The sequence below is a fragment of the Lepus europaeus genome, chromosome X (genome assembly GCF_033115175.1).
Source record: "Lepus europaeus isolate LE1 chromosome X, mLepTim1.pri, whole genome shotgun sequence".
Lineage (NCBI taxonomy): Eukaryota > Metazoa > Chordata > Mammalia > Lagomorpha > Leporidae > Lepus > Lepus europaeus.
In genome coordinates this window covers 59,952,212-60,214,695 of record NC_084850.1, presented here as the reverse complement: position 1 = coordinate 60,214,695, position 262,484 = coordinate 59,952,212, and the positions used below count along the sequence as shown (strand labels likewise).

The 262,484-nt window shown below is 42.5% G+C and overlaps 1 protein-coding gene across 3 annotated transcripts; it reads right to left on the bottom strand.

The window, feature by feature from the left end:
* Nucleotides 1-51,373: 51,373 nt before the first annotated feature.
* DOCK11 (dedicator of cytokinesis 11) lies at nucleotides 51,374-254,377 on the bottom strand. 3 transcript variants are annotated; one of them, XM_062184435.1, is made up of 54 exons: nucleotides 253,990-254,377; nucleotides 195,869-195,985; nucleotides 195,696-195,785; nucleotides 195,155-195,237; nucleotides 192,464-192,533; nucleotides 191,755-191,850; nucleotides 177,747-177,881; nucleotides 175,344-175,521; nucleotides 174,874-174,953; nucleotides 173,543-173,626; nucleotides 167,872-168,012; nucleotides 166,488-166,700; nucleotides 160,403-160,525; nucleotides 158,531-158,613; nucleotides 155,563-155,685; nucleotides 155,305-155,381; nucleotides 150,015-150,199; nucleotides 149,858-149,923; nucleotides 147,890-147,982; nucleotides 145,758-145,881; nucleotides 140,660-140,781; nucleotides 140,085-140,171; nucleotides 138,798-138,887; nucleotides 131,055-131,173; nucleotides 129,096-129,165; nucleotides 128,894-129,019; nucleotides 127,918-127,989; nucleotides 126,859-127,005; nucleotides 121,580-121,663; nucleotides 120,702-120,813; nucleotides 120,175-120,213; nucleotides 118,355-118,533; nucleotides 112,717-112,833; nucleotides 111,429-111,504; nucleotides 110,601-110,710; nucleotides 108,262-108,373; nucleotides 100,998-101,064; nucleotides 98,904-98,951; nucleotides 96,966-97,108; nucleotides 94,273-94,388; nucleotides 91,784-91,921; nucleotides 88,587-88,769; nucleotides 84,965-85,078; nucleotides 81,854-82,069; nucleotides 81,709-81,766; nucleotides 74,662-74,768; nucleotides 67,058-67,180; nucleotides 64,457-64,570; nucleotides 63,839-63,985; nucleotides 58,774-58,984; nucleotides 58,227-58,417; nucleotides 57,700-57,800; nucleotides 55,800-55,938; nucleotides 51,375-52,565 (listed from the first exon to the last, which is right to left on the bottom strand). In XM_062184435.1, exons 1-54 carry the CDS (start codon nucleotides 254,089-254,091, stop codon nucleotides 52,446-52,448), a joined length of 6,261 nt encoding a protein of 2,086 aa, XP_062040419.1. In that variant the 5' UTR covers nucleotides 254,092-254,377; the 3' UTR covers nucleotides 51,375-52,445. The 3 variants fall into 3 exon arrangements, with proteins under 3 accessions (XP_062040421.1, XP_062040419.1, XP_062040420.1); XM_062184437.1 differs by lacking the exon at nucleotides 88,587-88,769 and having other exon boundaries at nucleotides 51,374-52,565; XM_062184436.1 differs by lacking the exon at nucleotides 120,175-120,213.
* Between the last annotated feature and the right edge of the window lie 8,107 nt (nucleotides 254,378-262,484).

The following is a 262,484-nucleotide window of genomic DNA, read 5'->3' as shown; positions in this document are numbered from 1 at the left end:
GGCTTTTGCCCCCCACACACTTCCCTCCCACCCGTAACCCTCCCCTTTCCCGCTCCCTCTCCCCTTCCATTCACATCAAGATTCATTTTCAATTCTCTTTATATACAGAAGATCAGTTTAGTATATATTAAGTAAAGATTTCAACAGTTTGCACCCACATAGCAACACAAAGTGAAAAATACTGTTGGAGTACTAATTATAGCATTAAATCACAATGTACAGCACATTAAGGACAGAGATCCTACATGATATTTTTTAAAAATTGATTAATTTTCTATGCAATTTCCAATTTTTTTTCCTTGACAGGCAGAGTGGATAGTGAGAGAGAGAGAGGGGCAGAGAGAAAGGTCTTCCTTTTTGCCGTTGGTTCACCCTCCAATGGCCGGCGCGGCCGGCGCATCTCGCTGATCCGAAGCCAGGAGCCAGGTGCTTCTCCTGGTCTCCCATGTGGGTGCAGGGCCCAAGGACTTGGGCCATCCTCCACTGCCTTCCCGGGCCATAGCAGAGAGCTGGCCTGGAAGAGGGGCAACCCGGATAGAATCCAGCGCCCCAACCGGGACTGGAACCCGGTGTGCCGGCGCCGCAAGGCGGAGGATTAGCCTGTTAAGCCACGGCGCCGGCCACAATTTCCAATTTAAAACCAAGGTTTTTTTTTTTTTTCATTTTCAATTATCTTTATATACAGAAGATTGATTCAGTATATACTAAGTAAGGATTTCATCAGTTTGCACCCACACAGAAACACAAAGTGTAAAATACTGTTTCAGTACTAGTTATAGCATTACTTCACATTGGACAACACATTAAGGACAGATCCCACATGAGACGAAAGTACACAGTGACTCCTGTTGTTTATTTAACAATTTGACACTCTTGTTTATGGCATCAGTAATCTCCCTAGGCTCTAGTCATGAGATGCCAAGGCTATGGAAGCCTTTAGGGTTTGCCGACTTTGATCTTATTCCAATAGGGTCATAGTCAAAGTGGAAGTTCTCTCCTCCCTTCAGAGAAAGGTACCTCCTTCTTTGATGGCCCCATTCTTTCCACTGGGATCTCACTTGCAGAGATCTTTCATTCAGGTCTTCTTCTTTTTTTTTTTTTCCAGAGTGTCTTGGCTTTCCATGCCTAAAATACTCTCATGGGCTCTTGAGCCAGATCCGAATGCCTTTAAGGGCTGATTCTGAGGCCAGAGTGCTATTTAGGACAGGATGATATAACTACTAACTGCAGTGTATTTTGGTCTGATTAAGCCAGTGTGCAGTATACAACTGAAAGCAATTACAAAAATTATGGCAATCAAAATGCTGGACCCTATGCAAAGGGCAAGGGAGTATTTAATGTATCCAAAATAAAGGCTCCATTCTTGGAAGTAATGTACTGAAGTTCAATAAATATTTATGAAGTCCTCATAGCAGACCTGGGAGGTGGGCTTTTCATAAAGCTGTGTGGATGCCTGCTTCTCACATTGGAGTGCCTGGGTTTAAGTCCCGCCTGCACTCCCACTCCAGACTCCAGCTTCCTGCTGATGCAGACCCAGAGTGGCAGCAGGTGATGGCTCAAATGGTTGGTTCTCTGCAACCTACATGGGAGACCTGAATTGAGTTCCTGGGTCCTGGCTACTGCTTGCCAACCCCGTATGTTGCAGGCATTTCAGGAGTAAACCAGTAGATAGGTGATTTCTCTTGTCTCTCTGTCTCTGAAATAAATAACCACATTTTGTAAAAGCAGACTTGCCAACAAAGAGCTGCAGCTGGTTTGGGAGGCTATCATAGAACAAGGACAAGGAATTTTGAGATACAAACAAGGACTGTTCAAGGGAGGGAGAAAGCAAGGAAAGCTTCCAGGAAAAAGACCTGTCCGTGTTGAATCCTGGGATACTGGTTCGTGAAGTTTAAGGGTTCAGAATAAATCCTTGCCTGTGTGTAACATGAACAAAATAATGTTTATGAAAATAGTTTGTAAGTCATCAAGTCTGAAGAACTGAGAATTATTACTATTATTTATAAATACCCCCAAAATAAGTGGACCACTCTCAACCCAAGGCTTCCTTCCCTCCTCCCTACAGACATATACACTTGTTGACATTTACTATAAACATCATGTAATACGTTTATAATATTTCCAAAATGATTATGTCATCTGCCTTTTAAGGAGTCTAATTAGAATGGCAGCCTCTGGGGACTGGCTGAGTGCCATTATGGGCACTGCTTGGCATAAATTGAGCACATAATGAAATGAACGCTAATGGTAGCAAATGATTAGACAAATAAGAGTCACAACTTGTCGTGAGACTCCAGAAAAGGTCCTGAGCCTTGAGCATTGTCAGAAAAAAGGCAGAGAGCGATGTAGTAAGGGGAGGAACCTGGTTTCCCTTCCCAAACCCACCTCTGGCTGGCTGTTCATGAGTACGGCTATATAGTCACTGCTGTTTCTTCCCAACTCTAAATATCAAGCCACATTGAAAAAGCGTTTTTTGAAGGCGATGGAGAGGGTTAGGAATGCTGTTTGTTCCACAACTAAATCTTTTATTTGTAATCACTCTGTACTTTTATTTAAAGAACATCTTGGATTGAATTAGGCCATGTCCGGGTCTGCAGTAAGAATGAAGACAAATGGAAGGCTGTCCAGGAACTGCAGTAAACAAAAAATTCCCAATTTGGCTTTGCATAATCAAAATGATGAGGCAACATCAAGTTTAGCTTTAACCCTTAGAGCCCTGACTTGGGTATGAGACTACCAGTCGCCTTTGTTTCTTTCTGGCATAGGGCGGCTAAAGTTCTGGACTGACCTGTGTACTTCAGCTGCTATAGTTAACTGTCCTGATATTTTTGAAAAAATATTTATTGATTGATTTGAAAGGCAGAGAAAGAGACGGAGGGTGAGATCTCCCATCTGTTGGTTCACTCTCAAATGGCTGTAAGGGCTGGGTTCTGAGCCATGCTGTAATCAGGAGCCTGAGACTCCATACAGGACTCCCACATGGATGGCAGGAGCCACCTCCATCACCCACGCAGGCCCACTAACAGTGAACTGGATCAGAAGCATAGCAGCCAAGACTTAAACTGGCATTCTGGCATAGGATGCTAGCATTGCAAGCCGTGTCTTAACCCACAGTGGCTTAACCTGCTGTGCCACAATACTGGCCCACAACTGTTTTGATCTTTATGCTTCTCACTAAGGTTTTCTCCTTTTCTGTAAGTGAATGTACAAAAGGTCATAGAACAGAAAATATCAAGGGACAGGCATTTGGTGCAGCGGTTAAGATGCCACTTGGGATCTTTGCATTTCATATCAGAGGTCCTGAATTTGAATCCTGTCTCTGCTTCTAGTTTCAACTTTCTGCTAATGTGCCTGAGAGGCAATGGATGATGGCCCAAGTACTTGGGTTCCTGTCCCTCACTTGAAACACCAGGATTGAGTTCCTGGCTCCCAGCTTAAGCCTGGACTTGTCCTGGTTGTTGGAGGCATTTGGGGAGTGAACCAGAGGATGAAAATGTATCTCCCTATCTCTCTGTTTTCTCTCCTCTCTCCCCCTTTCTGTCTGTCATATTGCCTTTCAATTAAATAAAAATTTTTAAAAATTCATGGAAAATGGAATTAAAAATGTTTATTTAGTTCAAAAAATTTGAAACCCATGTATGGTTTTTTCATAATTCACATTTTCCATGAATTTTTTTAATACCCCTCATATACTGTGGACTTAGCTAAAAATGCTGGTGCCTTAGGCAAAACATCTAACATAAGAGCCTCTATCTAAAAGATCATAAAATTAAACAAAAAGCAAACAGATCCTCAGATCAGTGCAATACAAAGAGAAAAAGAAAGGCATAAACGGGAAATTTCCCTCCTTCTGACTCCCGAATGATGGTTCCCAACCAGGGGTAATTTTGCCTTCTAGAGGACATTTAGTAATGTCTGGAGGTAGTAAAAAATTTTTTTAAAGATCTGTTTATTTATTTGACAGGTAGAGTGACAGAGAGACATATCTTTGATCTGCTGACTCACTCCTCAAATGACTGCAAAGGCTTGGCATATTTTTGATTGTCTTGACTTGGAGGTGGGAAAGACAAGCTCCTGGCATCTGATGAGTAGAGGTCATTGATGTTGCTAAATGTAATACATGGGACAGCCCCCCACAACAAAGATTTATCCTGTGCCAGATGACGATAACACTAAAGTTGAGAAAACCCTTTGTTATCCTTTGTACTTGGCCCCCAGCCTCTGTGCAGAATTAGTGAAAAATCAATGCTAAGAGTACTCACTCTTGACACCTCCCTTTCCTGTATGTAGCACCTCCAGTTCCTCTCTAACCATGCAGTGGCTTACTAAGCTATTAACATCTATTCTTCCCCTCTCTACCTCCACGGTCCTCTTTCAAATCCTTATTACTTTTCCCTTAGACTATAGCAATGGTTTTCAAACTGGCCCTGAAGATCTTTTCTCCACGAGACAGAGCATCCCAATGTGCAAATCCAATCATTTCACTCCCCAGCTTCAGCTTTTTTAGTGTCACCCCTCCCCTTTAGCGCTACAGAGGATAGCTTCCTCATGTTGTTCCCAGTTTTATCTCCAGCCAGACTACCAGGTCACTTGGAGCTCCAGCACCACTAGTTGGCTGACCATCTTCGGGCTGACTGTCCCTTGAGGGCAATTTTGTTTACTCCACATCATATAATAAACACATCATATAATAAGTGTTTATGTTCATTTGCATAAAAGAAAATTGTAACACCACAAGCAAATAATGTCTGTGTAAATGCACTAAAGATGACAAAGCAGAGTATATACTTAAACATATTTATTACTATGAAAATCTATAAAAGAAAACAAATAAAATCAGTTATATCTTGAAAAAAGATAATGTACACACCTTAATGAAAAAAATGTATTGCTAAAAAGTGCTAACAATCATCTGAGCTGATAGATTTATTTGATGCAGTGTTGCCGCAAACCTTCAATTTGTAAAAAAGAAGGCAAAGTACAACATTACAAAATGAATAAATAAATAAATAAATTTGGATCTAGAAGGCCCTAGATGTCCAGTCCAGCTTCTATAAAGAATAAGAAGTTCTGGTAATGTTGCACCTGCATCCCAGTGTCCCAACTGTCAGCAGATGCCACCTAGTCAACAGGGCAAGGCCCCATGGTTCCCTGTTGCTTCTTGGCCTAGCCAGCTCCCCTTACTTACTGCTTGCATGACTCCTGTTTGGCATCTCTGATCTTCTCATACTACAAACGTCTTCTCTTCACCCAGAACATTTTTCCATTTCTCAAGTCACATTTTTTGTAGCTTCTATAACCTTCTAATACAAAACTCTTTGCTTCTTCCTACATGTATGGCTCATAGCCCTTCATAAGTTCCTCTATCACAGAGGTCTGTGTGTGTGTATCAATTTCTGTCACTGGACTCAAGCTCCTAGAGACAAGAGACTCTGGCCTGGGTGACTCCAGGATTTCTAATGAAGCAGAGTGTAGAGGCGACACGCCAATCCAAAGGGACGAGCTACGTGTGCACAGCAAGCATCCTGCTCTTACTGCTTGCTCTTACTTCGTCTCAGTTTAGGTGCGGTGGCTTGGGGGAATAATAATCCTCTGACACCACAGAGAATACAAAGGTCAATGCAACATGGTTACTGGCACATACTATTACAGGAAACCTGGTGAGATGAGTTCAAGTTTGTGTCCTGGTGTCGATGAAGATTTACAAGACAGGATACAATGGAGAGAGTAGAAGAACTGAAGTTTTACTTCAGAGAGGCTGGTGGATAGGGAGAGACCAAGCCTCTGATGTCTTGCATTCTAGGGCTATTTATATGTCTTTAGTGTGTTATCTCAAAGAGCAAATGCAGTGGTTATACATTAGCTACTATGAAGACAGGGGCAGTCTTAATGGAGCCTTTTCTAACTTGTTTCTGCTGAACCTAAGTCCTGTTATCTGTTGGCAAATATTTGTTAAGATGGGCTTCCATCCCATTTTATTTAGTGTGTACATGCTGGGAAGGAGGTGCAGTGTACATGCTGGGAAGGGGCTGCAAGATGGCATCAGTCTGGCCTGCTTCTAGTCTCGGGCTCTCATTACCATGCCCTCAGTGAATCAAGGGTCCTTGCTCTTCAGTGAGTGGTTTTCCTTTCCTTGTGCCTGTTTCTCAGCATTTATTCCAGAGAGTGCTGTTTGCACCAAAAGCCCTTGTGTTTAGCCTGAGGCAGAGTAGGCCTGCTGCTAAGGGCGACTTGCCGGACTCTACCCTTTACAGAGGTTGTTGAATCAAGTCTTTAATTCAACCTGGCACATCTTTGTTTCACAGCCTCCAATGCCAAAGTCCTCACAAAATGCCCTACCCTTTCTGATCCCTTAACTCTCTAATTCCCTCTACTGTTCTCCCCAGCTTCCACCCCCACCCCTCCACTCTTCTTCTAGCCACAGTGCCTTCCTGGCTGCCCCTCACACCGGCCTCAGGGCCTTTCGTTGATCTATTTCCTCTGCCATTTGCTCCCTCTGCCACAAGATTCCCACATGTCTCCTTCCCTTGCCTCATTCAGATCCCCCCCTTTTGTTTAAAAGATTTTATTTATTTTATTTGAAAGTCAGAAATAGAAGGAGAGAGAGAGAGCGAGCGAGCAAGTGAGCGAGCTTCCATGTTCTGGTTCACTCCCCTAATGGCCAGGGCTGGTCCAGGCCAAAACCAGGAACCAGGAGCTTTTTCTGGGTCTCCCACATGGGTGCAAGGGCCCAAGCACTTGGGCCATCTTCTGCTTTTGCAGGTACATTAGCGGGAGCTGGATTGGAAGTTGAACAGCTAGGACTCGAACTGGTGCCCATATGGGATGCTGGCACTGCAGGCCGAGGCTTAACTTTCTACATCACAGCACCAGCCCTTCAGATCTATTGAGGCCTGCCCTGGCCACCCCATAGAAAATTGCAACCCCTAAGACACTTCCTTTCTCTCTCCCTTGGTCATTGTCACTCTACACCAGAATATAAGCTGTGTCCCCAGCACTCAGAACTGTACATGGCATATAGTACATGTTCAATAAATATATTTTAATGAATAAATAAATTATACTTTGCTAGGTGCTGGGAGGGATACCAGCTGAAACAAAAGGCAAAAGTTCTTGCTCTTGGGAACCTCCTAGTCTAAGTTGTGGATGGAAAAGTACATAAAACAATTAAAGATGCAAAAATCAAAGGAATTTGATTTGATCTGGCTGCTCAAAAAATGCTTATCTGTGGTAGAGGCTGAGAGGAAAGCAAGACAGCCTGATGTGGTTGGAATTGCTTCCGAAGGCTTCTTAGAGTTGACAGCAGTTGCACTAGACCTTAGAGGATGAGAACAAGAGATGAGAGAGAAGGGCAGTAGTTTATGTAGAATCTCACAAGCAGCAAGGAGCCTCAGAATGTTATATATTAATGTTAGCCGTCACAAAACACACCAAACGCCGGAATAAAGGAAACAGTTTATTGGGGAACACCCAACAGACCTGAGTGAAGGGGCGGCAAAGGGAAAAGAGGGAAAAAGAGAGAAGGAGACTGCAAGAGAGAGAGACAGAAAGGAGAAAGACGAGAGGAGGAGAGGAGCCAAGAGAGAAGAACCAAGAGAGCAGAGACCAGAGGAGGAGGCTAGAGAGAGAGCAGGACAGGCCCTTTTAAAACTTTGCCCAAGGGCAGGCAGGGAAGTAGGAGCAGCGAATCCCATTAGGACGGGGGGTGGAGCTTGACCACAGAGGTTGGGCCATATGGCCACCTGGCTAAAACTGCACCAGTTTCCTAACACGGAAGACTTATACAACGTGGTGCCATGACCACAGTGGGGTTTGGGAGAACTGGCAATAAGGCTGTAGGAAAGACTGTTTGAGATGTTATCAGCCAGAGAGAGGGCCAGCCACCAGGCAAATTGCAGGCTTCCCCAGTAAGAGTCCAGGGGTTGTGAGACTGATTCTTTCCTGGTCCAAATTACTTGGGGTGTTACTCTATGCAAGAGCATACCCGTGAGACCTCTATTTCTCTTACTTACTCCCCTTAAAAGCATTCAGTATTCCCTCTGCATGTTCCCTGGCCTAGAAAGCCTTCCTGTCTGGAACTGACCATCCTCTACTTCCAGTGTGGGAAAAAGGAGGGAGCTCTGTTAGCATCTAGGGCTCTTCTTTCAGCTTCTAACTGGGGAGCTGTTATCACCGCCACTGCCCCAGCATTTCAGCCAGGATGCCCTGCAACCTTTTCCCTGCATCCTTTCCACCCTGGATCCAAACCCCTCTATAGGCCCTGTCCTCTGTTCCCTGACCTAGGCTAGACCAGCACAAACCTTGTGCACCATAAAGACCACTTTTAACAGGCTAAACCTCTCAGCTCCCCTCAGCCTCAGGCTTCCTCAGTTTAACATTCCAGTCACCCCCAACTTTATGCCTAAAAGGGCCTCCATTGTTTGCTTTGAAAATGTAGGGTAGTTGATATTTACATTTAAAGAGTCCTCTGTTTACTCTTGCCTCAATATGCACAGTACCTCTCAGAGAGGGGGTCTCTTTGCATATCTACTACTCTGCCCCAAGAATCAATGTTGGGATTTGCATATCCCAGTTGGCACCCCTGGGGTCTCTTTGCATATCTGGCTTTCCCCTTTGCAGGCTGGGGGAAATTATGGCCTCCTTTTTGCCTTGGAAAACATCAGGCTTCACTGAGGAACAGCAAAATTGATCCCCACGTAATCCCCGCATTACAGAGTAAGTTGTCTGAATAGTATGAGGAGTCAGATGGGTTAATGGGCAATCAGGGTGGTTCCAGTGGAAATTAAGGGTACAAAATGCTTGCTTCCCCCAAAAGTTATCTTTAGCAGGATCAAAAGTGCCTGCCCCATTTCTTAGGAATTTCCACTTTTACCATGAGAGTAGCAAGGGAGTGGCAATTCCAGCCTCAGGCTCCCAGTTTACTGTAAAACAAACTAGGTATCCCACTCTTCTGATGGCTCTCTTGTTTTATCATGAGCAAGCCAGACAGGGTAAAAAGATTAATATAAATCACGTCTTTTGGTGGGTTTGTGTCCCCACCTTGTACTGATTGATAGTTTCTCTCCCCAAGTTGTGCTTAAACATCACACCAGCACCAGCCCTTCCGGTTTTTCCTCTCTTGGAGCCCCCCTCCAGGCCACTCTTGCTGGAGGTCTCTGACTTAAATAAACCTTGCTTTTAAATATATCTGGCTTTTCTCTTTGCCTTGTCTGCTTGGAAATTCTTCCTCCCTGTGAAACAAAGAACTGAAGTAATAATCTTTTCTCCATTGTTTCACGCACCCATAACAATAAGAGCTTGTGGGTAGGTGTCCTTGGTGCCTTGTTGTGGCTTCCTGGGCTAAGACACAGAGGCCAACATGGCTTCTGAGCCACAGAAGCCAAGGCCACCCATTTTCCTGCACTGCATCCCCAGTTTTCAGGGTGGTAGTTGAATGTTCAATGAGTGTTTGAGGAACATGTATATTTTGTCATTGGGTTCAGTGTGTGAATTGTGTTAGCCAAATCAAATACCTGAGATTTTTTTCCTCTCAGACCACTTGCAGTACTGATAAAGGTTAAAATCTCTTGGTATGATATTACAGTGGTAAATTTGTCAAGTTGTCCTTATAAATTTATTAATTTTTACTTTATATGTGTATTTTCAAGACTATTTCATCAGCTACATGCAAATCTAAAATAGTTACTATTGTCTAGTGATTCCAATCCTTTACCACTATGAAGTAAATGCTACTTATCTAGTATAGCACTGCTTTTTACCTTAAAGTCTATTTTGGCCTAGCAGTTAAGATGCTGAGTTGGGATAACAGTGTCCCATATCAGAATGCCTCGGTTTGAGTCCTGCTGTTAACAGAAACCTGGAGTGGGAAAACTCCCTTCCTTCAACTAGGCTCCAGAGACAGTGGAGGTTCAAAAGCAGTCTATTAATGCCAGCGGGTTCAGTGGGAATCATTTCCTGAGACTGAGTAGCAAACCCGTTTCTTACAATATTTATAGGTTCATCAGCATCATACCTAAACCGTTACAGCACTTGTTGGTTTAAATTGCAGCCACTTACGGGGAACTGGTCTATGTGACTTCAGACCATACTTCCAGTGGTCAGTGGGTCTGGTATGTTTATAAAAGAGATACCTGGGGCAGATTAATTAGGAAAGATTTATGACTAGAGTTACAGAAAGCAGAGTTTAGGACATTTTCCCTCCCTGGACAGGATAACCTTGGGCAGCTGCTTCACCAGATAATTGTGGGAGCCCACTTTCCTTCCTTTGTCTCTGGTTGTGGCCTTATTTTCTCTACACTGGTTTCATTCCTGGCTCCAGCCAGCTTCCTGCTAATGCACACACCAGAGCTGGGAGGCAGCAGGTGATGGCTGCAGTATTGGGTCCTTAGCACCCATGTGGCAGATGTAGATTGGGTTCCTGCAGGCTCCAGGCTCTAGCCACTAGCATTTGAGCATGAACCAGTGCTCTGTTTCTGCCTCTCTGCCTCTCTAAATAAATAAATAAATACATGAATAAATAAATAAAATTTAAAACGTACTTTGGGAGTGATCATTGTGGTACAGTGGGTTAAGCCATGGTTTGGGATACCTGCATCCCATATTGAGTGCCAGTTTGAGTACTGCCTCCACTGCTTCTGATTCAGCTTCTTGCTAGTGTACCTAGGAGGCAGTGCGTGATGACCCAATTACTTGGGTCCCTGCCATCCATGTGGGAGCCATGGTGGAGTTCCTGGCTCCTGGCTTCAGCCTGGCCTAGCCCTGGCTATTGTGGGCATTTGGGGAGTGCACCAACATTTGGAAAATTTCTTTCTCCCCCCCCCCTTACTTCTTCCCTCTCCCTCTTCCCTTACCCCATCATTCTTTCAAATAAATAAATCTTTAAAAAATATATTTGGATTAATCTTCTAATAATTTCATAAACTATCTTTGGTTAGTATGTACCTGGTGCATTTTCCTATATCCTTACTTTCCATTTTGTACCACTATGTTTTAGGTCTCCCCTTGGAAACAGTGTAAAATGAAAATTTGTTTCTTCTATCCAGTAGACCATTCTTGTTTTTTAACTGTAGAATTTAGTTCATTTACTTCTAATATTTTTTCCTACCACCTGAATTTTTTTTGGAAAATGAATTTTTAAAAAATATTTATTTAAATGGAAGGAGAGATCATCCATCCATTAGTTAATTCCTCAAATGCCTGCAGTGGCCGGGACAGGGCCAGGCTGAAGCCAGGAGCCAGGAACTCCATGCAGGTCTCCTACATGGATGGCAGGTGCCCAAGTACTTGGGCCATCTTCCACTGCTCTCCTAGGTGCATTAGCAGGGAGCTAGATTGGAAGCAGAGCAACCAGCACTCAAACTGGTGCTCATGTATGGGATGCTGGCACTGCAAGTGACAGCTTAATCCACTGTACCACAATGCTGACCCCAACAAATTAATTTTAATATACAAAACAGCAAATACATACCACCTGATTTTGTGCTTTTTACTTGTCTCATTTTCCTGTTTCTTTTTATCATCTGCTCTATTGATTTCTTTTAAAAGCTGTGAGGTTTGTTTTTACTTTTTTAAAAAAAATTATAACAGCATCTTTTACCTTTTGTAAAATAGGCATAATAATAGTGCCTACCACAGGGCTTACTTAAGGATCAAATGAGATGAAAAAAAAAAAAAACCTGACATTTTATGTTTTCCCCATGCCTAACACATGGTAGGCACTAAGAAATGGGAACTATTGTTAGAATTTCTAGTATTCTTTCATCGTTATGGTTCCTTTGTCTCTTGTGGTTCTGCTTCTGTTGTTCTCTTTTCTGCTGGCACTGTCCTATCTGTTCTCAATCCTTTTTCTTTCATTTCTCCTTATTGCTCCTCAGTTTCCTGTTTCTTCTTGATGTTTCACCCCCTAGGCCAGCTATGTCCAGAAGCTGCAGTGATAAAACCCATTGGGCAAGAAGAGTCCATTTGGGAGTGGGGAAGGGGGCTTGGTGGCACAGCAGTGGCAAGAATAGAGACTGCAGCATCTTGTCTACTGAGTCCCTTTCAATAAATGTACTACTGCCCAGCACACAGCTGACTGGGTGCCACTGTGGACTGACCATAGTGGAGTCCCATCAGCTGGGATCCTCAGTTTCTGGGAATGGACATAAAAGCCAGCAAGGATACAGTTTAATTGCTTGGTGCTTTCCCCTGGGGAGCACAGCAGGATCCGTACTGTGCACTCTCTAGGAGTCCTAGTGTGAGAGAGTGGGTGTAACTTCACTGGGGATTTGTATATGTATAAGCAAGAGCCAGGAAAGAGGAACCATTTGTGCTCAAAAAGATTGTGGTCAGAGAAACATTTTGTCATCATTGTTGTAACAGAGTTGCAACTAAATTTAGTAAACTGTTCTCTTTTTTCATGATGTTTGGAGAAAGCAACACATTTCATTTCCCAATAAGTGAAAAGTTACCAAACTAATACACACACACACACACATATATAAATTGCTGGAATGATTCCTTACTCTAGTGTTTTTTCTTTGGCCTTTATAGCATTCTTTCGAGATATATTGTGTCAAGGAAGGAGCACTAAGCTTGGTGGAGATTTGGGTGATTTTCTGTTCTCTGGTGGTTTCCGCATTTGAATGGAAATAAACAGAGCTTCTGAACGCCCATATTTCAAATGGATCTCCCTTGAACTTGAGAGTGTAATGTTTTGATGGCAATTAAGCATATGCTTTTATTCTTCATGATAGACTTCAAATAGAAACTGCTGGTATATTTCAAAATTTCTTTATTACAGAAGTATAATTTCAACTTGAAACGAAAATGAAATGCAATAGATTTCTGCCTGTTAGCTTGTGCAGTAACAAAATGCCTCCCTATGATTCACAAGTTCTGTAAAACAAACTTTATACATATAACCTATCATATCTGTGTTCATCAAAGAGAATGCTACTGCCAACATACAACAGGAGCAGTGTGATGGCCTGCAATGCACAGAAGGGATGTGAAGAGTAGAGGATGAGATAAATGTGTCCGTGTGGGCACACAGAGGTGCACACGAGTGAAACACATGCAGGAGGGCATGAAGAAGGAGGGAATTGCAGGAAAGAGCAGGGAAGTCCATGGAGGTGGGGGAGTGAGTGGGGATAGAGAGAATAAAAGGGGGAAGTTAAAGAACAGAGAAAGTCGGGGCGGCTCCGTGGTGTACTAGGTTAATCCTCCGCCTGTGGGCACCGGCATCCCATATGGGCTCCAGTTCTAGTACCAGTTGCTCCTCTTCCAGTCCAGCTCTCTGCTGTGGCCTGGGAAGGCAGTGGAGGATGGCCCAAGAGCTGGCCTGGAAGAGGGGCAACCGGGACAGGATCGGTACCCCGACCGGGACTAGAACCCGGTGTGCCGGCGCCGCAAGGCGGAGGATTAGCCTAGTGAGCCGCGGCACCGGCTATTCTTTCTTTCTTTGTTTTTTTTCCCCCTCTCTCCCCTAGGAGTCTCCAGGATACTCAGATTTTACTTGCTGGGGAACCTAACCTGTGACAAGTGTCTAGCACAGTGCCTGCTGCATTCGTGTTTAAACTATTGAAGCAATGAGTTTCTTCAGTTACAAGTGTATTTAACTTTAAACAAACTAAATTTAATGACCTCTAGACAAGTGGGGGTTATTCATTTTTTTTTCTTTTTCTTTTCTTTTTTTTTTTATTTTTGACAGGCAGAGTGGACAGTGAGAGAGAGAGAGACAGAGAGAAAGGTCTTCCTTTGCCATTGGTTCACCCTCCAATGGCTGCTGCGGCCAGTGCACCACGGTGATCTGAAGGCAGGGGCCAGGTGCTTCTCCCGGTCTCCCATGCGGGTGCAGGGCCCAAGCACTTGGGCCATCCTCCACTGCACTCCCGGGCCATAGCAGAGAGCTGGCCTGGAAGAGGGGCAGCCGGGACAGAATCCGGCACCCCGACTGGGACTAGAACCCGGTGTGCTGGTGCCACAAGGTGGAGGATTAGCCTGTTGAGCCACGGCGCCGGCCCATGGTGCTATTCATTTTGTAAACAAATTCTTTAAGTCTATTAAGGTATTTCACAGATACTAGGCAAAATAGACAATAAATTATAAACATTAGGGTAATAACAGACATAAAATAACAAGTGTCACTGGGGATGTAGGGATAGTAGAATCCACATGCACTGCTGATAGGAATATAAAATGGTATCGCTAGAAAACAGCATGGAAGTTCCTCAAAGATTAGATATAGAATTTCCATATGATCCAACTATTACATGTCCTGGAATATACTTCACTGGATTGAAAGTAAGAACTCAGATTTAAGTACAGATATGTTTACAGTTGCCTTATTCACTGTAGCCAGATGGTGGGAACAACCCAAGAGTTTCACAGGTGGATCAATGGGTAAACAAAATGTGGTATGTCTATACAATGGAATATTTTTTCTTTTTATTTATTTTTTATTTTTGGGTTTTATTTATTTATTCATTTATTTATTTGAAAGATGGAGTTACAGAGAGAGGTAGAGACAGAGAGAGAGGTCTTCCATCTGCTGGTTCACTCCCCATATGGACGCAATGGCTGGAGCTGTGCTGATCCAAAGCCAGGAGCCAGGAGCTTCCTCTGGGTCTCCCATGCGGGTGTAAGGGCCAAAGGACTTGGACCATCTTCTTCTGCTTTCCCAGACCATAGCAGAGACCTGGATTGGAGGAAGAACAGCTGGGACCTGAACCAGAGGCCATATGGGATGCTGGTGCTTCAGGTCAGGGCTTTAACCTGCTGTGCCACAGTGCCAGCCCCTTTATCTATTTTTAATTTATTTATAAAAAAGGAACAGATTTCATGTATTTCATATGTTCAGTTTTAACAATATAGTGATATTTCTCACCTTCCCTCTTCTTCCTTCCTCCTTCCTTCTTTTATTTTATTTTATTTTTTTAAGAATTATTTATTGGAGAGGCAGAGTTATCGACAGAGGGAGAGACAGACAAAGAGGACTTCCATCCACTGGTTCACTCCCCTAAAGTGCACAACAACAGGAGCTGGGCCAGACTGAAGCCAGGAGCCAGGAGCTTCTTCTGGATTTCCCGTAAGGGTGGAGGAGCCCAAGCACTTGGACCATTTCCACTACTTTCCCAGGCACATTAGCAGGGAGCTGGATAGGAAGTGGAGCAGCTGAGACTCAAACTGGTGCCCCTATGGGATGCCAGTGCCACAGGCAGAGGCTTAGCTTCCACAGCACTTGCCCCTTTTAATTTTTGTGATGACATACTTTCAGTTTACTTTATTGTCACAAGCTTAATCCTCCACTAAATAAAGAATTCGACAGAGTAAGTAGAAAAACCAATGTTCCTCAGCAGTATAGACAAGCACTTTAAACGATAATAAAATCTCAGGATATCAGTTTTACTCCTATACGTTACATTTTTGCTACTCTATTAGTTAACACATATTAGGGAAAACATATTTGTCTTTTTGGGACTAGCTTATTTCACTAAGCATAATGGTTTCCAGTTGCATCCATTTTGTTGCAAAAGACAAGATTTCTGTCTTTTTGATGGCTGCCATAGGGTATATATACATACCACATTTTCTTTATCCAGTCATCAGTTGATGGAGATCTGGGTTTATTCTATGTCTCAGCTATTGTGAATTAAGTTAACGTAAACATGAAGATACTTTTTTTTTTGACAGGCAGAGTTAGTGAGAGTGAGAGACAGAGAGAAAGGTCTTTCGTCTGTTGGTTCACCCACCAAATGGCTGCTACAGCCGGTGCGCTGTGGCCAGCGTGCTGTGCCAATCAGAATCCAGGAGCCAGGTGCTTCCTCCTGGTCTCCCATGTGGGTGCAGGGCCCAAACACTTGGGCCATCCTCCACTGCCCTCCCAGGCCACAGCAGAGAGCTGGACTGGAAGAGGAGCAACCAGGACAGAATCCGGCACCCCAACCGGGACTAGAACCAGGGGTGCCGGCACTGCAGGTGGAGGATTAGCCTAGTGAGCCACGGCCCCGGCCAACATGAAGGTACTGAAAGCTCTTTCTCATGTGATTTCATTTACTTTGGGTAAATGCTCAGGTGTGGAATGGCAGGGTCACGTGGTAGACCTATTTTCATATTTCTGAAGAATCTCCATACTGTTTTCCATAATGGTTGGTTGTACTAGTTTACGTTCCCAGCAACAGTGTATTACAGTGCCTTTTCTCCATATTTTGCCAGCATTTGTTTGCTTTCTTTAAGATTTCATTTATTTGAGAGAGAGAGTTACAGAAATAGGGAGAGACAGAAAATCTTCCATCCACTGGTTCACTCCCAATGGCCACAAAGGCCAGAGTTGAGCCGATCCAAAGCCAGGAGCCAGGAGCTTCTTCTGGGTCTTCCACATAGGTGCAGGGGCCCAAGGACTTGGGCCATTTTCCACTGCTTTCCCAAACATAAGCAGAGAGCTGGATCAGAAGAGCGGCAGCTGGGACTTGAACCTGGTGCCCATTTGGGATGCCAACACCACAGGCAGAGGTTTAGCCTTCTACACCACAGCACTAGCCACCAACATATGTTATTTTCTGATTTTTGGATGGTAGCCATTCTAACTGGTATGAGGTAAAACCTCATTGCGGTTTTTATTTGCAGTACCCTGATGGCTAGTGATCTTGAGCATTTTTTCATTTTCATGTGTCTGTTGGCCATTTATATTTCATCCTTTGAAAAATGCCTATCATACCCTTAGCCCATTTCACTTTTTTTTAGAAACTAGTGTTTATTTTCCATCAACCTCATTTCCATTTTTGCTTTAGAGACCATAAAGAGTAGCTTAAGATCACTCACTGGTTGTTCCTCCCCATTTGGTAGCCTAAGCAGTGGGAGCTGCAGACCAGTGGTGGGCTGAACATTTCATTCTTCAGTAGGAAACTTCTGAATAGGCACATAGGGCACCTGCACACCTGCTGACCTGTGTGCAACCTCAGGTAGAGTAGCAGCAATCTCAGGAGCTGGGGCAGCCTATCCACCTTGAAATTCCTCCTTGGTCACAACTTTTTCAGCAACAGCCTGCTCTTCTTTATCAATCTCTTCAGTATCTCTGTAGAAGCAGAGATCAGGCATGACTTCCCATGGGTGTTCATGGGAAATGGTACCACACATGTACAGAACCTCCCTGGCCAGCATCCACCACATCAGACCCACTGAGTGGGCTGCCTTGTTGTTCCATGTGATGGCAATGTCCACATAGTGCAGAGGAGAGTCTGTGTTACAGAGTCATGGTAGGCAGTTCACATAAGATGCCTCTGTGAGAGGCTGATGGCCAGCCCTGGGATCAGTAACCACCAAAAGCTGTGGTTCCTGGAAGGCTTCCTGGATATGGTTAGTGAAGTTTCAAGGTGTGAAGCAGACAGCAACAGGTACAGCTCCAGTGGTAGCACAAAACTTCAGCACAGCTCTCTGGCCAGTGTTCCTGGAGGATATCAGACTGACAAGATTTTCAGTGGCAACCATGGCATGAACCACCAACAGAAGCTTCTTCCAGCCCTCTTCAGATTTATGGTACAGATGCCATCACTTTTCCTTTTGTAGATGAACTGTTCCATTTGGAAATCAAGGTTGGTGCCACCTAGGTGGGTTCCTGCTGCAAGGAATTTGAGAACATCCTCCTTCATTTGCAGAACATCAGGGGCTCCAGACGTTGTGATAGCTTCCCTTTAAATTATGCCAGGAATCAAGAACGACATTGTATGGACCCCTCACCCGAGAGTGAGAAAAGAAGCCCTTAGTCCAATTCTTAATTTGATTCTTTGTTTTGTTGTTGTTGAATTTCTTGTACTCCTTATAGATTCTGGATATTAATCCTTTATCAGACATTTAGTTTGCAAATTTTCTCCTGTTCTGTTGGTTGCCTCCTCACTTTGCTGAGTGTTTCCTTTGCTGTATAGAAGCTTCTTAGCTTGATGCTGTCTCATTTGTTTTTTGTTTTGTTGCCTGTGTTTCTAGGGCTTTATCCAAGAAGTTTTTGCCTAGGCCAATGCCTTGCAGTGTTTCCTCTATGTTTTCCTCTAGCAGTTTGATGGTTTCAGGTATTAGATTTAGATCACTGATGCTTTGTGAGTTCATATTGTATAGGATATAAGGAAGGGGTTTTGTGTCATACTTCTGCATATGGAAATCCAACTTTCACAACACCATTCATTGAAGAGACTGTTCTTTCTCCAGGAAGTGATTTTAGCTCATTTGTCAAAGATTAGTTGGGTGTAGATGCATGGACTACTTTCTGGGGTCTCTAATCTATTCCTTTGGTCCACATTTCTGTTCTTGTGCCAGTACCAGGCTGTTTTAATTATAACTACCCTGTAACAGATCTTGAAATCTGGTATTGTGATGCCTTCAGTTTTATTTTATTGTTTAGGATTATTTTAGCTATTCAGAGTCTCTTGTGTTTCCATATGAATTTTAGAATCGTCTTTCCTAGATGTGAGAAGAACGTCCTTGGTATTTTGATTGGGATTGCACTGTATGTGCAAATTGCTTTTGGTATTATGGACATTTTGATGCTGTTAATTCTTCCAATCCATGAGCATGGAAGATTTTTCCATTTTTTGTGCCTTCTATTTCTTTCCTTAATGTTTTGTAATTATCATTATAGAGCTCTTTCATGTCCTTGATTAAATTTACCCCATGGTATTTAGAGATCTTTGTAGCTATTGTGATTGGGACTGATCTTACAAATTCTTTATCAGCCATGGCATTGTTTGTGTATACAAATGTTTTTTATTTTTGTGCATTAGTTTTATATCCTGCGACATTGGCACATGAGTGCAGGGGCTCAAGAATTTGGGTCATCCTCTGTTGCTTTCCTAGGCATGTTAGCAGGGAGCTGGATTGGAAGTGGAGCAGTTGGGTCTTGAACCAGTGCTCAAATGGGATGCTGGCGTCATAGGCAGAGACTTTACCCTCTATGTCACAAAGGTGGCCCCTCCATTTGTTTTTAGGCATCTGGGTAAATAGCTATTGATAGCTCCAGTGAAGACTTTGTTCTTTGAATTGTGCTTTTATGGCTTAGTGAAATGCCTGCTCCTTCAGCATATATCCAGGGGTGTGTTCTGCTGCAGTCAGAATTTGAGGGTTGGGCAAGAGTCCAGAGTGATACCCAAGTTGGGCGTGGATAGATCTCCTCTATCATCAGCAGCAGGGAGGGTATGATCACACTGGCTGGAGTGTTCACAACCACAGCCTCTCTCAGCCAAGATGAACCAACTACCCAGGATGAGCTCACAGTACCTGTGCACCCCACCAACTCGGGCACACAAACTATACAAGAGATCTAATGCGCTCTGTAGTGTGAGCACAAAGCCCTTAATATGACCATCCTCAGCAATCAGGTAGCTCCAAGCTTCTGGAGTTGTACCCAGTGAATGCCCAAAGACCCAGCCACACCCTACACCCTTCTCAGTTTCTTGGTCTTTCCCTCAGTCACAGGATTCACAGTCATGGTGTAGGACCACTGCAGCCACAGGGTACAGGGCTCCTCTCTTTCTACCCACAGAAAGAGCTGTCCTGCTCCCTGAACCAGCCACCTGCCCAGCAGAGGCTGGACGGGTGAGTGGAAGGGAGCAATGTGCCTTCCCTCCAGGGAACCAAATGGGTGTCCTCCCCCTAACTAACTCCCCAAGCAAACTCAAAGTTAGTGGGGTCCACAGATCTCCCCCTTAGAGAAAAATCCTCCAGTGATGTGCAGGCCAGAGCAGCCTTCACTCACCTTATTCTGGGAAGATGGTACTTATTCCCCTCTGGTCACCCCATGCCTTACTGGGGGGAGAGGAGGAAATCAATGTGCCCTCCCTTCACAGGATTAGGTGGGTGCCCTGACCCCCACCAGTTCTTCAGGCCAGACTCAAAGTCAGTGGGGACCGCAAAGTTCTCCTTCAGTCAAGATCACCAGTGGTATGCAGGCTGCTGCAGACTCCTCTCACCTTGGTCTGAGAAGATGATACCGCTCTGGGCTTTGGGAGTTGCTATTGGCGTGCTGCTAGCTGCAGCATGGTTGTACAGACTTCAGTGCTCCAGAGTCTCTTCTTTCTGTAGACTTTCCACTGAAAATCTCTCTCCAGCTGTACCCTGGGAATGCGATTCCTTGCCTTTTCTTCTGGTATTGTCCCATGGTCAAAATCAGCTTGTCTTTTCCCTTCATACAATGGAATCTTATTCAGCCTTCAAAAATAGGCAGGGTTTGTATTTGGTGCAGTAATTAAGACACTGCTTGGGATGCCCACGTCCCATATCGGAGTTTGTGTTTGAGTCTTTACTCTGCTCTTGAGAGCAGTTTCCTGCTAATGTGCACCTTTGGAGGAAGAAGGTGACAGTTCAGATACCTCAGTCCCCACTACCCAAATGGGAGACCCGATTGAGTTCCTGGCTCTTGACTTTGGCCTGGCCCAGTACTGGCTGTTGTGAGCATTTAGGGAGTGAACAGACAGATGTAAGACCTCTCTGTCTGTCTTTGTGCCTTTCTTTCTTTCTTTCTTTCTTTTTTTTTTTTTTGACAGAGTGGACAGTAGAGGGAGACAGAGAGAAAAGTCTTCCTTTTTGCCATTGGTTCACCCTCCAATGGCCGCCGCGGTAGGTGCACTGCACTGATCCGATGGCAGGAGCCAGGTGCTTATCCTGGTCTCCCATGGGGTGCAGGGCCCAAGCACTTGGGCCATCCTCCACTGCACTCCCGGGCCACAGCAGAGAGCTGGCCTGGAAGAGGGGCAACCGGGACAGGATCGGTGCCCCGACTGGGACTAGAACCCGGTGTGCCGGCGCTACAAGGCGGAGGATTAGCCTGTTAAGCCATGGCGCCGGCTATGTGCCTTTCAAATAAGCAAAAATAGATAAATGTATTTTTATTTTTTGTGTGCCTGATTTTTTAATTTTTAATTCTGTTTATATAAATTTCATGTATAACAATTCAGGAACATAGTGATGCTTCCCACCCAACCCTCTCTCCTGCCCATGCTCTCACTCTTCTTCCTCCTCCCTCTCCTATTCCCACTCTTAATTTTTACAAATATCTATTTTCAGTTTAGTTTATACTCATAAGATGAACCCTACACTAAGTAAAGTGTTCAACAAATAGTATGAAGGAAAAAAACACTGTTCCTCCATAGTAGAGTTAAGGGCTATAAAAAAATCATCAAATCTCATAATGTCAGTTTCACTCATATATTACATTTTAGGTACTCTATTAGTTACCACAGATCAGGGAAAATATATGGTATTTGTCTTTTTGGGACTGTCTTGATAAATATATTTTAAAAAGGAAGGGAATTCTGACAGACTATACAATACAGCTGGACTTTGGAGACATCATTTTAAGTGAAAATAAGCTAGCTACAAAAGGACAAATACTGTATTTTTCTTACTTGAGGTATCTAGAATAACCAGATTTATAGCTGGAGAAAGTAGAATAGTGATTGTAAGAGCCTGGGGATGAGGAGGTAGGGAGTTACTGTTTAATGCATACAGGATTTTCAATGTGGGAAGGTCAAAAAGGGCTGGAGAGGGATGGCAGTGATGGTTATAGAACAGTATAAATGTACTTAATGCCATGAAATTGTATACTTAGAAATTGTCAAAGTGGTAAATTTCATGTTGTGTATATTTTAGCACAATAAAATACAAAAGTATTTATTTCCATATATGCCTGAAATCTTGGAATACAGTAAATTTACCACAAATAACAGCTGATTATATTGGATATACCACCCTGAAAATATCATGGTAAGTGAAAGAAGGCAGTCACTAAAGCCAACATATTGTGTGATTGCATTTGGATGAGATGTCCAGGAGACACAAAGGCTGTAAAGGCTTCTTAGGGCTAGGAGGAGGAAGTGACTTCTAGTGAGCACATTGGCAAAATGGGCATAGGGTTTCTGGAAGTTGGGTGACTTTTCATTTGTTTGCCGGTCATTTGGGTTTTCTCTTCTGTAAAGTACCTCATCATAGCCTTTCCTCATTATTTTTTTTTTAAGATTCATTTTTATTTATTTGAAAAGCAGAGTTACAGATAAAGAAAGGGGGGGGGAGATTTTCCATCTGCTGGTTCACTCCCCAAATGGCTTCAACAGCCAGGGCTGGGCCAGGTTAAACCCAGAAGCCAGGAGTTTCATCTGGATCTCCTATGTGTGTGGTAGGGTCTCCAGCATTTGGGCCATCGTCTGCTGCTTTCTGGGGCATTATTGGCAGGGAACTGGATCAGAAGTGGAACACTGAGAACTCAAACTGTTTTCCATATGGAATGCTGGCATCACAAGCAGAAGCTTATCCTACTATGTCACATCACCGCCTCCCCACCCCCAATTATTTTATACCAGGTTATTTGTCTTTTCTGGTTGTTAATTTGTAGGTTTCTGCATATTTTCTTGCATGAATCTTTTGTTGTTTATGCAATTGGCAGCATGTTTTTCAGTTTATTCGTGGTGTCTTTTGTCATTCAGATGTGCTTTTTTTATTTTAATGTGCTCAGATTGAGAACTTCTTTTGGATTCTTGGTTTTATATCTTGTTTTTAAAATTCTTCTCTATTAGAGTTATACATCCTCAAGTGAGTTTTATATTTCTGCCCAGGACCTACGCCTAGGTAGGCAACCAGTGGACAGGTTTTTTTTCTAATTCACCATTTTACTGAAGGCAAAAGTAACATAATATCCAGAAGTTAATTCATGCACCATGGTGTTCATGGTTCCAAGACCTTGACTTCTCTGTATGTATATTGCACTACTTATTGTTAGATTCAGACGAGAGCAAAAATTTCCAAAATAATAGAGGCACAAAATAAGAGGAAAATTTGTCTCCTCTATAACAGTCTAGAGAAAAGCAGTATAAGATTGTTATAGTGTTTGTTGTCCCCATAGTGCTCTTAGGCATATAGGAATCTATCCATTCCTTCTAGGTGTCCCAATTTGTTAGTATACAACTCTTTCTAGTAATTTCTGATGATTCTTTTTATTTTTGTGGTATCTGTTGTTATGTTTCCTTTTTCTTTTCTGCTTTTGTTGATGTGGGTCTTCTCCCTCCCTTTTTTTTTGGTTAATTGGGCCAATGGTGTGTCAATTTTATTTATTTTCTCAAAATAAAGCTCTTCATTTAATCTTTTATATAGTTCTTATGTTTCCATTTTTTTATTTCTTCCTTGATTCTAATTATTTTATTCCTCCTGCTAATTTGTGTTTTTTTTCTATATCCTTGAGATGCAATGGTAGCTCATTTATTTGGTTGACTTTCCAATTTCTTGATATAGGCACTAATTGCTATAAATTTCCCTCTTAACACTGCTTTTATTGTATCCCATAAATTTTGATATGAGGTATTGCCATATTAATTCATTTTCTGAAAATTTTTAGCTTCTCTTTTGATGTATTATAACCCACTGTTATTTTAGGAGCATGTTGTCCAGTCACCATATGTTTGCATATGTTCTTGAGATTCTTGAGTTGTTGGTTCAAGCTTTACTTCATTGTGGTCAGAAAAGGTGCATGGTATGATTTTGATTATTTTGAACTTGCTGAGACTTCTTTATGGGTAGTATATGGTCTATCTTGGAGAATGTTCCATGCACTGCTGAGAAGAATATGCATTCTGCAACTGTGGGGTGAAAAGTTTTATCTTTGGTCCATAGGCTCTGTTGTTTCTTTGTTGATTTTCTGTCTGGTTGATCTATCCATTAATGAAAGTGGGATGTTGAAGTCCCCCGTTACTATTTCTGCCTTTAGATCTGTTAACAGATCTTTTCAATAGCCAGGTGCCTTGTAATTGGGTGCATATACATTTATTATAGTCATGTAGTCCTGTTGTATTGATCCCTTAGTCATTACATAGTGTCTCTTATAACAGTTTATCTCTTATAACGGTTTTTGTGTTAGTCTATTTTGTCCAATATTAGGATGGCCACACTTGCCCCTTTTTTTCTTTGCCCGTTTTCATGGAATAAAAATTTTTTCTATCCTTTCACTTTCAGTCTTTCACTTTCCCAGGGCTGCTGTCCACATGTGCTCCAGCCCGCTGGATTAAGTCCTGTCCTTCCATCCAGATTCAATGCCAGTTGGGTACGCAGGTTTTTCTCTCTGGGTCATAGGCTCATTACCTGACAGCTGTAGCCCTGCTCACTTCACAGTTTGTGCTGTGTGCTTAAGAGAGTCTCGTAGGTGGCACTTTTCTTCAGTGGGGATGGCTCCCCTAACCAGCCTGTTGCCAGGTTGGCACAGTGGAGCTTGTGTTGTTGCCCTGATGACAAGGTGGGGACAGACCCTACCAGTTGATTCAAACTGCTGTGGTTACCCCTACTGACAGTCCCCACTAGCTGATGTGTGCGCACGAAGAAGCTGGAGCCATTGCTGCTGTTTATGTCTGAAATTGCACCAGCCTTCTCCCAGCTAGTTAGCTGCCAGGCACTTTTGTGGTGGGGGGAAGAAGTAGAGAAGTGTGCCTCTTCCTCCCTACCCTTCCCTGGGTGAACAGTTGCCCAGCTCCACTGAGGGTTCCGGGTTGGACTCAAATATGGTGGAGTCTACTAGACTCTCCCTCCAGCTGTTTCAACAATGGTGTTGCATGGGCCGTTGCAGTCTGACCTCACCCCGCTGTCTGGGGTGGGCTGCTGATTCTTTTGTTGTGTTTGTGGTCCATGTTCCATGCTCGTTGTGTGTCTGTGCCTTCCCCTTAGGTCCAGGCCATTTGCACTGCTTTTGCAAGCTTTCCCACTGTGGTTTTCCAGGCAACTTTTCCCTGAGAGTGTACCTTCTCCACTTTTTTTTTTTTTCTACTAAGTTTGCAGAGCCTAGAACTGACCTCCCTGTCACTATTCTGCCATCTTGCCTTCCAAATCCACTCTAGCTTTTAGTTCCCTCATCTTTAATGCCAGCACTTGGCTGCACTTTTCATTCATTCATTCACTCAACAAATATTCATGGAGCTTACATTGTTGTAGAGGGAGACAGGCTATAAACCAGAACATGCAATACTATGGCGGAGGATATGAACTGGTGTGGGGAAAAGAAAGCAGGCTAAGGGGAAGGGAGTCCTGGGAGGGGGCTGAGTGGTTATGACTTCAGGCAAGTCTTCTATGAGAAGGTGACATTTGAATAGACACTGAAAATGAGGAGGAAAACTATGATGTCATTTTTGGGCAAGAGTATTCCAGGCAGGAGGGAGAGTAAATACAAATGCCCTAAGTAGAAGTGGAAATGATGTGTACAAGGAACACCAAGGAGGTCTGTGGGACTGGAGCAAAGTGGGAAAGAGGGAGAGGGAGAGCAGCTGTTCTCCAGATGTAGCAAAGTGCCAGATTAGCCAGAGCTTCATAGGGTTTCTTTTATTGGAGTGAGAAGAGAAGCCATTGGAGGATTTGAACAAAGATATTACATTGTATGCCTCTTTGTTTTCTTTTATTATTTGTTTTTGCTTTTTTAGTTTTTAAAAATCTTATTTAAGGCTTACAAATTTCATGCATTTCATATATACATATTTAGGAACATTGTGATTCTTCCCACCATACTTTCACTCCCACCCACACTCCCACCCTTCTTCTTCCTCTCTCCCATATTCCTATTCTTAATTTTTACAAAGATCTATTTTCAGTTTACTTTATACACACAAAATTAACCATACAGTAAGTAAAGGGTTCAACAAATAGTACGAGGAGAAAAACACTATTCTTCAACAGTAGAGACAAGAGCTATAAACAATCATTGAATCTCAAAATGTCGATTTCTTTCCTGTACATTATGTTCTAGATACTCTGTTAGTTACCAGAGATCAGAGAAGACATATGCTATTCCTCTTTTTGCGACTCGCTAATTTCACTAAGTATAATGGTCTCCAGTTGCATCCATTTGGTTGCAAAAGACAGGATTTCATTCTGTGGCATATTTGTGCCATAATTTATCCAGTAATCAGTTGATGGACATCTAGCTTGATCCCATATCTTAGCTATTATAAATAGAGCTGCAGTGAACATGGGAATAAAGATAACTTTCATATGCTGATTTCATTTTGTTTAGGTAAATTCCCAGGGGTGGGATTGCTGAGTCATGGTAGATCTATTTTCAGCTTTCTGAGGTATTTCCATGCTGCCTTCCACAAGGCCTGTACCAGTTTACATTCATACTAACAGTGGATTAGGATGCCTATTCCTCACATCCTTGCCAGCATTTATTGTTTGTTGGTTTCTATATGAGAGCCATTCTAACTGGGATGAGGTGAAACCTCACTGTGGCTTTGATTTGCATTTCCCTGACGGCTAGTGATCCTAAGAATTTTTTCATGTGTCTCTTGGCCATTTCAGTTTCCTCTTTTGAAAAATGCCTGTTCAAGTCCTTTGCCCAGTTCTTACTGGATTGTTTGTTTTCGTTGTTGTTGAGTTTGTTGAGCTCTTTATAGATTCTGGATACTAATCCTTTAGCAGTTACATAATTTACATATATTTTCTCCCATTCTGTTGTTGTGTCTTCATATTTTCTCCCATTCTGTCAGTTGTGTCTTCACTTTCCTGAATGTTTCTTCCGCAGTGCAGATGCTTCTCTATTTGATGTAATCACATTTGTCTATTTTGGCTTTGATTGCCTGTGCTTCTGGTGTCTTTGCCTTTGCCAACGTCTTGCAGAGTTTCTCCAATGTTATTCTGTAGGAGTTTGCTGGTATCAGGTTGTAGATTTAGGTCTTTGATCCATTTTGAGTGGATTTTTGTGTACATAGGGGTCTTGTTTCATACTTGTGCACATGGACATCCAGTTTTCCAAGCACCATTTGTGGAAGAGATTGTCCTTGCTCCAGGTATTGATTTTAGCTCATTTGTCAAAGATAAGTTGATTGTAGATATCTGGATTGATTTCTGGATTTTCTGTTCTGTTCCATTCATGTACATATCTGTTTTTGTGCCAGTACAACATTGTATTGATTATAACTGCCTTGTAGTATGTCTTTTTTTAAGATTTATTTTATTTAATTGAAAGAATTACAGAGAGAGGTAGAAATAGACAGAGAGGTCTTCCATCCACTGGTTCACTCCCAAAATGACTGAAGTGGCCAGAGCCGAACTGATTCGAAGCCAGGAGCATCTTCTGGGTCTCCCAGGTGGGTCCAGAGGCCCAAGGACTTGGAGCATCCTCTACTGCTTTCCCAGAGAGCTGGATTGGAAGTGGAGCAGCTAGGACTCGAACCAGCGTCCATATGGGATGTTGGCAATGCAGGCCAAGGGTTTAACCTGCTGTGCCACAGCACTGACCCCATTATGTATTTTTTTTAAAAGATTTATTTTATTTATTGACAGAGTTACAGAGAGAGGTAGACACACACACACACACACACAGAGAGAGAAAGAGATGAGAGAGAGAGGTCTTTCATCTGATGGTTCACTCCCCAAATGGCTGCAACAGCTGCAGTTGAACCTATCCGAAGCCAGGAGCCAGAAGTTAATTCTGGGTCTCCCACGCAGGTGCAGGGACCCAAGGACTTTGGCCATCTTCTATGGCTTTCCCAGGCCATAGCAGAGCACTGGATTGGAGGTGGAACAGCCGGGACTCGGCTCCCATATGGGATGGCAGCGCTGCAGGCCAGGGCTTTAACCCATTGTGCCATAATGCCTCCCCCCACCTCCATTATGTCTTGAAATCTGAAATTGTGATGCCTCCAGCTTTGTTTTTGTTATATAAGATTTCTTTAGCTATTCAGGGTCTCTTGTGTTTCCCTATGAATATTACCATAGTTTGTTCTAGATCTGAGAAGAATGTTGTTGGTGTTTTGATTGGGTTCGCATTGAATCTGTAAATTGCTTTTGAAAGTATGGACATTTTGATGATACTTATTTTCCAATCCACAAATGTGGAAAATTTTTCCATTTTTTTGGTGTTGTCTTGTATTTCTTTCTTTAAGGTTTTGTAATTTTCATCATAGAGATTGTTGACCTCCTTGATTAAATTTATTGTAAAGTATTCAATTTTTTATAGCTATTGTGACTGGGATTGATATTAGAAGTTCTTTCTCAGCTGTGGCAGTGTGTGTATATACAAAGGCCATTGATTTTTGTGTATTAATTTTATACCCTTCCACTTCACCAAATTCTTTTATGAGTTTCAATAGTCTTTTTTTATGCCAAAGAAACCCTTTATTTAAGAAATACAAACTAAATGCATTTCATAAATACAACTCTAAAAATATAGCAATTCTTCCCACTGTACCCAAACTCCCACCCCTTTTCCTCCTAAGATCTATTTTTAGTTAACTTTATACACAGACGATACTAAGTATCTTTATAGTGTACTAAAGATATTTACTATATCTTTACTAAGCAAAGAGTTCAGCAAATTGTATGAAAAAAAAAAAAAAACTGCTCCTCAGCAGTCGAGACAAGGGCTGTTGAAAGTCATTGCATCTCAAAGTTAATTTCACTTCTTTGTTTTTTTAATCATTTTTTATAAACTTAATTAACTTTAAAGAACCCAATAATGATACGTCTTTTGCAGTCACTTAAACATCACTATAACTTATGAGACATAAGAATATCCTCCACTTAATACACTAAAACTAAGAGTAAACTAGCGGATACAATATCTCATTTCCCCATCTGTCTCTCCCTCTCTCCCTGTTACTCCGTCTTCAAATAAATAAAACATATCTTTAAACAAAATAGACAAATAGGGGAGATCCAAGATGGCTGAATGGTAAGAAGCTACACTGACCTCAACCATAGAAAGATACCAGGAAAACAAAAGAAGGATCACATTCCCAGGGGACCAATTGAGGTAAATTTTCAGTGGAGAATGTACAGAATAGAACAGGGACTTTGTGGAACAGCAAGGAGAGACAACAGCTATGCCACTATTAGGCACTCCTGCATCTACACAACTGGCTCCATGCTTTGAAGTGCCGTCTTCCCAGGGTAGGGTGAGAGGAGGCTGCCATGGCCCCTGCCTCCCGCAGCTTTGACTGAGGGAGAATTCCATGGTTCCATTGACTTTGCGTTCAGCCTGGGGAGCTGGCAGGGATCTGGGCAAGTTCTTTGCTCTGTGAAGGAAGGTCATGTGCCTTCCTCCTCTCCTGCCATGAAAGCACCAGACTCAATCTGCTGTAGTGGAGTAACACCTGAATTCTTATTTTCCCAAATAAACCTTTTATTTAAGGAATACAAAATTTTTTTTTGATAGGCAGAGTGGACAGTGAGAGAGAGAGAGAGAAAGGTCTTCCTTTGCCGTTGGTTCACCCTCCAATGGCCGCCGCGGCCGGCGCGCTGCAGCCGGCACAACCGCACTGATCCGAAGGCAGGAGCCAGGTGCTTCTCCTGGTCTCCCATGGGGTGCAGGGCCCAAGCACTCGGGCCATCCTGCACTGCACTCCCGGGCCACAGCAGAGAGCTGGCCTGGAAGAGGGGCAACCGGGACAGAATCCGGGGCCTAGACTGGGACTAGAACCTGGTGTGCTGGCGCCGCAAGGCGGAGGATTAGCCTATTGAGCTGCGGCGTCGGCCCAGTTTCACTTCTATAGATTGCCTTGTATGTGCTCTATTAGTTATCACAGTTCAGGGATAACATATGGCATATGTACCTTTGGGACTGGCTTATTTCACTAAGTATTCTGTTTCCCAGTTTCATTCGTTTTGTTGCGAATGACAGGATTTTGGCTTTTTTTTTTAACCACTGTGTAGTATTCCATGGTGTACATATCCCATGATTTCTTTATCCAGTCTTCAGTTTATATGCATTTGGGTTTATTCCATGTCTAAACTATTGTGAATTGAGCTGCAATAAACATGGGGGTATAGATAAGTCTTCATATGCTGATTGCATTTCCCTTGTAAATGCCCAGGAGTGGGCTGGCTCGATCATAGGGTAAGTCTATATTCAGATTTCTGAGGCATCTCCATATTGTCTTCCATAGTGGCACCATTTGTTGAAGAGACTGTCTTTGCTCCAGGGATTGAGTTTAGCTCTATTGTCAAATGTAAGTTGGACATAGATGCTTGGGTTGGTTTCTGGTGTTTCTATTCTGTTCCATTGATTTACACGTCTCTTTTTGTGCCAGGACCAGGCTGTTTTGATTATAACTATCCTGTAGTATGTCTTGAGGTCAGGTGTTGTGATGGCTTTGGCTTTCTTTTTGCTGTATAAGATTGCTTTATCTATTCAGGGTCTCCTGTGTTTCTGTGTGTATTTCAGCATCATTTTTTCTGTATCTGAGAAGAATGCCCTTGATATTTTGGTTGGTATCACCTTGAATCTGTAGATTGCTTTCAGTAATATGGACATTTTGATTATATTGATTCTTCTAATCTATGAACATGGAAAATTTTTCCATTTTTTGTATCTTCTGTTTCTTTCTTTCATGTTTTATAATTCTCATTGTAGAGATCTTTGACATTCTTGGTTAAATTTATTCCAAGGTATTTTATTTTTTTGGTAGCTTTGTGGATGGGATTGATCTTAGAAGTTTTTTCTCAGCTGTGGCATTGTCTGTGTATACAAAGGCTTTTGATTTTTGTGTGTTAATTTAATATCCTGTCACTTTACCAAAATCTTCTATGAGTTCCAGTAGTCTCTCAGTGGAGTCTTTTGGATCCCCTATATATAGAATCATGTCATCTGCAAAGAGGGATAGTTTTACTTCTTCCTTCCCAATTTTTGTTTCCCTTTGATTTCTTGCTCTTTTTTCCCCCCATAGTGTCTCTGACTAAAACTTCCAGTACTATATTGAATAGCTGGGGATGAGAGTTGGCATCCTTGTCTCTGGTTCCGGATCTCAGTAGTAATGCTTCCAACTTTTCCCCATTCAGTAGGTTTCTGGCCTTGGGTTTGTCATAACTTTCCTTAATTGTGTTGAGGAATGTTCCTTCTACACCCAATTTGCTTAGAATTTTCATCATGAAAGGGTATTGTATTTTATCAAATGCTTTCTCTGCATCTATTGAGATAATTATATGGTTTTTGTTCTTAAGTTTGTTAATGTGATTTATCACACTGATTGATTTGCGAATGTTGAGCCATTTCTGCATACCATGTGTAAATCCCACTTGGTCCGGGTGACTGATCTTTCTGATATGTTGTTGGATTCAATTAGCTAGTATGTTGTTCAGGATTTTTGCATCTATGTTCATCAGGGAAATTGATCTGCAATTCCCTTTCTCTGTTGTATCTTTTTCAGGTTTAGGAATTAAGGTGATGCTTGCTTCATAGAACGAATTTGGGAGGATTCCCTTCCTTTCTGTTGTTTTGAATAGCTTCAGAAGAGTTGGAGTTAGTTCTTTAAATGTCTGATAGAATTCAGCAGTGAAGCCATCGGTCCTGGGATTTTTCATATTGGGAGGGTCTTTATTACTGATTGAATTTATGTCTTGGTTATTGGTTTCCTGTGTCTTCATTGCTTAGTTTCTGTAGGTTCTATGTGTCCAGGAATGTCTCCATTTCTTCTAGGTTTCTTGGTTTGTTGGCATACAGCTCTTTGTAGTAATTTCTGATGATTCTTTTTATTTCTGTTCTGTATCTTGTTACATTTCCTTTTTCATCTCTAGTTTTATTAATTTGGTTCTTCTTCTTCCTTTTTCTGGTTAGTTGGGCCAGTGGCATGTCAATTTTGTTAATTTTAAAAAATCCAGCTCTTTGTTTTGCTGATATTTGTATTTTTTTGTTTATTCTCTCATTTTAATTATTTCTTTTCTCCTGCTAGGTTTGGATTTGGTTTGCTATTGTTTTTCCAAGTCCTTGAGATGCATTGATAGCTCATTTATTTGGTGGCTTTCTAATTTCTTGATGTAGGCTGCAATTGTTATAAACTTTCCTCTTTTCACTGCTTTTATGTGTCCCATAAATTTTGATATATTGTTTTGTCTTCATTTGTTTCCTGAGACTACACTATCTCCACTTTTTAAAAACTATCTTCTCCTAGACTATAGCAGTAAGCTCCCTCCCTGTTCCACCATCTAAATCCCTAGTGGGGTCTTTTGGTTCCCCTATATATAGAATCATGTCAGCTTCAATTAGAGATAGTTTGACTTCCTCCTTTCCAAGTAGTATTCCTTTGATTTCTATTTGTTGAAAAGGGCTCTGCCTAAAACTTCCAGGACTATGTTGAATAGTAATGGTGAGTGTGGGCTTCCTTGTCTGGTTCTGGCTATCAGTGGGAATGCTTCCCCATTCAGTAAGATGCTGGCCTTCATAGATTGCCTTGACTGTGTTGAGGAATGTTCCTTCTATACCCAGTTTCCTTAAGGTTTTCATCATGAAAGGATGCTATATTTTATTAGATGCTTTCCATTGAAATTATCATATGGTTTTGATTCTTTTGTTTGTTAATGTAATGTATTACATTTATTGATTTGCAAATGTTGAACCATCCCTGAATACCAGGGATAAATGCGACGTGTTCCAGGCAAATGATCCTTCTGATGTGTCATTGGATTTGATTAGCTTGTATTGGAGAGGGATTGGGTTGGGGGGAGAGATGGAGAGAGAATCTTCAGCAACTGGTTGATTCACTCCCTAAATGCCTGAAGCTGCCAGAGATAGGCCAGGCAAGAGCTCAGAAAGGAAAAGGTCATTTTCAATCCAGGTTCTCCACATTGGTGAAAGGGCTTCAACCACTTGAGCCACTGGCTGCCTCTCAAGGTGTGCATTAGCAAGAAGCTGGAATTGGGAGCAGAGCCCTAACTCAAACCAAGACACTTCAACATGGGACGCAGGAGTCCTAAATAGCATCCTAACCAATAAACCAGATGGTCACTGCACATGTATATTTTGAAAGTAGAGCCAAAAAATTACTGATGACTTATATGCAAGGTGTGAGAGAAAGAGAGAGGAGGTAGATCTGACTCCTAGGTTTCTGGTCTTAGCAATGATTGAGTGGTTATGTCATTTACTCAGATGGGGAACTGAGAAAAAAACAGGCTTGAAGGGTTGAAATTGGCCAGGTTGAATTTGAGGTATGCAGTGGAAGAGGTCATTATACAATTGGGCATACAATTTTTCAGGTTAGAGAAATATGGGTTGAAAACACAAATTGGGAAGCTATCAGCATATACATGGCCATGGGATTGCAAGGAAAGGTAGCAGGAAAGGTGGTAGATTTACAGTGGGGAGATGAGGACATTCTCTTCTGGCTCCTATTTCTTCCCCCTGTGGAGTCAAGGGGAAGATGGTTTGCTGATGGTGAGATGGAGCAGATGACACAAGGTTTGAGGAGAGGGGAGATGACATGAAGTTGTTGTTTGTAATATTAAGAAAAACATTTCTAGACATTTGTTGGGAAAAAGGTTTTCATGCTACCCATTGAACATTGTTGTTGTCAGAATTCACTTTTACAGTGAGGAGAAAAGGTCATTTAGAAATAAATGACATGCAGCTGTATACTTAAAATTTTCCTGTCCATAATAAACCAAAAGATGCTTTAGTAAGAAACCAACTTAGAAAATAGAAAAAAAGGAATAATAAAAATGTTAAGTGTTTCTTATATTCCAGTAAATAAATACAATAAAATAGGAACTGAATCAGCCTTTCTCCCTTTACCCTCAAAGAGTGGCCTACCTATCATCTCTTGCTAACCCCATGATGTATGATCACTACTCATGTTCCCAGATAAGAATGATGCTGCTGTGCAATAACCACACTGAAAGAGTAAACAGGGGTGGGCATTTGGTACAGCAGTGAAGATGCTGCTTGGGATGTCTCTATTTAAGGTTTATTTATTTATTTCAAAATCAGTTACAGAAAGAGAAGGAGGAGGAGGGGGAGGAAAGGGAGGAGAGAGAAAGTCTTCCATTCTCCAGTTCACTCTCCAGATGGCCACAATAGCCAGGGCTGGGTCAGGCCAAAGCCAGGAGCCAGGAGCTTCATCCTGTTCTCCCATGTGGGTTCAGGGGCCCAAGCTGATGTTGCGGGCTGTGGCTTACCCACTATACCACAATGCTGGCCCCATGGAATTTACCATTTCATATTTTTAGAACATGGTTGACTTTGGATTACTGAACTTATGGAAGGTAAAATTTTGGATGACAGGGGACTACTGTATTGTTCTTGCAGTACCAGATGAAGAAAGAGACAATCTAATCTGTAGCTTATGTTTCATTCTAGGAGGAACTTCAAAAAAAATGGGAAGGCCATGTACTTCCATCTTCCATAGTTGTAGAAGATCTTGTTTAACTGTCCATGGCAGTGTGGACAAAGACCTGAACTAAAACAGTATAAATATAAATGAGGAAATGGCATATATTCTGAGAATTATTTAGGTACTGAGATCTGTAGAACTTGCATGATTAGATGTGGGGAATGAAGGGGAATGAGGATTCTAGAGCAGAAAGTAGTGCCAAACATTTAAAATTACTTGCTTATTTTTTTATTTAATTTAAAAGGGAGAGAGAGAAAGTCTCCTACCTGCTGGTTTACTCATCACATGCCATCAGCAACCTAGGGCACATCATTGTGAAGCCTGGAGCTGAGAATTCAATCTGGACTTGCCATGTGTGTAGCAAGGACCCAGGTATTTGCACTATCACCTGATGCCTCCGAAGAGTGTCCATTATTAGTAGGAAGCTAGAATTGAAAGTGTAGCCAGGACTCAAACCCAGCGACTCTGATAATGGCATGCAGGTGACCAAAGTGGCATCTTAATCACTATACCAAATGCCTATCCCAGGGGTTTACATTTCTATTTGGTGGAAAAATCATCAAAAGGAGAATCATATTTTGTGGCATATTAAAATGATAGCAAATTCAAATTTCAGTCAAATTTTCTTGAAACTTCACACATTTGTTATATATTACTTATGACTGCTTTCATCCTGTCACAGTAGTGTTAAGTAGTTGTGACACAGCCACATGGGCTGCAAAGATACAGATACTGTCAGCTCTCCAAATCTGCAGGTTCCATATCCATGGACTCAACCAATCATGGATTCAAAATATTTGAGGGGTTGGTGCTGTGGCATAATAGGTTCAGCCTCCACCTGTGGCACCTGGCTCCTGGCTTCGGATCAGCGTGGTGTGCAGGCTGCAGCAGCCATTGTGGGGTGAACCAATGGAAAAGGAAGACCTTTCTCTCTGTCTCTCTCTCTCTCACTGTCCACTCTGCCTGTCAAAAAAAAATTTTTTTGAAAAAAATTGCATCTGTACTGAACATGTACAGACTTTTTCCTTGTCATTACTCTAAACAATACAATACAGCAAGTATTCACATAGCATTTACATTATGTCAGTATTATAAGTAATCTAGTGATGGTTAAAGTATATTACAAGATGTGTGTGGATTATAAGAAAATGTTATTGGCCGGCACCGTGGCTTAACAGGCTAATCCTCCGCCTTGCGGTGCCGGCACACCGGCTTCTAGTCCCGGTTGGGGTGCCGGATTTTATCCGGGTTGCCCCTCTTCCAGGCCAGCTCTCTGCTATGGCCCGGGAAGACAGTGGAGGATGGCCCAAGTCCTTGGGCCCTGCACCCCATGGGAGACCAGGAGAAGCACCTGGCTCCTGGCTTCGGATCAGCGAGATGCGCCGGCCGCAGCAGCCATTGGAGGGTGAACCAACGGCAAAAAGGAAGACCTTTCTCTCTGTCTCTCTCTCTCTCACTATCCACTCTGCTGGTAAAAAAAAAATAAATAAATAAAATGTTATTTTTTAAAAAGATTTATTTATTTATTTGAAAGGCAAAGTAACAGAAAGAGAGGGACAGACACACAGAGAGATTCTCTAGTTCACTCTCCAAAGGGCCACAACAACCAGGACTGTACCAGGCTGAAGCCAGGACCTTGAAGCTTCATCTGGGTCTCCCACATGGATGGCAGGGGTCTAAGCACTTGGGCTATCTTCTGCTTTCTCAGGTGCATTAGCAGGGAGATGGATTGGAAGTGGAAAATCTGGGACTCGAACTGGTGCTCTGATATGGGATGCCGGCATCACAAGCGGTAGCTTAACCCATGTGCCACAACGCCAGCCCCTCTACGTTATCTTACATAGGAGTATTTGTATATGGCTCTTTATGGGGAAAATCCAAAGGACTTGGAGATTTTTAGCTGGATAGGAGGTGGTGTCATTATTGAGCAGGAGGACACAGGATGAGGAATAGCAGATTGAAAGGGAAGAAGAGGAAGTCAAGTGGGCCCATGGTGATTATGAAATTCCTGTATGTCTCCCAAGGAGCAAAACCCAGCAAAGAGTTGGAGCCATGTAAGGTTCTGGGGCTTGGGAGAGAGGCCCTGGCTGGAGCCTGAGTAGGTAAATATCGGCACTCTTCCCCATTTCCAGAAGTGAATTTCCAAATTTTCAAGCCTCTTCTCATTAATTTGGTAGAGAATGTAAAACTCCAATTTTATCTTCAATTTCAAGTTTGCTTTAGAAATAAAGGTTTACTGTCTTTCAGAATCATAGAGATGTGGCACAACGGCAATGAACACTAGAGCTTTTAAAAATTTGTTTGAGAAGTTGGAAATATCTTTAGTTTAGTCTGCAGTCTTCCTAGGATATAAGGGCTTATTATTACTGAAATGCCGTAACTTTGCCTTTCCCTATTTAAGTTGAAGCTAAGTGCTGGTGAAAGGGCATATGTGGACTTCAAAAAATTTTGTTGCTCTAGGTTGTGATTAAGCAGAGGGGAGAAAACAACACCAAAAGGGCAGCATTTTGTATTCCTCAATTCACATGGACTTCTGAACAATTGTTTTTGTGATATAAAAAGAGCATAAGTCCCTCTGGATGCCATTTATTTCACTGGCTTGAACCCTTTTGCTCAAATCAAATCGTCTTCAGAAGCTTTGATAACAGACAGAAGTGGAGATTGCAAAGGTCTGGAAGTGGGCCTGAAAAAGGCTAGCTACTATCTAGTAAATGCCTTCCAGTATCTGTGAACTGAATTTTTCCTCCTCCTTCCTTACTTCCTTCTCTTTTTATCCTCCTGGATCTTTTCTGCTTGATATGATGACTAATTGGGTGAATTTTTATATCATATTTTCTGGGTTCAAATTACTTTACTGCCATTTAATGATCATATGATCTCAAACAAGTTATCTAGCTTTACTATGCCTCAGTTTCCCCATTCATAGATTGACTTACAAAGTTGTAGTGAGTATTGAATGATTAACTTAAGCAAAGCACTTAGTCCCAGGTATATATGAGTTATTATTTAATAACACTGTTGTTCCATTCCACACTCTTTTAAAGATTTATTTGTTTGAAAGCCAAAGTTACAGATAGAGAGTGGGGAGAAAAAGAGAGATCTTCCATTCACTGGTTCACTCTCCAAATGGCTGCAACAGCTGGAGCTGGGCTGATCTGAAGCCAGGAACCTGGAGCTTCTTCCAGGTCTTCCACATGGGTGCAGAGTCCCAAGGACTTGGGCCATCTTTTACTGCTTTCCCAGGCCATTAGCAGAGAACTGGATCGGAACAGCTGGGACTCGAACCAGCACCCACATGGGATGCTGGCATCACAGGTGGAGGCTTAACCTACTGTGCAACAGCACTGGCCCCATATCATATATACTTTTTATACACATGGATCTATTCTGTATTCTATTCTGTTAGTCTTCTTCCTATTTCTGTGCTAGTAAATTTTCAGTTTTAATGAACTCTCATTAATTTTAAAGTCTGCCAGTGAAGACTTTTTCCTATTTCTTTTTTTTTATTAGCTATTATATTGTTTTCACTAAATTTCAGAATGATTTTGCCAAGTTTAAAAATTTCTTCTGGGCTGGTGCTGCGGCTCAATAGGCTAATCCTCCGCCTACGGCACCGGCACACCGGGTTCTAGTCCCGGTCGGGGCGCTGGATTCTGTCCCGGTTGCCCCTCTTCCAGGCCAGCTCTCTGCTGTGGCCTGGGAGTGCAGTGGAGGATGGCCCAAGTGCTTGGGCCCTGCACCTGCATGGGAGACCAGGAGAAGCACCTGGCTCCTGGCTTCAGATCAGTGCGGTGCACCAGCCGCAGTGGCCATTGGAGGGTGAACCATTGGTAAAAGGAAGACCTTTCTCTCTGTCTCTCTCTCTCTCACTGTCCCCTCTGCCTGTCGGAAAAAAAAAAAAAATTCTTCTGGAACATTAATTAGGGTAACATTGAGTTAACCCATATTTGGGAGAGAAGTCACATATTTATAATTGTAACAAGGTATGTTTTTCCATTGATCCAGGACTTTGGTTTTATGGACTTCAGTAGATAGTCCTCCAAGCCTACTACTTTTACTTCATGGCTAATACTTCACAGGTCTTAGGGTTTGTTTTATTAAAGAAACTAAACTACTTTGTAGGTTGTAGAAGCAATAAAATTGGAATTCTTTGGTGCAGTTAAAATGGTAGATGCTTGCTAGTAGTGCGAAACATTTATTTCCCCAGAAGGTGGGAAGAATAGCCACAGAGATTGTGAAGTAGATCTTGAGCACCCTCAGGTCCTTGAGTATAGCCAACTTGCAGATGAATTCCCGAGTTAGGAATGAAGGCCAGGCAGACCATTACTGCTTCTGGTATGCAAAGTATTTGAGGGGGCGGACAGTTGCAACTGAGGGTAAAAACAACCATCGGTGGAAAAGAGGGATCTCCTAGTGGACTTACTGGTAGGGTAGCTAGTACAAGGGTCTTTGAGGACAGACCAGCTCGGGGAATAGCTATCAGAGTTCAGTGAGGCAAGTGGTCCTTCCAAGACAGCATTTCTCAACTGCACTAGGGACATCAGTGGCCTGGTAAACTTTTAATGGGGGGAAGGGGTGGGGAATGGTGCTCCCTGTGCACAGTAGGATCTTGAGAAGCATTCCTGCCTTCTGCCAACTAGAAGTTAGTAGTACCCCTCTCTCCCCAGTTGTAACAACGCTGAATATCTCCAGGCATTGCTAAATGTCCCATTTGGGGTGGGTGGTAGATGCTGGACGGAATCACCTTCCTTTAGGAACCACATCTCTTAAAATAAGAAGGGACCATGAAGCAAACAAATAACCGAAGTGAATAGCTGAGGTCAGCCAGTAGGATGACAGTGTTGAGGCTGGAGTCTAAGCAATTCAGAGTCTGGGCCAGTTGGCTTCCTGGAAAGAGGAAGTATAAGACACCCCACCCCCACTCTGCTGCATCCTGGTAGAAGGGTTGTGGTGGTGGCATAACCAACTTCCTAGAGATGTCCCAACATCAGAGCAGGAGGAGGAAGAAGCAGACTAATGTTTTCATGGCTATCTGAAGGAAGAAATCTGGCAGGGAGAGAGAGGGAGGGCAGAGAGGGATCCAACCTCAGTCTTTCAAATTTGGATTGACATGAAATTATAGTCAATTCTACTTCAGGACATTGACCTGGTTGAGGAGACGTGTAAGGTCCTGACTAAATGTGAGGTTCCCCTAAGTTGCAGCAGCTGTAGGAACTTGCTGAAATGCCTTTAAGTGAGATAGGTCATAGCTGAGGGAATTGATTCCACCCAACAGTGGACATTGGGAACCTAGCGTGAGGAGTGCACACAGCAAAGGAATACGGGGATGCTGTTGGAGACAGGAAAGGACTGAGCATGCTGGGGAAAACTGGGCCTGAGGGGAGGGGTTCTGGGAGGTAGGGGCCAGTGCTTTACTAGGAAGCAAGACAGTAGACACGTGTCACCTCTGAACTCTAAGCCCCATCACCTAAATTGAAAATTAAGTATCTTTAAATAAGATTGGCTGGGCAAAATGTCCCCTGAAGTATTTCTAGAGTTATAGAGAAGTGGGTGGGAGTGAAAGGGAGCTCTGAAAACCTTTGAGATCTACTTTAAGGGAGCCATAGAATAGTAACCTTGTGAGCATTGACAGGGAAATCTGAATAAGATGCATAAATTAAACTCAAATGAAGGAGCAGTTGCTACAGTTGGATCTCAAATCCCAAACCACTTCTGTGGAGTTCTGGTAGTGGAAGGTGCCAGTCAGCAGAGAGGCCCTACAGTGAGGAGGCTTAAGGGGCTTTTCATCAATCCTCAGATCCTCAGATGTATATGCAAGCTATAAAGACAAACAGCTGGCTTCTATTCAAGAACACAGACGCTGGGTCAGGGCTGATAGTCAACCAGGATCCACCAGTATGATAGCAATGGTTGTGTGTTTTTTTTTTTTTTTTTTTGACAGGCAGAGTGGACAGTGAGAGAGAGAGAGAGAGAGAGAGAGAGAGAAAGGTCTTCCTTTTGCCGTTGGTTCACCCTCCAATGGCCACTGTGGCCGGCGCACCGCACTGATCCCAAGGCAGGAGCCAGGTGCTTCTCCTGGTCTCCCTTGCGGGTGCAGGGCCCAAGCACTTGGGCCATCCTCCACTGCACTCCTGGGCCACAGAAGAGAGCTGGCCTGGAAGAAGGGCAACCGGGACGGAATTCGGTGCCCCGACCGGGACTAGAAACCCGGTGTGCCAGTGCCGCAGGCAGAGGATTAGCCTGTTGAGCCACGGCGCCGGCTTTTTTTTTTTTTTTTTTTTTTGACAGGCAGAGTGGACAGTGAGAGAGACAGAGAGAAAGGTCTTCCTTTTTGCCGCTGGTTCATCCTCCAATGGCCGCTGCAGCCGGCTCATCGCGGTGATCCAAAGCCAGGAGCCAGGTGCTTCTCCTGGTCTCCCATGCGGGTGCAGGGCCCAAGCACTTGGGCCATCCTCTACTGCACTCCCTGGCCATAGCAGAGAGCTGGCCTGGAAGAGGGGCAACCGGGATAGAATCCGGTGCCCTAACCGGGACTAGAACCTGGTGTGTTGGCGCCACAAGGCGGAGGATTAGCCTGTTAAGCCACGGCGCTGGCTTAGCAATGGTTGTTAATAGCATCTATTGGTGCCCTTATCACACAGGAAAATAACCTCCCCCTATGGGAGCACAGAGTGTCATCATATCTATGGAATATTAAATGGCAAAACTGGCCTGATCTGGACCCATCCATTTCCCTTACCACACTTCCACCTGGAATGGAGGAATGGTTCAAGGGACAACAGAGGGTATGGTAGGTAGCTAGCAAAATTCTCCTATGTTTTGGGGGAAAGATTTTGTAGTTATAGCAGCTAACACATATAAAGGTCACAATTGTGTAGATGTACCAGGCCTCAGTCTCTATGTTCTACATACATTACATAATTGAATCCTCACAATAATGTAAAGAGGTAGGTATGCTTTATATTACCATTTTATAGATGAGTAGATGAAAACATAGAGAAGTAGCATGCCCAAGGTCCCCACAGATTGGTAAATGACAGAGCTGGGATTCTGACCCAGCCAGCCTGGCTTTAGAGTCTGCTCCTTTAACATCTGTACTACATAGACTGTCAAAACTCTTAAAATAAGGGGGTGGTGGGCTGGTGCTGTGGCATAGCGGGTAAAGCCACCGCCTGCAGTGCCAGCATCTCATGTGGGCACCTGTTCAAGTCCCAGCTGCTCCACTTCCCGTCCAGCTCTCTGCTATGGCCTGGAAAGGCAGTGGAGGATGGCTCAAGTCCTTGGGCCCCTGCACCCGTGTGGGAGACCCAGAAGAAGCTCCTGGCTACAGATCAGCCCAGCTGTTGGTGGCCATTTGGGGAGTAAACCAGCAGTGGAAGACCACTCTCTCTCTCTGCCTCTGCCTCTCTGCCTTTCAAATAAATATATAAATCTTAAAAAAAAAATAAGGAGCTAGCATTGTGGCACAGTGAGTTAAGCTGTCACTTGGAATACCAGCATCCCATAACAGAGCACTGGTTTGAGTCCCACCTGCTCTGCTTTCAATCCAGCTCCCTGCTAATGTGATTGTGAAAGCAGCAGAGTATGGCTCAGATTCTTGGGCCACTGTAACTGTGGGAGACCCAGATGTAGTTCCCAGCTTTGGCTTTGGCCTGCACCAGCCCTGGCTGTTGGAGCCATTTGGGGAGTGATCCAATGGATAGGAATTTTCTCCTTTTTTTTCTATCATTCTGCCTTTCAAATAATAAAAATTTTAAAAACTTGAAAACTGAGAATAAGCACTCTGAAGGGTGGTCAAAGCCCCTTTAGGGTGGGACCCATAATCACCCCCTCCCCAGTCTCATCTAGAATCACACAGCATAATGAAATATACCTGGGGGCCATGACAGTGGTGGCAGTTCTAACAGAAAGGAGAAAATCACAAGATGGTTAAATCAATGGGGAGTGTTGAAATTTCCCTTCCCAAATATTCTCTTTGTAGGGCTAAAACTTCAATTTTGAGTTTTATTCCTGTAACAAATGAGGTGATGGTAGGGTGGGGTTACCTTATTTTCAAAAATAAAACATCCTGTGTAAATATCCAAACTTACTTTCCATGCAAGTTTCTCTTACATGTGAGCTGAATTGTATTCAGTCAGTACTCAGGGTTGCAGCAGAAGAAAGTGCAGCCACACTTCCCTCCAGAAGTCTTTCATTTTCACTGTAATTGTTTGGATGGGGTAATTTTTGTCCCCTCAACTCCTTTTCTTTCTTTTCCTCTTTCATTGCATGTGTGTCTAGATTTAGTTTGGAATAGTGAGGAAGGACATATCACTGTTGTCGTGCCATCATAGTACATCTGGAGGCATCTCAAATCCTGACTATGTCATGGAAGATTTCTTTAACAGTTCACTACATGGGAAGTATCAGAGGTGGTCAGCTTTCCTTTTGCTTCTTCGAGTACTAAATGTTCAAATTTTTCAGTCCTAGGCACTGTCATTCATATCTGTTAAAGAAGCATCTTACTGCTTCTCTTCAAGGATACAGAATCTGGAGGACTCAGGTTACTGACAGAAAAAGACTACTCTTGCATTATCTCTTAGATTATACTGTATCTCATCTAAATAACCGTCCACTGAATACGGTCTTGACCATGTGTATACCTGGCTCACAGTGGGTGAGCAATCAACACGTGAGGAATGAATGAATGATCCACAGTTCTGATTTCAGCCATTATCTGCTCATATGATAGCTTTTACATGTTTTTGATGAATGGCACAGGCACTTAGCATGCAGGATGAATCCAGAGCCTTTAAGACTGTCCACTCAGCCAGCGCCGCGGCTCACTTGGCTAATCCTCCACCTGTGGCGCCGGCACCCCAGATTCTAGTCCTGGTTGGGGCACTGGATTCTGTCTCGGTTGCTCCTCTTCCAGTCCAGCTCTTTGCTGTGGCCCAGGAAGGCAGTGGAGAATGGCCCAAGTCCTTGGGCCCTGCACCCGCATGGGAGACCAGGAGGAAGCACCTGGCTCCTGGCTTCAGATTGGCGCAGTGCGCCAGCCGTAGCATCCACTGTGGGGGTGAAGCAACAGAAAGGAAGACTTTTCTCTCTGTCTCTCTCTCTCTCTCTCACTGTCTAACTCTGCTGTTAAAAAAAAAAAAAAAGACTGTCCACTCTAGCAGAACTCATTTAATGGTGATAATTATAAAACACTACGATACTTAAAGAATAAAACTTGTAGGTCATAAATTGACTGAGGTTGGCTGAAACAGTTTTTCTGTCAGAATGAAACAAATTAGGTATCAGTTTTCTAGACAAAAAAGAAAGGGCTAGAGGTGGGCATTTGGTCAAATGGTTAAGCTGCTGATTAGGATGTCTGCAACCCACATTGGAGTACCTGAGTTTGATCCCTGGCTCCAACTTCTTGCAAATGCAGACCCTGGGAGGCAGCAGTAATGGTTCAAAGAGGTCCCTGTCACCCATGTGGTAGAACTGGATTGTGTTTCTAGCTCCTGGCTTCAGCACTGGCATAATCCCAGCCACTGTGGGCATTTGAGGAATAAACCAGAGGTTGGGAGCACTCTCTCGATGCCTATCTATCCCCTGCCCCCTTCCCGGCCTCTCAAATAAAACAATAAATAATTAAAGGAAGAAAAAAGGCTAATTTACTTGACTTGAGTGTAAGACCAAACCAGGATGAGGGAGTCTGAGACAAACACCATGGAGAATTATACTTAATTTTATACACATGTTATTTTTGTTTTGTGTGTCTGTGTAGAAGTGATTGGTTTTGACAGAGTTCATGAAAGAGTTAAAATGAAGAAGTTAAATTTTCTAACGTGCTGTTAAAAACACTATGGTACTTCCCTTAACATGTATATGCCAATTTCTATCTAGCCTTCAGAAGTCTGTTCATGCCATCTCCTCCACAAAACACTCTCCTTTTTTTTTTTTTTTTTTTTTTTTGGTCTATATCTCGAAAGGCTCTGCCTTTTCAAGCACTTGTGATTACCACTGATTTGCTATTATCATACTTCTTTATATCTTTTTTTTTTAAAAAAAGGATTTATTTAATTTGAAAGGCAGAGTGATAGATCTTCCATCCACAGGTTCACTCCCCAAATGCCTGCAACAGCAAAGGCTGGGCCAGGCTGAAACCTGGAGCCAGGAATTCCATCTGATCTCCCATGTGGCTGGCAGGAATGCAGGCCATCATCTGCCACCTCCTGGGTGCATTAGCAAGGTGCTGGATAGGAAGCAGATGTGGGACTTGATCCCAGGCACTCCAATATGGGATGTGGGCAACACAAGTGGCAGCTTAAGCTACTTCACCACAAAGCCTGCCCCTGTATTATCTTTTCATGTCTTTCTTATATCCCTCAGCCACAATCCCTCTGGGGAACAGGATATCCATTCACACTGCCTTGTGCATAAAGGAGGCTCTAGAGGCATCTGTTTATCTCAGCTGACTTGATCTCCCTGAAAACTTTCAAGCACGTACACTGTGTCAGGTTCTGGGGAATCAGGGGTTAAAAGCTCAGCCACAGACTCTACTGTTATGGAGCTTCCTTTTTTAGTAAAAACAAGTATAAATTCTGAACCTTTTAAAAGTCTCTTTAGAAAGTTTCAGGAAGTTGCCACAGGAAACCATAGGAAGCAGTACAGGATAGTTGAAAATTTTGGACTTTATAAGTCAAGACACCTTGGCCTCATCTCTAGTTTGAGGTGTACCTTGAGTACCTTTTTAACCATTTGTGCACCCATTTCCCTATATGTTATATAGGGAGCACGTGAAGAATTGATCCTTAGATGACGTGTAGGGAGAACTGAATCAGAAAGTAGTTGTAAATTGTGTTGGAGGAAATTTACTGAACTTGATTAAAAAAAAAACCTACTAAGATCCTACAGCTAACACAATATTGAAAGTTAAAAAACTGAAAAGGTTTCTCCCAAAGATGAGCAGTAAGACAAGGATGTCTGTTTTCACTAGTGATGTGTAACACTGTACAAGAAATTCAACCCAATACTAGGTAAGAAAATGAAATAAAAAGCATAAAATTGGAAAGGAAGACATAAAACTATATCTGCAGATGACATTATCATATAAATATATGTATATACATATATATACCAAAAGATTTCACAAAAAACCTATCAAAGCTTATAAATGATTTCAGCATGTTTTCAGAATATAAGAACATTTATAAACTAGCAATGAAAAATGAAGTTAAGAAAACATTATCAATTTGTAGCATCAAAACGAATAAAATACCCAGGAATAAATTTAACAAAAGTAATGTAAGACACGTATGCTGAATACTACAAAACATTGTTCAAAAATGTTTTTTCCTAAATAGAAGTAAAAAATTCTGTGTTCACAGACTGGAACACTTAGTATTAATAAGAAGGCAATGCTCTTCAAATGAGTTGCAGAGTCACAGAAAATCCTACCAAAATACCAACTGTCTTCTTTTACAGAAATTGACAACCTTATCCTAAAATTCATATGGAAATAGGAAAGCCCAGGATATCCAAAATTATCTTGGAAAAAAATACTTGGGGGACTCATATTCCTAATTTAAAAACTTACTACAAAGCTACATAAATTAAGAATGTGTTCATTGACATACAAATCAATGGAATTGAACTAAAATTGAACTCATACAATTATGTCTGTATCTCTACCTCATCTGCTGTCTCACTCTCCAAATGCCCACAACAGGGCCAGGGCTAGGCCAGGTCAAAGCTAGGAACTGAAATTTAATCCAAGTCTCCCACATGGTGGTAGGGACCCGACCACTTGAGCAGGGTGCACTTTAGCAGGAAGTTGGAATCAGGGGAGAAGCCAAGACTCTAACTTAGTCACATATACGCGATATGGGCATCCCCGAGTGGCATCTTAACTGCCACATCAATCAGTGGCCCCAGTCATTTTTTGGTAAGGGTGCTGGGTGATTGAACTGGAGAAAGAATAGTCTGAAAATATGGTGCCCAGGGGCTGGCGCTGTGGCACAGTGGATTAAACCACCATCCCATATGGGTACCAGTTTGAGTCCTGGCTGCTCCACCTCCGATCCAGCTTCCTGTGAATACTCCTGTAAAGCATTGGAAGACGACACAAGTGCTTGGGCCCCTGCACCCATGTGTATTGAGTTCCTAGCTCCTAACTGGCCTGGGCCAGGCCCATCCTGGGCATTGTGTTTACTTGGAGAGTGAACAGGGGATGTGAGCTCTTTCTCTGCCTCTTAAGTAAATAAATCTTTTAAATATGGAAATAATCCAAATGTCCATCAACTGATGAATGGATAAAATATGGTACATCTATACAAAGAAATATCACTCATCTATAAACAGTAATGAAGTGGGTGCTGGTGCTGTGGTATAGCAGGTGAAGCTGCCACCTGAAGCGCTAGCATTCCATATGGGCGCCAGTTCAAGTCTTGGCTGCCCCACTTCCAGTCCAGCTCTCTGCTAATGTGCCTGGGAAAGCAGTGGAAGATAGCTCAAGTTCTTGAGCCCCTGTACCCATGTGGGAGACCTGGAAGCAATCTTTAAATAAAAAAAAATGGAAAAAAATAATGAAGTGCCCATACATGCCACAACAGGGATGGACCTTGGAAACAATGCTATGTGAAAGAAGCCAGACACAAAAGGTCATATATTCTATGATTCTGTTTATATGACCTGAATGTAATAGGCCAATCTGTAGAAGCAGAAAGTAGATTAATGGTTTCCAAGGATTGAGGGGTGACTGGTGGAGATTAAGAAGTAACTGCTAATACACATGGGGTCTCTTTTGGGGGTGATTAAAAATATTCTAAGGTGGGCATTGTGGCACAATGGGTTAGGCAGCCGCTTTAGGATGCCTGCATCCCATATTAGAATGTCAGTTCTGGTCCTGGCACCTCTGCTACCAACCCAGCTTCCTGTTAATGCAGACAGCAGATTATGTCTAAAGTGTTTGGGTCTCTGCCACCTATATGGGAAACCAGGATGGAGTTCCAGGTCCTGGCTTCAGCCTGGCCCAAGCCCTAGCCATTGTAGTCACTTTGGGGGGTGGGGTGAATCAGCAGATTAGAAGGCACTCCCCGCCCCCTTTCCCTTTCCCTGTTGCTTTCAAATAAAAGAAAATATATATTTTGTAAAGGTTTTGTTTATTTGAAAGAGATACAAAGAGAGGTAGAGACAGAGAGAGAGTTCTTCCATCCATTGCTTTACTCCCCAGATGGCCGCAACAGCTGGAGCTGCACCAATCTGAAGCCAGGAGTCTCCTTCAGGTCTCCCATGCGGGTGCAGGGCCTCAAGGACTTGGGCCATGTTCTTCTTTCCCAGGCCATGGCAGAGAGCTGGATCGGAACTGCAGAGAGCAGCCGGGACTAGAACCAGTGCTCAGATGGGATGCCGGCGCTTCAGGCCAGGGCATTAACCTGCTGCACCACAGTGCCGGCACCAATGAAAATATATTAATAAACATTTTACAATGTTCTAAAATTGCAGTGATACTTGGACAACTTTGAACTAAAAATTTAAATGAGTGCATTTTATAGGATGTGAATAGTATCTTAAAGAGGAAAAGCAAAAAAGAGCATGGTAGAAAAAGTGTTTTAAAGGTGCTTTATTATTATTATTATTAATTTGAGAGGTAGAGTTCCAGACAGTGAGAGGGAGAGACAGAGAGATAGGTCTTCCATCCACTGGCTCACTCCCCAAATGGCCACGATGGCTGAGATGAGCCGATCTGAAGACAGTAGCCAGGAGCTTCTTCTTGGTCTCCCATGCAGGTGCAGGGGCCCAAGCCCTTGTACCATCTTCTACTGCTTCCCCAGGCCATAGCAGAGAGCTGCATCGGAAGAGGAGCAGCCAAAACTAGAACTTGCGCCTATATGGGATGCTGGCACCACAGGCAAAGGATTAACCTACAGCGCCACAGCGCCAGCCCCTAGAAAAAGTTTTAAAATGTCATACAAACTATCTGAAGATTTTAGCCAGAACTTCAATTAGGAAATTGTATAAACATACATATACATGTTTCTGAGCAAATGACCATTGTATTTTTAAGGAGTAGAAAAAGTGCTGTTACTGATCAACTCCCAGGATAAGGTCATAGCCTTGTTCTCCAAATCCACTCCCTGTCATTAACCAACTTTTATTTTTTCTTTCTCTTTCGATAGTTCACGTAGTGTACTGTTTGAATGAGACTGAAACTGAAGTATCCCAACATTTTGTGGGTCAGAAGCTTGAAATATATATCTAGTTGTTTATATATTTTAAGAGTTTGGGAATTCCTGTTAATCCAATACATTACCAATGTTCTTGATATCAGATAAAGACTAATAATTATAAGTCAGTGTTGACAATGACCTGTTGAATTTATTAATTAACCAGTGAGTCATCTCTAGTTCCATGATTATATGTTGGCCAAGGTTCTAAGGCTGTTGCTACCAATGCTGCTTTCTATTTCATTTTTATTTTTAAAAATTTATTTTAAAGATTTATTTTATTTGAAAGAGTTACAGAGAGAGGTAGAGCCAGATAGACGTCTAGCATCCACTGGTTCACTCCCCAGATGACCGCAACGGCCAGAGCTGCACTGATCCAAAGCTAGGAGCCAGGAGTTTCTTCTGGGTCTCCCACATGGGTACAGGGGTCCAAGGAATTGGGCCATCTTCTACTGTTTTCCTAGGCCATAGCAGAGAGCTGGATTGGAAGAGGAGCAGCCGGGACTTGAACCGTCGCCCATATGGGATGCTGGCACTGCAGGCTGGGGCTTTAACCTGCTGCGCCACAGCACCAGCCCCTGTTTATTTTCATTTTATTTAAAAGGCAGAGAGCCAGACAGAGCCGAACAGGAAGATCTTCCATCTGCTGGTTTATTCCTCAAATGCCCACAGCAGCCGCGACTGGGCCAGGCCAAAGCCAGGAGCCCAGAACTCTGTGGAGGTCTCTCACATGGGTGGCAGGGACCCACGTACTTAAGCCATCATCTGTTGCCTCTCAGGTTGCATGTTAGCAGGAAGCTTGAAATTAGGGCCAAGACTTGAACCTGGGTACTCTGATATGGGCATCCCAAACAGCCTCTAAATGTCTATGCCAAATGCTTACTCCTCCACTTCATTAAACACAAACACACATACACATACACACACACACACATTTTTAAAGGGAGCTAAGTCATATTAATATAGTAAAAATAACAATCCCATCTATAGACATGATGCCATTGGTGACAACTGAAATGACTTATTTTCACTGTAGTAATAAACAGTCCCAAAGGCCACTTATTCATATCTCAACACATTCCAAGACTATGAAAAGAACAGCTTCTAGGGGAAATTGGACTCAAGCCTAACTACAAAACAAACACTGTAACAGAAATGTATTTTCATTTGAATTAATTTGTAGAGGTCAAATCACTTCATGAAATAATACTTAATGCACAATGTTCTGAAACAGAAAAGCCTGGCTTTCTCTAGCCTGTTCCATCTTATTCTCTATAGCTTGCTGCCCTTATTCTAAAAGTCAGGGAAATAAATCTAGTAAAACTGAGTCATAACATGGAGAATTCATTTGCCACAGTACACATAATTATCTTTGCTTTTCCTTTTTCCCGTTAGCCATCCAGTAAGTCATGTCCAGTCTTTCTATGTAATGTCTCCTGGCCTTGCCCTTCTCTATTCTTGTTCACATTACTAGAGTCTAGGACTCTATGGACTCATAACCAGATTATTAAAATGGCTTTCTAACTGGTTTCCTTATTCCCATCTCTACCTCAAATACATCTGGCAGCAATATAAAAGGTTATTTGATTAAATGTTATTTTTAGAAATATAATCTCTCACTCTGAAAATCTTGACTGGCACCCCCATGCTTACCAAGTCAGTGCAAACAACCTTAGCCTGGTATTTGAGGACTTTAAAAATCTAGGTTTACATTTCCTGTCCAGATTTATTATCTACCATGCCTGACCTACTTGTTCTTTGTACCTTTGCTCATGATGTTCATCCTGCTCAGAGTACCCTCCCTCCTTTGAAATCCTGTTCAAAGCTTTTGTTCATGAAACCTTCCTTGAATATTCACACTTCACAGTGACCACTCCTCCCTTGAATGTGAGGACAGTTCTGGACAGTGTCATTCATTTGGTAATACTCATATATAGCTTTTCCTATCTTACGTTAATTCCTGTACTACTTAATCTTGTGTGTACTTTGCCTCCTCAACTGCAGTGCAAGCTCCTTGGGGGTGAGGGCCATTTATTAGACCTAAGAAATTTACTCAGAATGCATGTGCTTGATTGAGGGATGTGACAGGGACTAGTAACAAAAGAATGTTGCGGCTTCTCCAAAATGCCTCAGTCTCAGGTGGCAGCATTCACTCATTACACATGCATGCCAATTAAAATCACTTTATAGGTTACTCCAAGATATTATGGAATACTTACAGACTCACTCTGACATAATTCTGAATCTCCCATTAAAATACACAATTAACTTTCTTTTTTTTTTTTATCTGACAGATAGAATTAGACAGTGAGAGAGAGAGAAAGGTCTTCCTTCCGTTGGTTCACCCCCAAATGGCCGCTATGGCTGGAGCTACGTTGATCCAAAGCCAGGAGCCAGGTGCTTCTTCCTAGTCTCCCATGCGGGTGCAGGGCCCAAGCACTTGGGCCATCCTTCACTGCCTTCCCGGGCCACAGCAGAGAGCTGGACTGGAAGAGGAGCAACTGGGACTAGAACCCGGTGCCCATATGGGATGTCGGCGCCGCAGGCGGATGATTAACCTAGAGAGCCACAGTGCCGGCCCACAATTAACTTTCAATGAATAAAATGACATGTAAAGAAAAATGGTTGGGGTCAGCATCTGGCCCAGTGGTTAAGACACCAGTTAGGATGGGCATGTCTCATATCAGATTGCCTGGCATGATACCAGGCTCCAACACCTGACTCTAGTTTCTTTGCCACTGCAGACCCTGAGAGGCAGCAGATGATGGATCAAGTAATTGGGCTCCTGCCACTCGGATGGGATTCTTGGATTGTATTCCTGGCTCCTGGATTCTTCTCCCCTGGGGCTGTTGTGGGTATTTTGAGAGTGAATAAGCAGAGAGGAGCTCTAGCTTGCTGGCTGGCTGGCTGGCTCGCTCTCTCTGCCTTTCAAGTACATTTTTAGAAAGAAAAAAATTGAAAAATAGCCAAACCTGGGGCATAATCTGTAAAATTTAGTTGATCACAAAATATACAAAAGAACTAAGGTTTCATGCAGTTCATTTCTATTTTTCATCTGTAAAATAGGCTTAACTACACATGGAGAATAAATCAAGAACTTGAAGGCAGCAACAATTATATGGGTAATACCAGCTTAATAAAGTTCTTCATACCTTGGTTTCTCCAGAATCATTTAGGAAATGCAAGATTTCTTCATAGAAAAATGTACTCCCAAGTCACAAGGTACTAAATCTGTGGTGGTAATGTATATGTACCCCAAGACATGCTATAACCATCAAGAATTATCAGAGTGCTTGTTAATCTTGTAAGTGACAAGATAAATAAAAGTTGAAGAAAATCATCTTTACAAGATTCCCACCTCATACTGCCACTAAAGATTTGATGTTGCATGGGATGTCCTGACTGCAAATTTTTAGAAAGGTTCATTTCGCTTTATGAAGAATCCCTGACAATTTCTTGCTCTGGCAATAAATGCCGCCTGCTGTGTTCGGTAGAAATTCTTCATCTATGTGGAAGAGACCAGTTCAACCTACCTGCTAAAGGAACAGTAAGCTTGGTACTTTTTTGTGTTAGGCTTAGTATTATGTATATCTGTCTTTTCCTCCAAAAAATTTCTTGTTCAGTAATGCTTTTGGCCTCTTTAGCCCAGCCTTGACCACTAAAAGTAAGAATTCAAGTCATCGCCCCCAACTTGAAATATCCATGTTTTTTGGAAATTTTTTAATCAATTTTCTTATCTGAGGATTAGTATAATGGATAGAGCTGCTTGTCAAGAAAATTGCAAAGTTCAAATTATTATTTCCTTTACTTCTAATTACAAATAAGTTTTACCTTTTATTGTGTTCCATTATACAATTTTACATAGTACCATTATTATTTTAAGCAATAATTAAGCACATTGAATTAATGTTTTTGAGCTCTACTTTTCAGCATATAGATTTACCTAAAAAAAAGTACAAACCAAGCACAGTGGTGCAATTTTCCAGGCACTTTCAAGTTGCTTAAATATTTACAAGTAGTAAGCACCCTGTTGGAAAGCATGAAAATTTTGGTGTCAGGAGGAACCACTTCATGTCTATCAAATCTTTAAATTCTAACATTTGCACAGCTCCAAATATTCCTGAGAAAGGTCCATCTCATTGTCATTTACATCTGCTTTTTCTCATACTTCAGTGAATCTTGGGGAACCATAACCTCTGTCACTTGATGTACCACTAATTGCACAAAATACATGTAACGTGTTACTCATCCAGGGAGAATGCATTGTATCTTCCTGTAATATCTAGAACAAAAGAAATCCACATGGTTAGCATGAAGCAAAATAGCTATTGCCAAAAAAGAACGTCTATGTGAAATTACAGGCATATTTCAATTTATCACTGACTCTTAGCTATTTAAAATGACAGAAAACAGAAAGAGCAAAGAATAACATTACCGACTTAAGTCTTCAAAGCTGTTTTACAAAGGCAGCATATTAAAAAAAGCAGAAAAGATCTGGTTACTCCTTCAGGAAAAAAAATCACAAAATGTGAAATTCAATAAAAAGTGAGATAATGCAAACTTGAAACCTTTTTTTTTAAAATAGATGGTTCTAACGAGCTCTAAACAGGAGACTCTTTGATAGGAATTTATGGGTCAACTGTTTTTAAATTTTTTTTTAATGAATCACCTAACAGTACTTCTCAGAATCAACTGGGAGGTTTCAAATATGCAGATACCCATATCTCCTCCTCTGGAGACTAGGAAATAATACTAAATGCAGATAAAGGTCATAAACGTATATTTCTGAAGACCTACTATAATTATATAAGCTAATTGATATACAAGAACTTTGGAAACGAGGAAATTCATAAATATAAAAGTCATTTCCTTAATGTCATTAAGCATAATTTCCTATAAGCCTTTATATTCATAATATTATATTTTTTAAAATTACCCATTTTGTGTAATCAAAAGCGAAAGTCACGTGGATCTTATGCTTAGATTAGCCACAAGAAAAGAAGAGTGTACACATAACATCTAACTCTTTACTATTAAGTCCTACCTTAAGTCTCAAACTTTCAACATTTTGTTCTTCACTTATAGGCCTATAAAGTAATCTGCGGTGGCAGTGCTCAATCATATCATCTGTGTTGCTACAAGTCATAAAGGTTAAATAAAGTCTATAGTAGAGCCATTTCATTTTTATAAAACTCATGACATTGGGGCCGGCACTGTGGCATAGCAGGTAAAGCTGTTGCCTGCAGTGCCAGCATTCTATATGGGTGCTGGTTTGAGTCCTAGCTGCTCCACTTCAGATCCAGCTCTCTGCTATAGCCTGGGAAAGCAGTAGAAGATGACAGTTTTAATAGTAAAATAAGTAATTTGCTTTCAATTTGAATAACTTAGAGTTCAAGACTAGGTCATGGAGGTGCATGCAAATGAAATGACAGTACTATAGTATGCACTGGCTTAAAACAGCACATGCAAGTCTTTATCTTCTGTGAAGGAGGAACTTGAGCTGTTCTTTCTACACATTAGGAGGAGGAACAGAAATATTTCAACCAGTTAGTTTCTAGGAACCAGCATGTAGTCTATTTGATAATAGTACAAGGCTACTTAAAAATTTTAGTGTGTCTCTCATAATATGCATTTCCCATGAATTTCTTTGAAAACCCCTGAGATACCTCAGAACAGTGATGATGAAGAGAGGTATACCCTATTGTATTCACAAGTTAAGCTTGAAATGCAGACAATAAAACGGAAGGGTCTCTGCCTTCCTAAGTCTGCAAGGACAGGAAAAAGGGACTCTGATAATTGAGCAGTCAAGGGATGCCTTGGAAATATTTGCCTCATTACTAAAAGCAGGTGAATAGACTTAAACATGGCAAAAAGACACAGAGCACAATTCCAGTTTCCTCAAGCCAACAAGGTGGGTGGCTAGCAGATTGGGGTAACTGGTCAGACAGATGGGATGATGAAAGCCTGGCTAACCCCGGTTTTCCAGACAGAGAAGATGACAGTGCTTGGAAAACTAGATGCCTGGCTACTCAATTTTAGGATAACTGTAACTAAATCTCCCACAGCTCATTCTAAGAAAAAGCACACAAAAGAAATGCAGATTGGCTTTTGTTGTCCTAGAAATCTCTTCCTGTTTTTTGCTGATCATTGCACTACATTTCTTTGGATACTAAGCACCAGGCCTATTTGTAAGTACACCCTGTGTTGGACAGTCACCCACAGGCAGTGTGCACAGAAATACAGACACGAGGACAAATATGGATCTCCTTTCCAGAAACAGCCTTAACAATGTCTACTCTTTTTTCTTTTTTTTAATTTTTTGACAGGCAGAGTGGACAGTGAGAGAGAGAGACAGAGAGAAAGGTCTTCCTTTGCCATTGGTTCACCTTCCAATGGCTGCCGCGGCTGGCGCACCATGCTGATCCGATGGCAGGAGCCAGGTGCTTATCCTGGTCTCCCATGGGGTGCAGGGCCCAAGCACTCAGGCCATCCTCCGCTGCACTCCCGGGCCACAGCAGAGAGCTGGCCTGGAAGAGGGGCAACCGGGACAGAATCCAGCGCCCCGACCGGGACTAGAACCCGGTGTGCCGGCGCCGCAAGGCAGAGGATTAGCCTGTTGAGCTGCAGCACCGGCCTAACAATGTCTACTCTTAAATTGTCACAGTTTGTACTTGTTTAAGTGATTTCTTAAAAATTGAGAATTTAAATTGTTTCTGAAGCAAATCTTGTCTTATTGGATATTTTCGCTTGGGAGGAAATAATGTCTTTATAGATAAGCTTCATGGACTCAGTCAACTCAGGGACCAGACTGAGATGTCCTACCTTTACAAGCACATTGAAGATGTTGAAATACTTAAGTGAGGGGCCCGCACTATGGCATAGCAGGTAAAGCCACCGCCTGCAGTGCTGGCATCCCATATAGGCGCCGGTTCAGGTCCTGGCTGCTCCACTTCCAATCCAGCTCTCTGCTATGGCCTGGGAAAGCAGTGGAAGATGGCCCAAGTTCTTGGGTCCTTGCACCCGCGTGGAAGACCTGAAAGAAGCTCCTGGCTCCTGATTGGCCCAGCTCCAGCCGAACCAGGCTTTGTTTAAAGAAGTCAACTGTAACTGCCACTATAAGTTCCACTAAAACTAAGTCATAGATTCAAATGCTAAGAAGTTTTTATAAAAACAGAGGTGTGCAGGCTGAATGGGCATGAAGACAACTCATGAAAGTCGGAAATCACCCAGAATCTCATCTAAATGGTAGTTTCTAGTTTCTTACAGAGAACTTAGGGATACTCACTTGGGGACCTGACTCCGACCCAATCATTGCACTTTTTGGGACTCTTCTGAAGAGTCCAAGTGGATCAGTTCAGATTTTCTCAGCTATTATTGGCAATTGCTTCAGTTACAGCTTTAGGTAATTATTATATTCAAAAGGTTAAGATAAGTCTTTTTTAAATTAATAGGTTTTGCTAAGCAATACTTTAGGTACCCCCATTATGCTTTCATTTTCAACCACCCTAATACTTGCCTGCTCATGGATGATGTCAGACAATTCTTTTACCATGTCTCTGAAATTTGACTTTAGTCCTTCGTGGTATTCAATTTGATCCTCTTTAATTAGCCGCTCATTTAGTTCAAGTGCAATGCTACATGCTTGGATGAATTTCCTATGGTTGAACATGAAAGATAGAGGTTTTGTTATTTATTCTTAGGAAGTCTCACTGATAACCAGTTTGATGACACACTTTACCATGGTTGGTTTAGAAGGAAGAGAATCTCATATTTGATCACTGTGCATTTGTTAACATCACCTCCTAAGTGTGGAATAACACCTTTGTCCTCTGGTTTCTTACCTCCTTTAAAACTTGGCTCAAAATACATACCCTCTAGGAAATCTACTTCCTTAATCATTTACTTGGTACTATAACAGTTAAATTTATACTAACATTAATTGGTACTTTTAAATAACCATTCATTCAAAAGTCATTTATTTAGGGCTTCCTATATGCCCAGTACAGTGCTCAGTGCTATAGGTGTGACGTATCTTCCTTGAGCTAGTAAGAGTAGGGACAGAGTTGATGACCTACCATAAAAGTATTTTTCCATTATTTAATGTGTTTATGTTTAATGTCCACAATCAGAATGTAGATCTTAGGGGACAAAGTACTTTGTTGCTATGTTTTATGTTCCTGTTATAGTAACTATGTAGAGTCTTTTATACATGCCAGGCATTAGTAAATATTGGTGAATGAATGACTACTGGTTACTCTGCAACCTAGAATAACTGATTAGGCTGTCATCTTTCTCCTCTTTTGTTCTGAATGTAAATTCCTCTTATATACTACAGATTTTTCTATTCTTTTTTTATTTAAAAGGCAAAGTTACAGAGGGACAGAGGGAAAGACACAGACATCTTCATCCACTGGTTCACTCCCCAAATGGCCAGAATAGCCGGAGCTGGCCTAGGACCTTCTTCTGGATCTTCTACATGGATGTAGGGGTCCAAGCACTTGGGTCATCTGCCACTAACTTCCCATGCCATTAGCAGGGAGCTGCATCAGAAGTAGAGCAGCCAAGACTCATACTTGAGCTCATATGGGATGCCAGTGTTGCAGGCAGAGGCTTAACTCACTGTACCACAATGCCGGACCCACAGATTTTTTTTTTTCCTAATGTAAGACAATTAGATATGCCTGAGCTTACAGAGCTGCTCACATTAGACAAGACTAGGCTGGAGCTGGCGCTGTGGCATAGTGGGTAAAGCTGCCGCCTGCAGTGCCAGAATTCTATATTGGCACTGGTTCGAGTCCCAGCTGCTCCACTTCCAATCCAGCTCTCTTCTATGGCCTGGAAAAGCAGCAGAAGATGGCCCAATTCCTTGGGCCCCTGCACCTGCGTGGGAGACTCAGAAAAAGCTCCTGGCTCCCGATTGGCTCAGCTCCAGACATTGCGGCCATTTGGGGAGTGAACCAGCGAATTGAAGACCTCTCTCTCTGCTTCTCCTCTTTCTGTGTAACTCTGACTAGCAGAATCCAAGTGAAAAGTAAGGACACAGGGTAGGAGCAAGCCTATACAACCCTTGCAGCCCCATTTTTATTATCTTGAACAATCTGAAAACAGAAGGTCAGTGGGACAAAGAAGGAAATCATGTTAATGAATGTAGGCTTGTGTTTCTATCACTTTTAATACTATAGCAACAGAGTTATGTTTGGCATGTTTAATCTCTTGGGGCATTAGAGCATTGTTAAAGTCCTGCAGCATGAAACAGAACATACATTTCCAACTTACAGATCTTTAGAAAGTCACTTAGGCAATATAAAAGGGCACAGAGAATGTCAGTTTTGGGGGAAGGGTATATTATCTGATGAATAATTTGTTGCTGCTGGTTTAAGAAGAAAATAGAGACCTGAAAAGTATAAAACACTTACCTAAACATGTCTTTCAACTCATTCACTTTTTTAGGTGGATACTTGCTGGCTTGATTGTCATTTAAGAAAGCCCTTGCATATGCTAATGGACCAGCATTGACCTAAATTACAAAAAGAAAAATGAGAGCATTGTCATAATACAATCAAAAGTAGTTTCTGCATTTGTACTTCTGGTTAAAAAAACTGCATAAGAAATCCATATCTAAGAAATACATTAATTATGGTTATGAAAAGTTTATGTGAAAAATCATTAAAGAATCAAGAAAAGGATATTTAATAAGTTAATGATTTCTGATATGTAAATACAGGGTTTGGCAGTAGTCACGGGGATTTATGTTAACAGACTCGGACAACAGAGCATTTATAACAAGCAAACTTTTCTAAATGAAATTAATCTAAAGTAATACAAAGGTCATTGCATTCATAACAGCATAATTACACAATTATAATGAATGCTTGTTCTGTGCCTTTAGGAAAGCAAGAGAAACATCAAGAAATATTTCATCCATATGGAGCAACCATCCTACCTGTACAGAAACACAGCCCTGCAATTTAAGTTGGAGCTGAATCATGTCCACATCAGCAGAGGAGCAAAGTTTTTGTAGCTCTGCAGTTTTATCTTTTATTTCATCAGTAGCAACATCAATTGGTTTTAAATTAATCTGCTGTTCACAGTTTATAGGAATCCTCTTCTTCACGTATGGAAATGAGTTCGAAGCTATTAAAGTGTTGAGATTGAATTACTATCTTTAAAAAAATCATTTGTTCAAACAAATTAAAGAAAAATATCCATTGTAATTAATTATTTCCAAGCTTTCTGTGGAAGATGCCAAGGGCACCATATAGTATCTATGGCTTCAGGATTGAGGAGAAATTCTCTCTAGGAGCAATCATGAATGACATATGGGAAAATGATGGCTTATAATATGGACATGTTTGTACAAACTTGTGACTCAACAGTAGAACCACAAATGATTAAAATGTCAGTTACATGTTCCTGCTGGTCAGCTGTTACATGTGTATATCAAAAAGGATCAAAACAAACATGAAGTTAGCATGCAGAGTCCTACTTACTCGTCAGGATTGTACGGCGCTTACATTGTTCTTCTACACAGCCTTGCTTTTTGCCTGATAGAGTATAAGGAGCCTCAAAAACAAATCTGTTAATATTATGGTTTCTTTCAAACTCGGTTTTTCTTTCTGTGAGTTCTTTGTCATCAAAGTAGGGCTTCACGTAAGTGACTTGGATATGAGCATATTTTGGATCAAGCTCTTTGGCATTTACCTAAAAGAAAGGTGCTTTTATTTTAATTCAATGGAAGGGAAAAGGAAATATAGATAACCTGCTACTAAATCTTTTGAGACCAAAATAAAAAGCACCATCATTGATAATTGTATTTGTTCTTTTTTTACAGATAAGAAAGTTATAAAAATCTATTTGGATCACAGAAATGTAAAATGTAAAATGACTGCAGTTCTACCACTGCAATTCCTGTTTATATCTTCATAGAGTCCCTGCTAATCTTCTTTTTCTATGCATATGTATTTTTTTTTTTTGGACAGGCAGAGTGGATAGTGAGAGAGAGAGAGACAGAGAGAAAGGTCTTCCTTTTTGCCGTTGGTTCACCCTCCAATGGCCGCTGCGGCTGGTGCATCGCGCTGATCCGAAACCAGGAGCCAGGCGCTTCTCCTGGTCTCCCACGCGGGTGCAGGGCCCAAGCACTTGGGCCATCCTCCACTGCCTTCCCGGGCCATAGCAGAGAGCTGGACTGGAAGAAGGGCAACCGGGATAGAATCTGGCGCCCCAACCTATGCATATGTATTTTAAAAATTATAAACATACTATTAAAATAGTTCATTGTATTGGGGCAAGCATCTGGTGTAGCTATTCAGATGCCACTTCTCACACCACATCCCATACTGGAGTGCCTGAGTTCCCATCCCAGCTCCTCTGCTGCTGATCCAGCTTCCTGCTAATGAACACTGTGAAACACAGCAGGTGATGACTCAAGTACTAGGGTCTTTGCCACCCATGTGGGAGACATGGATTGAGTTCTGCTCCTGGCTTTGGCCTAGCCAAGGCCCAGCTGTTGTGGGCATTCTAGGAGTGAACCAGTAGATAAGAGATCTCTGTCTCTCTCTTGACCTTCCAAATAAACACAGTTTCAAAAATTAGTTAACTGTGGGTCATGTGACTTCTACCTCAATAAAAAATTATCACAGTTCTATATTACACTCATCAACATGACTTTTTAAAAAGATTTATTTATTTATTTGAGAGGGGGAGAGGGAGACTGAGAGAGCTGGTTCAGTCCCAAAATGCCAGCAATAGCTTAGGCTGGGCTAGGCTGAAGACAAGAGCCAGAACTCTATCTGGGTGGCAGAAACTTATGCCCTTATCTGCTTTCCAGGTGCCTTAGCAAGGAGCTGGATCAGAAGCCTAGTAGCCAGGATTTAAGCTTGCACTCCAATATGGGATGTGGGTGTCCCAAGCAGGGGTTTAACCTGCTGTGCCACAATGCCCACCCATCATTAACAGGAGTTTTAATATTTGTATGGATACAGAGTTTATTGGGCCATTCCTTTATTAATAGACATTTTGGTTGTTTTCCAACTTTTTGCTATTGTTAAAATGTTTCTGTTAGTCAACTGGCGCAGGCGCAGTCTCTTATCTGTGGCGTGATCTACATTCTATGCCCCGGTACCAGCCACCATTACTGAAAGCCAGGTAGCCACATGGCCCAAATTACCTGTGCCTAGCTCCACCCCCAACCCAATGGGATTGGCTAATTCCTACCTCACTGCCCACCCCCTGGAAAAACTATATTAGACCCCCATCCCAGACACGCGGTCTCTTTTTCCTTTGACACCCCTTCACTACGGTCTGTTGGGTATTTCCCAATAAACCCTTTCCCTTACTCCGGTGTCCGGTGTGCTTTGCGACGGCTAACATTAAGATATAACAGTTTCCATGAACATCCTTACATTTAAAACCATATTTTCTTTTCTAAGAGTTTATTCTAAACCAAAAGATTGACATGGCTTTACAAATTTTTATATACATTGCCCAATAATCCTACAGAAAATCCTGCCAATTTGGACATCTAAAAACTGTTTTAATATTTTAAGAGTAGGTACTCTTAAGTGCATTATTTTAATCCTACCCTATGGAGGAAAGGGACCACAAAAACAATACAATGATTCTATTTCACAGACATAATAGTAGAGCTAGAGATATGGACCATTTCACGAGTAGTCTTAATGCCATGTTAAGAAGCTTATACTGTTGGAGGTAAATCCCAGAACTGCCCTCGTTGGAGCCTCTTTCTGTGGGGAGTAGATGGATTAATAGGCAGGGTGTGGAAATGCTTGCTTCCCCCCACCCCAAGCTACCTTTAGGAAGATGAAAGTGCCCAATCCCACTGCTTGCTTCTCCCCAAAAGCTGTCTTTTTTAGCAAGACAAAAGAGCCAACCCCAATCTTTTGGAGTTTCCAATTTTATCTTGAGAATAGCAAGGAAGTAGTGATTCCACCCTTGTGAGTTCCCACTGTACCATGAAAACAGAAAGAAGTCACTGATCCCACCCTTCTGATGGCTTTTTTGTCTTATCCCAAGCAAACCAGACTGGGCAGCCAGGATTACAAATCCAGCTAGTTGATGGGTTTTGTCTCAGCCCTCTAACTGATGCTGCTCTTCTGTTTTTGTTTTTTGTTTTTTTTCCCTCCAAAATCGTGCTGCCTCTCTTGGATACCAACTCTTGGCAGCTGTGGCTGGAGGTTTCTGATTTAAATAAATCTTGCTTTATCCACATGTAACACAAAGAACCCAGGTCAGGTCACCTCTCCCCATAACAATTCTATGGACTCTCAAACCCTCCCTTTAGTAGTCTCTCCAACTTCAGACAATGCCCAGCATCCTCTTCAGTGTTCTGGCCATCCAGGGAGTGAACCAGTAGGTAGAAGATTTGTCTGTCTCTCCCTAACTCTTTCAAATAAATAATTTTTTTAAAAGTACATATTTATGTGTATACATCCACAAGATAAAATCTGAAATTGTTGTGTCCAAGAACATGTACACTTAAAATATTGGAAGATCCTACCATACTGTTAGTAAAATGGTGCTGGCCTTACAATACACCTCTTTAAATTGCTTGTGCCCTTAAGCAGATTTTATTTTTTTAATATTTATTTGAAAGGCAGAGTTAGAGAGGGAGAGAGAGCGAGCGAGCTTCATTCACTGGTTCACTCCCTACATGGCAGCAAGGGCCAGACCCAAGCCTGGAGCTTCTTCCAAGTCTCCCATGTGGGTGGCAGGACCCAGGTACTTGGGCCATCTTCTGCTGCTTTCCCAGGCCATCAGTTGGGAGCTGGATTGTAAGGAGCAGCCAGGACATGAACCTGCATCCATATGGCTCACAGGCATTATAGGTGGTGGCTTAACCCACTGTATCACAATGCCACCCCCCCCAGCAGATTTTTAAAGCTGGGTAAAAGGGTGTTTTAATTTCTATTTTCACATATTAGGAAAAAATATTTAAAACTACTTATGTCTGTTGCCTTTGAGAGAGAACTAAAATATGGTGTCTAGCAGATAATATCAGGAGTCTAGCCATCTGATAGTGGTTTGTCACTAGTACTCTTTGGCCAGATATTCAAAAGCAAAATAAAGTAGCAAACTGCTTCACATTAAGAAAGCCTGGCTTTGGAGCCAGTGCTGTGGCATAGCGTGTAAAGCTGCCTCCTGCAGTGCTGGCATCCCATACAGTCGCCGGTTCAAGTCCTGGCTTCTCCACTTCTGATGCAGCTCTCTGCTATGGCCTGGGAAAGCAGTGGAGGATGGTCCAAGTCCTTGGGCCCCTGTACCCATGTGGGAGACCCGGAATAAGCTCCTTCTTCAGATGAACACCGCCATGGCTGTCATCTGGGGAATGAACCAGCGGGATAGAAGACCTCCCTGCCTTTCAAATAGATAAATAAATCTTTAAAAAAAAAAAAGAAAGAAAGAAAGCCTGGCTTTACATATCTATAGGAATCAACAGTGTGAGGACAAGCCAAATGCTATTTGGCTACAAAGAAGAGAAACCTTCTAATGTCTTAATTCAATAAAACAACACAAAAGAGTGAAACTGATAAGGAAACAAGTAGACTGGTTTTGCCAGATGTTAATTCTGAACTTACTAGCAAATGTGTTTTCATGGTAGATACTATCTTTACTGCTGTAGGGGTTTTTCACTCTGGAAATCATGCCTTCTAGCATCCAAGTGCTTTACAGAGCACTGTGCACATCATAGTCCCTCAGCAAAGAGTTCTTCAGCTACAGCTCCCATTCCTGGCACACCCAGGCAATGAAAGACAGTCAGGCATTCCTACTGTGTTTTCCCAAAACTCTGTAGGAAACAATGTATTTCTGAGCAAAGAACTCTTGCTAGAACTTTTCTCATCCTCCCTTGGTAGGCCTACTGGAATGGATACCCCAGAGCAAGGCCCAAGATGTCCCTCCTAAACCTACTCCATTGCCAGTGTGACTATAGTCACAATTACTGAACTCAGGATATCTTAGAATAAAATGTGTATCCCGGCCGGCGCCGCGGCTCACTAGGCTAATCCTCCACCTGCCACGCTGGCACCCCGGGTTCTAGTCCGGGTCAGGGCGCCGGATTCTGTCCTGGTTGCTCTTCTTCCACTCCAGCTCTCTGCTGTGGCCCGGAAAGGCAGTGGAGGATGGCCCAAGTCTTGGGCCCTGCACCCACATGGGAGACCAGGAGGAGGCACCTGGCTCCTGGCTTCGGATCGGCGCTGCGCGCCAGCCATAACAGCCATTTGGGGGGTGAACCAACGGAAGGAAGACCTTTCTCTCTGTCTCTCTCTCTCTCTCACTGTCTAACTCTGCCTGTCAAAAAATAAAAAAAAAAAAAGAATAAAATGTGTATCCCAAGAAGATTTTAATTACAAACTTTGTAACTGGGAAATGGAGAACTGAATCCTGGTCTGACTCCAAAGCTTCTGTCCTTACTTTGACTTTCTGGAAGGCTCCATTTCCATTCCTTTTCTCTACCAGTTAAAAATAGAAAAAGTCAGGAGCAATGGACCATGCCAGGAACTGACACATAATGATGTCAAAATGCAATACATATATTACCTTGTCTGAATCTTGAATTATTTTGACAGTCTCTGTACCAAATTTTTCACCATATAGTTTAACAAGTCTCAAGGAAATCTCTGAGAGGCCAGTGAGCTTTGGTTCTTTATAGATGTACTCCTTTCCATCCTCTTCTTCAAAAAAAGCCTATTATAAGATTAAATAATAATTTATAAATAGCATAAGCAGACACAGCACTTAGAAAAAAACTTGCCCAATAACTACTAATGTATTTGAAATAATATTATTAAAAGCCACACACATATATTCACCTTTTAACTTCAAATGAAGGAGAATTTTCAAAATTCACAATCATGTGAACATATTATTGGCAGGATGATTCCCATACTAGATTCTCCTCCTTCCCTGCATACTTAACTTTTTTCTTTGAAAACATTCAGTGCTAGATATTTAATATATCCTTTAATAAGCTTAAAAGAAAATGAAGCTGAGGGAGAAATCCAAACATTGTATGTTATACCCCAGATTTAGATGAGAACCAATTGAATTCTAAATTTCCAAAGGAGGTGCCTTAGAACCAGTATGACTGCTGCTATAGTAAGTTCATAGGGGACTATTTAAAAAGAAACACAAGTTTATGAACTAGAGTATACTTACTTGGCCATAAAATGCAACTCTGAAGAAAGTGCCTAAAAGTCTTTTCTTAGTATGCATAACCTCCAGGATTTTTGTATAAGCTCCATGAAGAGTTCTATACACTTGAGTGAGTTTCTGAAAAATGAGAATATACAAATCAGGTCTGTCTGTTGGTTAATCAGTGCACCGTGGTGATGGCCCCGTCTCTTAAGAGTTTTTTAACCTCAATTCAAGGGAAGTCTTCCTTAGCCTGGCTATCTCTGATACTTTTCAGCCCATTCAATAGAGAAAATATAATTTCCTTTAAAGCATAGATAATATTTTTCTTTGTTCCCAGCTAGTCAGTTGAGTAGCAGAATGTTCTCTGGGTTTCTAACAGTTTGATATCTTCACAAGAGTCAGAAAATTGTGCTTTTAGTTTGAAAGGTCCTTAGGATGTTAGAAGGTACTTAGGATGTAATGTTTTTATAGAAAGGGTAATGGCAAATCTTCTTTTGTCTAGACAGCTATTTTTTTGCCATCTATGTGACCAAGACCTAGAATTATTTTTTAAATATTTATTTATTTGAAAGGCAGAAGGAGAGAGACAAAGAGAGATGTCCATACTCTGGCTCACTCCTGAAATGGCTGCAATGGTGGAGATGGGCCAGGCCAAAACCAGGGGCCAGGAACTCCTTCCAGATCTCACGTGGGTGGCAAGGTTCAAACCACTTGGGCTATATGCTGGATTAGAAGCAGAGCAGCTAGGACTTAACCAGTGCTTTCATATGAGATGCTGACTTCCCAAGTGGTGGCCTAACCCACCATGCGACAATGCCAGTCCCTAGACTTAATTATGTAACTCTAGCTTATTAATATAATACTGTTCAGGCATGTTCCAAATTTACTAAAAGGATGGCAAACAGAGGAATACCTAGAACCTGGGAATAAAACATGAATTTGACACAGTCACATAGAAGTAACAAGTTCTAGTGTTGCACAGCACAGGGGTCCACTACAGTTCATAAAAATGTATTATATACTCTATAAGAACTGGAGAAGAGGAGCTGGTAGGCTCCAAACACAAAAATAAGATGGAAAGGCTGGTTGCCTAGTTTGATTGTTTATGTTATGTGTGTATATATATATATATATATATATATATATGCATTAAAATACTACATACACTGTACCCCTTAAAAATGTACAAGTAACACATGTTAATAAAAAAATTTAAAAATAAAATAATTTTTTTAAAAGTGAGTTTGACCAGAGTCAGTTTGGATTAGAGAATAGAATACTACCTATCTGGGGCTAGTGCTGTGGCGTAGTAGATAAAGCCACGGCCTGTGACACCAGTATCCCATGTGGATTCGTTTGTGACCCAACTTCTCTACTTCTGATCCAGCTCGCTGCTAATGTGCTTGGAAAAGTGGCAGAAGATGGCTGAAGTCTTTAGGCCCCTGCCACCCACATGGGAGACCCAGATGTGGCTCCTGGCTTTGGTCTGGCCCAGCCCCAGCTGTTGCCACCATCTGGGGAGTGAACCAGTAAATGGAAGCTCTTTTTGTCCCTCCCAGTCTCTGTGTAACTTTCAAATGAATGAATCTTTAAAAATAAATAGTTTTGCTTTGAATTTTTAAAAAATGGCTGGAATCCTAAACTGATTTCAGCAGAGTAGCAGTAGGCATTATGATATGGACTCAGAGACATGAATATGGAAATAATTCCTGCTCAGTACTGATGCAACAGCTGTTCATGATACTGCTGTTTATCAACAGTTTATCTGGCAGATCAAAATGAAGAAAACTCCTATAATAGGGCTACTCCTAGGGTCTTATTACCTCCCCCATAGTCATCTGTCAGTACTCTTCTTAATCTGCTCACCAAATTGCAAAGAATATAATCATGTCTATCTCTCTTCCCTGCAACATGGAAATTTGATAGCTTTTTAGTTTTCCAGAGGCTCAGTGAAAACAACCTGATTATTTTCTGCCCTGAGAGAAGGGGAGATAGCTAGATGAAAATATTTTGACAAGCACTGGCCTAATTTTAATTTCAATTTATATTTTGGATCTTTTACCCTTAATTGCATTTGGGAAATATGTAGGAATGTAAGTTAGGATTTTAATCTTAAAATTTAACAGCATTTTTAAGGATTGTAACTTTTAAAAAGATTTATTTATTTGAAACAATGACAGAAAAGAGAGAGAGGGAGTGAGTGAGAGATATTCCATCCACTGGCTCACTTCCCCAAATGGCCACCAGGGCTGGACCAGGCTGAAGCCAAGAGTCTGGAACTCCATGCAGGTCTCCCACATGGGTGGCAAGGGCCCAAGCGCTTGAGCCATCATCTGCTGTTTTCTCAGGTGCATTAACAGAGAGCTAGATCAGAAGTGGAGCTGCCCTGGACTCAAACTAGTGCTCCGATATGGGATGCTGATGTCATAAGTGGCAACTTAACCCCCTGTGCCACAATACTGACCCGACAATATCTATATTGTATGAGGAAATAAAAATGGCATACTATAATAAACTTTGTATTCTTCAAAGGACACACAGTAATAGTAACATATATTACTGTTTTTACCAGGAACAAAGCACACTATATATGTCAAGGATGAAACTGTTTAAATTGCCTACCTCAAACTCACGACGTTTCTCATAAATGGGAATGATCAACTTGGAAATCTCAGAAATTACTTCATAACGTTCTGCCTTCCATAAGCCATCCACGCATTGTTCTAGTAACTCCAGCAAAACTTCCTGCATTCAGAGAACAATCCAAACAAGAATTACATGGTTTTAGGATTTTGGACAGATACATTTGGAACCACTTCAACTTATTAGAATACAAACAGAAGGTACTAAGTTCTATTAAATGCACAGGAGTATACTTGTGTGCCTGTTTTCTAGGTCAAATAATTGAGATATTTTACTTTCTTAAAATATGAAATTAATGTTGACTATAATGACCATTATTTGTGTACCCACATAATGAAGATGTTAAGTGTACTTCTGGATGGTAACACATCAATAAGGAGTATCTTTAAAAGGGAATACATCATCCAAATTGAGGATGTCCAAATGTCTAGCAGAATCAATTCCATTAAGCCTATGTCTATTTCACTATTACATTCAAAGTATATTTATACAAAACATTGGTTTTAAAAAATTATGACAATGTTTTCAAGCCATTATGTTAGTAATTTAGGTGTTTATTAAAATGATGCAATTTTGGAAAAGATCTCCTTTCCTGACTGTTGGTTCTAAAATTAGTGAGAATGATAGGGATCTTCCATCCTGCTTGAATGATTACAGCTTCTATAAAACAAACTATTTTGTGAATCACCATTTCATGTTTTCAGCAACAATAAAAAGATGAAGCCAATTAACTGTGCTAGCCAAGCCTTAAACAGCGTGTTTCCATCTTAAGGACATGCATTTCAGACCTAAAGAACTGATCGCTAAAAATGACTTTTTCTGGGGCCAGTGCTGTGGTGTAGTGGGTAAAGCTGCCATCTGCAGTGCCAGCATCCCACATGGATGCTGGTTTGAGTCCCAGCTGTTCCACTTCCAATCCAGCTCTGCTATGGCCTGGGAAGGAAACAGAGGATGGCCCAAGTCTTTTTTTTTTTTTTTAAATGGCTTTTCTCGTGGGTCCTTTAGACAATCTAATCTTTTTCTAGCTCTTTCATTGTGTTTCATATGTAGCCAGAAGCAACACCCCATAAACCCTTAGCTAGAAAACTAAGGGTAGTTTTGACTTCATACTGTTACGGGTTGAAATAAAACGAAAGTTAAGTTTAACTCCAAATCCCTAGCAACTCATAATGTGAATTTATTTGAAAATAGGATCATGGCAGATGTAATTAGTTAAGATAAAGCATACTGGATTAAGTTGGGTCATACTTATAAAAAGACAGATACAGGAAAAATATCATGTGACTACAAAAGCTCAGTGGAATGATATAGCAGCAAGGATCAAGAGCTACCACAAGACAAGGTTTCTACCTGGAGTCTCAGAGGCAGTATGGCCTTGCTGACACCTTGAATTCCGGTTTCTAGGCTCTAGAACTGTGAGAGAATAAATTTCTATTGTTCTATGCCACCCAGCTTGTAGGTTTTTGTTATGGCAGTGGGATGCTATGGCCTTAATGTTTGTGCCCCCACCAAATTCCTACATGAAAATCCTAACTCCTAAATATGATAGTTATTAGGAGGTTGGGGTGCTAGTTCATCACTCCTTCTAGCATGTGAAGACACAGTGAGAACTAAGAAATGGGCCCAAATCTGCTGGTACCTTGACTTTTGACCCCCAAGCTTCCAGGATTTTGCCAAATAAATTTCAGCTACCTAGTCCACAGTACTTTGTTACAGCAGCCCAAATGGACAAAGACACCTAGTAAGTTAATAATGTTCTCATTTTTCTCATATCCTCTAATGACTTCACCACCAAGTCTTATCAATATTACTTCCTAAATATTTCCCAAATGTGACCCTTCCTGTCCATTTCTACAGTCAAGGTTCAAGACTTTGCTGATTTTTTCTAACTGATCTTCTTGTCTACAGCCTTGGCATTTTCCGAATACATCCTTGACACACCTGCCACAGGGTTCTTATTAAAATACAAACTGGAACATGTCACTTGTTCCTTCTTAATATCTGGCAATGGCTCCCCATCACGCATGGAGCAAAGGATAAGTTCCTCCATCCGGAACAGAAGGCATACACTGATCTGACCAGTACCTATATAATCTCATCATTCATAATGCTGAGTCTTGTATTTATGTTCCAACAACAGTGAATTACCAGTAGTTCCCCTGAGACACCACAGTGTGTCTTAGTTTTGTGCTTTTGTTCTTGCTGTACCCTCTTTTAATTCGTGTCCATTGGTAAATCTGTATAAAGTTTAGGTATTACCTTTTCCAAAATCATTCTTTTGTTCAACACAGGGTAGGCAAGACACTAGATACCATTGTCCTAATCCTCCAATTTTCAGGTAAATATCACTATATTTGCATATTATTTGTACATTATGTATCTGACTTTCAAATATGCTGTGACTCTTCAAGAGTAGGGACATTATCTTATTTATATTGGTTTCTTCAACAACTAGTATAGTGGTAACAGTTGTTCAATAAATGTTGCTTCCAGGATAGAGTATCTGAATATTAACATTTAGTGGCCTAATTAAAAACTCTGATATCAGAGTATCTCAGTTCAATACCTGACTAGAGCTTCTTGCTAAAGCAGATCCTGAGAGGCAGTGGTGATGGTTCAAGCAATTGGATTCCTTCCACCTAGATGGGACACCTGGATTGAGTTCCTTGCTCCTGGCTTCAGCCTGCCCAGTCCTTACTATTGCAGCATTTGGGGAGTGAACCGGTGGAATGGAGTTTGTTCTGTGTCTCTATCCCTCTCCCTCTCTCTCTGCTCTTCTCACCCTCTCAAATAAATAAATAAATAAATAAAATTTAAAAAACAATTACAGGGGCCGGCACTGTGGAGTAGCAGGTAAAACCACAGCCTGCAATGCCCACATCCCATATGGGTGGCAGTTTGAGTTCTGGCTGCTCCACTTCCAATCCAGCTCTCTGCTATGGCCTGGGAAAGCAGCACATAGCCCAAGTCCTTGGGCCCCTGCACTCGCGTGGGAGACCTGGAGAAGCTCCTGGCTTCAGATTGGCCCAGCTCCAGCCGTTGCGGCCATTCGGGGAGTGAACCAGCAGATGGAAGACTTTCTCACTCTCTCTACCTCTGCCTCTCTGTAACTCTGCCTTTCAAATAAAATAAATAAATAAATAAATAAATAAATAACAATCTCTTTAGGAAAAAAAAGGCAATAAAAAAAACTAATAGGGTTTATCCTGGAATGTAAAGTTGGTTTGTAATTAGTTAAAAATTAACATAAATTGAATATAAGAAGAAAATGCTATCTCCATCAACAGACACAGGAAAAAATTGAAAAAAAAATCTCAACACATATTCATGAAATTAAAAAAGGAATTCAGGAAATAAGCAATAGAAGAGACCTTGAAATCTGGTAACAGGGATCTACTAAAAACCTAAAGGCTAAAGACTTTTATCCTAAGATTGGGAACAAATCTAGAAATGTCTGAGCTCACCACTTCTGGTCAACACTATGCCAGTGCAGTAATGCAAGAAAAAGGCATACAGATAACAAAGTGTAAAGCTGTCTTTCTATGTAGGATGCATGACTGTGTATGTAGAAAACCCCTAGGAATATACAAGGGTACTTCAAAAATGTGTGGAAAATGGAACTAAAAGGTAAGTTTATTTTGCTGCAAAACTTTTGAAATCCATGTATAGTTTATTCATAATACTGCATTTTCCATGAAGTTTGTGAGGACCCCTTGTGTACCTTGATTCCAAGTGTTTTTGAACTAAAATAAACTTATTTGCAAAATTTTTTCAAGTGACAGAAAGAGATAGAATCTTTTAATTTCATTTTTCACACACTTTTTGAAGTACCATTGAACAAACTTAGTAGTTAAGTAGATTTAACAAGGTTGCAGGATATAAGGTCACCATACAAAATCATTTATATTTCTATATACCAGCAACAATATATTGAAAGAATAGAAAAAGCAAGCAATTATTTACAAAAGTTCCAAAACACCAAACATCTAGCAATAAATCTGATAGAAGAGTTCTCTGAAAACTACAAAATATTTCAGGAAGAATTTAGGGATGATTTAAATAAGTGTTTCCTGACTGGAAAACTCAGTATTATTAAGCTCTCCATCCTTCAAGTAGCAATATAATAATTTAACAAAAGCCCTTAAAGAACTTCCAACAGACTATTTTGAGGAAATAGAAAATATGATTCTAAATTTTATGAGGAAATATAAGGGATACAGAATAGTCAAAATAACTTTGAAAAAGAATAAAGCTGGAGGATAACACTACCTGATTCCAAAGCTTATTATAAAGCTACAGTAATCAAGATGGTGTGATACTGGCAAAAAGGTAGACAAATAAATCACTGGTACAGTCCAGAAATAGCCTACATACATTTTGATGAATTTAAAATATGACCAAGGTACCAAAGTAAAGTCAGTGGGGCAAAAAGAAGCCCTACTTTCTCCAAATGGTGTGGACCACCTAAATACCTATCTATACAAAAACTGACCTTGATCTCTGTATCATTGCATGCTTAATTAGGTATATTATATACTAAAATAACCTCAGAAACAAAGGAGAAAACGCAGAAAAATACTGTCACAATCTTGAAGTAGGTAAAGATTTTTTTGAATAAATAAAAAAAAACATTTAAAAATGATAAATTAGACTCCACCAAAACCAAAACTCTGTTCAACAAGACACAATTAAGAAAACTGATAAACAAGCCAATAACTGGTAAATAAATTTGCAGTACATGTACCTGAACATAGAAAGCACTTTCAAAAACCAATAAAGTGAACAGTATAATTTCAAAAAAAGGAAAAATGACTTAAACATTTCACAAGATACTGAAAAACTGCCTTAGACTCCCGGGGTCTGTGTGGTGACTCGGCGCCTCTTGCCCCCACCATGCTCCTCCTCTCAGAAACGAATCCACTGCAACATTGTTGAGAAATCAACTGCAACATACTGTGTGGTTGCTTTTTTTTTTTTTTAAGCTTATTTGAGCGGCAGAGAGAAAGTTCTCGGAATAGAAATTGGTAACTGAATCCAGGTCTCCCATGTGGGTTGCAGCAACTCAATGACTTGAGCTATCACTACCACCTCCATGGATCTGTATTAGGAGGAAGCTGGAGTCAGGAGTCAGTGCATAGAATCAAACCCAGGCACTACAATGTGGGACTCAGGTGCCTTGACTGCAAGGCTAAACATCTGTTCCTGATTCTATTTTTATGACACCCAAACTATGGTGATAGAAATAACATGCTGATGGTAGGGGAAATGACTGGAAATAGGCCCAAAGGAACTTTTCCCAGAGTAATGGATGTGTTCTATATCTTGCTTCTGGCCGCAGGTTACATGGCTGTATACAATTAGCAAAATTCATCAAACTGAACAGATAGACAGTTCTGTGCACTGTGGCACAGCAGATTAAGCTACTGTCTGTGGTGCCAGCATCCTATATGGGTGCCAGTTCAAGCCCTAGCTGCTCTATTTCCAATCCAGTTCCCTGCTAATGTGCCTAGGAAGGCAGCAGAGGATGGCCCAAGTGCTTGGGCCCCTGCACCCACATGGGAGACCTGGAAGCAGCTCCTGGATCCTGGCTTCAGCTTGGCCCAGCCCTGGCCATTGCAGCCATTTGGGGAGTGAGCCAGCAGATGGAAGATCTCTCTGTCACTCTTTCAAATAAATAGATATTTAAAAAAATGTACGGTTCATACATTTTATTGTTAATTATGTCTTACCTATTTCAAATCAAGTCAGAAATATATTTTTAGAAACAAATTAATTTCATTATTACTGGTTTAATTCATGTATTTAAATACAAGTGCTAAACAAATACCAGTCTGTATTTTTCATTTTAATAGTCCTTCTAAATCAGTGTCAGGTTTGTTTTTCATTATCTAGGGAATGAGCATGAAGTCTTATTAGGTAAACTGAAATATAAAAATGCCATTTGGTCAAACATGATGCTATCTGTATACATCAAATAATAATATGTGTAAATTACTAATGTAGAACACCAAACAATTCCAACAAATATGTTGACATAATCCTGAGTAATAAGAACAGTTACTATTCTTCTTGAGAACAGGAAGGTCAAACTCAGGCAATTTTTATGAATAAGTTGAAGCTGCCGTGTAAAAGGCAAGGCTGTAAGTTCACTTACCTCTCATTAAATCTACAGAGTCTTCCTGATATCGACCTGTAAACCTCTGAGAAAAGGAAATTAACTTGCCCATGGATTCACAACAAAAAAATTGGGCTGGGATGAAAATTCAAATATCTTGATTCTGTTGTAATCAATTAATACAGCAAACATGCTTTAAATGTCTAGTGCTTTAGGTTCTATTACCAACTTGCCAACCTGAAACTTCACTGCCAAGTAGGTCAATGACAGCACTTGACATTTACAAAAACCATAATTTGGGGAGACTACAACCCCTCCAGCTCTGCTTTTCTGTGTCTTATGTTCCCACTCTCAGATCATCAACTTTTTTCCATGGCTCAGTCCTTGGATCTTTGGTTTACACTTGGTACATTATGACCTATACTTACCCTGTTTCAGTTCTCACAAGAATATGACTATGACTTCCAGATGTGCATTTCCAACTCTGATCTCTCCCCTTAGATTCAGTTTTGCATTTCTAATGGCATGACGGTTATTTCCATTTTGAGAAAACAAAATTTATAATCTTTCCCACAAAACTATGCATTTATGAGTTTTCTTCAATATCCAAATGTGAAACCTTAGCCAGTAAGTCTGTCTTCTTTCCTCACAGTGTTTCCTCAGTCTTTCACAATCCAGGTTTACACCCTAACTGCCTCACATCTGGACAGTTAAGGCAGCCCATCCTCCAGCCTCTGCCTCCAGCCCCTTTCCATCCACTTCCAGTATATTTACCACTATATCACCAAGTTAGCCTTTCCTCTTCCTTGCTTTAATCTTCTTGTTATCCTGCTCAAAAACCTTTGACAGTGATTTAATATTCTACTGAATAAATCTCAAGCATTCAGTTTCTTAAAATCTGGCCTTGATTACTACTCTTCTCTATATGAACTCACTGGCTTTGCCAATAGCATCCACTTACTGCTCCTCAAATACACCTCTCAAGGCTGCTGTTGTGGCATGGTGAGTTAAGCTACCACTTATGATACTGGCAGTCCATATTAGAAGGCCAGTTCAGAGTCCTGGCTGCTCCACTTCCTATCCAGTTCCCTGCTAATGTGCCTGGGAGGCAGCAGCTGAGGGCCCAAAGTACTACGGCCATGTGGGAGACCAGGATAGAGTTCTGGGCTCCTGCTTCTACCTGGACCAGCACCAGCTGTTGTGGCCATTTGAGGAGTGAAACAGCGGATAGAAGATTTCTGCCTTTCCCTCTGCCTTTCAAATAGATAAATGCTTAAAAAAATGGACAATGCAAACAGTTCCAGAGATAGGGCTCTACATGCTAAAAAGAGACTCCTCTGCCCTGGGAAATTTCATTAAGATTTAGTTACCTTGAAAATTAAGTGAGCTGCATTTTTTAAAAAAAAATTATAAATAATGTTAAGAAGTAAAACTTATATAAGTGGCAATGCAGGCTCTGGAATCTTACTTCACTATAATGAACATCCATCATCCCAGCATCTTCCTTCATTGCTCCTTCTTCGTCTATATTGGGAGTAATTTTCTTGAAGGCTGAACATCCATTAGGGAATAATTCTGTGTGAATAAAAAGCAGCAGGATTAATTTATAAAATGCTTGGTAAATAACAAAGAACTTTAAAGGAATTAAGTTTTTTTAATAAACGCAGATGTTCTAGTAAGGATCAAGGTCATAAGTACAATTTTCAGTTACAAAAATGATTTTACAAATTATTTCTATCTCTTACATATTATTTTTTTAAAAAAGATTTATTTGTTTATTTATTTGGAAATCACAGTCATGGGGGCAGGAGTGAGCAGGCATGCTTCCATCTCCTGAAATCACTCCCCCAGTGGCAGCAACAGCCAGGGCTGAGCTAAGCCAAAGCCAGGAGCCAAGAGCTTCATCCGGGCTTCCCACATGTGTGGCAGGGGCCCAAACACTTGGGCCATCTTCTGCTGCTTTTGCCAGGTGCATTAGAAGGGAGCTGGATCAGAAGCAGAGCAGCTGGGACATGAACTGGTGACCATATGGGATGCTGGTATTGCAGGCAGCAGCTTAACATGCTATGCCACAATGTCAGTCCCTCCCCTACATATTCTCTCAGCTTTTTTAACTAAAAAGTGAGATCAAGTTACATACACATTGTCTTTTTTAAAAAAAAGATTTATTTACTTACATGGCAGAGTGACAGAATGAGAAAGACACAGAGATGGATCTTCAGTCCCTAAATACCTGCAGCAGCCAGGTCTGTGCCAGGCCAAAGCTTAGAGCCTGGAACTCTATCTGGGTCTCTCATATGGGAGGCAGGGGCCCAAGCACTTGGGCCATCTTCTGCTGCCTTCCCAGGCACATTAAACAGGGAGCTGGGTGGGAAGCAGAACAGCTGGGCCTCAAACCGATAATCTGATATGGGAAGCTGTGTCAAAAGGTATGGTTTTAACTGCCCGCACCATGCTGGCCCACAACTAAGTCTCCATCTTTGGCTATGCATCGTCTTCAATTGCTAGTGTATATGTTCCCCTACAGTGATCTACAAATTTTTATTGAAACTCGGATCCTGTGTACATCTGTCGTTTGTCATCTAAAAAGGAGGCAAGCACTTTTCAGGTAACCAATGGATGATTTTTTTTAACCATATCCAGTGCTTAATTTCACTGGGAACTGGAGAAAGAATGAGCTGTTGTAAGAGGCTTAACCTCTTGTAAGAGAGGTGGGAATAAAACAAATAGTAGGAATGAAGCATCCTTGGAAAAACAGCATGGGGGCATTGAAGAATTGTAGCCTTTGGAATTAGAATCACCCAACTCTAGTAATTTCTATGCGATTTTGGATATGTTTATCTCCTCTGGGACTGTAAAAAGTCTGTCTGCTGGAGTGGGTTTAGTAGTTATGACGCTGGCTAGGACATCTGCATCCCACCTTGGAGTACCTGATTTCAATCCCTGGCTCTACCTCCTGACTGCAGCTTCCGCTAATGCAGACCCTCAGAGGCAATAGTGACTGGGTTCGTGCCACCCATGTGGGAGACTTTGACTGAATTCCCAGCTCCTGTGAGCTCTTGGGAAATGAGCCAGCAGTTGGGAGGGATAATAATAGCTACATGTTGAGAATTAAATAACATGTAAAGTATCTAGAACAGAGTCTAGCAATATAAGAAGTACTCAGTGGAGACAGGTGTTTGGTGCAGCAATTAAGACAGATGCTATGGGCTGGTGCTGTGGTGTAGCAGGTAAAGCCACCATCTGCAGTGCCGGCATCCCATATGGGCTCTGGTTTGAGTCTCGGCTGCTTCTCTTTGATCCAGCTCTCTGCTATGGCCTGGGAAAGTGGTAGAAGATGGCCCAAGTCCTTGGGCCCCTGCACCCACGTGGGAGATTGGGAAGAAGCTCCTGGCTTCAGATAAGCACAGCTCCAGCTGTTGAGGCCAACTGGGGAGTGAACCAGTGGATGGAAGACCTCTCTCTCTCTGTGTAACTCTTTCAAATAAATAAAATAAATCTTTAAAAAAAAAAAAGATAAACAGATGCTGCTTGGGGCACCTGCGTCCCCTGTCAGTGTGCCTGGGTTTGAGTCCTGGCTCTGCTACTGCTTCCAGATTCCTGCTAATGTGCACTCTGGAAGGCAGCAGGTGATGGCTTAAGCATTTCAGCCCTGCCACCCACATGGAAGACCTGGATTGAGTTGCAGGCTCCTAGCTTCAGCCTGCCACATCCCTGGCTATTGTAGGCATTTGGAAACTGAATCAATAGATGGAAAGATCTTTCTCTCTGTATCCACCTTCCAAATAAAAAAAAAACATTAAACATTTTTAAAGATTTATTTATTTGAAACACACACTTACAGGGTAGGGGGAGAGAAAGGTAGATAGGGAGGGAGGGGGAGAGGGAGAATCTTTATCCTCTGGTTCATTCCCCAAATGGTGGCAACAGCCAGGGCTTGGCCAGGCAGGAGCCAGGAGCTCCATCCATGGTTCCCACATGGGTGGCAGGGGCCCAAGTATTTGGACCATGTTCTGCTGCCTTCCCAGGTGTATGAGCAGGGAGCTGAATCACAAGAGGTGTTCATATGGAATTCTGGCATTGTAGGCAGTGGCTTAACCCACTGTGATGCAACACTGGCCCAAAAAAGATAAAAGTTAAAAAAAAAAGTATTCAGTGGATTATTATTACGAAATAAGCTTACTGATAAACAAACTTTCTCAAGATAGAATAAAATAATTGTTGCAGCTGGTCCTCTAGGAAGTAGAAAGTCAACTCAAGCTGAGAACAATAGTCATAGGACTATGGACTATGTTGGTATCACCAAGCAGGAGGCCTTATGGTTGTCCTATAGATTTTGGACAGGGGAACAGGTCCAAACAATTCTGTGGTAGTTATCTTTATCATCTATGTGGGCTGTCACTTTTAGAGTTCAAAGAAAATTCAGCCTCCTTATAACAGTATCTGTCACTACATGAAAAGGTTTCCTTTTGATAGTGGCTGGCAACAATGGGAACAAGTAGCAGTTTAAATCTATTGTCCCCCAAACTCTCTAACAGTGCTAATTAGAAATAATAACTTTTCTCACAACTAACTAGCTGGCCATCTTCTTGTGGTTAGAGATCACAGAAGGAAAAAAGGAGGTTTAAGAAGGCCAGATCTCATGTTGAAGGGATTCCTCAGAACTCTGGTAGAAAAAAGGTCATGTATCAAGGCTTGGATCTTGCCAAGTATCCTTGTCGAAATCTAACTAGACATATATCTGCTGGGCAAAATGCCTAGTAGAACATGAGTAATCGAGTGAGCTCCACATTTCTATGAGAGAGAAATGAAGTCTGGTGGGGCAAAGATGGGATTATTGTGAAGTGCTTTTTAAGAGGGGAAAAACGTTTACAAAGGAATAAAGAGAGGCAGAAACGTAAGTGATATTTACTTTGACTCACTGGATATTAGGGTCATTTTTGCTCAGAGGAGTTGGGTAATACAAGTTCTGAAGATAGAATATAACAGGCTTTACTTCTGAAGAATGTATGACATGTGCTGTTACAGACCTCTAGGGACCTCTAGAGGGTTCTATTCAAAGCATTGGACTACAAGATAAGGTACTTGAACCAAGGTATGAATCAATTCCTTATTTCCTTCTACAATAAAGTCTTTCAATTGAAAAGAGTTTACTAACGGTGATAAGGCTGATTTACATTCAGGATAATACTCCTTATCTTGTTGCAAACCAGTTACAGCAACTGGTCTGGTGACACTCTTTACACAGCAGTGCCTTAGGGGGAATTTTTGAAATTTAGAGGAAAACATTCTACTTTATCACTGCTAGGAAATCAAGAGATAGGCAGTAAAGAAGGCCAGAGACCTGAGTGAAGAGGTGTAGATAGATCAGTCTCTGGAGGCCTTAGGCAGTTAGCTGCAGGACTGCAGAAAACTTCTGTCTTGTTCAGAAGGGATTATTAAATTAGTTCTAAATCTGGGGTTTCCCTACAGTACCATGATTTTATGGGAGGACAAAGAAAGGCATATATCTCTAAGCCCAAGATCAGATGAGGTTAAATGCATCTTGGGAGAGAGTCTTCTGGTGAATATTGTTAAGTAAAGTAGGGCAAATTATTATTTGTTTTCAGCAACCAAGAAGGCAACACTCACTTTTGGGATGTGTTGTCCACATCTGCTGTGGATTATTAGCTTCTGAGTCCACTGTTCTTGCTAAATGCGTTCTCAATTTATGCGCCTGATGACGTATCTACACCCAGAGAAGAATATACCTCTCTCTTTATGCTTAAGTTATCAACACTCGCCAATATCCAATGACATCAGAACCTTTTTGTTTATCGGGGTCTTAAAGTACTTGGGGAAAATTCCAAATTCCTTTAGTTCTAGAAAGATTTGCAGGGAAACAAGTGCTGAGCCTGGACTTGGCTAGTGTATATATCTCAGCGGAAGGGGGCATCAGTTTGATGAGAGTCTGCACCAACCTATATGGCCTTGTATAAGCTATTCCTGGAGACTTTGCTATCAGTTGTTCTGGTATTTCACTTGGGTTCTTGCCCTTGCATATTCCTGACTGCTACTTTAGGGAAAGCAAGATGGAAACTGGCCAGGTGGCAACCACTACCTTGAGGATAGAGCAGGGAAGGGCTTGGAGGAAGAGACAGCTGTCTGACTGTTGATAGAAAAGAGCATTTCCCTATAAGGAATGGGGTGGGTGCTTTCTGCAGGCCTGAAGCTGTGCTGAACCTAGGATGCTTTGTGGTGGTGAAAGAATGCAGACACTTGACTGTAGTCTTCCCTGGGGAAAAGAGTTGTACCCTCTCTAAGGAATAAAGAGAGAAGAATGTGAAGTATATAAACATCTAGCCCCCAGACAACATGGCTTAGAAACTTTGAGGTTCCCAGATGAAGCAGGAAATGAGGAAATTCTGACTTATTTTTGAGTTTATGTTTGGTGAGGGAGTGGGTGGAATAACACGCAGTACCCATCACCACTTAGAGGTGACTTAAGCAAAGGCAAGAGAATGATAACCTGTCAAGTCTCTCTGGTAAAAAAAAAAAAAAAGCCAGAACTCAGGTTCAGAAGAAGTCAGAGGGTGGAGCAGGGAGCACTGCCTACCTTTTTCCCTCCTTCAGGTCTTTGCCTGAAACAGTGAAGAAAAGGACATAGAAAAGGTCCCTCACTGGTGCTCTCCTGGGGCAGGGGCCCTCAAGCTCTTGCCTGCTTAGGCAACCAATCAAAAGGGAGAATTATTATTATTTTTTTTAAATCCTAGGGGTCAGCGCTGTGGCATAACGGGTAAAGCCGCCGCCTTCAATGCTGGTATCCCATATAGGCGCTGGTTCTAGTCCCGGCTGCTCCACTTCCGATCCAGCTCTCTGCTATGGCCTGGGAAAGCAGTGGAGGAAGGCGCAATCCTTGGGCCCCTGCACCCACGTGGGAGACCCAGAAGAAGCTCCAGGCTCCTAGCTTTGGGTCAGCGTAGCTCCAGCTGTTGCAGCCATTTGGGGAGTGAACCAGTGGATGGAAGCCCTTTCTCTCTGTCTCTCTGCCTCTGCCTCTCTGTAACTCTGCCTTTCAAATAAATAATAAATAAATCTTTTTTAAAAATAGATGGGCCCTATAAATAAATTTGCAAACTACTTTTAAATTTAAAACTTTTTTTAAAAGTGCAAAACATTTTTTCCTTAGTGAAGGGCTCTTTGATTTTTGTGAAGGATAAAGTCTTTAAAAAAACACCAACCACTTTGAGATTAGCAGGGAGCTGGATCGGAAGTGGAGCAGCCAGGACTCAAAATGGCACACAGATAGGATGCTGGCACCGCTTAACCTACTACACTAGTTAAAAACCCTATTTTCGCTTGTTGAAGCATGTCACAAGGGCAGGCATTTGGCTTACCAGTGAGGATGCTGCTTGTGATGCCTGTATCCCATATTGGAATGTCTGGAGAGTCCTGCCTGTGCTCCCAACTCTAGCTTTCTGCTGGTGTGAACCCTGGAGGCAGCAGATGATGGCTGAAGTAATTGTTTTTCCCTATCCATATGGAAGACCTGGCTTTGGCCCGTGGCTGTTGTAGGCATTTGGGGAGTGAACCAGTAGGTGGGGAGGGAGAGGAAGAGGAAGAAGAGGAGAAGGGGGGTATGTCTCTCAAATAAACAAAATAAAAATAAATAAAACATGATGAATCTATAGTTTAATTGTGATATTTGGGGAGTATCTTTTTAGAGAGAGATTGTCCACATGGGTGTCGTGTATGAGGTAATCACTGAGTGTTGGATGTAAAATGAAGGAAACAGTTAACTGTTGGAATTCTGTAAATAAAGAAAAAAAAGCACGATTTTCGTTCCCATAATCAAAGCCAAAGTGATATGACTCCCACAGGTTGGTTTCATTTTGCCCTAATGTTATTGACTACCTTTAAAAAAGTAACATGGACACTGTGTGAGAGAGGGATAGATTTCTTGATTACAATCTGCACTGCCAATTGATTTTTAGAGGTAACTCAGCTGTTTACTATTTGCATAGTTACTGTAGTCACTGATACTAAGCTTTCAGGCAGCTTCCTGAATTAGGAGTGTTGACTTAGGAATCCAGAGCTGTTGGATCCTCATGCCCTTCAAGGGCATGACTCCCTTTTAATATCCAAATACCAGTGCACTGAAGTAGCCAGGGAGATAGAAGCTGTGGACAGTTGTTGGTGACACTGAGGGGAAAACAAGTGATCTGAATTATCCTGAGCTGCTCATAAGCCCTGAGAAGAATTTAATTTGTGGCAGTCTTCCAAGGAGACAGTCTTGGAAAATAAACAGTGGGCATCAGGCCTGGTCCTGTACTATTTAACCTATTCTGGTAGCTTCTAATGGAAACAGAAGGCAAAATGAACAATCCAGTCTTCTTTGTAACAACTTCTGCTTACCATTTCATGAGGCCAAAGGTGGATATATTTTTCAGAGCTCAATCCAGACTTGTAAGCTACAAAGATAAAAGCTATTGTGTTCACTGAAATTCCCCCATCTCTAAGAACAGGAATATCTTACTTTTTCGATGAAGAAACTCTGCAACCAGAGCTGCTACATGGACATAACACATTGCAGCCTGAAAAAGGATGACAGAGGAAAGCTGTCAGAATGTACCCAAGGGGTTTGGAAGCATCATGTTTAGAACAAAATCTGAAGTAATCACCTCTGAAAAATCTCCATTTTTTACATGAATCTTCGCCATGCTATCAAGCCAGGTTTTTCTGAGCTCTGGAGTGCTTGCATAGGACTTGGCTAGACTATACTGGAGATCAATTAGCATTTCAGGGTCTTTCTCATGCTCCTTCATTTGGGCAGTGGCCATAAGAACGGTACGGATTCTCTTGGTCAAATCTTTGACTTCTGTGGGAAAGGCAGTTGCCTAATTTCAAAATGAACAAGAAAGACATGTTTAACAATATTATCGATGGGTTCTGAGCTTTGGCATCCACTGCTGGGCATATGAGGTTATTTTTACTTTTTTTTTCCAGATCTTGATATTGTTTGTGTTGAATTTAGAGTTTTAAATTATTTTCAATACATGTAACTAGCTCAGGCTTCAAAGGCTGTAAACTTTACAAGAGTATATTCATCGTACATAAAAACATGACCTTTGGAGGATCCAGACTACCTGGCTTTGAACCTCAGCTCTTCCTTTGTGAACTCTATAGCCACAGGAGTGATCTATGTTTGCTGTTTACTTCCAACAGTAACTAAAAATTATGGACAGCATACACGTACCAGGCATTGGTCTGGGTGCTTTACTTGGCTTACTATTTACAACCATCCTCACCCATGAGTTAAGTACTACCATAATTCGCTTTACCAATGGGAAAACAGAGTCGCAGAGCAGTTACACAGCTTGGCCAAAGTCTCATGTTTGGTAAGTGGGAGAGACAGGATTTGCACCCAGGAACTCTGGCCGCAGAGCTAGTACTCTTGAGTCATTCTTTCACACTGATAGGCATACTGCCTCTGCCACCTGCCACCTATGCTAAGGTGAAAACCACACTGCAGACATTTCTGTTGACACAAATGAGCAGGCATGAATCACAGAACACTCCGAAGGGTTTAAAGAGATCATTAACCTCTCCAAGTGTTGTTTTTGGCCCTGTGAAATTCCTATCACTTCCTCTTAACCTTCACTGGAGAAATCACAAGTATCTGTGTGATTCAAAGAAGATGAGGTAGGGGCAGGTAGAGGGGTTAGGAAGTTTTATAGATATTAATGTGAATAATAAAATGCGGATGCAACGGTTTTACAAACTGCCTTCTGGACCTCTTTAAATATAAATATGTATTATATATAATATAAGTATATATAATGTACACAAAGACGCTTCTTATATTTTTAATAGAGATTCTACTTAGTAGAGCAATGATACACTTTGTAATGGAATTTGTTAGTGATTCTCTTAACAGAATAGAACTAATTCGTCTCAGAAATGAGTCAAGGGAAAAAGCTTTCCTGTCATGGAGAGCCAACAAGCCCCATTTATGTAGAAAAATCTGCTCATCCATCAAGATAACATGGTATTAACAATGGTAATGGCTAGCAAAATGAGTATGAGTAAAAGAACACAAATAGCATACATTGTTTCTGTGTTCATGGGATTAGTTGGAATATATACTGTTCCCTTGGGGAACCAGTAGACTTGGCTGAAAAGCACTTTCCCAGCCTGAAAGCGCCTGGCATTACTCAGTGTTTTCTGTCATCCCCCCCCCCCCCCCCCCCCGCCCAGTGTAAGCAACATTCCTATGGGAATATCTTTTTGGTACACAGATTCTACATGTCCCAAACATCAAGTATGCTGTGACTAGGAGCTTTTAATTTTTTTCAGATTTTGTACAATATAGTCAAATTATGCTAAACCATGACCTCTCCCAAGAATGGAGATGATTCATTCCTCAGGGAGGAAAAGTCCTCTACTGGCAAAGGATTCTTCCTTTCTTGCACACATTTACCACTGATGAACAGGACCTGCACTCCATGCAATGAAGCAAGAGATGCATTTTTACAGTGCTATAATTTTAAGCCCAGAGGTAGGTAAGAAAGAGGAATGGTGATCAGGGTCTTGGGTCTGGCCTCAGCCAACAGGTATTTAAGAGTGACAGGCCTGTGTTTGGATATGCCAATAAATAGCAATGGCAGGCCACAATCAGCTAACAGATGCTTTCCAAAACTCACAAAAAACCATCAAATAATGAATCCCTTTCGTGCCATTCCTCATCTGTTGGCCAAGGATCAGGCAGCTGTTAGCTATTCTACCATCCACCCATCTTTTCAACTAATACTGATATCTGCTAGAAGTACAGTGGTATACAAGACAAAACCCTCAACTCATGAAGTTCACATTCTACGCACTCTACAGAGGTTGTACATCCCTAATGTGAAACTCCAAAATCCAAAAACACCCCAAGTCTGAACCTTGCAGAGCGCTGACATGATGCCACAAGTGGAAACTTACACAATTGATCTCATGTAACGGGTCACAGTAAAAACACAGGTGTATTAAAAGCATTAGAGGAAATTACCTTTAGGCTAGGCACATAAGGTATATTTAAATTAATGAATCTCATGTTTAGAATTGGATCCCAAATTATTATTACTGGTTCTTAAGTTATTATATGTATTACATATATACATTACATATACACAAATATTCCAAAACGTGAAATGCTTCTGGTCCTAAGCATTTCTTTCCCCAGAAAACTTTTATTGAAGGAATACAAACTTCATGCTTTTCATAAATACAACTTTTGGAATATAGTAATTTTTCCCACCATACCTGTCTTCCTACCCATACTCCCACCCCTGTCCTTCCTCCCTCTCCTATTCCCATTCTTATTTTTTACTACAATCTATTTTCAATTAACTTTATACACATAAGATTAACTCTATACTAAGTAAAGAGTTCAACAAATTGTATGAAAAAAAAAATAGTTCCTCAACAGTCAAGTCAAGGGTGGTTCAAAGTCATTGCATCTTTAAGTGTCAGTTTCACTTCTATAGATTGCCTTTTAGGTACTCTATTAGTTATCACAAGTCAGGAAGAACATATGGTATTTGTCCTTTTGGGACTGGCTTATTAAAGTAAGTAAGATGTTTTCCAGTTTCATCCATTTTGTTGCAAACAACAGGTCCTAAGCATTTTGGATAAGAATATTTGAACTGTACCATTAAAAGTTGTGAATCCAATGACAATTCAACTCCAAGACTGTAAACATCCCTGGTAGTGAAGGAGGTTCTAATTTACTATTCGATGCAAGAACATACCTTCATAGGTCTGTCACTATTTGCAAAATTATTGATAATGAATAAAGACTCCTGAAATCTTGATCCTCCACTTAGTGCAACATCAGCTATCAGCTGGCTTACAGCAATTATTATCTGTGGGAAGAAACAAACATCATTTTTTAAATGGCCTATGAACCAGTGCTGTTTATTCTCATCATGTTATAAGCATAAAAATACTCACAAAACGTCGCTTTAAAAAATTCTAAATGGTGCCAACATAATCTGTTGTCTTCATACATGAGGATTTTTAAATCTTCTATTGAAGTAGCAACTACTTCAAAGGTCACACTTTCAAATTTTACTAGATAGACTCTTTCTTGGTTAGATGTGAGCAATTTTCAAAGCTCATAGCACAGATCTACAGCTGTTTCCAGAATAGTAATCTGATACAATGGTGGTCAAGTCTTCATTTTGAATATGCTGGCTAGGTAGTAGCTATAGCAAAGTTGGAAATAAATGACAGAGTTTCTCAATCCTTTTCACTAGGCTGTTTTTAGTATGCTGGACTCCCAAGTCCAGTGCCTCAGCTTCCCTCTTTGTTTTTGAACAGGGCCCACAGCAGTTTATGCAATGGCCTTTTATGGTGCATTTTAATCTCTCAGGCTTTCTTACATGGCAAAAATTCATGCTAGCATGTTAACGGCTGATGCTTTACCACTGATCCTAGAAGCATGATACAGTAGGAGTCAAGCGCAGACTCTAGAGTCAAACTGCCTTAGATTCAAATCTTGACTTTAGGGTGAACATTGTAGAATAGTAAATTAAGCCAAAGCTTTGGATTCAGGAGTGCTGGTTCAAGTCCTGGCTACTCCACACTTCTGAGCCAGCTTTCTGCTCATGTGCCTGGGAGGCAGCAGATAATGGGTCATGTACTTGGATTCCTGTCACCCAACTGAGAGACTCAGATGGAGCAGATGGAGTTCCTGTCTCCTGGCTTTAGCCTGACCCGGCACTGGCTATTGTAGGGTTTTGTGGAATGAACCAGCAGATAGAAGATCTCTCTCTCTCTCCCCCCCCCTTCCTTCCTGCCCTCCCTCCCTTCCCTTCCTGTTACTCTACCTTTCAAATAAATAAATCATTAAATCTTGACTTTATCAATTATTTACTATAGTAATTGATTCTCTCACTTTTCTCATTTGTAAAAATGGGGATAACAGTGTCTAGAGTTATTATGAGGATTAAAGAGATCATAATCGCAATAATACTAGTGGACTCTTTATTGAGTACTTACTATGTGTCAGACACTGTTTTAAGTCATCACATTTATTAATCCATATATCAATAAAGGACTTGAGAGAACTGAAACTTCAGCCTCAAAGAATGGATTCTAAAAGGGGAATTTCAGGCATACTGCACATCACTCAGAACCATGTTTGGGGAAAGGTGAGTATTCAGGTGATATCTCATATAAAAACAAATAGTAAAAGATCTAATGTGTAATGCTGGCTGGCTCTCATACACAAAAGTACATACAGCACATTCATAGGAAACAGATTGCTAAGATTTGCACTTTCCTGGTAACATTTTTCAGCAAGTTGTTTTTTGTAGTTTGCTCATTAATGATTCTATCTCCAACAAACAACTCCATCAGGACAGATCATAGCAGTAAAGCTATCACCATGACAAGGGATTTCCTACACTACAGAGTCCTGTTGAGCTAAGAAGTCCCAATTGTGGTTAGGCTCATAGTTGTTTCACCAAATAAAGACAAAAATACAGAGAGGATGGGTAATAGCTATCATATAATAAGTGCCTAGTGTGTGCTAGGCATTGTACAGGCACTAGACATATGTTATCTTTAACCCTCATGTTAACCTGCAGGTGAAATACTCAGCTTCATTCCTACAGATGAGGTAGGTTCAGCCAGACTGAGTAATATGTCTATGGTCACACAGAAAGTAAGTAGCTGAGCTACGATTTAAGCCCAGGCAGAAAGTCCATGCTTTCCACAAAACCTTGAGACCTTTCTCATTTTTTAGTAAGTGGGTGTAACAAACAGTAAATAAGCCTAACCACAGTGTTACCTACTATGTGGTATCTAACAAATTTGTCCATCATTTCATTGAATCCTTACAAAACTGTATGAAATAGCTATTATTTTTTTTTCCTTTTTAAAGACTTGTCTATTTATTTGAAAGGCAGAGTGACACAGAGGGAGAGGGAGAGGGATCTTCCAACTACTGGTTCACTCCTCAAATGGCCATAAAGGCCAGCTCTGGGCCAGGGTAAGGCAGGAGCCTGAAACTCCAAGTCTCCCACAAAGGTGGCAGGGGCCTCAGCACCTTGAGTTATCTTCCATTGCCTCCCTAGGCACATTGGCAGGGAGCTGGCTCAGAAGCAGAGCAGCCTGGACTTGAACTGGTGCTCTGATATGGGATGCCAGCATCACAAATGGTGGCTTAACCTACTGTCCCATAATGCTAACCCAATAGCTTCTAATATTTTCCCCCATTTTACATTAGAAGAAATTGAGGCACTGAGAGACTAAGGAAGTCACTTGCTCCAGGTCACAGGTTGTGTGTTACTCCTGCAATCTAAACTAGAGCCCATACCTCTAAAACATATATGTTCTAGAGCATGTTGTCCAAAAGAAATATGATGTAAGCCATATAGGTAATTGAAAATCGACTGTTGCCACTTTCAAAAAAAGAGACAGAGGTGAGCAAGCCTTTGGTGCACTGGTTGAGATGCCTGCATCCCACGTAAAAGTCCCTGGGTTTGAGTTCTGGTTCTGCTCCTGTTCCTGGCTCCCTGATAATACATACCCTGGGAGATAGCAGGTGAGGGCTCTACAAGTTGGGTCCCTCTCAGCCAACTGGAAGACCTGCACTGAGTTCCTAGCACCTAGACATTTAGAGAATGAACCAGCGAATGGACCTCTCTGACTGTTTGCTTGTCTTCCCCTATTTCTTGAATAAATAAAAGAAATGGAAAAAATAAAGAGAAGTGAAATTTATTTTAATGTATTAAGGAACTTTGAGGTCATGGAAAAATGAAATAAAAATAAATTTGTTTTGGTGCAAAGAATTTGAAATTTGTGTAATTTTTCACAATACATGTTTTCTATGAACTTTTTGAAGATCTTGCATCTTTTTCTTAACCCAAGAGAGAAAGACTACTCTTCCATCTGCTGGTTTACTCCCCAGTTGCCTGCAAAAGCCAGGACTGGGCCAGATGGAAGCCAGAAGCCCAGAACTGCATCTGGGTCTTTCACATGGATGGCAGGGACCCAAACACCTGAGCTATCACCTGCTGCTTCCCAGGGTGTGCATTAGCAGGAAGCTGGAATTGAGAGTGGAGCTGGGATTCAAATCAGGGACTCCAATATGGGATGCAGGCACCCCAAATGGCATCTTAACCATTGCATCAAATGCCTGTCCTGGATACTTTAGTTTTTATGTACTTTGTCTTCAGAAACCAATGGATATTTTATACTTTCAGCACATCTCAATTCCAACTAGTGGCACTTCAGGTGCTAGAATGCCACAGGTGACTAATAGGTATTATACTGGACAAGGCAGCATGAGAGCCTGATCTTGATAGGAGGATAAAGGCTGAAGAGAAAAAAAGATGAAAAGGAGCTTTGATTTTCTTCACTGACCTGCAGATGTGTCCTCAGAAAGGTTTTCCTTTTGGTGTACTCAAAGTTGTTTCTCATCAAAAGATACAAAAGTGCAGATGCTTCATTCCTAGTTGAGCTAATTTTTGAGGTGCAGCACTTCAAAACCTCATAACAAAATGCAGCACACATGTTTACTCTACCTTTGAAGAAGGCTGATGGAAACTAAAAACAGGGAAAACAGGGAATAAGTATCTGAAAACCCAACCATAAAATGAATGAGATACCAAATGCCTCCTATATCCTCACCTAAAACTATGTGACGTGCTTGGAAGATACAAAATCAATATAAGCAAGGGCACTGCTCTTGAGAGTTACTGAACTAATTAACAGAAAGACCAACATGTGTCAATGACAGATTCAAGTCAGTATTTAAGTAAAGGCACTGAGTATAAATGCTGTAGAAATGAGAAGAGCTTAGAATAGACTGAAACATACAGTAAGTAGGTTCTCAGTAATATGTATTAAATGTATTAAATGAATAAATGGCTGAAATGACAGATGATGGGCCTCAAATGGGCCCATCATCTGTTTTATATTTAAACAGATCCTTGCATTATGAACTTCGAAATGCTGAGAAAATTACAGTTGAAACCTACCCAACAGTTAAAGTTGATCTTTTAATAAAAAATTGGATACAAGACACACACACACACACACACGTGAAGTATATATACACACATGCATCCTCACATCCCCTACTAATAAACTGTGAATTAAGATCTATTTTTGTCATGGAAGAGGAGTACAAAAGTGACTACCTAAGTACTTGGCTGGGACTTTAAGAATGTGCTTAGTCTACTTTGTTGAAGACACTACACATAGAGGTATAACACAGGCTTCTGAAAATATCCCATGCTTACATGTGTGGACAAGCAAGTAATGAGCTGCTTCAGGGTACACAATGGATGTTTTTCAGGGAATGCAAAGCTAGAGGGCCACCCTTTAAAAATATTGTTTCTTGGAAACCCTGAATTTAAATCCATGTTATAGGAATCTACTTTCTTTATTTCACTTTAATACCAAGTCCATTGCTATGCAGCAAATGCATGCTTAATAAATGTTTTCTGACTGATACCTGGGAAACTTCAGCAACCATTTCTCCAGATTAAACCAATTCTTGCTGGATAAGATAGTCTAGTATGAAAACAAGCATTTGAAGGAAGAAGACATAATTATAACACAGTTAATCCCTACAATAAGTCTTCTGTGCACATCACTCAGACTTCTCCAAGTGGACAATGCCTAAAATCATCAATGGCTTCCTAACTGCCAGTTTCAATTAACTTGTTTTCCCCTTTGTCTTATTTGACTATTCTGTACCTCATGCCAATGTTGAAATTCCTTCCTCGTTTAGCTTCCATGATAGCATTCTTTTTTGCCTTTCTTCCTGCTTCTGGGATCGCTCTCTCATCTCCTTTACAGATCCCTATTGCAACCCCATCCTACGTTACTTTTCTCTGCTGTTCTACTCTTGACCTTTACTTCGCTCTTTCTCTATACACGCTCCAGGGGAAATCCAATGACTCCCATGACGTTGACTACTGCTTACGTGCTGATGCTCCCGCTAGATCACTATGCTCCTGGAATACTGGCCGTTCAGATACTAGAATGCTCCAAACTCTTTCCTGACTCAGGAGCTTTGCACATGTCTATCCTCCTCCGTCAACTCTTTATATGCCTAGCCCCTTGTCATATTTCAAGTCTCATTTTAAAAGTGAAAAACCTATCCAAAGAAGTTAGTTCCCACAAATCTTATCATAATTACTAATTATCATATTTACTTATTTTGTTTCCCCCCGCCACAAGACTACATGAAGGCAGAAAGTATACTTCTTCTATATCTTCACCATTTCTCTGGTACCCAGTACAGCACTTGACATGTAGAAAGTAGTCAATTGAAGTGGCATTGATGAATACAGGATGTCTCCAAGTCTAACTCTCTGATACAGATGGATTGCACAAGCAACTTAAACTCAACAGGTCTATAAGACAGATCTCATTAACTTTGACCCCAAATGTAGCCTTTCCACTGTGTATTTCATGTCATCCACCATATGGCCACAGGACCGATGGCCAAGTCCTCCTATGGGCTGCATCTCTCTGACATGTCTTATAGCTGCCTTTGACTCGCCATATCCACTGTCACTGCCTTATTTTAGGCTCTATTAAATGCCTAATGCAATAAGCCTTTCTTCCTGCCACTAATCCCTCTGTAACACTACTTCTAAAAAAATTTTTTCCCCTGCCCACACTGATTGTCTCTTACTACTAATGTAATTGTGTCACTTTCTTGCTTAAAACCCTGCCATGGCTACCAGATGATTAAGATAAAGTCCAACCCTTAAGACAAGAACATGAAGATCTGGCTGTTACTTACATCTTCAGTTTTCTCCTCTTGCTGAACCCATACTAAATCCTAACTCCACTGCTGCAGAAAAACTTGGTCTGAATCAGAGTATTTCTTCCCTTTGTCCTGGCCACCACCAGTTCTTTGTACTGTCTTCTTTTATCCTGTGGTATTTGTGTGTGGTTCTTTATGTTTACACGTTTCCTTCTACTGGACAATAAGTCCTAAGAGACTATATCCAGTAAGTACCCACCCAGTCACTATTTTAGTAACTGAACTATTTCTGAATTACCTTCCCTTAGTTTCTTGGAACATCCTTGTGAACCAAGTTTTCCATTGCCTTCTTCACTTGTAAACTGTATAAAGGAATGCCAACAAAAAACAAGCTTCAAATTCACCTGATTTCTAATTTCAGATATAATTGGGCTTGAAAGGATTCATTCATTTGAACGTGTACTAAGTGCCTATCCTTTGCAAGGTATTAGATAAGACCTTGAGGTTGTAAAAACTGCCTTTGCCTTTCAAAGTACTTACGAGTGCTTCTTCAAAGAAGCAAAATAGAAGAGAAACTGGCAAAGTTGGGAATTTGAAAATGATGCTCTCCAATAGCACTTACTAAAATGACAAGGAAAAACAGGGTGAAGTCAAAAAGCATGTTCTGAATTTAGGGCATGCTTGTGAAGTCTCTCTGTATTTGTTCTGTATTTATATTTACAGAGGCAGTACTTAGTGGTTTTGTTAGCCAATTCCTCTATATATCAGCACCATGATGTCTTTCCCTTTTGGCCATGAAGAGAGCCACTAGCAGATCCAAAGCTTCTATTCTTACCTTACTGATAAAAGCTCGCAGCGAGGCAAATACATGCTTCAGGGACACTTCAGATTGTCCATTTTTAAGAAATGCAAGATGAATATCGAATACTTTTTTCATTAATGGGTTGTGGCCATCATTATTTAAAAGTTGACTCTAGAAAACAAGAAAACAAATACAGTTTACAGAAACACTTAATTTATACCCCACCACGAATTAGAGAACTGACTTCATTGTTGGAAAGTTTCAGAAAAATAAAAGGCTCTTAAATATAATTTTAAAATATTTGTACCATCTTTAAAATTGGAAATTTCAAAATACTATAAAAACTACACCTAGACTATTGAAGCCCAGCACTTTAAACAGGAAAGAAAACTTAGTTTTCTACGGCAATTCAGCAAAGCACAGAAGGGGCCAGCATTGTGCTGCAGTAGGTTAAGTTGCCACTTGGGACACTGGCATCCCACATCAGAGTGCCAGTTTAAGTCCTGGCTGCTCCACTTCTGATCCAACTCCCTGCCAATGCACCTGGGAAAGTAGCAGATCATGGCCCACAGATTGGGGCACTGCCACCCCCATGGGAGACTCAGATGGAGTCCCTGGCACTTGGCTTTTTTTTTAAATTTTTTTTTTTTTATTTTTTGACAGGCAGAGTGGATAGTGAGAGAGAGAGACAGAGAGGAAGGCCTTCCTTTTTGCCGTTGGTTCACCCTCCAATGGCCGCTGCGGCCGGCGCATTGCGCTGATCTGAAGCCAGGAGCCAGGTGCTTCTCCTGGTCTCCCATGCGGGTGCAGGGCCCAAAGACTTGGGCCATCCTCCACTGCCTTCCCGGGCCATAGCAGAGAGCTGGCCTGGAAGAGGGGCAACCGGGACTAGAACCCGGTGTGCCGGCGCCGCAAGGCGGAGGATTAGCCTGTTAAGCCACAGCGCCGGCTGGCACTTGGCTTTTTGAGCCTGGCCCAGCTCTGGCTGTTGTAGCCATTTTGGGAGTGATTGCATGAATGGAAGTTTTCCTTCCTTCCCTCCCTTCCCCTCTTTCTCTGTCACTCTGCCTTTTAAATAAATAAATAAATAAATACATCTTTTTTAAAAATCCCTGAATGGTGTTTGATTTTTCTGTGTCTTTCCTTAGTCTACTTCTAAGCATAGGAGACTGGTTGTGATCATAGACTCTTGTGATGCATCTGAAGCCTGATTCTGCCCTGACCATCTATGTGACAGTAACCTCCCTGTGTCACTTTCCTCATTTTAAAATGAGAACAATAAAAATACCTACATCCTAAAGGCCATTATAAGTATATTCCTATTTATATTTTTAAGTATATCAAAAATTACATATCATAAAAATCACTAGTTTCAAGTGTACAATTAATTTTAGTCAATTTGTCAAGAGTTGGCAGTCCCTTTCTGTCTCTCCCTGTCTGTAACTCTACCTCTCAAATAAACAAAATCTTTAAAACAAAAAAAAGTTTGCAGTCCAATTTTAGATTTCCTTTACCGTAAAATGATTGCTCATATCCATTTACAGTTAATCCCCTTTCCCACTTCTAGCCTCACAATAAGAAAGTGAGTTAATATTTGTAAAGCCCTTAGGATAGTGCCAGTTATATACCCAGAGACAGTGTTTGTTAAGTAAATATTAGAACAGGAAGAAGGAATACAATATCAGTCATGAGAGCAAATGCCCCTCTTATTTGGCCAATGAAAACCTGACTTGTGTTGGTTGCACTTGAATGAGAACAAACGCAACACATCATAAAAAGATTCTGTAAACTATGTTTTATTAATATGAAATTCAATTTCCTTTTTAAGCCTCTTTGAAACACACATGCCAGGTTTCCAGAACAGTGGCTGAAGTGATGAACTAAATTACTTAGTGAAGGGTTCAGAAAGACAAAACACCTGCACAACTCAAGCAAAAGCAAGCAAGATCTTCCCACCATGAGTCTTCCCGCTAATGCTAATAGAAGTCATAGGGTTTTTACTTTCCAGCACTCTCACATCCATTATCAATTTTACCACCTTCAACAACTCTTCAAGAAAACTGATTTTCCCTTCTGTTTAAAATCATATTGATGATGATTTGCACTGAAGGCAAACATCTGAGAAAAAAAAAAAACATGAAGTGCCTTGAGTAGGGAAGCCAGCTAGCCTGCATGGACACTGGGGCACCTCATCACAACAGGCGTTCCGGCTAACTGATCCACTCAGATGTGGGCTACAAATTTGTGGCTATTTTGATACACATATGAAAGAAAAACTGTTTCCAGCATGAAAATAAAGACAGAATTTAAGAGGCAGAAGGGAGTTTAAGGGCAAAATGATCTAATCCCTTTACTTTATGGATGAACAAAAGCCTCAGTGACATCACAAGGTCATGGAGTAGCCAGACTGGATCGGCTGCTTCTGGCAGCCTTTTTCAGTGTGCCAGCCTGCCTCTGACTACTCAGTTTCTGCATATTTTCTTTGCGGTGATGCCAACTGAATTCTACCTCTTCATCTTTACCTTGAAGCATTGGGTGAAAAATGATATGGTATCTAGTACTGTTAGGGAAACTTCTGTAGCAGTATTGCCTTCGAGAAGTGCCTGGTGGAAAATATCTGCTTCTGTTGTTGCAGAACCTAGGATTAAGAACACAAGTTAAATTTTGCCAAACAGAGAATCACATAGTGGTGTGGAATGGCTTCCTCAAGAGACGAGAGAGAAAGGAGGCGGGGGGGCGGGGAAGAAAGCACAAAGAAAGGAGACTCACAATACCTGCACACCTATTGAGTTTCATTACATTTATTCCTTAATCAAATATGGTCTAGGTTAATCAATACAAATATTTGTACTTCAGCTCTTTATCAGCAACCCTGCAGCACATAATTAGGTGTGTACATCTTTGAACACAAGATTTCAGTAATAAACTATTGTGCTCTAACTAGGAAACAATGTAGAAGTCGTTTTAGGCCACACCACTAATTATGTATGTAAAAATGAGAAATCCAGAGAACTTTAGCTACCAATATACAATGGTGCCCTGAGGTGAGACATTTTCAATTATGCTAATGATATGAGACTTACTTCTAAATCAGAAGGGAAACAGATATCTGGGCCAACTGAAGTAGGTTATTTATACTTTTACAAGAAGCATAAAGCTTTATAACTTTTTTTAAAAATATTTATTTATTTATTTGAAAGGCAGAGTTACAGAGAGAGAGGGAAAGACAGAGAGGTCTACCATTCCCTGGTTCACTCCCCAAAAGGCTGCAAACGGCTGGAGCTGGGATGATCTGAAGCCAGGAGCTTCTTCTAGTTCTCTGATGTGGGTGCAGGGGCCAAGGACTTGGGCCATCTTCTACTGCATTCCCAGGCCATTAGCAGAGGGCTAGATCAAAAGAGGAACAGCCGAGACACAATCCCATGCCCATGTGGGATGCCAGCACCCCAGGCAGAGGCTTAACCTACTATGCCACAGCACCATCCCCTGTACTATTTTAAAAATCTTGGGGCCAGCGCTGTGGCATAGCAGGTAAAGCTACCACCTGCAGTGCCTGCATCCATATGAGCGCCGGTTCAAGTCCCAGCTGCTCCACTTCCAATCCAGCTCTCTGCTATGGCCTGGGAAAGCAGTGGAAGATGGCCCAAGTCTTTGGGCCCCTGCACCCACATGGCAGACCCAGAAGAAGCTCCTGGCTCCTGGCTCCTGGCTTCAAATTGGCTCAGCTCTGGCCATTGCAGCCATTTGGAGAGTGAACCAGCAGATGGAAGACTTCTTTCTCTCTCTCTGCCTCTGTCTCTCTCTAATTCTGCCTTCAAATTAATTAATTAATTAAAAAAAAAAAGTTAAGTCTGGGGGCTGCTGCTGTGGCGTACTGGGCTAAGCCTCTGCTTGTGGTGCCAGCATCCCGTATGAGTGCTGATTCGAGTCCCAGATACTCCACTTCTAATCCAGCTCCCTGCTCATGTGCCTGGGAAAGCAGAAGATGCCCCAAGTCCTGTCCTGGGGTCCCTACACCTTCATGGGAGACCCAGAAGAGGCTCCTGGCTCCTGGCTTCGGATCAGCTCCAGCCTTTTGTGGCTATTTGGGGAGTGAACCAGCAGATAGAGGATCAATCTTTCTTTCCCTCTCTCTCTGTAACTCTGCCTTTAAAAAAAAAATAAATTAAAATCTTTATAAATAAAAGTCTTGGATTTGTTAGCTCAGGGTCTAACTGCTCAAAATAATATTTTTTTCTTACTAGACCTTACCCTATAGCCAGTTTTGCTGGTTTCCTGGTCTTCAAATTCCAGAGGACTATGCAAAAATGAGAAGTTTTTTACTCTTTTATTAATATTTGCTTTCCAGTGGATAGCTTCACTTTATATAAACCTATACATTCCCCAGCTGGGTAAGATTTCTCCCCTCTTCCCATTTGCCTGACCAATAAATATTTTAACCTGTCTGAAATACCTCTTTGCCAAAATAGTATTTAGACTTCAGAGTATTCAGCACATGTAATTCCCTAATCATTAGAAGAGTAACAGGAACTCTAAATAAATAACACTATATCAAACACTATTATATATTAAAATATCAGTATCTGCATTGAAGTTTAACAGCAGGAATGAAGGATTTTCAATACAAAAAATGTAACATATTTCATGAGGAAAAAAATTAATTTCTTTAATACTAAGAAAAAAATTTTAATTACCATTACTTAAAACTGTTGAAATATATATGCACATTTTATCATTACATAGCTTATGATGAAAGGATTGTATTGTAAACACATAGGAGAGATATGTAAGTATGTCTATGTATGGGAAATAATTTCCAATAATACTGATGTTTTAAACCAGGACTTAAGGGGTAATGGTTTGGCCTAGTGTTTAATATGCTGTTGCACCCTACATTAGTGTACCTGGTTGGAATCCTGGCCATACTCTAGACACTAGCTTTCTAATGCAGACCCTGGGAGGCAGCAGCTGATGGCTCAAGTAGTTGGAGCCCTACTATCCATGAGGAAACCTGGATTTTGAGTTTTTGGCTTTAGCTTGGTCCAGTCCCAGCTATTGCAGCTATTTAGGGAGAGAACAAGCAGATGAGAATGTTTTCTTTCCCCTTTCCCAGTCTCCCTCTCCCCCAAATAAATAAGTAAGTAAACCAAGACTTAAGGTTAAATATCATTATATGGCTGTTTCAAATGGATACCACACACACATTTTTACTTACTATGATTCAGTGTAAATGAACTTTCCAGGCTACTAAGATGTTGAAGCCGGGCTTGCATTAGTCCTGATCTGTTTCGAAGAGCTGGCATAGTTTGTGATTTACGGTCTATTCCCAAGTGTTTTGATAGCCAAGCATCATGCACCCTAAAATAAATTTTAAAATTAGGAACTGGGAAGCTCTAATAATATATCTCATTGTTAGAATTTTTAACCAGAACATAATTAGACTTTCAAGTAAATACGGTACTGTGCTCACTATTCTATTCACTATTAATTGCATTAAGTGAAGTACTACTGAAAATTGTATAATGTCTTAATGTACCCTTAAAATAGCTTGAATAATAAGAATACAATTTATAGAATTTAGAATGGACTTCTCTCCTTCTCAAAAAGCCTGGAATTCAGTGGCTAATACTCCGACAAGAATCTTTTCACAGCAGGTGAAGAAGAATGAGAGAAGACAGTGAGAGGGATGCTCAGGCATGAAATAAGAGGTGAAAACCTCAAGCTAGGTATTTAAGAAACTCTGTTTCTGGAGTTAAATTTGTATCAGAAAATTATACTCTTTAAACATGTCTATGGCAGGGCTGGCGCTGTGGTGTAGCAGGTAAAGCCACCACCTGCAGTGCTGGCATCTCATATGGGTGCCGGTTTGAGTCCCAGTTGCCCTACTTCCGATCCAGCTCTCTGCTATGACCTGGGAAAGCAGTAGAAATGGCCCAAGTCCTTGGGCCCCTGAACCCACATGGGAGACCTGGAAGAAGCTCTTGGCTCCTGGCTTTGGATCAGCTCAGCTCTCGCTGTTGCAGCCATCTATGGAATGAACCTGAGGATGGAAGACCTTTGTCTCTCTCTGCCTCTCCTTCTCTGTGTAACTCTTTCAAATAAGTAAATAATAAATCTTTAAAAAACAAAAACAGGGGCCAGCGCTGTGGCACAGTGGGTTAATGCCCTGGCCTGAAGCACCGGCATCCCATATGGGCACCAGTTTGAGACCTGGCTGTTCCACTTCCGATCCAGCTCTCTGCTATGTCCTGGGAAAGCAGTAGAAGATGGTCCAAGTCCTTGGGCCCCTGCACCCGCGTGGGAGACCCAGAAGAAGCTCGTGGCTCCTGGCTTCAAATCAGTTTAGCTCCGGGGAGTGAACCATTGGATGGAAGACCTCTCTCTCTCTCTCTCTCTGCCTCTCCTCTCTCTGTGTAACTCTGACTTTCAAATAAATAAATCTTAAAAAGAAACATATTTATGGTTAAGATTTATTATTTTTTTCTTTAATATTAAGATTCCACTTAAAAATTACAACTGGGTCATGCATGAATAAGGGGAGAAAAAGCTTATCTATTCTCTAATAGACATAGTGGGATAGCATGCAGAATCTTAGAGGCTAAGGCTAAGGTTCATTGTAACAATGACTTGGTCAAGCTCCAAGTCATGGGGAAAGATGGTAGAAATTTGAACCCTCATTACCTGACTATCTGTTATTAAGACATTCTAGAGATGTAGTGAAAAACTTCATCCAGTGGTAATCTTTATGTTTTTGAAGCAGCATAGATTTTAACTTTTTTAAAAGAAAATCTATATTTGAGTTCCTTTGATGACTAACTCTGCCCCTAAAAGATATTTATACAAATAATGTTCTTTGCCTTAGGGTCCCTCAAATGTTTCTTTAAATGTTTCTTTAAATGTTTCTTTCACCGGGAATTAAATTACAAAAAGAATGAACAGATAATAGAAACTTTGCATATCATTTTACTCATTATGATTAGAAAGCTTAACAGTAAACATTCATTTAAACTATGAGTTAGGACATGTTAAATAAATCATGGCTGTCTTGATGTTAACTTGAAATTAATAGTCTGGGTTTTAGATGGCACGTATGACATTGCCCTCTGTTGGAAGAAAAATTAAAAAATCAAAATGAAAATGTTATGGAAATTACCTTGCTATGTTTCTTTTTCCCATGTATCTAAAGTGAAATAAACACACTCTAGGAAAAAAAAACAAAAACAAGAACACGTTAGTAATATATTACCATCCTCTGCCACTTAAAAACCATCCAAAAAGTCATGAATTATCAAAAAAGTCTATTTAAATCATTATACAATAATATGTATTTTAGTGTACAAATATAAAGATGCAGATAACTACTTAATAGGCTTGCAACACTGTATCTATTATATTTGGTACAATTATACCAGCATCAAAAAATTCATGTCTTTATATACAATTCTAAAATGACAGGTTAAAAAAAATCTGTCAATACAAATCATCCTTCGTTTTCTGTAACATACAATAGCAAAGATCTCTAGCGCAGTCATTAACACCTCAAAATGTCTTATGCCCTAAAAATCGAGGCTGTTATTTTTTTTAATAATGGAATCAAAATACTTTCTATTATGGAAAATCTGAAACATATAAGAATGCAGGGGAGGTAGCACACTAACACCCCCCCCCAATACCCACCACCTTCCAACTTCAACAGTCAACTCATGGCCATTTTTGTTTAATCTCTGCCCCAAACAGGTCCCCTGATCCCTTCTACTCTCTATACCTACTGTCTTTATTTTTAAATAAAAGCTGGGGGCCAGTGCTGTGGTGCATTGGGTTAACGCCCTGGCCTGAAGCGCCGGCCGCCAGTTCAAGACCCGGCTGCTCCACTTCCAATCCAGCTCTCTGCTATGGCCTGGGAAAGCAGTGGAAGATGGCCCAAGTCCTTGGGCCCCTGCACCCGCGCGGGAGACCCAGAAGAAGCTCCTGGCTCCTGGCTCCTGGCTTTGGATCGGCACAACTCTAGCCGTTGTGGCCAACTGGGGAGTGAACCATCAAATGGAAGACCTCTCTCTCTCTGCCTCTCCTCTCTCTGTGTAACTCTGCCTTTCAAATAAATAAATAAATCTTTAATAAATGAATAAATAAATAAAGGCTTTATTTATTTGAAAGGCAGAGTTACTGGGCAGGAGACAGAGAGAGAGGCCTTCCATCTGCTGGCTGGCTCCCCAAATGGCTGCAATGGCCAGGGCTCAGCCAGGCAGAAGCCAAGAGCTTCTTCCAGGTCTCCCCTGTGAGGGCAGGGGCCCATGCACTTGGGCCATCTTCCACTGCTTTCCCAGGTGCATTAACAGGGAGGTGGACTGGAAGTGGATCAGCTGGGACTTGAACTGCTGCCCATATGGGATGCCTATGCTTCAGGTGGCAGCTTAATATGCTATACCACAGTGCTGGCCCTGTCCTTTTTTCAAGCAAATTCCTAACATCAGATATTCTCATTACCAAATATTTCAATATAATTATAGTGTTTTTTAGCAATTTTTAATTACTGTTTCTTCTATGGACATTTTATGCAAAACTTTGGAAAATGTTAATGATTATGTATTGATTATTTTCAAATGCACATATAAATCATATATGTGTATCATCTATATAAAATTTCTTGCATTTTATGTCTAATTTTTCTTTTCGGTTTTTCCCCAAATGTCTTGAAACACACACACACACACACACATTTATAAATTGATTCACTCAACTCCACATAAGAGTATAAATTCTAATCATTTAACAAGCCCCATTGATCCAGCATCTCCCTCAAATGAATGATGTAGGACAGCTTTTGCTACTTTTAGTTTTCCAGATTACATAAAGACTGATTCTGAGCTATAAAAATGGCTTTTTCATGAGCTAAAATGTTCTGTAACATGGCAAGTATACATCTCCATGGCTTTTTCTATCTGCAGTTGAAGAACCTGTATGTCAGCCTCTATATCACATAGTAATTTAATGGTTTCTTTATTATTAGCAAATAAGCTGTTTTATGCATGGAAGAAAGAAGCTCCAGTACGCTAATCATAAGGTAATGTCAAAGAGGGGGAATGTTGATTACAATGACCAGTACACACTGTCTACACATATTGAAATGGCACAATGTAGCCTGTAAGTATGTACAATTATTGTTAATATAAAATTGTAAAAGCCAGGAAAATGGTAACATTTAACTTCTCTTCAAATAAGATGTATAATATAAATGAATGTAACTTACTCTAGAAGTACAAGAATGTTTATGAGCTCTTGAGGAGATACTTTATTCCAGTAAGTTAAGAGAGTATCTGAAAAAGGAATAAAGAAAGCATTAGATTTTGAAATAAGTACAGCAATTAGCACAGTGAACCCCCAAATACCAATAACCTAACTTGAACAACCATCAATTCATGGCCAAACCTATTTTATCTGCGTCTTCCTTTCCCCTCCCACCACCCAACACACTGTATTCTTCTCAACTAATCGCAAGTATATCATTTAATCTATAATTATTTCAGTTTCAACAATTCTTATTTTTTTAAATGTTCCTTTGGATGGTATATTCCAATGTTTATATCATCGCTGAAGACAAAAGAAAGGGAGCTATTGCCTTGTTACTTTAGACTTGGGGCTTTTAATAAACTTTGAACTTTTTGCAGGATGCTGCATTTATGTGCATCTTTCTGAGGGTCAAGTGCCTTTGCCTGCTTCTCAAAGTGCTTGATGAACCAAAAAAGTTTAAGAACTTTAAAGATCATTTAAAAAAATAAAAAGCTTATTTCATTTATTTGAAAGGCAGAGTTAGAGAGGCAGAGGCAGAGAGAGATCTTCTATCTACTGGTTCACTCCCCCAAATGGCCACAATAGCCAGGGCTCAGCCAGGCCAAAGCCAGGAGCCGAGAACTGCTTCTGGGTCTCCCACATGGGTGCAGGGGCCCAAGCACCCAGGCCATCCTCAGCTGCTTTCCCAGGCACATTAGCAGGGAGCTGGATCACAAGTAGAGCAGCCAGGACTTGAACAGGTACTGCAGGTGGCAGCTTTACCTGTTATGCCACAGCACTGGTTCTTAGACACCATTTTTCTTTGTTTTCCCTCTTTATTTTTGGATTGTAAATTCTGATGTACTGTGTATCATCTATGTCTTGAAAAACGATTTCAAATATAATAATGTTTTTAAAAATGTATTTATTTATTTATTTGAAAGTCAGAGTTACAGAAGAGAGGGAAAGAGAGAGACAAAGGTCTTCCATCTGCTGGTTCATTCCCCAAATGGCTGCAATGGCCAGAGCTGGGCTGATACGAAGCCAGGAGCTACTTCTGGGTCTCCCACGTGGGTACATGGGCCCGAGCACTCGGACCGTCTTCTGCTTTCCCAGGCCCTTAGCAGGGAGCTGGATTGTAAGTGGAGCAGCAGGGATTCAAACCCACACTTCAGGCAGAGGCTTAACCTACTATGCCGCAGTTCCAGCCCCTATGATTATCTCTTATATCTATCACATATACTTCTCTTTACTTCTCTTTTAATCACTTTCTCTTTACTTTCCCAAAACACTGAGATTTTTTGTTTTTATTTTTAATTCAAGAGGGAAAGGGACAGTCACAATTTCTCCCATCTGGCAGTCACTCCCCAAATGTCTGTAACAGATCCTGCTGGGTGAGACTGAAGCCAGAAGATAGGAACTTAATCTGGGTCCCCCACATGGGTGGCATGACCAGGGGTTAAGACACTGCTTGGGACAGTCACTTCCTGTGTCATAGCGAAATGCCTGGGTCCCACTCTGGATTTCAGCTTCCAATGCTTTTGAGTACCCTGGGAGACAGCATGTGATGGCTCAAGTAGTTGAGTCCCTGCCACCCATGTGGGGGACCCAGATTAAGTTCCTAAGAAAAAGTTCCTTAGAAAAAAATTTAAACTATTAATGTTTGTCTCCATTTCTATTCCTTTTTTATCCTATCTGGCTATAGCTAATGGTGTCAGCACACTCTCCTTGAAATGTAAACATTTCAAAACTATACACAAATAGTTGAATTTAAAAAAAAAAGATTTCATTTATTTGAAAGAGTTACAGAGGGAGGCAGAGAGAGAGAGAGAGAGAGAGAGAGAGAGAGGTCTTCTACAAGCTGGTTCACTCCCCAAATGGCCGCAACAGCTGGAGCTGAGCCCATCTGAGGCCACGAGCCTGCAGCTTCTTCTGGGTCAGCCTCCACTGCTTTCCCAGACACATTAGCCGAGAGCTGGATCAGAAGTGAAGCAGCCGGGACTGAAGCCGGAAGCCATTAGGGACGCAGACCAGGGCTTTAACCCGCTGCGCCACAATGCCAGCCCACAGTTGAATTTTTCAAACGAGCTAGAGCCAATCAAAGTTCAAGATGGAAGACGAGCCCAGGTTGACTTTACGACAAGTGTGGGGGGATAGTTAGTGTATTGGTTTTGGCCAAGCCACTTCTAATTGTTTATGACTGAGAAAATTGGTAGGCGTCGATGATTACAAAATATTGATCAAGAATAAAAATCCTGAAATGGAGCCAAACTCGACTAGTTTCACAAAAACGGTAGCGGTGACGTCTGATCTCCCCTCTGCTCAAATGGGAGCGGCCACTCTCCCAGAAGTCCCTGCGTTCCCTCCCCTACGCTGAGAGCCGTTTTCCGTGCCATTGTTGACGACGGCGCTTGCTTCCCTCTCCCGCTCAGAAGCCGGTGGCCAAAAAGCTGGGGTCATCTGTTCAGCCCTGCCGGCGCTTGGTGACCTCAGGCGGCTTCGAAGAAGGTCCGTTAAAGGGATGAAGGGGCTCGTCTTGGTAGCAGCGCAGTTCTAGTCCCTGGCTCCTCCGTCATTTTGTCAACGGCTCTGTGGCGCGCTAGGCCAATCTCAGTCTCTGAGCCACGATGCAGGCGGGGGACATGGGTGGAAACAACCGGGAAGACAGTGATATGTCTTTTGGGAGAGAGCAGTCACACTCTACTGAATGTGATGCGTCATCTGAGGAGTTTAAAAGGACATGGCTCTTGCTGAAAGAGATCCATGGAAAGGAGATCCGGCGTTTAAAGTCAAAATTAGCGAGGCTGAAGAAAGAGCGGTTGGCACACAGGAGAGCAGGCCCGAAAGCCCGAGAGAGAGAGTTCTTTGAACAGCAGAAAGTTCTCAGGGACATCATCGTTGAGTTACGAAGACAGTTAAGCTCGAGAGTATGTGTCCGCTGTAAAGTGAATAAAGCATTTAGCAAGAAGCTTCGGCGAGACATAGCTGAAATACAGGAAACTAATCGTAAATGTATTGCTGCTCTCACTGCCGAGAAAGATAAATTAGTAGAAGAAAATAAAAAGCTTTCTGAAAAACTAAAACTAAGACAGCAGCAGTTTCCTGTTCCGTTTTCTGATAGCGATGATGATTTCATTTCTTGTACTCAAAAGACTATCCCAGTCTTTACACTCAGGGAGCCTCCAGAAGAAGCTACAATCCAAATGCCTGTCAGACGCAGACCAAGATTAAATACTGCAAAGATCGGATCTGTACATGGACAGCAACAGCAACAAAGTCCAGACTTTCCAATTCCATCTGGTAGTCAAGAGCTCTCTGAAGTGCCAGAGACCTCTATGGAGGAAACTTCCTCTAATGACAAAACGGCTATTCCTGGATGCTCTGCCAACCAGAAGGCACCTGCATTTGGTCCTCAAAAGAAGTTCAGATTTCAAGGCGGGTCAAAGTCTCCTGTTGCTAAGCCTAGCCAACCACAAAAGAAACGTGAAAAAAAATCCTACACACAAAAATATGAAACTGAGCATGACTCCTCTTGGAGCTTTTCGGGTGTCTCCTCAGGAGAACAGGTATCTACCCAGGTAGTATCTGAAACCTCAGAAGAAAACATGCTTGGTTGTAACAGAAGCTCAGTTTCGTCTTCACAGAGCAAGGAAAAACACTGTTCAAATGTATTTCATTTTGACTATACTTCCAAATCTAATGGGAAAAAAAGAGCACCTGGTATTCCTAATTACAATATTGAATTAACAGCGAAACACAGCAGTAGCCAGAAATCTTCCAATGGGGAAGCTGCTTTGAGCACTCAAGAAGCTACATATTCAGCATATGGTGCTAATCAGCCTCAAGATGACTATCAAACTATGTTTCCAGTCAGTTCAATAAAGAGAAAAGCCAAGACAAACTTAAAAAGGCAGAGGATGTAGCTTCCCCTCATCTGGTAAGGAGAATTTCATTGTTTTTAAAAGGACAGTCTTCCCATCAGTTCAGAGTAGGTAACATCTGACTGATTCCTTTTCTCAGAATATAATAAACACGGTAATATGGTTAGAAAAATGGCAGATGACTCTTAAACTGAAACAATGAACTACTGTTAAAATATAGCTATAAATAGATGAAATTTATTCTTCAGAATCCCTCTATTTCCATATAAAAGTATGCAGGTAGACCATCCGTTCTCTTGACACTAAAGTTACTACTGTTATGATCCAATAAAAGAGAAAGCCAAGAGAGAACCAAAAGGGTGTGGACTTGTAAAAACTTAATATTTAAATATACATAGAGTAACTAAAATAGAATATTTACCAGACAAGACAATTTAACTAGAAAGCAAAGGGTGTGGACTTGTAAGAGCTGAAACTTTAAATGTATATAGAGTAACTAAAACAGAATATTTACTAGACAAGTTAACTAGATGGCATCCATTGAGACGAATCCAGAAGCATTTTCAGAATAAAATGAGTATGACTTTACAGATATATAGCATGACTATACATACAAAAAATAAAAATGACATATGACACAGACTATGTACTAGTAATCAAACTCATACTTTTGAAAAAGCAAATTGCAAGAGCAGAAGAAAGACCAAGTACTTAGTGGAGAGTCCTGCCACTGAGCAAGGTCAGCATCTATAAACATCTATAAGAACAACAATTATTAAGTTCTTAAGAACTATAACACTCGTGGTTTTATCCATGATGTAAAAAATTTGCAGCCAGAGGCTTGTCACTGGTTAGCACTGTGTGTGTGTGTGTGTGTACTGAAGTTGTAGAGTGGAGGACTGATCATTAATGCATCTCTCTCCCTTATCTCCTCTCTCTCCCCTATATTAACTTTCTTTTAGCTGAGGTGGTATTCAAACACTTGGTTTTTCAGCTCCTTTTAACCCTTTGTATCTTTCTGGTCTCTTTTTTGGGGGAGCTCTTTTTTTAAAACAAATTGCTGAAAAAATTTATATACCACAAAGTGGCCCATTTAAAAAATGGACAATTTATAACATAAATTATAATTATATATTTTATATTTGTATAATTTTACAATATTCACCTAATTGTGAATCACAACTATGATGAAATATTTGATAACATTTTTATTGCCTTATAAACAGACCTCATAAACATTGTAATTTATTTTTTTTAAAGGTTTATTTATTTGAAAGTGTTACAGAAAGAGGTCTTCCATCCACTGGCTCACTCCCCAGATCGCCGCAATGGCTGGAGGTGGGCCAGCCAGAGGCCAGAGCCAGGGGCTTCTTCGGGGTCTCTCACATGGGTAGCAAGGGCCCAATTACTGAGACCATCTTCCACTGCTTTCCCAGGTGCATCAGCAGGGAGCTGTATCAGAAGTGGAGCAGTCGAGATTTGAACCAGTGCCCATATGGGACACCAGTGTTCCAGGCGGCGGCTTAACCTACTCTACTACAACACTAGCCTGTTAATATAATATTTGACTTTGAATTTAATTCATATATTCCTAGAACTTAGATTTTATATTTGCTTTATTAGTATATTTTAAAGATTTTTACTGTACTTTAGAATTTACTATTAATATTTAGTCTGATTTATTTTTAATTAACTATTAACTTAATATTTATATCTATTATTATAAAAAATAGTTAAAGCAGGTAATATTTACTAAAAAGAAAAAATAGAATGGAAAATGGATATTCGAATGACTGTGATGACAGGAATCCAGGTACGTTTATGTTTTTCATTAATTTTGTAATGCTTTTCATTCTTGCATACATTTTTCAGCAAAAATATTGCGAAAAGGAGGGAAGGGGGGTTGTTTAAATAAATGTGGTATTTGAGAATAAGATAATCTGATTTTACTTCCAGAAGCTATGCAGTTCTACCTCAAGGAGAAAAACATCGCCTGAAAGAACATGACACTAGACCATACCAGAGAGTGATGCTGTGAAGATAATGATGACATTCTCTATCCTTTGGCAAATACTTCCTGTCTTTTTGTTTGTGATTTTCTAATTCTTGGGTCAAATAAAAGCTAATGTGTTAAATATGAATTCTGGTTGTTTCCTTCTGGTTATATTGGTATTTAATGAGTTGTAATATCTGTATACTTCTAAGATTATTGCCTTATTTTAGAAAATTTATTTTTCAATTATTTTAAATAATCAAACTTGCACATACAACTGATACAAATCTATTTTAAGGTTTATTTTTAAAGGTTTTTTTTTTTTTATGGTAGAGTTACAGAGACAGAGGGAGGAACAGAAAGAGAGATCTTCCATCTGCTGGTTGATTACCCAAATGACTCAAATGACAAGGGGTCTGCCAGGCTGAAGCCAGGAGCCCAGAAGTCCATCAGAGTCTCCTATGACGGTGGCAAGGGCCCAAGTACTTGGACCACCTTCTACTGCCTTTCCAGGCACATCATCAGGGATATGAATGGAAAGCAGAGCAGCTGGAATTCAAACTGGCACTCCGATATGGCAGTTTAATCCACTATACCCCTAATGCCAGCCGCAGGGCTCATTTTAAAAAAAGATTTCTTTGGGCCAGTGCAGTGGTACAGCAGGTTAAAGCCATGGTCTGTAGCACAAGTATCCCATATTGGTGTCAGTTTATGTCCCAGCTGCTCCATGATCCAGCTCCCTGCTAACTTACCTAGGAAAGCAGTAGAAAGTGGCCCAAGTGCTTGGGCCCCCGCACCCACATGGGAGACCTGGAAGAAGCTCCTGGCTCCTGGCTTCAGCCTGGCCTAGCTCCCCTCATTGTAGCCATTTGGGGAATGAACCAGTGGATGGAAGATTCTTTCTTTCTCTCTCTCTCATATAAATAAGTAAATCTTTAAAAAAAATATTTGAAAGGGAGAGAGAGAGACACAGATCTTGTATCCACTGGTTTACTTTGCAAATGCCCACAACAGCCAGGGGCCCAGAACGCCATATGGGTCTCCCATGTTAGTGGCAGGGATCCAAGTACTTCAGTTATCAACTTCTGGCTTCCCAGGTACATTATCAGAAAGCTGGATTAAAAGTGAAGCAGCTGGGAACCCAAACCAAGACTCCAGTAGGGGATGTTAGTGTCCCAAGCAGAGGCTTAACCCCACAATGCCCACCCTTTTAAGGTTCATTTTAAGGAAGAGTGTATGGTCAGTATTCAAAGATCTATTTTGAAGGTACATGTTTTATACTTACAGAAAATGGTCAAATACATGTACAGACCTGTGAACTTCAGAGTCTATGGCCAGTAGAGTCCATGCTCAATATGCTGGAAACTCACCTTCAGATATCATTTTTACTATATACAGGTAGCACATCAAGAGACTTCTGATTTCATACTGATCCAGCCGGTTATACTGGGAGACACTACTCCTTGTAGAACTCTGTCGTGTCTGTAATACAAGGACCCAATGTTTGTGAACTAGTATTACAATTGTCTTTAGCCTCTAAATTAGTAGCTTTTTATCATTAGTCTTATTTAGGGAAGTTCTAAATGTAAATAAAAATTTTATATCACATCTGGAAGGTAAATGGGCTGAACCTTTGTTGTTAGTCTATTTAGTGAAACCAATGGGAATTACAGTGGTATCTTCATAAGGACCATAATACTGGGGGTTTCATTATCATAAGCATTGTTTCTTCAGTAAAATGTAACAGTAACTTTTGCATGGAAAAGGACTTTAGGGCAAGCGAAAGGGTAAAAAACATCTTAAACCCTTTAATTAGAATAGCTCCTTAAAGTTTATTAAAATCTAATCTCCAAATTATAGATTAAAAAATCTAAAATGGGTTATTGGTATTACAATAAGATAATTATACTAAGAAGGACCTTTAACTTTACAACATAGTGATGTTCCTATTATTTAATACCTTTTGTTAAAATGTAAGAAATTAAGTTATAAGATCAGACTTATTTGGGGATTTGTATGAATAGTATTAACTAATCACCTAAAGTATTTATCTTTGTTAAGAACCAATACTTTCAATGGAGATAAACTAGTGATACATATTTAACCTCTCTAATCTTTATTTGCCTTACCTATTACAGTGTCATAAATTGTGTGAAATAGGAACTTTTGGGGATAAATTATTCACTCAAAGGCTCAAGGAAGTATATATAGTAGTTTGCAAGCACTTCCCAGCTAGCAGCATCAGCTAGTTTGTATACAAATTTGCAGGCCCTATTCTAGACCTACTGAATCTCACTCATGGGGATGAGGCACAATAATCTATTTTTATTGAGCCCTCCAGGTGACTGTGATGTATCCTAAGATTGATATGATATAGGATCAAAAATGCTGGAATCAGAAAATCTGGGTTCAAGCACGGTCCTGCCATAGCAGGAAGTTCTGAGTTACAATCTCAGCTTTAATTTGCTAATCAAGATTTGGAAGTTATTATTTTTACGGGTCCTTCCCTAATTTTATATGATTCTATGATTTTACAGAGTGACGTGACCACACACTGATCTAAAATGAGATTTCTGCCTCAAGGCAGACACATCTCAAACTTTAATGTTACTCTTGAAACCACTTCATGGGAGAGTATTCTGATTAAGTGATGCTGGGATGCTAAGATCATCAATTTGAGGACCTTTATTTTTCTCTCCCAAGTTAATGTCATTATAAAAGAAAGGTTAAATCACTCCTGCCAGTATGTGCTTCATTTTCAATGACAAGGCACACTAGATATTTATGAGAGACACAGACACACACATACATACAGAGAGGCTCCTATCTGTTGGTTTACTCCTCAGATGCCTAGGACGGTGGAGAGGTTGAAGCTAGGAGCTGGGAACTCAACCCAGGTCTCCTATATGAGTGGTGGAAACACAACTACTTGAGCCATCAACTGCTGCCTCCCAGAGTCTGCATTAGCAAGAAGCTGGAGTTAAGAGCCAGAGCAGAGATTCAAACACAGGTACCTCCACAAGGGATATGGGTGTTTTAACCAATGTTTTAACTAAGTACTAGGTCACATGTCCTAGTACTTCATTTACTTTTCATTTTATATAAAAGGTGTAGAGAGAGACAAATGGAGAGAGGTCTTCCATCTGCTGGTCCACTACCCAAATGCCTTCAACAGTCACAGTGGACCAAGCTAAAGCCAGGAGCTTGAAATTCAATCTGGGTCTCCCACACAGGTGGCAGGGACCCAAATACCAGAGCCATCATGTGCTGCTGCACAGGGTGCACATTAGCAGTAAGCTGGATCTGAAGCAGATAGTTGGGACTTCAACCAGGAACTCCGATGTGGGGTGTGGGCCGCCCAAGCAGCAACTTAGCCACTGAGCCAAAAGCCCCCATTGGATATTTTAAACTTGAGCCTTCCCTCTCTAGAATGGGTTACAGTGTGGCAGGGTTAAAGGAAAGTCAGAATTAGAACTATTGAAGATAAATGCCTTATTCTCTAAAAATAGTTTGGGATATCCCAAGCTGCCAGGATAGAATGGGATTGTTAATATATCCACGAGTTCTGGAATGCTTTTTATAGCTCTAGGATGGATTATAGGAGAGTAGGTGTATGTAAAAAGAAAGATTTTTTTTCCTCATGTATATGAAAAGAAAGACTTGTGGCCTAACACATCACTAGGGTTAGCCTACATATTTAGTATCTTACATTTTCACCAGTGTTGCCCTGATCTGGAAATCCTGTTGCTCCTTCTGGGATGAGGGAACCTTTGGAATCTTCCCTCTTAATTCCATGTCCATTTGGAAAAGACCCAAAAGCTGGGGGGAAAAGCCAAGTTATTGTTAGAAACAAGGGGAACATTCAAAAACCATTTTACGAAAAGTAAGTACCGAATTGACTTGAGATATGTGAGTACTTCAAAAAGGTGTGGAAAATGGAATTTAAAGATAAGTTTTGGTGCAAAATATTTTTTTAATTCATGCATGATTTTTTTCATAATATGTATTTCCCATGAACATGTTGAAGACCCCTTAAATTGGAGGGAATAGATCTTGGTCATATAAAATGTACAGTTAATATCAAAATACCATAAGATACCAAGCAAAGGTTAAGCCAATTTTTTTTTTACCTCTGGAAACACTTTATAATGCATACAACTACAACAAATTCCTTGAAACTCATAAAACAAAGCCACATAAGAAAACTTGGGCCCAGAAAAGGGAAGTATGTGGCCCCAAATTGGTGACAGATAAAAGGACTGGAAACCAACAGTGTTCTCATTATCCTTTATTTTCTCAGTATATCACGTTAGGTCTTTATTTAAAAAGAAACCAAAATCACCAGACTTTTAAACAAGCTTAGACAAAAAAAAAATTGGCAAAGTAATGTGGCTGCAATTGTAAAATCTGAACTAAGCTTTAGTAGACATCATGCTATGTATAGTTTTTTAACACAAAATATTTAAGAAATACTAAAAACTATAGGACATATTTCTAAATACTCATAAAATGTATGATCTTTAAAGGGCTTAATTACCAGTGTCTTTTTCAGTACTCAGGCTCCCTCTGTTTGTAGGTGAAGTGAAGCCACATGGAAACTCATCCCTGGATGCCTGTAACAAACAGAATATGATATCTGTGTCATTTCAACAAAATGTGTACTAGAATAGGAAATGTGAATTAACAGAATAAGATAGCACCCTGATTTTAAACGAAGCTCACTGTGAAAGTCTAAATCAATTACCAGTACTTGGAATTTAGGTGACTTTCTTGGGGCTGGTGCTGTGGCATAGTAGGTAAAGCAGCCACCTGCAGTGCTGGCATCCTATATGGGCATTGGTTCAAGTCCCAGCTGCTCTACTTCCAGTCCAGCTGTGGCCTGGGAAAGCAATAAAAGATGGCCCAAGTCCTTGGGTCCCTGCACCCACGTGGGAGACCTGGGGGAAGCTCCTGGCTTCGTATCGGCCCAGCTCCGGCTGTTGTGGCCATTTGGGGAATGAACCAGTGAAGGAAGACCTCTCTCTCTCTCTCTCTCTCTGCCTCTGTAACTCTTTGAAGTTAATAAATCTTTTTTTTTTAATGCAATTTAGGTGATTTTTAAAAAAAATATGGCTACTAGCATAATGTTGTAAACATGACCTCTGGCCCAATGACATATCTCTAAATGGCTTTAACTGTTGCCAGTGTCAACAGGGTTCAGTTTTTTTTGAAATCAGGGGAAATTCTAGAAGTAGGGCGTATGACCGAAAGCCTTAGGTGAACTTGAGCTACAAAGGAAAGAACAGATTAGTGAAGTATTTTCAAAAATCATTGTTAAATGAATATGGAGTGAGCTTAAGTATGGGTTACTCTGAGTTGGTTAAGAAAAACCATCCTGACATGCAGGTAGCAGTTTAAGCTGACATGCGGGATGCCCCCATCCCACCCACACTGCAGTGCCTGGGTTGGAATCCCAGCTCAACTTTGCATTCCAGCTTCCTGATAATGTCCACCCTGGGAAGCAGCAGATGATGGCTCAAGTGGTTTGTTCCCTGCCATCCTTATGGAAGACCCAGATTGAGTTCCAGGCCCCCTGGTTTCTGCCTGGCCCAGCCCTGTATGTTGTGGGCACTTGGGAAATGAATCAGCAGATGGGAACTGTCTCCTTGCCTTCCAAATAATCAGCTAAATATTTTTAAAATTCCCCTTGGTGACTGATAGGTTCATTAGTTTGAGAAGCACTGCTCAAGGAGAAATGGCATAAATTTTAAAATGGAGTAAAACGTGATGAATTCTTAAGTTTGAGACCATATGGCATTTGACCCCAATTCCAAATGACTACTTACAGAATTAGGCATGGCTGCACAGGAATATAAGGTGTCTCGACCTGCTAATCGCTGTATATTTTCCAAGAGCAGTCCAACAAATGGAAGGTACAATTGTGCTATTTTGGCTTGCTGGTTCTGAAAAATAATTAGCAAAAGTTTAATAGGTATATAGTATACATATATTACAGATAAGCAGAGTTGGCTCCATATAGCAGTTTGAAGACCAAGAGTAGACTACTATCCAGAAGAAATTCATGAAGCACGAGTTCATTTATACTTAACTCAAAGCTAATTTCCACAAAACTTTGTTGGCATTTAGATTTTTACATGATACAGAGTCAAATCTCATCCCTCAACATAACTAGTTAAAATAAGTAAATTTAAAAAACATTTATTTACTTGAAAGTCAGAGTTACACAGAAAGAGCAGGAGAGGCAGAGAGAAAGAGAGGTCTTCCATCTGCCTGTTTACTCCCCAGTTGGCTGCAATGGCCAGAGTTGGGCCAATCCGAAGCCAGGAGCCAGGAGCCTCCTCCGGGTCTCCTATGTGGGTGCAGGGGCCCAAAGAATTGGGCCATCTTCTATTGCTTTCCCAGGCCATAGCAGAGAGCTGGATCAGAAGTGGAGCAGCTGGGACTCGAACCAGTGCCCATATGGGATGCTGGCACTGCCCGCTATGCCACTGTGCTGGCCCGTAAATATTTCTTAATAAGTAAAATATTTCCTTTTTTTTTAAATTTTTGACAGGCAGAGTGGACAGTGAGAGAGAGAGACAGAGAGAAAGGGCTTCCTTTTTGCCGTTGGTTCACCCTCTAATGGCCGCCGCGGTTGGCGTGCTGCTGGCCAGCGCACCGCGCTGATCTGATGGCAGGAGCCAGGTGTTTATCTTGGTCTCCCATGGGGTGCAGGGCCCAAGCACTCGGGCCGTCCTCCACTGCACTCCCTGGCCACAGCAGAGAGCTGGCCTGGAAGAGGGGCAACCGGGATAGAATCCGGTGCCCTGACTGGGACTAGAACTGGTGTGCCGGCGCCGCAAGGCGGAGGATTAGCCTAGTGAGCCGCGGCGCCGGCCAATAAGTAAAATATTTCTTAATAGCAATTGACCTATAAAGCAGAAAGTATTAGTTCTTTTAGCTCCAATGAGAACTGAGCTTCATGAGAGCAGGGACCATTTCTGTCTAGTTTACTGCTTCATCCCCAGTACCTGGACACATAGCAGATGGTCAATTTACATTTAGCTGAATGAATGAATACACTGAAGAAGTTGAAAAAAAAAAACCAACAGTGAATGACTGTACTCATTTGAGAATAAATGGACTTTTTGCTTCGATTAAAGCTGCAATTAGAATAACATGATCTTGGGAGATTGACACATTTGTGAATATGTAAATACAGTGGACCCCAGCACTGTTAATGTGCTACCTGTTACATACATTATTGCTTTCCTCAGCTACAGGCATTCCTGCTCAGACACCTATGTCCACTCAAATCAGAGGAAATGGTCCTAGTCATAGTTCAAGACTTGGCCTCTAAGGTGAAACAGTCAGCCTAGAGAATATAGCTGAATAATATCTCACTATTGTTTTAATTTGCATTTATTCTGAGGCCAGGCATTTTTTCATATGTTAATTGGCCATCTGCACTCCTTTTGTGAATTTCAGGAACTCCTTCTTAATGTTTGGTAGGAAGTTAGAAATTAGCCTATGGGGGGGGGGGGGACTGAGGCAAACAAGTTTCTCCCAGAGAGGATATTAACAGCCTCAAAGCGCATCTAGGAAGCAGCCCAGAATTTTACAATCCAAAGTGCTGCCCATACCCCAGCCTCCCCACCACCCATGAAAGGGCACCAGGAGAATCCTCTCTGCTCGACCCCCAATGGTTACCCAGCCTTTTAACACTGAGAAATAAAACCTTCACAGCCTTCCCCTAATGCAGGCACCCAAGGGAAGTTCCTCTGCTAGGCAGCCAGGAGGGCTCCCCAGTCTGATAGCACTGAGCAGTGAAACCTCGGGAGGCATTTTAAATAATTCACACTTCTTGTCCAGAAGAAGGGGGAGGAAGGGAAGGAGAAATGGCACGAAGAACTGGACCAGTTCTCTTAAAAACCCCAGTCTGAATGTAAACTAGGCACTCCTGCACTGTGTCTGGAGAGATGCCCATCTGTTCTGACGGATGCCCTACCCCATTCAACCTTGCTTACCACTGCTCTCTGTGTCACCTCTGAATTGTTTCTTGAGCGAACACAAGAACCAATGCCACCCATCTCCGCTAACATTAACAGACTTGTTTCTACCATAGTACACCATTAATGACCGTCTCCATCACCAGAAGATTCTGATTCAGTAGGTCTAGGCTGCCCTGGATGATGCTGATGTGCACTGCATACGGGTTTAAGAAGCACTAACCTTGTCTAACTCGCTGTCCAGGGCTGGAATGGACCTTCCATACACCCCTGACAAATACCTAGTTCTTAAACCTTAGAAACTCTGGCCTTTTTGTGGGTTCTATTAGAAAGCTCCAAGAGTTGAAATATATTCTTATAATATAGTTCAACCACCTTGGTATAATTTTGTCCTTCAGAGCTAGAAAGGGTAAATCGGCTTCTACTTTCACATGGCAACCCCCTTTTTAAATATATATATATATATAATATATCTTTTATTGTTTTTTACTGATTTTGTTCAACTGTCTATTGCCATTCTCTTGTATTTCTTTGAGTATTTTTTAAGATTAATTTTATTTATTTGAAAGAGAGAGAAAGCCTTTTTTTTCTAATTTACTTGAAAGGCAGAATTACAGAGAGGCGGAGGCAGAGGCAGAGAGACAGAAGTCTTCCATCCGCTGATTCACTCAACTGGCCGCAATGGCCAGAGTTGGGCTGATCTGAAGCCAGGAGCCAGGAGCTTGTTCGAGGTTTCCCACGTGGGTGCAGGGGCCCAAGGACTTAGGCCATCTTCCACTGCTTTCCCAGGCCATAGCAGAGAGCTGGATTGGAAGTGGAGCAGTTAGGTCTCAAACTGGTCCCCATATGGGATGTATGCCACAGCGCTGGCTCCAAGGCAACCTCTTTCAGAGATGGTGAACCATTGTTCTGCCATGGGCCATTTGGATATTTATGACATCATTCATGGGCCTTATAAAATTATCAATTTAAAAATGAGCCTGCTAGGGGCCAGCACATGAGACTGCTCCAAGAAGTTTGTGAAAATCCATAACAGGTAGCCAGTGATGTATGTGGAATTTCATTAGAGGTCAGATTTAGGACTGGTCATATGAAAGGGGAGAGGTGACCAGGAAGTTCAGTCTTAAACCAGGATTTCCATAGGAAACATTCTTTCCATAAGAAACATTCATTTTTTTTTAAAGATTTATTTTATTTATTTGACAGAGTTACAGAGAGAGAGAGAGAGAGAGAGAGAGAGAGAGAGGTCTTCCATTCGCTGGTTCACTCCCCAAATGACTACAACAGCCAAAGCTGAGCTCATCCAAAGCCAGGAACCAGGAGCTTCCCCTGGGTCTCCCACGTACATGCAGGGGCCTAAGGACTTCGGCCATAGCAGAGAGCTGGATTGGAAGTGGAGCAGCCAGGACTCGAATCGATGCCCATATGAAATGCTGGCACTGTAGGCCACGGCTTTAACCCACTGCACCACAGTGCCAGCCCCAAGGAAACATTCTTTTTAAAAACTTAGCTATTTATTTGGGGTCACTTTGGGGGACTGAGTAGAAATTAAAGTTTAAAGTTCTCTCTCAACTCTTTGGCATCATCATTAGTGGGGAACATATTTTACTTAAATGTATTTGACAAATGACCTGTTACCCAGATCACCTGTGAACTCTGCACCAAAGGCAGAAAGGACATTTTAATATCCTCATTCAATACAACAGAATTGAAGTTTTGGTTAACCAGGTCCGTGAAGCAAACTAAGTTCTTCTAGAAAGAAACCTATATTTATTTAATGCCTGTATGAAGCTTCTGAACAAAGAGGAAAAGGCTTTAGAAGTTACTGGAAGGGTGATGGAGCTTGGCATTTCATCTTTCCCATAGTTTAAAATCTCAAATAGGCATAGTGTTTAACATATTTACAGGTACCAATAGCTGTGTGTGTGTGTGTGTGTTGTGTGTTTATATACTGCTTTCAGAATTTAAAAAGTTAAAAATGTCCAAATTTGTGATATAAAATATTAAAATTCCACTTCTGTGTAAGCCATCAATGAAATCACATTTTTAGTCATTTTCATCTGTAGAGACAGTGGAGAAAAATACATCTGCCTGCTTCATTGAGGGGTAGTTCATTTTGTACTTTTCCCATGAATCATTTAAAATCTCAGCTAAAGACATTTTCCTCCACATCACCTACGATCCCTTCCTCTGTTACTGAGCAGTTAACCAGGGCTTAGTAATACCTGGCATTTCTTAAAGTTTGACTAAGCTTGGTTGGACTGAATTACTTTTAAGATATCTTTCTAATTTGGACATATTATACCAGGAAACTTGTGTTAAGTCAATATCAACATTCCCAAAAAAGCAAATGGCACAGAGCAAACTACATTAAGTGGGGCTGTGGTACTATAGTTACAATGTAGCAAACAATGCAAACAGCAGGAAGCAAATTACAGTTTAAAGCTAAGGAGTTCATATCAACTCTAGGATAGAAATACACAAAGAAAACTAGTAAGATTTGTAATTTTAAAAAATCATTGTAATTAAAGAATGAAAAGATGTCACTGGCAGGCATTTTCTACTTATAAATAAGCTGATATACCATGGAAGAAAGAACAAAATCCACCTCTGATCATTTTCAAAATGATCACAATAATAAATGAAATCATAATTTTCTTATATTTGAATGTACAAGCAAAGGGAAAATTTTATAATTCAGAAACAATATGAGTGTCTTTGAGCCATCTGATACCAGGGAACTAAGTCAGGCTATTCGAAATCCAGTAAATTGATTTTGGTGCAGAAAACTTGAAATTCATGCATAATTTTGTCATCATACACATTTCCCATGAAAATTCTGAAGACCCCTCATATATATGGATTTCAAAAAAATATTTGCAACAAAACAAATTTATCTTTTAATTCCATTTTCCATGAAGTTTTTTTTTTTTTTAAGTCCATTCATTTGTTAAAAGTGCAAATAAACACCAAGCAACTACAGCTGTGGCCTACACCACGCAGACAATGTGTAATATGTAGGGTTTACAGCCTCACCAACAGCTAATGATAGTAACATTACCATATCAACATTTCAGTAAGAAGAAAATGTTCATATTACATATTTATATATGATACACTTAACATGCCTTATTGATTTAATAATCAATAATATATTTCACATATGTAACAGAATATGCATGGCTACAACCTCATAAGAATGCTTTAAAAATTCATAATCAGTTTATGTAATATATCCTGAAGTTGTTACACTGTTCTTTAAATATTATTTCAAAAATAAAAATTAAAAATTATTTAAGAAACCAGTATTTTTCTTCAAGAGCAGCATTTTTTTAAAACTTAATGATTAGAAATGCAAACAAAATCTTATTCATAAAAATAAGTTTTCATCAATGCTCATGTGCTCCTTCCTGCAAACTTTATCCCAATGAAAAATCTTAGTAGAAATTTACTAAAGTCATGCGGATATCCTTACCTTGTGCTGGTATCTAGTGTCAAATGCATGTTTTATCAACAGATTCTTTATGACAGAGATAGCTGTATATCTGATCTCATAATTGTCTTGAAGAGCAATGGAGGTTTCCCTCAGAAGTAGGCCAACCAAGAAGTGATGCTTGCAATACTCATCTGATAAACTGTATTCAAGATTTGAATCTGCAGTACAATGAAATTGAAAGCCCATTTATAAAAATATTCAAAAATTACTATACAATTAAAATACTGTATTGTTTAAGAATCTATAATCATGCTAGCTAGAACTATGTTTATTATTAAAGAATCTGAATAATTCTTTTATCATATAGAATAAGCATGCAAAATTTTATAAAAGCCCTCCTAATTAGGGCTAGATGATAGTTTTAATGATAATTTCAGGCAGCAAGTAAGTCCCCAGATTCTTTCTGCTCCCTCCAACCCCCCGCCCTGGATTCTTTTAAACTCTTAGAAGTCTTAGGATAGAACATAGAATGAAATAATTCTATATTTGGTAGTGTCTTAACCTGTTTCTTTATATCTGAAGAGATTTCATTACAACTACTCATTTGAATAACTCTATTCAACAGTTCTTTATCTACTTATCCATTGATAGCTGAAAATAGGAAGAGAAACTAGAAACAACTGAACTGTTCTAACAGTATTGACTATTTCAGTAAACATTACATAATGGCCTGGATGTATACGTGAGATACAAGAAGAATAAAAGCAGGCTCATCTCTCTCCAATCCATCACCACACAAATACAAATCTTTTATTTCATAAAATCACCACCAAATTATGCCTTCGCTCCCTTTTATACTCTCAGTCTATTTGAAATCCCAGATGTTAGTATCCTGGTTGGGCCTTGCCTTGCTTGTAACTATTCAGAGGGGATGGTGATCAGGTTTAGTAATTTCTACAGTATATTTCTACTCTCTCTATCCTCTTCCCTACCATGTGATCTTGCTAGGCCACAAAGCTGAAGGACATAGTTTCTAATTTCTTCTTTGGCCTCTTTAGCATGTAATATAATTCTATGTATCCAGTTAGGATTTAGTAAATGCTGGGAGTAGTCTAATTGAATTCTCAATTCTGATGATCTGCTCACCCCTTCTTCTTCCTGACTTCCTCATAGTTATGAATAAATATTGGAGGAAGTAGGTGAGCCACACATGTTCAGAATATAATTAAGCAATGGCTGAACAGAACTGCTATGGTTTTTAAGTATTTTTCTCCATTTCTACTGGTTGTAATTCCATCACTAAAACCATCATTCAGTAGATGCTTTCCTAGAAACCAAGGCAGTTGATTTTCTTCCTGCACTGGTCATACTGTTTCGAATCCCACTCAGTCTGTACACATATGGGTCAGTTATGACCAAGCAAGGTGGCCTTAGCAGGGCAGATTTTGCAAGTGAGAATGAATTTTGTTATTTCAGTGATTTGAGCAAATCCAATCAGGTAGTTTCAGCCACACCTTCAAATCTTTGGCTGAGCAGTCCTTAAACAGGGTCAGAGAGAAGAAGGCATGACTGAAAGAGATACCATGCCTTCTAGAACAGATACGCTCAGTCCCACCCCTAGCCCCCATGCCAGCTTGCAGCAGGAACCTGTTTGCAAGTTGATTCATCTAGCAATATTCAAGTTTACTTCCAAAGTAAACACACTGCCTCCTGGATTTGCTGGGTACTTTAACGAAAGCCTCATTTAGGCAAGAGAGGATTTGAAAAGCAAACAAAGCCCCCATCCATCTTAGCCATTCATCAAATCAACTGTGCTTAGAGACAGCAAGCTACTTTAGAGTGAACCGAGTTAAACCTACCTACTGAAGTCAAACGGTCCACCGCAAATGAAAAAAAATCTAATTAATATATAAAAAGAAAGGGGACAAATAAAAAACATAGTAACATAAGAATAGTGCTACACAACAAAGCATTCAATAAAAATAGCAATGGAGATAAATGAAGGCATTTCATAAAGTTAGTACATACATATTCCTATTTTAATCTGCCTTTATTATTTTCCTGCTGCTTTCAGCAGAAGTGCAGTTACATTTTTTTCTTAATTTTGTCTCATGTAAGATTTTAAACACTGCTACATAGAGCAATTTTATTAGTATCAATATCTGCGTTAGCAGTCATTTATGTAACACACCCAATTTCATCATGCTATGAAGACAACCCTCGATACCATGAAGGAAATGGCATTAATGGACGTAGCTTCACATAGTAACAATTCTGAGGTCAACTTCAAGATGACTAGTTTAACTAGACAGCATTATACTACACTAGCACTAGCAAAAACAAAGGGAAAGGGGCATTCCAATTGATGGAAAGTGCCAATACATACCTTGAACTCTCTGCAGTTTAGGTTTCGCAAATGCCATTGGCAAGTTCAGAGGAATGTAATGTTCATGATTGCAAATTGTTTGCAGAAAATCAAACTTGTATTCCGCCAGAACCTAAACGGAAAGAAATTATACACCAGTTCTATAGTTAGCAAGGATTTACTATTTTAGTAACTTAATCTGTGGCATCAATTTTCACAACAGGAGTGTCTAGTAGTCTGAGTGTATACCTTGAGATAGGACTTGTATCAGCAAGAGTTAACACAACAGGCCTAAGACTGCCATCCTCACAAAGGCATGCTTCCAAGGTTGCTCTTTGGCTGGCATTCTGGGAAGTTGGATTTTGACATGTTCCCTACGCAATAAGTTTGTGTATTTGGTGCCAGCCTGCTTAGATTACTGTACAAACAGTATGATTTATGGTGAACACCTGTTTTGCTTTCCTTTCTGAGAGTCTAGAATTTTGACGGGGCTCCAATATTCATACATGACCAGCCCCCAATAAAAGCCTCAATGTTGAGTATCCGACAAGCTTCCTTGAATAGAAATGTCATGCTCATGTTGCTGCACGTTAAGTGCTGAAGGGCAAGTGTGCTCTGTGTGAGCCCTCACAGGAGGGTGAAAGCTACTGCATAGGCACTGCTTTAGAACCTGCGTGGATGTCTTCTGTCCTGTGTGAGCCTGCCGAGTATTCTCACCATGTCACTCAGAATCTCAAGTCATGAGGACGACTGCATGTTGTGTCTGGCTATTCCCTCCTTTGAAGTCAAGCTATACTCAAAGTAGCTAAATGAAAACAGCAGTTCCAAATCCTCCAGAAGAGAATAAATGTCACCCTTGGTCTCATGCATACATGTCTGACCTCCACTTTATAACTTACCTTAGGATCTTTGGGGCTGAATCCAGATATGTAGTCATTTATAAGATTGAAAACAAATCCTCTATCCATTAGTGTCAAACAGCGCTACAGAGGCCAAAAGAAAAGGAATAGTTAGGTACATGATTCGAAAGGTCTGTCAAGTAAATGTTTTGAAAATTTTTTAAAATTTGTTCCATACTAGGAGGTGACAGCTTTAGAGTCATCTAAAGCTTTCAGAACTTCAGATGACCTTAAAGAAAAAGATAAAGGGCAAGTGACTTATTGGAATTGGAACTCAAGGGCCTCCGCTCTACAATTTTCAAAACAAGATCCACATACCTGTGATTTATTAGGCTACATTGCTTCATTCTGGTTAAACCTTAAAGCCTAGAGTAGGCTGTTCAGTTAGCTACTGAAAGCGGGACTTCCCCATGTACACGATTCAGACCAAAAGAGAAGGTTGTCTTGTGGTCAGTGTGAAGTCTTGGCCTATTAAAACATTCTGCATCTGTAGCAGCCTTAATAACTGTTTATATCTGTCGGCATCACTCTCCTAGTTAAGGCTCTCACCACCTTGGGACTGGACAACTTCAGTGGGCTGACTCACCAGTCTTCATGCCTCTCATCTCTCCATCCATTTAACTCTTCCAGATTAACATCTAAATCCTATCCCAATTATGTCAGCTTCCTGTCCCAAACCTTGCAATACTTCCCTATAGTTATAATACAATTTCAAACTCCTTAGCTTGACATTCAAGGACACTCACGATCTTGTACCAATCTACTTTTCCAGAATTACCTTCCAGTGGAGCCCATTGGTTTATTATCTCCTCAGCATACACTGTGTATTCTCACCTCTGGGTCCCTACTCAAGCCAGGCCCAGCAATTCTATTACTTCTTGCTAATCCTGCCCCATTCTTTAAGGTTCTTAAGAAGTCCCATCTTCCTCAACCACCTTGGCCCACAAGTCCCTTTAAATACATTATTTTACACTAGTGTCTATTTCACTGATTGTCCTGTGTTCTCACCTACATAAAACAACATGAACAATCTCAGGGCAGGAAGTGTGGCATAGCAGGTAAAGCTGCCACCTACAGTTCCAGCATCTCATATGGGCACCAATTCAAGTCCCGGCTGCTCCACTTCCGATCCAGCTCTCTGCTATGGCTTGGGAAAGCAGCAGAAGAAGGCCCAAGTGCGTGGGCCCCTGCACCTGCGTGTGGGAGACCCGGAGGAAGCTCCTGGCTCCTGGCTTTAGATCAGCGCAGCTCCGGCCATTGCAGCCATTTGGGGAGTGAACCAGAGGATGGATGGAAGACCTCTCTCTCTCTCTCTCTCTCTGCAACTCTGACTTTCAAATAAATAAATAAATCTATTTTAAAAATATATATACTTTTCTTTGTATTCTCCATAGCACCTAGAATATTCCTGTGAAATAAAAAACCCAATTCTTGATTAGCCAGCTTTTATGCTTCTCCTCCCTTTTCCTCGGCAACTGTCCATGGTCATATCCTCATCACCTCTCACTGGGATTACTAAGATAGGCTGATTCTCATTTATTCATTTGGTCAACAAACATTTGAAGAATCCACTGTATTTGAGACAATGCATTAGGTTCTATAAAAATACCAAGTTGAATAACACATATTCTTACTCGTGTCAGATGGTAAAGACAGAACACATAATTAGAATACTACACACATAGTAAGATGTGCCATAGAAATCTGTCAAGGATGGGGAACAACAGAAGGGAGATCAACACTGCATGGGAAGGTTAGGGAAGAGCTGAGCCCGACTTGGTCTTTAAGTCACTTTGACATGGGGGAAACAGACAGGAGAGGAGATAGAGCTCACTGAGCTCTAAGATCTTTCTCATGATTTCTGCCAGCACTGCATTGTAACTCTACCCCCTTACATGGCAATCCAGTATGCCCACTTTCCCAGGCTGCATTTTTGCATCATCTGATACCAGGAAGGAGGAGATGCCACGATGAACACGTGAAAGTTATGCTCCACCTGGAGGTACCATGAAACTCCTAGAAAGCCCCACATACACTAAACCCCACCCAGACTCTGTGTCCTATCTGTATATTCAATTAGGGCATTACCCTTTACCCCATAAGCGGGTCTGTTATATGTGGGAATACTCCTTTTTGCCTTTGGCTTCTGGCCCTTGCTGTGAGTCTTTATCTGGCCTCCTCCCATGCTCCCTGCTAATAGGTAACTGGCTCACTCATGGCAGGTATCTCTGTGTGGAGCTGTCCACACTCACATATAAATTTATGTTCACTCTCTCACTTTTAAATAAATCCTGCTCTCACTTGTGCACTGTATTCATGCCTCTCCTCTCTGAATTCTTATCTCTGTGGGGGCAAGAACTTGGAATATGAATATGATTCATATTCCCAGAACAACTTCTTCCATTGTACCAGCAATACTGTTATTCTCAAAAATCACTTGTTCAGAGCCAGCACAGTGGCGTAGTGGGTAAAGCCGTCGCCTGCAGTGCCGGCATCCCATATGGGCGCCGGTTTGAGTCCCGGCTGCTCTACTTCTGATCCAGCTCTCTGCTATGGACTGGGAAAACAGTAGAAGATGGCCCAAGTTCTTGGGCCCCTGCACCCATGTGGGAGACCAGCAAGAAGCTCTTGGCTCCTGGCTTCAGATAGGCTCAGCTCCAGCCATTACGACCATTTGGGGAGTGAATCAGTGGATGGAAGAACTCTCTCTGCCTGTCTGTAACTCTGCCTTTCAAATAAATAAATAAATCTTTTTTAAAAAATCACTCATCCCTAAAGAATTTCTGAAAATGCTTATCTCATCTTTGCTCAGTGGCCACTCTCAGCACTGGTCTTAAGGAACTTGTCTCTGTTCAGATTGCCGGGTCATAATCCCTCCCTCTCTTGTTTTCCTACAGCATTGTGTTTGGATTTGTTATTACCATTATCACTTTTATCTTGTACATATACTTGAATTGACTACAGACATAACTTCTCACATCTTTGAATCCTCACAAAGAAGACAAGCAACCATCTATAGATATGAATACTGTTCAAGGGGCCAGTGCTGTGGCATAGCAGGTAAAGCTGTCACTTGTCACTTCCCATGTGGGTGTCAGTTCGGGTCTTGGATACCCCACTTCCAACAGAGCTCCAAGTTCATGTGCCTGAAAAGGCAGTGGAGGATTGCCCAAGTGCTTGTACCCCCGCCACCCATGTGGGAGATGGGGTGGAGTTCCTGGCTCCAGCCTTGGCTGTTGTGGCCATTTGAGGAGTGAACCAGCAGATGGAAGATTCTCTCTCTCTCTCTCTCTTGCTCTGTCGCTCCCTCTCTTTAATTCTGCCTTTTAAATACATAAAATAAATCTTTTAAAAAAATATTTAAAGTCTGGGGCCAGCAGTGTGGTGGAGTAGGTTAAGCTACCACCTGTAGCACTTGCATCCCATATGGGCGCCTGTTCAAGTCCCAGCTGCTCCACTTCTGATCCAGCTTCCTGCTAATATACCTGGGAAAGCAGTGGAAGATGGCCCAAGTGCTTGGACCTCTGCACCCATGTGGGAGACCTGGATGAAGTTCCTGGCTCCTTCCTGATCAGCCCATTTCCAGTCGTGTGGACATTTGGGGAGTGAACCAGCAAATGTAAGGTCTCTCTCTCTCTCTCTCTCTCTCTAATTCTGCCTTTCAAATAAATAAATAAATTCTCAAAAAAAATTTAAGTCCATTGGAGAAACTAGGACTTTGTATTTCAGAGATCTCATCCTTAGTTTACTTTTTTTTAAATTAATTAATTAATTTTTTTTTTGGACAGGCAGAGTGGACAGTGAGAGAGAGAGACAGAGAGAAAGGTCTTCCTTTGCTGTTGGTTCACCCTCCAATGGCCGCTGCGGCCGGCGCATCTCGCTGATCTGAAGGCAGGAGCCAGGTGCTTCTCCTGGTCTCCCATGGGGTGCAGGGCCCAAGCACTTGGGCCATTCTCCACTGCCTTCCCTGGCCACAGCAGAGAGCTGGCATGGAAGAGGGGCAACTGGGACAGAATCCGGCGCCCTGTCCGGGACTAGAACCCGGTGTACCGGCGCCGCAAGCCAGAGGATTAGCCTAGTGAGCTGCGGTGCCGGCATCCTTAGTTTACTTTTTAAAAGACTAGATGTTTAAAAGGGTGGATGTTTGCTTCCGAATACACAAAAATGGCTTATGTCATAATTTAAGAACTTTATTTTGAATTCTTACAAAGGGAAGTCTAACATTAGAAAATGATACCCTGGAGATCTGAATTATGAATTTTTAACAAAAGACAAAAGTATGTTAGACACTAAAACTGCTTGGAGTATTGACCAGAAGGTTCTTAGTATATGTTTGATACATTTTGAAAGGCTAAAAAGCAAATAAAAACTAAGTGAAATACTAACTCACACCTGTCTTCTACAACAAATCAAATATTGTTACTTTATAGAATAGCTGCATTCTGGCAATGCCCCTCACAGACTGACAATAACGGAACACAACAAGGATAAATGTTTATCTTTCATACATATAGAGATTTCTGGTATTTTTGTAATAATTTTGTAAATAATCTCACTCGCCAACACTAATAATTCATATGTATATGTATTCACATACATACATACTGTGGTTTCATCACCAAATGGGTAGCTATAAGTTCAAAGGATGAAAACGCTAAAGCCAGGGCCGGCATTGTGATGCAGTGGGTTAAGCCATGGCCTGCGACACCAGCCTCCCATATGGGTTTGAGTCCACTTTTGATCCAGCTCAGTGCTAATGCTGGCAAAGCAGTGGAGGATGGCCCAACATGGGAAACCCAAGTAGGAGACCTGGAAGAAGCTCCTGGCTTTGGCCATTTGGGGAGCAAATCGGCAGATGGAAGATCTTTCTCTCTGTCTCTGTCTCTCTATAACTCTGACTCTCAAATAAATAAATCTTTAAAAGAAAATTCAAAAGCCAACATGGGCCAGACAAGTGATTTAAATGCATAAACAGAGTTGGGCTACAATAAGGAATGGTGGAAACTGTAGCAACCTAGGGAGTATCTGCCCTATCTAAAAGCATCCAGATTACAGTATGTTTAAAAATAACCTGTGAAAGAAGCCAACCCTATCTTCTAGCTAAGCCACGTATGTGGGATCTCTCATTTAATTAACTAGTCATTTTTAGCAGGAGAAAAAAAAATCAACCTTGGATGAACTGATCCATTAATTCTGGAAAGTGGACGATTTTTATGTTTGGCTTTCAAGACTGTATCAGTGAAGAGTTCCTTACCATGTTCTAGCTGCCTGTAACTCACCTTCAGAAAGCTAGCCAAACTATAATTCACATTTCTGGACTCATCCGGGATCTCCGCATAGCGAATGGTCACGTGGGGGATTATTGCAAGCAGCAATGAATGTAAAACATGATGAAATGCCTCTGGGAACCTTTGGCCTCTAGGAAGCTTAAATCAAATCAGCAGAGAACAAAAGTCAGAGCTCCAAAAGGTCTAAAGCAATTGTCATTTTTATTTTCAAACACATTCTCTATGTAAAATGTTTCTACACTGAAATATAATCTTCCTCCCAACTGAAAAATGACATCACTATTTCAATATGTACCTTACTCGAGATCATATAAGAACTAGCTGAACCCCTGATAAGCTAAATGAAATTATCAGCAAGAATGAGTCATTCTGACCCAACTGTGTAATACCATGTTCCCGATATACAGACACATCCCAGTTTTTCATTCCATTTTTATTCTGGCACACAGAATAGTCATGTGTCTCAATTTCAGTAAACCCTTTCTATGATTCATTCTTAAAAACAAAAAGCAGCTGAACATTGACAACCTTTAGCTTTACAACTCATATAAGAAAATCTCTTTGTATCTTGAAAACAAAAATACAACTAAATACATATACCACATTCTAGGAACACATGTATGACATAAAGTGGGTTTAACTTTGTAACCCTTCTAAGAAAAGGGCTATGTGCTACTTGCTCACCTTCCAAATCAATCTTTTCAACACAATCTTTTCAACCACAAGACAAAGGCAAAGTTTCAAAAGTAATGAGTTTATAGGCAAATAACTATAGGAAAGACTATGGAGAAAATGGAGAGACATCTGCAGATTAGACTAGAGAAAGTATGAACAGTGAGCCCTCAGATGTATACAATGTATCCATTGTTTCTGTAAGCAACATTGAAAACATGAAGGGCTAAGAGTCCTTGAATAGAAAAGGGGATTTGTACATCCTGGCTGTGAGTAAAAGTAGCTTCCTTTGTCTATATAAAATAGTATTCTTATAAATATACACAATTATTAAGTGTCAGTTAAAAATAAAACAAAAATATTCTCAAGCCTGCTTACCTTAATTTTATTCTCCTCCAACAAGTATGTAGCCATTGACTTTGCAATTATTTCAAAGAAAAACCATGAGTACTAAAATAAATAAATAGATAGATATAGATAAATAAATAAATAAATAAAACCTTGACAGTTACCCAAATCTCTGAAGCCTTGCAAAATCTGCCAAGTCAATATGGATCTTGTCTCTGAACTTGGCTAACATTTTCCAGTGCTACCAAGTCACTATCAAAATCCCACAGGATACCTTCAAATTGTTTCAGCAAAAAGATACTATCAGACCTCAGGGTTGACTGCTGATGTACAAAGGGAAGATGCGAATGGAATGTTCTCCTCCATGGAGACAGGTATTTTTTTTTAATCTTTGACATTTGTTTCAAACTGCCCACATGTAGTTATAAAAGCAAGACATCTTTTAGTTTATAATGTTACTATTTTGAAACTCTCTACAGACCACAATGAGTGTTATTACTCCCTACGCTTAGAGCAGGTGTCAACCTTCTCCTTCCAGCCTAAATGGCCTAGGTGCTTGCCTGGCCCACATGATCTGAAAGGGAGAGAGAAGCCTCAGGCCAATTCATCCCCAGATATCCCAAATTCTACCAATGGAAGAATAAAAATGATGACAATAATAAAGGCTACCATTTATGGAGTGGGTCAGAAAACTATACATTAGACGCTTTACTTACATTTTAGAAATGAGGAGTTGGAGACTCAGAGATGCCAAAAATCTGGCCTATGTCACAGAACTGTTCTGTGGTGGATATAGGATTCTAACTAAGACCCATCTAATGGAAAATTCTACTATGCATGTGATTGAGGGCCGGAGGTGAGTAGAGAGGGCAAAGAAGGTTCTGAGGAGAACATAAGGAAAAGGACGCATGCTTGAATTGGTGGGACGCCTAGACCTGACATGAGAAGGCATTAGAGAAGTGTGTCTAGGGCTGCTTTTGTTCCTCGTTGTGTCCCGTGCCCTTACCTTTAGCAGTTTGTTTATTGCTAAAAAATCTGCAGACTGTTTCAGTATTGCTATCATGGTAGTAGCCAGGGTTTCATGTATCAGCTGGGACTGAGGAGCACTTGGTTTTTCAGGCCGGAAACTATACTACAAAGAAAATGAACTGTAAGATGAAATTGTCACATAAAACCAATCGCTCAGAAAGCAAGCTTACTCCACAAACCTTTATGAAGGATCTTAAATAACTATCCAAGCCTTCTTCATGGCACTTTGATACGATATGTAGGAGGACCCTGAAATGAGATTCACAGAACTCAGCATGTCTTGTGACAATCAATGACCATAGTTTAATTGTTAAATAAAATCATTGTGTCTAACCCTAAAAATTACCTGACATTGCTTGGACAATTAAAAGTGAGATGACTGCATAAGATATAATGGTAATTATATAGATTTCAGCACTTACCATGTTTAGGGACTTGGAAAATATATTTCCTGGTTAAATATGCATCTAAAGTATGGCCATAGCTACAATGTAGTATAAGACCTCAAGGAAGGTAAATACTGAAATCCCCCTCTAGTGATAATAAAAGCAAGAGAATAGAGAGGTTCCATGAAAAGCATGTTAACAGATGGCAAGGGAAAGAACGAGTGGAAGGAAGAGACAGGGCAGGTACAATGTCAGCTAAAATTGGAGATAAATAATATAAACTTCATAGGAAGTTTTGAAGTTAAGAGACTAGGAATGGCTTTCAAACTTTAGGACACATCAGCATCACCAGCTCCAAAGGTTCTCATTTTGTAGGTCTGGGGTGAAGTCCATCATTAGGATTTTTAATAAGCTCCCAGGTGATATCGATGCTGGTGATCTGGGAAGCACATTTTGAGACTCACTGGACAAGAGTAATGCATCTTGGATTTTCAACCAGAGTTTCCCCCAAAGCACACAAGAGCAAACGATATGCAGGTGTGCACAGGCTGAAGCATGGTGTAAAGGTCAGGGCAACAGCAGAGGTGGCAAAGCCAGAAACAACCAGCACTGAGCTCAAAATATTTCAGAAGTCTCCTGTTTCAACTTCAAATTTCAGGTGTATTTCTGCATTCTATTATGTAATATATCTTATTTTTTAATATAAAAATAATACTCTCTATTCTTTCCAGTAAAAAGTGATGGCTTAGGGCCATATTCTGCCCAATATGAGAGCTACTAGTCACATGTGACTATTTGAATTGGTTAAAATTAAGCATAATTTAAAAATCAGTTACTTAACCAAATTAGCCAAATTCCATGGGGCTAGCAGCTACTATATTGGACAATGCAAGTATAGAACATTTATATCATTGAAGAAAGTTTAATAGGAACTTGTATATGTATCTTCTGACTTATATAAAGCAAATATTAATGAACATGAATGGAGAAATAGATAGTAATATAAAACAGCAAGAGACTTCAATATCCCACTTTCAATAATGGATATATCAATATATCACTCAGAAAATAAATAAGGAAATATTAAACTTGAACTACACTTAGACCAAATGGACCTAATAGGCACATACACAATATTCCATGCAGAATACACCTGAATGCAGAAATACACCTGAAATTTGAAGTTGAAACAGGAGACTTCCGAAATATTTTGAGCTCAGTGCTGGTTGTTTCTGGCTTTGCCACCTCTGCTGTTGCCCTGACCTTTACACCATGCTTCAGCCTGTGCACACCTGCATATCGTTTGCTCTTGTGTGCTTTGGGGGAAACTCTGGTTGAAAATTTCCAATAGTGAAAGAATATATATTCTTCTCATGTACACATGGAATATTCTCCAGCATAAACCATGTGTTAGGCCACAAGTCTTAAAAAAATTAAGAAGACTAAAATCATATCAAACACGGTTTCCAACCACAATGGTGTGAAAATAGAAATCAATAACAAGAGGAACTGTGGAAGATTTAAAAATATGTGGAAATTAAACAACATGCTCATGACCAACTTATAGGTCCAAAAAGACATCAATAGGGAACTTTTAGAATATCTTGAGACAAATGACAATGGACACAATATATCATATTGATGGCATGCAGAAAAAGCAGAGGGAAGTTTTCAGCAGTGAACGTGCCCCTTAAAAGAGAAGAAAACATCTTTAATATGTAACTTTTTTTGGACTGTAACATCAGAACTCACATGGTACAGTTGACAGGAACATCGTCTTCATGGGTCATGTTTGTGAGTACTCGGAAGAGTTGCATAAGAATTACAGGAAGAAACTGTATCATGACTTGAATCTCCATGGCATGCAAACACTAAAATAAGTCATGATTAGTTATGAAAATGCACAGAAATATAAGTTACACATGTGAAGCAAAAAAAATTGAATAATTAGAAATATATTGACTAGAAATATCAGCTTGCTTAAATGTGAGCTTCATGAGACAGGGAACTTTGTTTTGAGACTTAATTCATCCCTCTGTTTTGGTACTCAGATGTTGTTAGTTTATCTAATATTAAATACTTCACTGAAGATAATGAAGTATAATTAGTATAAATAGTATACTAGATATAAATAGGTCTTGGAAAAAAGATAACTGAATCTTGGTAAACCCATATTCAACTATGGGGGGAGGAGAGGCCAGTGTTGTAGTACGGTGGGTTAAGCCACTACTTGGGACACTGGCATCCCATATCAGAGTCCCGGTTTGAGTTTTAGCTGCTCTGCTTCTGATCCAGCTCCCTGTTAATGCACATGAGAAAGCAGTGGAATATGGCCCATGTGCTTGAGACCCTGCTACCCACGTGGAAGACTTAGATGGAATTCTTGGCTCCTGGCTTTGGCCTGGCCCAGACCTGGCTGTTCCAGCCATTTGGGGAATGAGCGAGTGAACCAGCAAATGGAAGATTGATCTCTCTCTCTCCTCTCTCTGTCTCTCTCTCTCTCTCTCCCCTCCATCACTCTGACTTCCAAATAAATAAAAATAAATCTTAAGAACTTTCTTTACAAAAAACTATTCAACTGTTGGGGTGGGAGAAGTACATGGGTTTGAGATGTGCCTGCTAACTCTCAGTACTCCATTTTACAGGGGAATGTGGGCCATTGGCTAACCTGATGAGAAGTTCAGTGGACTTCAATAAAGAGCACTTCTTTAAAAAAAACTTACCTGAAAGGCAGAGTGACAGAGCAGAAAGGAGGAAGGTGGGCGGGTTGGAGGCAGGAAGACAGTGAGAGATCTTCTATTCTCCAGGTCACTCCTCAAATGGTCACAACAGCCAGGGCTGGGCCAGACCAAAGCCAGGAGCCTGCAGCTCCAGCTGGGTCTGCCACATGGGTGGCAGGGGCTTAAGCACTTGGGCCATCTTCCACTGCTTTCCTAGATGCATTAGCAGAGAGCTGGATTGGCAGTGGAGCAGCCAGAACTGGAACTGGTGCTCCAATATTGGATGCCAGTATTGCAAGTGGCAGCTTAACCCTTTGTGGCACAATGCCAGATCCAACAAAGAGCACTCCTATGTCTACGTGACTTTACATCAGCATCATCTACAAAACTCAGGCAGTTCTGTATTCTAATACCCTTGTAATACATTTCTTCAAAGTGCTAACACTCTGCCTGTAAGTAATTGTGCTACAAACATCGAAAAAGAAGAGATGTGTGCATATATACTCAGAAATAACGCAGTCATGTTTGTTAAATTTCTTTTCTTCTTTCTGTCCCCTGCACAATTACACACTTACTCACTTAGTTGGTTCATCAAAAAAAGAACACAAACCTGCCTGAGCACCTTCTGTGTTCTTTGCATGTGTAGTGCTGCTGGGAACACGGTGAGATGACACGTGAAGACTGTGCTTAGGAATGCATCATTTACTTTTCAGTCTGCCTGACTGCTGCTCCATCTTTCCATTCATACTCTCACCCTTTGGCACGACTCATCCTCTCTATCTGGATCAGCTCAGTAACAAACCCCTTGGATGTATTGTGCAGCTTCCCGTCCAGATGCCTAGGCCAAGATAATGAGCTCAAAGAACTCAGGCTATACTTCAAGTTTTTCCTTCTAGTACCTTCTGGAAGTACCTGCCACCACCCCTTTTTCAAGATCCTGTCATCTATAGCCAAAGTAGTCTAATCATTTCCTAGTAGGTATCAACACAACTGCTCTTGTCTCCCAACACATTCAACACCTATTTCCAAATGAATCTTCCTCCAATGCTGGTTTAAAAATCTCCAGATATTACTACCATCTGCAAAGTCCCTTTCACTTTGCAGTTACATATTCACAGGTTCCATGAATCAGGGTATGGATAGGAATCAGGGTGAGGAGGGATGGGAACTCTGTTTTTACTGGGGCCAGTGCTGTGGTGCAAAAGGTTAATGTTAGGAAACTGGCACAGTTTTATCTATGGCACAATCTACACCCTGATTTGCATCCTATGCCCTGGCTCCCGCCACAATTGCTGAAAGCCAGGTGGCCACACTGCCCAACCTCTGTTGTCAAGCTCCACCCCCAACCTAATGGGATTCGCTGCTCCTGCTTCCCTGCCCGCCCTTGGGCAAAGTTTTAAAAGGACCTGTTCCTGAGCATGTGGCTCTCTTGGTTCCTCTCTCCTGCCCTCTTGGCTTCTCTCTTCTCTCCTGCTCACTCTCTCTAGCCTTCTCTCCTCTCTCACTCCTCCCTCTCCTCTCCTCTCTCTCTCTTACTCCCCTTTTCTCTCTTTGCCCCTTCCCTCCGGCCTGCTGGGTTTTCCCCAATAAACTCTTTCCCTTACTCTGGTGTTTGGTGTGCTCTGTGACGGCTAACAGAAATATATAACAGTTAAGTCTCTACCTGCACACAAGCATCCCACATGGGCACGAGTTCGAGTCCTGGCTGGACTTCTTCCAATCCAGCTCCCTGCTAATGGCTTGGGAAAGCAGCGGAAGATGGCCCAAGTGGTTGGGCCCCGGCATCCACATGGGAGACCCAGAAGAAGCTCCTGGCTTGGGATCAACCTAGCTCCGGCCCCTGTGGCCATTTAGGTAATGAACAAGCAGATGGAAGACCTCTCTCTCTCTGTCACTCTGCCTTTCAAATAAATAAATAAATAAATAAATAAATATTTTAAAAAAATTTGTTTCTACTTGAGAGGTTGGATAATCCTCTTTGACTTATAAAACTGTGGACATGTATTATTTTGATCAAATAAAACTAAAAATTCAAATTCAATTACCCAGGGGCTGGCGCCATGGCTCACTTGGCTAATCCTCCCCCTGTAGCGCCAGCATCCCATATGGGCGCTGGGTTCTAGTCCCAGTTGCTCCTCTTCCAGTCCAGCTCTCTGCTGTGGCCCAGGAGGGCAGTGGAGGATGGCCCAAGTGCTTGGGCCCCTGCACCAGCATGGGAGACCAGGAAGAAGCTCCTGGCTCGCATCAAAACAAATTTATCTTTTAATTCCATTTTTCCACCAAATATTTGAAATCCTCTTGTATTAGACCACCTCCTGCCAAGATTTTTTGATGCTTCTCATTCCTGGGAGCAGCGGATTTCCACCAGGGGCCACTTTGCCATCCGTGCCTCCCTAACAGGAGATTTAGCAACGTCTGGAGACATTTTTGGTTGTTATTACTGACATCTACTGGGTAGAGTGCAGCAATGCTGCTGAACACCCTACAATACACAGGACAGCCCCGCAGCAAAGACCGATCCTGCCAAAACATTAACAGTGCAGAAGCTGAGAGATTATAACCTACGGCATTAAGTCCAAGTTAATTAACACCCAGCCTACATTTTCAACCTTACAACTTCATCATCATTCATTACAAGGCCAAACAGGTCTCTTACGGTTCCTTGAATGTATCATATACTTTCCTACTTTTGTGCCTTTATTCACAGTTGTTAGCCAAATCCCAGACAACTTCAGTGAAACCTTCATATTCTCATTCAAGAAAGATGGACCATATGAATTTCTAATAACTACACACACACACACACACACACAATACCAGAAACAGACAAAAAAAAATCATGGTTCCTCTCATCAATCAGCACACAGTCTAAAGGGTATAAACACATGGGGCCGGTGCTACGGGGCAGCAGGTAAAGCTGCTGCTTGCAGTATCTCCATCCCATGTAGACACCAGTTCTAGTCCCAGCTGCTCCACTTCTGATCCAGCTCTCTGCTATGGCCTGGGAAAGCAGTGGAAGATGGCCCAAGTCCTTGGGCCCCTGCACCCATGTGAGAGACACGGAAGAAGCTCCAGGTTCCTGGCTTTGGATCAGCCCAGCTCCGGCTGTTGAGGCCATCTAGGGAGTGAACCAGCGGATGGAAGACCTCTCTCTCTGCCTCTCTGTAACTATGCCTTTCAATAAATAATTCTTTTAAAAAAATGAGGGGGGGATAAACACATAGCACTACATCAGGGCAATACAAACAGTATATAGTATGACAGCAGCATACACAGAAGGCATGGGAGAAGAAGCAACTGACTCTGGAGGAGAGTAGGAACACCAGGCAAGACTTCAGATCAGAAATGATCTCCCTGATACCAGTATTGTTCTGCTAGAACTTGTTCTTAACACCGAAGCCAGTGTTCTCTTTGAAATGCAAACTAGATAATGCCATCTTCCCCTTGTTAAAAAAAGAAAAACAAACCACCATGAATACAGACCTGTCATGGGCTTCGATTCCCTACACGTACCCCGCCTCTCTCTCCAACTACACTGCCTTTTCTTTCTTTCCTGTCAACACAGCAGCAGAAGGTGTGTACACATGCTGCGATGCTCGATTCTCCTTTCACACAGCTTCGTCGCCTAAGGTTGTCTTCTTCTTGTCATTCCCTGAGATACACCTTATCCGACAACTAGGTCTAGAAGGTACTCCTGGGAAGGTTATAGCTCATTAACCCACTCAATCTTCTTTATAGCACTCATCTAACTAAAATCACATATTTATTTATAATTTCTCTTCCCCAACTCCAACAAGTACAGAATCTGAATTGCTCCCCATATCTTCCCAGGACCCAGAAAAATGTTTGACCCATGGTGGCTGCTCAAAATATGTATCTGAAGAATGACAAAATAAGTCAATGAATAGAGAACCAAAGGAAAGATCAATTTGGGAGCCTTCTGGATTGCACTGGCTCCCAGGTGCACTGAATCATTAGCATTTGTACGCTGTATCACTACTTGACACTGAATACATATGACTTTGTATTACTGCCATATTGTCATTTAACTTATGTGTGTCCTGTCTCGGAAGCTAGGTTGTAACATTCCTGTGGACATGACCCGAAGTTACTCTTCTCTGCAAGACCCACAGCATTTGGGAATACACCTAAGTGCATAATGAGAGCTCAGCAAGTAGATGCGAAGTGGATGATGAAACAATGTCATTTAAGGACAACAAATAGCAAGGTAACTAGGTAGCAAGAGACATACGTCACAGGCATGGCTTAGCCCTGCTCAATGACTAGGCAAAGTCACTTCTCTTTGGATTTCTGTTTCCTTATCTGTTTAAAAAAAAAAAAACAGTCTAGAGTCCCTTTCAGTAATTATCTATACATGTTTGGCCACTTCTATTTACATTTTTATCATTCTAAGGAGAATATATTTAATGTGGTTCACAGACACAGTTTTAAAAACACAATGACACTTCCCATGCTTCTCACTCCCTCTCTCAGTTTTTTAAAATTTTTGCTATAACATTTTTAATTTACTTGATAGTCAAAGGCTTAATGATCCACTAAATAAAGAATTCAACAAGTAAAAAGTACAAAGATCATAGTTCAGCAGGAATATGGACAAGGCCTATACATAATAATCAAATCCAAAGATGTCAATTTCACTCATAAACAGTGATTATTGGCTAGTTCTGAAATCACACATATTTCACTCATCACCACTAGAGGGCAAGCATACGTCACAAAATTTCCAAAATTCCACACCCTTGAAAACACAAGTATGAGTATTCTTTTCCATTTTAAGAATACCAGTATATGAAAATGACATTTTGTTCCATTCTGCTCTGTTTAAAACTTTTACAAGGCTTCCTTTCTGGAATAAAGAGACAATGACCTTAACAGACAGAGCAATCACACATGTATGTATAACTGAGGTCATCCCAGACAACATCCAAGAAAAGGACTGGAAGATTAGATGGCTATTAGACTTCTTAATGATAATTAAGAACAGGCAGTGGGGTGTTTGGCACAGTAGTTAAGACACTGCTTGGGCTGCCCACATCCCACATCAGAATCCCTAGTTCCAGTCCTGGCTCTGCTACTTATCCAGCTTTTTGCTAATATGTGCCCTGGGAAGTAGCAGGTGATGGTTCAAGTACTTGGGTCCCTGCCACCCTCATGGAAGACCCAGATAGAGTTCCTAGCTCCTGAGCATTTGGGGAGTGAACCAGCAGATGGGAAATCTCCATGTCTTTCACTGTCTCTCTGCCTTTCAAATACAATGAAATAAATGAAAAAAGAAAGGAAGGAAGGAAGGAAGGAAGGAAGGAAGGAAGGAAGGAAGGAAGACAGACAAGTCACAGCATGTCACTCCTTGGTTCAAAGCCCTGTAAGGCTTCCTGTCTCACTTGGAATAAATTCAAACTCCTCATCCCACAAGGGGACTTACCTGACTAGCTCCTCAGCTACCTGCCCAGCCACACTGGGCCTGATGCTGTGCCTTGCACGCACCAGACCAAGCTCCTGAGGACCTCTGCATTGTTCCCAGTTCTTACCCCCCTGCCCCACCCCAGAAATCCACATGGCTCACACCCTCATTTCCTTTAGACCTCTGCTCTAACACTACATTTCCAGAGAAATCTTACCCTATTGCTTTAAACAGGCACTCCTTCTCACTCTTTGTTCAATGTCACTGCTTTTTCTTTATAGCACTTTTTACTACCTTGCATGACATATACATTTATTCTTTTATGTATTTAGTATCTGTCTCCACAAGACAGTAAACTCCCTGACAATACAAGGATTTCGGTTGTGTTCTTCACTTATGTTTCCAGTGCTTACAATACCACCTGCTCCATAGGAAACTCTCCAGAAATAGCTAGGGAATGAATGATTAAAATGGGGCCATTCTCCTATGTCATTCCAGCCTCAGAACTACCCTGCAAGATGATTATTACTGGCATCCCCAGGTGACAGATGAAGAAACGAAGGCTCGAAAAAGTTAAGCAACTTGGCCAAGGTCAATCACGGAGCTAGGAAGTGACAGATCTGGGACAGAAACTCAGTCTCTATACATTTTATGTCATATCATACACTGCCTCTCTGAAAGACGCAAACTATGTCTTTCCTGAGACTGCCATGCAGTAAAATAGCATATTGCCCAAAGGGAAATTCTGCAGATGCTTCATTTATAGCGCAAACTCCCAGACTTAACACAGCTAACCTACTAAAGGAGCAATCCATAGAGAAGAGCTGCTGTCTGCCCAGTGTGATGACACGTGCACACAGCCCTAGAACGGAGGGAGTAAACTGAGTCTCAGGTCTCCCCAAGCCTGTCCCCTTACACAGCATGCAGCAAATCTGTTTCTTTGTCTAGCTGGCCCTTTTGATTGTCCCAAGAACCATTTCCCATTTTATTCCAAGTCAAAGGGATTCCACGCCTCCTGGTCCTTTCCCACATTGCATTTTCCACCTTCCCTGGGCAGTCAGCGGGCAGAGAAAAGACCTGAAAAATCAACTGATGGGAAGGAAATACACATTTTCATGAGATTTTGAAAAAGTGTGATGTGGAATTCTGGCTCGCACACTTTCTTCCTAATGTAGCAACTGTGCTGTGGGCATTTTAATAGCCCCCTGGATGGCAAGTATGCAGCAGGAAGTATTCTGAGTGTATACAATCAAAGTATTTTAAAATGTTCATTGGATTTTGTTTTCCACACCAAAATATGGCAACAGAAAGACACGAAAAACAAACCTTCGCAGAAAGCTGCTGTTCATTTACCTTTAAATATTTAATTAGTTCGCCTGGAACTTCTTTTGAGCCTGACTGAATCAGCTGGCAATGATGGAAGAATTTGTGCACATGCAGATCCTGGAACACAGATGGAAACAGCTTTATGAAATTTGATTCAATTACCCGCAAGCGCAGGCTCTCTACCTCTCTCCTTCCTCCTGCATTTTGCAAACCCTTCTCTGTGGGATTCTTCTGCCAGACTCAGTAGCTGCAGCTCACATAGGTGTCCATGTCCTGCAATCCTCTCGACTGCCACACCAAGCAGCAAAACCAGGTAAATCCGACATGCACCTAAGCACACGTATGCCCAACTCCTCAAACATTCGGTTTAATTCCTTTCCTGACTAGCGCGTTCTATGAAGTTGGGCTGCTGCTTTGTTTTAATGAAACGAGCAGGAATAGAGGTCTGAACTAACAGGGGAAGAGAAGCTAGCGACAGGAATTACTACAACAGTCGTCTCGGGCTTTCAATACCCAAGCTGACCGCGGCACTTGTTTGGCATAATGAGTGCAACATTCCATAAGGAATCAATATACACGGATTTTGTGGGCAGCTTGAGCCACATCAGGATTGGGAATAATCAAATGTGTACTCAAACCTTGGTTCCCCTAATACTGCCATGTGATCTCAGGGAAGTCACCTAACTGGACTGAGCCCCAGTGTCTTCATTTATAAAATGGAGATGGCAGCCTCCACACTCCTCTACAGTGAGTACTGGAGGCTCAAATCCGCTAACGGCAATAAAAGGGCTTTGTCATTTTAGAAAAACTGCAAAATTTGAGGTAGCACAACATGATTGTTAATCAGAAAATCTCACAAGTCCCTTCTCTAAGGGTACTGAAATAAAATACAGTTGATTTTAAATTAGAAACATCCTCTAGGATTGTATAACAATTGACAAAATTCAGGTAACATGGCCGTGCCGCGGCTCACTTGGCTAATCCTCCACCTGCGGTGCCGGCACTCCAGGTTCTAGTCCCGGTTGGGGCGCCGGATTCTGTCCTGGTTGCTCCTCTTCCAGTCCAGCTCTCTGCTGTGGCCCGGAAAGGCAGCGGAGTGATGGCCCAAGTCCTTGGGCCCTGCACCCACATGGGAGACCAGGAGGAAACACCTGGCTCCTGGCTTCAGATCAGCGCAGCGTGCCGGTCATTTGGGGGGTGAACCAACAGAAAGAAGACCTTTCTCTCTGTCTCTCTCTCTCTCTCTCTCTCTCACTGTCTAACTCTGCCTGTAAAAAAAAAAAAATTAAAAAAAAATCAGGTAACACAACTTACCTGAGTATAAATGGTAGACTCTAAGTGGCTTTTAATCTTCAGCAATGGCTTTGCACCATCTACCCACTTAATATCCACATTGGATTGCTGTGAACAGAAAATAGAGCTTATGTAACAAAGCAATGGACAGATGAACAACATGAAACACCTTTCTGCAGGTCAACATTTTCCAGAAACAAATGTATTCATTTCATACAAAAGGATCACTGGAGCAAATAACTTGCCTCTAGAATAAATGTATCCTAAGTCATTTTAAATTTCTAATCCATTCCAGAGGGAATATTTATAAATTACATTAAAAATTCCTCAAACAAATGAAAATTTTTAAATGATGCACGGAATCCAAATCCCAGTTTTAAAAATTATTGCTAGAATCACTAGACAGAAAATAAGTCTGTCACATTGCTATAAATGCTAAACACGCATCCTCCATACTTATCTTCACTGTGGACCTCGACCAGACCTCAGACCATATTCTGGGAACCGTCGTCTTCAACAGTCAACCAGACCGCGAGAATTCTATTTTCTAAAAGAGTTCATCCTGATTACTTCAACAAATGCAGACATTTTCCTACCCTTCTGGATTCAGGATCATTCACATTCAAGTAGCCTGGGGGAAGATTAGCCGAAACGGGCAGCTGCTGCTCAAATGTGATCATTCTACCATCCTTCAGCAAAGGCACCCAGGCGAAACCAACTGCCAAGACAATAATCAACAATGAGAAGCCAAACAAAGGTCTGAGGCGGGGAGGGGGCGGACAGGGCAGGGCATGGTAACGATGTTTCCAGGGATCCCTATGTGGGAGTCCAATGGTTGGGCCTCTGAATCCTGGGAAAAAGAACAGGGAGGTGGCCAGGCCAGTCACGAGTTACTTACTCTATCTCCTTGACCATGAAAATTGCAACACCACCCAATCTTCCCATCCCAAAGAGCTGAGAGAACGGAGTGAAATAATACATGGAAACACTTCAACATTTTGAAAGTACCTCAAGCCCATTATCTTGCTGCTTTGGGGGATTTTTGTTTTTTGGCAGACTTAGTTTTTAAAAGGATCAGATCCCTTTCATCCATCCTCACATGTTCCCAAATGTCTTACAGCGGCCCTAGAGTAAGGTAGCAAGTCAAAGTTACATTCCGTATTTGTGGGGGCAGTCGTAGCATAAATGATCTGGTTGGACAGAGGTATGCTGACTACAGAAGAAAGACTTGTAGGAGGAGAATGCAGCAGTGTTTATGACTTGATTCCACTCGGAGATTTCCCCAAATCTGTACATTTGTCAACAGTTCTACCCCAAAAGAGCCTCTTGGCTCCCTACTAGAAAACTCATCATGTTTCAGCTAAAAACGCCAGAGCCATCTGTGTTGCGCCAGTTGATCAGTGTCAGTATTTCCATTATAGAGATCACTCTGGGTTTCAAGTGTTTATAACTCGGCTGTAAAAGAGCTTGCTCTGGACTGAGTTTTGGCAAATGGACAGGGGGTGTTGGCTGGAGAGCACTTTTTAAAGCCATTGCTTTCCGATTCTTTAAAATTCTTTGCATGACTCCACGTGCGTGTGAGTGTGTGTTTATACTGTGAACACAGAAGTCAACACAAATCTGGTTAGAAATGTTTTCATTTATGTGTTTAATTTGCCAAATGCTTTCATTCTCCAAAGAAGACAGAAACACTGCTTTCTCCAAGTAGCCTAAATGGCTTTCGCAGACTGTGAAACAAGCCTGCAGGGTAGTTTTACTAGTACCACTGTGGAAAGGGTTTACCCCGACCTTTTCCCATGTAACAGGCAGAGGAAAGGAACACAAGAACCTTGAGGGATAACTGTCAATGTAGTTAAACTGAACATCTGACAGAGCAGGCTTGATTTCCAGCTCAGACACCGAGAAGATATATTTCTTGTTCCAAGACAATATTTTTCCCTCATAGAAATTTTTATTGAGCTATATTTCAGCTTCCACACAAACTGTGTCTTCAAAGTCTACAACTGCATGGCTTTCGGTGTACTCACAAAGCTGCGTCGCCATCACTGCCATCTAACTTTCACATTATCCCTAAAAGAAACTCCAGAGCCCTTAGAAATGAGGGAAGTTTCCATTCCCCCTTGCCCCCGGGCCCTGGCTGCTCATCTACTTCCTGCCTCTATGGGATTGCTCAGGCAATAGTTTCTGCACTGCATATTAATCAGAGAAGGGCCAACCGAATCCCTTAGTCAAATCTCATATGGAGCACTTGGAAGCTGTAAAGGTACAATGTCAAGCATACCATCTGGCTTAAAGGTAGGAAGCCTCGAAAGGCACGGACAGTTCAGTGCTGAACGGCACATAAAATAACCCCCTCCATGCGCCATGGAACATCTTATCTAATTTTGTCTAGGATTTGGATAAAGCAGAGTAATTTATCTTTGAGGAGGCACAAACTGTCATAGGTTCCCATTGTTCTGCTGGCTTTTAGTCTCAATCTTCAAGGTCCCTAACCCGTACTAACTGCAAGTTCTATGGGGACAGAGCACAGGACCGTACTATCCACAGAAGGGACTCCCTTCTGCTGCCTGCTGGGTGTTGCTCAGATGCCTCCCTAGCATCTCAAACTTAACATGAGTCCAAAAACATCCACCCACAGTTCCGCTGCTGACAACATCTTCTCTCCAATCAGTCAGCTTTCAAATTTCAATGTTAACTTTCAATAATCTGCACACAACTTTCTAGATGCTTGAAGTCATCTCAATATTACTTATAATGCACAAGACACTGTAAATGTCAAATAGTTGTTATACTGAATCATTTAGGGAGTAACACCAAGGAAAAAAAAAGTCTGCATATGGTTAGTACAGATACAGTTTGGGGAGAATGTTTCCATCTGTGCTTAGCCGAGTCTGGATGTACAACCTGTGGATGGGAAGGAGACCGCCTGCATTTTTCTTCTACAATTTTCCTTTGCTCCCTTCCCCAGTCCTGCCATAAAGTGGTATGCATTCTTTCTTGGACCTCTGAAATAGCTTAGCTGGTCCATCTTCCTTCCATCCTTTCCTTCCTCCCTTTTTTTCCTGCTCCAACATACATTGTCCCTTTTATCGCTGCCTAATCAGTTTTTCTACAAAACAGCTCTTACTAGTGTTTATGACCTTTCCACAGTTCCATATTAGGGACAGAATAAAATCAGACCCACAGCCTGGCATTCAAGGCTTTCCACAGTCTGATGCCTCCATCTCTTTAAAAAAAATTTATGCATTTATTTGTTTGAAATGTAGAGTTACACAGAGGAAGAGAGAGTGAGAGAAAGAAAAAAAGAGTGAGAGTGAGTGAGAGAGAGAGAGAGATCTTCCATGAGCTAGTTCACTCCCCAGATGGCTGAAACAGACTGGGGCTGGGCCAGGCTGAAGCCAGGAGCCTCTTTTCCAAGTCTTCCACGTAGGTGCAGGGGCCCAATCACTTGAGCCATCTCATGCTGCTTTCCTAGTTGCAGTAGCAGGGAGCTAGATAGATAAAGGAGCAGCCAGGGCTCGAACCGGCTGACATGGGATGTCAGCACCACAGGTAGTGGCTTTACCCTCTGGCCACACCAACCCCTTATGCTGCCTTTTCAACCTGACAACCTATGCCTTCCCTCCACAGTGCCCTGTGCACCAATTTTAGTGACCTACTGCAGTTCCCATACATACCTCTTATATGAAGAGGTATCCTGTATAAGAAGTTCTGGTTCCTTCACCTGAGAATCCCCTCCATTCCCGCCATCATTGCATAATCATATCCCATGCTTTAAGACTTCACCTAAAACATCTCTCTTCCTGGAAGTACTCCCTGATTTCCAGCCACTCGTCCCTCCACCAGCTAAATAACTTGATCTTCCTGTGTTCATACCGCAAGACTTCCTATGCACTTAATATTATATAGCTGTCTAGCGAAGACTCTTCCTACTACATCATAAACTCAGTGAAGATGAGCTCTGGGATCCGCCACTGCATTCTCCACAGTACTTACTATAATATCTTAGAATTTCCAAGAAAAAATACACAGAAGTGCCCAAATAATGATCAAGTGACCTGTATCTGAACCCCAGGGCATTTTGATGTTCATAAAGTGGGTACGGGAATGGCACTGGGGCACAGTGGGTTAAGCTGCTGCTTGCACTGCCAGCATCCCAGATCTGAGCACTGGTTTGAGTCCTGGCTGCTCCACTTCCAACCCAGCACCTGGTAGTGCACCTGGAAAGGCAGTGGAAGATGGCCCAAGGGATTTGGCTCCTGTCACCCACACAGGAAACCCAGATGGAGCTCATGGTTCCTGGCTTTGGGTTGAACCAGAACTGGCTATCATGGCCATTTAGGGAGTAAACCAGCAGATGAAAAAAATCTTTTTCTCACTGTTATCTCTGTCCCCTCTGTCCCCACTGCTGTCACTCTGCCTTTCAAACAAAATCTTTTAAAAACATAAATAAAGTGGGTGTGAAACAGGCTTTGTTCACAGAGCACCCCTTCCATGTTCTCCTAAGGAAGCTTCCCATTGGTTTCTCTAAAGCCTTGCTGAATGGCACCATGGCTGGGGCTTCACTACCAAGTCCTCTTCAAATTCATTAACTGTTCTCTTCTCATTAGTACCAGGCAGCCCTCAGCTCCCCTCCAGCTCACAGGTGTCCCTGGCTGTGGGCTCATTCCTCTTTCTCAGAGAGCAGGACTAAAAAATTCTGGTTGCTGGGAAATTTTTCATAAAAGAAATAACAAAAACACTGTATCACAGTGTTTCTCACTGAGAATACTGATGTCACTCTATGTAGCTTATATTCCAAACACACTGACAAGCATCTGGACACTGATATTTGGTAGAAATGACAACAAAATAAACAATTTATCTTTTACTTTTCAACTGAACTTTTAGACTTAGAAATGTAATTTTTTGATGAAGGGAAGACGCGATCTGTAGCTTGAAGAAAAGAAGTTATATACCACACAGTTGCACTTCCAATAGGTGCAGACAGGGGCCAGCGTTGTGGTGCAGCAGGTGAAACCACTGCCTGTGAGGCCAGCATCCCATAGTAGTGCCAGTTCAAGTCCGGCTGCTCTTCCAATCCAGGTCCTTAGTAATGTGGCTGGGAAGGCAGTGGAAGATGGTGCAAGTGCATGGGCCCCTGCCATCCATGTGGGAGTCCTGGATAGAGTTCCTAGCTCCTGGTTTTAGCCTGGTCCAACCCTGGATGTTGTGGCCATTTGGGAATTGAACCAGCAAATGAAAGATCGAACTCTCTCTCTCTCTCTCTTGCTCTGCCTCTCAAATAAATAAATAATTCTCTCTGCAGCTATTTTCTAAGTTTATTTTTAAACTGTTATTTAAATTTTTAGAAATTTCTTTTAGTTGTTTCAGTGGCAGACAAAGAGAGAAACAGGGAAACAGAGAGCTCTCATCTCCCAGTTCACTTGCCAAATGCCTGCAACAGCCCTGGACCCAGAGACCGAAGCTACAAGCTAGGAGCTCAATCCAGGTCTCCCACATGGGTGGCAAGGACCCAGTCACTCAAGCCATCACTGCTGCCTCCAAGGGGATATATTGATGGAAAGCTAGAATCTGGAGCTAGGACCAGGAATGAAACCCAGGTATTTGGATATGGGGCCTGGGTATCCCAACACGTGTCAACCAATAAGCCAAACACCCGCCCTAAGACAGACACTTAAAGAGACCTTGTACCTGGAGTTTCAACCGTGTCCTGCTTTTTGGTTGTTCCCTTCGTGTTGATCTCACAACTTACATGATAGAACGTGAAAAGCAAATGATGTTTTTGATGCAGGTGAATGGGAAGCTCAATTTTCATCTGTAATGACAGCGAAATTACACATGACATTTCTGTTTTCACTGTCAAGCTGGACTGTCAGACATTTCATTCAGTTTCATCATAATGTTAAGTATGCTTCCTACACACAGGCCAAGTGGCCCAATAGTAGATACCATTTCCATGTAGTCCAAAAGTTTTTCTGGTCATTTTCAGTTTGACTACAATTACCTCCCGAATCGTGAGGGCTAATTTATTGTTTTTTGCTGGGAACTCCAATGGAGTCTCCTAGATTCCATTTTGCCACAGGATTTTTCTGAAACACTCGATCAAAACCACATCTTCACAGTCCAGGGACACTGTGTAACCCAATCTGAGCTAATGAACATACTCCATTTAAGATGTGCATTAACTTTGAAAGGATACTGTCTTTTCTAAGTTTTTGCTCTCCTTTACATGAATAAAATTAAGCTTTCCCAAATAAAAAAATTCACTGTTATTAGAGTATCCACAAATTATACTTTACATAAATTTCTCTAGAAGAAAAACTCAACTTCACTCTTAAAAAAAAACTAAAAATTTTTACCCATGACACATAAACTTAGTTAAAACTTCAAGCTTATAATGAAGTATCTCAAGCAATTTTCAAGTCAGAATTCAGCTGAATGCTTATAATGCATGACTCCTAGAAGTATGTAAGAGACAAATTACAGATTATGAATTTAATTGATTTCATACACAGGCATATGTCCACATAGTGTAGAGGCAGACTCATTGTCTCTCTCTCTCCCTTCTCTTCCTTTTCTATCACTCTCTCCGTCCCTTGCAGTCAATATACAGTGAATGATTAAAAAGTCTGTTCATTTCAGGCATCCTAAATCCACTGTGAGTGACTAACATCACATGATCCCGTTTTCTGCAGTAACCAGGGTTGGTTCTAGAGATGCATATATTAAACAGCGTGGTGATGGACATCTGGCCCAATTATCATTCACATGAGGCATGCTTTCTGTGTTAGAACTAATGTGTGCAGTAGGTATATTTCACTATGGCACATGCCTATTCAGAGCATCCAGACCATCTGGGTAGCTAATGCTCTGCTGCACATAAATATGGGCAGACACCCCTCCCTGGGTGGCAAATGCAAGGCACCACCACTCTCCCCCTCCCTGCTCCCAGCAAAATTAGACCCATTGGATGGAAAAAGGAACAAGCCAAGTCTCAGGCTGGGATATAAGCCTTCTATATAACAGCACGGGGACCTGGGGAGGTCATGGCAGCAGGGGGATGGCTTCAGATCAAGCCCAGAATGGAGGCACGAAGACAGCAAAGCACAAACAGCAGAGTGTCTGGCCTGGGATGCCCATTCCCCGGTCACAGAGATAGGCAGGAACCAACAGCAGTGTACCGATTTGGGGAAGCCAGATACCTATAGACTATAAGTGGCTGGGACAGAAACACTGAGGAACATTCTGGGAAGTAAAGAAATTGTAGAAATAGAGAGATAGGCAAGAGAAACAGAGACGGGGCAGAGACAGGCTCGGGAAGGTGCATAAAATGGGAGTCCACAGGCACCCGTTTATCTGCTTGGCACTGGGATTCTACAGACCCAGCTGTGGAGTTGTCTCTCCAAGTATTTCACTCTACCAAGTCGAAGCACAACAGGAAAGAGCTAGATGGACCTTCAGAAAGTCTCTTCTGATTTGTTTATCTTATAAAGCCGAGGAAATGGAAACTCAGAAAGGAGGAGAGAATTGCTTAGTGACACAGAGCTAGGAGGGCCAGAACCCTTGCCCCACTCTGGCATTTATTTGTCTCCTACATTGTTCTTTTGAGTTGGGGAACCCCTTAGATTTGTGAGCAAATCTGCCACAGCCACCAAAGGGCACCAAGCACGTTGTGGCCCTTGGTTTCATTGTGACATTTTCTGTTTTCACAAAACAAAATGATCAGGAATTACAAAGGGCAGATTAAAGGGTGGAAAAGATTCAAAGAGAAAAAGAGTAGTAACCACTGTGTTTTATAAATGTCAGCATGATATGCTTTTTACCTCATCGTAGAATTCTGGGTTTTGGTTGTGGTGCGAGACAACGGCATAGGCATTGGTGGTAAACACGGACCCCGCAGGTTTTCCATAAATACACTGCAAAAGAAGGGGAAAGAGTCTCGGCTCAGATGTCTCCAGAGTGTACAAGACCATGGCCAAGGCCACCTGGCTCTCACCATGAGCCCGTCAATTCCGAATCAGTGACACAGTCACTCCAGAGACCACCGTGGACAACACTTGTCTCTCTGGATGCATTTCAGTGTGCACCCATCCAGGAAACGCAACTCCAAACTACTGACAGTAAGAAGTTCTGTGCTTATAATCATTTGACAGGGAAACAGTCTCAAACCAGGCCTGTCAAGCTTCTATCACATTATTTGTGGTTAACACAAGGGTACTTCAAAAACATCACATAGAAATGGAGCAAAGTTCATTTTGACGCAGAAATCAATGGAAATCCAATGCACAGATTTTTCATAATACACATTCTCCATGAATTTTGAAGACCTCAAGAAGCTCCACCTTAGCCAGTCAGCAACATCTGCTGGATGATCATTGTGCAACGGACAAGGTGGAAAGTTCTCTTGTTGTTGTTGCTATTTTTAAGCCAACAGACACATTCTTAGCCGAAAGGACTTAAGAATTGAATGTCTAGTAAGTTACAGGCGACTTTACTGTTATCGCACATTTTTAAAATGTGGCACTTTATGAGCCACATTTTGAAAATCACTGGCTTTCTGTTATGCCAATAAAAGAAACATAAGGCTTTCTGAGGTTCCATGAAAAGATCCGATTGCATTTGTGATGCGAGTTTTTCACTTCTGCGGGCCTAATAAAAAGGAGGATGAATACAGAGTGAGCATGCCAGGGGATGAAGTGCCTCACACTGTCACTTCAATGCAAGCCTGTTGGGCCAGCTAAGAAATGAAATCGAGACTCTATATGAGTGCACATCCAACACCCCTTAAATACATTTCTGAAGGCAATTTGCAAGAAGTGCTGAGGGGCAGCGTCAGATTGCTTAAGTCCAAAAAAGAATATTGTATGGAGGAAAGGAAACACTTCTTCTCATTTGCACTGAAGGGAGAACCAGAGAAAATACACTAAATTTGAGGCAGTTAAATGGTCATTTAACTTGCATTTCTCTGTGAGAAAACAAAAGAAAACAAAACAAAAACCTTCTTTTCCAAGACAGGGGCTATTAAGCATTCAATGACGTAGGTGGCATTTTAGCCACTCGCCCTAGGTGGTTTGGGTCTAAGACTAGCCACCCCTGTGTTTGATTTAGCCTCAAACCAGAAATGGGGAGTCAGATAAACACTGTGCAATGGCTGGCTGTCCTACGAATTCCCTTTCAGGTCTAATTAATGAGCAAAAGAGCAAACTGGAACACCCAGCTCTGAAGAGTAAAAAGGTAAAGGCACTGCGATGTGACAGGGCTCTAAGGATTGCTGTATCAGGTAATACTTAGATTTCTGCTTTTCACAGATCACAAATCCGAGTCTGAAGACACCATTTGGCCAGACATAGAGCAGAAGTCATATTTCAGATCAAAGCAGTCATGTTGTGCTTCTGTCAGCACAAAGCCTGTTCAGATTTCAAGGAGAAAGGAGTTCACAGTCTCCTGATGGAACCATTATAAGCTCAAAGGTCCTAAGAAAATGATCTTGCGATTGAGCATCAGAGGCATGCAGAATCAAAGTGGAGCAAAACCCAAAGCCTATACAGAACCTGACCCACATGTAGACCTATATATGCCCCCCACCCCATTTTGCTACTCACTTATATTTAAACAAACCCTCCTAGTTCACGTGCAAGAGTAGAAAAAGAAATATTACACTTGTCACTTCGGTGCACTTTCTTTGTGGTGTTTAAACAAATCAAACTTAACGCGTGAGAACACCAAGTACCAATATCTGCTTCTCTACCATCTCTACTAAAACTGCATACTTATCAGTATCATAAACAAACCTTTAGCGCGCAAGCATCACTTTCATCTGAATCCCGGAATTCCACACAGACAGCAATGTTCCTTGCCTAAAAGGATTAATCATTCAAAATGACTCATACAATCAGAAGATTATAAATAACATTTCTACTCCAAAAATGTACCGTTTCTGCTGTTTACCTTGGCAAATGTCTTCTGGCTATCGTATTTTAATTGCAAGGGATATACATACAGATGGTTTTTGTAAATAGTAAATGGATAGCAATATTTTGTCATTTCTGGAACAAACTCTTCAACCTCCACTGTAATATTTTGACAGTTCTTTTCGAAAGGCTTTAGGGGCACATATGAAGAAGTGATGCAATCTATAATAGGAAAAAAAATAGGCAACAATCATACAATTTAACAATCCTTAACACCTTCCTGCATTTATAAAAATATACATGAATTGTGTGCTCAAAGCATGATTTAAAAGACAGAGTTCTTACTAACTGAAAAAAAGTCACACAACCACTTTTAAACTCAAAAGGATAGAGGATGGAGTAGCCTCGTGCCAATTTCAGTGGAACTGTTCACACCAGACATGGTTTGCTATTTCATTCTCAATGTTGAATCATTTGCCAAATATAACACATCATAATTTTGACAAATTTAAATTCTGCAAAGAAATCCAGTGCATTTTCCCTCCTGTGGTTGCAATTTGGCTTTCACTGCAGATTTTTATTGCTATCAGGGAAAGAAATAGCAGTTAATTTATGCTTCCAATTAGCTCACGGCAAGTCACTTTTACAAAGTTCACTTGGTGCAGGTGCAAGTTTTCACCTAAGAGATAGTGGAAGCCTTTTGAAACTACAGATCTTATGATGTGTTACAATAATAAATGCCATATCCCCAAATGTGTAAAATCCCAAGACTCAGAGAAGTTAGGCAGCATCTGTTACTGAAGTCACCACTGCAGTAAAGATTCACATACTTAAGGGGATCTAAGACGCAGAAGGAAGACACAGGGTGAGCCAGACCTGAGCACACGGCACTGTCGGTTGGCTTTGTTTTTCTCTGACTGTTAAAGCAGTGCATAATTATTATGGGACATCTGTAGATGAGAGTAAAGGTACAGCAATGATTTATCACGCTACCACCCAAAGATAACTACTGTTAACATTCGGGTGTATTTTCTTCTAATCCTGCTTCCAGGCATATAGTAATATAAAAATTCAACCATATGTATATGTTCTATTTCTGATATTTACTCTGATGTCTTCTTCCAGAAACTATAAACACCAGTTTTTAATGGCTGCATTAAGGTTCATGATTCGGTTTCCCATGATCACCTTAACCATACTGACGGTGTCAGCCTCTAGTTGTTTCCAATTTTTCCCCAATGTAACTAACACAGCAAAGAACATCTTTATGCATAAACTCTTATATACATTTCAAATGATTTCTTTAGGGAAAATAATCCCTTGCACTCTTAGACGTTTTATTTTTTATTTTTTTATTTTTTTGACAGGCAGAGTGGACAGTGAGAGAGAAAGAGACAGAGAGAAAGGTCTTCCTTTGCCGTTGGTTCACCCTCCAATGGCTGCTGCAGCCGGCGCACCGCGCTGATCCGATGGCAGGAGCCAGGTGCTTCTCCTGGTCTCCCATGGGATGCAGGGCCCAAGGACTTGGGCCATCCTCCACTGCACTCCTGGGCCACAGCAGAGAGCTGGCCTGGAAGAGGGGCAACCGGGACAGAATCCAGCGCCCCGACCGGGACTAGAACCCGGTGTGCCAGTGCCGCTAGGTGGAGGATTAGCCTGTTGAGCCATGGTGCCGGCCACTCTTAGACATTTTAAAATGTACATTGGATACCACTCTCCTGTTTACAATCCTTTAGTGACTTCTCATTAGATGTAAAATAGAATCCAAGCTTTTAAGACATTATGTTGATTTTTACAATTCCCTGTGTGAGCTGTTTCCCCTACCTCATCTCCTTTCTACATCACACAGTATAGTGAAGCCACAAAGGCTTTCTTTCTGCTTATTCCAACCAAACGCACTACCACCTCAACCCTTCGCAATATATGTGATGTCGTCAGTCTGGAATGTACACTCCCAACCACCACGTGCGGGTTCCTGCTGCCTCTTCTCTTCCTGATTGTCAGAGATGTCTTCTCTGGCCACCTTCTGAAAGCAGCTCACTCCTGTCATAAGCTGAAATCATTATTTGTTTGCTTGTTGGCTGTCACTCCTTGTAGACCTTATTCCTTAAGTTTGGGGCTGGTGCTATGGTGTAGCAGGTAAAGCCGCCACCTGCAGTGCCGGCATCCCATGCGGGTGCCGGTTCGGGTCCCAGCAGCTCCACTTCCAATCCAGCTCTCTGCTATGGCCTGGGAAAGCAGTAGAAGATGGCCCAAGTCCTTGGGCCCCCGCACCCATGTGGGAGACCTGGAAGAAGCTCCTGGCTTCAGATCGGTGCAACTCTGACCACTGTGGCCAGTTGGGGAGTGAACCAGCAGATGGAAGACCTTTCTCTCTCTCTCTCTCTCTCTCTCTCTCTCTCTTTCTCTCTCTCTGCCTCTCCTTCTCTTTCTAACTCTGACTTTCAAATAAATAAATAAATCTTTTAAAAAAATTCCTTAAGTTTAAAGCACCTCATAGGTACTTAACAAATATTTACTCAATAAATATTTATTTAGTCAATGAATGGATATGTGGAACCTCACAACTGGATTGCTTTATCACAGCTATCTATTTCTACTGCTGAACTATTCTCCAAATTTGTGGTAGATCATGGTGCCAGGCCAAGACATAGCTAGCATTAGATGGTTTCATTGTAAGTATTTTTGTAGGAGTGAACATTTAGCCTAGCAGCTAAAACACCTGTGTCCCACATCACAGTACTTGGTTTTGACTCCCAGCTCTGGCCCCTGACTCTAGCTTGCTGCTCATACAGACCTTGGGAGAGAGTTGGGTTCCTGCCACCCGTGTAGGAGACCTGGATTGAATTTCTACCTCCTGGCTTTGGACTGGCCCAGATCCAGCAACTGTGGGCATTTGGGGAGTAAACCAGTGGATTGGAGCTCTTTCTCAATATGTGTGTGTGTGTGTGTGTGCCTCTCAAATAAACAAATTAAATTTTAATTTAAAAAATTAATAGATGACTTAAAAACTTTTTTTTAAGGGCTGGCATTGTGGTGCAGTGGGTTAAGCCACCATCTGCAACACCAGCATCCCATATCGGAACACTGGTTTGAGTCCTAGCTGCTTTGCTTCTGATCTAGCTCCTTGGTAATGCACCTGGGAGGCCAGTGGATGGTGGCCCAAGAACTTGGGACCCTGCCACACACATGGAAGAACTAGATGGAGTTCTAGGCTTCTGGCTTTGGCTTGGCCCAGTCTTGGACATTACAGCCAATTAGGGAGTGAAACAGTGAATGGAAGATCTCTTTCTCTCCCTCTCTACCACTCTGCCTTCCAAATAAATAAAAAGTAAACATAGAAAAGAAAAAAAATTGTGAATTTGATATATCATAAGCACCTTTTTAAAAAATATTTATTTATTAATTTGAAGGAGAGTTAAAGAGAGAGGGAGCTCTTTCATCCACTGGTTCAATCCCTAAATGGCCACAACAGCCAGGTGGTGGCTTAATCCATTGCACCACAGGGCCAGCCCCTTATTTTATTTTGTACTAGTGGAATTACTCCTCAGCTTGATTTTTTTTCAAGTTTTATTTATTTATTTGAGAGGTAGAGTTACAGACAGAGGGAGAAACAGAGAAAAAGGTCTTCTATCCGCTGATTCACTACCCAAATGGCCGCAATAGCCAGAGCTGAGCCAATCCAAATCCAGAAGCCAAGAACTTCTTCCATTCTCTCAAGTGGGTGCACAGGCCCAAGAACTTTAGCCATCTTCCACTGCTTTCCCAGGCCATAGTAGAGAGCAGGATGAGAAGAGGAGCAGCCGGGACTAGAACCAGCATCCGTAGGGGATGCTGACACCACAGGAAGAGACTTAGCCTACCAAGCCATAGTGCTGATCCCAGCTTGACTGTTTTTACATACATACTAGCTACTTCATTTAAAGTATTTTTTATATTTCTATATTTTAAATATAAATTTTTTTTATTTGAGAGACAGATAAGACAGAGAGCAAGCTCCCATTTGCTTGTTTATTCTCCAAATGATCACAATGGACAGGGGGCTAAAGCCATGATCTAGGAACTCAATACAGATCTGCCATGTGCTTATCAAGAGACCAATTACTTGAGCTTTCACCTGGGTCTCCCAGGATCTGCATTAGCAGAAAAACAGAATCAATAGCAGGGGCTGTGGATCAAATCTAGGCACTTCAACACGGTAAGTGGGTATCTTAACTGCCAAGACAAACATCTGTCCCTAGCCACTTCATTTTACATCCTGCAAATTATGTTTTGTGTCTTCTGTTCATTTTTCTCCTAGAATCTTAGATTCTGATGCTTAGACAAGAAAAGAAAGTGTCCTCCTTTTTTGATCTCATGGCTAATGACAGAAGCCAAAATTCACCTAAGAAAACAGGCAGCAGCAGAAGACTTGGGCACACTTCTAACATCATATTATGAAACAGTGTATGACAAAATCACTTAATTTACTTCCTAATCTAAGTACTCACCACACGTGTACAGGGTCAAATAGCGTCCCCTGCAAAATTCATGTCTACTGAAACCTCAAAATATGCTTTATTTGGTAATAGGGTCTTTGAAGATGTGATTAGTTAAGATGAGGTAATGATGGATTAGGGTAGGACTTGAGTCCAACACATGTGTCCTTATAAGAAGGCCATGTGAGGACAGAGGCAGGCATTGGAGTGATACAGCTACAAGCCAAGGGATGCCACAGGTAGTCAGGAGCGAGGAGACAAGGAATGATTCTTACCAAGAACATTCAGAAGGACTATGGCCTGGTCAATACTTGACTTTGGATTTCTAGCCTTCAGAACCATGATAGAATAAATTTCTGTCAGCTTAAGTGTCCTAGTTTGTAATGCTTTGTTACAGCAGTCGTAGGAAACTAACACATCACATAAAACTTGAAAAGATAAGAACCTGCGATTTGATGGCTGGCACCGCGGCTCACTTGGCTAATCCTCCGCCTGCGGCGCCAGTACCCCAGGTTCTAGTCCCAGTTGGGGCACTGGGTTCTGTCCCGGTTGCTCCTCTTCCAGGCCAGCTCTCTGCTGTGGCCGGGAAGGCAGTGGAGGATGGCCCAAGTCCTTGGGCCCTGCACCAGCATGGGAGACCAGGAGGAAGCACCTGGCTCCTGGCTTTGGATCGGTGCAGTGCACCGGCCATAGTGGCCATTTTGGGGGTGAACGAACGGAAGGAAGACCTTTCTCTCTGACTCTCTCTCTCTCTCTCACTGTCTAACTCTGCCTGTCAAAAAAAAAAAAAAAAGAACCTGCGATTTGAAAATAATCCTTAAGGTTTATTTGCAATATGTTTGTTCTTACTTGATAAATCCACAGGAACACATTCTACTGTGATGTTTAGCTGCCCAGGAATAATCTGCAATTTGGTCTTTTCTGGCCTAGGTATAAAATAAGAATATTTTAGAATTTAAAATCATGATTACAAACACATTGGTTACCCTATATCCAAACTTAAAATGTTAAGTGTTCAGTTTTCCCCCTTTACTACTCACATTCATCATTAAGAAATGGATAATTCATCTAAAATGGTCATTTCTCATAGTACCGTCACACACTTACTTCTTGTATTCTGAGAGCAACTTGAGAATGTCTTCATTTGAAAGCTTGCTACTGTCTTGTTTATACAAAGGAGAAAATCTTCCATCCAGATCTAGTGAGCCTTGAATATCTTTGAAAACGGGTCTAGAACAGCAGTAGAAAAGTTCTATTATTATTATTTTAAAAAGTCTAAAGTATAGGTAAATTCAGAAAACATTAGCACTGATGGGAATGTAAAATGGTGAAACCACTTTGGAAATAGCTTGGTAGTTTCCATATAGTTAAGCATACACGTACTCTTGGATTCTACAATTTCACGCATAAGTGTATTTCCATGTGGCATATGAATGTTCATAGCAGGTTCATTACAGCCCCAAATTGCTAATAACTTAGATGCTCATCAGCAAGTCAATGGATAAACAAAGTGCATTATAGCCATACAATGGAATACTACTCAAAATGAACTGATGCACATAATGATATGGATGAATCTCAAAAATATACTGAGCACAAGAAACCAAATACAAGACTTTATACTGCATGATTCCATTTCTATGAATGTTTAGAATAGAGAAAATTCAGGTACAGTGACAAGCAGATTGGAGTGGGATGATTTGAACAGGGGCCTGAGGAAACTTTCTGAAACCACAGACGTTCTATTATCTTGGTAGTGGCTACATGACTGTACACTAATTGTGCGAATTCAACAAGCTGGACATTTAGAAGGTGTGCATTTTAATCAAAGCTAAAGTATTTCTCTATCATGTTGATAAAAATCACATTAGAGGGGTCAGCATATGGCCTAGCAATGAAGACTCCCCTTGGGGCACTTGCATCCTATGTCAGACTGTCTGAGTTTGAGTCCTGGCTCTGCTCCTGATTTTACCTTCTTGCTAATGTGCACCCAGGCAGCCAGCAGGTGATGGGTCAGGTAGTTGGGTTCTTGCCACCTATGTGGGAGGCCAAGATTGAGTTCCCAATTCCTGGGCATTCAAGGAAAGAACCGGCAGATGGAAGTCTTTTGGTCTCTCAAAAGACAAATTAATTTTTATAAATAGGATTGAAGTTGAGAGAACCTCTTCAACGATCTTTAAAAAATTAAATTGGATCTTTAACATAAATTTACTTGGAGGATTTATAATATATATGTAGATTCCCTCATATGAATTTGAATTATTCCCTCCCTCCTCCTCTTCTCCCCTTTTAGGCACCTATGTTACTAAAATGGGAAGTCGTGCACAAGCACCCAACACACATGAAGGAGTTACAGCCAGAAGCATAATTCCCTCTGGCAGAGCCTCTGAACACATGGCTATAGGTATTAACCCCGTTGTTCTGACTTCTAATTATGCTTCCTTTATTTCTAGCCAACAGGCTTTTTATCATAGGTCTTTTAAAATACTCCAGCCACACCTCCAGAGTAAGTTTTTGCTACTGCTGACAACCAAAATGATTTAGGAAAGAAAATGAGCATAATGCCTGATTACAACTAGAGAATAAAAGTTCTAACTTTGAAAATTTCAAACTTAATTTTTTTTAACTCTAGCAAACATGGTTATCACACAGCTTACTGCTCAAGCTGGAGAGAGGAGGTAAGCCCCAGAGGTCTAGATGGGCCTCTGAAGCTGGGTGCCTGGCTTCTGATCCCTGCTCAGCCACATGCTTTGGGAACCTGGGCAAGACTATCTTTTTTGAACTTCTGTGTCTCAATTTCTTCATCTCCAAGATGGGAATAACAGTAGCTATCTCTTAAGAAAATACACCCTGAACATGTAGCATTGTGCTTTGAATAGAGTCAGTCTTGAATAACTAGGAATAATAATACCAGCAGCAGCCACAACTGACTGTTCAGGTTACAACATTACCTGTATGATTATGTTAATAAGCCATATTTCACCTTCTAAGACCACTTACACATATCACTCTCCCTGCTCTTTGCCATTCACCTATCCCTTGGCTATCTTTTCTTTTCTTTTTTTTTTTTAAATCAGTGTGCACAACAAGGATAATGGTGTTTTTCCATCTACCAACATAAAATACATTTTGAGACCTTCCACAAAATGAAATGATTATAAATAGTGACAGAGAGATGAGTTAATTAACTTAGAATCTCCTACCCTTATGCTAGTCCCCAGCACCCACTGAACATAATTGATTGAATTATTCAGAACATGGTGCCCTTTCCCCAGGAGTTCCAGTGAGCCGTACAGGCTGTATCACAAACAAGCCAGTGAACCTGTACTTCAATGGGGGGAATAAGCAAGAAACACGTTTTAAGTCATCACTTGCAAGATTTGGCTAAAATAATGTAACCTAACATAAGATATGAAGTATAGATAACACATGCTTCCAAATAAAAAGATACTACCCCCAAAGGATTGGCTCAATCTGTCATCAGGAAGCAAGAAAGTCTATTAACTAATTAATTACACGCTTGCACTTAATGACTGCATTCTTTGTCAAACAATTTTAGTATATGTTACAGAATTATTTTAAAATAGTTTTTTGAAGCATAAATCTAGCCAACTCTGAAACAGCGAGTACACTACTACAATTCATAACAATCCATGGGCTTCCAGAAAAAAAAATCCATTGTTTTAGCAAATAGGCTCTGCTTTAAGATGCAATCAAATTAAGTGGAGTCAGATCAGTAACCTAAGTCTAAGAAAATTTCCCTAAAGCCGGACATATGAAAAAATGAGAGGATCTTTGATGCAGAGTAAGTTCTAAGAAGGAATTCTTGTGTCCCGAGTGACCCGAGATATCAGAGCTCTTTTAAAATGTTCATGAAAAATGCATATTACAAAACATTATGCAGGGATGTAATCGTTTGTGCCCAAATGAATTTTTAATTCTATAGTCCATGAACTTTTTGAAATTCTCTCATGTAACTGGCTTGCCAGCAACAGATAAATGCTGGTAAGGACAAGAGCCCTCAACGTCACAGATTGAGTGTGAACAGAAGGGTCAGGATTATATTTTCACCAACCTGGCAGCCCAAGCAAAGGGCATTCTGTATTGTCCAAGGCGGCTACACACTTGCTTAGCTGTCCTGTGCACCTTCTGGGCCGTCTACGGTCAGAAATAAGAAGACAGGCTCATATTTGTTCAAATCACCATGGACCCACCCCTAACGAATAATATCATCATGCTCTTGAAACCTCATACATGAAATACCTGAAATTTGTTCCTTTTTTTGTAAGAGAAAAAAATTTTAAAAATAATTTCCCCAATTTACCAATATCAAAGATCAAAAATCTTAAAAAATGATAGAAACAGCCACAAATAAAACACAAGAAACTACCCAATTCCCCAAGACCTTTCTTAAAGGCTTTGTGTTTGGTCATTAACAGAGCCTTTACCATTGTAATAAGACAGACAAAATAAATGTCAGACATGGTTTGCACCAAGGACCTCTAAGCATTTTTTTAGTTTTTAACATGTATTTCCTTGCACAAAGCAAACAGCTGCTTATCATTCTTGGGAGAAATCTGCTTGAGATACAGTTGACCTTTCCACTCCCAAGATAAGGAGCAAGAGACCCAAAGCCACCGCAGTTGGTCTAGTGTGGGCAGGAGCTGCGCTGTTTGCACAGGCACTGCGAGATGACAGAGGGAGATTAACTGCCTATAGAGTCTGAGCAGGCTGTGAAATGCTGGCTGGACGCTTATCCCGAGGGATACAGAATGCTGGAGGGCTTTTATCTATACCATGGAGACATTTTTTTTTCACACAAATTAGTCAGATGTCTCCTCAGCATCTTCTATGTAATAAACACTAACTGGAGATGCAACAAACTGTTACAAGCGATAGAGCGCCACTTCATAAATAACACAGCAGCTACAGTGCCATTACAGAATTGCACCATGAGCCCTTTCCCTGTCTGGGCCTCCATTTTCTCATTTACAGGATGGGATGATGGGATTACAGCAATGGTTTCTACATGTTTAAACTTCACAATCTAGAAATTTATATGATGAAATATGATTACAGACCTCATGCTGTCACTTACGAACATTTGATGAAACCAAACAATAATTCCCTACCTTTTAATAAGAAGGTGCTTCAAAAATTCCATGGAAAACAGAATTAAAAGGAAAGTTTATGTTGGTAAAAACATCTGAAATCCGTGCACTGTTTTGTTACAATACACATGGTTTTCATGAACTTTTTGAAGACTTCATGGAGTTAAAAAATAGTCTGAACCAACATACATTTCTCTTTTAATTCCATTTTCCAGAAACTTTTTTTTTTAAAGTACTCACAAATGCCAGCATTTCCTGAAAGAAAGATAGACATCCCATCTAAATTGTAGGAAGGACGAACAGAATAAAGGGTATTTTTCAGGGTAGGTATATTGAGCTCCAGGAAAAGCTCAGTGTCTTTCTTATTTCATCACAAGAGTAAATCTGGGATGGACAGGCATTGGCACTGGCACCTGGGATCTGCAGGACCGGATCATCGTTTCTTTCGCAGCGCTGAATGTAGGGCTGCAAGTAAGGAAGGAGTGGCTATTGCCAAGGAGACGGTGTCAGTTAGCAGATGCTGCCTAAAAGCTTTTAGCTCTTATTTTGATAAGCAAGCAGAAATCAGATTGTCATGTTAACAGAACACAAAGGAAACGGGCAAAGGCGGCCAGGTTTGTGTTTTAGTGTATACTTATGCAATCTATATACTCACACAGTATACAACCTACAGCCACATAGCAATAGTCCAATTTTCACAATCCACAGCATGCTCAGAGAATATGGTTGCTTCTTCTGGGGGGGGGGGGGGTGTCACTGACAATGTTATTAAAAACACAAGCAAAAGGTAAATTTTACGTTGAACTGAAATGTGCACAAATGATCTTTACAAATACCTTCACTGGGTCTGAATTTTTGATGTAGGGTTCCGCACAGTGTGTGATGTTCCCCTGCAACACCTTCTCGATTCTCGCAACTAGAAAAATTTCAGGATGTGGATTTGTCACTGAGAAAATTCCCTGGGGAAAAAAATTAGACTTTTTAATGTAAAGTCATAATGGCTTTTTAATGGCTGTTTAGTTAGTGATTCTCAGTAGTGTGTTCAGTATTCAAAGTTGATAGTCAATGTATGATTGTGGCCAGGAGTCCAGAAATAAGTAGCATTTCCTATTAGATAAATTTCCAAGCTCCCAATCTTCCTTTCAAAGTGGATTTTATATTTTTTAATTTTTTTATTTAGTAAATATAAATTTCCAAAGTACAGTTTATGGATTACAATTCCCCCTCCCCCCCAGATTTTATATTTTGTCACCAACTTCACATATGTCAGTCCCCAAAGTGCAGGTGTCCTCACGGCTGTTTGGCCTCTTTTGTTTGGCTGTGTTTGCAAAACGAGTTCTTAGAGCTAATTAACATAATGTGCATTGTTTGGCTTAATGGGCATGTGCATTTCTCAAGTGGAACTAGATACCTAAGTACCTGCATGCAACTCTAGAACAGTTCCCTCACATTCAATACCCACTATAGCTAAGAGGGAAGAAACTATTTTGTCTTTGCTGCTCGGCATACCATAAAAACGAAATCCCTGTAAAGAAAACAGCCCTTAGCTGCAGTTAAAGAGCACTGGTGCTTATCAATGTAAAGGTAGGAAACAGACTTCCAAACTGTCTCCATTCCAGGGCCAATAATGTCAACACAACCAAAGTTGTATGAGCTTTTCTGAATACATGTGGAACAGCCATGTCATCTCCCCTATCCAGTTTGGCTGCTTCCAAATAGAATATCCTCTAAACAGCACGCTAGGTGGTTGTGGCTGTCGCTTAAAGGAGCACCATACAAATGAATGTGAGTGGAAAAATTCATCACTGGGTCTCTACCAAGTTTTGTTTTTCTGCTTGGTATGTTACCAACTTTGTTATTAAAGTGCTTTGCAGTTTTGAAAGCAGTTCAGACACATGATCTCCTTTGTTCCAGATACAACCCTCTGAGGTAGACAGGGCTTAACAGAAAATGCAGCATAAGAGGTTAGTCATTCTCCCAAAGCCAAACAGCTTGTTAAGGAGCTCAGGTAATGGATGATTCACTTTTGAATTCTAAGTGGCAAGCATGGAACAGACTAGTTAAAAATTGCTCAGGAGTCAAACTTCTTAGGTTCAAGTTCTCACTCTGACATCTATGAGTTCAAACAAATCGCATCCTCTCCAAGTCTTGGGGTTCTTATCTATGAAATGAGGGTGATGATAGTAATAGTGACTTCATAAAGCTCTTGCACGGGTGAAATAAAACAATGCATGTTAGGTACCTGGTTCTAGTCTAGGCTGGCCCATCAAAGCGTTAAAGTCACAGAACTTGGCTTCTGGTAGTGCTGTGAACACTTTTCTCGAGCTGTGGGCTGGGGCTGGCAGACTGCCTGACTGCCCTGCAGAGGGCACGCTGAGCAATGCATCGCGAGTGCACTCTTACACTGACTAATTGCCACGGATCATGCGTCCTCAATTCGGCCTTCATAAAAGCCCTTGGATGCAGATACTATTCTCCATACGAGCCGCATGTTAAGAAATGGGCTCAGAGCTGTTTGTGCAGCAAGTAAGCTGGTGAAGATTGGAATCTGGTCTTCCAGACTCTGAAGCTAAACTGGAACAGTAACACTGAGGTGGGCATTTGGTGCAGCGGGTAAGACACATTTGGGATGCCCACATTCCATATCAGAGTGCCTAGGTTCAAGCCTTGGCTCAACTTCCACTCCATACTCCCGCTACATCAATCATGCCATGGGAGGCAGCAGGTGATGACTCAAGTACTTGGTCCCTGCCTCCCACACAGCAGCCCCAGAAGAGTTCCCAGCTCCTGGCTTCAGCCTCGGCCAACCCTGGCTGTTGGGGGTATTTGAGGAGTGAGTGAGAGCTCTCCATCTCTCCCTCTCTGCCTTTCAAACAAATAAAATAAATGAAAACCATTGAGAAAGAATACTGACTACTGTTATGAGCTGATACACACTGAGTAGCTACTGGCCCCTGATCCCAGCACTCTAGGCATTTCCTTGCACTGAGGCCAGCAGTGAGGATTATAATTTTAAGAGAGTCGACAACAGATGAAAGCATGCTGTGTTCACTTGTCTGAGATCACTACACTACTCCTAGCAGCTACAGTGCACTGAGCAAACCTGACCTATCCCAGCGTTCGGTGCTTTCTGAGGACAACAGCCCTTGTTTAGCCTCCCACAGCCCTCGGAAGCAGACACTACCATTACTTGCATTTTACAAATGAGGACTGCGGCACAGAGATGTTCAGTTTTGAATTGACCTGGGATTCCAATGGCATGGGGGACACTAAGGTTGTTTTAGTTTTTGTCCCATCAGCTTCTAGGAATCTCCCCTGTCCATGGAATGCAGGAAGTAGCCAGAGAGCGTCCAGAAACCCCATATGGTGTTTTCACACAAGCCTCTGGCACAGCCCTCCACCCTAAGCTAGGAAGCATGGTGATGCCTCCCACCCAAGGGGGACGCTTTGGTCACTGCCCCTCTCTTTAGAGATCAGGCCTGGTACCCCCAGCTCAGTTCCTAGAACTTTACACAGACCCCAGGATGGAGCAGGGCACATGTTTGCTGTATGTCCATGTTATGCACTTAATTGTATTCTGATTCATGCTGTTTGAGTTCTTGCCAAAAGACCTAGATTGAAACTCCACCTGTACCACTACCAGCTACGCAAGGGCGGGCAAACTTAATGTACCCGAGCTTCAGTTTCCTCATCTGTAAAACAGCAACGATGACACCACTTCACAAAATCATTATGATTACAGAAGGCACCAATGGAAAATGTTGACACACAGGTGATATTTTTTAAATGTCTATTTGTTTCCTTCATCTATGTCACAAGTTGAATGCCACCTGAAACCACAATTTAAACTTCTTGTAGTGAACGTACAGCTGAGTAGACTGAAGTAACAGTAAATACATCATCAGTGTAAAAGGACTTATTTGATATTACGAAGGAATTTCTAAACATCTAATTCAATAATGGGTTCTCCACTACTTACAATACAGTACTTCCTCAATCTTTTACAAGTATCTGCCATCAAAGTGCAAGGTTCACATCATTGACAACTCATCTGAGTAATTAACTAAAGGGACAACTTGGAGGAAAAGTGGCCATAGACCCACAGACCCAAAAGGGTAGAGACAGTATATGTAAAGAAGCCCATCTACCATTTCATAATTTTTGTCATTGACCATAAACTCTTTTTTTCTTTTCTTTTTTTAAAGAGAGGGAGACTGAAGCAGGAAGAGAGAAATCTTATACTGGTTCACTCTTCAGTTGGTGGTAATAGCCAGGGCTGGACCACGCCAAAGCCAGGATCCTGGAATTCCATCCAGGTCTCCCATGTGGGCATCAGTGACTCAAGTAATTGAGACATCACCTGCTGTCTCTCAGGGTGCATATTAGAAGAAAGCTAGAATTGGAAGCAGAGCTGAGACTTGAACCCAAGTTCTCCAATATGGGATGCAGACATCCTAAGAGGTGTCTTTTTTTTTTTTAAGATTTATTTATTGGGGCCGGCACTGTGGCATAGCAGGTAAAGCCACTGTCTGCCATGCCAGCATCCCAAATGGGCAACAGTTCGAGTCCTGGCTGCTCCACTTCTGATCCAGCTCTCTGCTATGGCCTGGGAAAGCAGTGGAAGATGGCCCAAGTCCTTGGGCCCTGCACCCACATGGGAGACCAGGAAGAAACTCCTGGCACCTGGCTCTGGATGGGCACAGCTCTGGTGATTGCGGCCAACTGGGGAGTGAACCAGCGGATGGAAGACCTCTCTTTCTCTCTCTCTCTCTCCACCTCTCCTTCTCTCTCTGTGTAACTCTTTCAAATAAATCTTTAAAAAATTTATTTTAAAGTTAGAGTCAGAGAGAGAGAATCTTCCATCTACTGGTTTGCCCACCAAATGACTACAATGGTTAGGGCTGGGCCAGGCAAACGCCAGAAGCCAGGAACTTCATCCGGGTCTCCCACAAGGGTGGAAGGGGCCCGAATATTTGGGCCATCTTTTGCTGTTTTTCCCAGACCATTAGCAGGGAGCTGAATCAGAAATGGAGCAGCCGGGATACAAACTAGTGTCCATATGGGATGCCAGTAGTATCACACATGGTGGCTTTACCTGCTACACCACAATGCTAGTCCCCCAAATGATCTCTTAACTGCTACACCAAATGTCTGTCCTGAGTATAATATTTCCCATTGAAAAATCTCAATGCTTGGAAATTCTTTTGAGTAAAGAATTGAACAAATGAACTAATATACATCCACAAGAATGTTCAACACAATATTTATGTTATAAAAAATTTACAAATAGGCCAACTAGCTAAATCAATGGAATACCATATTAGCCTTTGAAAATAACATCACTGGTCTACAGATATTGATATAGGATGGTTTCTTAAAAATTTATTTATTTGGCCCATGAGAGCATTTCAGGCATGGAAAGCTAAGACACTGTAGCAGGAAAAATGTCCTACATGAAGGATCTCTGTGAGTGAGACCCCAGTGGAAAGAAGGGGCCATCAAAGAAGGATGTACTTTTCTCCGAAGAGAGGAGACAACTTCCACTTTGCTTATGGCCTTGTCTAAATACTGATGGAGAATTTGGACTCAAAAGGCTCCCATAGCCTTGGCAGCTCATGTCAAGAGCCTCAGGTTGTCTCTGACGTCATACATAAATGTTAATTGTTAAATTAACAACAGGAGTCACTGTGCGCTAACTCCCCATGCAGGACTTCTGTCCTCAATGAGTTGTACTATGAGAATTAACTATAAAATTTGTTCTGAGGTTTTGTGTGTGTGTGTGCGCAAATTGTTAAAATCTTTACTTACTTAGTATAGAGTTGGTCTTCTGTGTATAAAGTTAATTGAAAATGAATCTTAATGGGGAATGGGAGAGAGTGGAGGAGGTGGGGATGCTAGGGTGGGTATAGTGGGAAGAATCACAATATTCCTAAAGTTGTACTCATGAAATTTGTACATTAAATAAGAAGTAGCTTTGGGAAAAATTTATTTGAAGGGCAGCGATACAGAGAAAGGAGAGACAGAGACAGAGACATCTTCCACTCACTGTTTCATTCCCCAAGTGGCTGCTACAGCCAGGGGCTGGGCCAGGCCGAAGCCAGGAACCCAGAGCTTCATCCAGATCTCTCCTATGTTGCTGAGGGGCCCAAGCACTTGGGCCATCTTCCACTGCTTTCCCAGGCACATTAGCAGGGAGCTGGACTGGAAATAGAGCAGAGCAGGGACCCGAGCTGGCACCCATATGGGATGCCAGCACTGCTGGAGGCTTAATCACTACTCCACAGCAACTCTGCCCCACCCCCATATAGGATGATTAACATGACAGTAAATGAATACAATATGTATCAAACAGCAGAAATGGGATATGGTAGCTTCCAGTCAGGTCAGACAGAGGTCAGAATGGGTCCTTCTAATGGGGATTCTCTGCCCCAAGACAGGACACAATACAGTGGCGTAACTTTGACACAAGAAATTCCCTGCCATTGCTTTTTCAGCAGAATCCCTGTATAATGAGCATTCATGCTATGTGAAAATGACCTACTCATAGTAGACATGGCAAAGAGATCAGAGAATTAATGTAACGTCAATTTTTTACTCAAAAAACCAACCAACCAACCTGTGGAAATGTGATGCCTTACTCAGAAGTACGCACATGGATGTCTGTCTGTGTGTACCTATATTCTATCTTCCTGTGACTCTCACATCATGGTCCCACTGAAAATGTCACTTTGCCAATGTGTTACTAGCAGGTTTGCTGGTTTCCATTTTTCCACTCCAGCTTCAGTCATCAGAAAATGGACCAGAGACAGACCTCACGAGAATTGGAATGCCATGAAAACACAGGCCTGAAACCATGAAATAACGCCAGATGCTTCTGTTTCTTATTCCGACTATGCGAGCAAGGCTAAAGAGATTCTTTACCTGCTTTATGTAGCGTAACTGAGACTCAGCGATTCCATGAATGAAAGACTCAGGAGAAGAGCCCTTTGGGTTTCCATCACCAGCCAGTGGAGCTGAAGATCCCCATAGCATTTCACGGACAGATGGGGGATTCAGGTCTACGTGAAAGTCAGCAGAAATCTTACAATTGTTCTTTACATCAAATAAGGCAAGATTGATAAAAAAGGGCTCAACCTGGGAAGGAAAAGAGTTGCATTTTTTAAATTAAGACTCTGTGGGGGAAGGAGGCCCACAAGTTTCAGGATAATTTATTTTCCTCAAATTTCTATGATTATAGTTTCCTTTGGAGTTCAACATTTAGCTAAATTTGCATTACAGCTTATCTGCATAGAATAAAGAACATTCCAATGTAACTGCCTCTACCAAATTTTTACTACTGTCAGATATAAAGCATTTCACAAGTTACAATTTTTAAAAAATATGAGTAGAAATAAAATGACACATTTAAAGAACACCAATCGTCCTGTGAATAAACTTTAATTATCTAAACATTTATCAAAGTTACTTCAAATAATGCCAATATTACAGAGAAAACGTAATGTAAATCTTCCCTTTGGTTATATTATTACTCACTGGGTTACACATCTCCTAAGAGCTAATATTAGTCAACACCAAATGACTTGACAAAAGCTTTGCCCCATCAGCAATTTTGGAAGACATGATTCCTCTCTACAGATGGCGCTTCAAAGCTGGTCACAAAGAGAAATTTCATGCCAGATGGCATAAAGATTAACCCTTTTCACACAGAAAAGACTGCTGCATGTGCTTCAGCTACTTTTTAAGAGAATCACTCATCAGTGTTGATATCTCTAAAAGACAAAGCTAGAAGTGAAACAAAGATGAACATAAAATATAGTCTCTGAAGATTTTACATTTATTATCATTTCAAGTGCTCCTGAGCAACTCATATGACAGCTAAAGAGTAAATTGGCTCTGAAATCTCATTCTATAGACTAGTGGGTGAGCAGACTGCACGGCACCTGTACCCCAGCATGGCTTTGGTGATGTTCACGCATAGCTATGAACCAATTTCAGAGAAGCAATCATATTCTCTCATAGAATTCACAAATTCTGAGGATTTTCCAGGTTCTGGGGACAGGCCCCTCTTGAATGTTGAAAGCCTACTCTGGCTGCTACTCTGAGTAGGTAAGACTCACAAATCCTCTCCAGATAAAAACAGAGTCATATTTTGGCAAAACAATGATACATGAAATTCTTCCTTGTCAGCTTTATCATAATGTATAGCCAAGGAATTTTCATTCAATAAATTAGTTGTCAGTGATAAGAAGGGCATTTCTTCCAGTGACTGGTTTTCAAGGGAAGTTGAAGGAAAACTCATACGTACATTGGTGGATGGTCCTTTCGCATTGTCTCCAATTTGACCCAAGATATTGAAAGTTAAATCATGGCAATTTACCAGGAAACGCTTGTTGCATTTTTCTTCAAATGGCTTTATATCAGGTTCAATTCCTGAAAAGTCCAACCTCTGCAAAACAGTTGGTACAAATCATTAAGAAAAAAAAAGATTCATATTAATATTGACTAATCTAGTGCCAAAGGCAGAATCCCACAGTGCTCCATCTATTTCTCACGTGAAGCCTTTCTGGTTTATTCCATGAGCCTTGGTGGCGTTCTAATAGGTTCAAACGCTGATGGAGAAACACTGGAGGGAGATGATGAAACTCAGATCTAAGGCAATGGAAGAGTCACAGATCTTTACCATGGCCTACAAAGCCCTCAGCCCCACCTCCTTTCTCCCCTCTGGCCTTACCTTCTATTACTCATGCCTTCCCCCTCCCCCTCTTTTTTTCTAGCTGTACTCGTTTCCTTGGTTATTCTTTTTTGTACACCAAGGTCACTCTCATCACAAGGCTTTCTGCACCTGGTATTCATTCTGCCAGGGGTCCTCTTTCCCCCAGAGAGCTGCATGGCTTACTCCCTCGTTTCACTCAAGTCTGATCAACCGGCACTTCCACCAGGAGACTTCCTAACTCCCTGTAGAAAACCACACACTCCCTGTCACGGCCATGCTACCTTTCTCAGATTTCTCTTTCCAACAACTCTTTTGAATATTCATTTAGGGGCTGGCGCTGTGGTGCAGCAGGTTAAGTTGCCACTTGGGATGTCAGCATCCCCACACAAGCACCTGTTTGAGTCCCAGCTGTTCCACTTTAAATCCCTGCTAATGCTCCTGGAAAGACACCGGATGCTGGTCCAAGTGCTTGGGTCCCTGCCACCCATGTGTAAGAGCTGGCTGGAATCCCAGGCTCCTGGCTTCATCTTGGCTCAGCCCTGGCTGTTGCAGCCATTTGGGGAGTGAACCAGGGGATGGAAGACTCTCTTTCTCGCTGTCTGTTAACTCTGCTTTTCAAATAAATAAATCTTTTAAAAAATTATTTGAAAGGCAGAGTTACACAGAGAGAGAAGTAGAGGCAGAGAAAGAGAGAGAGAGAGACAGGTCTTCCATCCACTGGTTCACTCTCCAAGTGGCAGCAATGGCCGGAGCTGCACTAATCTGAAGCCAGGAGCCAGGAGCTTCTTCCGGGTCCACAATATGGGTGCAGAGGCCCAAGCACTTGGGCCATCTTCTACTGCTTTCCCAGGCCATAGCAGAGAGCTGGATTGGAAGTAAAGCAGCCAAAACTCAAACTGGTGCCCATATGGGATGCTGGCACTACAGGCAGTGGCCTTACCTGCTATGCCACAGCACTGGAACCAATAAATAATTTCTTTAAAAAAATATTCATTTTAATTGTATATTGTTTGTTTTTCTCACAAAATATGTTTCAGCATACTAGAAATTTGGTCTCCTTTAAGAGCTAGGCAAGAGACAAAATTGACAGGAATGGGAATGCAGGCATCAAGAAAAACCAAATGGACTCTAACTTGGAAGATTCCATAGACAGTGATGTTACGAACTCAGTTGTGAAAGACAAATGAATGGCAGCTTTGTGGGCAGGATGAGAAGAACTGACGAGTTCCTTTTTGGGACGTGTTGTGTGTGAGGTGATGGCAGTAGGTGGCTGGAAGAACAGGGGAGGTCTGGGTTTGGAGATCTGGATTGGGGAGTCAGTGGCAAACAGGGCAAGAGGCAGATAAGGCTAGAACCCTGGGGACCACCTACATTACAATGCTAAACAGAGGGAGAGGCGTCTGCTTAGAAACTGATAAACAGAGTCCAGCTCTAACAGAGCTGGAGGATGTACACTGGCTGCAACAGAGAGATGACAGCACTTCCACCAAAACTTCATGGCAAAAATGGATTTAAAAGACAAGGTGATTTCAGTAGAGATTTTTAAAAATCCGTGCAGTTTTTCTCATAATATCCATGTTCTATGAACTTTCTGGAGACTGCTCATATTTTAAATGATTAGTATTGGATAATAAAAACAAGGATTTTAAAAAAGATACTAAAAGAGGGGCTGGCGTCGTGGTGCACTAGGTTAATCCTCCCCCTGAAGCTCTGGCATCCCATATGGTCGCCGGGTTCTAGTCCTGGTTGCTCCTCTTCCAGTCCAGCTCTCTGCTGTGGCCCGGGAGGGCAGTGGAGGATGGCCCAAGTGCTTGGGTCCTGCACCCGCATGGGAGACCAGGAAGAAGCACCTGGCTCCTGGCTTCGGATTGGCGCAGCTCCGGCCATTGTGGCCATTTGGGGAGTGAACCAACAGAAGAAGACCTTTACTTTCTGTCTCTCTTGCTCACTGTCTGTAACTCTACCTGTCAAATAAATAAATAAAAAATCTTAAAAAAAAAAAAAGATACTGAGAGCAAGAAACTCCTCTGGGTAGGGGAGGAATCTGTTCCTCTCAAAGACTCCTGGAAACCCTCCTCTCAGTTCCCAGGGTGTAGGCGATCGAAGTTAATGTGCTCAATCCCAATGTCTGCACAGACTTATGACCTAGGCCCAAATGGAAAGTATAGATTGTGGAGTCATTTACTACACTTTCATTAAGGCCGCAGACACAGTAGGTGGGACATGACAGGGTGAATCTGAGCAGAATGGAAAACTCAAGCCAAGAAACGCAAGAATTTTTCTCAATTATCTTAGTAATTCAGGCCAAAACAGGTATTATGCCTGAAGAAGCTTAGATAATTATAGCTGTTCTGAGCTAGCCTGTACCACTGACGAAAAAAATCCTCCTTCAAAGGGCCCAATGTGCAAGATCTGTGCCTGAAAGCATGATGTTTTTCCCCTCTGAGTTTATTTATCTACCAAAGGAATACAAATGTGTGGGACTAGGCAGCGCTCTTGTGAACACTTATCTGTCTGTGGAGCCAGCAGAGGCAAGCCATTGCCATGGAGATCAATTCCAATTTCCGCCCATTATCTGCCCTCCTTTCTGTCTTACTCAGGCCGTGGAATGTGCAGAAAGCTGGACCAAACTACCCCAGCCCCTCAACCCTTTCTTTGCAGAGGCCTGTGAGCACAAATGTGGGCACTTCCGGACTTCCCCAATCATTCCAAGTTTCAGCCGCCTCCTTCAGTCAACACAGTGTTTTTCCTTTTTTTTTTTTTTTTTTTGGTTTTGTTTTTTAAACACTGACTACAAAATAGTCTCTAAATGCTCAATTGTGGCCAAAAGAACCGAAATTATAGGAAGGCACTTCACCTAGAGGAGGTCCTTGACACATACAACTTGGTTTCCTCTGTGGCAAGACTGCCTTCCACAATCAACAAATTCAATTTTTTTAAATCTTTAAATACTCATCACAATTTTTCTCTCATCGTAGATCACTGATAAAGAACTCAAACATAAAATCAGTTCAGTTTCATGACCACAAAAAACACAACACCACAAATGTTTAAAGATACTAGATTTAGTTTCAACCACAGTCAATTGCATCCTTTGTATTCAATGAAGGGAGCCTGACATGTCCAATTAGAGCCCAACATGAGGACAGGATCAAAGGCTCAGACATGCTTGGAACAAGTAAATTTCTGAATGAGTATCTTAGAACCAAACATTCCTGAAGCCTGCAATACTGTTTTCTTTTCTTTTCTTTTTTTTTTTAAATTTTTGACAGGCAGAGTGGACAGTGAGAGAGAGAGACAGAGAGAAAGGTCTTCCTTTTGCCGTTGGTTCACCCTCCAATGGCCGCCGCGGTAGCGCGCTGCGGCCGGCGCACCGCGCTGTTCCGATGGCAGGAGCCAGGTGCTTATCCTGGTCTCCCATGGGGTGTGCAGGGCCCAAGCACTTGGGCCATCCTCCACTGCACTCCCTGGCCACAGCAGAGAGCTGGCCTGGAAGAGGGGCAACCGGGACAGGATCGGTGCCCCGACTGGGACTAGAACCCGGTGTGCCAGCGCCGCAAGGCGGAGGATTAGCCTAGTGAGCCGCGGCGCCGGCCTGTTTTCTTTTTTAATTACATAACTTATACACTAAAGCACGAAAAGTCAATTTTCTCCAAATAATTTTATTTTCTCATGTGATCTTTATGAAGGGAAAAAATCTTTGCATTACTGTAAGCTTTATTTTTTTTTTTAGAAAATATTTTATTTATTTGAAAGGCAGAGTGACAGAGAGAAAGGGAGATCCTCCATCTGTTGTTCATTCCCTACATGGCCACAACAGCCTGAGCTGTGTCATGCTGAAGCCAGGAGCCTGGGGCACTATCTAGGTCTCCCATGTGGGTAGCAGGGACCCAAGCACTTAGATCATCCCACACTGATCTTCCAGCTGTATCAGCAGGGAGCTGAATCAGAAGTGGAACAGCTGGGAATCAAATCAGCACTTTGATATAGGATGCTGGTGTCACAAGCAGCAGCCCAACCCACTGCGCCACAACACTGGCCCTGTGCTTCCTTCATTTCAAATTAAATAATACATTTTAATTAGAAAACAATATGAAGCAAAAAAGAAATAACAGCAAGTAAGTCTTATCCAATTATTTAATCTTTTCACTGAAAAAATTATAATGCTTATGTAATGCATAGTTTTCTATTTCAAACAAAATCAAAAGGTTTTAAATTAGAAATAGGTAAAAAAGGGGAAAACAGTGATCAGCACTGTGGTGCACTGGGTTAAGCCAATGCTTGTTACGCTAACATCTCAGTATGAGACCTGGCTGTTCTACTTCTGATTCAGTTCCCTGCTAATGAGCCTGGGAAACAGAAGATGGCCCAAGTATTTGGGGTCCCTACTAACATGTGGGAGACCCGAATGGAGCCGTGGGCTCCCGGCTTCAGCCTGGCCCAGCCCAAGCCATCATGGCATTTGGGGAATAAACTAGTGGATGAAAGATCTCTCTCTCCCCCCACCTTCCCGCCCCATCCCTCCAGCTCCCACTCCCTCTCCCCCTTCTGCCTCTTCTCTGTCACTTTGCCTTTCAAATAAATAAATCTTTTTTTTAAAAAAGGGGGGAGATTTTAAAAGTTCACCTCCACCCACAAATAATTTCATTTTCTCATTTCTCAGTTTGGAAAAATATTTGTAATACTTATATACTGCAGACTTTTTCAATTTAAACAAACTTAATTAGAAAATGTCATGGAATTTAAAATTAGCTACATATATCTTACACAGAAAAGTAACTAACTCATGTAACAAGGTTAAAATATATACAAATATGAACATAAGTCTATATTCCCCTGTGCCATTCTCCATTTAAAATACGGTTAAGCCAGACAAGAAAATTATCCCAGTTTTATGGCCCTGTATCAAATATGCAAAATATATATTTCATGTGACCTGGTGTTCCTTATACTGTAGGTATTCGTGGCCACTAGATCATAATTTTATTTTGTGGGTTACATGAGCACTGAAGCCATATTTAAGGATACTTTTTCCATTTTGAGGCGTAAGATGAAGTAAAAAGAATACACTATTTGCATATACAGCAATCTTCCTGAGTGAAGAGTTAGGTGTTAAGCTACCTGTTCAAAGTGAACAGCATAAACATACAATAATCTATATTCCCTACTGGCATAAAACTCAGTGATTTCAATACCTCACAGGCGTTATTTATCTGAATAAGCAACAATTCTAAGACCCTTAAAAGAAACATATCATTCATACCTGAACTTCTGAGTCAAAAGAAAAGAGATTCTGTCTGCCATCTCCTCTACTCAGTTTGTTTAACTGTTCAGTTTCTCTTCCATACTGAAATGAAAAGATGTATTTATAAAATCATTTCATTTCCTTCAAAACAGTATTAAATGCCATTTAAATATACACGTTTATGTAAAAGTAGCAATTTGACATAGCATCAAAATATAACATTCTCCGTTTCCATGTACTTGAGATGAATAAAGGACACGTGCTTGGCTGGGAGTGATGTATCATTGTCACTAGGACCCACTATTAGCTATAGGTCAGATTCTCATTCCTTCTATGTGCCTATTCTCAATACCAAGAATATTGTTCATCCCACTGGCAGTACAAAAAGGAATTCAAGAGATTTATGATGCAAAACAGACATAAGCCAAAAACACCACCCTGTATGATGGTGTGTGTGTGTGTGTGTGTATACATAAAAAGCATATTACATACAATTCCAATTACATCACCTTAGGAAGCACATAATAGGCTGCACTGGGATGACAAATAATGAGAGGAGAATACAACCCAAATGTCAAAAAAAATCATAGAAAGCTCAGGTCAGAGGATCAGGAGTATGTTCCTAAATTTTGAAAAATAGCTTTGAAGCTTAAGAGAGGAGTAAATTTAAAGGAGAAAAAATTTTCTAAATTTGTATAACTAAGCAGTCAAGGAAGAGAAATAAAATAAAAATACAAAGAGGTCTGACAAAGATTTAAATGAATAAATGGGCTCCAACCTGGTCTAAGACAAAGTCTGCAGAGTGAAATATGTATCCTACTAAGAGCCACATGATAATCATATCCATGCTCTCAAAATCGGCCCACTCCAAATTTCAAACAGAGAAAATAACATAAGCAATGATTGTTTATATTTTTAGCTGATGAAATTACTCATATTCATACATTTGTATATAGGGAGACTAAATGATTTGCATATGGAATTAACATATATAAATCAGTAGATTGAATGTTATATGTATGATCGGCATCATTAGCCCCTTGAAAGAATAATTTTATCAATGATGTAAAGTAAATTGAATAAGTAGCAGATCAAATAATAAAGTCACAAAAACCTGAAAGCACTTCCTGGTATCTAGAAAAAAATAAAATTTTCCCAACTGTCAGTTGGCACTTACGAGGCCGTCTTTAGGAGTGCAACTTTCCTTTCACAGTCTCTACCTGTTTGACCAATTTGCTGTGGTTTTTCACTTAGAAATGACATCACCAAATGGAATCCAGCATTAAAACTTTAATAGCTGCTCCTGCATTGTCCCCGTTGAAGGCAGTTTGCCATAAAAAAAGATGTACCTTCATCAGCTCCGGATGCATGCTCCTTTCCAAACTGGCCATGATGTTCTCGGCTTTGCCTTGGCTGCTAGTTTCATCATCTGCAAATTCATTAAAAGCAGATGTTCTAAACCATACAGACCGTTACTAATCACCTAAGAGGAATGTTCTAACTATCTCTCCCATCCCATCCTCTCCTACTAGATTTATTGCAAAGAATTTTGATTATGAAAGCATAGGGAAAGCTTTAATGGACTTCTGAAAATCTGCCATGAATTTCCTGTCTGTTTTAGTTTGGTTATATTCCATGTGTCAGAGCCTATACGACATCAACACTTTTTAAAAAGTCTATCAACTCACATAGTCACTTTTAATTAAAAGGCAAGTAACCGTGACAATTAAGAGTTCTATATTCACCCAGCACAAAGGACATTCCTAAGGATTAAAATCAAGGGCTTTACCTCAAAAATGAGTCATTGAAAAATTCTGACCTTGTACTGTGTCTACTGTCTCCTTTTTCTCTTGCACTAAACTGTCGGTATTGATCTGAATAATCTTTTTCAAAGTTATCAACCATTCCTCCATTTCCTGCTCAGTTTCAGCAGCCAGATAATGGCTATACTTATCTAACATCTTGAGTTCAAAAGCATGACGGCGCATTTTGGGGCACTAGAGAGGGGAGGAAAAAAAAAAAAAACAGGCATTCAGTTAATTTTAGTTGCCCTTTTAGTACTAGATTTCATTCGTTTATTTATTTTTACCTCAGCTCAGCACACATGTGCGTCAATACTTTCATGAACTAGTTGCTTCTTTCAACAAGAAATAAGACACTGTTAAGACGATGAATAACCATACAAAACATATCATTTCGGTTCCCCTTGGGACTGAGCACAGTGGTATATACATAAAGTTGACATAAAAGACTACTTGTTATCCCTTCTCTGCCTTTTGGCTAAGAGCAAGTGTAAAGGACTACTTGTTACTAAGAAGTATCAGTTAAGGCCTTTTGACATCATTCAGAGTTAGAAAAAAAAAATCAAACTACCACCAGAAACACAAGCAAAAATTCTACCCTTTTCACCATGCTTAAAGTTTTCCTTGCATATTTACAGATCTTTGAAATCGGATCTTTAAAAGAAGCTTAATTGTGAGCTGAAACAAATCTGGGGTTCACTCTGTATCAACACAAAATACAACAGGGATAATCCAACTCATTTTAACATGCATAACACCAAACATATCACAGCAGCATAAAAGAAGACTAAAGTTGATGTACATTCAATCGCACTCTAAATAAAATGAATGGAAGTGGTCCTATGCTAAATACTAGCACACAAGGAAAATAAAAGTCTCCTTCTCCCAAACCTAAAGACACATTCTTTTACTTTACCACCTTCTCTGTTGTGACAAAAGAAATGGCACAGTGCATACTCCCAAATACCATCGTGTTCATTTCAAGAAAGGCTCATGAATCAAGAATTTTCCACTGCATGGTCATTATTCAGGAAAGAATGAAAAAAAGCTCCTCCTTTTCATCTTCAAAGTATCGGAAAGGATAAAATGAAACTGCTGTAGCATGTCATAAAGATTTATATGTTTGAAAATATTTGGGAGAGGGGACCATAAATAGATGGAAGAGGCAGATCCTGGGTGAAATACAAAGAGAGGTCAATCGGGACTAGGACTGATTGGGAAAATCCAGAACTTCTATGTGCCCTCTTTCTTCCAGGAAGACAAGAAAGCTCTTTCTGTGCGTTAATGAAAGCACCTTCTAGTCTCAGATCTTCACACTTTTAAAGGTGTTTTCTCTTTTTATTCTCACTACATGTTATTTGATAGAGTAGTAGTAATTTCATTTTATAATTTTCAAAGTTAAGAGTCAGGTAAACTGAGGATGCTGAACCAACATTTCCTGCTTCTTAATCAGCTCAGCAGACCTAAGTCAACCACACACCCCAGCCCCACAGTAATGGCTCAATTTACCTCCTATTCTGATTCTCTCTCGGCCCTTGATTTCCTAATGTGTCTTTGTGTGTGCCTCCCCTGTAATTCAAGTCAACATGTGCTAAGTCCCTACTGTGTGCATGGTCATGCTAATTATTTTAAAAGATACAGAAGTAAGACGTGGTCCCAGTAATCCTGAAAAGAATGTACAGAATGCATCACAAAGCAGAGTGTGATTCACTGGCAGGATACAGGAAAAGGCAGTGGTAGGTAGCACAAGTGAGGCAAGTGAGGCGGAGTTCCACTTCCTGGACAAGAGGTTGAGAAGAGAAACAAAACCTTTTATGGCAGGAGCGGCATTTAAGCTGAGTCTTATTAAAAGATCAGGTTCCAATGGGAAGTGAAGGGGAAAATATGTGGAAAGAAGAAACAAAAATGTAAGAAAAGTTCCCAATGTGGGAAAATGCATGGAATGGACTAGGGTGACCAGTGCACAGCACAAACAAAGGGGTGCAAGGAAGATGAGGCCAATCATGGTAGACCTTAAACGCCATAAGGGCTTTAGTGCTCACTCTGCACGACAACAAATCAAGGGCCAAAAGGTTTTAAAATGGCCAAGTGTAGGATCCAATGTATGTCTTAGGAAAACAGACCAACAAATCAGGAGGGGAGAAGGCAGGACTCTGGGCCAGAGAGGATAAAAGCGAGAATGAGAAAAAGAGCTGTGGAAATAGAAGAGAAGCAGCTCCGGAAGCACTTTGGAGGAATTGATCAACAGGTGAACACTGGCATTAGGTAAGCGTGGGGCGCTGAAGAGAATTCTGAGGTTTCTAGAATGAAACTTTTAGAGGATGGAGGGAGGAGCCATTAACCAAGAGAAAAAAACACTGAAGTTCTTAAGGTTCAATAACCTTCTTGGAGAAAGAGAAAGATTACCTTGGCAATCTTACCTGAACAACGTCAATGCAGGCATCCAAGTAGATGCAACCTTTAGATTCTTTTGAATTTTTCTCATCTTTGTAGGAATTGAGAATATATGAACCATCAGGAAGTTGAGTCAAATAAAAATACCGTCTCTTGAAAACCTACAAGGACAACCCAGCAATGATGCATTTGTTACATACATAATGCTTTTGAATTTTAGTTTCTTTGAACTAAAAGCTTTTTTAAAAAAATTTATTTGAAAGAGTAACAGAGAGAGGAGAGACAGAGATCTTCCATCTGCTGGTTCACGCCCCAGATGGCTGCAACTGCCAGGGCTAGGCCAGGTGGAAGCCAGATCTCCCACATGGATGACAGGAGCCCAAGTGCTTGGGCCATCTTCTGCTGCTTTCCCCAGGCCATTAGTGGGAAGCTGGGATTGGAAGCGGAGCAGCTGGGACTCGAGCCAGCACCCATACAGGATGCTGGTGTCACAGACAGCGCTTTACCAGCTATGCCAACATGCTGGTCCCGAACTAAAAACCCTTAAAGGGCTTTGCTGGCATTGTGTCTGGATGTTCTTCAGAAAGCTCAGATAAGTTTTTAAGAATTATGATTATCTTTTTTCAGTTAATACAGATAATGTGATGTTAAGTGATTTACCCTCAGATAATCAAATATCTAGTGAAGAACAGCAAGATTCAACCCTTGAACATTTATAAAGCATTTTTCCATCTGAATCATTGACTCTCACTCTAGCATCTTTCTCTTAATTCCAAGTCATGATTGGATCTTTTAAACTTGGTTTGTATAATCAGAAATCCAAGTGCATATATATCTATGTATTTATATATATATATATATATATTTGCATCTTACCTGCATATTTTTCTGCATTTACCTATGCTGTACCAGTGTCCCAGCTGCTAAAAGTCCAGCCTATACTGCTCCCACAGGGAAGCAGAGAAAGTCACTAGTAGCCTACCATTGTTGCTGAGCACCCCAAATGCTAAGATTTAAATCAATAGGCCTGATGGGAATGTGCCATTTGGAGTTACAGATTCATAACATTGGAGGAATGACCTGTTACTATTGCAAAGCTCACCGGTCAGGGGAAAAGGTAGACTACCTAATTCCATTCACTCCTCTACTCTCACCTCCACAGAGTCCTGAAACTTGGTGAAGGAGGTGAGAAAAGGGGACGAGCAGCTCTCTGATGGATTTAGGCTTCTTTCAGTAAGTCACAAACTGCAGGCTGTGTCAAGCATTTTCACAGTGAAAGGCAGAGCTTACTCCTATCGCGATTCTCCAGGACTACGGATCTGAAATCACTTCAGGATGGGGATGAGAAGAGACTAGGAAACACTCTCTTGGTGATTATTAAGGGAATGCATTTTTTAAAAAAAGATGTATTTTATTTATTTGAAAGATAGTTACAGAGAGAGGTAGAGACAGAGAGAGAGAGGTCTTCCATTGCTGGTTCACTCCCCAGATGGCCGCAAAGGCCGGAGCTGCGCCAATCCGAAACCAGGAGCTTCCTCTAGGTCTTCCACGTGGGTGCAGGGGCCCAAGGACTTGGACCACCTTCTACTGCTTTCCCAGGTCACAGCAGAGAGCTGGACTGGAAGAGGAGCAGCCGGGACTAGAACCGGCACCCATATGGGATGCCGGTGCTTCAGGCCAAGCCAGGAGCCAGACACTTCTTCTGGGTCTCCAACACAGTTGCAAGCCATCTTCACTGCTTTCCCAGACCATAGCAGAGAGCTGGATCAGAAGTAGAGCAGTCAAGACTCAAACCGCTGCCCATATGGGATGCCAGCACTGCAGGTGGTGGCTTTACTCGCTATGCCACAGCACTGGCCCCTGCATTTTTCTTCTCTTAATTATAGAATCTGGCTTAACGATTTCAGCTTGCCATTTTCCATCATCCATCTGATTACCCAATATGATCTCTGACTATATTAGGAGCTTTAATTATGGAAAGAGTATTATTTGGCAAGATGATTCTTGCAAACTACTTAACTTTTGGCAAACTATCTGAAACATCAACAATTTATTTCCCCATCGCACGAGCAAGGAACGTATATGAGCATGTTAAGGGGTGTTTCAGAAAAACTAGCAAAGAGAAATAATAATGCTTGCAGTGATTTTTTTTTACTCAATTAAATGTCATTGATTTTTGAATAACAAAAGTATTTCAGTGTGAGGAACACTCTAATAAAGTTAGGCTGATAAATGCTACAACTTTTATTTCAGGGAGTGATCATGTGGACTAGCTGGTATTAGCAGAAAAGAGTCTGAAGAGGAATAATTATCTTGTTTTCCAGTGCTATTCAAGGAAATATTATTATACGAGGAGTCTTCATAATGTGTGTTTCCATGAACTTTTTGAAGAAAATATGCAGGGCCAACGCTGTGGCACAGTGGGTTAAAGTACCATCCTGCAACGCCAGCAGCGCAAGGCGCTCATTTGAATCTCCGCTGCTCCACTTCCGATCCAGCCCCTTGCTAATGCACCTGGGAGGACATCAGAGGACAGCCCAAGTGCTTGGGCCCCTGCACCTGGGTGGGAGACCAGGAAGGAGCTCCTGGCTCCTGGCTTCAGACTGGCCCAGCTGCAGTTATTGTGGCCATTTGGGGAGTGAACCAGCGGATGGAAGACCTCTCTCTGTCAGGCTTTCAAATAAGTAAAATAAATCTCTAAAAAAAGGGGGGGGGGATGTGGTGCTGTGGCAGAGCAGGTTAACGCCCTGGCCTAAAGCACCAGCATCCTATATTGGCGCTGGTTCGAGACCCAGCTGCTCCACTTCTGATCCAGTTCTCTGTTATGGCCTGGGAAAGCAGCAGAAAATGGCTCAAGTCCTTGGGTCCCTGCACCCATGTGGGAGACCCAAAAGAAGCTCCTGGCTCTGGATCAGTGCAGCTTCGGCCATTGCAGCCAATTGGGGAGTGAACCATTGGATAGAAGACCTCTCTCTCTGCTCTGTGTAGCTCTTTCAGAAAGAAAGAAAGGAAGAAAGGAAGAAAGGAAGGAAGGAAAACAACTATGCAAGGAGTTCCAAAATTTTTGTGTGTAAATAATCTTTAATTCTACTTTTCTATGAACCTTTAAAAAATATTTACTTATTTATTTGAAAGGCAGAATGACAGAAAGAAGGAAAGAAAGATCTTCCATCTGCTGGTTGACTCCCCAAATGACAGCAATGGTCAAGGCTGGGTCAGGTTAAAAGCAGGAGCCAGGAGCCAGGAAGTCCATTGGGGTCTCCCAAATGGGTGACAGGGACCCAAGGTGCATTAGCAGGGAGCTAGATTAGAAAGAGACTCAAACCAGTGCTCTGACAGGGGATGCTAGAGTGACAGGTGGCAGCTTAACTCATTGTGACAAAATGCCAGCCCCTCCATGAACTTTTTGAAGTACTCTCACATTAGGATATAAAGATAAGGGTATGTGTATGTTTCTTACATATCTCTTATACATGAAACAATATATACATGAGATAATACGTGCATATATTCTCATTCAAATAACCTCCTTTTAAGTTTACTGGAAGAAATCTAAATTAATATACAAGAAAACAATCATAATATAAATTACCTACGTACACTTGCTTATATTCATGACAATATTCATGTTTGTTATTAAAGTGACAAGACCCTTACGGTTGGCACTGTAGTGCAGTAGGTTAAGTATCTGCCTGGGGTGCCCACATCCCATATGGGTGCCGGTTCGAGTGAATTACCTACGTACACTTGCTTATATTCATGACATATGGGTGCCGGTTCAAGTGAATTACCTACGTACACTTGCTTATATTCATGACAATATTCATGTTTGTTATTAAAGTGACAAGACCCTTATGGTTGGCACTGTAGCGCAGTAGGTTAAGTATCTGCCTGGGGTGCCCACATCCCATATGGGTGCCGGTTCGAGTCCTGGCTGCTCCACTCCCGATCCAGCTCCCTGCTGATGGCCTGGGAAAGCAGTAAAATATGGCCCAAGTGTTTGGGCCTCTGCACCCATGTGGGAGACCCAGAGGAATCTCCTGGCTTCAGATCGGCACAGCTCCAACTGTGGTAGCCATTTGAGGAGTGAACCAGCAGATGGAAGACCTCTGTCTCTCCCTCTCTGTCTGTAAGTCTGCCTCTCAAGTAAATAAATCTTAAAAAACAACAAAAAAAGACAAGTCCAGAATACCTAACTACATACTGAGCTTATTTCAACGGAATATTACTGAACATTTACTGCGTGCAAAACACTACTTTTTAAGAGTTATCACAACAATTATGCATGACAAAAAGTAGAGTATCATTTCCAGGAAAAAAATTTATGTGGAAAAATTGCAACCAGATTAGACTTTGAATTGTGAGCAAATCTAAAAGTCAAAGTCGAGAGCTTTGGTGGCACAGTCTGTAGAATACGCTTGCAGAGTCCCCAAGCGGCAACAATGAGGGGGCAGAAGAAAGAAAAATATAGTCAAACATTTGTGGCATAGAGTGAAATTACAGCCTGTGAACAATTTTTCGTCACTGCTGCCTCACCAACCAATGAAGCCGTGTGGCAGCCACCACTTCCAATATTAGCAAAGCTCAGTTTTATAACAGAGAAGGAAAGGGATGTGAAATTACAGGAAGTCACTTCCTGTTACATCACAATGACGTCTGAATGCGACACTGAGGCAGGGAGCTTGTGAATCTGGGGAGGGAAACGTGATGCCTGAAGAGCACTTGGAAAGGATCAGATGTCTGAAAATGTTATTATCTTGATCCTCAGCCAGGCTCTCCTGCCGGCCAGCAGTGCAACAATCCTCAAGACGCCGCTTCACTCAGTTTCCTCACTGGTCCGATGATGGGAACAGACCACCTGATCCGCAGGAACGCTGTTTTTCATGACTGACAAGTAATTTCACTGAACTTGAACAAACAACACAGCAGCTTTCCCAGGCTGGGTGCTATCCTCCCAACGCCAACTCTTCATATACCAAATGCACATGATTTGCACCATGAGGACTTAAAAAAAAAATCTGTGCTCAACAGCACACTAAAAGATGTGCAAGATCTCTTCTCATTCTTACATTCTATTATCTATGTCAGATTTCAACTTCTGGGAGGCTTTTAAGGTGTCTTTTTCAAAGAAGAAAGTGGCACCCTGAGTCTCTTACATTGAACCAAACAGGAAATAAAGAACCTGACTTTTTTTTAAATTCAGAGATGTGGCTATTTAGGATCCAGGTCTACATTTGTTCTACTATTCAAAAGGAAAACACATGTTGAAATAATGACTAAGTAGAATAGCGGGAATTACCAAAACCACATCTACCTTTGATCTATATTATATCATTCTAAAGCTACCATATCTATAAGCATACCTTTCAGCTGAAGGCCTCAAGTCCTTTGTAACCAACAGCTAATTTTCTTAGTGTCACTTCAGACTAAGTATATCATTATCCTCATTTTACCTAACACCAGAGATGAAGAAGCTCATTCAAGTTCACATAGGCAAATCACTGGTAGAACTGCAATCAGAAGCATATTCAGAATCTTGCTGAAACCCTTCAACAGATTCTCTACAGGCCAGAATAGTAGCTAAAATCCCCACCATATCCTGCAATGCTGTATATAATCTGGACTCGGTACTTATTGTCCTTCATTTGTAATCATGCTGCTCCAGTTTACTTTATATGCTGCTCCTCAAACATCCCAGGATAGGTTTTCTGAACCTTTGCACTCCCTGTTTTTACACCTCTTTCCTTACATATCCACACAGTTAACCATCTTATTTCTTTCATCTCTTTGCTTTAATCACATCTCCAAGGGGAGGCCTTCAATGCATACCTACCTGCATCATAACACCCTGTTTTATCTTCTCCATAGGGTAATCCCTATCCAAATGCATCTTGTAAGTTTTTTTAAACATTGATTGATTGATTTGAAAGTCAGAGTTAGAGAGCGAGAGATGGATGCATCTTTCTCCTGGTTCACTCCCCAAGTAGCTGCAACAGCCATGGCTGAGCCAGGCCTAAGCCAGAGGCTTCATCTGGTCTCCCATGTGGGCGGCAGGGGCCTAAGTACATGGGCCATCTGCTGCTTTTCCCAGGCTATCAGCAGGGAACTGGACTGGAAGTGGAGCAGCCAGGATTGAAATTGACGCCCATATGGGATACCAGTATCACAGGTGGCAGCTTAACTCACTGTGCCATGACGCTGCCTCTCCCCCCCCCCCATGCAAATATTTCTTATTATCTATTTGTTTTTGGCTTGTGGTCTTTTTCTAGACCATTGAAGTCCATGTTCCATCTACTGCTCTATCTCCAGTACCTATAACAATGTCTGGATGCAATATAAATTTTGCAAAAATGGACGATGGGTAAACGAATGAAAAATGCATTTGTTAGCACAGACTTTTCCCATTGTATCAGCCAATGTATTTTTGCTCCTCCTCCTTGCCTTTAAAATTTCCTAGATGGTGAACACAGCTGAAAATTCCCCATCTTAATTGGTGAGTAACATGGATACTGTTACTCAGTCTGATCACCCAGAATAAAACAGAAAAGTGAAAGTACATGATTCTCCAGAATTGGGTCCTGCCAAGCCCAAGTGTCCTGAAGGTCCCAGAGCGGTATGGATGACAACCTTCTGCAACCCTTCTGCAGCAAGAACAAAGGCCTTTTGTCATTCCGTGGCATCAAAGATGGGGGAACAGCAGGAAAATTTAGTATCCCTGAAGCAGAAAAACCTTTTATCGTTTTATATAAAAAAATCTTGAAAGGGTTTACTTATGTTTTCGGTTAAATGACATAAAACAGAAGCCTAGAGAAAGGAAACTCTGAAGGTTAAGAGGCCGAGTAGTTAGGGCAGGAGCCGTGGAAAATGGGGTGAGGGAACCTACCTAGCTAATGTCTCAGGATTGAAGGGAGAGCTAGCAACTGCAAGGAGAAAGCAGGAGAACAGACTAACTGGGTCTCAGAACTGTTTTAAGCAAAGACGAAAGAAGCAGTGAGCGGGGAACCCCAAGACAGAAAACTGAGTTGTAGGGGTACGTGTTTGGCTCAGTGGTTAAGATGCCCCCATCCCACATTAGGGTGCTTGGGTTTGAGTTCCCGTTCTACTTCTGATCCAGTTTCCTGCTAATGCACATCCAGGGAGGTGTTAACAATAATTGAATATAGCTTTTTCAAAATACACATTTTCTGTGAACGTTTTGAAGGCCTCTCATACATAAGGATTTCAAAATGTTTTCACCAAAATACACGTACCTTTTCATTCTATTTTGCATGAACTTTCTGAAGTCCTCTTGTACTGCCTCCACACTCACTATCCCCTTTCGGATTCTCTTCCTTCGAGTCTTTGCCTTCTTCAGGAAGCTTTCTCTGACCCAGACCACAAAGATCTGGACTACATAGCACCTGGTCTCTACACTACCTTTAAACAATTATTCTTTACTGTGTGTCTCATCTCCACATAAAACTATTAGGCTCTACATGTGACACCTCTTTCTACCCTGTGCAATGTTAATACCTTAAACCAATAAACTATTCAATGTCTATTTGGTGAGGAATTCATAGATTCCTAATAGCATCTTCTACATAGGAAGCACCTAATAAATGGCTTTTGAACGATGACCAATGAACAAGGGAAAACAAAACATGTACAAAACAACAGTGAGAAATCCCTTCTCCATAATAAAGGAGTATAATCCATTTGTTGGATGTAAGAGACAATCTGGTAGACTTGAGAATTCAATTGGACTTAGGCATGAAAAATAAAAAATTCTTATTTTTGTTCCAATAAACACAGTGATCTTGACCTCCCAGCAATCATTTTGATGTTCTATGTGCGTTCTTAGGTAAAATATTCTTTTGATTTGTTATTCTCCCACTGCAGAGGGGGATAAAAGCTCTCCCATAATAGCCAAGAGTTAAGTGAGGACTTTTGACTCTGGATATAAAACAAATGACTGTCTCTCACGCAGAAAAAAAAGGAAGGAAGGAGAGAAAGAGCACCAGAAGTGAATCAGACATCAAGCAGTTGAACTTGCAACCCTGATAACATACCGAGACACTTCAACGTGTAACGGCTGAGAATGGGGAGGAGGGAGCTAGAGGAATGTGACCAAACTGAGCCAAGAAGATGCATAAAGGTGGGTGTCACAGGGTTGGCCAAGAATCTGCAACCATTTTTTAAGAAATGAAAAAACAATCTCAAGTTCAAATTTTTTTTCTCCCATATATCATTATATCTCTTAGGAAAAATAGCTCCAAATACCAGGGGAAGGTCATGTCCAATTTCATAGCTATCTAGTCCACATTAAGTTTCTTCACCGATAAGGAAAAAAAATGGAATAAATTAGATGTTTCCAGCAGCTATTTGGCAAAGACAGAATGTGAATGAATAGGTTTCTATTAGGAGTGGAGTTTCTAAGTGCTCACGCATTCTCTACCATACATTAAACCTCTCTCCAATACTTTTCTTGGAATTGAAGAATGGCAAAAGGGTGTGTTCTTATTAACTAGGAAGCACAAATGAGGAAATTAGTCACTATGACAGTGTTCTCCTGTTTTAACATGAATCCTAAGAACAAAGCAAATTACAAGCGCTGAATAAAATGGTCAATGTGCCCAGACAGCCCAAAGAGCTTCTGCAAGAGGCGCATGATGCCAGCAACCTCTTCAGTGAAAGGAAGCACAAGGGCACCGAGCACGGCGGCTTGTGGAGTGAAGCACACCGTTAGCAGCTCTCCTGTAGCCCGGGCTTCTCAGGGCTGGGTTCTCAGCCAGCAACAGGGTTACTCAGCAAGCATGCCTGGGAAAAGAATGCCAACTGCAGAAAACGGTGCAGGCTGTATCTCAACAACGACCACAGCTGGGGGGAAGGTATACAATGGGGCATACAACATTATATAAATAGGGGGGTCTTATAAGCTTCCAAAATGAAGAACTGGGGTTCATCCCCTTAGCAGCCCTTTCTCACTACAGCCCATCATCACTGACTAGAACATTCTCACAAAACTCTGTGGCAGCTCATGAGCAGAGGTTTACCTTTCTAAAGCAGCCCTTATACCAATTACTTCTGCTACCTCATGAGTGAGTGTGTGTGAGAACGTGTGTATCACATTTCAGGTCAGGGAGTTGCTTTCTCCAAAGATCTTATGAATGGGCTGGCACTGTGGTATGGTGGGTTGAGCTGCTACCTACAGTGCTGGCATCCCATATGGTTACTGTTCAAGTCCTGGCTGTTCCACTTCCAATCCGGCTCCCTGCTAATGGCCTGGGAAAGCAGTGGAAGATGGCCCAAGTGCTTGGGTCCCTGTACCCATGTGGGAGACCTGGATGAAGCTCCTGGCTTCGGCCTGGCCTAGCCTGGATCATTGCAGCCATTTGGGGAGTGAACCAGCGGATGGAAGACCGACCTACCTCTCTCCCTCTCCCCCAACCCCCTGTCTTTCTAACTCAGCCTTTCAAATAAATAAAATAAATCTTTAAGAAAAATTTATTTATTTGAAAGAATTACTGAGAGAGGGAGAGAGAGATATCTTCCATCTGCTGGTTCACTCCCCAAATGGACAAAACAGCCAGAGTTCTGCCGATCTGAAGCCAGGAGCTTTATCAGGGTCTCCCACATTGGTGCAGGGGCCCAAAGACTTGGGCCAACCTCCACTGCTCTCCCAGGCCATAGCAGAGAGCAGAGAGCTGGATCAGAAGGAGAGCAGCCGGGACTCGAACCAGCCCTCATACGGGATGCTGGCTTTGCAGGTGACGGCTTAACCCTCTGTGCCACAACACAGGCCACCGATTCTCTTATTTCTTACAGCAATCAGAATGTCAGAAAAGGACTCAGACTTGTTTATAAAACAGCTTAAAGCTGTTGTGCATAGTTTCAAACTTTCCAAGGGACTGATTCTGCATAATTTTTACAATTCAGAAAGTTTCCAATGAATAAGCACCCTTACAATTGTACTTCACTTTGAGAGGCAACAAGGTGCCCTGCTTTTATTCTCCATCAACCCCCAAGGAGGTCTGCAGGCCAGTGTCCAGCCACAGTGCATCAAGGAGACCCAGATAACATGCAAGAGGCCTGGCTCCTGTAGGCCATTATTTGCCAATGAGTCGTGATAAATACCCAGATCTTACTGCTGCAGCTTCCTGGCTGATCTGCTGTGAGTTCACACGAGCTCTCAAAGCTTGGATCTGCTGATAAGAAATGGCTCTTTGCTCTCAACTTACAGGGCTGTTGCTAAAACTGCCTGAACCTCTCACCAGTGTGGGCTGGAAGTCCTTGCCAGCAAGAGAATCCCGGAGCACCCAAGATAAATCCACCTCCAGTATCAGGAAACTGACTCAGAACAGCACACCTGAGTCATCTCCCCAAGTCACTTTTGAGCTCCGTTAACATTCTTTACTGCAAAGAGGAATCCAGCAGAAACAAATTCCTTTCAGAATGTCTCAAACCCTCTTGGCCTTTTGCTTCGGTCCTACCTCTGCCTGTCCCAACGCTGCCACAGCTGAATCAGCTGCTCACCTTATCTCAGGGTTGATCCTCTCTCCTCTGCCTGAACCAACCCAAGCTGGAAGCAGGAAGCAAGCACGCGCAAGTACTTCCAACAGTTCATGGGAAATACGTATTATGGAAAAAAAATTATGCATGGATTTCAAAAAAAACTTTTGCACCTAAATAAGCCTTTATTTTTAGTTCCATTTTCCTGTGAACTGCCCCCCTGTAACAGGACACCAAAAGGGGACAAACCAGAAGTCCCCAGTGTCTCTTGGTTCATAGGTCTGGACTTCTGCTTTGGCCCTCTCTCCAAGTTCCAGCTAGCAACTACAAAACTGCTGCCCATTTCCAGTTCTCTGCTCTGCACACACACACGTACCCTCTTGTGTTTACGAAAGGGAATGTAATAAAATTATGAAAGCCAACACTCCACCTCCAATAATGCTGAGCTAAATAATAGTTAAAGCACAATTCTCACAGGAAAAGGGAATATGGGCAAAATCCTTCAGGAAGTTCTGGTTGAACCTTTCTCTCATGTCCATTCTAGCTTTGAAAAGTCCTGAAATACAATACTACTGCTATGGCTTAGGAGGTAAAAGCAGGAGGATAGGCGATATATATGCTTTTGAGCTCCCAGAAATCCAATATGGAAATCACAATCCAGGTTGGAGAAGAGCAAAGAAAAAGGAAATTCATAACCAGACACAATTCTCAAACCACACATGGCCTGTATACCACAGGGTATTCCCTATTAATATTTCATAAAACCTTTGTAGCCTCATATGACTTATTCGGCTTAGCCCCTCCTTTTTTGGTCTACTGTTAGAGTTTTAAAAAGAAATAAATGGTTTTAGGATGCATGAATTGTATCTCACACCCAAAAAAGAAATAAGTGTCTCAAATATGAACAGCTGGGGATAAAAAGAGGCAAAGCAATAATTAGTTGGAGACGAGTGGCAGCTGCCTCCTTCTCTAGGCGATGCGGTCACAGGGTTCCTCAGAACCAGCACGCACTCCATGAATTTAGGGAGCTTTTTTTTTTAATTGTGGATAAATAAGAGACAGCTGAACACTCAATCTTTAACTACTTAGTTTCTTAGCCGTTGCAACGAATGGCCATAAGCTTAATGGCCTAAAATAAGGCAAATCTATTATCTTAAAATTCTGGAGGTTCCAAGTCTGACGTGAGTCTCACTGGGATAAAATCAAGGTGGCAGCCAGCCTAGGTTCCCTTCTGGAGACTCCTGGAGGGGAGCCCATTTCCTTGCTGCTTGCAGCTTCTCGAAGAGTCTGCCTGCATGTCCTGGCCTGTGACCCCTCTCTTACAGCTCCAAGTTTTCAGCAACACAGCATCTCGCCCAGACCCCGCTTCTGTACTCCTCTCTCTGGCCCTGACTCCTCCTTGCTGCCTCGCTTCCACTTACCAAGATCCTTGGGATTACATTGGGCCCACCTGGATAATTCAGGCTCCCCTCCCTTCCAGCTAATTAGTAACTTTCTTTCCCCTTTGCCATTTCAAGGAACATCTAGAGGTTGCAGGGATTAGGAGGTAGATTCTCTGGGGGGCCAGTATTCTTCCTACCACATAAATAAATCTTCAATTCACAAACTATTAGGGAAAGTACAAAGTATGCACTTTTCACAGGCAACTATATTTTAATTTATAATAGGAGGGGACTTCAGAAAGTTTGTGGAAAAATGGAATCAAAAGATAATGTGAATTTTCCAAGAACTTTTTAAATTTCCCTCTTGTATTTGGGCTTGAAAAGTTGTATGTAAAGCAAATTATAGGGGCCAGCGCTGTGGTGTAGAGGCTAAGCCTCTGCCTGCAGTGGCAGCATCCCACATGGGCGCCGATTCATGTCCCTACTGCTCCTCTTCTGATCCAGCTCTCTGCGTATGGCCTGGGAAAGCAGTGGAAGATGGACCAAGTCCTTGGGCCCTTGCATCCATGTGGGAGATCCAGAAGAAGCTCATGGCTCCTGGCTCCTGGCTTCAGCCTGGCCCAGCCCCAGTCGTTGTGACCATTTGGGGAGTGAACCAGTGGACAGAAGACCTCTCTCTCTCTCTGTCTCTCCCTCCCTCCCTGTCTGTAACTCTGCCTGTCAAAGAATTCTTTTAAAAAAAAAGTAAATTATAATTTAAAGATTAACCATTTAAAAGGATCTTGTGGCGAATTGTTTTATAAAGATTAATTTTTAAATAAAGCTTAAGTATGGGTAAAACATTTTAACATACTGAGCATGTTGGGAGGGTCAAAAATATAGAGTGGTTTTCTGACAATCCACACACTTTCACACACTTTCTGACAATCCACTAGCTTTCACACACGCATTTGAGGACATGATTACAGTATCATAAACACGTGAGTCTCAGTCAGCTCGTGAGCACTGAGCGTGTGGGCTAAGAGTATCGGGTTAGGCATCAGCCTAAACTCCACCTCTGAAAAAACTTGCAGTTATGTGATATTGGATTAATTATTGAATTTCTCTGTGCCTCCTTCTTCCCTTCTGCAAACTAAGCATAATAATAGCACCTATTTCGTAGGGCAGCCATGAGGATCAAGTGAGATAGAGAATATAAAACACCAGGATGGTGCCTGACACATATTAAGTCCTCAGTCTCTTACTATGACCCCACGCTGAGGCTCATGCCTAGGTGTAGGAGATACACAGGAAGCGTCTTACAACTTTGATTCATTATTTTCAGGGCTTGAAAATAAAAAGTGAGGCCAGAGCATGACCGCTAAAGGGAGAGCAGCAGGCGAAATATTAAATTAAGACAAAATTTGAGTCTTCCCTTGGTGGACACCTATGGTTTCCACTTGCAGGCGATTTGAAGGACAGAATGACCTTCAATACTCAAGAGAAGTGTGAATCACCCTCAGCAGAGCACACGATCTTATACTGACTATCTGAAAGAACAGTTATATTTGGTATCAGAGAATAATTTGTTTTTCTTCTCAGAATCTTCAACGAGCTTGTTAGTTTTTTCTTTGGATTGAATAGCTCTCCACGGTTTCCCAAACAAAAGGCAACCTTGTGTTGGAAGCATTTAAGGCTCTGCATGATTTTATCCCTTTCAATGTTTCTACTTTTGTCTCTCACAAATCCCTTACAGAGACACTATCCTGGCCAAACTACAAAACTTTTTAGCTAGGCTGTTCTGACCAGATTAAGACATTTATTAAGTACCTAATTAGTAATATTTGCTACAGAAATGGATTACCCTGTCCTTCCACTCATTAAATTCCCACATATGAACCTTCGATGCCCTTTTTTCCCCCAAAGCTATTTTCTTCATTCAACTGACAGCCTCCTTTCACACTTTCTTTTTCAGAAGATAATAACTAAATTATAGTTCTTTAAAAAGTTACACTTCTAAATTTATCCCAAGCTTTCAGACTTTTAAAAATCGTATGGATCCATGAGAATCCTCTCATTGAAGATTTTCTGGCTAGTGTTCATTATAAAATAAATATTGTTTCCAGACAGGCTACTCACACCGATATCCTTAAAATGATGGAATGATATAATAACCACTTCCTACCTTCATGGTAACCGTGATGGTGCTATTAACATTTGCTTTATGCAGCCAGCCTTGTTTGATCACGCCACCCTTCTGAGAGCATAAAGAAGATGAGTCCTGAAACAGAGCAAAACTCATCAGTAAGACAACCACCACCAAGCCATTTAATTAGGGGAGCAAAGAATTAGGTCCTCCCCATTTCCTAGTTCAAATACAAAGTGCCCTCTCCCCCATGAAAGATTTAAAAGCATTGACTACAGAAATGAAAGGCTCTGTATTGTGCACACAGTAGGCACTCAGCATTTCCTGAATTGTATGGGCATCTTCTGGGAAAGCCTTCTGCATTGTGGAGACAATCAAACTGCACCTCAAAATTGAAATATCACCAACAGCCGGGCCATCTGTCTCAAGAGGGATCTATCAAGAGAGTCCAGATGAATCACCACACCACATGCCCAATGAAAGGACAGCAACTAAACAAGCATGTCCCAAAGGAGGGGGGATGTTTATGTACAAATCACAGCCCGTTTCACTGGACTTTTTCCTACAACTCACTTGGAAATGTAACATTTAAAAAAAATTTTAAAAGCCAAACAATGCTAACTAGTTTGAAAGCTGATCACAGGCCATTCAAAAACAATTCTTTCCCTCATCTTTACTCAAGAAATCCCCCATGACATCTTCAACTGGAGTGATCTTGAAAAACAAGGGCATTTGCCTCTATCCATACCTCATCTTTCTCGCAGTCCTCATCAATCTCAAATACATGATTAGGAATCTTCTCTGGTCTCAGAGATTTGCTGAAAGTGCAAGAGAACTGTTTTTGACACTGAACAGAACAAAATTTGAGACCAAAACCAACCAACCAAACAACAAACAAAAGCAAGATGAGTAGACTTCGTTGTTGTACAAACAAGAAAACGCCAAGACATAATAAGGAGAACACCTTTTCTCCTTCCCAAACACAGTCTCCCATCTGAGTAAACTTATACTACTTTTCTGGGTAAGGACTCTCACATGTGCAGCTAGCAGCAAAAAACACGACTAAACCTACATACTTAGGGAAGGCAGAACTTGCTAAGGAATGTGTGCCAGAGCTGTTGCAAGGGAAGAAATTTATCTTTTTTTTTAAAGATTTATTTTATTTATTTGAAAGACAGAGTTAGAGAGAGAAGTAGAGATAGAGGTCTTCCATCTGATGGTTCACTCCCCAAATGGCTGCAATGGCCGGAGCTGTGCTGATCTGAAGCCAGGAGCCAGGAGTTTCTTCCGGGTCTCCCAAGCAGGTGCAGGGACCCAAGGACTTGGGCCATCTTCTACTGCTTTCCCAGGCCATAGCAGAGAGCTGGATCAGAAGTGGAGCAGCTGGGTCTCAAATTCGTGCCCATATGGGATGCCGGTGCTTCAGGCCAGGGCTTTAACCCCCTGCACCACAGCGCTGGCCGGCCCCAGAAATTTTTTTTTTTTAAGATTTATTTACTTGAAAGGTAGAGTGACACACATGCAAACACATCGTACACCCCCTGATTCACTCTTTAAATGGCTGCAACTGCCAGGGCTGGGCTAGGCTGAAACCAGGAATCCACTAGGTCTCCCATGTGGGTGGCCGGGGGCCAAGCATTTTCTGCTGCTTTCCCAGGCATATTAGCTGGAAACTGGATCAGAAGCAGAGCATGGGCCAGCATTGTAGCACAGCAAATTAAGTCACTGCCTGCAAGGCCAGCATCCCATATGGGCACCAGTTCAAGTCCTAGCAGCTCTACTTCCCATCCAGCTCCCTGCTAATGGCCTGAGAAAAGCAGCAGGAGATGGCCTAAGTACTTGGGCACCTGCACCTATGTGGAAGACCCAGAGGAAGATTCTGGCTTCTAGCTTTGGTCTGCTCAGCCCTGGCTGTTGCAGCCATTTTGGGACAGAACCAGCAGATGGAAGACCTCTCTCTCTCTCTCTCTGTGTGTGTGTGTGTGTCTCTCCCTCTCTCTGTCTCTCCCTCTCTCTCCAAAACTCTGCCTTTCAAATAAATAAAATAAATATATATTTTTAAAAGCAACACAGGGGAAGGCCTTTAGCATAGTGGTTATTGCTACTTGGAATGCTTGCATCCCATATCAGAGTGCCTGAGTTTGAGTCCCACCCAGCTCTTCTGCTTCTGATCCAGCTTCTTGCTAATGTGCACCCTGGGAGGCAGCAGGTGATGGCTGAAAAACTTGGGTCCCTGCTATCTACATAGGAGACTCAGATTGAGTTCTGGGCTCCTGGCCTCAGCCTGGCTCAGCCCTGGCTATTGTGGGCATTTGGGGATTAAACCAATAAACCTCTGTCTCTCTCTGCCTTTCAAATAAACTATAAATAAAAAGTAAATATTGTGTAAAAAGCAACACAATTATGGTCCTTCCATTTGTTTCTGTATGACCTTGGACTGGTCATTTTAGGACATAGTTTTCTTCTTGGGGGAAGTGCTTTGGAAACCATAAAAAGCTGCACAAATGTGTTATTTCTCAATTATTTTTTCCAGAACATTTCCCATATGATTCTCTGTGAGGTTAATAGTATAAACAATGAGAAAAGGGAGACAAAAGAGCTCCAACAAATTGAGTGACTGATCCAAGGTCATCCAGCTAGTAAGTGGCATAAATAAGATTTGAATCTTTGGGGCCAGCACCGTGGCTCACTTGGTTAATTCTCTGACTGCGGCGCCGGCATCCCATATGGGCACCGGGTTCTAGTCCCGGTTGCTCCTCTTCCAGTCCAGCTCTCAGCTGTGGCCCAGGAAGGCAGTGGAGGATGGCCCAATTGCTTGGGCCCCTGCACCTGCATGGGAGACCAGGAAGAAGCACCTGGCTCCTGGCTTCAGATCGGCCCAGTGCCGGCCGTGGCGGCCATTTGGGGAGTGAACCAATGGAAGGGAGACCTTTCTCTCTCTCTCTCCTTCTCTCTCTCTCTCTCACTATCTATGACTCTAACTGTCAAATAAAAAAAAAGAAAGAAAAAAAGATTTGAATCTTCACAGTCTGGCTCATGCCACTGCTTCAGATCAACTAAGAGACTTGCACCTTCTTCAAAGGATGTCCAGGATCATGAAATTGAGCCAAAGAGCTTCCAGGTTTTTTCTTTTTTCTTTGTTTTCACTGCCTCCACCAGATAATGTTCACTGCACTATCCAGAATCAATTAAAGAGTACTTTGTCATCAGTTTATGCATCAAAACCAAAAATTCAGCTTATTTATATTGAAAACAATATCAGGGAACAACATCAAAACATAATCAGTTAACCAAAATACTACGTTTACCAAATGTGATGGCTGTTTCAAGTCTTGTATTATCATAAGTTCTAAATGAGAGATTTCCCAAGCAGTTAAAAAAAAAAGTAAGAACTTTAATAGTTCTCCTCTTAAATGTTTCTCTTGAATTCCAAACTTACCATGGCAACATTCTAAAGTCTCCAGAGAAGTCTTCATACTTGTAGTTTACCACATGCCAATCGGTGCTATACGATTTAATACACTAAAAGAAAATAGCAATGTTTAATCTCAAATATAGGAAGGTACACATATATCCACTTTTAAAAAGTCTGGTAACATGCTGATGACTTTAAGAAACACTGGAGAAGTGTTGGTACCGGGATCTTCCTTTGGGGATTAACTGTGTCTCTAACTCAACTGGCAATGAATCCCAACTCTGTCCTTTTGGATACTCTTAACTCCAAGTCCATAGAGTATTCAAATCCAAAAGAAAAATATCAAAAATAGATGCTGCTTGTGAAAATGTTTAAGCTACATCCTCTGTATCACATTCTATAGGCATATTATGTAGATCAGTTATATTTACTAATTTTATTTTCCATTTAAAGGAAAAGCATTTAAATATTTTATTTAAATGCATATATAAGTAGATTACAAATATATAAAGATATAAAAATATTTTAAGTGTGATGCACATTCTGTGGCCTCTGAACTTCTTACCTCTTTGACAAATAAACTCTGGGCCCTCTTTTCAGCATCTTCTGGTACAGTGGACTGTACCGTTCTGCGTTGCCGACTTATCACTGAGATCTAGGAAATGAAGAACATTTTTACTGTGAGAACTGGCTTGGACAACGCGATCGCCTCCTTTGAAGAAGTGTTTATGAACTCACAGATATATCTTCCATTGGAAACATCAGCAGGTCTCTGAGAGGGTCACTGTAAATCTGAGTTTTTCTTTGGGTGATAACATTCTCATAGTCCAGGGGCTCAACAACTTTGGCCTTTTCCTTTATGAGGAAAAAAAAAAAAAACACAAGGTTATTATGGTCAAACTCACAAGAGATAGATGCCTCTCTAGCTACTCAGGATACATTATTTCACAAACAAGGGTGTTGTGATATTAAAAGGCACTTCACTGAGACAGTTCCACAACAGAAATATTCTCCATTAATTAGACACATGCACTAAACACAAACACACACACACAGGCTAACCCTTGCTAAAAATGGCAATTCTGGAGAACTGGACCATATTCTGCCTTGCAGAAATTTACTGAATTTTAAGTACAAGAAAAAATGGTATATTTGGAAGCCTGTCAGTTAATATTTAGTTACTATGCACTGGTCACTGGGTAACTGAAGGCGAGAAAGTATCAACAGCCACGTGTGAACTCTGTATGGAGCACACTGTGTAAAGGGTGTACCAAGTTCTCGCAGAGCTGGGGCAAGCATGAGTACTGGAGACGTGTGAGCCCATGAACAGGGCATGAAAGGGTGAGGTTCCAGGTGGCAAAACCAATGGATCCCAGTTGAACTGCCAGCTGCAGTGGCCTTTGATAGCAAGGCCCCAGCCTGTGGCTATAGTAACAAGGAGTAGGGTCGGCAATGCTGAGAAATTCTGGGTATGACTTACTATTAAGAGCAATCTTGATAGTGAGCCTTTACTGAACCTTTTCTTTTTTTTTTTTTAAAGATTTTATTAATTTATTTATTTGAGAGGTAGAGTTACAGACAGTGAAAGGGAGAGCCAGAGAGAAAGGCCCTCGCTCTGTTGGTTCACTCTCCAGATGGCTGCAACAGCCAGAGCCGCACCAATCCGAAGCCAGGAGCCAGGTGTTTCCTCCTGGTCTCCCATGCGGGTGCAGGGCCCAACGACTGGGGCCATCCTCCACTGCCCTCCCAGGCCATAGCAGAGAGCTGGACTGGAAGAGGAGCAACCGGGACTAGAACCAGCACCCATATGGCAGGCACAGGATTAACCCACTGCACCACGACGCTGACCCCAACTGAACATTTTCTATAAATATATACTAGTCAGGGTCTTTTTGGTACATTTTCTCATATAGAACTTATAATAATCTTAGGAAATAGGTTTAATCAGTATCCCCATTTTATGGGGAGTTCCTGGACTTACATTAAGTAATTTGCATGCTTTCCGAGCTGGAGTTCAAACCTGTCTGTGACTTTGTTACACAGCCAGCTTTTCCTCCCCTCAGAAATGTACCAAGATGGAGGGGAGCATTTGGTGCAGGTTTGAGCCACTGCTTGGGAAGGTCACATCCCATCTCAGAGTGGCTGGTCTGAGTCCTGACTATTCCTATTCCAGTTCCAATCCAGGTTACTGCTAATAATGCACACCCTGGGAGGCAGCGGATGATAGCTCAGGTACTTGGGTTTCTGCCACTCACATGGGAGACCTGGACTGAGTTCCAGCCTCCTGGTTGTCACGGGCACATGGGGAGTTTCAGGTGTGGGCATATGTGGAACAAACAGTGAGTGAAAGATCTCCTCTCTATCACACACACAAATAAAATGAAAATGAATGAATAAAAAAATTAATGTCTCTTTAAAAAGAAATACACAAAGATACTGATGTGCAAATTACTTAACTTGAATAGGATCCCACTACCTACCTCCCCATCATTTTTGTTCCATGATTGAACTTACTGTGATCTGATATACCATCTATTTTACCTCTCTGCTTATTTGAGGACAAGAATTTTATTTGTTCACTGCTGTAATTCCAGTACTTACAACAGTACCTGGCACAATGTCAGGCATCCAATCATTAATTATGGAGTGACCGTTGAGATATTTGGATTCAACCAGAATCATGCCTCGACACACTATTCTAAACCAAGGTGGGTAGATATCAATGATTTCTAATAATAATGTTTTACCAAAATGGAATTGTTTTCTTAAGATTTTACAGTAAAAACTGTATAAAGAAAACTCATATGTAAGACACATTAAAACAATATAATAATGGAATCAGGGTTATATTTATAGTTGCATACATAGCATTTGAGGCAGTCTCTGGTATGCTGCATCCACACAACGTGGAATAGCTTTCATACATGACTCACAATAGATCATGGCTATTAGTGAAGTTGCATATCTAAAGGGCATCTTAGAGTGTCTTCCATAAGATTACCTGGAGGTTAAAGTAAACCACTTTAAACAATAAGAACCAATGTTCAACCACTCTAAAAGATCCTAACAAAGAGAGGCTTTACCTCAAGTATTAAATTTGAATTTGTAGACCCAGGAGATCAAAGTAAGCTGGTCATCTTTATTGTGTCTGTGAATACTAGTGCAAAATGAGTTAAAGAGAAGCAACAAACGCTATTTGGGAAACTCAGAGATTTCACTAGGAAAATCTGACTCTCTCGTGCTATACCTACACCAAGCTTTCAAGGACCCAAGTAAAAGGAAATTGACTGTACTTTCCAGATCTAACACTTGTAGTCAGTGATTAATTTCTCAGAGAAGTTGAACAAATAGAGGAGCCCTATCTAGAAAGGAAGTTTTAGACATTAAAAAAATATAAGTCTTGCTTTTGCTGCCAACTATCATTCCAATACAGATTCCAAAAATAGCCTCCAAATTCCAACGTTTAACCTGTTTGTTGAATTAGCATCTGTTAACTTCTCTGCACAATAATTTCACAAGTGCATGCATCAAGGAAATTTGAAAAATAAACAAAAAATACCCAGAAAAATCCTCCTTTGACTGTCAAGTTAATAGGGTAGCTGTCAAGTTAACATAGAAAAACTTATGTCAAAATGAACCACTTGTTTTAAGCGTACAGTATATGCCTTCTAGAAAAGGAAACTAACACCTCCCCCTGTGTTTGGAAGATCATAAATTCATGCTACAGAAAGTAAGGTTTCACTTTTCACTTAAAACTGATCAAGTGTTCTGGGGCCTCACCCCTATTTCCGTTGTCAGGATTAACTCCACTGCACAAAAGCTGAGGTGGCTATTGGGTCTCCCAAAGCTTGCCTTGATGAAATATGTAGGCCTATGAATTGGGCTTCATCTCTATGAGAAAAAGGAGTAGGGAATGAAATCCTGTATTTCCCTTCCAGGGGGCATCAGTTGTAACTCTGCTGGCATCAGAGAAGGAAAACTTTTGACTCCTAGAATTATTATTTAATGGTGACTGTGACCAACGGCCACCCAACATTTGTCCTTAGCTTTATCATTCTGCTATCAAACTCGTACAGTCAACCTAAAAATGCTTGTACCACACTAAGTCTTTCAGGTTGCTGGTGTCTCCTTTCTGTCAGTCTGCACACTGGCCTGCAAAGATGCTTTTTTTTTTTCTTAAAGATTTATTTCATTTATTTGAAAGACAGAGTTACAGAGAGAAACAAAGAGAGAAAGAGAGAGATCTTCCATCTGCTGGCTCACTCTCCAAACAGCTGCAATGATCCAGGCTGGGCCAGGCCGAATTCAGGAGCCAGGAGCTTCTTCCTGGTCTCCCATGTGGAAGCAGGGGCCCAACCACTTGGGCCATCTTCTACTGCTTTCCCAGGCACATTAACAGGGAGCTGGATCAGAAGTGCAGTAGCCAGGGCTCGAACCTGAGCCCATATGGGATGCCTACACTGTAGGCTGGAGCTTTAACCCACAGTGCCAGCCCCAAGGTACTTTTTCAAAATTGCAGAAATTTGTGTGTTATAATACATGGTAGGTACTTCAGAAACATTCAAGTAATAACAAAGTCCCACTGTATATTTTTTTTTAAAAGATTTTACTTATTTATTTAAGAGACTGAGTTACAGACACAGAGAGAGGGAGAGACAGAGAGAGGTTTTCCAGCCTACTGTTCACTCCTCAAATGGCCGCATCAGCCGGAGCTGTGCCAATCTGAAGCCAGGAGCCTTTTCCAGGTTTCCCATGTGCGTACAGGGGCCCAAGCACTTGGGCCATCTTCTACTGCTTTCCCAGGCCATAAGCAGAAAGCTGGATCAGAAGTGGAGCACCTGGGACTTGAATTGGCGCCCAGGCTTAGTCAACTAGCCACAGAGCCAGTCCCCACACTGTATACTTCTTCTTTTTTTTTTTTTTTTTAAGGAACCAGATATTTGTCAAAGATCCCTTAAAGGGGATTTTTAATTTTTATTTATTTATTTCTTTGACAGGCAGAGTGGATAGTGAGAGAGAGACAGAGAGAAAGGTCTTCCTTTTTGCCGTTGGTTCACCCTCCAATGGCCGCCGTGGCCGGCGCATGGCGCTGATCCGAAGGCAGGAGCCAGGTGCTTCTCCTGGTCTCCCATGCAGGTGCAGGGCCCAAGCACTTGGGCCATCCTCCACTGCCCTCCCGGGCCATAGCAGAGAGCTGGCCTGGAAGAGGGGCAACCGGGATAGAATCCGGCGCCCCGACCGGGACTAGAACCCGGTGTGCCGGTGTCGCAGGTGGAAGGTTAGCCTATTGAGCCACGGTGCCGGCCCACACTGTATACTTCTATACAGTTCTGCAGCACTGGTAAGTAAAAGGGAAAGGCATTTACACAATCTGGAGAGAAGCAAGCATATGTTTCAGTCTTTTCTTCAGAAGGAGTGACAGGAAAACTGTCAACCTAAATTTGGAACTGACTGTTTTCACCATGGGGAAAACAAAACAAAACAAAATGATCTGTCTTTGAAAGTTCTCATTCACTGATTCTTAAGTGCTCCTGCAATCAGTTGCTAGTAATATTATCAGTTTCTTTTTATCAATTCATTTAAAGATCACTTTGCAGCCTTAAGGAAACATTTTCACATGCAAGGGTACTTCAAAAAGTTCATGGAAAATGGAATTAAAAGATACATTTGTTTTGGGACAAAAAAATTTGAAATCCACACAGTTATTCAAAATAAGCATTTTTATAACAGATTTTCCATGAACTTTTTGAAGGTCCTCATACATTCTACCTGTTTCTTACCAAAAATCTGCCAAGTAAAGAAAGAAAATGTCATCATTGCAATACTGTAAATGAAGAGACTGATACAGAGGTTTAAGTTCATCAAGACTGAATGAACTACATTAGCAGCAGAACCAGGATGCACACCCCGCTCATCCAACTCCTGACCCCTTTTCTCTCTCTCTCTTTTTTTTCTTAAATTGGAATTTTTGGGATGCAAGTACAACCTCCATGATTTTTTTTTTTTACGATTTTTTTTTAAATTTTTTGACAGGCAGAGTGGACAGTGAGAGAGAGAGACAGAGAGAAAGGTCTTCCTTTGCCATTGGTTCACCCTCCAATGGCCACCACGGCTGGCGCACTGCAGCCAGCGCACCGCGCTGATCAGAAGCCAGGAGCCAGGTGTTTCTCCTGGTCTCCCATGGGGTGCAGGGCCCAAGCACTTGGGCCATCCTCCACTGCACTCCCGGGCCACAGCAGAGAGCTGGACTGGAAGAGGAGCAACCGGGACAGAATCCGGCTCCCTGACCGGGACTAGAATCCGGTGTGCCGGCACCGCAGGCAGAGGATTAGCCTATTGAGCTGCGGCGCCGGTTAACCTCCATGATTTTTTAAAAAGATGTATTTATTTAGTTGAAAGGCAGGGTGGGGGGAAGCCATTGTAATCCATAAGCTGTACTTCGGAAATTCTGAAATTTCGGAAAAAGAAAGGCAGGGTGATGGGGCTGGTGATAGAGAGAGTTTGATCGATCTTCCATTTGCTGGTTCATTCCCCAAATGGCTACAACAGCCAGCTCTGGGCCAGGCCAAAGCCAAAAGCCAGGAACTCCACTGAGTTTCCTACGTGAGTGCAGGGGCCCAAACAGCTGGGCCATCGTCACTGCCTTCCCAGTGGATTATCAGGAAGCTAGATCGGAAGCAGAGGAATATCTCAAGTGGTGGCTTAACTTGCTATGCCACTACACTCCTAACTTTTACCACACCTCCCATACTAACATTTACTTAGTATTTTTCTTCAAATCAAATATCCTCATTGTTGAAATGCATTCATTGAAAAAGAAAGCTTTATATCACCCTATAAAGGAGAATCAGTCTTTCCTTAATCCCTAATAAAGTAAAATTTAAAATGCCAATTTGTGAACCATCGTTTGGGACACAGTACACTATTCCATGCTTATTCCATCTAAAAGGGATCAAATATCAATGGACTTCCCCGTTTAAATCCTAAAATTGGGAAATACATACAATTCAACAAACTGAGATAACTTTGTATCCCTAGCATGAGGGAAAGGACAGAAAGCAAAAGAGGAAGCTCATCAGCACATGTTCAGTTGCAATCGGCAGCTTGGTCCAAAGACAGGAAGCCACGGACTCAGTCAGTAACAAAGCATCATCATTTAGATGGCACACTAATGTGGCGGCTCCTGGACACCCACCATGCAAAATTACTGCTCTTTTCATCATCTTACATATTTTTGTATAAATCAAAAACCATGCTTGTAAACCTAAAACAAATATAACCACTCGTGTTCAAAAGCACACATGACTTAGCGAGCCTATATATGCTGTCTTTAGAAACTTAGCCACATAATTTTCATTTCATTTAAAATGCAATAGGACTCATGTAATATTTCTCCATAAGCAATGCAAAAAATCAGCCTAGGTTACTTCTGCTTAGATATTACACTAAAGGTCATTAGTTTACCAGTAAATCTTTTACTTAAGAGACTAGTTCTCCTTAAGAATTCTAAGAATGTCTCTCCTGCAAGTCTAGAGTGAACACCGGCTTCATAGAATCACTCCTTTATCACCCTGCCAGGAAGACCAGTGAGCAGGCAGAAATCTTAACAGTGGGCATTGGGCCAATTTTAATGTGCACCATCACCACCACCCCATCCTCCTAATTAAGTTTCAATACAAGAAGGAGCATGGCAACAACTGGTGTAGGAAACAAAGATTTAGTCCATAAGATAGTTCATTTTCGCAGTATTGTAGTCAGACTACAATTTCAATGGCATCTGAATATTTTCATGTTGAAAAGAACAAGTCTTGGGAATGAAGTAGAATGCTTACAAAAGAGGTGCCTCTCCTTCCCACCTCCCTCACTTGGGAATATTCTCCAAGCCCCCTAAGCCATTCAGCTCTCCTTTTGTTTCTGATGTTTGTAACAGAGTTACAGTGCCTTCTCCAGAGACTATCTTAAAATAACCCTTTGCACTCAAAATGGCCACCGGGGGCACAAGCAATTTCCTGCAGCACAGAAAACAACGAGTTCACTGTATCATACATTGATTGAGTCCCCACTGAGGTCCAGACCCTGGGCTAGCCCCTGGCAACGTGGACAAGAAAAGAACCCGACCGTGCCCTTTAGAAGCTCACAGTCTAGTAGGGAAGGCAGAGAAACCGAAGATATTTGAGTTCATCTCAGACACTGTTGTAATATACAGCTTTGCTCTATCTATCATAGACTCTGGTAGCCACCTCTTCCAACAAAGCAACTGGGAGTGTTTCTGCACATGAAGAGATAGGATTCCAAGTATTTCCATTTATATCGATCAAAAGAATTTTATTATGTGGGTAGACTCATGTACAGACTCAGATCATTTCACCCTGTCTTCTACTTTTACTCATACACTCTGTAAAATCAGAGACTAGGTAACTAACTTTTTTTATGCATATTATTTTTTATTTTTTTATCTTTATGGAGGGGTAAGCTTTGCATTTCTTTTTTTTTTTACTGTGTCAACCAATTTTTATTTACAGAACATAAATCTCTTCAAAAAGATACTTTCATTTAGTCAATGGTAAAAAGGCTTATTAAACAGAAACAAGCCTAAACATCATCTCTTATATTTAAACAGAAATACAGATCATTAAAAGTGTATGAAAATAGAACACAAAGTGTAGTTTTTACTTAAGCAGTTGCATGAATGAGGCTGTTTTTAAGTTCCTTCACTGACAACCCCATTTTAATTATTGAACAAATTGTACTTAAATTAACAGTAGTAAAAATTCAAATTTAAACATGAAAATATGGAACAACAACAACAACAAAAGAACAGGAATTATCTTCAATACCAAACAGATTAACAAATCCACACTCAGACACTTTCTGAGGTATATCAAAACACCTACATCAAAGGTTGCATTCATCTAGAGGTATTGCTACATGTTCAATGCTGAGACTATCTGTAGCTATTACATTATATACAAAGCAGCATTAGACGACTATGGTTCACATTTGAGAAACACAGATTTAAGCTTTATGCTAAAATTTGCCAGCTTAACATTACAGCTAATGCAGTAACAATCACTCATTTCATATTTTTCTTCTGAAACTCAATAAGCAAGTTATCATGTAAGCACATGGAATTTTACCATGTCTTCTTCCTAATAATAAATTTTAAAATCCAAATACTTTGTATCATAGAAATTTTACCTAGCTGTACAAAGGCTCCCAAGTACAATACAGTCAAAGGTTTTTCTTTATAGATTTCATGAATGTATAGTTATTTTAGTACAGATAAACGCAGGACATTTCTCCAGATTATTGGGCAACAAAAATGTCTGTGTCACTAGCTGTATTTAAGTACGAGCACACCACAACCACAACCACAACCATGGCAAGTAGATGCCCTCACAGGTCCTCCACTGCTTCCGGGGTTCCTTTCCACATCTCAGGAGCTACTTTAACGGATACTGTCAGGTCTCGACCTATCTCTGAAAGTTCCTTTATTAAAAATGTTGAAATCAAACTAATGGAACATCTACAGTCTCAATAAGCTAGTTTTTTTTCTTACTCTCACTAACTAGTTCAAACAACATGTTAATGTATTAAATTTTTATACATACCAAATTAAAATGTTTAAAGGTATCTAAAATACCATTAGTAGGTAAAATATTAACCAAAAAAAAGACACTAGGAGTATTTTTGAGACCATATTTTTCCTAACTAGAAAAGCTATGGGATTCGTAATGAGCACAGATGTAATGCCACTTTAACCCTGCTGTTTGACCACATCAACAATTAGAGTAAACAGAAGAGCAGGGTTTCAGGAGAAAAATCTAGTAAACACTTGGATTTTGGGAGCCTCAAACAGAAAAGGGTTCACAGTGCTTATAAGCACTATCATTATTTTCATCCTTTAGGTAGTTCAAATCTTTATTTCATTTCTAATTTTATCCAGAAATAAAAACCTAATTCACTACATAATGTATCTTATCAATTTCAGTTTTCAAGTATCCAAGTAATGCAAACCCAAGTATTTTATTTTGTGGCAACAACACACTTACAGACTAAGCTCCAAAGACAGGGAAAAATTCATTTAAAATAACTGATACAGTATTCTGCTCAAAGAAATAAGAATTATGACTTGGGGCCGGTGCTGTGGCGCAGTAGTAGAATGATGCTCTGCCTGCGGCGCCAGCATCCCATATGGGTGCCGGTTCGAGTCCCAGTTGCTCCTCTCTCAATCCAGCTCTCTGCTGTGGCCTGGGAGAGCAGCAGAAGATGGCCCAAGTCCTTGGGCCCCTGCACCCGTGTGGGAGACCTGGAAGAAGCTCCTGGCTCCTGACTTCGGATCGGCACAGCTCCAGCCGTTGGGGCCATCTGGGGAGTGAACCAGCAGATGGAAGACCTCTCTCTCTCTCTGTCTCTCCCTCTCACTGTCTGTAACTCTACCTCTCAAATAAGTAAAATCTTAAGGGAAAAAAAAGGTCTGGTTTTTTTAAAAAAAGAAAAGAATTATGACTTAACACTGTAATCACACAAATGGTACGTAATTAAAAAAAAAAAAAAAGATGGTCCAATATAATCAATGCCTTCTTTTTTGAAAAAGATTCAAAAACAGATTGCCTTAATATGTGGCCAGATTCCCAGTAGCAGGATATTCTGAAATCTAAGGAACTACAGAAGAAAAAACAAAGTTCAATTTCCCTACCGTTTTTTGATAAATGTTCCTATTGTTTACTTTGGATTTCCTCTGTACTTTTAGTGGGAGGTTTTCTGCCTTCACCTTCTTTCACAGTGATGACCATGTTTCTGTGTGTAGCACATCCTTAAGCAACTTTTGTAAGGCTGGACGAGTGATGACAAATTCTTTCAATTTCTGTTTGTTATGGAAAGTCTTTATTTTACCGTCATTCATAAATGAGAGCTTCTTAGGGTACAGTATTCTGGGTTGACGGTTCTTTTCTCTTAAGACTTGGACTACATATCACCATTCTCTCCTAGTCTATAGGGTTCTGATGAGAAGTCAGCTGTGAGTCTAATTGGAGATCCTCTGAGAGTAATCTGGCTTCTCTCTCACCCAAATTGGGCGTGGTAAATCTCTCTCTTTTTTTTTAATCAGAGGAGAGGATTAATCTGCACGTGTTGGCCTAGTCTCACAATCACATCCTCCCGTCCAAGGAGACCAATGCTTGGTTGCTAGCCCCAGTGGGTATAATATTCGTTCATGCTGCCACAATAACCACACAAAGGATCTGCGTAGTCCAGGTGTGAGCACAGATCCCGCAGCAATGACCCTCACCAGGGAATCTGAGAGCCCCGAACGTGTGGAGCTGCTCACAGTGACTGCTCAAAGACCCAGCCATATCCTGCGCCTTCCCACGCAGCCAGTGTTTTCACAGTCCCAGCACACAGGCTCCCACATTCAGGAGCACCCAGCCCCCTGTCAATGCTCCCAGCCAGAGTCGGGTGTCTCTGCTCAGCTAATTGCTGGGCACGCGGACACAGGCTGTCACAGCTGTTACTTATTTCCCAAATGGCACCTGCCCTCTCTCGGCCTGTTACAGGATGTCAGTGCAGTGTGGTCGGGCAGAGAGAAGCATGCCTCCATTTCTTTCTCCTCTGGGTTGGCAGATATATTGTCTCACACAGGGCTCCAAGCCAGACACACCAGGCTCTTCCCGCAGCTTTATCGCCAGTGGCTTGGGCTGTTGCAGTCTGGCCTCAGCTCACTCTTCAAAGCTGCTGCTGAGGTTCTTGGGTGCTGGGGTTCTGAGCTGTGCACATCCACACACACCCCCACACACATAGGTCCAATTTGCATGGAGTTTTCCTCTGCTGTTTTTTTCCCTAATTCTTCCCTGAGATTGCACTCTCTCCACTTTTTTTTAAACTATCTTCCCCTAGATTAAAGCAGTAAACTCCCTCCCTATTCTACCATTTTGGTTCAGTAACTTTTTTTTTTAAGATTTATTTATTTATTTGAAAGTCAGAGTTACACAGAGAGAGAAGGAGAGGCAGAAAGAGAGAGAGAGAGAAAAAGAGAAAGAGAAAGAGAGAGAGAGAGAGAGAGAGAGAGAGAGAGAGGTCTTCCATCCACTGGTTCACTCCCCATATGGCCCCAGCGGCCGGAGCTGCGCTGATCCAAAGCCAGGAGCCAGGAGCTTCTTCTGGGTCTCCCATGACAGTGCAGGGGCCCAAGGACTTGGGCCATCTTCTACTGCTTTCCCAGGCCATAGCAGAGAGCTGGATTGGAAATGGAGCAGCTGGGACTCGAACCGGCGTCCATATGGGATGCTGGTACTGCTGGTGGAGGCTTTACTCATTTCACCACAGTGCCGGCCCCAGTAATTAACTTTTAAGAGTGGTGTTTGAAGATGAAGAAGAGCAAGAGTTGGTTGTGATTGACACAGCTATCACTGTGTTCTAGAGATTTCTAAAGTGGGACACTCAATGGCACAACAAGGAGCCATAATTAAGGAACTTTTTCATAAGGTTCAAAACAAGAGTACTTGACTTTATGACCTTGTTATGTCTTCTAAACACGATTAGCTTCCATGCCTCATTTCTTGCTATCTTCCCCAATTGGAACTCCAATTTCTGAAGGAGTTTTGAATTACTATAATCTAATAGTGATGCCAGGGGAGAAGTAGGCCGGCCATCTTTTCAATTAGTACAACCCAACTTGGCAAAATAGATGTGAACATATTTTTATGAAGATTGTTTTCAGGGCAAATCTTGGCATAAGAATCCAAATAGAAATTGCATTCAAGATACTGATCTTTCTTAAAGCAAACAGATCATAGTTTTCATGAAATGACTGGGTCATGCTTATTCCTCATCCACACCAGGGGTTCAGTTATTGTGATTGTCCAACCTCCTTCCTCTCGCATTTAAGTCCTTTACTGTCTTTACCATTTATTGTGGCACTTACTCATACACATTTTCCATGACCTTTTTGAAGACTGCCTTGTATGCATGGATTTCAAGAGAGGCTCTTTTACTGCACCTATTATAAAGATTAGGAAACTGAGGCTTTACAGGTCCAGTGTCACACATTCGTGGAGCTGAGAGTCAAATTTATATCTGATGGGCTTCAAGGCAGTGCTCTTAACCATGATACCCTCAAATCTATGGCACTAAAGTTAACAAACACAAGTCATTTCCTTAGCCTGACTCCTCCGATAGTTTATTTCCTTGGATGGACTTTGCATTTTAGGGTCTTCTGGAGTTTACTCAAGCTATGCTGTCATGTTTACCAAATGAGATCTTGCCTTCTCATCACCCCAGTGATGCTAAGTATGACTAGCTTCCAGAGCTTGTAATGCAGCTGGATAAGGAGTTTCACAGTTCTAAGCTCTTGCTACCAATTTAGCAGTTGCCATCAATGAGCAGGATTAGCACCTTGGGTCTTTCACTTTGCAGATAGGACTTGGCATATTCAACTTCAAGTGTCTAAGAATCAAGTTACAAAAAACAACAGAAAGATACTGCTAAGGAACTATGGCGAATTCATCTCAATATCCTCCACAAAACCTGGTAGAGAGTCCTGAGAACTACAAAGCCAGAAGCTTTTGTGGCTCAGAGGGAGTCTCAGCTGAGTAATACAAAGAGACTGATCTTACCCATGGGCCTTCCAAGCCCAAATGGCAGCACACAGGGGAGAGAACAAGTGGTTAATACTTTCAGAATTCATTTTCAGTTCCGCGTTTTCATTTAGGAACAACTTAATGTCCTAAGAATCAGCAAAATAAGATACTAAAGGTATTTAAATCTAGCATAGAATCACTGAGGAAATTTAAAACCTATTTTTTTTCTTCTTAAAGTTTTAGCATAGGGAAGAATTTTTTTAATTTCAGATAATTTCCTGTTTCTAAGTCTACTTGGCTATTGACATAAACTTGAGAACTCGTCTTTTTTTAATTTATTTATTTGAAAGGCAGAGTTACAGATATATAGATATAGATATAGATATAGATATATATTTAAATCAAGAAATTAGAGACCTGTGCTGTAGCTTAGTAGGCTAAGCCTCCATCTGTGGTGCTAGCATCCCATATGGGTGCTGTTCCACTTCCGATCCAGGTTCCTGCTAATGTGCCTGGGAAAGCAGCGAGTAATGGCCCAAGTGCTTGGGCCCCTGCACTCGTGTAGGAGTCCTGGAAGAAACTCCTGGCTCCTGATGTCAGATCGGCTCAGCTCCAGCCATTGTGGCCATTTGGGGAGTGAACCAGCAAATGGAAGACCTCTGTCTGTTTCTCCCTCTCTGTCTATAACTCTGCCTCTCAAATAAATAAATGCCTTTTTAAAACTAATTAACAAGACTAGCCATGCTCTGTGATTCATTCATACTCATTAACAAATGTTTTTTATGACAGCCAATTCAGATATATGTCAATAATCTAGATTATCTACAAATGAATAAATACAATTTTGATGAACTCTATCACAAAACCTCATTTAGCCAAAATTATAACTTTATTCAACATGCTGACAGGTAGGAAAAATGATCTGAATTCAAGTTCTCCTGACCTCTTGTGTTCACTTTATGCTGACTGGCATTTAGATGACTCAAAAGTAAGACTAAAAAAGGTTAAAAAAAAAAAAAGGGCTTGAAGAAATTGAAAGAATGGGAGAGTACCTTTTTAAAATTATAATAGAGGTAAATATTTGGCATGGTGGTTAAGATGCCCATATCAGAGTTCAAGTCCTGGCTCCACTTGCAATTCCAGCTTCCCGCTGATGTATACCCTGGGAGACATCAGGTGATGGCTCAAATACAAATGACACTCATGTAGGAAACCAGAATTGGACTCTAAACTCCCAGCTTTGGCCTGGCTGTTTCAGGCATTTGGAGAGTGAATCAGCAAAAAGGAGAGCTGTTTCATTTTCTCTTTCAAATGAAATGAAATAAATACTTCTTAAATAAAAAAAATTAGAGGAATATTGTTTCTATTCTTCAGCAAACAAAGAAAAAATGCATCATGGTTATATATAATGATGGCTGTCTTTCTAATAATTTAACAATTTCACATGGACACACAATTACTGTAAATAATTCATTCATGCAAAAAGAAATTAGATTGTACTCATTTTATGCCTGTCAAACAACTTACAACCTGCCCTGGATCTGAGAGTAAACTTGTAAGACACACACACACATGCACACGCACGCAAGCACAAAAGAAATGTTATTGAATCTTTCCCAAGTTTTATAAACAGAATCATAGCATATTTTGCATTCTCAAGCAGAAAAAAATGTAAATTCCACAGATGTTCTACAGGTATGTAGATTTAGCCAGCTAAATCACTTACACTCGATGAAAACCTGTATGCCTAAATGCTTTTTTTTTTTTTGTAACATTTGAACAAAGCAGCATAAACTTACTTACAAAACTTAGTAATCTGTAAAGCACCCACCCATCATTTGCTACACTGGACCAGACCATTGGTCTACTGATCCTATTAATTTGCTTCTGATAACGTAATAAATACAACTGATGGGCCCCATTTTGATAATAAACCCTGACAGGGCAAAAATGCATCCTTGTACAAATATTTTAGTTTCCCATACCTGGTCATATTGGTTCTACCCATTAACTGAAATTATCTCTATCTTTTCTGAACCTATCAATATTTGAAGTGCATGAGATAAGATATCCTAAAAGATATTAAAATAAATCAAGGGACAGTTCCTTTGACTTTTCTTAAATTTACCTGTTTAAAATGTCAGGAGATGTAATTAAGCTCAGAGCCTACTCTCCCATTAGTAAGTTTGAATTACTTTCCCAACTCTTGTCCATCCAGAAACTCATATCTTTTTCTTATCCACATTGTACAGCTTTATGGGCTCTCTCTTTGTGGTACAGCTCCTATAGTTTACCCTCTCTCTCTACTTAGAAAGGGTATTGAATTAGACCAGTATCCCTAGGGTAACCATCCCTTAGGTATTCAGTTTCTTAAACACATCTTCCTCTAAAACAAAAAAGCCTGACCTACCTACAATCTCCATTTCCTTCATTAAGCCAATTTGCTTCCCTATGACAAACTCCTATCACCAGATACCATCTTTAAACATTCTTAGGGGTTGACCTCTATGAAAGGCTCTTTGAACATCTTAAATAAATGACCTTGAAATGATGAGAATGTCTTAAAATTGATTGTGATGATGATCGCACATATCTGTGAATATACTAAAAATCTATTTAAGGGCCGGCGCTCTGGCACAGTGGGTTAAAGCCCAGGCCTACAGCGCCGCCAATGCCAGCTCAATTCCCAGCTGCTCCACTTCCAATCCAGCTCCCCGCTGGTGGTCTGGGAAAGCAGTGGAAGACGGCCTGAGTGCTTGGGCCCCTGTACTCACATGGGAGACCCAGAAGAAGCTCCTGGTTCCTGGCTTCAGAATGGCTCAGCTCTAGTCATTGTGGCCATTTGGAGGGGTGAACCAGTGGATGGAAGACCTCTCTCTGTCTCCACCTCTCTAACACTCTTTCAAATAAATAAAATAAAACTCTAAAAAAAATATTGAAATATATACTTCAGGGCTGGCGCTGTGGCGTAGCGGGCTAAAGCCTCCACCTGTGGCACCAGCAGCCTTTATGGGTGCCGGTTCCAGTCCCAGCTGCTCTCTGTTATGGCCTGGGAGAGCAGTAGAAGGTGGCCCAAGTGCTTGGGCCCCTGTACCCACATGGGGAGACCCAGAAGAAGCTCCTGGCTCCAGATCTGGCCACTGCGGCCATTTGGGAAGTGAACCAGCGGATGGAAGACCTCTCTCTCTCTCTCTGTCTCCCCCTCTCTCTATAACTCTGTCTTTCAAATAAATAAAATAAATCTCTAAAAAAATACACTTCAAATTGGTATGGTGTATGTTTGTGAATTTTAACTCAGTAAAGCAGCTTAGAAAACAAAAACAGAAAAAACATACCCAGTTTCACATCCTTATTCATACAAAAAAAAAAATACAAACTTCCAATACTTACTGCAAGATGAGCCCCCAGGGCAGAAACCTTAGCATGGTTAGGTTTGGAGGGTGGGAATTTGGCACAGCAGTTAGAACAATGCTTGAGATGCCTCACCCTGTATAGGAGTACCTGGTTCCAGTCCTGGCTCCACTCCCTATTCCAGCTTCCTGTTAATATGCACCCCGGGAGGCAGCAGTTGATGACTCAAGTGCTCAGGTCCCTGCTACACAAGGGGGAGACCCAGACTGAGTTCTTGGCTCCTGGCTTCTCGCTGGCCCAGCACCAGTTGATGTGGGAGTAAACCAATGATAACAGTCCTCTCCCTGTGTCTCTCTGCCTTTCAAATAATTTAAAAGAAATTTAAAAAAAAATGATTACATTCCAATGTCTGAGGATCCTACATTTAGGGTAGCCATAGGTTTCACAGAATGAGGCTTGGTGCTCTGTTATTCCCTGAGGGCTCGTCTGGAGCATGTATAAAAGGAAATGCCAAATACATGACTTAATTCTATACATTCACTGAACATCAAATCATGTGCCAGGCAATTTGCAACAAAGCCAGGAAAATAAAGATAGGCAACATGCGAGCCTTGCCCTTAACAAACTCATGGGCCAGAGGCAGAGGTGGCCTCCTACACCGAGAGTTCCATCGTGATGGGACAAGGGCTAGGACAGTGGGTCCACAGAATGCTTGCACATGCATGCAGGTTAGGGAATGATTAAGCCCACTAGTGAAGGAGGCTTTGAGAGAAAAGGCATCTGAGCTGAGCCTTGAAGGATGGTTTAAAAATTCCCATGGCAGGCCTTTATTCACCTGGCATCCTGGAATAAAAACACATGTTCAGTGAGTCGAGAGCTGTGCAGCCTAGGAATAAATAGCATAGGGCGAGATGAGCTCGGATGGCACGTCTGTGGACAGCCATGTATGCCACAGCAATGAGTTTGGACTATTTCCTATTGTAGGCGCCAGGGAGCCAGCAGAGGTTTTCAAGCGAGGGAATGACATGAACAGATGTTTTGCTCATATTTATGCACTGAGAGCCAGAAGGTCAGCACTAATGGAAAGTAATCCATAAAATGACAGCACAGGCTGAAAATTTGCCCCATTGTCTATATTTTCCGAAAGCAATACAGTGAATTATGGAAAACTACTCATCAGAGTTGCATACAAAACTAAGGAAAAGAAAGTGAGAGCTCTGTTTATGCAAAGAACCTGTCTTTAAAAAGAGGAAAAATCGCCTATATCTTCCTTGTGAGATGGAGACAAATCTGAACATTTCATTTAGAAAAGATCAGCTGCTGATTTGCACTTAATTATTTGCAATACTTTTCCAACAACTAATGGATGCAAAATGGTTAAACTTTTAATGAGACATGTTGGATCCCAGTCTGCCTTTGTTTAAACCCCTTCCATTGCTCACCAGAGCCTGTGGAGCAAAGCCCAAACTGGTTAGCAAGGCTTCTACGATCCCTTGTGATCTGGCCTCTAGCCCATGCCCTCCAACAGGGCAGATTCCCTGATGGGCCATATACCCTCATCTGTGCTGCTCCTGACCCCTCTACCTGATTCTCCCCCATCCCCCCCATCCCACCCCAAGAGCCCAAGAAGCTGCCTGTCTATCCAGGGACAAGTGGTCACTCTCCTATCCAGTGCTACTCACCTTATCATACCAGAGTGAGCACCTTTGCCTCCTTCCCTATCCTAGCCAGTATCTCAGGTAACCAGGACAGTGCTTGACTGGTTCCTTTTCTGTCTGTCTCCACTAGAATGAAAGTTCTGTGACTGCAGTCTTTGTCTTATTTACTGCTCTGCCCCTAGCTCCCTCAAATGATATCTTGAAAGCCTGCATGAGCAAACTATGAATTCACTGTCAATATCTTTTTAAAAACTATTTAATCATTTATTTGTTTGTTTGTTTATTCGAGAAACAGAGAGAGAAAGAGCTCTCTCATCCACAGGTTCAATTCTCAAATGCCCAGAAGGATTTGTACTCGGCCAGACCGAAGCGAGGAGCTAGGAACTCAATCCAGGTTGCACATGTGAATCGCAGAGACCCAATGATTTGAGCCATCACCAATACCTCCCAGGGTCTGCACTAGCAGGAAGCTGGAGCCAGAAGCCAGAGCCAGGAACCTAACCCAGGCACTCCAATATAGAATGTGGGTGTCTTATCTCCTAGGCTAAATGCTCACTCCTGTCTGTATCTTTCTAACTCTCAGAGTTGAGATTGTTTTTGCCACTTGAAAGCTGTCTAAGATGACTATAATCTTCAAAATACTCACTAAAATATACCCACTGGGGTAACTATTCAAAGGAGCCCTCTTGTTGAACACTTTAAAAGTATGAATCAATACCCACTAACTTATCTTTTGGTAAATTCACAATGCCATGAATGACGTTTTCACAGAACAAAGCATTCCTACATGAAGAAATGTTAATTGTCAGGAGGTAGAAAATAAAGTTGACTGGACATTCATCCTGAGAGGAAGTTGATAAATAAAGCAAAACTCCATTCATGCTGGTAATTGTTTTCTCCTTGCCAAACGTCCTCCTTCGGCAGCCTCTCTCCTCACTCTCTGGAGGTCACATTTAGTGTGTGTGCTGAATGAGCCAACAGGCACGTTTTCTTACCTCCTCCCCTACAAGCTTTACAAAGTGCATGCAGTGTCACGCATGCCAGAAACTGAGATGGGCTCCAGCAAGCACTCCCCCATACTCCTACCCAGGCGTTCCCATTCTACAGTGCTAACTCTCAGCCCTTGCAAATGCTCCCATGAGACTGCATAAGAACAACCCAGCCTCTACACACCTCTATCTATAGCTTTTGGCTGAACCCTCATCGTAATGACACAATCATGTTGTTCCAAGGAAAGAGTCTCTATCCCTTCTTCCCAGTACATTCCCCAGCTAGCTTCACGGGGCCCTTATCATTCTCTCACTGGGACAGTGCATCCCCATCCTGCTTTCATTTTCAGTTCCGCTGGGACCCCACAGCCAGTGGCGCTCTCACTCACCACTTGTCATTCTGAATCACCTCCACTGACACTCTCCAGCCCCGGCTCAAACCTCTCTGCTCATTTTGCTCTGAGGCTGCCCCAAGCAGTCTTTATTGCTGCTGGAGGAAAGCCCAGCTGGGTGGTCAGGGGCTTCATTCCCACAGACTCCAGCCCTCGGTTCAGCTGGGCTCTCAGCCCTGCCAACCTCAGCAGCTCCCTGTGCTGCAGGACACAACAGAACCCTGGAGGTTTCACCCATGGGAAAACGTTTCTGTCTTACGATGGTGTCCTGATTGTCTCGTGCAGCCTGTTCCAAGGAGTGTGCTCTGAACCAGATGCTCCCACAGTGATGTCAACAAAGTGCACTCGACATCCTTCTATGTATTTTTAGCAGCCAAGCCCTTTTGGAGTGCAATTTTATCCACTTCCTGAAGCAGCTCCTAATCCGAGGTTTTCAGTGATCCTTGGATAGGCTACCCAGGATCTGTGAAACTCTGAAATTATATGGAAAATGCCCTATGTACAGTTTTCTGGGAAAAGGCACAAAGAAGTATGTGACCGCCCCCCTCCCCACCAAAAAAAGTTAAGGTCTACTGCCTTAAGAGCTTCATATACACAGGTTGCATTATTCTTATACAAGATTTATTGCTTTTGTGTAATTATAAATGCAATACATATTCACTGTTGAATGTTTAATTAAAATAGGTAGTGAAAACAATAAGTCATTTAGAAAGCCATAATCGGGGCTGGCCTTGTGGTGCAGTAGGTTAATCCTCCACCTGCGGCACCGGCATCCCATACAGGAGCCAGTTTTAGGCCTGGCTACTCTTCTTCCAATCCAGCTCTCTGCTATGGCCCGGGAAAGCAGTAGAAGATGGCCCAAGTGCTTGGGCCCCTGCACCCACGTGGGAGACCCGGAAGAAGCTCCTGGCTCCTGGCTTTGGATTGGCGCAGCTCAGGCCGTGCCAGCCATTTGGGGAGTGAACTAGCAGATGGAAGACCTCTCTCTCTGTCTCTCCCTCTCACTGTCTGCAACTCTACCTCCCAAATAATTAAATAAAAAAGTCTTCGAAAAAAAAAAAAGGAAACCCATTTTCCATAGATGACGACAGTTAACATCTTTTTTTTTTTTTGACAGGCAGAGTGGACATGAGAGAGAGAGAGACAGAGAGGAAGGTCTTCCTTTGCCGTTGGTTCACCCTCCAATGGCCGCTGCGGCCGGCGCATCGCGCTGATCCGAAGCCAGGAGCCAGGTGCTTCTCCTGGTCTCCCATGGGGTGCAGGGCCCAAGCACTTGGGCCATCCTCCACTGCACTCCTGGTCTACAGCAGAGAGCTGGCCTGGAAGAGGGGCAACCGGGACAGAACCCGGCGCCCCGACCGGGACTAGAACCCGGTGTGCTGGCGCCGCTAGGCAGAGGATTAGCCTGTTGAGCCACAGCGCCGGCCGACAGTTAACATCTTGATGTTCCTCCACCTCTTTTCTATTTTTTCTCCTTCCAAATTGGATTCATACTGTTAAGTGGATGCCTAATAGTTACAATGTTCTGAGTAGTGTAAGAGTAACCTCAGACTGTAAGGAATTTGAGGCAAGTGTTCAAAAATCTCTTTGATTTCTAAGACACATCCACCAACGAGTATATATTGAGCACTTGCTACGTGCCTGACACAGTGCCCCAAAGTAGAAAAGGTCAATCCTTACTCAAGTCTTCACACAGGGCGTTTACAAATGCTAGGAACTTACATAGGCTTCGTGAAGCCCAGCATAAGAAAGAGAAGCTTTTCACTTAAAATGACTGGACCTTTATCAACTGGGAAAAACCAAAGGGAGATGGCAACAATGATGTCATTTTACACGTACAGAAATGCAAGTAAACCAGAAGTCAGCTTTTTTCCAAAATGATTGTTCTTCTTTATTTTCAAAACATAGACACTTATCTGATGATAAAAAATATACAGAGAGACTACATTAAAAGGTTCTGGTCATCTTCTGTGATTCATGAACTTATTCCCAGGTAAATTCTCTGTTTCTCAAGCAATGACAACATTATGGGATAATCTTGTGGCCTCCTATGGTAGGTAACTATTCAAAGAATAGCGCTGGTTCCCATGAGGAATATCCATGTAATTACTTCACCAATGCTGTTAATATATTTCACAATCCAGATAATTCTCCTGCATCAATTGAAGGATTTCTTGCCAGCAAAGTCCAATCTTCATACAATTTCCATCCCATGTTTAAATAATATCCAGAAGCAGGCATTTGGCACAATGGTTAAGATGTTGCCTGGTTGGGGCCGGCGCTGTGGCGTAGCTGGTAAAGCCACCGCCATATGGGCGCTGGTTCGAGTCCTGGCTGCTTCACTTCCGATCCAGCTCTCTGCTATAGCCTGGGAAAGCAGTAGAAGATGGCCCAAGTGCTTGGGCCCATGCACCCGCGTGGGAGACCAGGAAGAAACTTCTGGCTCCTGGCTTCGGATCGGCCCAGCTCTGGCTGTTGCGGCCAACTGGGGAGTGAACCAGCGGATGTAAAACCTCTCTCTCTCTCTCTCTCCCTCTCTTTCTCTGCCTCTTCTTCTCTCTCTGTGTAACTGACTTTCAAATAAATAAATCTTAAAAAAATATTGCTGGGGAGGCCCATATCCCACTTGGAATCACTGGGTTGGAATGCTGGCTCTCCTGATTCCAGCTTCCTGCTACTGTGCACCCTGGGAGGCAGCAGGTGTTAGTCCAAGTACTTGGGTCCCTGCCACTCACGTGGGAGACCCAGACTGAGTTCCTGGCTCCTGACCTCAGCCTGGTCCAGTCCTGGCTGTTGCTGCTGTAGGCATTTGGGGTGCAAACCAGCAAGTGAAGCGCTCGCTCTCTCTTTCTCTCTCTCTCTCTCTCAGGTGTGAACCAGCAAGTTAAGATTCTCTCTCTCTCAAAAATAAGTAAAATTTAGGGGCCAGTGATGTGGCATAGTGGGCTAAGTCTTCACCCGCAGTGCCGGCATCCCATATGGGCACCCGTTCAAGTCCTGGCTGCTCCTCTTCCAATCCAGCTCTCTGCTATAGCCTGGGAAAGCAGTGGAGAATGGTCCAAGTCCTTGGATCCCTGCACCAGCATGGGAGACCCAGAAGAAGCTCCTGGCTCCTGATAGGCACAACTCCAGCCATTGTGGCCAATTGGGCACTGAATCATCAGATCGAAGACCTCTCTCTCTCTCTCTCTGTCTCTCCCTCTCTCTCTCTGTAACTCTGCCTTTCAAATAAATAAATAAAATCTTAAAAAAAAAACCATTCTCTTAAAAAATAAGTAAAATTTTAAAAAATAATAATATTCTATTTTCAAGTGGGAAGGCAAATAAATTTATGGAATTCAAGGCAGAGTCCATTAAAATGCTTACTAACTTTCAGCATCAAGCACCCCATTCTTTGTTAAACCACTGAGCCTCTTCCTCTCTCCTCCGACCACTAGAAGGTGTTTCTCAGGGAGCAAGCCAGCCCTAACCCAGTAAGAATTTCCCAGAGCCCAGGAATGCACTAGCACTTACTGGCGAAGCCGCAGTTCTAGCCACATCAGGGGTTTGCCTGGGCTTTCTTGTAAATTCCACAAGCTGAAAGCTAGGTGGTCCGCAGGTACGCAGGGAAAGGCAGCCCCATGCACAGCTCCAGTATCTCTCTGCCTCAGAGATCTTAAGAGAGTTCCTTTGCCAGGCCCTGGGGGCAGTCAAGTGGGCAGAAGAGCTGAGAGTGGATCCAAGAGATAAGAGCCCTTGCTTTCTCTCTCTCTCTTCAAACAAGAGCCACAACGGGTGTAAGGGGGATTGGAATCCAAGTCTGCTACCTGTGATGCTGTTTGGGAGTTCAGTGTGTAGCACGAGAATGGCCAGAGACTTTGCAGCTTTGCCACATACTCTGCATACAACCAGAGCTGAAAACCAGATCTCCCGATTCCAGGTCCTTGGGCTTTTCCCAGCGGCTGCCCCCATGATGGAGTCACCGCCTGAGAAACCCTGCACTGCTGAGGACAGACATTTTTTTTTTCTTCCCTGATGGCGGCTTAAGACGCTGACACTTCTCCAGGGAATAAGCAGGAGTCATGGTGCCACCTCCACAGGAAATGGCTGAAAGTGACTGCCATCTTTACTGATACGATATGGCCAGATTAAAGCATTATTAAAGGCTTAAGTAGTATGAAAGGTGGAACTACAGGAACTCTGACTTTTTCCTTTGCCGTTTCCCGCTAGATTTTCGGGCACAAGCAAGTATTCCCATTATAATCAAAAACAATATAATGAACTTAAGTTTGGGGTAGGGGGAGTTCTTATTTTTTTTTTTTTGACAGGCAGAGTGGACAGTGAGAGAGAGAGAGAGAGAGAGACAGAGAGAAAGGTCTTCCTTTGCCGTTGGTTCACCCTCCAATGGCCGCCGCGGTAGCGCGCTGCGGCCGGCGCACCGCGCTGTTCCGATGGCAGGAGCCAGGTGCTTATCCTGGTCTCCCATGGGGTGCAGAGCCCAAACACTTGGGCCATCCTCCACTGCACTCCCTGGCCACAGCAGAGAGCTGGCCTGGAAGAGGGGCAACCGGGACAGGATCGGTGCCCCGACCGGGACTAGAACCCGGTGTGCAGGCGCCGCAAGGCGGAGGATTAGCCTGTTGAGCCACGGCGCCGGCCGGGGGAGTTCTTATTTTGATAAAATATACAAAAATTTATAGCATTTTAACCATTTTAAAGTGTACGCTTCAGTGGCATTAAATACATTCACAGCATTCTGCAATCATCACCACTACTCACTTCCAAACTGTTCCATCGTCCCAGCCAGAAACTGTATGCAGTAAATCCTAACTCTTCACTCCCTCGTTCTCTTTCTGTCTGTACGCATCTACCTCTTCTAGCTTCCTTATATAAGTGGAAGAATACAATATTGTCCTTTTGTGTCTGATTTTTTTTTCTTTTTTTTTTAAGATTTATTTATTTGAAAGGCAGAGTTACAGAGAGGCAAAGAGAAAGAGAAAGGTCTTCCATCCACTGGTTCACTCCCCCAAGTGCCGCAAAGGCTGGAGTTGGGCCCATCTGAAGCTAGGAGCCAGGACCTTCCTCTGGGTCTCCCATGTGGGTGCAGGGGCCTGAGGACCTAGGCCATCTTCTGCTGCTTTCCCAGGCCATAGCAGAGAGCTGGATTGGAAGTGGAGCAGCCAGAACTCGAACCCGCACCCATATGGGATACCAGCACTGCAGGCAGTGGTTTTACCTGCAATGCCACAGTGGCGGCCCCCTAATTTTTTTTCACTTCTCATAATGTTCATAAGGTCCATGTGGCAGCATGTGGCAGAATTTTATTCCTCTTTAAGGCTGAATAACACGTCACTGTGTGCACGAGGGTACTTCAAAAAGTTTGGTGCAAAGAACTTGAAATCCATGTATAATTTTTTATGTTACACATTTTCCCATAAACTGCTTGAAGGCCCTGTATATGTACATCACGTTTTGTTTACTTCTTCATTTGCTGGTGGACATTTGGGTTGTTTCCACCTTTTGGATATTATGAATAACGCTGTTGTGAACACTGCTGTGCAAGTATCTGTTTGAGTCTCTGCTTTCAGTGGTTTTGGGGAGAAGTTCTCAATTGCACCAACAAGTGGAAATGTTAGTTGATATGGTAACTCTAGATTTAAATTTGATAAACTACCAAACTGTTTTCCACAGTGGTTGCACCATTTTCCATTCCCACCATTAATGAACAGGGTTTCAAGTTCCTCCACATCTTCCACAGCACCTTACTTCCCAGTTTAGCAGATAGCAACCATACCAATAGAGAGACGATGGTATGTCCCTTTGGTTTTCATTTGAGTTTCCCTAACAACTAATGATGGTTAGCATCTTTTTCATGTGTTTATTTTATAAAGATTTATTTATTTGAAAGGCAGAGTCACAGAGACAGAGATACCTTCCATCCACTGGTTCACTCCTCCAGTGGCTGCGATAGCCAAGGGCTGAACCAGGCTGAAGCCAGGAGCCAGGAACTCCATCTGAGTCTCCCACATGGGTAGCAGGAACTCAAGTCATCATCTGCTCCTTCCAGGAGCATTAGCAAGGATCTGAATCGGAAGTGTAGCAGTCAGGACTTGAACCAGCACTCCCAACATCTCAAGTAGGTGGGAGGGCGGGTATGGTGGGAAGAATCACTATGTTCCTAAAGTTGTATTTATGATATGCATGAAGTTTGTATTCCTTAAATAAAAGGTTTCTGGGGGGGGGGGGAACTTGCTGCCCTACAACATTCACCCCTTCGGGTGCTTATTGACCATTAGTTTATATTTTTCAGAGAAATGTCTATTCAAATCCTTTGCCTGTTTTAAACTTGTTTCTGCTATTGCTGTTGCTCAGTTGCAGGAGTTCCTTACATATTCTGTGTATCAGCTGCTTCTCAGGTATATGCCTTGCAAGTATTTTTACGCACTCTACGGGTTGCCTTTTACCCTCTTGCTAGTGTCCTCTGATGTGAACAAACGTTTCTAATCCACTCTACTTTTTAAAGAAAGTACAAGTAACGGTTTTAGGAAGCAAACAGTGTAAAGAAAGTATGAGTGGGGAAGGGAAGCCCTGTGTGAGTAAAGGAACAAGCTTCCTAAGCTATCCTTTTTCTGGCTGCTTCTTAACCATACACTCAGACTTCCATAAACGTGCAGATTTTTCATCACTGAATGGAGTAGATGTTTTTAAAGTAATTGCTGTGCAAAGTGACACCCCGGTTCAGTTCCATCATGAAGAATCAAACTCTCCAGAAGGCGATCTGTATGTAAATTGCAGGCTTTCCTTTTCTTGTCTCTCTGCCTTTTGTTTCTTTTCTCTTTACCTCTGCCATGGTTTGACTATTTGTCCCCCAAACTTAGGAGATCAGTCCCCAGAGTTTTACATGAATGGTACTAAGGAGTGGAAACGATCCAATTACAGTGCTGAGAGGTGGGACCTTTGTACAGTCATTAGATCAGATTAGATCTTTAGCATGGCGCTTCCATGATGGACTCCTGGTGGCTTTATAAGGACGGAGACACACAGACAGACACACTTGTTCCCTGTCTCTTGCCTTGTGATGCTCTGTGCCACATCAGGATTCTGCTGGTAAGAAAGTCACAACGAATGAGGCTTCTAGACTTTGTACCTCCAGAACTGTGACCTAAAGAAACCTCTTCTGTACAAAGTTAACCTGCCTCGGGCATTTTCTTATAGTGATAGAAAGACGAATAATACAATCTCTCTCCCTTTCTCTCTCTCTAAATACTCCCACCTGCAAAATGAGCATCTAAACAACTACTTGTGACTTGGGAGTTTATTTTCTAAGTTTTATAAACATAATATATTTCTGTTTTTAGATTTCTTTCATTTATTTGAAAGGCAGAGTTGGGGGGGGGTTCACTGCTGGTTCACTCCCCAAATGGCCTGGTTGGACCAGGCTGAAGCCAGGATCCTGGAACTCCATCCAGGTCTCCCTCATGGGTGCAGGGGCCCAAGGACTTGAGCCATCATCTGTGGCTTTCCCAGGTGCATTAGCAGGAAGCTGGATCAGACGTGGAACAGGTGGAACTTGAACTTGTGCTCATATGGAATGCCGGCATTGCAGGCAGCAGCTTAACCCACTGCACCGCTAGCCCCAAAGCATGATCCATTCCTACAGGCAACAAGAAGAAGCAACATACACTCACTTTATTCTGGAGATGGCCCTGAAACCATATTCAAATCTCTTGAGATGATCGTGTCTCAGTAGTTTATAGGAATAAGTGAAGTCTAAATTTCAAGACTATTGTGAGGCTGAACTACCACTGAATATCCTTAGACTGAAGGTTAGACACCTGGTGCAGGTCTTGCCAACTGACATCTCATCTCTTCCTCCATAAAGTACTGATTTGTTCTTCCAAGGCATTGTCAATTATAAACCACTGATGTACTACATTTTCTTCATAGGTAGACTAATATGGAAACGAATATGTATTACCCAGGAAGCATACCTCAAGGCACCAGTCAAGAGAAACAGACTATGCACCGAGTACTGCACAAGTATTCATTCTTTTTTTTTTTTTTTTGACAGGCAGAGTGGATAGTGAGAGAGAGACAGAGAGAAAGGGCTTCCTTTTTGCCGCTGGTTCACCCTCCAATGGCCGCTGCGGCCGGCGCATCGCGCTGATCCGAGGCCAGGAGCCAGGCGGTTCTCCCGGTCTCCCATGCGGGTGCAGGGCCCAAGCACTTGGGCCATCCTCCACTGCCTTCCCGGGCCATAGCAGAGAGCTGGCCTGGAAGAGGGGCAACCGGGATAGAATCTGGCACCCCAACCGGGACTAGAACCCGGTGTGCCGGCGCCGCAAGGCGGAGGATTAGCCTGTTAAGCCACAGCGCCGGCCCACACGTATTCATTCAACCAAGAATCAAATTAGAAGGATAGCTCAAGAAAGACCTCCAGCTAGACAGTCTGCGACAAATGGCCTAGCAATTATAGGGTTAAGTACCCTTATTCTCAGGAGATCCTTTTTTATATTTAACTCAAATCTTTAGGGAAACAAATCTCAGCTTCTTTGGCATGTGATCGCATGTTCCATCTTCGAAGCCATTATGCTATGTTGAGGGGGAGTAAAGGGAGGCAGGGGGGAAGAAAAGCAGCTCTTCTCTGTACAGTTCTAAGCATCAGGTGCTGTGCTAATGCTAACAATGACCCTGTAAAGTAGAGAATATTACCACTAGTTGCATTTTATCAATGAGGAAACAAATTAAGAGAGGTTCAGTAACTTGCCCAAGGGAGTGATGCAGTCAGTATAGTAGGTAGCATTCTTTTTTTTTTTTTTAATAATTAATTTGGAATGATGAGTGGGAGTGAGTAGAGAGAAGGAAGGGGGTGGAGGGAGAGAGAGGCAGATCTCCTATTCACTAGTTCATTCCCCAGATAGCCACAATCCAGGAGCCTGGAACTCCATCCAGGTCTTCCAGATAAGTAACAGAGGCCTAAGTAGTTGGGGCATCTTCCATTGCTTTCCCAGGCACATTAGCGGGGAGGTGGATTACAAGTGGAGCAGCAAGGAATCAAACCTTTGCTCACATGGGATGCCAGCATTGCAGATGGGTGGCTTAACCCATTATGCCACAGCACCGGCCCCAGCAGGTAGAATTCTAAGATACCCCTAAGATTCCTGCCCTGCGGTTACCCTCCTCTTAAATGTAAGTGGAATCTCAGGGCTGGCACTATGCCATAATGGTTTAAGCCACTGCCTGCAGTGCCAGCATCCCATATGGGCGCCAGTTCAAGTCCCAGCTGCTCCACTTCTGATCCTGCTCCCTGCAAATGCGCCTGAGAAAACAGCAGAGGAAAGCCCAAATCCTTGGGCCCCTGCGCCCATGTTGGAGACCTGGAAGAAGCTCCTGGCTTCAGATCAACTCAGCTTCGGCAGTTGCAGCCATTTGGAGAGTGAACCAGTAGATGGAAGACCTCTCTCTTTGCCTGTGCCTCCCAGCAACTCTGCCTTTCAAGTAAATAAATAAATCCTTTTCAAAAATGTAAGTGGAATGTGTGACTATTATGACATTCCTAACCTAATTAGCTTACTAATCAGTGAAGTTAATCAAAAGGGGGACAATCCTGAGTGGGTATAGGTCTGACCCCTAGAAGAGGAACCGGGTCTGACCTGAAGAGAGTCACCTGCTAGCTTCGAAGAAGTGCACTGCCATAAGATGAGAAGCCCACTTACAGCCGAGCTAAGCGTGTCTTCTAGAAGCTGACAGCCAGCAAGGACACAGGACCAGTTTTACCACTGCGAGGAATGGCCCCTGAGCCTCCAAGATGAAAACAGAGTCCTGCCAACACCTGCCCTGAGTGGAGACCACAGCTGAACCTGCTTCTGCTTCTGACCCAGAGACACTGTGAAATTCTAAGAATGTGTTCCTTTAAGCTGCTACCTTTGTGGTAATATGCTGTGCAGCCACAGAAAACGAATATGATCAGAATTCAGCGCTAGGGATATTGACTGGAGTACACGCACTGAACTCCAGCAGGAATTTCCACAGTAGTTTCATGAATTCCTAAGCACTTTTCATTCTCCAAAGGAGGAGAGGCACAAATCCCTATGGAATAGTAATGGTTCTATTTTCCTCCTCTGATGCGGTTTTCAAATTCTAGAAATGTCTTTTACCACATGTTAGTATGGAAAACCATTTAATTGATGCTGTATTAGAGATATGGGGGAAACACACATTCACCAGAAGTCTGCTCACACACAATAGGTGAAAATAAGCAGAATGGAAAAGGTAAGATCTTACTTACTAAAAACAGCTTATTACAGTAGACTTGGCTTTTGCCAGCACTCTAGGCTGTGCTACTTACAAATACTTTCCTTCTGCCTATTGTGTGAGCTACAAAATCTGTCATTGGGCGCTTCCAAGGAGATGACAACATTACCTCTTTTAACAGAGCTCAACTGAAAACGCATTAGACACAAGAAGCCAGTGAATAGCCTGCTGTAATGAAATACACTAAACTTAAAGAGAATTTTCCCAAATCAAACACAGTGATTGCTTCTTGGAGAGTCTCAGTCTACAACTCATGGCTCATGTGCCCCGTTCACACACAACCACACATGCACACATGCACATACACACTTCACACAGGGCAAATAAGATTCACAGTACTAGCTAACACTTGGCTTATGCCACGTATTTACCAGAGATCATCTCCTTTAGGCCTCACATGTACCTTAAAAAGTGGATTATTATCATTCTCACTCCCATTTTACAAAGAACCTGAGACTTAGAAAGGTTAACTTTCCCAATATTCCACAAGCAGAAAGTGGTATTTCAACCCAGGTGGCCACATGAGAGCTCATATTGCTCACCCACTTTGCTCCGTGGTCTGCTACTTCTGCTAGTTCTGCTATTCTACAACTGGGTATTTCTTTCCTCCTTCACAGTATCTGGCAAAGCACCTTCACACAGGGATGCTCAATGCATGTTTGGGCCGGCGCCGCGGCTCAATAGGCTAATCCTCCGCCTGCGGCGCCGGCACACCGGGTTCTAGTCCTGGTCGGGGCACCGGATTCTGTCCCGGTTGCTCCTCTTCCAGGCCAGCTCTCTGCTGTGGCCCGGGAGTGCAGTAGAGGATGGCCCAGGTCCTTGGGCCCTGCACCAGCATGGGAGACCAGGAGGAAGCACCTGGCTCCTGGCTTCGGATCAGCGCAGTGCGCCCGCCGCAGCACACCGGCCACAGCGGCCATTGTGGGGTGAACCAACGGCAAAGGAAGACCTTTCTCTCTGTCTCTCTCTCTCACTGTCCACTCTGCCTGTCCAAAAAAAAAAATGCATGTTTGCTGATAAGGATAAGGCAAGACAGTGGAGCCTGAGGGAGTAACCATTCATCATCCTGGGAAGATCAGACAGGTGAAGAGGGCAGAAGCTGATGTGAGATAAGGAGGCCGGCTGAAGGCAGCCCTCTTCTTATATAGATTTCAGCTCAGAGAAAGCGAACAGGATCATACTACTTAGAACTTCAAATATGACTATATGTTTACTAACCCACATACAAGGAGATTTGATTCTGGCCCTAACATCATTAAAAAAAAAAAAAAAAACTAACCCAGTTTTCCAGAGTTGATTTCTCTCTCCCTTTTGGAAAAGCTTCTGCTACACATCTGGAAGTAATTTTCTAACACACTCATTCCAATGAGTCATCTACAATATTAAGCAATGATTCCATAGGGTGAACCCTGATCATATTTTTCCATTAACTGGCATTCACTGAGGTCAACGAAAGGCAAAGGCTGACCCAGGCCTGGAGAACCTCACCCTCTACAACCCCAATTTACATTGTCAAAAACTTTTGTAAGAGGTATAAGCATGCAATCTAATTCCCAAGATAAGTTCCAATACCCTTAGTTTCCTCTCACTGGTCACACGCAGAAGTTGGATCCAAAGGCAGCCTCAAAGCGAATCAATCCTAAGCAGAGCTTTTATTAGAAACATTATGGGGTCACATGGAAACACAGGGCAGTCAAAACGCAGGAGCTGTTGGATGGGCTCCCTAGACAAAGAACATGACAACCTATGGTGCACAGCCTCCAACCAAAGCTCCAGATCCTTAATGCTGCCAGCAAGAACTTCTTCAAGGAACATTCTAGAAAGGACTGCCAGTTGCACCCCTTGCTCTTTCAACCACATGCTAACATAGTAGGCTCAATCATCAACCTTTAACCCATAGCATATTGGTTTCCTAATATTTGAAACCTTTAATACCAATGCTTAGAAATATAACTTAATGTTCATTTCCCAGTGTCTTCTGACACTTGGATTTCTTTCAGTTTCAGTGACGGAATGAGTCATATTCTTTCAGAGACAAAGGAGCCACTTAGAAAGGTTATTTATTTTAAATCTTTCAGGTGGAGGCCCAGAGCTGTGGCTTAGTGGGTAAAGCCACTGCCTGCAATGCTAGCATCCCATATGGGCACCAGTTTGAGTCCCAGATGCCCCACTTCGGATCTAGCTCTCTGCTATGGCCTGGGAAGGCAGTGGAGGATGGCCCAAGTGCTTGAGCCCCTGAACCCAAGTGGGAGACCCGGAAGAAGCTCCTGGCTCCTGGCCGTTGTGGCTAATTGGGGAGTGAACCAGTGGATGGAAGACCTCTCTCTCTCTCTCTCTCTCTCTCTCTCTGCCTCTCCTTCTCTGACTTTCAAATAAATAAGTAAATCTTTTTTAAAAAATCTTTCAGGTGACAAGGGTATTATTTAGTTGCAAGAAATAATAATTGACTAAATGGCTTCTTCAGGTCTGAAGGAGTTAATGCAACTTCCCAGAGTCATTGTTCTCTTCCAAACACCAAAGCAATCTGATTGGCCTGAGAGTGTCAGGGTATTACAAAAACTTAAAACCCTACCTTACAAAATTCTGCCTTAGGAAACATAATTAGTGGGTGGTCATTTACATTACAAAAGAATTCTTGGCTTTGCCAAAGGATTCCAATAAAGTTTATTCAAAAAATCAGATTCCTACATGTATGCTAAATAGATTCAATCAAATTTGATTTATGCAAGGGCTGCACTGAGCAAACACTGCTGTTCCCAAGCCGAAATCTGATTAGCAGGTATCATCTCTTCACCATGAGTTTGGTGTGTGACACAGCCACTTCTGGGATGTGCTGCCTCCAGGGTTACACAGCAGAGAGTAGGCCTTAACATTTCTGACTCATAATCCTCCACTCTTACCAATAAAACTGTCCGGCTTTGACTTGGCACCTTTCATCCAAAGTCTTCAAAGTCTTCAGTGCGCATTTTCTAGTTAGTCTTCATAATTATGCCAAACAAGTTGGCAAGAGAATTGGGTAAATAACCTTCCAGAGTACCAGGGATGGGGCCAGAAAATTTTTTTTGAACTGTTAGGGAAATTTATAGGCAGAAAAACTAAACATCCACATCCACATGGAAAATTCCATACCTCCTACTTTAATTGATTTGATTTAATTTATTTATGTGTTTATTTATTTATTTGACAGATAGAGTTAGACAGTGAGGGAGAGAGACAGAGAGAAAGGTCTTCCTTCTGTTGGTTCACTCTGTAAAAGGCCATTATGGCCAGAGCTACGCCCATCCGAAGCCAGGAGTCAGGTACTTCTTCCTGGTCTCCCACGAGGGTGCAGGGCCCAAGCACTTGGGCCATCCTCCACTGCCTTCTCAGGCCACAGCAAAGAGCTGGACTGGAAGAGGAGCAACGGGGATTAGAACCTGGCGCCCATATGGGATGCTGGCGCCACAGGAGGAGGATTAACCAAGTGAGCCACAGCACCGGCCCCTAATTGATTTGATTTTTAAAAGCAATTTTTGGGCCGGCGCCGTGGCTCAACAGGCTAATCCTCCGCCTTGCGGCGCCGGCACACAGGGTTCTAGTCCCGGTCGGGGCGCCGGATTCTATCCCGGTTGCCCCTCTTCCAGGCCAGCTCTCTGCTGTGGCCCGGGAAGGCAGTGGAGGATGGCCCAAGTGCTTGGGCCCTGCACCCGCATGGGAGACCAGGAGAAGCACCTGGCTCCTGGCTTCAGATCAGCGTGGTGCGCCGGCTGCGGCGGCCATTGGAGGGTGAACCAACGGCAAAGGAAGACCTTTCCCTCTGTCTCTCTCTCTCACTATCCACTCTGCCTGTCAAAAAAAAAAAAGAGCAATTTTTGGCTCACAGAGAAACTGAGCAGGAAGTACAGAGTGCAGGAATAGGCATTTGGTGCAGGGGTTAAGACACCACTTGGGGCTCCTGCGTTCCAGTCAGCTCTGTTCCTGATTCCTGCTTCCTCCTAATGCACACCTTGGGAGGCATCATGTGATAACTGAAGTAGTTGGGTCCCTGACACCCACGGGCAAGACCCAGATTGAGTTCTAGGCTCCTGGCTTTGGTCTGGCCTAGCCCAAGTTGCTGTGGGCATTTGGGGAGTGAACCGGTAGATAGAAGATTTATCTCTGCCTTTCAAATAAAATTAATTTATTTAGAAAAGTACAGAGTGCAATTCCCATAAACCACCTGTTCTTTTGTAAACACAGTCTCTGTCTATCAGCAACAAACAGCACCACAGTGGGATATTCATCTGAACTGATGATCCTACACTGACTCACATAGTATAACACCTAAAGTCCATGGTGTATCTTAAGGTTCACACTTGGTGTTATACACTCTCTGGGTTTTGACAGATGTATAATGATGTGCATGCAATCACCATTACCATATAATATGAAGTAGTTTCATTGCCCTTAAAATCCTGTGTCCCAGCTGCTCCACTTCTGATCCAGCTCTCTGCTATGGCCTGGGAAAGCAGCAGAAGATGGCCCAAGTCCTTGGGCCCCTGCACCAGCATGGGAAACCTGGAAGAGGCTCCTGGCTCCTGGTTTCGGATTGGTGCAGCTCCAGCCATTGTGGTGATCTGAGGAGTGAACCAGTGCTGGAAGACTCTCTCTCTCTCCCTCTCTCTCTCTCTCTGCCCTCTGCCTCTCTGTAACTCTGCCTTTCAAATAAATAAATAAATCTTTAAAAAGAAAAAAATCCTCTGTGTCAGCCTATTTATCTCCGTTCCCTCCCATACACCTTTTAAGTGAGGAAGAAGAAATATCCAAAACTCAACCTGAATTAAAAAATCATTTTATACATCAGCTTTCTAATGATCACAATAGGAATTGGAAAGAAAAGGTGTGCGAAATGCAGTAGAGAGAAGACACAAGAACAGAAGCAAGATAAAAGAAATGAACAAGGATATGCATGCTGATATGGGAAAAAAACGGTACACAGTACAGAGAGAAAGAGTCTGTGCTTGCCAAGATGTGCACCATAATCTAATTGTCTTAAATGTCAGAGTCAAGACCTTCCATTTCAAAGCTCCTAATTTATCAGCAATTCTCCCAATCATTTGTTTTTAAACCCATAAGAATTCTAAAGATAACTGTAAATAAAAGAACAAGGATATAGCATTTTCAAAATCAGGAAAATCGAGACCCGAGACAAGAAATGCTTACAATATCAACACATATAACCTAGCAATTCACTTCATCTAAAATGTAAGTGCCCCTAGTGATTAATCTTACTACTGGCAGCAAAGGATGACTCCGGTATCAACAACCTGAGACATATTTCACATGCAAGAAAGATGGAAGCTATTTTAATGTATATTTCAAAATGTTAGGATAGGTATTTCTACCTCTCAAAAATTATAAAGATAAGACAAAACATTATGTATGAGTATACATACATATTCTTTGAAACTTCACACTGTAGAGAATATATGATCAACATTCAGGGAATATTGAAGCAGATAGGAATAAGAAGCAAATTGGAACTGAAGTCTCTAATCTCTAGACCATTCTAATTTTATTGATTCAACTGAATCTGAGATAAGAAAAGCATTGGACATGGAGCTGCAGGATTATAGGAGGAATTAGCTGGATAATAATAGCTGAGTACTATATAGATACTGTATGTTAAATGCATGTGTTTGTGCATCATATAAATATAGCAACCTTCAAAGGTAAGTATGATTTTTGTCTTGAATTCTTCCTGATTATAAAATAATTATGCTCAATATAAAATAGATTAATAAATATCTTAAAAACAGGAAATATAATGCAAGAATAAAATTTATTCCTAAACCCACAAACCACCCAGAAGTATGCATTCCTAAGATTACACACATATACAGGCATTATACACACATAAGTTCTAACCACAGAAACACTCTTTGAGAATGTTTCCTTTGAATATAAGAATAATACTAACAGCTACATTTATTCAGTGCATTGTACATACCAGGCATTGTTCTAAGTACTTCATTGCATTATTTTACTGAATCCTTACAATAACAGTGTGAGGTCAGTAATATCATTATCTCCAATTAACAGATGAAGAAATTGAGGCACAGGGTGATTAAGTAACTAAATTCACATACATCACCTATGCATTATTGTACAAAAATAGGAACATACCTTCCATGCTATTTTACAAACTTTTCCCACGTCAATAATAACGACAGATGTCATAAAGACTGCATAGTTTTGTGGTACATGTTTAATCCCTTCCTTCTGGACATTTAGGATTTTTTCCCTTTTGCTATAAACAACTGTACAAGGCCCACCAAGATCAATGTTATTATTTCCATTTTACAAACGGGTACAGGAGGAACCCAAAAGTTAAACAGCCTGCCCATGGTAACACACACAGTGGAACTGTGGGCCCTTCTGGCACTCAGACTTCTAAGCATTAGCTCTTCCTACTCTCCTGCCAAACCCCTAAGGCATTTACATTCCTAAAGGAAGTGAGAAGCTGTCAACAACTCCAGTTAGGAAGCCCAGGATGTAATCAATCGCTTAAACCAAAGAGCTAGCACAGCAAGGCAGGCTAAAAAGTGGGCCCCCAGATATATGCCCCATCCTAATCCCTAGAAGCTGCAAATGTTGCCTCACAGCCAAAAGGTCTTTACAGATGTAACCGAATTAAGGATATTGAGATAAGGAGAGAATCCTGACTGATGGAGGGCGGGGCGGGGGTGGGGGGTGGGGGGAAGCCTAAATAGTAACACAAGAAACAGGCAAAGGGAGATTTCAGACAAGACCCACAGAGGCAGGGTTTGGAGTGATGCAGCCAAAGACCAAGGAATGTTGACAGCCACCAGAGCTGGGAGAGGCAAGGAAGGCACTCTTTCCTAAAGTCTCCTGAGGGAACATGGCCCAGTGATACTGAGTCAAGACTTCTGGCCTCTAAAACTCTTAGAGAATAAACTGGTTGTCTTAAGACACCCACTTCGTGGCAATTTGTTATGGCAGCCGCCAGAAACCAATTTACCTAGAATCAGGCTGTAAGCCTGCAAAAGGAGCAGTTCACTCCAAGTGGGGTGGTCTCGAGCAGATGGCCATCTGTCCGAAGCCCTGCAGGACACACAGGATTCCCTTCAGGAGGGAAAGGGCTGGAAAGGCATTCTAGGATGAGGAGTCAGCATGTGAAAAGGTACGGAGATGGGAAACCCTGGAGTGTGTTTGGAGAACAGCAATGGTTCAGCATGGCTGCAACCCAGGCCATAGGAGGAGATGTGGTAGGAGACCAGGATCCAAAGGTGGGATGTGCTTTACCGGTGGAAGGGACAAGAAGGTCCCACTGGGTGAAATCTGGATGCCTGTTTATGGTAAATGTGGAACCAATGCAGATGAAGTTGGCAGTTTCTCTTTCCTTTATTTATTTATTTATTTATTTATTTTTTTGACAGGCAGAGTGGACAGTGAGAGAGAGACAGAGAGAAAGGTCTTCCTTTGCCGTTGGTTCACCCTCCAATGGCCGCCGCAGCCGGTGTGCTGCAGCCGGCGCACCACGCTGATCCGATGGCAGGAGCCAGGTACTTATCCTGGTCTCCCATGGGGTGCAGGGCCCAAGCACTTGGGCCATCTTCCACTGCCTTCCCGGGCCATAGCAGAGAGCTGGCCTGGAAGAGGGGCAACTGGGACAGAATCCGGTGCCCCGACCGGGACTAGAACCCGGTGTGCCGGCACCGCTAGGCGGAGGATTAGCCTGTTGAGCCACGGCGCCGGCCTCCTTTTTAAGATTCATTCATTTTATTTGAAAGGCAGAGTTGGGGGGAGAGAGAGAGAGTTATCGACCTTCCATCTGCTGCTTCACTCCCCAGAAGGCCACAATGACCAAGGCTGGGCCAGGTCAAAGCCAGGAACCTGGAGTTGCTTCTGGGTCTCCCACATGGGTGCAGGGGGCCATCCTCTGCTGGCTACCTAGGCGCATCAGCAGGGCACTGGATCAGAAGTGTAGCAGCTGGGACTCAAACTGGCATCTATATGGGATGTCTGCATTGCAGGTGGAGGCTTTACCCGCTAAGCCACAAGTCTGGCCCCACAATTGGCATTTTTTATGAGTGTGGAAATTTTGTTATTTTCCCCCACCCTCCCAAGAGGCAGCAGAATGATGGGTAGTTTCCACCGATTTCAAGGTGATAATGTAATAGGCAGTTAGGGCGGGTCCAGAAGGAGGAAAGGGGAAGTCTAAGAGGATGATTGTTTGTCCCCAAAAAGCCGTTTTCAGCAAGACAAAAGTGCTGAGCCCACTCCTTTGGAGTTTCCAGTTTTATCATGAGAATAGCAAGGAAGTAGTGATTCCACCCTTCTGAGTTTTCAGTTTACCATGAAAACAGATAGAAGTCACTGGTGCCACCATTCCAAAATCTTTTGTCTTATCCTAAGCAAGCTAGACAGGGCAGACAAGATTACAAATCCAGCCTTTTGATGTGTTTTGTCTCAGTCCCTGTTAGCTGTTGTTCTATTTTTTTCTTTCCCCAAAAGTGTGCTTAAAAGACTGGGCCCTCACAGTTAAGGGGGCTGCTTCTCTTGGCTGCTGCTGCAGGTTTCTGACTTAAATAAATCTTGCTTTGCTCACCACTTTGTCTACGTGGAAATTATTCAGTGTGAGACAAAGAACCGAGGTCGCCTTTCTTCGCTGCCCTTTAACCAGTGACAATTATATTTTGCTTACTGTCAAGATGGTGGCCTCTGACTTGCTCTAGCCCTAGGTGTTAGGTAGGATGCTAGAAATTAGCCTATAGGGACATATAGACAAATCTATACCCAAATTGTCTCCAAGAAGTATGCAAGAAACATGAATATAGAGTAGACCCTCCAGACCTCCCAATTCCCCCCTACAGACCACTGGAAGGCAAGAGTGAAATCGGACAAGAACCCCTAAAATTCACACTGAAATGTGGCCCCTTAAAGTTCCCTAGAAATGCTATCCGGGATGCCACATGTGCTACTAGAATTTGGGGTGCCTTACGATTTCAACACGGGCTTATTACTAAATCCCTGATATTAATAAGCGAGAGGGTTCTTGCCCAATATTTAGAGAAGAAATCTCTGGCACAGATAAACGAGGCAGCATGGTACGTTTTAAGCTTTTATTTAGTAAGGAAGATGCATAAGAGAGTGAGAGCTTTGTTTAGCGGGGGAAGGTGAATGGGGGTTCATACCAAGCACCAGGAACCAGCCATGTGGATGAGCATCTAGGCCAGGAAACCTAGAGCACATGGCCCGAAGGCCATGCGCCCTGGAGGTGCGGGGCTACAGCAAACCCCTTCCTAGCAAGAGGCCAGGGAAAAAGAGCCGGGCTGGGCACACTGTGCCCCAGGCTTTTAACCCACTCCAAAGGGGAGTGGTCAATTAACCTGATTGGCTGGTGGGCACCCCGGTGCGGCCAGGTAGGGGAATGAGGTCACACAGGGGCGTGGCAAAGGCGTGGTTTTCCAGTTCACAAATTTAACAATTTTAACCTGTTTGCCTGCCTACTTCAAGAGGAGGGCCCTACTCTGCCAGGAGACCCCCTCAGAGGGCTCTGAAATGTTCCTGGCCTTCGCCAAATAACCACCCAACACAGCAATCTCAATTACTCTGAGCTACAGGAACTTCATTTGTCTCTCATACACATGGTTTGACTTTTGAAAAAGGTCTACTAAGCCAAAGGCCGCTCTTTCCCAATAAGAAAAGCAGAGAAAAACAACATGTCGTAAACTGGGCTCTGTAGTTGTAATTACATCATTTCTTAAAACTCTCCATTCTGATTTCATAATTCCATAGCTAGAACCTCCCCTTCTTTCAGCTGGAACTGAATCCAAAGGCAGAACATTCTAGGGGACAACCTTGCCAGATATGTAGCTCCATGACATTTCATTGGCACCCAGGCCACCTGGACTTCCAGAAAAGGCATCCAGCCACCACTAGCTCAGGCCTTTGGAATTTTCCATCCTTGGCTACAGAAAAGGTTGAAAGAAATCAATACAGTTATGGCTCTGTCCAATGGGGAACACTTTTCATCCACAGAGTTTCAAGAAGAGGCAAGCGAACGATGAGAAGGTGAAAGTAGACATGTACTCACAGTAGAATGACGTTCTCAGAGCAAGGTGGGAGGGAGAAACACACAGGCTGGCCATGGGAGGGTTCTGGGAGTAGGGTTGAACCAGGGAGCCAGATATGCACAAGACTGTCCTGGAAGGTGCCAGAGCAGAGGTGAACACTGGAGAAGCAGTGGAGGAAAATCAGAATTATGAGAGAGCAGTTAGGGGGTAGCAGAGGGGGAAAGGATAAGAAAGTGACTTGAAATGGAGTTGTAGAGGCCAGCGTTGTGGCTTAGCGGGTAAAGCTGCTGCCTGCATCCCATATGGACACCGGTTCGAGTCTCGGCTGCTCCATTGCTGATCCAGCTCTCTGCTAAGGCCTGGAAAAGCAGTAGAAGATAGCCCAAGTCCTTGTGCCCCTGCACCTGTGTGGGAGACCTAGAAGAAGCTCCTGGCTCCTGGCTCTGGATCAGCTCAGCTGTGGCCGTTGCGGTCATTTGGGGAGTGAACCAGCAGATGGAAGACCTTTCTGTCTGTCTCTCCCTCTCACTGTCTGTAACTCTACCTCTCAAATAAATAAATAAAATCTGAAAAAAGACACTAGTTTGGGGTATGGAGTGCATGTGCTGGCCAGTCTCAGAGAAAGTCACAATAGCTCAAAGAGGCAGTCTCTTCCTGTCAAGCAGAATGTGCTGCCTTCAGAAATACAGGGTCTGGGGGCTGGCACCATGGCTCACTTGGTTAATCCTCTGCCTGCGGCGCCAGCATCCCATATGGGCGCCGTGTTCTAGTCCCAGTTGCTCCTCTTCCAGTCCAGCTCTCTGCTGTGGCCCGGGAGGGCAGTGGAGGATGGCCCAGGTACTTGGACCCTGCACCCGCATGGGAGACCAAGAAGAAGCACCTGGCTCCTGGCTTTGGATCAGCACAGTGCTGGCCACTGTGGCCATTTGGGGAGTAAACCAACAGAAGGAAGACCTTTCTCTCTGTCTGTCTCTCTCACTGTCTATAACTCGACCTGTCAAATAAACTAAAAAAAAAAAAAAAAAAAAAAAAAGAAAGAAAGAAAAGAAAAGAAATACAGGGTCTGGAATAGGTATGAGCTTCTGGCCCCCTTCTACCCTGGTGGAGGCTAAGATGGAAGGAGGGAGGGGGGGCCGGCCTGGCACCTGATCTCCGCACTTGACTCCCAGAAGAAATCTGGCTTCCACAGACATCTAGTAGTCACGCTTCCCTGACCTCCATCTAAGCGGAAGAACCGGGTTCCAACTATCGTACACAGTGGATAATTGCACACAATCATTTTCTAAATCCCCTTACCTAATTGATTTGGGGTCTTGAATTATGCAAGTTGACAGCATGCACTGCCTCCAGCCCCTGAATAAATTGTCTACTTACCCCTTGGGTCCCAGATAAAACTCTTCCATTTGCCTAGCACAATGTCTAAAAGGTTTGATTTCTTCCTGTCTGATTCTAAAATTATATTGCTACCCTCACTACATTTTGTTAATATTTTAATCTCTTGAGCTACTGTAAAGCGGGAAAAAAATCCCTTTCTTCGGTCTTTTCTTAGCCTTCAGTTCTGTCAGATTAAACCCCTGTCTCACCTTCTCCCATCCCACCCCCCTTACCCTAAGTGGATTTAACCCATTAAAAAGAAATCACTGGAAATAGATTCTCTGCTTCTCTTCAAGCAACAGTTCACAAAGCATTTCCCTTGGGATCTTCGTATGAACCATATGAAAGCATCTATCTTTCCCTCAGCCAAGGCTATCTTGTTGGGCTATGTTGCACAACTCAGCATCTCTCTTTCTCTCTCTCTTTCTCTCTCTCTCACTCTCCCTCTCTCCCTCTCTCCCTCCCTCTCTCCCTCCCTCCAACAACACACTTGCTTACTGGTTCCTCCTGCTGTATACCACGGTCCCAGATGTTCCAAGCTTTTAAGGCATCAACTCTGTCACAAAGCTCCTTGATGCAGTTCACAGTATTCATAGTCTGTAAAGTTCAGCTGAGGGCCAGTAGAACAAGGAAAAACTCCAAAACCAGAGTAGTAAATCAGCAAAACAAAATAAAATCAGGTTGCAGGGAAAGAACCTATAAATTTGGAGAAAATGTACCCTATCTTCTAAAGAAGACTTAAATAGGACTACAGTTAATATTTTTTACATTAAAAAAATGAGTAGAGATTTGTCATATGTAAATGCACTAGAAAAAATTTCAGTGATAACATTCCAGTGATAACAGCTTGACGAGGCTTACTAGAATCATTTTCCTATGTAGAAGTTAAAAAAAAAAAAAGAGTGAGGCTGGCGCTGTGGCATAGCACGTAAAGCTATGTAGCCTGTAGTGCTAGCATCCCATATGGGCACCAGTTCAAGTCCTGGCTGCTCCACTTCCAATCCAGCTCTCTGCTTTGGCCTGGGAAAGGAGTGGAAGATGACCCAAATCCTTGGACCCCTGTACCCGCGTGGGAGACCCAGAAGAAGCTCCTGGCTCCTGGCTTTGGATTGGTCCAGCTGCTCCTGCCTTTGCAGCCATTTGGGGAGTGAACCAGCGGATGGATGGAAGACCTCTCTCTGTTGCTCGCTCTTTCTCTCTCTCTCTCTGCCTCTCCTCTTCTCTGTGTAACTATGACTTTCAAATAAATAAATCTTAAAAAAATAGGGGAAAGTGAGGATGGTTAATGTATAGTTTGTCTCAACAGATTTTGAAACAAAATGTGGGAGCTTCCCTAACCTTTTACACAATGATTTCCAGTACATTGCAGCCAAGCCAGTTACCCAAGGGCTTGAAAAGTGATAGGCTGGCCTTAGAAGAAAGATGACCACAGCCAATTAGAAATGATATAAAAATAGACAACGCAATCCACATACAGTACTTCTTTGGGGCAGCAAACTCTGTGCCATCACAGCACCATGGCTGTTAGACTGGCCAGCGTGAAGAGGGCCAGCGCAAATACGATCAGCCAGGAAGCTTTCAGGGTATGTGTCTCTAAGAGAGCAATGACTGGATGTGGTGGACAGAGAAGACGTTCCAATTTATCTCCCAACTGAAATCACCATGAGGCCAGAAGGAATTCACAGAGATCTTCCAGTCCTTCCTTCTGCTTCTCCATTTCTAGGAAAGAGTCCTGTGACTACCTTGAAAATGCAGGATGGCCATGCCTGGTCTCACTTGACTTTCAGGAAGCATGCTTTAGGATATTTGGGAGGCACACTGGCACCTGTCAGCCAAAAAGTTATTCTCTGAGATGTGAAACTGTCCCTTTCTCTGTTAAACACAAACCACCACCCCCAACACACACACACACACACAAATGCATATAACCACACACATACCCATACATCTTTTTTCTTTTTCAAGGGTAGAAAATTCCATAGGCCTCAGCTGGTTAAATGCCCGTAAGCATCTGGCCAGTTTGTATTCTAAAACACCTCAAATCTGAAAGCACTGCCCACTACAAGAACTCCAGACAGAAGGAGTCCTATGTGGGGAGAAAAATTTGATTATGAAGAATTTAAGAAAACATCGGAATGGAAATTGCAGACTGCAAACCTGGTATTGCTCTCTTTCAGCCAAAATTCTCCAAAGGGATTATGCTTCTTCATTGGAATTCTGTGAAGACTTCTGCACCTGGCTTACAGTTTTCCAGTCTATCACATTTCCATTCCTCTTCCACTGGAATGTAGGGTCCATGTTGGGAACCCATCTGACCCCAGGATCTCACTACTCCTCAAGCTCCAGCAATGCCTTGTGTGGTAGGCAGAGTGACAGTTCCCCAAAGACAGCCCATCCTAACCTCTGGCACCTGTGGGTATGTTCCTTTGCATGGCAGATTTGATTAGGGTTTCCAGATGAAGTGATTGTCTTGCATATTTCAGATGGGCCCACTGTAATGACAGGGGTCCTTATAAGTGAAAGGGAGAATCAGAGAAGGAGACATGATGAGGGAAGCAGGGTCAGGATGATCTGCTATGTGCAAGACTCAAATGTGAGGCACTGCTGGCTTGAAGATGAAAGGAAGGGGATGTGAGCTATGGAAGGTGCGCAGGTGCTAGAAGCTGGAAAAGCAAGGGAATGGACTCTCCCCTAGAGCTTCTGGAGGAAGCAAGGCTATCACCCTGGCTTTAGCCCAGTAAAACCCAACTTGGATTTCTGACCTGCAGGACTTGGTGATCAATCAGTGTTGCTTTTAGACATTAATTTGAAGGCAATTAATAGAACAGAAATAGGAAATTAACACACTGAGGGGCTAATCCAACCCTCAGCACAGCCACTTGGTAGACTTCCTCAACGCCAGCACTTTTCTCCTCTGGATTCCATAAGCAGATGCTCAATCCCTCAGTGCACACTTGCACTGTGCTGAGCTCAAGCTGTTATGTAGTCAGGGCAAATAAGGGTAGGGCATCCTTCCTTAGAAGGGCCAGCAACAAGACCAGAACTCAACTCCTAGAGGAACTGGACAACTGCAAACAGGCAACAGACAAAGGGTTACATACAGATGGGCTGGGGGTCAAGACACAATGATTAGAACAATTACACAAGGGAACAAGGAAAGATCAAAGCCAAGTGACTGGAAATGGATTTTAACAACAGGGCAGAACCAATATAACTTGAGGCTAAGAACCTGGGCTGTGGTTGTGAGTTACCTGATGTCTGAGCCTGGGGCAGTTTTGAGCTGGCAGTGGACCTCGGAGGAGCTCCAGTTGCAAGCAGAGGCAGGAGGGAAGGAAGCAGGGAAAGGGAACTGGATTTGTTATTAAAGAACTGAGGCAAGAAGCCTTAGCTACTTCTCTTCTGGCTCTCCTGGTGAGAATTCTGCCTGACCTTTTAGAAGGGACAGACAGAGGCCAAGTTCCTCTGCAAGCAGTCATGTCAGTCACTATTTGTGCAGAAGCAGTCTCCCCAGGGTCAAGTTAGCAGGGAGGGCCTCCTTTGCTCCACAAACATGAGTATGACATAGACACTCTGCTGGACACAATAATAGCTATTGGCCCCTGTGAGATTTTAAATATCAATCTGATTCAATTTATGCGAAAGTTGATTCAGAGTCTTCTTGGACTTGTTATTTCTTGGTGGTAAGACTGGTGATATAGAAGGTAGCATTTCTTCCTCGAATCTCCAGGAAACCATTTAATACAGTGAAACATTAGGAACTTGTTAGCCTGTGGAAACAGACTGGTCAGGCCTATAGTATTCTGTTCAGACTATGAACAACATGGTGACAACAGCTCTTTAAGCTGGCCCTTTGTCTAGTGGGAAAATTAAACTAGTAATATAAAAGGCATGGAAAGAAATATATATGTTGTTATTTTTGGACAGCACTAACTCACTTGAAAAAAATCATAAAAACATTTCCATGAAAGTGGATCCCAGGTACCTCTGCAGGGGCCAGTGTTCTGGAGACTTTTTTTTCCATACAGTTATGGAAACAGAAAAGAAAGGAAGAATGGCCAATGACAAAGAGTTTTCAAAATCCTCAGGCTTACTTTGGCAAGGAAAAATTTATACCGATCTTGCCCACATTTCTCATTAGCAACCTCACCCTCCCCGCTTTTGTCCTTACCTCCTAGTTTCCCACTAAACAGACCTAAGCTTGTTCAGAAATAAATACTGTTGGGGGGCCAGCACTGTGGCACAGCGGGTAAAAGCTGCCGCCTGCAGTGCCAGCATCCCATATGGGCGCCAGTTAAGTCCCGGTGGCTCCACTTCCAATCCAGCTCTCTGCTATGGCCTGGAAAAGCCGTAGAAGGTGGTCCAAGTCCCCTGCGCCCACATGGGAGATCCAGAAGAAACTCCTGGCTCCTGTCTTTGGATCGGTCCAGCTCCAGCCATTGCAGCCAGTTGGGGAGTGAACCAGCGTATGAAAGACCTTTCTCTCTCTCTCTTTCTCTCTCTGTCTCTCCTTCTCTCTCTGAGTAACTCTTTCAAGTAAATAAATAAATTTTTTTTTTAAAAAAGAAGAAAAGAAACAAACACTGCTTCCCAGTAGATCACCACCAAACCAAGCCGCTTCCTTCACCTCCTATCTTACGGAACCTAGCATAGGTACTGTGCTTCTACATTCTACACGTGATTACTCCAAAGGAATCAAGACACCTAGGGTTCATTGCCTGTACCATCATTTAGCAAATAAAGATGACCTACAGCTTGCCTCACTGAAAATCATGCCTTTGGTTCCCCACTTTTAGAAGAGAGGTGATTTAAACAAACAAAAAGGTAATGGCATTGTGGTACAGTAGGTAAGCCTCTGCTTAAAGCGCCAGCATCCCATATGAGGGCCAGTTTGGTCCTGGCTGCTCTGCTTCTGACCCAGCTCCCTGCTAATGTGCCTGGGAAAGCAGCAGAGGATGGCTTGAGTGCTTGGGCCCCTCCACCCACGTGGGAGACCGCGGGTGGAGTTTCAGAATCCTGGCTTTTACCTAGCCCAGTCCCAACTGTTGCAGTCATTTGGGGAGTAAACCAGAGGATGGAAGATCTGTTTCTGTCCCTCTCTGTCTCTGTCTCTCTCTTTCTAAATCTGCCTTTCAAATAAATAAGTAAATCTAAAAAAAATCTAGGAGAGAGATGATAACAATGTAGTATGTTTAACAGAGACCTGTGGGCACATGTGGTCATAGACTATAGCATCTTTAAGTTTTCTTGAGATGGGGGCTATAGAAATACAAGATCTTATCATCGTTTACAAAACATCTCATACAACTACATTCCCCATCCTTCCAACATACTTCACTGAAATAATTCAAATAAAAATGTTCTATCTTAGAAGCTTGGAAGAATACTCAGCTTCTAAGTTATATTTCACCCAGTAAAATATTTCCAGTCATTAGGGAAAGCAGTATGAACGAAAAGCTGAAATATTAGAATATCTTTAAACATTTCTCAGCAGTTGAAACATATACAACCCAACAGAAGCTGTAAGAAAGGCAAAAATACGAAACTTTCCATAAATGATAATCTCAATAGGCAATAAAAATCAACTGGAGAAGAATCGCAGGAAATCATTAACAGCATATTTAGGCACAGATTGTGCGATGTTGTGCATAGACAATGGGGAAACCACGTGTCGCTGGAACAGCTGGCACGTACTCCACCCTATCCACTCTGCTGGGAACCTGTACATGCTATTCTTCATAGAACTTATGCTGCTAGCACAAAACCAGAAGCGCTGCATATAAAAGGATATTCTTTTCTTAGGAGACCTTTATGAGTTAACATTTTTCTACTAAAATACGTATTTCCAAAATAGATTTTATAAAAGGCATTTGAATTTCAACATTCACATGATTTTTAAAAGTGAGGATTATGAATGAAGGGTATCCATAAAGTTACACAAAGTGAAAGGGATTCAGTGTCAAAGCTCTATTTTTCCCTAAGATTCCAATCAACTATTCATCCCTTTGCATAAACCATACTGTTCACATTGGCATAAAGGTGACTGTTTCAGGGGTCCATGCTGTGCCACAGCCAACTAAACCACCATCAGCAGTGCCGACATCCCATATGGGCACTGGTTCGAATCCCTGCTGCTCCACTTCCGATCCAGCTCCCTGCTAAAGCACCTGGGAAGGCAGTGGAGAATGGCCCACGTGCCTGGGCCCCTGCACCCATGTGGGAGATCTGGAAGAAGCTCCTAGTTTTGGATCTGCCCAATTTTAGCAGCTGCGGCCATTTGGGGAGTGTGCCGTAGATGGAGGATCTCTGTCTCTGTCTCTCTTCTCTCTCTCTCTGTAACTCTGCCTTTCAAATAAATTAAATATTTAATTTTTTTTTTGACAGGCAGAGTGGACAGTGAGAGAGAGACAGAGAGAAAGGTCTTCCTTTTTCCGTTGGTTCACCCTCCAATGGCCGCTGCGGCTGGCGCGCTGCGGCCGGTGCACCGCGCTGGTCCGATGGCAGGAGCCAGGTGCTTCTCCTGGTCTCCCATGGGGTGCAGGGCCCAAGCACTTGGGCCATCCTCCACTGCACTCCCTGGCCACAGCAGAGAGCTGGCCTGGAAGAGGGGCAACCGGGACAGGATCGGTGCCCCGACCGGGACTAGAACCTGGTGTGCCGGCGCCGCAAGGCGGAGGATTAGCCTAGTGAGCTGCGGCGCCGGCCTAAAAATTTTTTTAAAAAGGTGATTGTTTCTGCCAAAAGCACAAATGGAGAACCTTCCCCCAGGCACAGGATGAGGACCTTCTCCCTGCTTGAGGATGAACCTTCCAGCTCACTCATCACACTGGTCTGTAGGCAGGGACTGCCAAAGCCCCAGAGCCCTAGTTCACACCCACTATGATGTGTGGGGTTTTTTTTGGACACAAACTGGTATCCAGATCAGTGCCGGCACTTCAGGCAGCAGCTTCACCTACTACATCACAGCGTGGCCATTCCCTCAGGTTTTTTTCAATAGGACTAAGTCATACTGGGAATGGATACTACCAATAATCTAAAGGAGAAGGGGTAACAGTTTATTCTTCCAGGAGGGGTATGATATTTGGTTCAGTCAAGTGACTTACCTCTTTGGGGCATGATTCAAAGCAAGGAAATTAAAAAGCTAAGGTTAAAAATATAGGAGGAGGGGCGGGTGCTGTGGCATCGTAGGCTAAGCCTCTGCCTGTGGTGCCAGCATCCCATATGGGCGCCGGTTCAAGTCCTGGCTGCTCCACTTCCAATCCAGCTCTCTGCTATGGCCTGGGAAAGCAGCAGAAGATGGGCCAAGTCCTTGGGCCCCTGCACCCGTGTAGGAGACCCGGAAGAATTTCCTGGCTCTTGGCTTCAGATCGCTGAGCTCAGCCGTTACGGCCTTTTGGGGAATGAACAAGCAGATGGAAGACCCCTCTCCTTCCCTTTCCCTCTCACTGTCTGTAACTCTACCACTCAAATAAATAAATCTTTTTTTTTTAGTTTTATTTATTTATTTATTTGACAGGCAGAGTGGATAGTGAGAGAGAGACAGAGAGAAAGGTCTTCCTTTTTGCCGTTGGTTCACCCTCCAATGGCCGCCACGGCTTGCGCACTGCGGCCGGCGCACTGCGCTGATCCGATGGCAGGAGCCAGGTGCTTCTCCTGGTCTCCCATGGGGTGCAGGGCCCAAGCACTTGGGCCATCCTCCACTGCACTCCCGGGCCATAGCAGAGAGCTGGCCTGGAAGAGGGGCAACCGGGACAGAATCCGGCGCCCCGACCGGGACTAGAACCCGGTGTGCCGGCGCCACAAGGCCTAGTGAGCCTAGTGAGCCTAGTGAGCCGCGGCGCCGGCCATAAATAAATCTTTTAAAAAAGTTCCTGTCTCCTGGCTTCAGCCTGGCCTAGCCCAGGCCATTGTGGCCGTTTGAGGAGTAAACCACTGGATGGAACATTGATCTCTTTGTATTTCTGGCTTCCATATAAATAATCTTCGAAAATAAAAGTAAAGCAAGGAAGGGCTAGCATTGTGGCGCAGACAGTTAAGCCACAGCTTGTGACATCAGCATCCTATACACTGGACACAGGTTCAAGACCTGGCCACTCAGCTTCCAATCCAGCTCCCTGTTAATGTGCCTGGGAAAGCAGATGATGGTGGCCCAAGTGTTTGCACCCCTGCCACCCATGTGGGAGACTTGGATTGAGTTCCATGGTCTTAGCTTTGGCTTGGCCCTGACCTGGCTATTGGGTGCATTTGGGGAGTGAACCATCAGATCGAAGATCTCTGTCTCTCTGTCCCTGTCTTGTCACTCTGTTTTTCAAATAAATACATAAATCTTTTTTAAAGGTAAAAAGCAAGGATATGTGCTTCCCTTCTGCCTGTTAACCTTTAAAAAAATGATTTGCTTATTTGAAAGGCAGAATTACAGAGATTGGGAGGGAGACAGAGAGAGATAAAAGAGAGCTTCCATCCACTGGTTTACTACCCAAATGACTGCAACAGCCAGGGCTGGGCCAGGCCAGAGCCAGGAGCCAGCAACTCCATCCAGGTTTTTCATGTGGGTGGCAGGGTCCCGAGGATTTGGGTCATCTTCCACTGCTTTCCCAGAGGTATTAGCTAGGAGCTGAATTGGAAATGGAGCAGCCAGGACTGGAACTCACGCTATGTGGGCTGCTGGCATCACAAGCTGTGGCTTAATGATCCGCGCCACACCGTGGCCCTGCCAGTTCACTTTTCTGTCTGTTCACCTGTAAGCAATACACAAAATACTTATCTTGCCTGCCGTGAACCCTGGAGATAATAACAGCCAAGAGTCATCAGCTGGGCATATCCTGTGCCCAACCCTGTTTCAAGCGCTCAAATGAAGTAACTAATGTAAGCCTTTCAACCACCCCATGAGAGACTTACCAAAGCCCAGGAAGGTTAAATAACTGGCTCAAGGTCACCCAGCTAGTATGCAGTTGAGCTGAATTTTGAACTTGGGCAGTATGCTTCTGGACCCAAGCTTTTAATCACTCTAGTCTAAGAAGAACTTAAAGGCAATGGCAGCTAACGAAGATGTCCCTTTGCATACTCCAGTTTACTGCTCTGGGAGCCTTCAGGGTGGGGCCCGGCAAGGAATCAGAAAGACATCTGGCTGAAGGCTGATATAAACATCAGGCAAATGTTACCCAGGAATTCCTCTGTACTCCTGATAAAAGCTAAAGGAAACTAAGAGATCTAAATCCCAAGACAAAATGTATTCTAAAAGGGTGGTTAGGACTAACAGAAAAGGAGAACCAACTCTAGTGCCTGCTCCTTCCTGTGGTTTCTGGCCTCCCCTTCTAGTGAAATAAAGTGTTTCACAACTTAATACACTGCCAGTGTGACTTGAGGACAATTCTCTATCTCAGGAGCAAACAAAATCGGGTAGGTTTATGACTCCTCTGAACCGAGCTGCACCAAGCCAGCGAGGGTGGCCCTGAAGGGGAGCACAGGAATTTGGAAAGGTACAGTCCATATGGGTCAAGTAAGCGATCGCCAAGGTGAGCTGCACATGGACACTGCATCCAAATTTCTCAGAGGGCTACTTGTTACCATCTACTCTCTGCATCCCCATAAAATGGCAAAGGGCACTCTGTAGTCAAATACACGAGGGAAATGCCGTAGAAATTAGCGGGGTTCCTTACTAAAGGCTCATTCAACCTTGTTGAGGTCAGAAAGGTTCCAAATCAAGTAGGACCAAAGACTTGAAACACACACACACACACACACAAAACCTCGGGGCACAGTGGGTGGGGCAGAGGTGACGCCTCTATCTGGCAAGAGGCGGCCTCCTATCTGGCCACATTGAATCTCCCTTCCTGTCTTGTGAACCCCTTGCCCACAGACAGGAACTACCCTACTAGCATCTCAGGAGGGAGCTTGTCTGCCCCTAGTCCCTGTTGCTCCACTAGGGCACGTGCTGCTCAGACCCTGGGAGGGGAATCTACTCAGAGCTAAACTAACTTCCCACCACCACTCTAACTGGAACTCTGGGGCTGGCCTCCAGATCATTTCTCCACACCCTGCCTCCCACTTCCCTAATCACCCCCAAAGGTCTGCAAAACTCTTCCATCAGCTAATCTCGCCTACAATCTTGTCTCTGCTCAGCCAGGGCCCTTTCCTGGCTCTTCCTCTCCTTCCTGAACCCACTTGGAACACTTTCCTCTCTGCCCTCAAGAACCCCAGTCTTTTGCCAAAACACAGCCCTACATGCTCGGCCTTTGTCTACAATGTTCTCTCCACCACCCTGCTTAACTGAAACCTGGCTGCGCCCTGATAACTCTCTGCGAGGTTGCTCAATTTCTTTTCCCTTCCCCTATCAACAAACAGCTTTTCCCCCTGCTCACCCAAGCCGAGAAACCTCAAAGTCACCTTGACTCCACCTCAGTCCCTTCCTCTCTCTTCCTCCCGGCCTTTCTCTACCCCTGCAAGAATCACCAAATTCTGTTGATTTTATCACTTAAATGTCTCTTATAACTTCCCTCTTATCTCCATTCTCACTGCCTCATTAAAGTCTTTGTTATCTCTCTCCTGAACTATACATTTTAATGAGTTCCCGGGGCCTCCAGGCTCTGCTCCCAATACGGGGAGTACATCCTACGCACTGTTGCCAGTGTTTTTCCCACAAAACACATAGTGTGTACCTACTGCATGGCAAGCACTGTGTGATGCACCGAAAGTAGAGATGAACACACAACCTCTGAATTCCTGGCTCAGATCCAGAATGGGAAGAAACATTGCCCATCCATTGTATGCTGTGGTAGACCCTTCCAGAATGGTTTATTTTTTTTTTCACCAGCCTCTCCCTTTGCTCAACCTTCATGAGTCACTTATATACATCAGGTGCTTTCCCTATGTTATCTTTTTTATTTATTTATTTTTATTTATTTATTTTTTTGACAGGCAGAGTGGACAGTGAGAGAGAGAGAGAGAGAGAGAGAAAGGTCTTCCTTTGCCGTTGGTTCACCCTCCAATGGCCGCCGCAGCCGGTGTGCTGCAGCCGGCGCACCACGCTGATCCGATGGCAGGAGCCAGGTGTTTCTCCTGGTCTCCCATGGGGTGCAGGGCCCAAGGACTTGGGCCATCCTCCACTGCCTTCCCGGGCCATAGCAGAGAGCTGGCCTGGAAGAGGGGCAACCGGGACAGAATCCAGCGCCCCGACCGGGACTAGAATCCGGTGTGCCGGCGCCACTAGGCGGAGGATTAGCCTGTTGAGCCGCGGCGCTGGCCCCCTATGTTATCTTAACTCTTCACAAGAACCCCAGAAGAAAGGTACAACTATTTATCCCCATTTCACACATAAGGAAAATGAAATCAGGCTACTTGCCTTAGTTCACAGTGCAAGCAAGAGGCAGAGACTGGATGCAAGGCCAGCCTTGACTCCTGAGTCCATCCTCTGCCTCTCACATTTTAAGCAGAACACAGAAAACTTGGAAAAGAACCCAAACTGATGACCATGACATGAAGAATCTTGAAACTAAGTCATGTGAGAAACGAAAGAAAGGCGCTTTGGTCTTGTGAAGAATATTTGAAGGGTTACCATGTGAAAGAGGAAGCAAACATGTACTGTAAGGCTCCAAACAGCACAGCTAGGCGTAGCCCATGGTGGAACCTGCAGAGAATATTTTAGCTCAAGAACCTTTTCTAGGGGTGGCATTTTGTACAGCCCTTAAGATGCCAATTGGGATGCCTGAAACCTATACTGCAGTGCTGGGTTCCAGTCCAATCTCACAACCCCATTCCAGATTTCTGCTAATGTGTACCCCGAGAGGCAGCAGGTGACGGCCCAAGTACTTGGGTTCTGGCCACCTATGTGGGAGACCTGCATTGAGTTCCTGGCTCCTACCTTTAGCTTGGCCCAACCCAGCTACTGTGGACATTTGGGGAGTAAGCCAGTGGATGAGAGATCTGTTTGTCTGTCTGTCTATCTGTACTTGTCTGTGTCTGCATCTGTCTCCTTCATCTCTTTCAAATAAGTTAACTAACTAGTGTTTTTAAAAAGAAGAATTATGAATGGCCAATCAACTTACGAAAAACTGTTCAAGAGTAATCACAGAAATACAAATTAGATCAGTGATGTATCATTTCTTTCCTGTCAGATTGCAAAGGTTGAAAATATTGCTGGGGCCGGTGCTGTGGTGTAGCAGGTAAAGCCGCCACCTGCAGTGCGGGCATCCCATATGGGCGTGGGTTTGAGTCCTGGCTGCTCCACTTCCGATCCAGCTCTCTGCTACGGCCTGGGATAGCAGTAGAAGATGGCCCAAGTGCTTGGGCTCCTGCACTGTGTGGGAGACTCGGAAGAAGCTCCTGGCTCCTGGCTTTGGATCAGCTCAGCTCTGGTCGTTGCGGCCATCTGGGGGAATGAACCAGCAGGTGGAAGACCTTTCTCTCATTCTGCCTCTCCTTATCTTTCTGTGGAACTCTTTCAAACAAATAAATAAATCTTAAAAAAAAATTGCTAACCAGTGTTGTCATGGGAGAGAGGAAATGAAGATTCTTGTACTCTGCTGGTGAAAGAATAAACTGGAGCAACTTTCTGCAGAACAACTTAACAGATGCTTAAGAGGAATTTTCAGTACTAAAATTCGGTACAATCTTTGAGCAAGCAATTCCACTGCTAGAAATTCATCTTACTGGATAAAAATGAAAATGCTTTTTCAAAGATGTTCATTCAACTAATATTTAGACAGGCACTAAGAGAACTTTCTTCAATGATAGACATGCTCTACAGCTTGTACTATCCAATATGGTGGCCACTAGCCACACATGGCTATTGAGCACTTGAGCTGTGGCAAGTGAAATTTAGAAATGGATCATTCTTAATGACTTTAAATTTAAAGGCAAACAGCCACATGTGGCCAACGGCTACTATTTTGAGCAGCTTATGCTTATAACACAAAATTAGAGACTATCAAAATATCAAACAATAAAGGATGATTACCTATAGTACAGCTACATGGAATTTTTCAGTCACTAAACATAATTATGCAGATGTTCATAAAAGATTGATAACTGAAAACATTTAAAGTTCATATATGCTTTTTCTTTCAGTCCAGATATTTGGATATCTGTATACAAAGAGACAGGGTAACCTGGAAGTATAGACATTAGGAAATTAACAAAGACCATTCTGTAGAATGAGATGATAATAATTCTTGCTTTTCTGTTTTTCTAAATTTTTCTACAATAAATATGCATTTGTTAGATAATAAAGCAATACAAGTTCAAAGACACAAGGCTTATTACTGACCATTAGAACACTCAATCTGGAGAATTTCAACGTGTTAGATTAGAAAACAAACTCTACTATTTGATGCTTAAATGATGGTTCAAAGGCAAGGCCTGTCTGGTTTCACAGTAAACTACACTGGTCTTTTGGACAAAGCCTCAAGGAGTGGCTTGTTCTGGGCTCTCCTTACCCAGAGAGGCCAAGAGAAGGCGTCATGAGACATTTGAATGGCTAGGCACCAACACTTTAGTTAACCTTCCTGACTCGCCATTCATTGAGAGCTGAATTCAGCCTCCGAACTGGAAACGCTTGGTCAAGTAGCCCAAGTCGAAACTGGCTTTATTCAGCCACCTACGTTCTCAGGCAAACCTATGGGTTTTGTCCTACGTGAAGTAGCTCCAACAACTTCCCCTGGGGAGAGGGCACCGAGGGGCTGCCTCAGTTTCAGTGCTTCCCTCAAAGCATGCAAACAGAACAAACATTCCACCCCAAGGTGGCTGTGTGTGTGTGTGTGGGGGGGGTGTCCAACAGCTGCAGATGCTTTGCAGCCATTCTCAGCTTCCGACGAGCTTTTTTCTAGTAAGCTATCACATGGCAGCCAGGGGCTGCTGCGCGCTCTGTCCTGCCTCAAGGCGCTCCAGCCAGGAATATCTACCAACTCCTTGATCCTTTGGTGCACAAGGAATTGAGCGCAAACTCAGCAGCAACAGCAGAGTATTTAAACGCTTACTAGTAAGGTGGCTTTCCCAGGTCAACAGAGTAGCTCCTTGTAAGGGCAGCCACAATACAAGACCATACTACAAGGTTTATCAAATGTATTTGTTCCCCACAGAGGCACAAACAGCTACATCCCGAACTGTAACAAAAACACTGTCAAAACTCGGCATTGTAAACGTGCATATAAGTAAACACTTCTCCATTAATCACATACACTGTAATATTCCTCCCTGCAAGGCTCCTCTTGAGAAATCTCAGTCAATGGTGGTTCTATATTTATCCCTTTCCCTGGGTTAAAATTGACCTTCATAAAAAAAAAAAAAAAAAAAAGACCCGCTGAACTTACAGGAAAAATCAGCAATGAAACAGCCTTTCTATGTCTGCTTCATTATGAACTTCATAGATTCATGGAAGTACTAATAACTGAATGAGGGTTTGAATACACAACAACTTGCTATATATAGCCCAGGCCTTCTGAATTTGTTGAACAGTGGGCAAAACTGAATGATGTTAGCAACATGCCAACAAGGGTGTAACTGTAAAATCGTTAGAAGAAAAAAACAACTAAACAGGACATAGTGTATATTTGTTCAGTTTGGTGAGTTTTCCAAGTTCTAATGAGACAAAAGCTTGCTTGCCTTGGTGTGGTAAGAACTCTGTCTGATACTGAAGCTCTCTAACTTGAGTATCTTGGGTTTATAGCAGCAAGTGTAAATCCCACCTCAGCTGTTCCTTAATAAACACTTGGAGCTGAAATCAAAAAAGAGTTAACAGTTTTGGCAGCAGCTGCAACATGGTTCGTTCATGCTTGGGCCACTCTCCACCAACTGACTCTTGGGGTCAGAAAAGCAGGGGGAGTCACTTAGGGGAATATACTACCTTTAAGGCTATTTCCCTATTTCTTAATTGCCTCAACTGCTTACATAGAGCATTCAGTACAGTGAATTTAAAATTGATTTGTATGCATAATCTGTGTGTCCACAAACCCAACGCAGATGGGAATTAATGAAAACAAATGAAGAAAAAGGCACCCACATTCACTTGTCAGGACAGGGCACCTAGCGTTTCATCTGGCACATCGCAGGGGCTCAACAGCCACTGCCTTAGATTCCTAGCATCTGTTCTCCTCACTCCCCAAATCTCAATGTGTACCACACACTGGAATGATGAGAAAACACTCTGCAGTGTTTGCTGTAAATGCCCAAACTCCACTGCTAAGCTTCCAAGCAAGCTGGCCTGAAAAGGGAACAGTGGCCGCTAGCAGTATCGCCAAGAGGAGTCTCCTCCCAGTACCAGACTTTCTGTGCCACAGAATCAGTGGTTTGGAAGGAGCCACGGCACCTGTGATACACATATTCTTTTTAAAGACCACGAGAAGGAATGTTAATGGCTCCTTTTTTCCCTTTTCTTTTAATTTTCTTTTTTTTTTTTCCCAGCCGAGGGTAGCAGGTCAAATGCTGGTCAAATCCCTGTGGAGGCTTGCTGAGTCCCATTTATTCTCTTGAGACCATCTGTCCACCTCACAGCTCCCTTCACATGCTGCTGTAAGGGGAAGGTTTTCTTTTTTCCCTGAATTTTGGAAATCATTCCTTGTGCTAGGTAGATTCAATAGCTTATTAATAACAGCTCAGACCAGAGCCCTGGTATAAAGAACTGGCACACAGCTTGCCTTCCTCTCTTTACTAGCTGCAATGACAAGCAAGGTTCCAATCTGACCTCAACAGGTCTTCACTCCAAAATCATGGTGAAACACACAATAAGCCAAGTCCATGAAAACAACATTACAGATCTGGGTTTAGCTCCACTAAACAGCAGGATTAAACTTTCAAGGGTCCAGCCACGATAAAGAGATTTCTTTAAAGTCACTTGGCTTTGCACGGTTGTAGCTATTAGGGATTAGATCTTTATCTCAAAGGTACATATTTTACCTTTGATCCTCCTCCAGAACTCCCACTAATGTCAACTTTCACCACTGTCGGGATGAGGCCCCTGGCCTCCCTTTAATGTTGGTTTTATTGCAGATTGTACAAGATCAACAGAAAAATTACAAGGGAAAGCTGTGAAGTGTCCTTCCGATGACAAGTTGTTTCAACAAAAATAGCCCTCTCCTAAATGCTAAAATTTAAACACAGCAAACGACATGCTGTGAGATGGAGGGAGCGGAGAGACAAAAACATACAAAAAACCCCAAAAAAACAAAGTGGGAAAACAAACACTAATTAACCAGTCTGACTGCTTATTTAGGGTTTGTTCTCTAGTCCAGGAAATTGGCAAGAACATCTTGAAAACAGGAGAAGAGGCAAGTGCCCGTTAGCACTGTCCGCTTCCCTCCGGAGTCGGACAGTCTGGATGAGGCTGAGGGTGCGCCGTGAGGGCTCCCAGGGGGCCAGCGCGCCTTCCAATCCGCATCCCCCAGCCATGCCGGTTCCAAGGTTTCCCCAACCCTGAGTGCTGCCGGCTGTGAAACCCCCACCCCCGGTCCTCCATCCCTGGACTGGCACAGCCTGTCTTCCACTTAACCCCATCCCTTTGCCTCAGAAGCGGCCGCAGGTCTCTGGGGACCCGTCGCCCACTCGCCCCCCGGAACCCCGTTGTTTCCAATCCCCTGCTTCCGCCGCGGCAGCAGCACCCCTTCAACAGTCATCACCACCCTCTCTCCCCAGTAGCAGGAGGAAGTCGCTCTGCTTCCTCTGTTCTCACCGCCCGCTCGAGCTTGGACGCCCGGGGCTTTTTGGGTGGGGTTCTTTTTTGTGTACACGCTGTGTGCGCGCGCGAGAGTGTCTATGGGCAAAAGGCTCATCGCATCCTTCCGCCTGGGCTGCCTCAGGTGCCTGGAGGAGGGGATCCGCATCTTGCCTAGCCGTGCCCCGGTCCCCGGCTCTTTGTGCGGGATCCAGGGCTGCTCGAGGTCCGCGCTCTCGGTTTAGGGTCCGAGCCCCCGCCTCGCCGCACCGATCGAGCCCGGCTGTGCTTCCATCCCGGCGCACGCCTTGGCTATGCCGGGCAGCCGGAGCGCTGTCAGTGGGCGCCTGCGACTCGGAGCCCGCGGCCGCCGATGTGAAAACTTACTGGAGCGGAGAAAGAGAGCGCACAGTGCCACGGCGGCCGCCCCAGCGCCGTTCCTGCTCCGGTCCCCCGCGCGCGCGGGAAGCCACAGTCGCTCCCGCTAGGAGCGCGTCCCCCGGGACGCCCCGTCCCCCGGCCACTCACCAGCACCACGGAGCCCCGCACGGCCTCCGACACGCTCTGGCGAAGCTCAGCCGCTGTGCCGGGCTTGCTGAGCCGCTTGGTGAATTTGCGCACTTCGGCCATGGCAGCGGCAGCGGGCAGGTCTCGGCGGGCGTCCTCAGTGCCCCGGGCCCGGGCGGCCGCGGCCGCAGCTGCTCGCTCTGTTTACCCGCCGGCCGGCCGGCCACATCGCAGCTCCGCGGCGGCGCGGCTCACGCGGCTCCTCCCTCCCAGCCGCCGCTCCTCCTCCTTGCCTTCTTCGCTCCCTCGCTTCTTCGCTCCTTTGCTCGCTCGCTCCCGGTCCTGCCCGGCGGTCGCGGCGGCGGCAGCGGCAGCGGCAGCGGCAGCCTCTCCCTCCCCTCGAGAGCCCGAGCACTGATCGCTACCCGCCAGAGAAGGAGGGTGTGTCTGGCGGGGAAGGGTGTGTGGCGGGGGAGGGCGAAGTGGAGGTGGGGGCGAGGGTCACGAGGGAAGAGGGGGGAAGTGGCAACCGCTCGGGCTCCGCCCGCAGCTGGTGTTGCTGGTGCAGCCGCATCCGGGAGGCGAGATGGGGCTGCTGCTGTTTTCGCGCGTGTAGGGCGGGCAGGGGACAGAATGGGGTGAGGAAACGTCTCCAGGAGTGCGGTGTGCTCTACCCCAGGGCTCCTCTGCCGCGCCAGGAGGGCAGCGCCCGCACGAGGGATGGAGAACTCTTCGCGCCCCTCCCCCCCCACCGCACCCCGCCAGCCCCCAGGGCTGGGGCGGCTAGGGGATGGGAAACAACGTGGAGCAGCGGTCTATTGTGTGCAGAGCCAGGAGCGGGTCGCGCCGATGTCGAGTCGGAGCGGCTTCCCTGGGTCCCCCTCCTTGCTCACGCCGGGACGGTTCCCCTCACAGGAACAGCCGGCTGCGGGAAGTGGAAACTTAGCTGTGGCAGCAACCCCTCTCCGGAGCGGCGTGGGGTGGGGGGTGAGAGCTGGGTGGTGGGGCCTGAGCCTGTGCAGATTGGCAGTTCAGCAGTGGCACAGGGAAGGCCATGGTGGTCTGACGTTTGGAGTACTTGCCAGTCTTCCGGGAGCTTTTACCTGTACCCTGCAACCACGTCTCCGTTTCTGACTTCTTTCTTTATCCTCTTCACTTTCCAGGAATTCCCCCCCCCCCCCGCCAAGAATCACAGGAAAATCTTCCGAACAGGTAAGACAAATATGGTTAAGACATAAGTAAGGATGGGGATCTTGAAGTGCTTGTAAAACGGCCCCAAGTGCAAGGTGAGAGGCTGCACTGATCACAACAGTTTTCTAGCCGGTTACTCCATTTGTCCAGACTTTTGACAATGACCTGTAATCTGGTCTGAGAGGTTGCTACCACTGCCAGTAGGACACTTTTCTCAACTTCAAACATCCCGTCACTCCCACACATGGAACTTTGTTATGGAAACCAGGGCACTCTTGCTGGTTTCTGTGCACCCAGAAAAGGCCAAGTCTCTTAGCAGCAAGTGTATTTCAGCAACCTCCGCAGTGGTCCCTGTGCAGCACAGATGGAGGGCCGGAGAAGGCTTGGTCCATGACGTCCCCTAAAGGGAAAAGACTTGTCACACCTCTTGACTTTGCCCGGTGGATGTGTGTAGAGTTGGTTAATAGAGGTGGATCAGCACCAATGCATGCCCTCGGTTCCATGTGTGCCCACGTGGCTCACACTGTTGGTTACCTCTGCAACAGCCAGAACACATTTTCCTTGCCAAGAGAACCAGATCAGCATCAGATAGAAGGCAGAGCCACAGGGTTTAATGAAAAAAGGGCCAGCTCCAGATGAAAAATCCTGGGGGGGGGGACAGATAATCTTTCCTTAACTAGTGGGTTGGTCCAGACTCCCCCTCACACTGAGCCAATGAGATATAACAGGGAAGTATGGGAAGAAAGCATATGGGAAAGCTTCAGCCCTTGGCAGCCATTTTGCAACCACAAGGAAAGGCCACGACAATATCAGAGAAGCCAATCCAGAATTCAGATAGCGGCCGGCGCTGTGGCCTTGTGGGTGAAGCTGCCACCTGCAGTGCCGGCATCCCATATGGGCACCAGTTCAAGTCCTGGCTGCTCCACTTCCAATCCAGCTCTCTGCTATGACCTGGGAAAGCAGTAGAAGATGGCCCAAGCCCTTGGGAGACCCGGAAGAGGCTCTTGGCTCCTGGCTTTGGATCCATGTAGCTCCGGCCATTGCGGCACTCTGGGGAGTGAACCAATGGATGGAAGACTCTCTCTCTTTCTCTCTCTCTCTCTCTCTCTCCCTTTCGCTCTGCCTCTACCTCTCTGTAACTCTGCCTTTCAAATAAATAAATAAATCTTTTAAAAAAAGAATCCAAATACCACTGAACTATTGGAGCCACCCTGTAGCACCTACCTCTTAGGCCCTTTTTTAATGTGAGAAAAATGAATTCTTACCACTTATGCCACTTTTAGTTGAATATGTTATTGTCTTTCTTTTTTAAAGATTTATTTATTTTACTTGAAAGTCAGAGTTACATAGCAAGGAGGAGAGGCAGAGAGAGAGAGAGGTCTTCCATCTGCTGGTTCACTCCCCAGATGGCTGCAACGGCTGAAGCTGTGCCGATCCGAAACCAGGAGCCAGGAGCTTCCTCCAGGTCTCCCACATGGGTGCAGGGGCCCAAGGACTTGGGCCATCTTCTACTGCTTTCCCAGGCCATAGCAGAGAGCTGGATTGGAAGTAGAGCAGCCAGGACTTGAACCAGTGCCCATATGGGATGCCGGAACTGCAGGCAGCGGCTTTACCCGCTAGGGCGCAGTGCTGGCCCCTCAATATGTTACTTTCGTTTTTTTTGACAGGCAGAGTTAGACAGTGAGAGAGAGAGACAGAGAGAAACGTCTTCCTTCCATTGGTTCACTCCCCTAATGGCCACTACGGCCCGGCACTGCACCGATCCAAAGCCAGGAGCCAGGTGCTTCCTCCTGGTCTCCCATGCAGGTGCAGGGCCCAAGCACCTGGGTCATCCTCCACTGCCTTCCTGGGCCACAGTAGAGAGCTGGACTGGAAGAGGAGCAACTGGGACAGAATCCCGTGCCCGGACTGGAACTAGAACCCGGGGTGCCGGCGCCACAGGCAGAGGATTAGCCTAGTGAGCCGCAGCACCAGCCTCAATGTTACTTTCAACCAAAAGTATCTTTAGCACTACAAGCTGTATTTGTAGCCACTAAAGGTAGGGAGCATTGAAAAAGATAGGCAGTGTGCCCCCTGTTATGGAACGTACATTGTAGTGGGAGAACATGAACACATTAATTTCAGAAAGCCATGAATGTTCTGTAGAGAATTAAGCTAAGGTGATGTGACAGAGGGAGATGAGTTGCAGACCTAATTTGGAAGAGAAGGTCAAGAAAAGCCTCTTAGAGGAGGTAAAAAATCAAGCTGAGTCCTGGAGAAAAAGGAGAAGCTGGCAGGGACTAGCAGGTAGAGCATTGCAGGCAGCAGGAATGCCGGGAACAAAGACCCTGAGATGGGAGCAGGAACAGTGTTCAAAGAGCAGGAAACAGGCTGGTGTGACTGGAACCTAGACGGAAGAGAAATGGTAGGAGACTGAGCCAGGGAAGAAGGCAGTTTCTGCAGAGCCTTGTGAGCCACGGGAAGCACATGTCACACCGATGGTGCACGCACACCATCTGGTCATTGTGCAGGCTGCGTGCTCAGTCCTGAAGCTTTGCATTTCACTTCTCCCACTTTAGGACTAGTGATTAATTATGTGAATATTGAGTCTGGTGCTATGCACGGAGGAAGGGTGTAGGGTGAATGAAAGACATGGCCTATTCCCTCCAGAGGAAAAATATGAAAGTCAAGTAGACAATGCATTTAGAACACAAAGTAGTATATGGTGAGGGTGTCTGTACTCAAGGGAAAGAGGCAGGGGAGATCACTTTGGGTTAGTCTGTGGAAGAGGTGTTTGAGGTGGACATTGAAGAATGAGTAGGGGGGCGGCACTCTGGCATAGCAGGTAAAGCTGCTGCCTGTGGCTCTGGCATCCCATATGGGTGCCAGTTCGGATCCTGGCTGCTCCTCTTTTAATCCAGCTCTCTGCTATGGCCTGGGAAAACAGTGCATGATGGCCCACATGCTTGGAGCCCTGCACCCACGTGGGAGACCTGGAAGAAGCTCCTGGCTCCTGGCTTCGGATTGGCCCAGCTCTGGCCGTTGCAGCCATTGGAGAGTAAACCAGCGGGTAGAAGACCTCTCTCTCTCTCTCTCTCTCTCTCTCTCTCTCTCTCTCTCTCTGCCTATGCCTTTCAAATAAATAAATAAATCTTTAAAAAAATGGATTTGGGTATGACTACACTCATGTAGTAGAGGAAATTGTAGGGGCAATCCTACAGCTTCCAATAGGGCATTCTACTGGGTTTCTACATTTATTAAATATTTTTGGTTTTTATCACAAATTCACCTGCCACAATAACACCAACCTAATTGAATTTGCAATATATCGAGCCCTTAGGCCTAGAAATTACACTTGTATGAATCAATGCCAAATAAAAACTCTCACATGTGAACTGAGATGCCTGTAAAAGGTTGGTCACTGTATGGATGTTTGTGATAGCAAAATATTAGAAACAACCTAAATTTCCATCCATAAAGGATCACTTCATCCTCAGTCCCTAGACTACTGCTCACACAAAGTGGGTGCTCAAAAACTACTTACAGGGCCGACACTGTGGCTTAGTGGGTAAAGCTGCCACCTGCAGTGCCAGCATACCAAATGGACGCCGGTTCGAGTCCTGGCTGCTCCACTTCCAATCCAGCTCTCTGCTGTGGCCTGGGAATGCACTAGAAGATGGCCCAAGTCCGTGGACCCCTGTACCCACGTGGGAGACCTGGAAGAAGTGCCTGGCTCCTGGTTTCAGATGTGCGCAGCTCCGGCCATTGCGGCCAGTTGGGGAGTGAACCAGCAGATGGAAGACTTCTCTCTCTCTCTCTCTGTCTTTCCCTCCTTCTGTCTGTAACTCTGCCTGGCAAATAAATAAATAAATCTTCAAAAAAAAAAGAAGAAGAAGAAGAAAAGAAAAAGAAGGGCCGGCGCTGTGGCATGGCGGGTAAAGCTGCTGCCTGTGGTGCCAGCATCCCATGTGGGCGCCAGTTCAAGTCCCAGTTGTTCCACTTCTGATCCAGCTCTCTGCTATGGCATGGGAAGGCGGTGGAAGATGACCCAAGTCCTTGGGCCCCTGCACCCACATGAGAGACCCAGATGAAGCTCCTGGCTCCTGGCTTCAGATCGGCGCAGCTCCGGCTGTTGCAGCCAGTTGGGGAGTAAACCAACGGATGGAAGACCTCTCTCTCTCTCTCTCTCTCTCTGCTTCTCCTTCTCTCTCTCTCTCTCTCTCTCTCTCTCTCTCTCTCTCTGCTTCTCCTTCTCTCTCTGTTAACTCGGACTTTCAAGTAAAATAAATAAATCTTTAAAAAAAAGAAATAAAAAGAAATAACTCAAGCATGCCCCAAACGTAATCCTGTTCTTTCTCCACAAGTCTGTTTCTTCTATAGTTTTCTCCATCTTAGTATATAATTCATTTGTAGTTGCTCAGGCCAAAGACCTTAGAATCATCTCTTATTTTTTTATACTCTATATCAAATCCAACAGCAACTCCTGGTAGTTCTGCATTCAAAATATATCCAAAATGCAACCACTTTTCATAATCTCTACCAGTGCCTACTTAGTCCCAAGCACCAGCATCTGTTTCTTAGATTATTTCATTGGCTTCTCAACTGACCTACCTGCTTCCATCTTTGCCCTCCTACAGGCTATTTGTAACATACCACCTGCTGTCTCCAAGAAATCCCCTGCCCATTTTTTCTTATAAGCTTCAGTGCACTTGTGATTTCTTGCTGTGCAATGAGTGACCCCTAAGTTGATAATAAGTCTCCTACTATGCTTCCATCAAGTCATTGGTATAGGATCCCTCAAAAGACTGTGATCAGGTGTCAGGTGGGGCCCTACTCATCTCAAGGTCCAGCTGCCGTAGAATCTGCTTCTTAGCTCATTCAGCAGGTGTTGGCAGGATTCAGATCCTCACAGGAGGGTTTCATTCCTTGGAATGAGGGTCCGTATTCCAGTGTCAACATTTGCAGGATGTTGGAGTTAGGAGCTAGAGGTGAGTTTTATTTTTTTCCAAAGCACATGTCACCGTTTGATATACTATATATGATTATATATGTATTCATTTTGTTTGTCATCTGTCTTTGCCCTAAAAGTTTAAGTTCCAGGGTAGGCAATGGGTTAAGCTGTCACTTGCTGACATCCCATATTGGAGTATCTAGAGTACCTGGGATCAAGTCCCACCCCAGCTTTCAATACAGCTTCCTCCTAATGTGCCTAAAAGGCCACAGATTATGGCCCAAGTACTTGATTCTTGCCACCGACATGGAAGACCTGGATGGAGTTCCTGGTGCCTGGTTTCAGCCTGGCCCAACCCTGGCTGTTACTGCCATTTTGGGGGAGTGAACCAGTGGATGGAAGATTCTCTCCCTTGCTCTCTCTCTCTTTCAAATAAATTTTACAAATTAAATAAAAAGTAAGTTCCATGACAGTATGGACTTTTATCTGCTTTGTTCATGGTTTTGTCTTCAATACCTAGAGCAGCCCTATCCAAGAGAAATATAATGCAAACCACATATGTAATTTAAAATTAACTAGTAGCTACATTAAAACTTAGTAAAAAGAAGCACATGAAATTCATTTTTAAAGATGTATTTATTTATTGAAAAAGCAGAGTTAGAGAGAGAGAATATTCCATCTGTTGGTTCACTTCCCAAATTGTCATAAGAGTCAGGGCTGTTCCAGGACAAAGTCAGGAACCTGGAATTCCATCCAGGTCTCCTATGTGGGTGACTTGGGGCCAAACAGTCGGGCCAGCTTACACTGCCTTCCCAGGTACATTAGCAGGGAGCTAAATTTGAAGTTGAGTATCTGGGACCAGTGCTCTGATATGGGACCAGCAGGCTTAACCAGCTGCACAACAATGCAAGTGCCATGAAATTAATTTTGATAGTAGATTTGCTTTGAAGTAATATATACAAAATATTGTCATTTCAACATGCAATCAACATACAAATTAATAATTAATTAATTTACTTTCTCTCATAGTAAGTCTTTGAAATCTGGAGTGTGTTTCATCCTTACTTTATAATTCAGATACTAAAATTTAATGAGTAATCCATGCTCTCAGGGGCCAGCATTTTGGCATAGTGGGTACATCTACCACCTGTGGCGCCAGCATCCCAGATGGGCATTTGCTCATGTCCTGGCAGCTCCACTTCTTATCCAGCTCCCTACTAATAGCCTAGGAAAGCAGCAGAAGATGGCCCAAGTGCTTGGGGCCCCTGCCACCCACATGGGAGACCTGGATGAAGCTCCTGCCTCCTGGCTTTAGCCTGACCCAGCCCTGGCCATTGTGGCCATCTGAGGAATGAACCAGTGGATAGAAGATCTCTCTGTCTCCCTTTCTCTCTGTAACTCTGACTTTAAAATAAATAAATAAATCTTAAAGAAAAAGAAATCCATGCTCTGTAGTTAGCCTTTATAGATTCCCATATCCAAGTTGTTATGAACATACTTGAACGTTTTACAGTAAACTGTACTGCATACCATTCTTTTAATTTAAGTATGATCAGAATGAAATAAAGTTACAAATTCAGTTCTTCAGTCACGAAAGTCATGTTCCACATGTTCAACAGCCATATGTGGCTTGTAGCTACTCTATTGGACTGCGCAGGCCCCAGACAGTACCTAAGGGTCACTCAAAAAAACTTGTGTGAGGCTTGTCCAATGATAATGTGTGAGAGTACTTCAAAATGTTTGTGGAGAGTGGGAATGAAAGCATAAGTTTATTTTGGTGCAAAAATAATTGAGATCTATGTACAGTTTTTTCATAATATGCTTTTGTCATGAACTTTAAAAAAAAGTTTGTTTTCATTTTCTTGAGAGGCAGAGCAACAGAAAGACAGATAAATCTTCCATCCATGGTTCACTCCCCAAATGCCTGCAATAGCCAGGACTGGGTCAAGTCAAAGCCAAGAGCCAAGAACCCTGTCCAGGTTGCACATGGGTGGCAGGGACCCAAGGCCTCCCATGATACATGAGCAGGAGCTGAATTGGAAACTGGAACTAGCACTCCCATATGGGCTGTGGGCATCCTAAGCAGCTGGTTAATTTGCTGTACCCCAACATCTGCCCTGTCAGAAATTTTTTGAAAACTCCTCATATTCCTGGATTTTAAAGGTTTGTTTTTCCCACCAAAATAACCTATGTTTTAATTCGATTTACCACCAACTTTTAAAAAACATTTATTTATGTACTTACTCATTTGAATGCCACAATGACAGAGAGAGAAAAAGTTTTTCCACCTGCTGGTTCACTCCCCAAATGGCTGAAACACCAGGTCTGAGCCAGACTGATGCCAGGAGACCAGAGCTTCATCCAGGTATCCCACGTGGGTGGGAGGGGTCCCAGC

Excerpts from the sequence above, each read along its gene's own strand:
- DOCK11 (XM_062184435.1), bottom strand. The coding sequence starts at position 254,091 with ATGGCCGAAGTGCGCAAATTCACCAAGCGGCTCAGCAAGCCCGGCACA. Across the intron at positions 177,882-191,754 it reads CCATCACGGTTACCATGAAG|GTTTTCAAGAGACGGTATTT; the intron begins GTAGGAAGTGGT and ends TTGTCCTTGTAG. Across the intron at positions 155,382-155,562 it reads TTGCTCTCAGAATACAAGAA|GCCAGAAAAGACCAAATTGC; the intron begins GTAAGTGTGTGA and ends TTTTATACCTAG.